Source organism: Vulpes lagopus, chromosome 3 (genome assembly GCF_018345385.1).
Source record: "Vulpes lagopus strain Blue_001 chromosome 3, ASM1834538v1, whole genome shotgun sequence".
Taxonomy (NCBI): domain Eukaryota; kingdom Metazoa; phylum Chordata; class Mammalia; order Carnivora; family Canidae; genus Vulpes; species Vulpes lagopus.
The window spans coordinates 113,263,184-113,480,180 of record NC_054826.1 but is presented as its reverse complement, the minus strand read 5'-3'; the positions used below and the strand labels follow the sequence as shown (position 1 = coordinate 113,480,180).

Here is a 216,997-nt window from a genome sequence, read left to right as displayed (position 1 = left end):
ATAAACCCTAGACTCGCTTGAATTGGGAAACATGAATCTGCTGTTCTATCACTCTCCTTGAAATCTGGTCTCACTGGGGAAGCGTACCCTGCTCAGATGTGGTTCTAGGGTTTAAGCATTTTCTCATGAAACATAGGGCCTATGAAATCAAGTACTTATCTGATGACCAACCATTGAAACAGTGATCTGTTCTTGCATTGGAGGAAAAACTGGCTCTGCTGGACCAAGTGAGATATGGCTTGCCTTTCTCTTTCCTGGTCCCTTTCTAAGTAATTCAAGGTGATTTTGACTGTGCAACCTTTGCCTTTAACTCTGTCAAAGTGTAGAAACCACCCTTCCCACCCAACCTCTTCCAAAATGGAAGTCCACCTAATTGTTAGCCTCCTGAGTGTCTTCTGTGTGCCAGGAATCTTACCTAAATGTGCATTTTATATGCCTAGCCTCCTTTGCAAAGATGTATATTCTAATACACAGAAACATAATTGTCAATTTACTGTCAAAATTTCCATATAAGTTATGTTTATAATAGCTTCTTTTTCCTCCCATCATCTTTGGTCTTTTTTTTTTTTTTTTTCATCTTTGGTCTTTTAAAAGCAGAACTTATCTTCCCTATGTCCCTTCTTTCAATGAAATTTTCTTCCAACACTGACAAGGACTGAAAACTATTTACCCAACAGCTAGATTTTTAAAGAGCAAAGACTAGCTTGGTGACAATGTTTGTCTGATGTTATCTTCTGAGCTATTTATAGGCAGGACCTGCAGCTTCTCACCAAGCATCTCTGGCCATCTCTGCCCCAGGACTCCAGCCTCTAACTCACCAGGATTTCTGAAGAACATACTGCTCTTTCCCAGGGGAAGACATTAATTACCACATTGGCCCTAGTAGAAAATGACCTCAAATTTAGGGCACTCTTTCTTTTCAAAGTGGAGGAAATTTTTTAAATTACAAAAATTTAATCCATCGTACAGAAACATTCTGTCCCTTGACCCCTGAGGAATGAAAGTCAGTCCCTGCCTCCCTCAGCTTTTTGTTGCTGAAGCTGGGGGTTAGATAATTAAAATTCAATTGTTCTCTTAGCAACCCCCTCACTGCCTTAAAGCTTACAATATGATTTAACCAGTCCAAGATTAAGGCATTTGGGATCCTGACCATCTTTCCATCTCACATGACTAACAATCTTACTTGGAATGATAATGGCAGTTCCAGCTCTCTATTCATTCTGATTTTCTCTCCCCCACTGGGGGTGTGGGGGGAGGGACTGTCTTTCTCAAAAAAATAACTAGTAAGCTACCTACATTGAGCTGAAAGAGACTGCTCCTCTTTGCTGTTTCTTTATTACCTCCTGGCAAGATCTGAGGAACTGCCCTTTTGTACTTAATTTCTAGGATCAGATAATTTGCTAATCTCAGAATTCAAGGTTCTTAATCAGAATTTTATCAACTCCATGTTTCCATGAAAAGGTTTCTGGAACATGTTTGTTTGGTTTTCAGAAGCTTCCCACATTCAGGAAAAACAAAGACCCTGAGGTCATTTCTTCTAGTTGAAGAGGCAGAGAAACCAGCAGACACATTAGACTCAAACAGCCTTATGTCTTTGCTCAACAATGAACTGGCCAGTGGAATGCCCTGAAGGAAGTCACTTAAAGCCAAAGCACTAAGTGAAGGAGTTAGTTGAGAAGTAAATATATCAAGAAGGTGATGTTCATATGCCTCAGGACTCTCTTCTAGCTAGCCCTGGGGGGAAACAGTATAAACTAGAAATTTTTTGGACATAGGTGTTGCAGCCACACATTTAAGATTCTACATCATAACACAGTTATGAATAAGTCGTTGACTGGGAGGCAGCATGTGGCAGTGAAAAATGCATGGGTTCTAGAGCCAGACAGACCTTGCCTCAAAACCTGACTCTGCAATATGAAAGAGCTAGGTGATTTTAGGCAAGTTACATAATCTCCCTGAACCTCCAGAGGGAGAGACTGTTAGGAACAAACAAGACATCTAAAAGCCAAGGCATACACACACACACAAATAAATAAATAAACAAAAGCCCAGGCACAACCCATGGCACACAGGAGGCATGCAACAAATACTGGTTCTCTCATGTCTCCTTTCTTCCTGAAATATCCACGCATCTATTGCAGGCTAGTAGAGAAGTATTTGTGTCTCAGTTCTACCACTGATGAACTGTGGAACCTTGGGCTAGTTATTTTTCTAAGCCTCCATTTTTGCATCTCTAAAATGGCCATAATAATACCCTACAACACATATGATTGTTGTGAAAAGTGTTTTTCAAATATAAATGAAAAAATTTTTTACTTAAAAAATGAAAGTAATCCTCTGAACCTGAGAGACTCTGATGTTAGTGCATAGAAACAGAATAGGAAAGAAGCAATTAAAACTTCAGTGGCAGTTATAGTGAAACCAACAGGAAAAAAACACAAAGGTGCTTAGCCAAATGACTAAAGGTCTAGGTTGAAGAAAGAGTCCCACTGTCAGTATTCAAATCCAGGCTCCACTATTTTCGTAGCTATCTGATTTGGAAGATCTTACTTACCTTCTCTGTATCATGATTTCTGCAGCCATAAAATGATGACAATAATAACCTACTTTATAGGGCTGCTCTGAAATACTGGCTCATAATAGCAAGTGCTCTATTAATATAACTGCCACCATCATCATCATACCATGTGCCTCTTACAAAAGGAAAGCTAGGTTGTGGTGGGGAATGAAATGCCTTTTATTTTCTGCATTGAGACAGATGCCATTAATTATCCAGCTGACACAGAGAGGCCACCCCTCGGTTTATCCAGTGCTTCTGGGGCCTGTCTGTTGGTAGTTCAATGGAGAGCACATAGTTGGTTGAGTGGCCTGTGGTGGAAAGGATGCCTCTTCGGGCACTTGTTTTGTAGACTGGACACACATAAATGTTCTGATGCAGAAACATTGCACTTTCCCCAGGTTTTAGCCAAATAATGGGCAATGGGTCATAGAGAATTTTGGGGAAAGACTCCCCAATCTGCATTGTTTTCCTGTCCCAGCGGGCACCTTCTAAGAATAGGCCTTTTATGTAGGCCCCATCTTCTGGGCTACTCTCCATGACCATTTCTTGTGTGGTTACCTGGAAGAGAGGAATCTTGTAAGTTCTTATGCCTTTTCCCTAAATGGGGCAGCATTGCGAGATTAGAAAATCTGCTATAATGTCTGCTTTTCCCAAAAAGCATTTCCCAGGACACTGGGGTCTCTGTAATAATACTTCTGCCTTCACACATGGACCAAGTCTGATTCCTAGTCAGCATGGTGCCTTTATATATGGTGGGGATAGAGAATGCACTAATGTAGGAGTCAGGAGGCCACATTAAGTATAATTTGCTTAACAACCTTGCACAGTCCTTTCCCTTTCTGGATCTGGATACATAAAGTGAGGAGTTAGATTCAGACACATGCTGGTAAAACAGTTCTCTGGTAGGGAGAAATAAATCCTTGACTTGTAGTTTTTGTTGATTCCTATGGTATACACGGTCATTGTCAGCTATCAACTATGTAATAACCAGCAACAAACTGGCTATGGTGAATTGATATGAGCCAGCTCCAGCACACCACTGTTTAGATTCAGAGGTGGTAAAGTCAAATTCCTTCAGATAAGTACAGAAAATGGTCCAAGTATAGTAAAACAAGGAATGGTGGAGATGATGGGGAACCAGAGATCACAAAATCCATTTAAAATCAGTCAAATTCTAATTTTCTGTTATTGTGAATAAAATATTTTTCACATTTTTACTTCTAAGTACTTATTCCTAGAACAGGAAAAGGCTATTGATTTTTGTATATTTAACCAGTATCCAGCCACCATAACAGTATTCTGATACCTATTACCTATCAGTATTCTGATAGGTGTATTTCTAGAGTCTTTAGGATTTCTAATTATATAATCATTTCAACACCAAAAATATGGTTTTATTGTTTTTCTCCAATGTTTATCCCTGTTATTTTGTTACTATATTGCATTATTTTCAGCTTAATGATGTCTTCAAAGACAATCAAGTTCATTCATAAACTAAATTAAGACCTAGACAACCAGTCTGCAACCTCCCAACAACAGGATCTTACTCCTTTCTCTCCATGTATGGACAGAGTGATATTTGATTATTGGACATTCCTTTGACTTCAAGCAAAAGACTACCCAAGACCATCCACATCCTTCCAAATTAAGAGTCCACCATGGTGAATAAACAGTGGGAGAAGATGCTTTAATTTTTCTTGGTATAATAGTGGCAGAGTTTTCCTCTGGAAAGATTCCTTATATATACACAGAGACAAAGACTTGGGAATCCTCTGATTCTGTCAGGCATAACTTTGGAGCTATTTTAAGTTATGCTAAATACTTTACTTGTACCATCTCAGAAGCATTTGGGCCTTAATACATCCAAATGTTTGGACTCATAAGAAATAGGCAACATTGCTTTCCCTGGTTGGCCCCTCGAGCTGGCCTAACCCAAAGCACATCTACCTCAAACTCAAATCCGATGTGGTCAATGGGAATGGTGTGTTTCCGGGCGTAATTCTGAGAGATACCCGTCAAAAAAGACTGTGTGAAGTAGAATCCAGAGATCCAAAAGACCACAGGGGGCCCATTGTCAATCCATTCCTGGAGAGGCACAGAAATAAAAATTCAAAATCAACAACACATCAAAGATAGTTCAAAGGCAGGTAATGTAAATGAGTCCCATTAAGAAAGATGTTTTTTCTCATTTTTCTTAAAATAGGCAGCCCTCTCAGTTTAGCTTCTATTTTTCCCACTTTTGAAAGGTACAAAGATATATATTTCTACTTTAAGAAAAGCATAGGTGCAGTCTGTGTCAGGGATACAAGAGAGACTAGTGAAGACTATAGCAGTGGAAACTATGTGCCATGTCTAAAGTAAGCAATAGCCACTCATCTCCTAACAGTTGCCATTCAGGAATGCAGGCCCATTGTTTCAAGTCTTCCCTTTCTTTGCAGGACAAATACCTGGATTTTTATGTGTAATAATTCAATGTTTACATGTTAGCTCAAAAAAATTAAATTACCAGGCAGCCAAACCAAATATATCTATTAGTCAACTCTGGCCCATGAGCCACCAGTTTGCGACATTTATTCTAGTTCCTACTCCTGCCTCTATAGAGGCTATAATCTTTCCAAAGATTCTGAAAAGTCTCCCCCCTGCCTCTTCCTCCTCAAGTCTGGGAAGACTCTTTCTAGTGTGTGTTCAATCCATTTCAGGAAGTCCTCTCCACCTGAATGAACATTACAGATGCTCAGTTACCCTGACTCCCAGGTACCTGGAAGAAGGCCAGGCGGGCCAGCAGGTCAGCCACATAGCCCCCCAGTGGCTTTAGTGATGGGTAGGACTTGGCCATCCACATGGCTGGCACTTTACCCACGATCATGCTACTGAAGACATCCTCCAGCTCTGAGGACATCAGGACCTGCCCTTTGATGGCTCGGCCAAGATTAATGAGGCTTCCTCGAACCACTTTGGTCAGCCTGCAAGAACAAAGGAGCTGGCTCAGTCAGGCTGTCCAGGTTTATTCTACCCAAGTACACTGACATGAGGTCTCCTTTCACTTTTCCCCTCTTCCAAAGGTCATACAAGTAATATAAATTCATTGTAGAAAAATTATGAAGATGAGAAAAAAATTAAGTCACCCAGTATCTTATCACCCAAAGATAACTTTGATGTTTATCTTTCCAAATTTTTCTATATGTAAACACATTTTTTCTATCTTTTTTTCTCTTAGCATATAGGGAGCATCTTTCTAATTCAATAGAGACTGAAATCATCCTTTTTAATGACTGCAATATATTTCATTTTATTTAACAATTTCCCTAATGTTGAATCATGGTATTTCTAGGTTTGTTGTCATTGTAAACAACATTGCTAGGGACATCCAACCATATCAATCTTTGTAGAAACTAATAATGATTTTCCTGCTAATGGTAGAGTTTCTGGGTCAAAAGGTAACCCAATTGGGGTGCCTGGGTAGCATATTAGGTTAAGGTTTTGACTCCTGGTTTTGGCTCAGGTCATGACATTGGGGTTGTGAGATCGAGTCCCTTGTTGGGCTTTGCACTGGGCGTGGGGTTTGCTTAAGTTTCTCTCTCCTTCTGTTCCTCCATTCTACTTCTGTATTCTCTCCCTTTAACTCTCTCTCCCTCTCTCTCCCAAATAAGTAAATAAATCCTTTTTAAGAAAAGGTAATACGGGATCCCTGGGTGGCGCAGCAGTTTGGCGCCTGCCTTTGGCCCAGGGCGCAATCCTGGAGATCCGGGATTGAGTCCCACGTTGGGCTCCCGGTGCATGGAGCCTGCTGCTTCTCCCTCTGCCTGTGTCTCTGCCTCTCTCTCTCTCTCTCTCTCTCTCTCTCTCTCTCTCTCTGTGTGTGTGTGTGTGTGACTATCATAAATAAATGAAAATAAAAAATTTAAAAAAAAAAAAAAAAAAAAAGAAAAGGTAATACAATTTGAAGGGATTTGATCCATATTGTCAAAGATGTTCTTTTTATAGATTATGAGGTCCATGCCTGAGAAAGGGCAGTTGAAGGATAGTCTGGGAGAGGCCAAGATTGCGTGCCTTTCTCTCTGGCCTCTGTGTTATGAGACCTGGCCAAGCCCAGAGGGAATTCACCTGAGAGTGCCAAAGAACATGCCACCAGAGAAAACCTGTCATCTCCAAAGACTTCTGGAATCTCAGCCAAATGGATACGAGAATGATCAAATACAAGAAAGAGATTCCCGAATGTGTAATCACGAGATATTCATATTAAGAGTAAATTAGGTGCATTGCTGAGGAGTCAGGGGGCAAACTGACTACCTGAGGGATTATACCACAGAGGAGTAGCTATTACACCTAATGATATACTTGCAGGAGCTTTTTCCATTTTTGCAAATATGAGCTCTGTTTCAAAGTTTTAGTACCCAGGGAAGGAACATTTGCCCCAGAAGACACAATAATGGTTCCCCTGAATTGGAAGCTGAACTGTCATCTCATCATTTTGGGCTTCTCACAATCACTCAGTGAACAGGTCAAAAAAAGGTAGTGGGGGGAATGTAAGAATATTACTCAATGTGATTAATCCTGACCATCTTTGGAAAGTAAGAGTGTTGTTACCCTGTTCTCTTCTATTACAATGATCAGTGGCCAGGCTAGTGAAATCTCCTGCTACCACAGAGGAAGGGCTCTAGTGACCTTAGGAAAGGATGAGTGGCAGAAGAGAGAAGCCATTAGGCTTAATATCTGGATGAGTGACAACTACATCCTATCATGCCAAGGTATCTGACTCACAGCAGTGCTGCTGCATCCTTGGCTCACACCGCATACTTTGCTTTGTTCCCCCTTATGGCCAACTGCCTGTTGACTCTAGAGAATAATCCTAAAACTGGGAAGGCAAGGACTTTTTAGATGACATTCTTCTAGTTCTCTTGTCCTTCAGAGTCAGGGCTGTCCCTAAAACTGAGCAATGACCAATGACAAAAATGGAGACAGTAACAGATGAAGAACTAGAAGCAGTAAGAACCTTGGATTCAAAGGCAGAAGTGATAAGTTTTCTCATTTGGCACAGATGGTCTTTGAGAATCTTTTCAGTTTTATTTAGAAGTCAAATCAAGACTGTCTATTGGGCTCTGAGCTATATAGAGTAATTGAAGTGAAGAGGGCCAGAGAGTCTGAGCCCCACAGCCAGCCCATCCATAACACCCCTTCACTACATGGTTAGGATAATGGGATAAACTTCTCTCCACCACTTTCTCTGTTCACACGGATTTCACATATTGGTTAAGTACATGGGTTCTGGGATCAGACAGCTGGGTTCAAACTCAGTTCTGTCACTGAATGACCATGTGACCTTGAAAAAACCTACAGTTTTTAATCTGTAAAATGGTGGTAGAGGGATTACTAACTGCATATTTCAAAAGACTATACTATGGCTTGAATGCAAACACATGCATGGTGCTAGGCGTCATATCTGGCACTAAAGATTTATGAAAAGTGATTCTAACAGTTACTTTTACTATTAGCCTGTTTGGTATTGTTTTTGTTTAAGATTTTATTTATTTATTTTTTTCATGAGAGACACAGAGACCGAGGCAGAGACATAGGCAGAGGGAGAAGCAGGATCCCTGAGGGGAGCCAGATGCAGGACTCGATCCTGGGACCTCAGGATCGCGACCTGAGCTGAAGGCAGACCCTCAACCACTAAGTCACCCAGGCATCCCAAGTATTTGTTTTAATCTGACTTTGCAGGTGCCATATTAATGAGTGGGAGAGAATGAAGAGAAAATACGATTTAACTGTAAGTGAACACACACTGGGATGGCCCTATTTATAGACCTCCCTATGGGTGGGGCAGACCACTTCCTCTGCACAGCAATCCTAATCAAGGGTACACATCAGTTACTGCCATTAGATCATACCCTTACACTCCAACTCCCAGGGTCCAAGTAAGACCACCTGACCCACCTGTTGAATCTGATGAGTTCCTGCCTTAGGACAGTGTTCATGGATTCCTCATAGACCACAGGGTACAAATTCACAACCATTTCCAGGTCAAAGTCATTGGGTAGCTTGGAGAGTATGTCCTGGGCCAGCTCCTCAACCACTTCCTTAAAGTACAGACAGTAGAGAGGTGAATAAGAAACCAGGACTGTGCGCTGTGGTTTTGTCTGGGTAAACCTGAACCAATGAGCATTAGTCTTTTTAATCACAGTCTGTATGACCTTTCTGGGACTCTCCTACAGAAGCCAGTTCTGCCTGGGGGAAAGGAGGTCCCTCACCTCTCTACTGGTCTTTAGGAAGGCATCACCTTTTGGCTCAGAAAGTAAAAAAGTAGAGTAATGAGAGCCCTATCCTGAAGCAAGTGCCTGAGGGCTGAGCAGGGAATTCCTGCTCAGCCAGATAGCCTCAGGGCAGCACTGAATCCTGCCAAACTCCTCCTGTCTTTAAGGTTAGCCCTAGGAGACCATCTCCCACAGCAACCTCAGCCAGTGTCTTTGGACCAGCTCACAGTACAGATCTCTTGCTCAGTGCCAGTGACAGGATAGGATACCTGGGAAGGCAGTAGGTCATTCCTTAACACTGAACAAGAATGGGCCAGGGCAATGAGAGTTGGCCAAGTGAAGAGGGGACAGGCCTAGAGGAACAAGGAGGAAGTAGGACCTGGGTGTGGCAGAGACAGAGAGCTCTGCTATCCTGTGGATCTGAGAGGCTTGGAACACACACTTCCTTCCCTCTTCCCTCTTCCCACTGAGACCAGGCAGGCTGCTTTATCTTCATACCTATTCTCACTTATGGCACTATGAGCCAAATCAAGAGAAATCTATAGCTGAGAGGGCTTGAACATGGGGTAGCTCAGAAGGTGGGGAAGGGACAGGAAGAATAGGAAAGAAGAGGGTGTGGTGGCATCAGGAGATCATGGCCCTGGGTCTGGCTGAGCCTCTGAGTTGATGAATGCTTTGAAGCAGGTCTCTTCCTCTCACTGGGCTCATTTCACCCCCAGCTGTAGACTGAGGATGGTGGGATGGGTCTGTGCTTCATAAAGCATGGACTAACCATGAAAGGCACTCAAAATGATTCTAGGTGTTTCTAGGACATGGAGCAAATCGTGTTGAATCACATAGTGAGAAAGTCACTCTCTTTTCAAGTTTAAGCCACCTTTCCCTTCTCATTCTTCTCAAGGACAAAGTCTCAGATCAGTGCTAATTAAATGCTCTGTAACATTGGCTGATCTTCCCCTTTCCACAAGAGCCAGCAGGGCCTCAGCAACATCATCTGTGAAGAACCTAATAACCATTTAGCTTTCTTTTTGTGGCTGTTGTGACTTTATGGGAATGACATTGGGTTTCCGTTTATGGTAATAATTTGCAGTTTTTAAAATGTTTTTAAGCAAAAGAGATTTAGGTTTAAACATTATGTAAATGGAGTATAGATGATATATAGGTATAGCAACGAATCATGAGGGGTATACAGGAGCTGCTGACAGTCTGGAAACACTGGTGTTCTTCTAGGTCTGTATTTAAGGCCTCTCAGCAGGAAGACCTGAACACCCATACCCTCCCTCAGGGGTCTGCCAGATGTCTACTTTTCTACCTTCCTGGTCATCAGCCACAATCCTGTGTGACTACCAGGTGGAAAACTTCCTGGAAAATGGAATTATGTCTCCTGCCCCAAGCCTGGTTACCTGAGGGGACTTGCCACTCCCTCCTGACTGCCTAGGGAGGGTCAGCAGCACCCCTTGAAACAGCTGGTTGGTTTCCTGGTTATCCTTGGTGATGTCAGCATTCTCATGGAGGCCAAAGACTTCTGGGTGGGCTGTGATGGGTAGGTTCCTGAGATAGTCTATATAGGACTGGAAAGGAAATCTTCAGTTAAACAAAACTCAGAGGGATCCCTGGGTGGCGCAGTGGTTTGGCGCTTGCCTTTGGCCCAGGGCGCGATCCTGGAGACCCGGGATCGAATCCCACATCAGGCTCCCGGTGCATGGAGCCTGCTTCTCCCTCTGCCTATGTCTCTGCCTCTCTCTCTCTCTCTCTCTCTGTGACTATCATAAATAAATAAAAAATTAAAAAAAAAAAAATTTAAACAAAACTCAGAGATCACTCAGGGCTTGGCTGGACCTAACCCAAGAAAGAATCATAATGGATTGGTAACATGGGCCACGCCTGCTCACTGCCGCACACACCACTCCTCTCCCCTCGTCCACACTCCAAGCTCTTCCTCATATGGTTTTCTGGGGAGTGAGTATGAAGCTAGAGGTCTGAGTATCTCCTCTCCTACCCCTAGCCTCTCCCTGTTCCCCCCATAGTTCTGGCTTTGCACTCAGACACAACTGGGTTCAGATCATAGTTCTATTGCAAACGAATTGTGTGATTTGATCACCAGTTTCCCTATCCGTAAATGAGAAGATAAGTGAAGTTACAGAGGGGTAGGCCTTGGCATGTAATAGGCGCTCAATAAAAGAAAGCCCTTTTCAATCTCTTATAGGTTTCCAGTTTTCTTCTTCCTGGTCCCATTCTTCCGTCCAGTTTTTCTGTCCTTTCCCCTCCTGAACCTTTGTTTTCAAGTACCAATTTCCAGCCTATTTACTAGTAAGGCCTCATCTTAGCCATCTTTCCTCTTAACTGTCCAAGATGAACTTCATATTTTGAGAAGGACTTATCCATAAAATACCCAGTTTTCATTAAACAGTAATGATGTCTCTCTTAGAGGCTTTTTGGAATATTGGAAATAGCTTATGGACCTAAATCAGGAAGCCCAAGGCTATCCCTGGGCCCTCCTTGCCTACACTTCAGCCCCTGGCCACATGGGGATTGCAGAGCCCCTCACCTGGTAGGAGCCATGAGGAGGGATGTAGTAAGTGTCTCCAGGAGCAATATAGTAATGATCTTGCTCAATTTCCTTACAGTAGACCGTGGACAGAAGGGACAGCAGGAGACGCCTGTCTTTGTCATCAGTCACTCTGCCTCCGTAATTACATTCCCCTGGAGATAACCAACAGGAAGAAGTTGAGCTCCAGAAAGGTCATAATGAACTTGGTTGCTACCTAAAACAGGATTCTTCCAGCTAAGGAACTCTGCTGAGATACAGAGTTGCTAAAACTAATGCTTACCTTGGGATGACACCAGGCCTTTTTGGTATTATGTTTGCTACAAAAATAGTACCTGTTCACCATTTAGGAAGCAGAAATAAACTGAAATAAAAACTATACAATCACCAATAATTCCACCAGAGGTAACTATAAACATTTAGGCCTCTTCTACATGTATGTGTGCATGTGTGTATACATACATGAAAGCCATTACAGAAAGGTGGTTCAGGGCAAGCACTTTAGCATGAGACAGTCCTGGATTCCAATTCCAACAGTTTCTCATCCATCAAGAAGTAGAGTTAATTGCAGTACCTATCTTACAAGGTTGTGATTAATAAAGCTTATAAAACGTTTCGCACAATGCTTAGCACATAGAAAGCATTCTGTTTATTATAGCTATTACAAATAAAAATATTTTAGAAAATTGACATTATCCCATACATTCTGCTTTGGAATACTCCACTCCCTTCATTAATATCATTATCTGAAACTCAGGTTTTCTACGCTCAGTTTTCTACAAAAAGAATTAGGTAATTCTTTGGAAGCCACATCAAATCCTTCTCACTAACCCCATGATGTATTTTCTAGCTGGTCCAGATTCCACAGTGTGTGGGTGCCACCTGGTATTTTGTAGTTATGGACAACACACTAGTCTGCAAGGAGGAAACACATCTGTGTGTATAGTGTGTGTGAATGATGGACTCATTTCCAATTCCAACCATTCCAGGAAGACGCAGGTCTACAGACAAGAAACAAGAAGTATGACCCAAGTTTGGGGCAAGAGGCCTCAGCTTCTCTTGGTTTTGGAAGGGTCTAAATGCCTAGAAGGATGATCTGGGTGGTTCGTTAAGGGAGAAGTAAGGGTCTCAGGGGAAGCTCATACTTATTGAGTAATTTGAGCCCTGTCAGAAGCTGTTTTGCCTTAGGCCAGACCATCTACATTTCTGAGGCTTTCTCTGTAGACTTTTCCAGGTCTTTAGAACATTACAGCCTGTCCCATCTATAAATAAGTTTTTGATAGCACTATATTAAATACAAGAATTAAAATATAACATTAAAGAAACACTGGTTTTCCCTCACTGAAGTCAGTATGATAGAGCTAGATGGTACCCAAGAGAGAACCCAAGTGAAGGTAAGTCTCAGGCACAGGGTGATGGTGCACTTCTTTGTCAGCAAATTTTCTTCCAGGAGGTACCCTTACAGGCTTTAGGTTTTATGTTTGTTTAGGGAGGTGCATTTCTTTATAGCTACTTATATGCCTATTCTAGTAGTAAGAACATAAGTTCCTACAGGACCAATATGTGCTCTTGTCTCTTCTAAGGTCTCTACTCTCCCTGCTAAAAGGCTGAGGGTGTCAGATTAAGAATGTATTGACATCTAATTTGATAACCACGGTCCAAATGAGACCTAGCTCTCTGTTTTTGTTTTTTAAAGATTGTATTTATTTATTTATTTAAGATAGAGAGAAAGAGTGAGAAAGACAGAGACAGAAAGAGAGTATGAATTTCTGGAAAACCACAAACTACCAAAACTGGAACAGGAAGAAATAGAAAACCTGAATAGGCCAATAACCAGGGAGGAAATTGAAGCAGTCATCAAAAACCTCCCAAGACACAAAAGTCCAGGGCCAGATGGCTTCTCAGGGGAATTCTATCAAACATTTAAAGAAGAACCCATACCTATTCTACTAAAGCTGTTCGGAAAGATAGAAAGAGATGGAATACTTCAAACTCGTTCTATGAAGCCAGCACCATCTTAATTCCAAAACCAAAGACCCCACCAAAAAGGAGAATTATAGATCAATATCCCTGATGAACAGGGATGAACATGGCAAAAATTCTCAATAAGACACTAGCCAATAGGATCCAACAATACATTAAGAAGATTATTCACCATGACCAAGTGGAATTTATCCCCAGGATGCAAGGCTGGTTCAACACTCATAAAACAATCAATGTGATTGATCATATCAGCAAGAGAAAAAACAAGAACCATATGATCCTCTCAATAGATGCAGAGAAAGCATTTGACAAAATACAGCATCCATTCCTGATCAAAACTCTTGGGAGTGTAGGGATAGAAGGAACATTCCTCAGCATCTTAAAAGCCATCTACAAAAAGCCCACAGCAAATCTCATTCTCTTTATTTATTTATTTATTTATTTATGATAGGCACACAGTGAGAGAGAGAGAGAGAGGCAGAGACATAGGCAGAGGGAGAAGCAGGCTCCATGCACCGGGAGCCTGATGTGGGATTCGATCCCGAGTCTCCAGGATCGCGCCCTGGGCCAAAGGCAGGCACCAAACCGCTGCGCCACCCAGGGATCCCGCAAATCTCATTCTCAATGGGGAAACACTGGGAGCCTTTCCCCTAAGATCAGGAACAAGACAGGGATGTCCACTCTCACCACTGCTATTCAACATAGTACTAGAAGTCCTAGCCTCAGTAATCAGACAACAAAAAGAAATAAAAGGCATTCAAATTGGCAAAGAAGAAGTCAAACTGTCCCTCTTCGCAGATGACATGATACTGTACATAGAAAACCCAAAAGACTCCACCCCAAGATCGCTAAGGATGGCTGCCTGTTGGGGTTTGTGGGGGGGGGGCAGAGTCTCAGGCACCCTGCTGCTCTGACAGCTTAACAGTTTTAAGTATCTCTAGGTACAAAAGTTCTTGGAGTAGGAGTTCTTTGCTTTGGGAGACTTGGAGCCTGTGAATGGAAGGGAATGGGAAAGTAGTTCTCTACAAACCAGACTTTACTGTGCTATAGATACCCTAAGTTGATTCCATTCTATCAGATGAGGTTTTTGTAATCCTTAGCAATCCTGGAGTCCTGGGATTGAGTCCCGCATTGGGCTCCTGGCATGGAGCCTGCTTCTCCCTCTGCCTGTATTTCTGCCTCTATGTCTATCATAAATAAATAAATAAATAAATAAATAAATAAATAAATAAATCTTAAAAAAAAAAAAAACAGACACATAGATCAATGGAACAGAATAGAGAATTCAGAAGTGGACCCTCAACTTTATGGTCAACTAATATTCGACAAAGGAGGAAAGACTATCCGCTGGAAAAAAGACAGTTTCTTCAATAAATGGTGCTGGGAAAATTGGACAGCCACATGCAGAAGAATGAAACTAGACCATTCTCTTACACCATACACAGAGATAAACTCAAAATGGATGAGAGATCTAAATGTGAGACAAGATTCCATCAAAATCCTAGAAGAGAACACAGGTAACACCCTTTTTGAACTTGGCCACAGCAACTTCTCACAAGACACATCCATGAAAGCAAAAGAAACAAAAGCAAAAATGAACTATTGGGACTTCATCAAGATAAGCTTCTGCACAGCAAAAGAAACAGTCAACAAAACTAAAAGACAACCTACAGAATGGGAGAAGACATTTGCAAATGATATATCAGATAAAGGGCTAGTATCCAAGATCTATAAAGAACTTATTAAACTCAACACCCAAGAAACAATCCAATCATGAAGTGGACAAAAGACATGAACAGAAATTTCACAGAGGAAGACACAGACATGGCCAACAAGCACATGAGAAAATGCTCCGCATCACTGGCCATCAGGGAAATACAAATCCAAACCACAGTGAGATACCACCTCACACCAGTGAGAATGGGGAAAATTAACAAGACAGGAAACAACAAAGGCTGGAGAGGATGTGGAGAAAGGGGAACCCTGTTGCACTGTTGGTGGGAATGTGAACTGGTACAGCCACTCTGAAAAACTGTGTGGAGGTTCCTCAAAGAGTTAAAAATAGATCTGCCCTATGACCCAGCATTTGCACTGTTGGGGATTTACCCCAAAGATACAGATGCAGTGAAATGCCGGGACACCTGCACCCCGATGTTTATAGCAGCAATGTTCACAATAGCCAAACTGTGGAAGGAGCCTCGGTGTCCATCGAAAAATGAGTGGGAAAGAAGATGTGGTCTATGTATACAATGGAATATTCCTCAGCCATTAGAAACGACAAATACCCACCATTTGCTTCGATGTGGATGGAACTGGAGGGTATTATGCTGAGTGAAATGAGTCAATTGGAGAAGGACAAACATTATATGGTCTCATTCATTTAGGGAATATAAAAAATAGTGAAAGGGAATAAAGGGGAAAGGAGAGAAAATGAGTGGGAAATATCAGAGAGGGAGACAGAACATGAGAGACTCCTAACTCTGGGAAATGAACAAAGGGAGGTGGAAAAGGAGGTGGGTGGGGGGTTGGGGTGACTGGGTGATGGGCACTGAGGGGGGCATTTGATGGGATGAGCACTGGGTGTTATGCTGTATGTTGGCAAATTGAACTCCAATAAAAAGAAATTAAAAAAAGAAAAAGAAAGAGAGCATGAGCAGGGATCATGACCTGAGCCAAAGGCAGATAGATGCTTAACCAACTGAGCCACCCAGGTGCCCCGAGATCTGTCTCTTTGATTAGTGTCAATACAGAGTTCTGATGATCATCTATGTCTGGTTTTTCTTGCCTTCCATGCATATAGACAGGCTACACTTCTCTAGGTCCCTTGTAGGGGGCAGGGTGTGAGAGGCAAGTTCTTGTGCATTTAATTCCTGGCATGAGTCCTTCAGTGCTATCCCTGTGGCAGTGACCACACAAGTATGTCCTGAGACGTGGCATCAAAAGTTGATGGAGCTTTTGCCAGCTCTGCCCCTGATAGATAATTATATCCACTGAATTTATGTTGTGTGTGTCACTTGGGGTTCTGGTTTAGGGAACACTGTGCCACGTTAAGGTCTGTGTGACCTTTTACAACTGAACTTAATCACTCTAAATCAAAATTTCTCAATCTTAGCACTATTAACATGTTGAACTGGATATTTCTGTGTGGAGGGGGGCTGTCCTATGCATTGTAAGACAATGACGCATGTTTAGCAGCATCCCTGACCTCTACCCAGTACCACCTCTATTTAGTTGTGATAGCCAAAAATGTCTCCAGACATTGTCAAATGTCCCCTGGAGGGCAAAACTACCTTTGGTTGAGAACCACTGCTCTCAAGTCTGAATCTCATCAGCTATAAAATGGGGTCACTAACACGAAGCTCACAAGGTTGCTATGGAGACTGAATATGATGATTGTGTATATAGAGTGCCTGCTGCACGATTGGGGAAAGGATCCAAACTCCTCAATGTATGGAGCGGAGGAAGGAGCTTATGTATAATCTTGAAAATGCCGGAGGTTTTCCTACTGAGATGCATTTTGACCTTTGGCCATGGTATTCCACTCACTTAGCCCATCTATATTTTATCTCTTATCTCTGGGGTTACATGATGTGTTCCTTGAGGGAAGCAACCATGTTTTATACATTTACATTCTTCCATATTATGTACTCGTATATATTGGGTGACTAATAAAAGGTCACTAGCTTTAATACAAAATGGCAAGTGCTGTTTTCACCTTAGGGTACCTCTGCTGGCAATGCTCTCCTTCTTCCTTCCCCCTGCCTACCCTATTTTCTTCTTCTACTTGTAAGCTCCTATTCATCCCTCAAAACTCATTTTTTATGCCTTCAGGAAGTTTTCCATGATCGTCCCCTACCCCATCCCTGAAATTTAATTATTGTGCTATCTTTCTACTTTATAAATATTTCTCTTGTTGAACTTACCACTGTATTGTCATTTATCTATTTGTCGTTTATTTTTTTATTTATTGTCATTTATTCCTTTTTAAAATCATTTTTAAAAAAGATTTTACTGGGCCTCCTGGGTGGCTCAGTGGTTAAGTGTCTGCCTTTGGCTCAGGTCAAGATCCCAGGATCCTGGGATAAGTCCTGTATCAGGCTCCCCATGGGGAGGTGCACTGCCTATATCTTTTTTTTTTTTTAAGATTTTATTTTATTTTTTCATAAGAGACACACACAGAGAGAGAGAGAGGCAGAGGCATAGGCAGAGGGAGAAGCAAGCTCCCTGTGGAGAGCCTGATGTGGGACTCGATCCCAGGGCTCCGGGATCACACCCTGAGCAGAAGGCCGATGCTCAACCACTAAGCCACCTAGGTGTCCCTACCTCTGCCTGTCTTTGCCTCTCTATGTCTCTCATGAATTAAAAAAAAAAAAAAAAGATTTTACCTATTTACTTGAAAGAGACAGAGAGAGCCTGAGTGGAGGGAGGGGCAGAAGCAGAGGAAGAAGCAGACTTCCTATTGAGCAGGGAGCCTGGGCTTGATCCCAGGACCCCAGTATGATGGCACAAGCCCAAGCTGAAGGCAGATGCCTCAATGACTGAGCCACCCAGGTGCCCCTGTCATTTATTTCTTTATGTATATATTTTCCTTTTAGACTGTGAGCCACCAGTTGAAATTAGAAATTGTGTCTTAGTTTCTTTTTTTTTTTTAGAGTCAGGTTTATTTTTATTTTTTAAATTTATTTATTTATTTATTTATTCATGAGACACACACACACACACACACACAGAGAGAGAGAGAGAGAGAGAGAGAGAGGCAGAGACACATGCAGAGGGAGAAGCAGGCTCCATTCAGGAAACCCTATGTGGGACTCAATCCCAGGTCTCCAGGATCATGCCCTGGGCCAAAGGTGGCGCTAAACTGCTGAGCCACCCGGGGCGGCCCATGTCTTAGTTTTTTACAATATCCGGCATGGTGACTGGCATAAGAGCTCAATGTTTGTTGAAAGAAAGAATGAGTGAGTAAATAAATGAATGGAGATGTGATCAGAAGAGTAGAGGGGTGGAGCAGGATACTGGAGATTTATAACTAGAAAAGACTCCTCCCATAAATACCTGTCAGGTAAGTTAGAGCATCAAATGGCACCTCCTTGTAGTCATTCAGAAACATCTGGACCTGCTGCATACTAATCCTTAGGTCAGATTCGTTGAATTCATAAGGAATATTCCAACCTGCACAAAGCATAGAAGAATTAGAGGCTTATTGCCAAGAGCTCATAATTTCCACTCACAGACAGAGCTGTACAGTTAAGCATCATTATGGATCAGGAGCCTCTTTCAGCTCCATGAATATCAAGCACCAGGCCAACTATTAGCCTTGACATTTACTGCCAATGTGGGAGCCATTCTTCCTGAGAAAACATCCATTCTAAAATCAATTTCCTTATGGATATCTCCATTTGTTAAGGTAGATGTTAATGTCCTGGGATTTGTGGAATGAGAATTATTCACTCTGGCTGGAATACTGTGGTAATGCACAGAGTTCCAAAAATAACACTAAAGCATAGCTAGGGAGTAGTATCTATGATTTGGCAACAGAACTAAGTCAGCTTTGAGAATTCCCCTTATTGTGCTCATGGGAACATGGGATGGCCAGGCCTTGAAGAAACTACCACTTGTATTTTCAAGGGTATAAATAATAAATGTCCAGTAGGTCTGGGAAAGTGGCATAAATGTGTGAAATAACTGGGCATGGGGGAAGACAGCAGTGTACGGTGGGACCTGTGTTCAACAGAGATGTTTAATTTCCTCCTGAACATTTACATTTAAATAAAAAATATAACAAAATAATAAAATTCATGTTCTGGCACACAAAACACAACTGGCCAGTTGGTTGCAAGCCAAACGATTACATGGATTTTTAGATATCTGGCACGGGTGAGAGAATGTGGTGTGTGAAACGCAGATGCAGAGGCAGTGCCCCCTCCCCCTCCTCTGACTATCTCATCCCTGCACCCCTCAGTGGTCAGGTAGTCTGTGGAGCTAATGGGGGCTATGACATAGTGGTAGAAGGAAAGAGAATACTCAGAGAAAATCACCAAGAGGTCTGTTTGCCTCCTTGTGTAACCCAAAAGAAGAGCTGAAAATACATTGAGGTGGGTCATTTCAATGCTATTGATAATGTCAGAAGCAGCCCAACCTTACAAACCTGAACATACACCTACACCTGTCTGTGCTCTGTGCCCCAGCAGCCAAGGTACACTGTCATCTCTTACCTAGAGGTCCAAAGTTCCTCCTCTCTTGAACAATGGCATGGAAAAAACAAAGGCCAAACAACAGCTTTTGCCACATGACTGCCTTCGTACAGCTTTGGAAGAACACAGGGTCTGAGATGGGGTCATTGAGGAAGGAGCGCAAAAGGTTGGCCCTGAGCCCTTTGGGGGGCTCATTGGTCATTTTGATCCCATTTTGGAGGATGCTGACTGGAAATTTCTCTGATGGATAGCTGGTTAACCAGAGCCTGGAAGAACAACAGACCTAACTATTTAGAGCAATGTAATGTTATATTGAAAAACAATAACAAAAAATAATAGCTACCGTTTATTAGGTACTACTAGATGCCAAACCCCATGCTAAGAATTTGACATACGTCCCTTCCTTCACTTTAATCCTCACAGCCACCATATGTGAAAGGATTAGCTATCCGCTTGTACCAGTGAGGAAATGAAGGCATGCAGAGGTCAAGTGGGTTTTTCAAAGACACACCGCTTAGAAACTATTGACATGGGATGTGAACTCAGAGCTCCTTGACTCCAAAGGCCCTGTCTTGAATGCCACACCATATTCCTCCCTTGCTAGGCATCTATGATGCCCAGGTACTACAGCTGGCACCCCAGGAGTGGCCAGGGAGGGAGGGAAGAGGACATAAACAGGTAGCCCAAGGTCTGACTTCAGGCTGCAGTTAGGTGATGTTTAGCTCATATCATGCAAGTCAACACGATGCCTATAACATAGTTTTGATGTAGTTGCCAAGTTTTAAAAATCTAGGGCTTAAAAAAAAAAAAAAACAACTAGATTCCCACTTTCCCTTTAAAATACTCAGAAAATCTGATCATAAGGGGCCCACATTGAGTACTTGGCACTAGGTAGTCACTGGTCTTCTCTAAAGGGCATGGGCTTCTAGTTCACCACCATCCCTGCATCTCTCCGCTGATGTCCAACAGCAAGGCTGACTGCCCATGTGATGATTGCTACCATATTGTGGGAACTGCAAGATATCTTTCACCTGTCCTCTTTACTCTTGTATGTTATATTCCTGGCTCCTGCAGGTACCCGAGGTAATGACTTTTGGATTAGGACCATAGTATGGAAAACCTTAATGTCAGCACAAATAATTTCTTTTGTTCATTGAGTGTGTCATTGATTATAATTAGTCAACTCACCATTTCAAACCAGATAGAGTTTTTTTTTTTAAGATTTTATTTATTTATTCATGAAAGACACAGAGAAGCAGAGATAAAGGCAGAGGGAGAAGAAAGCTCCCTGCAAGGAGCCTGATGCAGGACTCAATCCCAGGACCCCAGGACCATGCCCCAAGCTAAAGGCAGATGCTCAACCACTGAGCCACCCAGGCATCCCCTAAACCAGAGAGAATGCCTGAAACTAATGGATCCCCCTTAAACTCTTCTATGAATTTTATGAGTCTTACATGAATATAATAAACTATGGCCTAATCTGGCTTTGTCGATAAACACCAAACACTTTTCCTGTTTTCAGGGAGACTTGACTAAGATGAAAATGACCAGCAACCTTTGTGGCCTAGGACAGGAGTTGGCAAACTTTTCCTGTAAAAGAAAGAGATTTACTCTTTACAAAGAGTAAATGTTGTAGGCTCTGCAGGCCATATGGTCTCAGTCATGACTACTTAATGTGAAAGCAGTCAGTATATGAATAAGCATGTCTGCATTTCAATAAAACTATATGGACATTGAAATTTGAATTTCATTTAATTTTCATGTGTCATGAAATACTCTTGTTTTGATTTTTTTTTCTATTAAAAAATATAAAAACTCTTCTTAGTTTATAAGCCATACACAAATAGGTAGCAGGCCACCTATTGGTCCACAGGCCATAGTTTGCTGACCCTTGGCCTGGAATAGGAGAGTATTTGAGTTGAAAAGGGGTTTGAGTCTATCTGGGTTATCTCGTCATTCTGTATATGCAAAAACTGAGGCCCAGTGTTGCTGGGCTTAAAGTTCACAAAAACAAGTAGCTATTTCCAATATTGATTAAAATTCCACAGGGCCCAAGAAATCTAGGATAGAGCAATATGGACAATGGTGCCTACATTGCAAGTAAGGTTTTTTTTTCAAGACAGTTTGTAAAAATCAGATTTGCTAACATTTAATCTACCTTTCTAGACATGTCTCATATTACATTTTCCAACGTCTCACAGCATATGCCCCATGGAATAACGTCTCAGTGTTTTCTTTATACATGTTTTTGCTGTTATAAATGCTGTCCCTTCTGCCTGAAATGTCCTTCCTGGCAAAATCCTATTCATCTTTCAAAACCCCAGGCAACTGTCAGGCCTCCCGGCATTCCCTAACTTTCTCTTCCCTTTTCTGTGCTCTTTGGTTCTTGTTCAATCAAGTATAGTAGGTACTGCATAGCGTCAACATCACTCATCTGTGCTCTGTCCTCTGCTAAACTGAGAACTTCTTTAATGCAGAACTGTATTTGTTCACCTTTACATTCCCAGCCACCAACATGACATCTGGAGCTCAAGGTTGGGGCCCAGAAACAGGCAGTGATGGGGTGGCCCCTCACCTGAAACTGATATTGGTGCTTTCAGGAATAATCACCTCCTCACAGATCTTCTCCAGTGTGGGCATCCAGCTCGTGGCTAGGTGGCAGTTCTGTAACACTACCCAGGTCCCATCTGTGATGGCAGCATTGATCATTTTGGCAGCAATAGAGCCTTGGCCTTGGCCAAGGGAGATGGTCTGTGTTTTGGCACCTCCCATGCCAAGATCATCAGCAAACTTCAGCAGGCCTGAGATGGGGAAGAAAACAGGCTTTTGAAAGAGGACAGGCCAACTAAGACTATATTAACGTAACAATACAGAAGGAAGGGTTACATTGAAATTCTGGACATGGAAAGAAACTCAGGCTTCTGTCAATTACAAAATAAGTATCTCTATATGGAAGCTTTAGACTTCTGGTAAGAGGGTAAATGAAGCTACTATTGATTCCTCTTTTGTTTTGAATACATAGACATTCTTGATTTTAAAAAATTACACCAGTCAAAAAAAAAAAAAAAAAATCAGAGACTAAAAGAGAAATTCCCAGATACCAAAAATTAAGAGGGAACTCAAAACTAGAGAGGTGAGCACACAACCAAAGAACTAGAAACTGCATTATTACAAATGTATTTTACTAAAAAAATAGACATTTGTATAGTGAAATTTCAAGTAAGTCTCTTTCATTTCTCTCTTCTTCAGAGGCAGCCGACGTTACTAGCTTTTTATGAATTCTTTCAGAGATATTTTATGCATTTAAATAAATGCACATACTATTATACTTATGTGAATTATAGAAAACTGCATTTGCTTCTTTCATTTAGATCTTTTCCACATCAAAACAGTCATACCTCAGAGATATTGTGGGTTTGATTCCAAACCACTGCAATAAAGTGAATATTGCAATAAAGTGAACAAATGATTTTTTTTGGCTTCCTAGTGCATATAAAAGTTATGTTTATGCTATGCTGTTATCCATTAAGGGTGCGATAGCATTTTGTCTAAAAACAATGTATTTACCTTAACTTTAAAATATTTTTTTTTGGCTAAAAAATGCTAACCATCAAGTGAGCTTTCAGTGAGTTGTAATCACTGATCACAGATCACTATAACTAATATAGTAATAATGAAAAAATTTGAAATGTTGCCAAGTTTTACCCAAATGTGACCCAGAGACATGAGGTGAGCAAATATTGTTTGAAAAAAATGGCACCAGGGACACTTGGGTGGCTCATTATCTGCCTTTGGCTCAGGGCCTGATCCCGGATTCCATGGATCGAGTCCCGCATTGGGCTCCTTGCATGGAGCCTGCTTCTCCCTCTGCCTGTGTCTCTGATTCTCTTTCTCTCATGAATAAATAAATAAAATCTTAAAAAAAAAAAAAAAAAAAAAAAGAAGAGAAAAATGGCAGCAAAACTTTTTTTTGCCACCTTGAAGCCTGTGGAGCCTGCTGGGAACAGGACTCCTAAGTTGACAAATATGTTTGGAAGGCTGTGGTCCAAGGCTATTTTTCTCTGGAACAAGAGGGAGCAGACAGCTCTTCTTAAAATTGGAAGTGTTTACGCTCCACATGAAACTGAATTCTGTCTAGGGAAGAGATGTGCTTATGGGTATGAAGCAAAGAACAGCACAGCGACTCTTGTGGCAAACGGAACAAAAACAGTAATGTGAGGAAAAGTAACTCTTGCTCATGGAAACAGTAGCATGGTTTGTACCACATTCCCAAGAACTTTCCCGCTAAGGCCATTGGCCATGGAATCATGTGATGCTATACCCCTCAAGGATTTAAACTTACTGAAAAGTTAAATAAAAATGTAGATCTGTTCTCTTAAAAAAAAAAAAGAAAAAAAAAGAAGGGCACCTGGGTGGCTCAGTTAATTAAACATCTGCCTTTGGCTCAGGTCATGATCTCAGAGTCCTGGGATCAACTGCCCCATGTCTGGGATCTCTGCTCAGCAGGGACCCTGCTTCTCCCTCTCCCTCCTCACCTGCCCTCTCTCTCACTATCTCTCTCTCTCTCTCAAATAGATAAATAAAATCTTCAAGGAAGAAGGAAAAAAAGAAGGAAGGAAAGAAAGAGGAAGGAGGAGGAGAAAGGGAGGGAGGGAGGGAAGGAGAGAGGAAGACAGGAAGGAAGGAAGGAAGGAAGGAAGGAAGGAAGAAAGAAGGAAAGAAAGAAAGAATGAATGAGCAGTGATAGACTTGTTAAACCTTCGATTTGTAAAACAGCTTTGTATCTGCAAAGTACAATAAAGTGGAGCATAATAAAATGAGGTATCCCTGTAGGTACAGAAAAGTCTTATTCTTTTTCATGGTTACACATGACAATGGTATTTCACCGTTGGAATACACCATGTTTCATTTAACCAGTCTAGATGTTGGCAGTTTGTGGAGATATAGCTTTTGTATTCATAAGAGATGGGGGGCTGGAATTGAGACTTCTGTATACAGTTAGGATCCTCAGAGGGCTGCATGATCATATTAAAGTGGCCAGAAATCAGGCTACTGGTCAAGAAGCAATGCAGAAGCTCATCACTTCTCTCTACCCTGGAGCCTGGGTAGAAAAAGTAAACAACTCTTCACTGAGGAAACAAAACACTAAGTCTATGCCACATGCAAATGAGTAGTGTGAGTTTACAGTTCCCTGTGGGAGGGATTCCCAACCTGAGAAATTTCCCATGAAATTGATCCAGAATGGCAAAATCCCTGGGGCATAAGGATTTCCATATGCAAAGTTGTTCTGTTAGGGCTCTTTTAAAACCTAAGGTAGGGATCCCTGGGTGGCGCAGCGGTTTAGCGAATCCCACGTCCGGCTCCTGGGGAGCCTGCTTCTCCCTCTGCCTCTCTCTTTCTCTGTGTGTGACTATCATAAATAAATAAAAATTAAAAAAATAAATAAATAAAACCTAAGGTATTATGAGACTCCCACGAAATAACACAAGCTTTCTGATTATGAACTCAATAAAAAAATTACCAACTACATGAGGAAACATATCACTATAAGGGAGAGTGAGCATATAGAACAATCAGAAGAATTAATACCCCCAAGGATTACATAGGGTCTCAGTTATGGACCAAATTGTATCCCTCTCAAATCCATATGTTGAAGCCCTAATTCCCAGGACCTCAGAATGTGGCTGTATTTGGAGATGGGGGTCTTTAAAGGGATAATTAAGTTAAAATGAGGTCATTAGGTCAGGCCCTAATCTAATAGGACTGGTGACCTTATAAGACGAGGAGACTGGGACACAGACACACTCAACAGAGAGAAAACCATATAAAGACACAAAGCCAAGGGAAGAGGCCTTGGAAGAAACTAGCCGTGCTGACACCTTGATTTTGGATTTTTAGTCTGCAGAATTTAGAGAAAATAAATTTCTACTGTTTAAACCACTGAGTCTTTGGTATTTGTTATAGCCGCCCTAGTAGATTAATATAATCTCTGAAAAGAACCATGAAAGAAACACACAAGAAGGACCACAAAGCATATAATTCAGAATTATATGAAAAAAACAAACAAACATGGATTTGGAATAAAACAAATAAAACTTTTAAAAATGGAAAGCACTGTCATTGAAGATAAAAACTCAAAGCACTGATGAAAAGAAGAGGGTAGATTCCTTTCCCAGGAAGAGAATTAGTGAGCAGTAAGGCCTGCAATCAATGATCCATCCGGTAATACCCAGATTGTGGTTTCCAAATGCCATGGCCTCTGCTGAAAGAACTGGAGTTCCTTAGAGAAATGTCTGTACAAGATGAGCCTGGAATACGTGGTAATTCTATACAGCCAGGAAGCTATAAAAAAAACTACTGGGGTTATGTGAGAACCTTAGGCATGAAGGAACCCCCACAGGCCAAGGAGTGAATGATGTGAGAATCAAAAGGAACGATAAATAGTAAAACACCACCACGTTTGAAACATCCACTATGTTAAAATCTATGTGCTCACAATGGCACAAAGAAAATCTTACTGCTTAAGTAACTTCACAGGTTACCAGGGCACCAAATCATCAATCCGAAAGCTGAGAAAATCAAGGGAATGAACCAAATGTCTATTCTGCTGGTCCTTTTTGAACTATATAGTCAGAGTAAGCCAAAGAGAGTTGACAAAGGAAAAGTTTTAGCTAATAAATGTGGGAGGAGTGATATAATTAAATTTCGTTTTGCTATCCCTAATGAAATAATGGATCTGAGGAATGATTTTGTTAAGGCCGTGAAAAAACCATCAGGTCAGTTGTTTCCAAAACATACTGGAATTACCCAAAAAGCTCATAAAACACAATGCCTGGGCCTCATTCACAAGATTTTAATTTAATTGGTTGAGGTCATGGCCTGCAGGATTTTTTTTTTAAAGATTTTATTTATTCATGAGAATCACAGAGAGAGGAGAGAGAGAGGCAGAGACACTGGCAGAGGGAGAAGCAGGCTCCATGCAGGGAGCCGGACGTGGGACTTGATCCCGGGTCTCCAGGATCACGCCCTGAGCTGAAGGTGGCACTAAACTACTGAGCCACCTGGGCTGGCCTACAGGATTTTTCTTTAAGCCTTCGGAGGTGATTCCAATGTGCAGCCAAGATTAAGAACCATCATCATGGGACACCTGCGTGGCTCAGTGGTTGAGCATCTGCCTTCAGCTCAGGGCATGATCCCAGAGTCCTGGGATGGAGTCCCGCATTGGGCTCCTCTCAGGGAGCCTGCACCTCCCTCTGCCTATGTCTCTGTCTCTCTCTATGTGTCTCATGAATAAATAAAATCTTTATAAAAAAAAAAAAAGAACCATCATTTTATTAAGTGTGAGGCTAATGGGAAGCTTTACAAGAGAAGTGGAATGGGGAGGTGGATCAAGTTGACAATGCCTGAGTCTACTGATCAATCTCAATCAGAAAAGGAAAGATAATCAGAGAGTATAGGCTTCCTAGTGTGAGGCACTACAGGGGACACAGTACCCATGAAGTCTTCTGGGAAGTTATCCAAGCTGAATCTGATCAGGTCTCTAGAACAGAACAATAGGAATATGCAAGATAAGGCTTTGGATGTAACAAGCCTGCCCTCTGCCAGCACATAATCATTTTACAGACCATACTCTGACCTTTCCTCTATTTCTCTTCTTTACCGTTCCTGACTTCCCTTCATTTTTCTTGTTTAAATCTGCCACATAAAGGACACAGGGGACAAAAATAAAGCTACTAGAAAGGAGCTATGGATTGATCTTTGACAATAACACTATGGTGTGAGAAAGTGGAAAGGGTACCAGTTCATTTCAGCTAGCTCCTCTGATTTCCTCTGTGGGGCAGAGGTGCTGGCTTTCTATCTGGGTCAGGATAGGTATCAAACTCCTCAGCTTTCACAGGAGAATGACAGCTTTTGCCGTTTGCCTTTCTGGTACTCTTTCTTCATTCAGCAACAGAGAAAACTAAAGCTTTGAGATCCAACAGAACAGAAAACTAATCTATTCCTGTCAACAACTTATACCTGTTAAGAATGCAATGATTGGTTCCTGGAAAGGTACACAAACTGGTAATAATGGTTACTTTAGGAATGATTAGGAGGGAGATGTAGCTTTCACACTACATGATGGTGTTTCAGCCTCAGCACTACTGATGTTTTGGGGCAGATAATCCTTTGCTATGGGGGACTGTCCTATGCAGGATAGATGGTTAGTAGCAGCTTCAATCTACTAGATGCTAATTGCACCCTCTAGTTGTGACCAAAAAAAAAAATTTTTTTTTGTCCCTTGAGGGGACAAAATGGCCCTAGTTTAGCCACAGTTCTATACTTTTCTGCATTGTTTTCTTTTTAAACAACTATACACAGTATTAATTATTCAAAAAATTTAATTTAAAAATAAAAAGAAAAGGGATTCCTGGATGGCTCAGTGGTTGAGCATATGACTTTGGCTCAGGGCATGATCCAAGGGTTCTGGGATGGAGTTCCACATCAGAGTCCCTGCAGGAGTCCTGCTTCTACCTCCGCCTATATCCTTGCCTCTCTCTGTGTGTCTCTTATGAATAAATAAATAAAATCTTAAATTTTGGGCAGCCCCAGTGGCGCAGCAGTTTAGCACTGCCTACAGCCCGGGGTGTGATCCTGGAGACCTGGGATCAAGTCCCACATCAGGCTTCCTGCATGGAGCCTGCTTCTCCTTCTGCCTGTGTCTCTGCCTCTCTCTCTCTGAATAAATAAATAAATAAATCTTTAAAAAAAATCTTAATTTTTTAAAAATCAAAAGCCTAACTGAGAAAAGCAATAGAGGAAATTATTTAAGAGAATGATGATAAAGTAATAGCCAACAAGCTTAAAACTAGTCCCGGTCTAGCCCTCACAATTTTAGGAAAAATTTGAATGAGTTATCAAGATGTGAAAATGGGTTATTTCTGTGTTTCTGATTTCTCTTGAAAAGTCAGGTTATCTGGCCATCCTGAGCTCACATTATTAGACAACACAATGCTTGGGAGCTGCGAAAAGAAATCTTCAGTGGCTCCAGACCCACCTAAGCCTGTTAACTGTGTGGCTTTCAAAGCATCTGAATTTCAGATTCCTGCTATAAGAGACATATTGCTGTTATTCAACCATGAATTCTGACTCATTTATTTTCTTTCCTTCTTTTTTTTAAAGATTTTATTTTATTTTATTTTATTATTATTTTTTTTTATTTTATTTTTTAAAAGATTTTATTTATTTACTCATGAGAGGCACACACAGAGAGAGGCAGAGACATAGGCAGAGGGAGAAGCAGGCTCCATGCAGGAGCCTGATGTGGGACTCAATCCCTGGACCCAGGATGACGCCCTGGGCAGAAGGCAAGAACTCAACTGCTGAGCCACCCAGGCATCCCAAGATTTTATTTATTTATGAGAGAGAGAGAGAGAGAGAGAGAGAGAGAGAGAGAGGGAGGGAGGGAGGGAGGAAGGATGAGCAGGGGAGGGAGGCAGAAGGAGACTCACTGCTGAGCAGGGAGCCCCATGTGGGGCTCGTGATCACGGGATCATGACCTGAGCCAAAGGCAGATGCTGAACTGACTGAGCCACCCAGGTGCCTCCATTTATGTTCTTTATACAGCATTCTGCCCTTACCTGCCATTGGGTCTGCACCCGGAGACAACACGAAAATCAATGGTACACAACAACTGGAATCATTGTAGGACCCCTGGAGATCAAATGTAGGGGCTTCGATGAAGACATCGCCCATGTGTTCAGCAATGAAATCCCGAATGGCTGGAATAATTTTGTCAGGCCGCAAACATCGTAGGACCACCATCCTCTCCAATCCCTTAAGGAACTTCCAAGACCCAGGGAACTTCTCCTCATGGGGCCAGGTGGAGTCATAGATGAGCTTCCACTCTTCAGAATTTTGTTCTAAATGTTCCATCAAGCCTTTCAGTTTTGGCAGCGCAGAGGCACGCACCACTTCCGCCCATGCCTTCTCAGACAGCCATTCGGGAGCTGGGTTGGGGAAAGGGTTGTCCAGGGCGACACCACCAGTTAGGAGGAAATACCAAACCTCCTCATTAATTTGTTTTTTCTCTTTCATGATGCCGATGGTCAGGAGTAGGGAGAACAGTAACTTGTCTTTCTCAAACAGAGAGCGACAGACATTGTTGTAGATGCTGAGGGTAAAATGTTCAATGATGTACTCAATGCGAAGGTCTAGTTCTTCACTCTTACTGCTGTGGGCCAAGGAATGCACATAGAGGTTTATGAACCATGTCAGGGAATACTGATACATGGGCTCGATGTTGGCCAGGTCAGAGATGCAGAAGAAGATGGTGGCAGAGTGGACAGCCACTGGCTTGTAGCCCATTCGAGTCTCATCAATCTGTGTTTCTGTTACTGAAGCAATTTCCTGTTTCTCAGAGATCTCTTCAGACAGTATTTTGGAGGAAGATAAAACTTTGATGGCAGTCTCGTCCTCAAGGATGTTGCCCTCAGACAGGGATAGGACCTCCAAGATCTTATCCTCAATTTCTTTTAGCTGCTTCTTGTTCCTGGCACTTTCCACAATCAACTCATTCTTCTTCTCTTCCAGTTCCGGCTTCTCCTTGGCGGCCACAATGCCAAGAAGTTGATCTTGGAGACCAAAGGGTGTGATCATGAAGTTGAGGAGGCAGACTTTCACGGCGACTTCAGGGAGGTAATGTGGGTTCCTCAAACGGGTTGTGATGTATAACTTAAAATCCCTGGAGTATTCGATGATGTTTTCACCCAGCCTCATGTACTCAACCCCCTGCTGCCTGAATGTGGACTTGAGCAAGATAGGCTCAATAAAGGCATCCAGCTCCTCTCCAACATTTTCTAGTAGGACAGGGGTACCAAATTGCAGGGCATTTTCCAGTGTCCTCACATAGTTGGCATCTGAGAATTTGATGATGGACAGCTTATTTGCTTTCTCCATGTTCTTGATCCACTTATTGGCCTGCCCCTGAGGGTCAATCATTAGGGCCCAGCGCCTGGAATTGGTCACAATGATGCCATTGTCAATGGAGAAGGAGTCAATGGGTAGCCCAGCAATCTGCCAGGCACGAATTTTTACAGGATCTCCTAATGTGTTGCTGAGACTGAAGTCACTGGAGCCGGGGATGACCTTGTCCTTACACTGGGCTAACCACTGCTTCTGGCACCTGGCCCGATAATCCACAGTAAAGGCCCCCAGGTAAGCCACGGTCCCTGAGGACAATAGTACATCCCCTGTCAGATTAGTATACCGGATCCCCAGCTGCCGGGCAGCTTCTGTCCATCTGTCCTTCTCTCCCCCAAGACCACTGATCAGCTTTTCTGCCCTGATCAGCTTTTGGGAACATATTTCAATGTTTTCCTCCAAGGTCTTTTTCTTGGTATTCATCTCTTCAAAGTCATCATTCAGGGCCTGGAGGCGGTCTTCCACCAACTTCAGTTCTGCTCGCTTCTGGTTCAGTTTTTGCATTTGTATGTCTAGCTTCGCCTCGGCTTCCCTCAGCCGCTCCCGTTTGGGAGCCACCACTTTGGCCACGCGATCGTACACTTCCATGGCCCTCACCCACTTGCACAGACCCTCACAGGCAGATGACACATTTTTAATGACAGCTGGCTGGAAATCTGGGTGATCAATGAACCTTTCCCGGATCCGCTTCATGATCACTGGGGCGATGTTGTCTTTGTCATATGTTTTAAGACTCTCCAAGAATTTCAGATCTCCAAGAATCTTTCTTGAAACTCCCCAGTAATCTTCTATCATTTTACCTGTTTGGAACAAGAAATGGAGATTGGACTATTATTAAGACATTCTGGCTGGTTACTCATATCTGGGGAAAGATCCAAAGATCTGACAAGGATGTTTTGGACAGGAAAATACTCTGTATGATATCATAATGATGGATACATGTCATTATATATTTGTCCAAACCCATAGAATGTGCAGTACCAAGGGTGAACTCTAATATAAACTATGGACTCAGGGTGATAATGATAAGTCAACATAGTTCATCAATTTTAACGAACGTACCACTCTGGAACAATAACGGGGGATGCTATGCATATGTGTGGGTTAAGAGTATATGAGAAATCTCTGTACCCTTCTCTCAATTTTGCTGTGACCTTAAAATTGTCCTAAAAAATATAAAATCTAAATTAAATTAAAAAAAATCTAAGCTTCTCAGAATGCCACGGGAGGCCTACTCAACTCATCTACCTCATCTCTGCCTTGCTCTTAGACTTCAGTCAGGAAGAACTTTCCTTCAACTCCTCAATGGTCTTAAGTGCTTTTCTGCTGTGAGCCTTTCACCTAGCCTGTAAATGGCATCTAGCTCCTGACCAGCCTTCAGCTCAATTTAAAAGTCACCTTCAGAGTGCCTGGGTGGCTGTTGAGACTCTGACTCTTGGTTTCAGCTCAGGTCATGGTATCTGGGTTGTGAGATGGAGCCCCAAGTTGGGCTCCACACTCAGCGGGGAGTCTGCTTGAGATTTTCTCTCTTCTTCTCTCTCTGTCCCTCTCTCTCTCTCTCTCAAATAAATAAATCTTTAAAGTTAAAATTAAAAAAATAAAAGTCACCTCCATTGAGAGGTTTCCCTAGGTTTCCATCACTAAGCTGGGCCACTCTACCCTCTCCCAGCATTTTCTTTCTTTTCAGCTGCTAGAATGTCCATTTCCTTTCAGCATTCATGCAACCTGTTTATTCAACCGTTTTTGTTTCATTTTTATTAACTGCCTCTCCCTTAAAACTGTAAGCGTCTGCTGTGTTTACTACAATCTGGTATAGTGCCTAATACTCAGTTATCAATAAATACATATCAAATGAATGTTGTCCTTTGTTCCAGTAATAGAAAAGGAGAACAGCCATGAGTATGTGTTTTGAATATTCCTTTTCAAGTCTGGGAGGTGGGCTGGATGGTATCTAATCAGCGCTTGTGAGTGAGGCAGTCTCCAGAGAAAGAGCAAGAGTGGGGAAGTAGCATGTAGGCTTGTAACTATATGGAAAGCTGTCCTTGGCCTACCCAGAAACAAAGCAGGGCCCTTATTCTCCTCAGCATCCATCATACTGACTAATAATTGAATGAGCCTCGGTTCCATCCTGGGGCTGCACCCTTTTTGTTCACATGCTAGAAATGAATTGGAAGCTCTTTTGGCTTACAGCACTGTAAACACTCGCCAACCTCAGGCTTGAGAAAAAAGTTATGCTTGGAGATCATATTAAATACAATAGGTAAGATGTGTCCTGTTTGTAATGCAAGCACAGTAACCAAACAAATATTTCCCATGGAGGTTTTTGTCTGCATTCAGGAAAATGATTTGCTTCATTTAAATTCAAGGTACCCAAAATGAATTTAACTGCTCTTTTGTTCCATCTTAATGTTTTGGCTAAAATTCTGCAGGATAAATGAATACTAACTATACACAATTTGCTTCAATTTTAAAATAAGAAAGGTGAATGGTGGGTGCTGTGCAGATCATCAGTGATCCAACAAGAGGATGAACTTTTGTGACCTTGGCCATGCTTTGCACATCTTAGCAGTTCTCCACCCTGGCTGTACCTTATATCACTTGGGAGCTTAAAAAAAATGCAGTTCAGGCTGTACCTAAGACCAATGGAGTAGGAGTGTCTAGAAATGGAGGCATGGGCTTTATTTAGCATTCTTTACATTCCCAGATGATTTTAGGGTGCAGCCAGGGTGGAGAAGTGGTGGGCTGGCTCATCCTTACTCAACCAACTTATTACATCTCAGTTGCTTCCGTAAGGGATTCTCCTATGAAGTCCACTTCCTACTTCTCCATTCTTGATCACCTCTGTATCTTCTTCATGTGGTTTTTGGCCTGATACCAAATGCTCATCAATGGAAAGCAGAAGCCAGAGGTTCCTGAATGAGGGATGGAGGATTTAGAGCATTTCAAAATAAATGGAGGAATAGCAGGACAGGAGCATTGAAAAGGCAAGGAATATTATTGAGGCTGGTTTTTAAAGTCCTTGTTACTGCTATTAATAATACAGAGTCATACATCTCACTCGGATTTTAAGGAGAATGAATGCTCACCTATTAATGCTTCTAGGTTCAATGATAGGAGGAGCTTTCCTCCCTATTTTTAAGTCTGATTCCTTGTCTTCCCTTCGCCTTGGCTTCTGCCTCTGCCTCCTTTGGCCCCTGTCTCTCTGCCTCTAACTTTCCATTGCCAGCTCCTCTGTTTCATCTCTCTGCCTCCCTCTCTCCTGACCTCTTGTTCAGGTCATTATCTCTGTGTGCTTGTGCGTGCCTGTGTCCGTCCAGGTGTCTGTCTCTTTCCATCTCTCTGCTGCTCTGTCTCATTCTGTCTTTCCTTCTCTCAGTTTCTCCCTCCTTCTCTCTCTCTGCTTATCTTTCTCTAGCTCTTTCTGTTTCTCTCCCCTGCAACCATGCACTACTGTCAACCCTATCATACCCATGACCTTCATTTTTTTAATGATTTGCAGCCAGGAGCCTTGAATAAGCTCAGGCTCATCTAGAGATGCCAGCCTTTCCCCAAATGATTAAGAGGAGCGAGGATGGTGAAGGCACAGGAAAGAGCTGTGTGGATAAGCATGTATCTCCTGGAGCCCTTCTGATTTCCCTGAGACCCCAGATCCTGCCCATGGGCTTGCTCCTCCTGCCGGGGAAGAGCAGGCTGTGAAGGCTGCTGGGTGGGGCGGGATGCTAAAGGGGGTTACCACTGCCGCTGGGGTCTGGCTTCCTCTCTGGTTTCAGCCCTTTCATGACGCAGATGCTCTCCATGACCAGTTTGACAGGGCCTGGTGGGTTCTGCATGGACTTCACCAGTGAGATGTCTGCCGGGTTCAGAGTGTCCAGAGCAGCCAGTGCAGCCTCCAGTGCTGGCATGGCCTCTGCCAGGTCCCCCTCACATTCAGTCTGTGGGCAGCACAGGGGTAGAGGGATGAGTGCCTGGTACCTGGCATACTGGGCACTCACTTCATAGAGGAAGCTGGGAGAGGCTCTTTCTGCCCCTCCATGTCCTTCCAGGATGGCACCCCTTCCTGGAGTTCAGCACAGGAGGGTGGCTCTCACTGTTGAGTGGCAGCATGCATGGACTTCCCGGGCTGTGGTTTTGATGCCTTAGACATTTAAGAATTCATCCAATTTATGATCTTAAGAAAAATATCAAGCTTTGGGTTTTAAACAAATTCCCAAGAGATATATGCAGTGGGTTAACTTCATACCCACTGATCAAGGATGGGTAGAGAAATAGAATAGAGAATGAGGCCCAGGGGTGGAGTGACAGCTGGGAAGGGGGTTAGGGCAAGTTTGGGGAAGAAATAAGGCATGAGGAGTGGGATTAGGTCAGAGATGTGGTGAGGGTTGGGATGTATTGTAGCTCAGAGATGAGGCAGGGGTAGAGTCAGGGATAAAGTGAAGCTTGGAGACAGGGTGGAGTTTAAGGCAAGAGTTTAAGGATGAGGATGGGAACAGAGATTACGGCTGGGTAGAGAGCTCTGGAAATAGGAGATGGTGCATGTTTTGTCTACTGTTGCTTCATTTGGGGACAAAGTTAATACAATGGAATATTACTAACCATAAAAAGGAATGAAGTATTGATTTATGTGACAACATGGAAAACTTGCTAAGGGAAAAAAGCCAGACACAAAAAATGCCACCTGTTAAATGATTCTGTTTACATGAAATGTGCAGAAAAGGAAAATCCATAGGAGCAGAAAGTGAGGTAGTGGTTGCCAAGGGCTGGGTAGACAGAGCAATGAGTGACTACTAACAGATCTAGGTTTTTTTGTGGGGTGACAAAAATCATCTAGAATTAGTGATGATAGGTGGATACCTCTGCAACTGTACTAAACACCTCTGAAATACAACTTAAAAAGGTGAATATTAATGGCATGTGGGTTATATCTTAATATTTATTTATTGAAGATTTATTTATTTATTTTAGAGAGAGAGAGTGTGCATGCATGTAGGAGGGGCAGAGGGAGAGGGCAAGAGAATCTTCAGCAGACTTCCTACTCCCCATGGCTTGATCCCATGACCCTAAGATCATGACCTGAGCCAAAATCAAGAATTAGATGCTTAACCAATTGAGCCAGCTAGGCACCCTTCAATTTTTTTTTTTTTTTCTCAATTTTTTTTTTTAAAGAAAGCTTAACATTATAAGATTTTAGAACTGAAAGGGACCTTATAGATTATTTAGTAGCCAAATAAAACAACAAAATAAAACTAACAAAAAGCCAATGTTTCAGGAGGCAGAATGAGTTAGCTCAGGTCACAAAGCTTCAACCTTAGGTCCCTGGTTCCTGCTCTGTGAATTCTCTGTCAGTTGCCCAGCCCACCGAGTGGTCACACCAGCAGACTTGTGAAGTGTCATAAGAGATCAAGGATTCCTAGACAAAGCAGTGTGTGTTGAAGCCCACATCTCACAAGTTTACGGTAGGCAAACAAAAGAAAGGTGGGTTTCACTTTCTTACATCTGTATGGGTATGTATGTCATGTGTACATATGTGTGTATATCATGGATTCTTTATTTTAAGTTTTCTGTTTTTTAAATACACAGAATGGGGCAGCCCAGGTGGCTCAGCAGTTTAGCGCTGCCTTCAGCCCAGGGCCTGATCCTGGAGACCCAGGATTGAGTCTCCATGTCAGGCTCCCTGCATGGAGCCTGCTTCTCCCTCTGCCTGTGTCTCTGCCTCTCTCTCTCTCTCTGTGTCTCTCATGAATAAATAAAGAAAATCTTTAAAAATAAATAAATAAATACATACATACATACATACACAGAATGTTTTGTTTGGCTTTATTGTATTAAAACAACACTCCTTCCCCCATGAACGCTGTCAGATGTTCCCAATACCAAAATGGAATGTTCTGCTTCAGATGGCAAAAATGGCTCAGTCCCGGGGCAATTCAGTTTGCTCCCTCTTTAGTCCTAGGATAGGGCAAGGCAAGAGGAAAAGAATTGAAACCAAAGCCTGCCATTTCTCATGGTCAGTTTTAGACAGGGTTTGGTGGCAGAGGAGACCAAAGATGTTGACTTAGCTATAGGTTTGGATTCTTGGTGAATTTCAATGATCCCAAGTGCCCACAGGTGCCATCAATAGTTCCATGCTCCTTTCTTAGAATGTGCCAGACAACTAATGGCACACACATGCTTCTTGTCTTCCAGTGGCCCAGTAGCTCTGCTCCCTTTCTAAGGATCATGGCCTGGGTCCCAACAAGCTTGATTGTCAAGTGCCTCCAAAAGGTTCTAATTATAATATTAGGGGTACAGTGATTCTCAACCCTGGCTCTGTCTCCGAGTCACTGAAGAACATTTAGGGCACCCTCATGGTCAGGTCCCACACCCTGAGATTCTGATTCATTCAATCTGGGTGAGGTCTGGGCACCTGAATTTTTAAAACTTCAAATCTGGTTCTGACACATGGTGCTGTTGAGAAACTCCCATTTATACTCTTGAAACACTGAAAACAGGGCAGGAAGGAATAGACTTCAGTGCCCAGTAGGGTAGTGGCTACTTGATGAGAGAAGCAGTTGCTTAAGATGGTCATTAAAATGATTATATGACATTTTGGAAAAACATTTGTGATAGGATGTTAAAGAAATAAAGCTGATGCAAACTGTAATGATGCTATGACTGCAGTAACATGAAACTATCCACGTGTATAGACAGAGGCTAGAAGGAAACTTGGAAAATTGAAAAGATGTTAACGCTGAGTTCTTAAGTATTCTTTCATACATGTTATTACTCTCATCATTTGTTTCTATGATAAGAAAAACATGATTAAAAATGACCCCTGGTGCTCCTTGGTGGCTCAGTCAGTGAAGCATCTGACTTTTGGTTTCAGCTCAGGTCATGATCTCAGGGTCATGGGACTGAACTCCGTGTTCAGTTGAGGGCTCTGCGCTCAACGAGGAGTCTGCTTAAGATTCTTTCTCTCCTTTCCCTCTGCGCCTCCTATCTTCTCCCTCACTTCCCTCCCTCTCTCTAAAAAAAGAAAGAAAAAAAAAGATCTGTTGCTTAGCAATGCAAAGGGAGTACCAGGGCCCTTTGGAAGGTTTAAAGCACAGTGCCCTCTGACAAAACACAGAAATTCAACTGTGCAGCGATTCTGGCATCAGTTATTATCCTCACTAGGGGGAAAAGAAATGATTCATTAGCTTAAAAAGAAATGACCACTCTAAGCAAACTGTTGTACTTGGGAAGCAAGTGCTTGGGGCCTCTTTCTCTGCCAGTCTCCTTGCCATCCCTGGATGGATTCCACTTGTGTGGCTGAGCCTCTCTGCTACAGGAGCCACCACACTGGGGGTTTTCCCAGGATATCTCATTTCTAGGGATGGGAGGAGATTAGAGAAAATTATAGTTCCTGTGTGGAGAAGGATTGTAGCTCTGAGGAGTTCAGGGAGGGGTTCTTGTCCTCAGGGAAACTCTGAGCAAGTATAGCTTCTTTTTCCTCCTTGGATGTACCTTGTGACTCACCTCTAGGTTGTCACTCCTCACACTCAGGGATGAGATGGCAAAACATCAGACCTCACCCTTGACACTGAAACTCAAGGCAACAGTTTATTGCCCGGAATGGGTGTGGTGGGTCATCTCCATTTCACCTACAGCATCCTTCCTTCTTCATTGAGTCCCTGTTTTCCCCTGACACTGTGGAGCAGAATCCTGGGTGTGATGGTACCCACACATGACAAGAGACTACCCTTTATCAAACGGGCAAGTCCACTTGTTGCAAGGTAAAGAATAACAGTTTTAGAGAATATGTGCCACTAAACTCTGTGTGCTGGACACGTACTACAAAATTTCCTTATCTTTCTCTTAGTATCCCCACTTCATAGATGAAAAAACTGAATTCTGAAAGGGACAGAGCAAATAGTGAGTCCTAATGTGCCCAATTTTAGCACACAACCATGGAAGAGTTGTAAATTCACTGTGTATAGGGGCCAGGCCTGTGATCTGAGTGTGGGAAGTGGGCTGGATGGGGCTTTATTGAGCTTGAAGCCACATGGGGCCACATCTAGTCAATGTTGCTGATGGCTGCAACCCAGGAAAGCAGGTCCAATGTTGCCAGAATGCTTTTCTTCCTAAGAAAAACTGAACATTTAGAATTTTTACTTGAAATCTCTTGATTTTTTAAAAGTGGAGGATTATATCAGATTAAAAAAAAATACTGTGTGTGTTACAATATAAATATGCACTCCCTAGTGGCCAGTTTGCTATTCCTGGAATTGTAGTCAAATACAAGGGCTTCAGAATCAGAGAACTCTAGGTTTGAATCCTGGTTTGGTCACTTGGTAGCCGCACGTCTTTGAAGTTCTTGTACCATGATTTCCTTATGTGTAAACTGGGAATGATACCATTTGCTTTGCAGGGCTATTATAATGATAAAAAAAACAATGTAAATCAAGGACAAGAGAATACAGTCTCCATGAGGGAAGGAATTTTGTCTCTCTTGTTCTACTGCCTAGGAAGATGCCAGCACACACCAAGTGTTCAATAAATATTTGCTAAATGAAGGATTATAAGAAACCACCATGGTGCTACTAAGCAATAGCTATTATTATCATCTTGTCATAGAATGGCAAAACACCCACTGGATTATGGTCCCTGATGGTCACAATCTTTTATGGGTCCATTGGGCTCCTGGCTGTATCCCTAAGACTGTGGGTGAGCATATCTCCCTTATCCAGAGCATTCATTGTGACTCTGAGACCAGCAATTAGACCCAAGGGAATCTATGAGAGGTCAGGTCTCAGGGCTCACTGAGAGAAAAGCCAGTCTGGAAGGCTTGTCCTTTTCAATAAAGTACCCCATGACTTATTTATCCTAGAAGCCAGACACAAGCTACTTCTCATTCAAGTTCTTTATTGAAGAATGCTTAAAAATATTTTCTAACAGCTAAGCAGGACAAGTATCTTGAGCTAAATGCTAATAGACTTGGATTCTAAACCCACTAAGTAGCTATGTGACTCTGAAAAGTCACTTCACCACAGAAGTTCAGTGTCATTGATACCTGTCATTCCTAAGTCTAAGGCCCAAGGTGGTTGTGACAGTCAAATGGAATTACGGGAAATATCTAACATCACATGAATGTTAATCATATTTTCTTCTAATAATATCAGAATGTAGGTGATGCCCTTCCCAGGGCTATTCTTTGGTATAAAAATCACCTTCAAGGGGGGGGGGTCTTCTAGGTTCAACTTTCTGTCATTTGACAATGATTTATTCCACACCTGTAACATGCCACGCACATCTGAGGAAAAACATGACAGAGGTGAAGGAGACGGACAGAGAAACAGTCAGTGCAAGGGCCCTGGGGTGGGAGAGTGCTTTTGTACTTCTCTGAGGAATAGATACAAGGCCAGTGTGGTCAGAGCAGAGTGAATGAGGGAAAAGTAATGAGATGAGGTTAGAGCATATTTGGTCTTGTAGGCCTGGACTCTGAGTGAGGTGGAGAATATTTGGAAACCAGTAATTCTTCTTGGAGAGAGCCAGGTGTCACAAAGACCTGCTTCTTCACTTACTAGCTATGTGATGCTTGGAAAGTCATCTGTCTTTTTCAAGCCTCACTTTTCTATCCTGCAGGATAGGCCTGCAGGGCTGTGTTAGGCTCTAGTGAGATAATGGATAAGCCCCAGAAAATGCTGGTTACCTTGATTCCTTGAGCAATGGCAGCAGCAGCATTGGACTCTTTTTCATCTGCCTGCACCAGAAGTTTCTTGGCATCAGCTTCTCTTGTCTCCTCTTCAATTTTTACCATCATCCTGGCGGTCTCCTCAGAGGTCTGGATGAGTTGAGGCTGGAGAGCAGTCAGTTCTACTTGCATGACCGCCACCTAGCAAGAGGAGGGGGGCAGGGTCAGCTCTGTCAATGCCGAAAATAGCATTGTTGGCAAGAGTTGAAACAATTTTCCAACCTATCATATATGTGGAAAATACTAATGATTCTACCATGATACTGGGTACATATTTGTTGGCTGGAGTTTCTCTCTTTGATCTTTCAATACTAGTTATTGAGTTCATACTATACACTATACGTTGTAAATTATCAAGCACAGTGCAAGACACTAGATATATAGTGATAAACTTAAACATTTTTTAAAAAGATACAGTTTCTTCTGTGCTCTTGAGCCTAAATTTGAGTATTGGGTGGGGGTGGGGAGGGAGGTTGGGGAAGAGAGAAAACAAAAGCAAGTCAGGAGAAAAAATAATCTGCTTTTTTTTTTCTTTTTTTTGTCTATGAAAAAACATATATGTCTGAGATACTTGGGATAAGAGGAAATTCAAGGCTACTTTTCCCAAGAGTCTGATGCCCCCTACAGTACTCTTGCCAAGTGGTTTTCCGACCTCTGTTTGAACACTTCTAATGATGGAGAGCTTTCACTACCTCTCAGAAGAGTTGTGCCATTTTTTTTTTTTAACCAACTGGCCCTGATTCTACCTGCTGAGGCAGCTCAGATGCATATTTGAGGAGGGTTTCACAATCTTGTAACTACCGTTCTGGAATCGTGCACAGTTGAGTTTCAGTTTTGGTCTGACCACTTGCACTAGCTATTCATGAGGCTCCACGTATGATCTTTGGCAAGTCTCCTGGCCTCCTTGCATTGTGTTTTCCTTGTGTGGAACGTGGAAATGGCAATAGTACTTTCCTCATAGACAGTACCAGCATGTAATAGGGCTCTAGCAATGTTAACTGGCAACCATTGTGCTCTCTTCTGGTCTAGACTGTCTTATATCCTTTTGCTGCTCCTCAAACAAGGGTTTACTCACCCTTGTGTGGACAGAGTCCAATTTTCAACACCTCTCTAAAAGCCAAGGTCCCCTGGGGACCACCCAAGGTCACTTCTGCTGTTCCGTCCTATTCTTGTATAATAGTGCTGGTGGGTTTCCTGTATTCAGTAGTCAACCTCCTATAAAGTTACCTTAGTTCTTTGTTGGTGCTGCAAATCCATGTCTTTATGCGGCTCTCATTTTAGACAGTTTGTTAAGCAGCTCCAAGCACAAATTAATTACTAATTCATGTGCCTGGCATTCTGCTAAGGACTATACTTGTATCAGCTGTTTAATCTTTGTAATAGTTCTATGAAGTAAAAATTATCTCCTTTATGTAGAGACAAAACAGGCATGAGAGGTAAGATAACACATTTGAGGTTCACCCCAAAGAAGACCAAAATAGCAAAATCTTAAAGAAAGACAGAATCTCATAGGGCTTGGCTGAGGCTGAGGCAAGCAAGGTGAGCTCTGCAAGTACAGGAGCAGATGTTGTTGTTATATAGTGACGTCTTAAATTCTGCACCCGAACAAGGGCCTCACTGCATCTACCTAATCCGGAACTCTTCGTCCCTGTGCTCACCTGTGAAGATGCAAACTCCAGTTTCTGCAGACCTGTCAGGTAACGGTTCCTCATCATATCAACCTCTTGCCTCTTGGTATTCAGGAGTGTCTTGAAGGTTAGGATCAGTTCAAGATAGGAGGTAGGTGTGACATAGTTGTGTCTGCGAAGTGTGTTGTAATAATCAAGTGACATGTCCTTCACACTCTCCTGGAAATATTTGCACATGGAGATGACCCTACGGAGGACACAAGGATGGTCAGGCAGGCCCAACATCCTCCAGAGGCACCTAGCACATCTGTGGCTACAGATGTGATGATGCACACTGACTATGGCCTGGTAGAGACCCAAATTCTCAAAGACAGGTCAACGCAGCTGTAAGAAGTTTTGAAGAAGTGTATATTCTTACTAGAATGATTTTCACACAAGTAAGTTCTATTTCTGATCACTTCAGTAATCACCAGAGCTTAAACAAGAGTTCTTAATCTTTGGCAATCTGGTGAAGCCTCTGGATTTTGCAGAATAATGCTTCAAAATGCATGAAACAAAATACATGGGATTACAAAACGAACCAATTATGTTGAAATCATTTTCAAAATGTTTTATTTTTATAAGATTTTCTTATTTATTTATTCAGAGAGAGAGAGAGAGAGAGAGAGAGAGAGAGAGAGAGGCAGAGACATAGGCAGAGGGAGAAGCAGGCTCCATGCAGGAAGCCTGATGTGGGACTCTATCCCCGGTCCCCAGGATCACACCCCGGGCTGCAGGCGGTGCTAAACCCCTGCGCCACCAGGGCTGCCCTCAAAATGTTTTAAAAACCAAATTTGTGTTGGGATCCCTGGGTGGCGCAGCGGTTTAGCGCCTGCCTTTGGCCCAGGGCACGATCCTGGAGACCCGGGATCGAATCCCACGTCGGGCTCCCAGTGCATGGAGCCTGCTTCTCCCTCTGCCTATGTCTCTGCCTCTCTCTCTCTCTCTCTGTGACTATCATAAATAAATAAAAGTTAAAAAAAAAAAAAAAAAAAAAAAAAAAACCAAATTTGTGATATGTAGGGGTCAGAAAAATTTTTCTAGGAAGGGCCAAACAGTAAAAATAAATGGCTCACATGGTTGAGTAGTGATAACTACTCAAGTCTGCTGTTGTTTTATGGGGGAAAATGGCATGGCTGTGTTCCAATAAAACTTTATATATAAAAACAGGCTATGAACTGGACTTGGCCAGTGGATCATACTTTGATGACCTCTACATTAAATAATAAGATTGGGCAGCAGGTCTAAAACCTACCACAGTTTGGAAGGAAATGATACGCTGATGTATCTATAGTGACTGAATGAGTTATTAAAAAAACACACAACTGATTCCTATTGGTAACAAGTCCTGCTAATCCTACTGGGATCTATTGCCTACATTCATTATTAAAAGAAATTCAAAATACCAGCTGGATGTCAGTGAAAATGAACATATAATTTTTCTCCATTCACATTAACTGACCCTCAGAATTCTGTTTGTGAGCCTATAGACCCAAATTAAGGGTCTTCTGGCCTAGAGCATAAAGTTCAAAGTTCTTAAAATGGAATTTATAGCCATCAGTATTCTGGCCCCTACATAATTCTTCATTTTACAATCACTCATTTAATCAACAGTAACTGAATTACTATGTACCAGGCACCTGTTAGACACTAATGATACAGAGTCAGACAAAGCAGATGAGATGACCATTGCCTTCATGGGGCACCTGGGAGGTCAATATTCTCATCTCTTCCCTTATTCTAGCTAAAATTAAATATGTTTTTTGGGTTGTTTTTGTATATATGTGCTTTATACATAAAAGACTTTTTTCACCCTCATAATAACCAGTTTTCATTCCCTTGGCGGTGATGTCACCCCTACTGAGAATATATGCTCTAAAACTGAAATAGCTATATTATTAGAGCTTGGTTCTCACAGCTATGACAACAGTGCATCTCCAGGACAATTCTGAACAATGAAATTTCACTCTTTTTTTCAGCAAAAGTGTCTTATTAAATATCTAACTAAATGTGATTTTCTGTATATAAATTGAGAAATCTTAAAACAATAATAACAATACAGCCAATATCTGGATTTTCCATTTGGATTATTTGGTTAGTGTACTAAAATGCAGCTAATACTTACTCTATGCGAATATTGTCATCAAGCTCCACATCTTCCAGAAATTTGTTGGCTACCAACTCCAGGGCATCCGTGGGCCAGGACTGGAACCAATCAATTGTACAGCAATTGATCAGTGAAGGGAACATCCGCAGGCGGTTCCGGAAGGCATCCCCAATTGGGCTCATGGCTAATGAAAAGCAGACTTGGTTAGTTTCCTTCCTCCAAGGCAAGGAGGCAGGCAGGTCTTTCCAATGATTCTGTGGGTAAAGGGGTTGGTTTCCTGTTTGGTACTTGAGGAGTGTAATGGGAATAGTAATGATGAATGCCTAGGAAGCATAGGGGAATCATAGGATATTTTCATTCAACTTTGTGGTGGGAATTCAGTATATTATAATAGCCTTCTGACTCGACTGGTCTCTCATACCTGTTGTTCTCCTTTCCAGATCTTTTATATCATCTAGCCAGTATGGTTTGTGCTCTTTGATCCTCTTGCTCTATTTGTTCTGACACAGACAAATGGGAGCCATGGATACCACATACATAGTTACTTATGGAAGTTAGTGAGGGGCCATCAGTTTGTTTCTGACCTTATCTCCATCCAAGCACAAATTTGGCCTAAATTCCACTGATTTTTTTATTTAGGCTCAATGTGGTAGAAGGAGGCGTGATGAACAGGTGGAAGTATGAGGAGGTCACTGTTGCTGAAGATCCGAGAGAGAAGAGGAAGCTTGGTTTGAGAGGAGAATGGAGAGAATACAGGGGACAGTATGGCATGTGGTCTTATAAAACCAGAGGTTAGGAATTTTGGCATTTATCTTGATAGAAAGCATATTAAGTGTTTTAATGTGTGTGTGTGTGTGTGTGTGTGTGCGCGCACATATACACACAATGATCATATTTGCAATACATGTAAAAAAAAAAACCATCCTAGGTCAGTGGAACAGAATAGTCTGGAATGGACAAGAGTGGACCTAGAGAGAATAGTTACAAGGTTGCAGAAGTGAGGCTGGACAAATGATGGTAGTTTAGCTAATGCAAAGGTGGTGGAGATGGAGATAAATGAGTGGATATGAGAGAAAGCAAGGAGGTAAAAATTGACAGGACATGGTGGCATGAGAGAAAAGTATTAAATATAACCCCTAGGTTTCTGGATAGATTGGGGATGTCATTCACAGAGAGAACTCCAGATGTGAGACCACCAGGGCAATGCACTAAATGGAAGGAGAAGGTTCAGAGGAGAATTTAGAGAATTGAGAAGAGTACAGGGGGATGGGCTAGATGGGTGATGAGTATTAAGGAGGGCACTTGTTGTGATGAGCACTAGGTGGTATTCTCCAGAAACCAATATGGCACTATAAAATTTAAATTAAAAAGAGGAGGCACATGGGTGGCTCATTTGGTTAGGCATCTGACTCTAGATATTAGCTCAGGTCATAATCTCAGGGTCATGAGATCAAGCCCTGTGTTGGGCTCAGTGCTCAGTGGGAAGTCTGCTTAAGATTCTCTCTCTCCCTCTCCCTCTGCCCCTCCCCCTATTCTCTCTCTCTCTCTCTCTCTCTCTCTGGAATAGATAAACAAATCTTAAAAAAAAAAAAAAAGAATTGAGAAGAGCGGAACAGTTTTAAAATAGTGGTTTAGGGGAGAGTCATTTTCCACAGGAATTCAGGCACAAACCCCTGGGTGAGTGCCATGGTTGGATCAATCCTTGGACCACTGTAAGAGGACCACTGTAAGAAGACTGAGTTTAGAGCACTCCAGAGGAAAAGGGCAAACTGCATTTGCTTCTTCTTACCAAGGACAATGTGGAGGTTCTTCTTCACCCTGTCAATAAAGAAGTTATACATAGAAAGAGGAGTGACTTCAATCTTCTCGCCTTCTGTCCTGACTGCCATTTGCATTTTCTCTACAAGGTCAGCCTTCTCATCAGCTGGGAAGATGTTGGGCACATCCCCTGTGTTTAGAAGCATGTTGATGTCCTCAACAAATGATTCATCCTTGATCTGGTTATCAGCGAAGAGGAACACGGTCCTCTTGGTGGCCACTCCGACCTGCAGCATAATCTTCTTCAGGTCCTCCCGCCAGTCATAGCTTGAGTAGTTCTTGGTGATCTCAATCTGATACAGCTCATATGAGTTAATGAATGTGGACAGTTTGCTGGCACTCTGCCGCCCACTGCCCCCAATCCCCACCAGGAGCAAGTGGCCTTTGTCCTGCTTCAGGACTCTACAGATCCTGGAGATGTGCTCAATGGCAAACCTGAACATGACCAAGGACATAGGGGCCTTGCTGATGTTGTTGAACTCTTCCAGGTAGTACTCCATGACCACTGTGAGCTGTTTTAGGTCAGTGATCTCATCATAGATTTTTGGGTCACTTTCTGGCTTGAAGAAATCTCCAAAGAAGAGACTACGGATATTATCATCAACTATCTTTCCAGTGGGTGACAGGTGGATGAGGACCTGTGGAAAAGATAAATTTCAGCCGGCATTCCACAAGTGGCCCAACCAAGATGGCACTGGGAAGTATAGAGAGAGGGAACAAGAGATATGTTTGTTTCCTCTGAGCATATTCTCCAGAGTTAGGGTTCATCAATAGTTTTTTTAAACATAATATATGGATCTTATCGTTATAAAGACTATGATGAAGGGACATTAGAGAAAAAAGCATGAAAGTGATAGTTAATCTGTTTGTCAAATGGTTAAAATGTTGGTGGTCAGGCTGTGAGAACCCAGCGGTGGCATCATTTTTTTATGTGCTTGTTCCTTCACCAAACACGTACAGGTGTTATCCCTGGTCTCCACTCTGTTGCAAGAGTAGGAATGTTCTAGATGCTTTCTCTTCCTGATAATGGAACCTGGCAGTGCTTTAGTACTTGGCCCCTGGGTACAACATGAAACACCTGCAATTTTTCTGTGGTGAAATCACGTTTCTTAAAAACAGAGGTACAACTAGACGAGGGAAACCATGGCTCTCTTCTACTTGGGCTTCACCAGGGCCTCAATTAAACCATAAAAATTTCACAGTTCATTTCTCAACCTTAGAAAATTATTTTAAGTTGATTATAAACAATTACATCAGTTCATAAGCCACTTTGAATGGATACAAATGTATATGCTATCAGGGAAGTGAGGCAAAATTGGGCCAAGTATATTATCATCAAATCTAGTGATTAGTTGACTCAATTCCATTTCCTGAGATTCAGAAAACAGAGCCATGAGTCTCCACTAGGAAGGAGAGTTGAAATCTGGGGATCCCTGGGTGGCTCAGCAGTTTAGCACTGGCCTAGGGTGTGCTCCTGGAGTCCCGGGATCAAGTCCCACGTCAGGCTCCCTGTATGGAGCTTTCTTCTCCCTCTGCTTGTGTCTCTGTCTCTCTCTGTGTCTCTCATGAATAAATAAATAAAACCTTTTTTAAAAAAAAGAAAAAGAAACTTGAAATCTGAGACTAACATAGTCAAATATTTGGAATCATTTCTGGGGCCAAATGCTCATAGGGTCTGCTTACCTTCTCCATGGTCTGCTTGAAGCAACTGGATGTGGTTTCCTTCACCATGTTGAAGAAGACCTGCCTGTCCTCATGGTCAATCAGACGGTCGTAGAAGACCCGATAAACCTCATGGATCCAAAGCCGGATAAATTTTTCCACATCCTGAAAATCCAGAGTTAATTATTTATGTGAATGGAAGGTGGTACCTGAGCTGGTATTTCTCAAACAGTTCCTAAATCCTGGGATTGACTGAGTATTAAACAAGATAATGTTTACAAAATACTTAGCACAATACCTACCAGAGACAAATGCTTAATAAAAGTTAGCTATTACTATTATCATTGTTTATTCCATATAGCCAAGGATATTGCTGAATGAACTTGATAACAGAAATAATAGTGTCTGACCTGTAGGTGGGTGTGAGGGCAGAGCAGTACCCCTTGGATAACCCGTGAAAAGTCTCGTAGGTTAAAGACGTAATGAGACTTGGAGGGAGTTGGCAAGAAATTCTCCACTGCAGCTTTATAAATTGTCATAGTAGCTTGTACCAGCATCTTTCCATACCTTAAGAGGAAGAGAAAGGCAGATTCATCAAGGAGGAGCCAGAACTGAGAATCCAGGCCAATACTGAGGAAGACATAGGGACCTCTTACCTTAAGAATATCACGTCAAATCCTTTCCCAAAATGCCAGTCAGCAATTGAACTGAAAATCTTGGTTAAAATGTCATCCTCAAAGGCATTGATGGAAACGATATTTAGATGGCGAGTGAATCGTCCTGGAAAACACATACACTCATACCTATCTCCTGGGCCTTGTGATCCTGGGACATAGAAGAGTATGTTTTCCTCTGCCTTATTTTTCTAGAGCTATGCTATACAATATGGCAGCCTCTAACCAGATATGGCTATTTAAACTTCATTAATATTAAATAATATTAAAAAATAATTTCCTCAGTCTCACTAGCCACATTTCAAGTGCTCAAGAGTAACATGTGACTAATGGCTGGCTATTGTATCATATAATGCAAACACAGAACATCTCCATGATTGCAGTAATTCTATTAATAGCACTAGACTAGTGTTCAAGATTGTTTTTAAAAGTGAAGGCAATATGGGATCATTGTAAAATAGTCAATTCATAAATACTTTTATAGAAAGCGAGCATCATCTTTGACTTACCTCTCACATACCAAATCCATTCTTCCCCCAATTAACTACTATTAAATTGGTATCCTTACATATCTATCTATATTTACCTACCTGTCTTTTTTTTTACTTACCTGTCTAATGTTAGTTATCTATTTATATTTATATCTACATATCAGCTTTATTGATATAATCCACATACTATATAATTCACCCATATAAAGTATACAATGCAATTGTTTTTTAATATTTTAGCTCTGCAACCAATACCACAATTGATTTTAGAACATTTTAATCACCTCAGAAAGAAATCTTGTACCCATTAACAGTTAATTCCATTTCCTTGGAGCTCTTGGCAATGAAAAACCTATTTTCTACTTCTATAAATTTATCTGGGGATCCCTGGGTGGCGCAGCGGTTTAGCGCCTGCCTTTGGCCCAGGGCGCGATCCTGGAGACCCGGGATCGAATCCCACGTCGGGCTCCCGGTGCATGGAGCCTGCTTCTCCCTCTGCCTATGTCTCTGCCTGTCTCTCTCTGTGTGTGTGACTATCATAAATAATTAAAAAAAATAAATTTATCTGTTTTTTAAAAGCATTTTATTATATAAAATAAAATGCAGATATTAAAAACCAGAGAAAAACGACTAGTTTTGGTGGGTCATCATAAGGTCAACAGCCTTACATATACTATCCAAATAAAAAAAAAATCAAGCTTTCCCAATCCTCCATAGATGCCCCTCCACATATCACATCCCAAAGATAGCCTTCTATCTCCAAAGATTACTACTATCCTGACTTTTACAGTAATTTGCTGTCTTGCATTTCTTTATGTTTTTATCTCTCAAGTGTTCATTCCTACACACCTGAGTTTAATCCTCCCAATTAAAAAAACAATTGATATATTTTTTAAAGATTTTATTTATGTATTCATGAGAATACACAGAGAGGAGAGAGAGAGAGAGAGGCAGAGACACAGGCAGAGGGAGAAGCAGGCTCCATGCAGGGAGCCTGACATGGGACCCGATCCAGGATCACGCCCTGGGCTGAAGGCAGTGCTAAACCGCTGAGCCACCCAGGCTGCCCTGATGTTTTTTTAAGTCTCTTTAATCTATAGGTTCTCCTCCTTCCATCCCTTTCTTTCATCTTTTGTTTGTTGAGTATCTGGGTTGTTCGATCTGTAGAGTTCCCACAGTCAGTATTTTACTGATTGTATACTCATGGTGCAGTTAATTCTGTTCCTCTATCCTCATACGCATTTCAAAGTAATTTGCATCTGGATCTAGATATCTGATTTGATCAGGTTCAGATTCCATTTCTGGCCAAATGGTAGGTGGTAATACATTCCTTCATTAGATGGAAGGAATGATGTCTCTCCTTCTGTGATATTGGTGGCTACAGATGCTCAATGGCTAGATCTATTAATTCACTCATTAGTGTAAAGTGGTGATATTTTGATTCTATCATCTCTTTTTCATATATTAGCTGGAATATTTTTATAAAGAGACACTTACCCTTATCTAAGATTTGCTTATACCATGGTACATTTCAAATAATAAAGTCAGGATAAACATTTGATTCCATTTATTTATCAGTTTTCAAGATAATAAATTGGTTCCTTACCATCCTCTGAAAATGACCAACCATCATTGTTATTATAGACTAATGGATTTAAATTTATTTTGATAAATTTCAATCCATTAAAATCATTGTTGAAACTCTAATTTTCCCATCTTTGGCCAGTGAGAGCTTCCTTATGTTGCCAACTAAGTCCTGTTGACATGACTATTTAATCTTTTTTTTTTAAAGATTTTATTTATTTATTCATGAGACACACACACACACACACACACACAGAGGCAGAGACACAGGCAGAGGGAGAAGCAGGCTCTATGGAGGGAGCCCAATGTGGGACTTGATCCCGGGACTCCAGGATCACGCCCTGGGCCGAAGGCAGGCGCTAAGCTGCTGAGCCACCCAGGGATCCCCAACTGTTTAATCTTTGAAAGCTTTCTCAAAAAAAAAAAAAAGAAAAAAAGAAAAAAAAAAAAAAGAAAGCTTTCTCATTATCTGGTATATCAAGAAGTTACAAGCTCATCTTGTATATCTTCTGCCCTAGCTATGCAATACGCCCTGGTTCCTTTCAGTAGGAAACTGGATTTCAAGATAATACAGGTGCTAGGCATGTTCAGTGTTAATGAGATGTTTATTATTTCCTAGACCTAGTACATCAGTGGACATCATGAGTTACTACTGATATTTCTAATATAGGATTCTAGGGCTTTCACTTAATTTCATCTACATTACATCTTGATCTCCTTTCTTCCATACTGAGACTCCTGGTTCTCAAGGACACAAGTGTCAGTGGAAAAAGAAACTTCCACAATAACTCTTGTGTAACCCTACTTTACACAAAGCTCTTAGAATAAGAACATACTACTACTACCAATTATGGTAACTGAAGACTCTTTAAAACTTTTTGTACTTGCTATCCTCATCTCTCCTCCATTTTATAAAATATTTCTTTTAAAAAATATATTTTATTTAAATTCAATTTACCAACATACAGTCTAACACCCAGTGCTCATCTCATTAAGTGCCTTGCTTAGTGCCTGTCACCCATGGTTTGTCTTCCTCTCTAATTTTTCTCCACTCAGTTTCCCTCCTTTCCCTTATAGTCCCTTTCACTATTTCTTATATTCCACATATGAATGAAACCAAAGATAATTATCTTTCTCTGATTGACTTATTTCACTCAGCATTGTACCTTTCTCCATTTTCAATTGTTCTATATTTCTGACACTGAATCTTATAGCCTGTACCTATTATAATCTCTCTTAGGTAGTCTTAGTTCAACAGATAATAGTATATTTAATGCTTACTACAGGTTGTTATATCAATCTCTTTATGGTCATTTTCATCAAGTGATACCCATTTTCTAGTAGGTTCCTGAGAATGGGCTTGTGGAAGTAAATCTGAGTTCTTGCATTCTGTCACAGTTTTCCTTTTATATGTGAAAGTCAGCTTTGCTGGTTATAAAATCCTTGACTCTTATTTTATTTCCTTGAGCATCTTAAATATAATATTTCATTTTCCTCTGCATAAAGCATTGTGGTTAGACAGTTTTAAGATGATCTAATTTTATTTATCTTAAAAGTCATGTACTCTTTTGTGCCTAGATGCCCAAAAGATTTTTTCCTTTTCTTTAAAGTCCAGCAATTTTACTAGTGCATGTCTTGGTAGTCATCATTATTGAGTCTGTATTGGACCAAATAAGATCATCCTTTCCATTTTCCTTATGGTAAATTTTACAGATAAGAAGATTAAATGTCAGGGGGGAGAGTGAGGTCAAAGAATCTTAGGTTTAAAAATGGTATTAAGATTCTTAAACTATGATGTATCTCAGAATTAAAATACAGATCCTGGAAGAATCCAGTTGCCCCTGAAGCAAATGTATTTCTGAACTGTCAGGTGATAGGGAAAACTCTTATTTGTTTTTTTGTTTATTATTATTATTTTGCTTAGGCCACTTTGGTTTAGTTGTTTTATCGCTGGCAATCTGAAGAACTGTAAAAAACAAAACAGGTGAATCTGTCATTACTCCTGCTTGAGAACCTCTGGTCTAACCTTCTGCCTGGAATACATGCTGGCTACTCCTTTTCATATGGAGAGTTCCTCCAGGGAACTCTGTCCCTCCAGAGCCTAGCCAAAGACTCTCACATTTTCTTTTCATCTTCAAGTCCATTTCACACAACTTCCAACATGAAGTCTTCAAATTCCACTCCCTAGAGTGGGCCCAAACCCTTCTAGCTACAGCCTAAATATACTTTTATCCATCTTCCATCAGGACAGAGTGCCCTGTACCAACCATCCATCCACAAAGGTGGTCTGGCTCTGCTAGACAATGAAGAGGAATGAACTTTCTCTTTCACGTACCAGTAATGTCATTCCTTCCCCCCCCGGGGGGCCCCATGGCTGTCACAAGCAGCACATCCACAATATCCAGCTTATTTGTGTCCTTCTTGTCAAACCAGCCACCATGGTCAATCCATTGCCTCAAGAGCTCAATGGGGGGCTGGGCCCCATACACCTCTTTGGCTGGCATGTTGAGGTCATCTGGGGAAAGAAGGCATGGCCACACATTGTAAGTCTTTGGGATCTCTTGCTTTCAGAGGAGGTATTAGATGACTATTCCCTTCATGGAGAATCTGTTCCTAGTTGTCCCATTCCCACTCTAGGCAGGGCTCAGCCAGTGGATATTTTAACCATATGGGAAGAGGATTTCTGGGTTCTGGGCTCTCCTATTTCATTGAGATGTCTGCTTATTGTGACTTTAAGGATGCATGGATTGGCATCAACAAAGAGGCATTTAATCTTTTTCCCATTCCATCAACCACAATATATTGATTCTCTACTGTGCGCTGGATATTTTGTTAGTTTCTGGGGATATGGTGGTGAGGAAGACTGTCATACTCCCAGCCAACAGGGTACATAATTCAACTACCAGGTAACAACTGAACCCCAATGAGAGAAAAGTTTTGAGCTAGGGTTTTGAGGATCAAAACCGAAATGGCAGGGAAAGTGACTTTCTCAAGAGCAAAAATTGATTTCCCCCAATATCATATTATAATCCAGTCACTGCACATAGAAGACACTCAATAAAAGGAAGCTCTCTTAATTTTCCTCTGAAAATGGATTGAATGCCCAGTTTGTATCAGATAACATTTCAAGGGTTTTATACATATCTCATCTAATCCAAATAATGACTTTATAAGGAAGATAGTATTACTTTTATGTTACATATGAGGAACTGAGAGTCATGGAAGTTAAGTCACAATATGCCTACGATTAGAAAGTGAGATTTGAACCTAGATCTGTTTGGCGACAAAGCTTAAATTGTTTCTGGATATTACCCTAAGAAATAAGAAGGAAGAACAGTTTGGAGAGAAGGGGAAAGGGAAGAAAAGAAAGGAAAAACAAAATAAAATTGGATCTCTGCCTTTAAGAAGCTAACGTTAGTGGGCAAGGATATAAATTACACATAATATTCACTATCAATACATAAAATTTAAGGACAGGACATGGAATAACCCAGAAGAGGATGGCATTACTTTTATTAAGTGACAACCCTATGAGTTAGCAGTAAGATAGTAGAAAATATAATGTATTTGTCATAAAAAAAACAACAACCTGGGTTTGGGTCATGGCTCCAGAATTTTCTAGATGTTTGACAGAATTTAACCATCTGGAGCCATAATTAGCTGACTAGTAAAATGATAATGATGGTTAGCAACCTCACAGGGATGTTAGGGTCAAATGGAATAAATGAGCAAGTGCTTTGTAAGCGGGTAAAATCCTGGGAAAATTCAATGTGCTTATTTCACAAATACTTATTTAGCAACTCTTAAGTTACTTCATTTACTGATAACATTTCTCTGACACAAAATGGAACAAGGAGTTTATCACAAAGTGAGTGTTGTTTTTGGAGATGCAAGAGGGTAAACATCCTTCTGGAACTAATTTTCACTATAAGGTAACCTTGCCTGATCCAAAGGCTTATCTTCATCTCAGGAGAAACTGGGAGCCTACCTGAGGCAAAAAGGCCTGGACTATATCTTACTTACTGAAAATCTGACATATAGTACTTGATCAAGAAATACATGGTAATGAAAGAAAGAAAGGGAAGGAAAAATTAAATAAGATGAGAGAAAAGGAGGGAAGGAAGGGGGGAAGTAGAAGGAAAAAGGAAGGGAAGAAGGATAGAGAAGAAAAGGGGAGGGAAGGAATACTAAATTATATTAGTCAGAAATACATCATTTCTTAGAGAGAGTAAAAGGGCTGTAAAGTGGTCCTACAAAAAAAAAAAAAAAAAAAAAAAAAAAAAATAAAATAAAGTGGTCCTACAAAGGGGGTTGTGGTTGCTGCAGCATAGAAGAATCTGGTTGTGCTCAGATTCAGGCTAATGTCTTACCCACAAATACCACCGCTTTCTTCCCTATGGGAGGCCCAAAAAGGCCCTTCCGCCGTCGATCCAGCTTGGACATGATGATATCCTGAGTCTGATTAGCTGAGGTTCGGGCAGAAAAATTGATGAAGTTGGGTAGGTAAGTGTTTTTGGGAAGGCGAAGAAGGAAATTGTTGGTAATGACTGATTTGCCAGTGCCTGTGGGCCCCACAAACAGCACTGGAATTTCATGGTCCAGATAGGTTTTCAAGAAGAAGGACTGTCTGGCTGTCTCCATTGTGGGGATGATGAGTTCTGAAACCTGTACCACAAAGACATGGGACAGTCTTGTTACTGGGCCAGAAGGCTGGGTCGGCACTTGGGAGACTTATTATCCATTAAGCTTCATCCCTTACTATCTTTATGACTTTGAGTGAATATTTAACTCCACTGGGGACCTTAGTTTCTTCATCTGTGAGACAGGATAATAAAGGGACCCAGGTCACCAAGCTGTTTTGAGGATTAAATGAGATCATACATGTCAAGATGGGCATTTCGGGCTCTGTTTTTGTAGATGAGGAAACTGAGGTCCAGAGCTCTTCTGCAATTTGCCCAAGTAACACAGCAAGTGTGGAAACACAGGGACTTGAATTCCAGCTTGTCTGATTCCAAAGTCTATATCATGGTATAGGCACCAATTACATTAAGGACCAGTCTATAGCTGTTGTCCCCTGAGATCATTGCTCTGAACCAACCCATCTGCCTTGCCCCAAAGTCCACTTCCCATATGTCATCTCTACTCCAGGCTTGGGAGGGTCGGGTGTGACTCTCAGCCCCCATTCCCTGCACTTATTCCTGATCTGCTTTTTCCAACACTCAAATCCCCACTTAACCTTTTTTTTCTTTTTTCCAATATGGGCATTATTACACTCTTCCTGGTATTCAGACCCCAAATGGATTCTAAGGGCTTGGTCTTGGGCTCCTGGAATCCCTATTACCTTGAGTAGAATACCTTACCTTAGTTTGACTTCCCTGAGCCTGAACCCTTGTAAACATTTGGCTACATTTGGTCCCTCTGTGGGAAGAGAGGAGGGGACTGGAAGATGTATATCATATGCTGACATTTCCTTATATGCCTAGGCTGGAAGGGGCTAGTGAATATGGAGCCACTGTGTTGCACATCTCCAGAAAGCCCCATGCGCATTGTGGTTTATGGAAATGGTGTCCCTAAAGCAAAGCTAGACCAAAATACCAATGGTGCAAACTGGGTCTGTACATACAGAGCAACATGGCAGCTCTCTGTGTACTAATAGAAAAAGGCTGGGCTTCTTTTGATAAGTAATTTACTCGAAGGAAAAGGAATAGACAGGGCAGGAATTGAAGTGTAGAGGAAGAGAATTAATTAAGGTAGAGTTCAAAGAGTTTTGAACTATGAGAGAATCCATTTGAATCTATGAGAGAATTGAAGTGTAGAGGAAGAGAATTAATTAAGGTAGAGTTCAAAGAGTTTTGAACTATGGAGGGTTTGCCTGCATTATCCCCTGCAGTTTTCCCAGTAACCCTCTGAGGCTGGAGAATTACTGGCTCACTTGTCCAAAGCCACAGAGCCAGTAAGTGGTGCTGAAGGCAAGGCCAGGCATAAGATGCTTATTTTGCTACCAAGATGAAATTAAAGCAAGTTGGGTTTCAGAGATTTTTAATTTCAGAGGCTAGAATACTTGACAAAGGGAAAATTTTTAGCAGAACTTAGAATCTCTCTGAGTTCGACAATCTTATTTGTATGAATTCAGCACAATTTCAAACCCCTGGAGTTCAGATGACTAAGCTCTTTAAGGTGAATTCAAGTTTTGGATCTCCATGCTTGGGGCTTCTGCACAACACTCAGCCTCCAGAGTGTGTCCTAAATTCAGCACACATCTACCTCTGCTTATCACACCATCTTCGGGATCAGCTGTGGTCCTGCTAGCTGTCTGACTTGATTGTCAATATTCCCACTTTTCCATCCACTGTCCACCACTCAATTTGGGGCCTGAAAGATCTGCAATCACCCCCAGAAAGATACAGTATGTCCGCTACATACTACTAACAGGCAAATTTTCCACAAAGAAATGAGCAGGAGTTGTAGCTGAATCATCTGTTAACCAGAAAACCTGTAAATCAGCACTGTTTTTCTAAGAATCCTCATCAAGGGAATTTTTGGGAATTTTGAAGAAAAGGCAACAATCTTTTTTGGCTGAGATGTCTGAGAGGTAAGACCTATCACCACCTGGCATTGATAACTGATCACATGACAGTGCTAATAATCAAAATAGTAACTGACCTAGATCTAGCACATAACATGTGCCACGTGTTCATGCAGAGTGCCTTCAGTTCTTGCAAACACCCTTTTTCTTAAAAAAAAAAAAAAGATTTTATTTATTTATTCATGAGACACAGAGAGACAGAGAGAGAGAGAGGCAGAGACACAGGCAGAGGGCAAAGCAGGCTCCACGCAGGGAGCCCGACGTGGGACTCGATCCCGGGTCTCCAGGATCAGGCCCTGGGCCGAAGGCAGTGCCAAATCGCTGAGCCACCTGGGCTGCCCACAAACACCCTTTAAGTATTTTTCTTCTATTGTGTAGTTGAGTAACTTGAAGCAAAGAGTGTGAAAGCTGAGTAAGGAATCTGCATCTAATTCTAAAGCCCGTGCTTTCGAAGGTTGATCCAGCTTGTGTTTATTTTTTTTTAATTTTTTTTAAAGATTTTTATTTATTTATTCATGACAGACACTGAGGGAGAGGCAGAGACACAGGCAGAGGGAGAAGCAGGCTCCATGCAGGGAGCCTGACGTGGGACTCGATCCTGGGTCTCCAGGATCACACCCTGGACTGAAGGCAGCACTAAACCGCCGAGCTACCCAGGCTGCCCCCAGCTCATGTTTAAAACTTTTTCTAAAGAAAGTTCTCAAAAATGTGAATACAGAACTGATGTTAACTCCTCCACCTTGTGAAAATTCAGGTAATTTTAGAAAACAAAACTAGGACAAATGCCTCTCTTTTACCTTTGCATTAGCTGGGATATTTTCCTCCTCTTTGGTGATATATTCTGTCCATGTGTACCAATGTCCACCACCTTGCTTGAGGAAATAAAAATCATAGATGCTTCCTGGATTCAAAGACACAGGACAGGTCATCAGCACCTTTCATACTTAAGGTATTTTATCACTCAGCTAGAGCCATCTAAATGTGTAACTACCAGTACTGGCAGAGCTGTGGTGAAACTTAAATTAATGGTAACTGTATAAATTGGAAAAACACCTTTCAAAGAGTAGTGACCTTATCATTTGTATAAAAAATGGTAGGTACTAATTATACAAATAGTTATTTTAACAATGTAAAACAAGAAGTATTGAAAAGAACAACAAAAGAAGACAATAAATCAAATCTTACATCCAGAAATAACTTTTGATGGTAACCTTGGCTTTCTCTTTAGGGACACAAATACACTGAACATGGAAGGACGGATAAAAGTAAAGGATTTGATAAGGACAGGATCTTTGATATTACATATTATACTGTTATATATTATACTATAATATATTAATATTAGTGTACACATATATAATTACATATCATATATAAAAATGATTACATTATACATAATCTATCATATACTATTTTTTATTAATGTTTTTAAATATTTTATTTATTTGTTCATGAGAGACACAGAGAGAGAGGCAGAGACATAGGCAGTGGGACAAGCAGGCTCCCCACAGGGAGCCTATACCAGACTCTACTCCAGGATCACAACCTGAGCCAAAGGCAGACGCTCAATCACTGAGCCACCCAGGTGTCCCTATATTATACTATTTTAAAATAAAGATGTTAAATTTCATTTCACTTAACCTAGCAGAAGGAAAGGAGCCTGAGTAAAACTGAAGGACCTGTTAAACTTCAGATAAATCATGATTTACTATAAGAAATATCAGGAAGGGAGACAGAACATAAAGACTCCTAACTCGGGGAAACGAACTAGGGGTGGTGGAAGGGGAGGAGGGCGGGTGTTGGAGGGGAATGGGTGACGGGCACTGAGGTGGACACTTGACGGGATGAGCACTGGGTGTTTTTCTGTATGTTGGTAAATTAAACACCAATAAAAGTTAATTAAAAAAAAAAAAAAGAGATATTAGTTTCTAAAAGATGTTTTTTGGGAAAAAATTGAGGTATGATTGACATATAAAATAGTTTCTGGTGTACAACATAATGATTTGATATTTGTATATATTGCAAAATGATCATCACAGTAAGTCTAGTTAACATTTGGGATCATGACCTGAGCTGAAGGCAGTGGCTTAACTGACTGAGCCACTCAAGTGCCCCCTTTAAAAAAAATTTTTATTTTTAAAGCTTTATTTGTTTTAGACACACACACACACACACACACACACACACACACACACAGAGAGAGAGAGAGAGCAAGGTAAGAGGGGCAGAGGGAGAGAAAATCTTAAGCAGACTCTGGGCTGAGCGTGGAGCCCAACACTGGGCTTGATCCCAGGACCCTGACATCATGACCTGAGCCAAAACCAAGAGTCAGATGCTTAACTGGCTGTGCCATGGTAAGGTTTTCTTTTTAGATTCATTAATTCTGTCTGTCTGCCTCTTTCTTTCTGTCTCATGTTTGTAGTTTCCATACCATTTTTGCTCTGATATAATGAAGTAAATTCTTCTTGACATCTTTCCCAACATTATCTGAAGCCAATTTATCTTCCCTACTTTCCTGACCACAATTCAAGGATTGGTCTGGCTTTCTTTTCTGTAGCATGAAGTTACAGGGTTGGGTAAAAGGAAATATTCAATTGCCCTTCCTGGAAATCTGGGCTGTATACTCCCTTTCTACAATTTGGCCAATTTTCCTAAACTATGGTTCCCAACCCAGCTAGTGACATACCCCACACTCCTATAGCATTCATCTCACAACTCTGACACAGAATAGAGCTCTGGAAGATATAAACCCTGGTAGTTGCTCCCACCTGTACTAAGATCCTACAGGAGCATACAGGGGCTTCACATGTCCAAGGGTTTCTCTTAGACATTGTTCACCTTCATATTGATCATATTGTTCTGCAGGCACCATCTGCTTCTCTCCACTGTAATCTGGTGATGACCAGGGAGAATTCTCAAGATTTTGTCAACTCACTACCTTTCCTCCCAACATTGCTCTTAGGAGAACAGCGGGGTGGTGGATTCTGGGTTGAGAGATAGAACATGCCAGATCGTGTGCTTCTCTGTCCACCACTTTTCAATGCTTAGAAAATCAGGTTGGAACATTTCCTGTAGCTATTGCTGGGAAAATTTTAGGCTAAAATTGTTATTGTTGTTTTTGTTCATTTCCTTAGGTATTATCTGTTATCCTACATCACTCTGCAGCTTTACCTAGAAGTTAATCTGGCATAACACTTTTAGAAAGCAATCTGGCATTAGGCTTACAGAGCTACAAAAATGTTCTGTAGTCTAAGTCAGAAATCCCACTTCTGGGAATTTGTCATAAGGAAATAATTCACAATGAAAATAATCTCTATACATGAGTATGCAGCACCATCTGTGATAGCAAAAATTTGGAAATAATTTACATGTCTCACATTAGGAGACCAGTCAAAGTTATGTCTTATGAGATGAATGGATTATTTTGCAAAAACTAAGTATTAACATTAAAAAATGCTTTTAAGAAACAATGACAGATTGGGGCAACTGGGTGGCTCAGGCAGTTAAGCATCTGCCTTCAGCTCAGGTCATGATCTCAGGGTCTCGGGATCAAGCCCTGTGTCAGGCTCCCTGCTCAGTGGGGAGAATGCTTTTCCCTCTTCCTCTGTGCCCAGCAATCTCCAGCTTCTGCTCTCTCCCTCTCTCTCAAATAAATAAATACAATCTTTTTTTTAAATAAATACAATCTTTAAAAAATGAATGACAGATGACAATAGAATGGAAATAGAATATATATCATTATGGTAACTAGCTACAGAGCTGAAATCAGGTGGACCAGACAGAGAAAAGATTTTTTGAAAACTGAAATACTTGTGACAGGGTAGTATGAACAAAGATACTTTTTGGTCATTTTTATTTAATAGAATTCATTTTCTTTTACAATAAAAGAGGAGACATTAAAAGCATCTGAATCAGAAAATTATTTGTCTCCCTTCTCTGGCTGATATGATTAGCCAGAGCTAGTTTGTGGCTTGATACAGGAACATTAAGGCCAAACAGAAAAGGTTCAACTGAGTAAAAGTAGATTTACTAGCTATGTGACCTTGGCTAAGGTTACCATTTTTGTACACCTGTAAAATGAGTCTGATTTTATGTCAAGCTCAGAAAATCGCTGCAGAGGATAAATGAAATACATGTGTCAGACATGTTGCATAGCTCTGAGCACACAGATAAGCACTGAAAAGATTTGGCTCTAGGTCTCTGGTTCTTACCAGAGCAATGGTTCCTGTTCACTCTGTACTGTGATTTTAACCCAAATTCTGGTCCAGAAAGGAGAGAACAGTATAAATAGTACAAATCCATGTAATTCTATTACCTCTGACCATCTCCTACTTTACCCTGTGCTCCTCTCTGACACTTGAGAGAGTAAGGTAGATTTTTCAAAAAAGAAGTGAATTTTCAAAGGCACCCAGTGATTAGGTGCATAAAGGGAAATTTAGCACTTTCTGGACAGGTAAATCTCTGGGTTGACAAACAAGGATCCATACTAGATGATGTGAACCTAACCTTGAGAGAATCCCCTAAAGGCCTGTTTGCTTTCCTTAATGTATGCTCCCCAATGTAGTTCCTCCAGCATTTATCTCAGAAGTCCACTAATCCCACAGCTCCTGAGCATGAAAAGCTTAGAACACAATGCCTTGTAAGGTCAGGGAAGGCCTCCTTGGAGCTCTTACCATGAAATTTCTAACCCTGGGTCTTTGTGGAAAGGCTAGAAAGGCATTTTAATCTTTTAAAGTTGGTAATAAGACAAGTATACTCAGGTCACATATTCCATGATTTTGTACATATGAAATACCTGGAAAAGGCAAATATAAAGCAGGTGAGTGGTTGCCTGGGGCTAAAAATGGGAACAGGGATTAACTGAAAATTGGCCTGAAAGATATTATTAGGGTGATGAAAATGTTCTGAAATTGGATTATGGTGACAGTTGCACAACTATGCAAATTCACTAAAAACCACTGATTTGTACACTTATGTGGGATAATTTTATGTTATGTAAATTATACCTCAATAAAGTTGTTATATATAAAAAAATACTTAGTACTTAAAACATATCTTTTGATTCAAATGGGTTCTGGCTAGGAGTTTTGTAATTTCAAACTAAAATACTTATTAAGGCAGAAGAAAAAGAAGTGGAACGATGTCACTGGGGGAAAAAAAAACTGAAAAAAATCTCAGAATCTTCAGCTGGAATGGAATATCTTACCTTAAGAGATTGCATGAAGAAAGACAAGAGAGGCCACCAGGAAACTCAGGTTACAGCCCACACAGAAAATTGGGTAGCTGTTTCTTTGCCCTGCCAGGTATTAATCTGGACAGACTGTCTTATTTTCTCCTCACTAGGAGAGTGAGGGGCAGCAGGGTCTCAGTCCATAACGAGTAAGGAAGAGTCAGGCAGAGCACCTTAGATTCAGAGACATAGTCTTTCAAAGTAAAGAGCCACAGATGCCTCTCTGTTGAGGAACTTCCTTTTTCTAGAATGTTCACAGGAAATAAATAGAAAAGGCAGCCTCCAACAGATGGCATTAGTTGATCACATGTGGTCATTGGATGTTGGCCATCCTATTGTTCCTTACTGTAGAACAGAGTTTATAGCACCTGGGTTTATTTTAAAAGTGTTATATGGGGGCATCTCAGTGGTTCAGTTGATTAAGTGTCTCACTCTTAGTTTCAGCTAAGGTCCTGATCTCAGGGTCATGAGATGGACCCCTGTGTTGGGCTCCACACTCAGAGGGGAGTCTGCTTAAAGACTCTTTTTCCCTCTACACACCTCCGCCAGCACCTATGCTCATGCATGCTCTCTGTCCCTAAAATAAATGAATAAATCTTTAAAAAAATAAAAAATAAAAGTGTCATATGAATATTATTTACCCTGATCATGTCCAAAAGCAGTGAGAAGTTGGAAAACTAGCAGAAAGAGAGATGTATGATTACTATGTTGAAAAAGTAAAGCTTAACTTTCTGTGGACAGATTTACACTGATCACTTGCAAGGTGTCATTGTAGTCTAATAAATGGCCTTTTCAACTCAAATTTGCTTTTAACCAAAGTACTTGCTGCAAAAGAAGGTATGTGAGGAAACCAATTTTCAGTACATGTGGAAATTATGGTTTTTCTTACACTACATCAGTTGAGTAGGATGTGGAGGGAGGAGGCAAGGCCATCACAGTAGACAGATGTTATAGGGCAAAGTTACCTAGAAACTCAGTGGGAGCTGTAGATATATATATATATATCACTAGCCCTCCAGCTGCAGAAGGAAAGGAAAGATGTCACAAAGTGGACCAAGAATGAGATCAAGGGCACTTTATGCACCATCTTGGCTGACACAAAGCACGAACAGATTGATCTGGAAGGAAGAGAAAAGCAGAAAATACCATATGGAAACTGTGAAAAAAATACTGTAATATAAAGGAATATAACAGGGAAATTATACCTGAAGAACATACCTCTGAACCTTGCTTAATTTAAGGCTCAAAACCAAATTTCAGGAAATTGAATGGAATCCTAAACAGAGTACAAAAAGACACTTTTTTTAATTTTTATTTTTTTAAAGATTTTATTTATTCATGAAAGACAGAGAGAGAGAGAGAGAGAGAGAAGCAGAGACACAGGCAGAGGGAGAAGCAGGCTCCATGCCAGGAGCCCGACACAGGACTCGATCCCACTGGACTCGGTCCCAGGACTCCAGGTTCACACCCTGGGCCAAAGGCAGGCGCCAAACTGCTGAGCCACCCAGGGATCCCCCCCTTTTTTTTTCTTTTCTTTATGAAACAGGAAAAAAAAGCCATAAGGAGAAAACAGGCTAAGATAAAAATGCAAGATGAGATTTTAAAAAGGAAGATGGATGAGTTAATAGAGATGAGAATGATGGTGACAGTGATGAGAAGACAGCAATAAAAATCACTAATGTTATACCTTTTATATACCATGCTTTTATTCTAAATGTGTTTATATTTGTTAATTCATTTAATTCTTTTTTAAAAAGATGTTATTTATTTATTCATGAGAGACAGAAAGAGAGAGAGAGGCAGAGACGTAGAGAAGCAGACTCCTCACAGGAAGCCCAATGTGGAACTGGATCCCCACACCTGGGATCATACCCTGAGCCAAAGACAGATGCTCAACCGCTGAACCACCCAGGCATCCCCTAATTCTTTAAATTTATTTTATTTATTTATTTGAGAGGGAGAATGAGAGTGAATGGGGGAGGGACAGAGGGAAAGGATCTCAAGCAGACTCCATGCTGAATGTGGAGCCCAATGTAGGACTCAACCCACAACCCCAGGATCATAACTGAGCTGAAATCAAGAGCTGGATGCCTAGCTGACTAAACCATCCAGGCGCCCCATTAACTCATTTAATTCTTACAAGAACACCAAGACTGTATACTATTATTATTGTCCCCATTTTATAATTGAGGAAACTGAGAGAGAATAAGCAACTTCCTTAAGGCTAACTAATAAGTTCTGGAGGCAGGATTCAGGCCCTGACAATATGACTTGATTTTAATCATTACATTAAGAAAGGATAACAAGGAAACAAAAGATAACAATAACAGAACTAAAATCATTCATGGTAGTAAAAGCATAACTGAAGTTGTAGGTGACATACTAAAATGAAAAAAAAAATATGCATCTTAAAAGGAAAAAACACAAAAATAAGAAAAGACGTGATAGATATGAAAGCTAGACAATTAAGCTTTTCCTCAATGATGATGACAGAAAGGACTCATCACAATCAAGGGAAAATTTAGAAAAGGAACCTATATTTAGATAAAGTCTGTTAAAAAAAAAAAAAACAATGCAAAACCCTATAATGAAGCATTAAAGAACACAAAAAACCCAATCAGAACATAGGAAAAACAAACACCTGTTACATATAAAAAATTCAATCTCACTTATAATTAAAAAGAGAAGAAATTAAATTAGATCCTATTTCATACTACAAATGTGAACAGAACATCAAAATACATAAGACAGGCTGGCAAAAATTAATAGAAAAATCCAATATTATAGTTGGAGACTTCAAGCCGCCTCTATCTGTATTTGACAGATAGTGGGCAGAAAATAAGTGAGGATATAGTTAAATTGAATAGCACCATCACCATCAACTGGACCTCAATGACATTTATAGATTATTTCAACAACAGCAGAATACATTTTTCTCAAGCTCACAAGGAACATTTTCCAAGAGAGATCACATTCTGGGCTGTAAAACACACCTTAAAAATTTTAAGGAGTAGAAATCATGCAGTAAATGCTTTCAGACACAATGCAATTAAAGTAGGAATCAGTAACAAAAAGATAACTGGAAGATATCCAAATACTTGAAGATTAAACAACAGACTTCTAAATAACATATGAATCAAAGAAGAGTCTCAGGAGAAATTTTAATGTATTTGAAATAAATGATAATGACAACTTAACTTTTCAAATCTGTGGGATGCAGTGAAAGATGTGCTTCTAGAGAAATTTATGGCATTGAATGCATATGTTAGAAAAGAAGAAAGCTCTAAAATTGATAATCTAAGCTTCCACCTTAGGAAACTAGAAAATGAAGAGCAAATTAAATCCAAAATAAGGAGGAGAAAATAAATAATAAAAATTAAAGCAGAAATCAAGGAAATTGAAACAGAAAATCAACAGAGATAAATCAACAAAACCAAAAACTGTTTCTTTGAAAAGATTAATCAGATTGATAAACCTCTAGCCAGGCCAACCAAGGGAAAAAGAGAGAAGATACAAATTACTAATATCAGAAATGGAAGAGGAACCATCACTACTGATATCAGGGACATTAGGAGGATAATAAAAGAATAATAGGAACCACTCTATGACCACAAATTTGATAACTTAGATGAAGTAAAATAAATTCCTTGAAAGAGATAATTTACCAAAACTCACATAAGGAGAAAGATATAATTTAAAAAGAATGACATATATTAAAGGAACTGAATCAACAATTAATAATCTTCCAAAAGAGAGAGCACTAGACCTGGATGATGAATTCTACTAACCATTCTACTAACCATTCAAGGAAAAAAAAATATACCAATTTCTTATAATCTTCTCCAGAAAATAAAAGCATATTTATTTTTGAGGTCAGCATAATCTTGATCCCAAAACCAAAGACACAAGAGAGGAAGACTACAGACATTATCTCTCACCAAAACAGATGCAAAAATCCTTAATAAAATATTGGCAAATTAAATTTAACAATGTATTTAAAAAAAAACTACACACCACAATCCACCAGGATTTATTCTAGGTATATAAGGCATAAAATCAATTAATGTAATCTATTACAGGAACAGATTAAAGAAGAAAAATCACATGATCATATCAGTAGATTTCAGAAAAAACATTTGACAAAATCCAACACCCATTCATGATAAAAACTCTCAGTAAACTAGGTATAGAGGGGGAACTTCCTCAACTTGAGAAAGAACATCAACAAAACACCTATGGCTAACATCATACTTAGCATCAGGAACTAGATACTTTCCCCTTAAGATAAGATGCCTCCTCTCATCACTCCTATTCAACATCATATAGGAAGTCCTAGCTTATACAGTAAGATTGTTTCAAAAAGGCAGTAAAAGATTGGGAAGGAAGAAATAAAACTGTCTTTGTTTGCTGATGGCATGATTATCCATTCAGGAAATCCCAACAGAATTAACCAAACACTACTGGAACTTATAGCAAGATTGTAAGATATAAGGTTAATATACAAAAATCAAGTGCTTTCCTAGATACCAGAAATGAAAAATAGGAATTTGAAGTTAAAAACATAATGCCATTTACTTTAGTACAAAATATAAAATACTTGAATAAATCTAATAAAAAATGTACAAGAGCTATATGAGGAAAATTATAAAATGCTGATGAAGGAAATCAAACAAGATTTAAATAAATGGAGATAGAATCCATGATTATGGATAGAAAGATTCAAAAGTTCAGATGTCAGTCCTTTTCAACTTGATCAATAGCTTCAACACAATCCCAATAAAAATCCCAGCAAGTTATTCTGTAGGTATTGAAAACTGGTTCTAAAGTATCTATGGAAGGGTGAAATATCTAGAATAGCCAACAAAATATTGATGGACAACAAAGACAGAGGACTTATACTACCCAACTTCAAGACTTACTATGAAGCTATAGTAATTAAGACAGTACGGTATTGGTAAAAGAATACACAGTTCAGTGGAACAGACTAGATAATCCAGAAATATGCCCCCACACAAATAGAGTCAAGTGATTTTTGACATAAGAGCAAAGACAATTCAATGGAGAATAGTCTTTTCAAAAACTGGCTCTGGAACAAGGAGACATCTATGGACAAACAAAAGGAACCTAGACTCAGATCTTATATCTTTCACAAAAATTAATTTAAAATGGATAATAGGTTTAAATGCAAAACACAAAACTATAATACTTGTAGAAGATAACATAAGAAAAAATCTAGGTGTCTTTGGGTTTGATGTTGACTTTTTCAATACAACACAAAAAGCATGACCCATGAAAGAAAAAAATGGGCAAGGTGGATTCCATTAAAATTCAAAACTTAGGCTCTATTGAAGATACCATTAAGAAAATGAAAAGACAAGACACAGTGTGGAAGAAAATATCTGCAAAACATATCTGATAAAGGAGTTATATCCAAAATATACAAAGAATACTTAAACTATAAGAAAACAAACTCAACCATAAGAAAACAAACAATCTAATTTAAAAATGAGTGAAAGATCTGAACAGTAACTCCCCAAAGGAGATATAGAGGTGGTAAATAAGAATACAAAAAGAGGCTCAAGGGGTGCCTGGCTGGCTCAGTCAGTAGAGTGTGGAACTCTTCATTTTGGGGTTGTGAGTACAAGCCCCACATTGCATATAGGTATTACTTAAAACATCTTTAAAAAAAAAAGATGCTCAACATCATATGTCATTAGGCAATTGCAAATTGTTATTATTATATTTATATATTTTATTTATTTATTTATTTATTTATTTATTTATTTATTTATTTATTTATTTATCCATGAAAGACACAGAGAAAGAGGCAGAGGGAGAAACAGGCTCCCTTCAGGAGCCCGACACAGGACTCAATCCCAGGACTCCAGGATCATGACCTGAGCCAAAAGCATATGCTCAACCACCGAGCCACCCAGATGCCTTAGACAATTGCAAATTATAACAAGATACCATTACACACCTATTAGAATGGCTAATACCACCACCGACAACACTAAATGCTAAGGCAGATTGAGAGCAATAGGTATTCTCATTCATTGCTGTTAGGAGTACAAAATGGTGCAACCACTTTGGAAGACATGTTTGAGAGTTTCTTACAAAGCTAAACACAGGCTTACCATTTGATGCAAGAATCATGGTCCTGGGTATCTACCAAATGAACTGAAAACTTATATCCACACAAAAACCTTAATATGAATGTTTATACCTGCTTTATTTTAAATTTCCCCAAATTGGAATAAGCCAAAATGTTCTTTAATAGGTGAATTAATAAATAGCCATACAATGGGATATTATTCAGTGATAAGAAGAAATAACCTATCAAGGCAAACAAAGATCTAAAATGTCTTAAATGCATATGACTAAGTGAAAAAAGCCTGAAAGGCTACACACTGTATGATTCCAACTATATCACATGCTGGAAAGGGTGAAACTATACAGACAGGAAAACATCAATCAATGGTTGCCAAGGGGACAGGGGGGATGAATAGGTAGAACTAAGGATTTCTAGGGTAATATTAAACTATTTTGTATGATACTTTAATGGTGAATAGATGATGTTATTTGTTAAAACTCTTAGAAGAAAGTATAAAATACAAAGAGTGAAAATACAAACTATGGACTTTAGTTAAAATATAATTTATCAGTATTAGTTCATCAACTATAACAAGTATACTACACTGATGCAAGATGTTAATAATGGGGAGATTGGGAGGGAGGGGTGGTTTGGGAAAGGGACATGTGGGAACTCTGTACTTCACACTCATTTTTCTCCATAAACCTAAAACTGCTCCAAAATTAATGTTTATTGGGGAGCCTGGGTGGCTCAGTTGGTTAAGCATCTGCCTTCAGCTCCAGTCCAGGGATCAAGCCCCATGTCAGGCTCCTTGCTCAAAAGGGATTCTGCTTCTCCCTCTACCTTTGCTCCTCCTCCCACTTGTGCTCTCTCGCATATGCTCACACACTCTCTCTCAAATAAATAAATAAATAAATAAAATATTTTTAAAAATAAAATTAACATCTATTAAAATATTTTTTTACATGCTGAGTGAAGTAAGTCAATCGGAGAAGCACAATCATTATATGGTTTCATTCATAAGGGGAATATAAAAAAATAGTGAAAGGGATTATAGGGAAACGGAGAGAAAATGAGTGGGAGAGGTTAGAGAGGGTGACAAAGCATGGGAGACTCTTAACTCTGGGAAACAAACAAGGGGTAGTGGAAGGGGAGGTGGGCAGGAGGTGGGATGGGGTGACTGGGTGACAGGCACTGAGGGGGGCACTTGACAGGATGAGCACTGGGCGTCATACTAGATGTTGGCAAATCAAACTCCAATAAAATATATATTAAAAATAATAAAATAAAATATTTTTTACAAAGAGAAGAAAGTTAAAATGAAATAGCATTTTTGCATTTCAAATTCTCATAGATGAGAAAACTGAGGGTACAAGAGGGAACACAGCTCAATAATGAAAACCAGAATCGAAGTGTCTTGACCCCTGCCTCTAGCTCAATGTTCTTGCTCATCATATGTGATAAAGAACCAGCTTGGGATGCCTGGGTGGCTCAGCGCTTAAGCACGTCTGCCTTCGGCTCAGGGTGTGGTCCCGGAGTCCCGGGATCGAGTCCTGCATCGGACTCCCTGCATGGAGCCTGCTTCTCCCTCCGCCTGTGTCTCTGCCTCTCTGTGTCTCTCATGAATAAATAAATTTTTAAAAATCTTAAAAAAAAAAAAAAAAGGACCAGCTCTTCCCCCTCTGGTCTGTCACTGATCAACTCTTTGATAATAAAGCAGAAGAAAAGGGAGCTTCTAGAAAAATGAAATCATACAAAACCCAAGCCCACTTTTAAATTAGTTTTAAAGGATATAAAAATCACTCTATCCTATTGCTAAAATGTTTCCAGCTGCCTACTCTCCCATTTCCACAACCTCTCTCACTGGGATCTGAAAGGGTGCACACCTGGTAAAAAAAAAATAATAATAAAAAATAAAATAAAAATAAAAAAAGACCCTGGGCACAATGATTGCAAGTGACACAAGTGGAGATTACCGAAAGCTTCTTCTGGCTATCGTGGGCCAGTAGGAGAGATTTTCTAAATAAATGAAGCATATCCTTCAATGACTGATCTGCATGCAGCAATATCAACCATCACCTAACCAAAAGAGCTTTTTACTAAGGACTGTGTCAGGGTATTGTGCTTGGTTTGCACATGTGGTTATTGCCTTAATTCTTATTTTTTTTCCTCTACAATCAGTGTGAAGCAATATCACAATGATGGTAGTAATAATGCAATGTTTATAAGGCATAATTTTCACTGTTCTTATTCTAATCAGAATCCCAAATTAAATAAAAATCACAAAAAATAAATATCACAACAATCTCTAAAAAAAACACACACAATGGAGTATTATTTAATACTATTTAATACTATTTAATAATAGTTTAATATTACCCTAGAAATGGTAATACTCAGGATGGTGAAGGCACAGGGGAAATTTAGCTTTAAAAGCTCTAAAATTGGGATCCCTGGGTGGCGCAGCGGTTTGGCGCCTGCCTTTGGCCCAGGGCGCTATCCTGGAGACCCGGGATCGAATCCCACGTCAGGCTCCCGGTGCATGGAGCCTGCTTCTCCCTCTGCCTGTGTCTCTGCCTCTCTCTCTATCTCTCTGTGACTATCATAAATAAATAAAAATTAAAAAAAAATTTAAAAAAAAAAAAAAGCTCTAAAATTTATCCATTCATCTTTCGATGGACACCGAGGCTCCTTCCACAGTTTGGCTATTGTGGACATTGCTGCTAGAAACATCAGGGTGCAGGTGTCTCGGTGTTTCATTGCATCTGAATCTTTGGGGTAAATCCCCAACAGTGCAATTGCTGGGTCGTAGGGCAGGTCTATTTTTAACTCTTTGAGGAACCTCCACACAGTTTTCCAGAGTGGCTGCACCAGTTCACATTCCCACCAACAGTGTAAGAGGGTTCCCTTTTCTCCGCATCCTCTCCAACATTTGTGGTTTCCTGCCTTGTTAATTTTCCCCATTCTCACTGGTGTGAGGTGGTATCTCATTGTGGTTTTGATCTGTATTTCCCTGATGGCAAGTGATGCAGAGCATTTTCTCATGTGCATGTTGGCCATGTCCATGTCTTCCTCTGTGAGATTTCTCGTCATGTCATTTGCCCATTTCATGATTGGATTGTTTGTTTCTTTGGTGTTGAGTTTAATAAGTTCTTTATAGATCTTGGAAACTAGCCCTTTATCTGATACGTCATCTGCAAATATCTTCTCCCATTCTGTAGGTTGTCTTTTAGTTTTGTTGACTGTATCCTTTGCTGTGTAAAAGCTTCTTATCTTGATGAAGTCCCAATAGTTCATTTTTGCTTTTGTTTCCTTTGTCTTCGTGGATGTATCTTGCAAGAAGTTACTGTGGCCAAGTTCAAAAAGGGTGTTGCCTGTGTTCTCCTCTAGGATTTTGATGGACTCTTGTCTCACATTTAGATCTTTCACCCATTTTTTTTTTTTATGATAGTCACAGAGAGAGAGAGAGAGAGAGAGAGAGAGAGAGAGAGAGGCAGAGAGAGAAGCAGGCTCCATGCACCGGGAGCCCGACGTGGGATCCGATCCCGGGTCTCCAGGATCGCGCCCTGGGCCAAAGGCAGGCGCCAAACCGCTGCGCCACCCAGGGATCCCTTTCACCCATTTTGAGTTTATCTTTGTGTATGGTGAAAGAGAATGGTCTAGTTTTATTCTTCTGCATGTGGATGTCCAATTTTCCCAACACCATTTATTGAAGAGACTGTCTTTCTTCCAATGGATAGTCTTTCCTCCTTTATCGAATATTAGATGACCATACATTTCAGGGTCCACGTCTGGGTTCTCTATTCTGTTCCATTGATCTATGTGTCTGTTTTTGTGCCAGTACCACACTGTCTTGATGACCACAGCTTTGTAGTACAACCTGAAATCTGGCATTGTGATGCCCCCAGCTATGGTTTTCTTTTTTAAAATTCCCCTGGCTATTCGGGGTCTTTTCTGATTCCACACAAATCTTAAAATAATTTGTTCTAACTCTCTGAAGAAAGTCCATGGTATTTTTATGTGGTTTATGTATACAATGGAATATTACTCAGCAATTAGAAACGACAAATACCCACCATTTGCTTCATCGTGGATGGAACTGGAGGGTATTATGCTGAGTGAAGTAAGTCAATCGGAGAAGGACAAACAGTGTATGTTCTCATTCATTTGGGGAATATAAATAATAGTGAAAGGGAATATAAGGGAAGGGAGAAGAAATGTGTGGGAAATATCAGAAAAGGAGACAGAACATAAAGACTCCTAACTCTGGGAAACAAACTAGGGGTGATGGAAGGGGAGGAGGGCGGGGGGTGGGGGTGAAAGGGTGATGGGCACTGAGGGGGGCACTTGACGGGATGAGCACTGGGTGTTATTCTGTATGTTGGTAAACTGAACACCAATAAAAAATAAATTTATTATTAAAAAAATAAAAGCTCTAAAATTTCAATCGAAAGCTTTAAAATTGTATTGATTCTTGATTCAGCTATTTTATTTCTTGGAAATTATCCTAAGAAAATAATCATAGATCAAGCAAGTAAGTAGCCACCAGAACACTGCTCATCACAATGTTGTTAATGATAGCAAAAGCTAGAAAATAATGAAAACAAGTGCAGAACCATCCCAAGTTTGAAAAAATAAATCTATGTGCACTTATATGCATACGGAAATGTCAAAAGGATGGTTATTGAAATGTTAATAGTGGTTATCTTTTAAAATATATATTTTATTATATGATCTATTCATATTTTTTCTAAAAAATCAAGAATGCATTTCACACTCACTATACCTATTATAAAAAACAGAACAATACATGAGAATGTGGAAAAATTAGAATTCTTGTGCATTGCTGGTAGGAATGTAAAATGGTACAACCACTATGGAAAACACTGTGGCAATTCCTCACAAACTTGAACACAGAATTACCACATGATCTATAAATTCCACTTTTGAACATATAGCTAAAAGAAATGAAAGCAAGAGACTCAAACAAACATTTGTACCCTCATGTGTATAGCAGCATTATTCACAACAGCCAAAAGGTGAGAGCAACTCAAGTGTCTACCAACGGATGAAGAGAGAAACAAAATGTGGTATTAACACACAATGGAGTATTATTCAGCCTTAAAAAGGAAGGAAATTCTGACACATCCTACAACATAGGTGAACTGTGAAAATATTACTAAGTGAAATAAACTTTCAAAGAAGGACAAATACCATATGCTTCTACTTATATGAGATACCTAGAGTAGTCAAATTTATAGACCGAAAGTAGAATGGTTGTTGCCAGGGGGACAGAAGGAGGGGAATATGGGGAATTAATGTTCATAGAACATGGAGTTTTAGTTTGTGAAGATGGAAAAAGTTCTGGAGATAAATGGTGGTGATGGTTGCAGAACAATGTCTAACATTACTGAACTGTACACTTAAAAAGAGTTGAAATGGTAAATTTTTTATGTTATGCACATTTTAGCACAATAAAAAAATAATCTTCTAAACCCAAGAATAAATAAAAGATGAAGGGAGAGGTGGAAGAGGAAGAGAAAAAGAAGAAAGAAAGACAAAAATATTCAGTCAGTTGGGTGTCTGACCCTTGGTTTCAGGTCAGTTCACAATCTCAGAGTCATGAGACCAAGCCCCAAGTCAGGCTCTGAACTCAGCACAGAGTCCGCTTGAGTTTCTCTCTCCCTGTCCCTCTGCCCCTCCCTTTCCCCATTCTCTCTCTCTCAAATGAAGAAAATAAATAAATCTTTAAAGAAAGAAAGAGGAAAAGTATAAATGTACTACTATCTAACTAATGGTCCAGGGCCTCTATGCAGTTCATCTGATAGATGACATAAAGTGTGCTACATGTGCTGAGGAAAAACTGTGTAGAGGGGTACTGACATCTACTTGTTCATTCATTTATTATGATTATTATATAAAGTTTCGAACATAAATACTGAAAACATTGCACAGCAAACATTTGTATAGCCCTCTCCTAAATTTTACCATTAGTTTTTACTTGTTTTATCATACACCTGTTTATTCCTCTATCCATTCATGAAGTCATCTTATTTTAAACTTCCCCATAGGGCAGCCTGGTGGCTCAACGGTTTAGCGCTGCCTTTAGCCCAGGGCCTGATCTTGGAGACCCCGGATCGAGTTCCACGTCAGGCTCCCTTCATGGAGCCTGCTTCTCCCTCTGCCTGTGTCTCTGCCCCTCTCTCTCTCTCTCTCTGTCTCTCTCTCTGTCTCAAGAATAAATAAATAAAATCTTAAAAAAAATAAAATAAACTTCCACATGAACTTTAACATTTATGTTATTTCCTGTTCAATATTTGTTTATATTTTTCCACTTGATATAAAATTTATATACAATGAAATGCACAAATCTTAAGTGTACATTCACTGAGTTTTGACAAATGCACATATCTAGTGTAGACCAAATCTCTCTCCATATATATGTTACTATCACTCCAGAAGTTACTTCATGGCCATTCATATACTTTTTTATAATCACAAAAAGTAAAGCCATTTGGAAAGCATTTATATTTTGATCTCCTTTTTGTTAAAGAAATATAGAAAAAACTAGAAGAAAAAATATTGAAACTATTTCTAGGTAGTTAGATTACCATTGGTTTTTATTTTCAGCTATTCCCTTCTCTGTATCTTCTAAATTTTATATGTTATTATGGTGGTAAGAAGAAAAACAGTAAAAGCTACTTAAAAGAAAAAATTCTTTTACTCTTTTAGTAAATGATGTCACACATAGAGTATCCAGTTATTATGGTGATCATTTTGAAGATAATGTGTACAGCAAAATTGGAAACATTTCAATATATTACAATGACAAAATTACAACAAATATTAATGTCATAATCACCATGATGTGATGAATTTAAACACACAAAACGGGACTAGAAGGAAATAAGAAAAACAAAAGTGCTACATTTTTCATTCTATCACCTGGAGCCTGTTTGAGCATGGGTAAATTTGAGGAGAAAAAACTTGTATGAATTTTTCTAAATGAAAATAGTTAAAACATCCCATAAGACCCTGACTTCAGGACCACCCATCTCTTATAAATGTGGACCCAATCAGGCAAGCTAAAAAATCTCCCCAAGCCTTTGTAAAAATCTTACTTGGACCACACATTTTGATTGGATTTGGAACCATACGATCCAAATTATTACAGCAAGACAAAACAAACAAATACTGTTACCTCTGTCTGGAAAGATGTTGTTTTTTGTGAGTTTGACGCTTTTGGGCCTTGGATTGTTATCATCCATACCCATGATCAGGTTGCGGAAAAACAGATCAAATTTCTTCCTGCTCTCCGCATTGATGGTGCCTGCCACGGTCCACACCAAGGCAAAGAGGAATAGACCTTGCAACCAGAGAAAGATCTGTTGACTTGTCAGACCTTCATATAATTCACTTTCCTCATCTATTTCCCTGATTTCATCTAAAAGCAAGAAAAAGGAACCGTAAGAGAAGCTGCATATATCCACCTATATACAGATCTAAACAATGTGAATTGGGTGGTCTTGTCTGTGTGGGCTCTGGGGAGGGGACTGATAGTGGCTGAGTGGCTATCACCCACCAGGTCCTTTATCCACTTATAAACATAAGTGCTAGTTTTTAATCATTTTTCTTTTCTTTTTTTTTAAAGTAGGCTCCATGCCCAGTGTGAGCCCAATGCAGGGCTTGAACTCACAACCCTAAGATCAAAACCTGAGTTGAAATCAGGAGTCAGACACTTAATCACCTGAGATACCCAGGTGCCCCTTTTCTTATTTTATTTTTATATACTTTAGAATATATTTTAATATATTTCATATATTTTAAAATATATTTTTTAATTTTTCTAATTTTGAAAGGACACAGGAACCAACCTGAAGGAGCTCTCAATGGCTAACGACATTTGAGGAACAAAATAATTACAACATTGGATTATAACCCATAGAATAAAATAAATATCTATGAGTCCATACTTTAGTTAGTAAATAACTGAATTAGCAAATAAATAAGGAAGAACAGTTCTTCCTTACAGAAGAATTCTAATTAGTAAATGTAGAAGGAATATATATAGAAATGGAAAATTAACATTAGGCAAATGCCACTGTTGTAACTATGGTACACAAGACTCACTACTGGATGTTAAAATCAGTGGAGGAAAATTTGGGGAGAAATAGGATATTTGCATAGTTTCAAATTATATTCCCCCAAATACTTACCAATTATGAAGGAAAAACATAACATTACACTGGAGAAATGTGGCTCTGGCCAAAGCTAACTTTGACAAACAGCCTTCACCAGTCATAAGATCTATCAACATCATGTACCTTCTTATGATGCACTGAGAAGGATGCATCATCACTTTTGTAGTATTCTTGCTGAAAATGCATAAACCCAATCTAATTATGAGAAAACATGAGGCAAACTTAAATTGAGAGACATTCTATAAAATAACTGGCCAGTATTATCAAGTGACAAAGTTATAGAAGATAAAGAAAGAGTGGAGCATGCAAATCTTGATCTAAGGGTCATGAGGTCCCATGCTGGAGGTAGAGTTTATTCAAAAAAAAAAAAAAAAAAAAGGCAAGGAAAGACTGAAGAAATGGCATAGATTAGAAGAGACAAATGAGATACGATTTATAAAAAATGTGACCCCCTGAATTGGATCCTGGAACAGAAAAAGGACATTTGAGAAAAAATTGGTGAAAACCAAATAAAGTCTGTAGTATAGTTAATAGTATATAGTATCAATGTTAATTATTTTTATTCTGATCGTTGTGCCTTGGTTATATAAGATGTTAACATTAAAGGAAGCTAGGTAAAGGGATATGTGACTCAACATACTTTTAGCGATTTTTTTTGCAAGTTTAAAATTACTTTAACATAAAAGGCTAAAAATGTGTTTATTATTCCTTATCTTAAGACCTTGTTGATCATAGTTATCATGCTTTTGCATTTTAGCACTAGCAGACTAAAAAGTTAGGGCTTTGAAATCAGGTATGTGTGCATTCAGACCCGGTCCCCAGTTTTTGTAGTTGTATGTCTTTTAGCACTCCTTTTTTTTTTTTCTTTTAGCACTCCTAATAAGGATTCAAGACTACAGATTTGGGAAGGCAAGAGATTATGTCACTCAGTGCTGGGAACAATGAGTCCATTCTTCATCCGATGCTTTCTTCCCTAGAGGAGATACTACACAAGGATAGGACACTGAGTTTGGGAAAGTATGCAAAACTTAACAACTAATGATGCAAATATATGGCATTGTATGCAGTTAGTGTGCCTTTGAAAAAATTGCTGGTAATTTTAACTTCAGAAAATCACATAAAATGTAGCCAAAGAAAGTCTCCACTCAATTGTTCACCATGTTATATTTTTTACCTGCACCTATAAATGCTTTTGGAAGAAATGAGCTGAGAAAATGTTCATGTAATAGGAATTATAGGAAGATCCATCTTGAGTTTGAATTATGTGGCATCTTGAAAAAGAACTGGCATCTAGTAAAAGTTCTCCAAATGGACACGCCTTGATCACTTCCAACAGAATTCAATGCAATTTGATTTATGTGAGATAATTACTGAGAACTTCTCCAGGAACATTAAATAAATAATTCTAGGATTTATGTGCTTGCTATGTCCTAGAGAAGGTTCTCTAGTTTTGTAGACTGATGTGATCAGTTCTCTTAACAGTGTAACCATGTAATTAGTGAATTCAGATTTTTGTAAATTTTTTTTAGCATGGGAAAATTTGTGGACTTATTTTTTTCAGGATTTTTAATTTTTTTCTCAGATACATTCACACTATCATCTAAATTTGTTTCCCTCCAGGATATTCTAGTTAGGTAAAGATGGACAAAAGTTATTACTCCCATTGTGTAGATGAGGAACCTAAGAGAGGAAAAGATGAGGTAATTTGCATAAAAATACTCAGGAAATTAATCCAGATTAAGGGTAAACCAAAACAGATGGACTCTTCCACTAAACTCTACTGGCTATACTCCGAACGCTTGCTTATTCTAGACCAAAATTCTGGTCTCATTGTGACTCATGGTGAGGGGAATAGAAGAGATGGGGAGAAGAAAAAATATCCCACACATACTCCACTTTCATTTGGCTTAAGAATATTAGGTAGCACATACCAAGCAGGGAGGAATACAGTCTCATCATTGAGAAGGCAAGGTGGACAGGAGATGTTTGGACCACAAATTTACACTGAAGGCGAATAAATTCTAGGCAGGGCTGGACAAGCCACATAAACATGTCATTGACCTGAAGGTAGAAGTGAAATTTGAAGAGATATTATCAAAAAATGAACATTAAGATCAAGGCCTCAGTATACCTCTGGAAGGCTGGAGATGCTGGTAAAGTTGCTGATTATTTTTGAGAATGGGTGTATGGGGAAAAAAGATTACAGACACCAAAGCCCCTGACTAGCTTCCTACTTAATGGACAGGCTGTGAAGCCCACAATGCCATCCCTGTTTCACACCCCAGAGCTAGATACTCAGGGATACTTGGAGCTACTGTGGGTCAGCTACAAGATACACAAAATAATTTTAGGACCCAGACTGGGTATCTGACTTGTTTGTACAAAAAATGTTAGGAACTCTAAACAAGATTTTCAAATGACTGTTCTGCATTTGTAAGGTTGGACTCCTGTATAAAGTAGCCATAAGAAGCACAGAGTTGGACAGCCTCAGTGGCTCAGTGGTTTAGCACTGCCTTCAACCCAGGGTGTGATCCTGGAGATCCAGGATCGAGTCCCGTGTCGGGCTCCCTGCATGGAGCCTGCTTCTCCCTCTGCCTGTCTCTGCCTCTCTTTCTCTGTGTCTCTCATGAATAAATAAATAAAATCTAAAAAAACCCAAAAAACAAAAAGAAGAAGCACAGAGCTAAGTTTGGGGCTCATTTTCAGTAATTCTTTGTATGTATTTACTTGTGGGTATAATGATTCTTGTCTCTGCTACCCACCCCAGCTACTCTTTTATTTTATTTTATTTTTTTTTAATATTTTTTTAAATTTTTATTTATTTGTGATAGTCACAGCGAGAGAGAGAGAGAGAGAGAGAGAGAGAGAGAGAGAGAGAGGCAGAGACACAAGCAGGCTCCATGCACCGGGAGCCCGACGTGGGATTCGATCCCGGGTCTCCAGGATTGCGCCCTGGGCCAAAGGCAGGCGCTAAACCACTGCGCCACCCAGGGATCCCCCCCCAGCTACTCTTTTAAAAAAATTCCTCCCTTCTCCTCTCATTTGAGTTTTTTTTTTTCATTTTTGTTATATGTGGCTGTCACTGTAAATTATCTTGTTATTTTTTTTTAGAAGTAGGCAGGTCATCACTAAATAAATGCATTAATAGATATGTATATGTGTGGATACATATCTATATTATAAATGTATAGACACATTTATATGTATATGAATATACATGTGTACATGGATATGTGGTATATTCATCCAGCCAATAAATATTTATTGAGCATCTGCTCACTGCCATGTTGTAGGTGCTGAGGATAAACAACTGACAAGATATACAAGATCTCTGCCCTCATGGAGATTACTGAGTGGCAGACAAACAATAAATAAACAGGCAAGGAAATAAAGTACTTAAACTCATGAAAAGTACCAGCAGGAAACAAATAAAGGTGTTGCAATGGGGAATAACAGGAAGGTCTTATTAGGATGGTCAGGGAAGGCTTCTAAGAGTAGGAGACCTTTATGTTGAGACCAGGATAATGAAGGAGAATTATCCCTCACAAGATAAAATGGGATATTTTCAGGAAGAGGAAGAAAAGGTGCAAAAGCCTTGAGGGGATGAAACCTGGGGTCTTCTAGGAATGAGAACAAAATGCAAGGGCTGCAGGGTAACAAGCTGAGGAAGAGGGCAGGTGATGAGGTTGGAAAGGCGGGCAGGGCCAGATCGTAGCCTCAGAGGTCCTGTTAAGAAGCTAGACTTTGAAAAAAAAAAAAAAAAAGCTAGACTTTTTGAACTAAGGACACTTAAGGAGTCCCTGAAAGCTTCTGGTGCAGGTATGTAGACTGGTCTCTGGGTGTGCATGTGGACATGTATCTGTATAAATGTATGCAATTACATTATACACACTGTACATGTACATAAATGGGACAGGAACGGGGCCATTCTACATAGCTCACCAGAGTGTTTCTGCAGTGGGAAGAGAACCTAACTATACCTTTCTTGGCTTCTTCAGTGGGAAGCTTTCCTAGGGAACTCTACTAACACAGGGAAAAACAGGAGACACCAAAAGCCTGGGTTCTGCTTCCCTAGTCTGAGACTATGCTCGGGTACCCACCTAACCTACATGTTCACTTATTTTTTAGGAAGGGAAAACAGGTATAGACACTTTTAGTAGCTGCAATACAAGCTTTTCTACACTGGTTCCAGGTGCCTAGCTATGGAAGATACAGAGTAAAGGTCACCAGGATGGGGAGTGGCCGTTCAGAGAGGAGCATAGTTCTTTCTAATCTGGCCTATTCTAGAGCAATTTCTAGAGATATTTCTGCAAGTAGGGCAATGGGAAAGGGCATGACATCTAGATGAAGATGTGTGTAGAAGGTATTAGTAATGAGGAATATGGAGACAGGGAAGGAGGGAAGTAAAGAAATGTGATGGTCTCACCAATTCCTTGTGCTCTTCAGTGAGGCTAGTGGGAAGGGTGTCCATGTAGGAGTCCTTCAAGGGCTTCCAGCCTAGTTGATGGGGCTCCATGTAGATCATCCCACACCTGGCAGGCACAAAGAGAGGACCAGCCTGATCCACATCCAGGTTCCCAAGCAGACAGTTGTGAGGTAAATGCAGGTAGTCACGGTAAAGTAAGAGGCTGGAGTTTGGATTGGGAAACAGACCCTCACCAGCTCCAGCCCAAAGGGAAGGGTCCCAGATTTTGTCAGGAAAGGCTGAAAGCCAGTGATAATAGCTGGGGCTTGGGAGTTAGAGTGCTTTGGGTCTAAATCCCAGCTCCAGATTTGACTATCTGAGTAACCTTGGGCAAAATTTCCTTATTGTCTCTGAAATTCTACATCTTTGTTGTAAATCAAGAAATCTTAAAAAAAAATACATAGTTCATAAGGCTATTGTAATGGTTAAATAAGAAAATAATAATTCAGCACCATTTCCGGATTAAGAAAACTCTTAATCCATGTAAACTATTATTAACATTACTATTAGCATGTACTGATCCTTTATGTAGTAAATGTTTTGTTTTTTTCCCCATTCTGTTATGTCTAGGTACTCTCTTGTTTGTTACTAATATGGCTGCTATTTATTATCTACTGCACGTCAGGCACTATGCTACATCCTAATGGTCTTTAAATATTCTTCTTAATGGTCACATTTTAGATATGAGGAGAGTGTGGCTCAGAGAGGCTGAGTGACTTCGAAGAGGTATCACAGCTAGACATTGGCATGGCCAGGGTGGGAGCCCAAGTTGGTCTGACTTGCCACTGCTCTTTCTACTCCCTGACATTGCTTTTTGGAATGTGGACTGATTTTTATTGTTTCATGAACTTCAGGCACACAGGATTGGATTACTTATCATCCTTAGCACACTAACATTAGCCCATGCATGGCCTTTCTTAGTTGTTTTCAATAATGTAGTGAGTGCTCATGAACCCACCACCCAGACAGAAGTTTGGATCTTGACAATAATCTTCATCTAACCCCAATGGTCTCCCTTACCCTATACGTCTGGCTTTCCCTACCTGAGGAAACACAGTCTCTTGGATATCATGGTTACCCATTTATTGACTGATTTCTTTCTTACATATGTTCCTAAAATGCATATATATTTATTTTAGTTGTTTTTAGCAGTTTAAAGGAAGACATTATGCTGTATGTAATATTGTGGGCTTACTTCATACATAATATTGCTAAGATTTTATACTTACTGTATTTAATAAGATTTATCCATTGGGTTCCACGTCAGCACAATTCATTTATTTTGAGTAATATATAAATATTATAATTTGCTACAGAAACATTCATTCAAAGGGATACATGTACCTCTATGTTTATTTCAGCATTATTTACAATAACCATATTATGGAAGCAATCCATAGATAAATGGATAAAGATGTGATATATCTATAAAGTGGAATATTACTTGGCCATAAAAAGAATGAAATCTTGCCACTTGCAACAACAAGGACAGAGCTAGAGAATATTATGCTAAATGAAATAAGTCAGTCAGAGAAGGACAAATACCATATAATTTCACTCATATGTGGAATTTAAGAAACAAATGCACAAAGGAAATAAGAAAAAGAGAGAGGCAAACCAAGAAACAGACTCTTAACTATAGAGAACAAAGTAATGGTTACCAGAGGGGAGGTGGGTGGGGTATGGGTGAGATAGGAGATGAGGATTAAAGAGTTCACTTATCATTATGGAACAAAAATAAAATAAAATGATAAAAAATTACAATTTGTGACTTGATTACATTAATTCATTCCTGTTAATGGGCATTTGGGTTGCTTCCAAGCATTTGTTATTGTTATTTATGCCACTGAGAATTCCTGTAGATGAATTTTATTGTACATGGGCAAAAGTTTATTAGAAGTAGAATTGCTGGTCATGACACATGTGAAGTTTCAATCTTAGAAGATCATATCAAACTCCTTTCCAAAGTACGTGTCCAATTTTAGATTCCTACCAGCACCATGGGTTGAAGACTGGGTTTAGGATAAATCAGAGGGACAACAAATAATGTAGGTGATCCACTTAATCACATTTGTGGGTTTTTAGGGTCAGTGAGGCCACACAACCCTCAGGATACCAGTGTAAGGCTCACTGACCTGCTCACAGTGGCTGGAGAGGCCTGCTCCAGATCTGCTGGCTCAAAGATCAGACTCATCTTAGGGCTCATCTGGATAATTTCTCCACTCATTAAACATAGCTGAAAGTACAAAGCAGAGGTGGGAAAGTCAGGCAAAGGGGTTAGATTCCATCTGCAAGTGAAAGGCCTCAGGGCAGACAGAGATGGTTTAAGTTCATTCAACAAATATTTCTTGAGTACCAACTATGCATCAGGCACAGGTGCATAGGATAAAACAGACAAAAATCTCTGTGCAGATGGAAGATTGAGAAGTTATCAGACTATAGCAAGTTTCATAGTTCTTACTCAGTGTTTAACATAGAACTTAACTCATACCTTCCTCCTGTTTTATTTGCTTGTTTCCCATGAAAGACTCCTTTTGGAATCCCTCATGAACTGGTGCAGGGCTAGAGGGACAAGAGCATTTCCACAAATCCTTTCTGGGATGGAAGGAAAGGCCATCAGAAGTCCTAGTGGTTAGTAGGTATGTCGCCATAGAAAGTAGTGTGAGTACATAGGGCAGCCTCTGAGTATGTACAAAGTTAGTAGTGCTGCTTCCCATTTGCCAACATGGGTTTAAGTGAGATATTTAAGTCATAAGATTACCTGAGGCTTTGGTCTCTCAGGGGCAAAGAGAAAACCCTATCACTCCCTGCTGCTCATCCAAAGTTGTACTAAACAAGTCCTTATATTACCTGGCCCACATAAAACACACCTGGAAGCAGGTCACTGCATGTATCCCGAGGAAGGTCATAGCTGTTATGGGGCTGACACCACCAGCAGTGTCATCTCTGAATATTAAGAAAAGTAAAAGACACTGATACCTCCGACACTAGTTTGATTTATACCCAGAGAAGAGTCATCAGAAAATTCACTGATTATTGATTCTTTATAATTATCTTAAGACCAACAAGTACATTTGTACAATTAGTTTATATAACGTAGCCTATATCATGTAATAAAACATTTCTATTTTTATATGTTATGTAATCAAAATTATGCACGTGCTATAATTAGCATGTGTGTGTAATTTGGATAATTAGGTCTTCCATTGTTGAGCATGACTCACTCACAGTCTTGTGAAATTTTAATGCACTAGGAAAGCATATTTTGATTTGATAATTGTGTATATTCAGTGTAGAAACTCTTCCTTAAAAATGGTGATTAATTTAGTTTTATTTTAACATACAGTAAGATAACACTTGTTATATGTCAGGTGCTATTAAAAGCACCTGGGGAATATTATCTTATCTCATCTTCCTGATTAACACTGTGATGTGGACACTATTGTTCCCATTTTACAGATGATGAAACTGAATAGCTTGCCTTGGTTCATCCAGCTGGCAGGTGGCAGTGCAGAGTTTGAACTCAGGCTATCCAGCTCCAGAGTCCAAGCTCTTTAGGTGCTATGCTTACTGTGGCAGAATATATTTTCCAAAGATTGTTGCAGGGACAGCTTCCATCCCACGTGTGTTTTTGCAAAGTGGCCTTGCCCTGCTCCATCAAGAAGTGGAGCCTCTCCCCCCACTCCCTTGAATCTGGGACTTCTTAGACTCATAGAATTGAGAAAAAGCAATGCTATGCCAGTTCCAAGTACAGCTCTTAATTTCCTGGAAGCTGTCACTTCCTGCCTTTTGGAAAATTAACTACCATGTAAGAAGTGCCACTGTTCCAAGCTCACTAAGTGAGACACCCAAGGCACATGGAAACCCAGCTGAGCCCTTCCAAACTTTATAATCCACAATATTATGAGCAAAGTAAATGGCTGTTTTAAGTCTCTAAGTATACAGCAATGGATAACCAAAACACATTCCACATGTCAGGCACAATGTATGTGCTACTTGTTTAATTGCCAATATCCCTATTCTGTTACTACCTTTTAACAAATGAGGAAATTGAGGTCCAACAGCTCAATTCTAGAGCTAGTAATTCAATATGATATCAATACCTAGGCTTTTAACTACAATGCAACATTATCCCTAAACATACAAAGCTTACCAACTACAAGTACAAACAGAAGCGTAATTCATAAGCTGTTACTTTCTTGTGGGGCATTTATTCTTACTGCAATAAATGTATGCATTATATAGTTTTGGTCAATTACTTGAATAAGAGAATTTATACCATACCTATGTAACAGTGATAGGACACTAAGTAGTACCTTTTTATTGTCATCCAGAACTGTGTTCATATTTTCAATCCAAACAGCATCTACTGGCCCATCAAATATAATCCACTTGCGTTCATCAGACATTGAAGACGCTTGCTCCCGGAAAGCATTGGCAAGGATACCATCTGTCCACTCATGGCTCACTGGGTCAAAGCACCCATAGAGCTGCCCCATGGTGATGGCCTTGGGGTTGATGATCCTGTACTCCACAGCAAATTCGTCCATCTGGTTGGCTGGGCAAGAAGGTCCAACATGAGTTACACAGGTTCTGGCAAGACCAGAACATTAGACAAGATGTAATGCCATCTCAAAGACCGACCAACCTTCAAGAATATGCCATCCTAGGAGAGTCCTTATAAAATTCATACTCAGTCATTATAAAGATCAGGATATCTGGATGTGCAATGACTTAAATGTAGGTTATTATGCCCATTAGTGTCCCAGCATATTTTCTTGGGTCTCATTTCAAACAGGGCAAATATGCTAGTCAGATCTAAAGAAATCTGCTTGGGCTGAAATGAACTCAAGTAGTAAGGGAGAGAGGGAGGTCCGTGCTACCAGATGTCTTTATGTACCTGGCTGTCACAACTACCCTAAGAACCTTGACTTTGACTTGAGATAACAGCTTACATGTAAAAGATTCTAGAAAATACTCATTACTTTCCCCCACGCCTCTATCTGAAGGACTAGTTTAGCCCTGAAACCTCTTCTTAGTTGTTCAGCAGGTGGCCTCTGAGACAGTCACACCATGAGAGTACTAGGATCCAACACAGGCTAATAGATGGCACATCAAGTGCACCTGATAAAAGAGCTGAAAATAACCACACTTGTACATGATTCTTCAGAGTAAGGAAAAGTTGGAGTGCCTGAACCATGAACTAAATAAAGAACCATTTCTGCAGAATCCCAAGGCAAAAGTAATAGGGAAGCCTCTTTTCTCTTCATTTAGTTTCCTAAACTGTGTTCAAATGACCAGAATATGAAGTTTGAAACTCCCTAATTAGTTCGTAGGCCACATTAGTCTCCAAAACAAAAAAACCTCAAAAATCCAACAGCAACTCAAGTCAACAAATATTGTTAGAAAAAACATGTTAAGATGAAGTACTGAAAGGAATTGTGTAAATATAAGGCACTGCTTTTCAAAACTGCTGGCTTGTGGGGTGCCCGGGTGGCGCAGCTGGTTGAGCATCTGACTCTTGTTTCAGCTCAGGTCATGATCTCAAGGTCTTAAGATCCAGTACTGAGTCAAGACCACTGAGTCTGCTTGGATTTCTCTCTCTCTCTGCCTCTCCCCTCTACTCTCTCACTCTCTAAAATAAATCAATAAATCTTTTAAAAAATAAACAAACAGGGGCAGCCCGGGTGGCTCAGCGGTTTAGTGCCGCCTTCAGCCCAGGGTGTGATTCTGGAGACCCAGGATCGAGTCCCATGTCAGGCACCCTGCATGGAGTCTACTTCTCCCTCTGCCTATGTCTCTGCCCCCCACCCCCGTCTCTCATGAATAAATAAATAAAATCTTTAAAAAAATAAAAAAATAAACAAAAACACAGGCTTGCTTTTTTATGAAGGAAAAAAACTTCAAAATTGTTGCTCTGGCATTACACATAGCTTCCATTTGTCAAGCAGGAACTGTGCTAGGTTATTTTCCTGCATAATCTCATTTAATTCTCACAACAATCCCATTTCACACGTGGGAAACAGAAGCTAAGAGAGCTTTAGTCATTTGTCCAAGATCTGGCTCTGATTCAAAAGTCTGAGGTTTTGGGATCCCTGGGTGGCTCAGTGATTGAGTGTCTGCTTTCAGCTCAGGGCATGATCCCAGGGTCCTAGAATTGAGTCCTGCATTGGGCTCCCCACCCCAGGGAGCCTGCTTCTCCCTCTGCCTGTGTCTCTGCTTCCCTCTCTCTCTGTGTCTCTCATGAATAAATAAATAACATCTTTAAAAAAGAAAAAAAAAAAGCCTGAGGTTTTATCTTCTACATCAAATGGGAGGAAGGAGGAAAGGGGTGGAAGGAGGGAGGGAGAAAAAAGGAAAAGGGAAGGGAAGGAAAGAGAGGGGAAGAAATGATGAAAAGAAAAAAGGAGAAGAAAAGAAACCATGCAATAATTGGCTTTCAGGATAATTTGTTTAGGACAGTGGCAGGAGTTTCTCTCTCATTGGAAAGTCTTTGGAGGGGAATCCCCGGATGGCTCAGTGGTTTAGTGCCTGCCTTGGGCCCAGGGTGTGATCCTGGAGACCCAGGATCAAGTCCCACATCAGGCTCCCTGCATGGAGCCTGCTTCTCCCTCTGTCTGTGTCTCTGCCTTTCTCTCTCTGTCTCTCATGAATAAATACATAAACTCTTAAGAAAAAAAAGTCTTTGGAGAAGCTATTATTCAGCATCTGAGAAATAAGCGAAAATTCCTCCATTTAATAAGATGCACATAAAATCCCTGTTAAAGCTCCCCCACCCCCACCTTTATTTTCTGCTTGCAGACATCTGTGTACCATGTTCTATTTCTGGCTCTGATGTTACAGTCCAGGGATGGCAAAACTAACAGCCTGGCATTATCTCCATGGAGCCAGCCAACCTAGTGGGGAGTCCTATGCTCCCATGAGGCCAGGGATATGGGCTTTACCTTCGTATAAATCACCCAGAGCTGCAGCCAAGACTTTATAAGCACAGGTCTTGCCGCCCATGGGGTCTCCAACAATCATATAGCCATGTCTTACCAGCATCATCTCGTAGATCTGGGAGGAGACATTTAAGCAGTTAATCATTGCAGACCTCCCAGAACTTCAAGCTAGTCAGAAGTCAATGGGGAATGAGGGACTGAAACGGGGATTCCCACAGTCACTTCTACCTCTGATGAACTATAGCCTTTTTTATGATCTATAGTCTAAATATCTCTTGGATAGGGGTGCCTGGGTGGCTCAGTTGGATAAGCGTCTGACTCTTGATTTAAGTTCAGGTCATGATCTCAGGGTTGTGAGATTGAGACCTGCATCTGGCTCCACACTGGGCATGGAGCCTGCCTAAAATTCTCTCTGCCCCTCCACCCCCTCACTTGCACACACACACACACACACACACTCTCTCTCTCTCACTCTTTCTCTCTCTCTCAAATAAGTAAATATCTTTTGGATAAATACATACATTTTTAGGTTCCATATTATTTAAGAAATGGGTACTCTTATTTGCTCTTTACCTACCAATGTGCTAAGTATCAAGGGACTTACCTAGATTATTTCATTTAATCCACTCAGGTATTACTAGCGTCTAGTGGTGGGAATGAATACTGAGCCCAAGAGAGGTTAAATAACTTGCCCATGCTTATCAGTAGCAGAGCCAGGATTTGGACAGAAGACTGTCTGACTTAAAAGACTTAGCTGTAGGGCAGCCCGGGTGGCTCGGCGGTTTAGCACTGCCTTCAGCCCAGGGCCTGATCCTGGAGACCCGGGATCGAGGCCCACGTCAGTCTCCCTGCATGAAGCCTGCTTCTCCCTCTGCCTGTGTCTCTGCCTTTCTCTCTTTCTCTCTCTGTGTCTCTCATGAATAAATAAATAAAAACTTTTAAAAAAAGAGACTTATCTGTAAAATATAAATGATCTTCCCGGTAATTGGTTCTGGGGTGGTCATGTGACTTTACTTCAAAGTAAAGCACACTTCAAAGCTAATACTGAGACTTTATGCTGAAGCAATTTGGAGAGCAACGCTCTTTTTCCTTCTGGGCTTGACCCTGGGACAATCTGAAACTGAGGCTGCTGGGACCCAACCAAAAATGAAGTTATAACTCAGAGACAGCCCAGAGATGAAGAGAAAGGTTTTCAGATCTGAGATCTGAGTGTCTGAGGTCAAATATACCTGGGCTTTTTAAGTTAGGTAAATGAACAGATTCCCTTTTGTTGACCAAGGTGGTTTGAGGTGGGTTTCTATCACTGGAAACTGAGAAAGTTCTGACTAGTTCAAGCCCAACACCCTCAAATGTTTTGTTTCATCCCCAAATTAAAAAAAAAAAAAAGGTACCCCATGGAAGATGGTCAGAGGAAAAACACTGGATTTCAACTTCACCTCCTAGAAATGAGACCCGAAGGCACCCCCATCTGTATCTAGGCACCTCTGATCGCTGTCATTCAGTTCCAGTCTACCACAATTCCAATTCCTGACTTCAGCGAACATAAACCAGGTACATTCCTATATGGACACAGGGAACTAACCTGGATAATTTTCCCAATAAACCAAGGTACTGGTTGGAGTTTCATCTTTTTGATGTTTTCATTCAGTACTTCCATAAAAACTTCATAGTCTGGCTTTGGAAGAACAACTCCAGGAAACAAATCTGATATAATTCCCTGTTAACAAGAATTTGAGAGAAAGTGGAAAGGATGAATTGTCAGAGGTATGACCTCAGTATTTTCTGAAAATGAGATTTATAGACAGCAGAAATCTTTTTAAAATTCCAAACCTCATTTTTCTATGCCAAAATTCATCCACAAATACAAAGTCCAACACTACCTGTAAGACATGATTTCCCTCCCCAAAAAATTTTACAAGGCAGTAAATATTTAATAAGTCTGTATTGTTTGACAATGTACTGGAAATGAATAAGATAGTCATGATTTCTGTCTTTATGGAACTCACAGTTTGATAAGGAAGAGAGGCATTAAAATAATTACAAAAGAAAACTACATTTGGTTAAAAAAAAAAACCAAAAACCTACCCAAACCCAATGGCAGCTATTATTCTATCAGTGAAACCATTTTTATTAAAATCAGGAACTGGACAGGGATAGTGCTATCACTATTATTATCTAACTTCGAGGGAGGGTGTCTGGTGGTAGGGGTTGCTGGCTGGAGATGGAGAAAGTGCCAAATAGTTCGTCTTTAGAAATTGAGTCTCAGTGCTTGGCCGAGGTCCCAAAGCACTGCATACCTGAAACAGAGGGACATCTTGAGCCAAGAACTTGGCCAGATTAACATCAAGCAAGGCCCGGAGCAACAGAACACTCTCATTCTCTTCAGGATACTTGAGCTTCAGGTTGCCAGCAGCCGTGAGCACAGACTTGACTGCCCGCATGCCGTAGTCATAGTGATGCTGTGAGGACAGCTGCTCTGAGCACAGGCGGTAGGTCGCCACAATCTTCTGGGCGAGACTAGGAGGGCAGAAATACATCTGCAGATTGCCAGAGAGGACCAGCTCCTGCTCAGCAGACATTCCCAACATCCCAGTGTCCTGTCCCTTCAGGAATCAGGCTTGCTCATGGACTTGATGGAGAACTATCATTTGAACTACCATAGTAGTTACTTCTCCTCTAAGAGAAGAAGTTACCATGGTAACTACCATGATGAACTAAGAAAGCCTTCTAATTCTTTCAAAGTTAGGAATAAAATAGCAAGCACACACATATGTATACAATCTATAAGAAATTACATGTGTGATACTTCTACACATATATGTGAATGTACAAGTACACGCACACACACACGTTTTAGAAGAAACATCCAACTATTAACAATGTTAATCCCCAGAGAGTGAGACACAAGGTCACTGAGAAGAAACTACCTTTATTTACTTCTATAACATGACAATTTTTTTCCATGTACATGCTTTACTTTTTTAAGTCAGTAAATGTTATGATGATAATAATGTTAATTACAAATTATATTAAAATATTCCTCTTCAACCTTGGCATAATTTCATGTTTTAAACTCTTGCCTTAAGCTGTGCATGTGTGTATGTATGTGTTTGTGTGCATGTGTGTGTGTGTTTGTGTGTGTGTGTTTGTGTGTGTGGAGTAGGGTTGGGATATAAAGGCCAATTTATTTAGCAGAAGTCCAAGGATACATAAAGAGAGAGGAGGCCCTTACTTAGGCATCTGGGCCATTTCCCGGCCAGGGATAGGGTCAACAAAAAAGCCGGGGCTATGTGCTTTCAGATCAACTAGGGAATGGACATTTCTTGAGTTCCTCTCTTTTCTTCCAATGGGCAACTTACCTTGAATCTATCACACAGACGGTACTCTTTCAGAGCCTTTAGAACCTACTGGAAAGCCAATGTAACATACCTTCTAGAGTCCAGAAACCCCATGGAGTAGAGAGAGATTTCCCCAATAAGGGCATAATCTGGCACCATCATGGCTACTGTCCGGAATAAGGCCTAGAAAAGAAATGGCCATTGAGAACCTGAACACATACAGTGAACACTGGGGGAAGGTAAGTCTACAGGTGCAAAGAGAAGAAGCAGTATGGTTTTCAGGCCACTCTAGTGAAATCAAGGAAAGGAAAGCAGGAAGAGAGAATGCAGAGGGACCATCTTTGTTGGACAGATCCACTGCTCAGCTACCTTCCCCACTGGCCTGACATGTTGTCACACCATGTCCCTCAATAGTTTTGTGGAAGGCCCTAGGTGCTGATATTCTAACAACACCTCATTATCCTATGCCAAATGAGCATCATTCAACTATCAGACCCTTTCTGTGTTCAATAGGGACAGAGGCAATCATTTAGAAATGCAGGACCAATCTTAATATCAGATCTTGATTTGAGTCCTTGCTCTGCTAGGTAGCAAGTAATGTGGCTGTGAGCAAGCAATCTAACTCCTCTAGTTATTTCATCTCAAAATGAGCCAACAACCATACCACCCTCATGAGAATAAATGTTATCATATAAGTGAAGTGCTTAGAAAAGTGTATGGCACATAGTGAGTGCTTAATAAACATCAGCTCTTGTTATTACCTTAGATCTTAGAGGAGAAGTCAAGCAGTTAGTTAGACGTAGAGCCAGGACTAGAACCTAGGCCTCTTAACATCAACCCCTGATGTTGTCTGCTATACCACACTGTCTCATGAAACCTGCTTATGCAGACCTAACAGGGTTGTTGGCTGGGGGAAGGGTGTAAGGAGAAGTCACAATGATTGGGTGGTAAAAATAAGAAATGTGGGTCCAAATTCTACTTTGGTACTCACTGGCCTAGGCTGGCTTTGAGGGAGGAGCCATTCCTAAGGATCTCCCTGATTCTCTTCCATTTGGAGGGCAGGGAGAAAGGGTCTGAATAAGATTCCAGAGCACTGGGACGCCTGGGTGGCTCATTGGTTGAGCATCCGCCTTTGACTCAGGTCATGATCCTGGGGTTCTGGGATTGAGTCCTGCACTGGGCTCCCTGCAGGGAGCCTGCTTCTCCCTCTACTTATGTCTCTGCCTCTCTCTATGTCTCTTATGAATAAATAAATAAAATCTTAAGAAAAAAAGATTCCAGAGCACTGATCAGATGCGTTTCTGGCAGGTTAAATACCCATATGGGTTTGGCTGGTTCTCTCTTGTGTCTTCTACTCAGGGAGATGGAGCAATGACTTAGAAGAAAATCCATAAAGAAGCAGGCCTGGAAGTCTCTCTCTGGTACCTTTTTTCATACAGTTAGAGTGCTAGAGTCTCTTCTCATAGGAGGAGATCCAGCCATCTTGTACTTTAGGGTTTTCTTCCCATGAGAGCAGCATGTTAAGGTCATCTATAGCCTATTCCCCTGAATATGGCCTGGGTGACTCTCTTTGCTTCAGAGGCACCTTCCTTCTCCACTAGGAGCAGGATCAATGGCTATTGTCACGCTGTAACTCAGGCCAGATCAGCAGTAGGCACTGGGAGATATATGCTTTCTTGTCACCTCTGTAGCTGGTTGGAATAGTCTGCTTTGGTATAGACACCACCTTGGCTTAACCATAGTAATAAAGAGGAGCTCCAAATTGTTCAGCCTAGGTTTTTTTTTTTTTTTAAGATTATTAGAGAGAGAGTGAGAGAGAGCAAAAGAGAGAGCATGAGCATGTGTAGGGGGAGGGCAGAGGGAGAGGGAGAAGCAGACTCCCCACTCAGCAGGGAGCCAGACATGGGGCTCAATCCCAGGACCCTGAGATCTTAACCTGAGCCACCCAGGTGCCCCTGGTTCAGCCTAGGTTTCTCAGAGCTTTCCAGAGCTTTGTGTGTCTAACTTTGATGCTGTCTTATAATTAGATGCTTTTGTTTGGCATACAGTGGTTTGTTTTGTTTTGTTTTGTTTGCATTGAGGTAGGATCACAAAATCAGATTACATGTAGAAATCCCAATTTCTATCTTATCCCGAAAAATGAGAATACCTCACAATTCCTGCTTGACAACAACGGATCCTCAGTTACTACCATAAAGTACACCCAGAATTTATACACACTGATGTTTACCTTGAGGTTGTCTGGCAGCTCAGCCCTGCCAGCATACCCAGGGTTCATGGTGATGAAGACAGCACAGGTTGGGTTTAGAGAGAGCTCAGTGCCTTCAAAGATGAATGTCTTTAGCTTCCGGATAATGGCTTGCTGAATGCTGAGAATCTGCTGAGCCACCACAGACAGCACTTCTACCTGGGGTGAGAATGGCTGACTGATGTTAACTGCTTTGACAGCCATCACCCCACTCTGCCAGAGTTCCCCTCACTTAGCAATGACAAAATCCAATCATCTGAGAACCAGACATTTAAAATTAAGATCACGATTTGGGGTTTTGGTAAAGAGAAAGAAAATTGGTGTACGTGTGTGTTACTTATTTCCATAGTATTTTATCTTTGTTCTAGCACCTAGCATAATGTTTCACCCATCATATGTATTCAAACATTGTTTATTGGTTCTAAATGCATGTTTACATTTCCTGACCTAAATTCCCCACCTGAATAGAACTAATAGAACTAATCACCCTTTCTCTTTTGTGATGGCTCCTTTGTACCACTACTATAGACTTCTATATCATTTTCTATTTGTTTCACTTAATTATTTCCCTTTGCTAAATTTTAACACTCATTTCTTACCTTATCTTTGTGTTATAAACAATTGCAGAGTATATGACATATACTAGCTGCTCCATAAATTTTTGAATAAGTGAGTGAATATGATGACGATGAATATGTATATAAAAATGTACTTTGTCTTCCTGGGACTGTTTTGTTTAGCTCATTGAGTATTTTGTGCAGGGAACTTAGAGGACACATAAGGCCCTGTCACAGAGGAGCTGAGAACCCAGAAAAAGGCTCCTGTATCAACTCCTGCTCTGCAGGGAAGTTGCAGCATTACCTCAATCCTGTTGAATTCATCAAAGCAGGCCCATGCTCCAGCCTGGGCTAGCCCCTTGAAAAACTTCCCCATGGCTTTGTAATCCAGACCATCTGAGCAGTTGAAGACTACACACTAGAGAGAAGGAGGATGTAGATACCGTTAGGGATGAGTTCCCTCATATCTGAATTACTCTGCACATGAAACACAAGTGGGGCTCCTCTCTTCCTATTCCACAGCAGGAACCAGGGCCCCATTCTGACTCTCCCCTTAAACCATCTTGAACTTCATGCCAACTCTCCGGGACAGAAGTCCAGAGAGGAAAGGAAAGTGAGGGTAAGAATACACAGCATTTCCCTACCTGCTTGGCCAAAGCTTTGGCCAGATCTTTGGTGGTTTCTGTCTTGCCTGTGCCAGCTGGTCCTTCTGGAGCTCCACCAAGGTTCAGCTTCAAAGCCCCCATCAGCGTCCTAAGGGGAAAAAATAAAAATTTGGTGCCCAATGGGGCACCTGGGTGGCTCAGTTGGTTAAGCATCTGACTTGTGATTTCAGCTCAGGTCATGATCAGGGTTGTGAGATCGAGTCCATGCTAAGCATGGAGCCTGCTTAAAATTCTTTCACCTTTTGCCCCTCCCCCACCTATCTCCTTCTCAAAAAAAAAAAAAAAAAAGAATTTAGTGCCCAAGTCCTCCCCCACCCCCCCGCCGCCCCAAGTCCTAACACTCTGGAAAGAAGCTGACTTTTGCTTTATTTCATTTTTTTTTTTTTGCTTTATTTCATTTTGACTTGTACAAATAACTTTAAATTTTTTCACTGATTGCATGACCAACATATTTCATCATTATAAGAAATTCTGTTTTACTTGGTGCTATAACCTTAGAGCCTAGTGCATGGTGGCATCCATAAACATTTGTTTGAATGGATAAATGAATATATACATAAATGAATTAAATAAAAGTTAAAAATCTTCATTAACTCCAGATTCTAAAGATCCCCAGTGCTAATGCAGTGGTGGAAATACCTATATTTCCCCCACTGGATTATGAACTCTTGAGTTCAGGACCTGTATTTGATTCAGTTTGATAAGAACAAGGGCAAAATAAATGTTAGAAATTAATGACATGTTCTTCACTATAGTTTCAGTTAACATATCATCTTATACTTATCTGAGTATGTCTTGTTCCCTGACCCCATTAGGTTGAGGGTTTCTTGAGGGCATGCATGATACACAGGAGAGTTTAAGAAGTGGCTACTAAATAACAGGTGAAATAAATGAATGATTGAAGACTAAAAATCACAGAACACAGAAAATAAATGACTATGGACTTTGAAAAAATACTCAAGAATTATCTTTATGATTACAAAAAACTGCACTTTAATCAAAGAAAAACTAAATATCATAAAGTTGACAGACACATCCACAGAGCTCAGATTTCTAATGTTATGAACACCAAGGAAAGTACTTGGTAAAGCACTTAACTGAGGACAAAATGACTATATCTCGCCACCAGACTGGATGGCCAAGCTTGGAGACTCCTTGCCAGACTCCTTCACCTGGCCCTTTTTCTCTTTATCCATGGGATCTCCAGGCACCATCTTGATTCCTGCCATGGGAGAGCTTTCTACTTAAGTACTGTGGCATTGTTAAGGACAGGCATCAAAGTTCTGCTTGTTGGTTTGGTCGTATTAATTTGCATTAGAACTCCTACCAGGTTCTTTTTTCTGGCCTAACACCTAATTTCCATGACCATCTGTGGGACCATGGTAACTAAGGGCAAAATTCTAAAATCTGAGAATTTGAAATGTAAAGTCACAAAGTCAAGATGTCCCTCACCTTCTTCCTCAGAAGATTTTCCTTCTGAAATTCTCTATTCACCCTTTGAGTCTAGGTGAGGGGGCAGAGGTTACCTGTAGCAGCGGTCAGTGAGGGGTGTAATCACCAGTCGGGGGGAGTTCCCCAGGTACTCATAGCCATACAAGGCTTCTGTGGTGATCATCTGCACATGCACATTCTCTGAATTCCAGTAGTAGCGCAGCTGGGAGATCCACTGGAAATCGTTCAGATCACAGATATTGTCCTCAGATAACTTGGCCACAACATCACGAGCTGTTGAGACAGACGCAGACATAGAAACATACAAATGCAGAACTGTCAGCATGCTTCTATGTCCACAGACTGCTCAGAGGAGGTCTGAGGACATAATCTAGGCCATCCCTCACTCTCCAGTTTCAGGCTCAACTAGCCTCCCTGCCCAGTCCTGACTTGCAGGTAGTAATTTCTTTCAGAAGCTGGTCTTTGCTTCTTCCAAGGAGCCAGGCAGAGAATCTGCTGCACTGTCTACTCTCAGACAATACAGCAGAGGCATTAAAAGCACATCCTCTGGAATCAGACTGCCTGGATCCAAATTCTGATTCTGCCATTAACTAGCTATGTGACTTTGGGCAAGTTACTCAACCTCTCTATGAGGATAACACAGTACCTGCTTTATAGGGTTATTATAAGGTTATTAGGAGGATTAACTGTATACAGTTGACCCTTGAACAACATGGGGGTTAGGGGTACCCACCTACAATATAGAAAAAAATCTATGTGTAACTTTTGACTCTCCTCAAACTTAATTACTAATAGCCTACTGTTGACTGGAATCCTTACAGATAACAATTAATACATATTTTGTAAGTTTTATGTATTATATAATGTACAATAAAGCTAGAGAAAATGTTTAAGAAAATCATAAAGAAGAGAAAGTACATTTACAGTATTGTATTTACCCCCAAAAAATTCTCATGTAAGTGGACCTATACAGTTTAAACCCATGTCATTCAAGGGTCAACTATATATACAGACATATATATCACACACATATATAACTATACATACATACATATATATAAGTACATATATAAATATCTGCATATCTGCACATCTACACAAATATGCAGATACAGATAGATGAAAGAAAAGAAAGATTATATAAATACTAGCTACTGTTATCATTCCCAAATTCTTGGGGTACTGACCCAAAGAGCTTTGCAATATGTAGTTACCCCAAATGCTGTCATATCCCCAGTATGACCCTTTTGGCCCTGTTCCAGACTTCTAGGATATCCTAGGGGAACATAATCAGCTTGGCCTGATGCAGTTGGCAAGGGAAGGGGCCCCATGAACTCATGGTTAGATACAGCCTTTCCATTAGGGGGCCTGAGAAACCAGAAGGGAAATATACTTCTGGGTTTCCTTCTTTCTGTCACAGGATCATGAGCCTAATTTAATTTTCTCACAGTGATAGGAAGCCCTGAAGCTGAAGAGTGAACATTGGTTTCTAAGAATCATTAGCTATTTTTTAGGGAACTCTTAGGTGAGAGCTATTGAGATCTCAGAACTAGGACAGCAGGGGCACCTGGGTGGCTCAGTTGGTTAAGCATCTAACTCTTGATCTCAGCTCAGGTCTTGATCTCAGGGTTGTGAGTTTAAGCCCCACGCTGGGCGTAGAGCCTACTTTAAAAAAAAAAAAAAAGTAGGGCAGCAGCTCAAATTTAGTATCTCAGAAACATAACTTTGTAAAGGGACACTCCTGTAAGTCTACTGTCTCTTCGCAGTCTTTATGATAGTGAAATCCAAAACCCTCTAGAAGAGTCTTTGAAGATTATACCAACAGCTCTTCTGTCCTTCCTGAGGAATTTAATACTCCTCCAGGTTCTTGAGGGAAATCATAGAGTGGTAGCAGGAGTAGGGGTCTCCATGAGAGACCCAAGAGGAAGGTGAATCTCTCTTTTTTTTAAATATGCTTTTTTTTTAAACAATTTCATTTATTCATTCATGAGAGACACAGAGAGAGAGAGAGAGAGAGAGAGGCAGAGACACAAGCAGAGGGAGAAGCAGGCTCCATGCAGGAAGCCCTATGTGGGACTGGATCCCGGGTCTCCAGGATCAGGCCCTGGGCCAAAGGCCGCACTAAATCACTGAGCCACCTGGGCTGCCCCCCCCCCTTTTTTTAAAAGATTTTATTTATTTATTCATGAGAGACATAGAGAGAGAGAGAGAGGCAAAGACACTTCTAGGATGTGCAAGGGGAAAAGCAGGCTCCATGCAGGGAGCCTAATGTGGGACTAGATCCCAGGACTCCAGGATCACACTCTGGGCCAAAGGCAGGTGCTAAACCGTGGAGCCACCCAGGTGTCCCAAGGAAGGTGAATCTCAAGGGACTGAGTTGGGAATGCTTGCACAATGCAGTGTGTGTGTGTGTGTGTGAGTGTGTGTGAGAGAGAGTGTGTGTGTGTGTGCATGTGCATGTGTGTGAACACAACCACTCTGGGATACCCTGGGCAATAACCACATCTTCAGTTCCTACCAAATGAAGATCACGTTTTCCCTTCTCTCTCCCTGATTGCATGCTCATCTATCCAAGAGAAATTAGATTGAAAAGAGCATCAACCTTAAGGAGAATAAGATGCCATGAAATGCCAGTAGGAAGCTGGAAGTATGAACAAGAAAGACACTGTTTCCAGGCAACCAGCTAGTCCAGCCCTAGTTTCCTTGGTGGTGATGGAGTGAGGGTGAGGGGGTGGTTTGTTTTATATAAAGACCCCGGTTCTTCTTCCTCCCCCCCCCCCTTTTTTTTTTTTAAGGTAAGTGCTGGAAGACATTATCTCTCTCCCACTTCCTCCTTGCATACACTGCCCATTTCCAGTCTCCTGGGTTTGAAATCAGACAGACATAGAATTACAATAAAACCAATTACATCGAATTATAAAACAGCCTCTGCTACTTATTAGCTGTAGGCCTCTGGATACACTCATATAGCTTAGGTAAACAAGCCTCAGGTTCTCAATTTGAGAAGTATGTATAAAAATGAAATAACGTATGTTGAGCACTCAGCACAAAGCTTGGCACCTGGTGAGTATTAAAAAATATTAGCTATGGTAGCCTCAAGAAATCATTCCTAGTTGGTGAATCTCAGAAATGGCTTTGGCTGCCCATTGTCTTGGCGAGAGTCCTGCTTGGAGGTTTCCTGGAAACAAGGGTGGGGATGGGAGGGGAAAACATGCTGGAGATTTTCAAGAAACCTGCACTTCTCTCCTTACCTCCTCACCTTACTCTCAGTTAGTTGGAGAAGCCTCTCCCTAAAGGGAAAAGGGACCCTGAATCACTCCATCCAGAGGAATAGAGAGCAGCGAGCCTGGCTGCTGTTCTTAGACAGTCAGCAATGCCAGGGAAGCCTCTCTCCTCGCTCACCGTGGACATCAATGACCGTGAGGGCTCCGAGAGTGAGTCGAGCCCCGCTGCTCAGCTTCCCTCGCACCAGCTGGACAATCTGTGCAATCTGATCGTTGCTCTTTTTCAGAAAATCCTGGCAGGGGCAAAGGAGGGGACAACTGGTTAAGTTGGATTCTCCCCTGTAACCCTGTCTTAGGGAATGGTACCCTCTACCACCCCATGGCCCAAGCTATCCCTCCAGTTCCCTTTTCCTCACCCCCTTCATTAGCCTCTAGACAAATTGCAAATGCACTATGCTAACTGAAAGAAGCCAAGTTTGAAAGACTACATACCTTGATTTTATTATTATTGTGGAAAAGACAAAACCATAGGAACAGACCAAAGAGGGGTAATTGCCAGAAGCTGGAGCAGGGGAAGGGTTTGCTACAAAGGGCTTGAGGGAATTTGGAGGGGAGGGGCATGAACTGGTTCTATATGTTGATTGTGATGGTGGTTACACAAATGTATGTGCTTGCTGAAACTCAGAACTGTACATTAAAATGGGTAAATTTTACTGTATATAAATTATGCAATAAATCTGAATTAACAAGAAACAATCTGAAACTTTTTCAGATTAAAGGAGACACAGGGGATGTAAAAGGTAAATGTACACAAACTGTAATCCTGGAATGGACCCCAGACGAGACAAAAAGACATCAGTGGGGCAAATGGCTAAATTTAGATTAGCCAATTTATTATTTTTTTAAAGTACAGTCTTTTTATTCTTTTTTATAGTTTTTTTTAAAGATTTTATTTATTCATGAGAGACACAGAGAGAGACAGGCAGAGACACAGGCAGAGGGAGAAAAAGGCTCCACACAGGGATCCAGATGTGGGACTTGATTGCGGGTCTACAGGATCTCGCCCTGGGCTGAAGGCGGCGCTAAACCACTAAGCCACCAGAGCTGCCCTAGATTAGCCAATTTAAAAGATTAGATAAGATTGTATCTTGCATCACTGTTGGTTTCCAGATTGGGATAATTGTAGGGTGGTTATTTAAAATGTTAATATTGGGGGATTCTTGATGAAGGATATATGAAAATTCTTTGTATTATTATTGCATCATTATTTGCAAGGCTGACATCACTTGAAAATAAGGAGTTAAAAAATAGAAATAAATTTTTAAAAGGAAAAAAACCAGAGACCACGTTAGGTTCATAGTTCACCTTCCCCACTTCCTAGCTATGCAGTTCTGGGTAAACCATATTAACCCTTTGAGTCTCAGTATCTTGTTCTGTTGAGTCTAGATGATTACAGTTACCTCTTGGAGCTGTTTTGAAGATTAAATGAGATGGTGAAGCACTTGGCACAATGTGAATAAAGTACCCAGTAAATACTGACAGTTGTTATTATTATTAATAAAGTACCTGTCACACAGCAAAAAATAAACTAAAATTTAAAAAGCCTTTCAAATGCTTCCCCATTGCCCTTTCTGTGGGTCTGGAAAACCCTTCGTGATGAGGCTGCTCCATACATATATATATATATATATTTTCCATACATCTTTTTAAACCACAACCATTCCACAGTTATTCTGAACCCAAGTGTCTTCAGTTGCTGGAATGCACCATATTTTTCATCTTCAGATTTTTGCACATTCTGGTCTCTCTCTCTCTGGAACACTCTTTCTCCTGTTCTTTGCTTGGCGAATTCCTATTTATATTTTATGTCTCCTCTTAGACACCAATTTTCTGGGAAATTGTTTCCCATCCTAATTCCTCTCTTGCTTCTCTCCTTCCTCCCCATGCTTCCTGGATCCCCATACTTTCCTCATCACAGTTCTATCAAAGAGACTTTTTATCTCCCTCACTAGACTATAAATCCACAAGGACAGGGACCATGTCTTTCTTATTCAACTCTAATTCACTTTGCTTTGTAGCATCATTCCAGCATGGAACAGATGTCAAATAAATATTTTTTAAATGAACAATGGATGGATGGATGGATGGATAGCGATCCTGTATCAACACCTGCTTCTTTTAGGATGCTGAGCCACATTATTCAGCATATATACACTCCAGGGCTGGAGTGTGTCATGAGAAACAGTCTCCCCTTATTACATGTAGGAAAATTGGGGGACAGAGATGCTGTCACAAAAATCAGAATTTTTTAGTGTTTCAAAAAGTTTGAAATGAAATTCAGTGAAAGCAGTTTGCAAGTGTAAAGTGCAATATGTTTGTAGGAATTACCAACATGGAATATGTAGAAATTTGAACCTTGGTCAAATGCTAATGTTCTAATTTTAAGGTATAAAGCAAAATACAGTAAATTGAAATATTTTCTGGTCTGTAGCCAGTCATCTGAGAGGGGAGTAACAGAAGGTCTGATGAGATAATCATGGGAAATTATACCATGGTAAAAAGGTTGGGAATGAAGTTACCATTCATTTGTTCAGTAAATATTTATTGAACACCTACTATGTGCTCAGCATTGCAATAACTCCAGGAAATATAATAGTAAGCAAAATAGACATGGTCTCTGCCTTGTGGGGCTCATAGCCTGGGCTCTAGTACTAACTTGCTACCATCTCATTTAACTTTCCAACAATACTGTACTATGATGTTGTACTACAATGTGGTACACTGCGGCTCATTACATGGTCAAGGAGACTGAGACTCAGGTTAAGTAGCTTGCCCATAGTCATACAGCTAACAAGGGAAAGTATCAGGATTTTTTTTTAAAGATTTTATTTATTTATTCATGAGAGAGACTGAGAGACAGACACAGGCAGAGGGAGAAGCAGGCTCCATGCAGGGAGCCTGACATGGGACTCGATCCTGGGACTCCAGGATCATGCCCTAGGCCAAAGGCAGGTGCTAAACCACTGAGCCACCCAGGGATTCCCAAGTATTAGGATTTGAACTAAAGTTCATTCAGGCCTTGAACTCTCAAGCACTGGCCTCAATGACAGGAGTTAACTGGAAATATGCAAATCTGGATCTGACAAGCAGGACTTGAAAGCACTCTTGGTCTCAAGAGGACACTGCATGAAGAGCTGTAGGTGGGTTTGTGTTGAACTGAAGGTGGCAAGAAGCAGGTAATGGTAGAAGAGGAGAAAACAGGACCATATGGTCTTTTAGCCCAGGAAGAAGGCTAGAGAGAGGTCTCTGTTGGTGGAAATTTTACCAGGTTGACCCCTGAAAACAAAGTGATAAAAACGTAGAATACTGCAGCCTAGAATTTCTGTCTGGGAAGGACCATGAGAGGTATTATACTAGAGAATTCCAGAACAGCTCCAATTCCAAATTCTCCAACCCACTGTCCCAATGAAAACACCGACTTCTCTATGCCATCGTTGGATGCTGTGATTTTGTTGCTGTTGTTTAGAAAACATGGCTACTTTAATTATATATCCTGTAGATCCTAACTGACCTTGAATCTCCTCTACAAACTTCATAACATGCTCACTTACCGGTAGGGTCTTTTCGACCAGGGCTTGGGACACCTCCTTGGTCCAAAAGATGGAGGAGACACAGATGACCACCTGGCCAGGCCACTGCAAGACCCATTGATTACGAGGGACCTGGGAAAGTATGGAATGGGGGCAGGTGGTATATAGTCAGCTCAACTTATTTGACTTAAACCAACATCTGAAAAATATTCCCCACCCTATCCCCTCAACAAACACAAAACCTTCCTCCACCCTCAGAAGCTACCAGACTTGATATCTTTGGGATTACTGATTTATGCCTTCCTGAATTTTATGAAAGAGAAAAAAAAATCATCAACAATCTCATCCACTCTTTTTTTTTTCTTTTTTTCTTAAGCTCCCAACCCAAGTATTTTACACAGTTACAGTCAAGGTTTACAGAGAGTTTTCATAACCACCCTTTTTGATGGCTACATAATATTGCAGTAATGTGCCAGTTTTCTTAGCCTTGCCCAGAGGTCTGATCTGGCCTTGCTTTTGTTTTTGTAAATAAAGGTGTATTGTAACACAGCCACACCCATTCTTACCTATCATCCAAGGCTGCTTCTGTACTATGAGGGTAAAGATAAATGGTGTGTGTGGACCACAGAGCTGAAGACATTATAAAAACATTTAGTTTACAGAAAATGTTTGCTGGCTCTTGCTCTAGATGCAATGGCATGGAGTCAGTCCATACAGGTAGCCATTTTTCTTTAACTTAATTTTTTATTTAAAATAAATCATAGGACAAAGGACTGGCCTTTCATTTACAATGCTATTTCTAAGAGGGACAGCAGGGTCAGTATCCCATATTTTAGTGGGAAGGTGTTAACTGAATATTCTTTGGTTTGATGGAAGGGTTCGTGGGGGTGGGGCCCTGGAAAGTAAGAAAAGACACCCAAAGTCAAGGAGTACAAAGCTCTGGTCTTCCTACATTTAACCTTGCTAGGAGCTGGCTGAAGAGTGATTGGCAACAGTTCTTTTCTTTTGGCTTTCTTCCATCATACCTGTTTCCCCTAAAGCTTTGGGAATTTAATGAGTTGTACTGTTCAGGGTATGTGTAATGTAAACGGAAAGCCTAGAGGGAGAGATGCTTAATTGGAAGGTGCTCTAAAAAGACCTCCTGCCATCAATTCATTTCCCAGAAGGGACTTGAGGCTAGCAGCCAGAGGGTTCTGGCTAACCATCTTGTCTTGTGCCACCTGCTCCAAACCGTAAACATTTCACCAGAAATATGTGCATCACCCCAGGATTCACAGGGAAAGAGGAGAGAAGCACAGAGGGGTCACGGAGGGGCCAGGCATTACCCAGCAGGTTTGGGGTGGGATTTTGGGAAAAGGCAAAGGGGTGGTTAGAATTGATCCACTTAATCATCATCCCAAAGTTGTTGTTGCTGTACCAATACCCTGGCACGTGTACTCCGATTTTCATTTACCTGGACATATGCTTCAATCCCAAGTCTAATAACCTCCCGCATACTGGCAAGCATCATCTGCTCCACCTGCAGGAGCCACTTTTCTACCATGCCCTGCAGGGTAAGACAAAGAAGTAGCAAGTTAGCCATGCCTGGAAAGAGGGATCATGGGCAGACCCAGCTTTCTCTCTGGACCAAGGCTGGAGGGAGGCCAAAGATCCTACACCCCTTCAAGACAATATTCTTTAATTATGTGTTTTATATTTATTATATATTTTTTATTCTAGGAAGTATGTGTGATGTAAAGGGGAAATGGGGGATTCTTAACATGCATTTCATGTCCTTTTCTGAAACATAACTTCTCAGGAAGCAAATGACACATTTATGTTTCAGTTCATAAAATAAATTGCTCATTTCTAATGAGCAGTTTTAATTCTCACCTTATTCCAGTGGTTCCCAAACTTTGCTGTGCATGGGAATCATTTGGAGATTCTTACAAAATATGGATGCCTGACTTTCACTCTTAGCCATTCTGATTTAATTATTATGGGATGCAACCTAGGCATTTGGATTTTTTTTTTTAAGCTCTACAGGCAATTCAGATGTGCAGCAAATTATTCAGTTTTAGAATTTTAGGTCACTGTAGCTGTTAACTTCAGACACCTATGATCTAGCTGGTGTCTATTGGTAACGTGACTCTTGGTTATTACAACTTATATGTATGGTTGGCAAAAATGGTTAGCAAAGCCAAGAGTGCTTTTCTATTTCCAATGGAGGTGCTGTCATGTTCAGTGGGAGTGGGAGTAATTTACATTTTATTCATTATATAAAGACACTTGTATAAAAACCTGAGTAAAATAGCATTTATTCCATAATACTTTATTGACCTTTATAAACACCTGCCTTAGCAAGCTGTCTGACCAGATCACTTTTTTGAGAGAGAGAGAGAGAGAGAGAGAGAGAGTGTGTGTGTTACGTACACAAGTGGAGGGGGAGGGCAGAATAGAGAGAATCTTAAGCAGGCTCCATGCTCAGCACAGAGCCAATGGAGGGCTCAATCTCATGACTCTAAGATCATGACCTAAGCCAAAATCAAAAGTCTGACGCTTAACTCACTAAGCCACTCAGGTGGCCCCAATCAGATCACTTTTAGAGAGAGGCTCTGCCCTTGGAGATCTGAATAGGCATCAGCAGTTGGGTCTGATGCGTACTATTGCCTCCACATCAGGTTTGGTTGAAATCCTTCCATAAATTTAGTGTATCATGTGGATTGCAGTATAATCCCCATCTTAGAGATGGGCAAACTGAGACTTGGAAAGACTAAACAATTTCCCAAAGTTGCCCAGTCCTTAAATTGTAGAACCCAGGGTTCCAAATCCAGGCAGTATGGAACTTGAGTCCAAGTGCTTAACCAATCAATATGCTCTCTGTATCTCTCTGTATTGCTGTTATAGAGAAAAGAATGAAAATAGGTAAGAGGAGAGTTACTTTGGCTTGAGTTGGATAGATAATCTGTTTGAATGGAACGGTTTCCTTTTCTGAGCTGATCATGCCTGTAATCTCCAGATTGTCTGTAAACTCTAGTTTGGCAATTCCTTCAAAGCACTTCTTCAAGTGCGGCTGCACGCGGAGGGGGTCCTTTGTCTCTGACAAGATCTCCAGCAGCTCATCATTTGACAGGAAGAAGAACCTATTTTAAAGCAAAGAAAGATGGCAACTGGAATCTCTTTTGAGAACCTCTTTTCCCAACAAGATAATACTCCTCAAAGAGTAGAGGACACTCCATGAATATCAGCCATACTCCCCTTCACCATGGTTTTGCCTCAGAGCAAGATAAAGGATAACAGCTGGTATATGTAAAAAAAAAAAAAACAAAAAACAAAACAAAACAAAACAAAAACCGCTGGTATATGTGAATTGAATATGGTTTCAGGGTAGGGTGCTACCTTTTGGAAGAAACCTGGATAGAACAGTGGTTCTCGACTTTGGCTGCACCTTAGAATCACCTGTGAAGCTTATTAAGAAAATTCCAATTCCAAGGTTGCACTGTGCACAAATTCTAATATAATGGATTTGGGGTTGGGTCTGGGGATTTATATTTTTAAAATCCCAGGTGATTCTAATATATAGTCAGTATTGAGAACCACTAGGAGAGAGAAGACTTCCTTATCTCATCTCCAGGAATGACAAAACGTCACAAGTGTGAAATAAGAAGTATGCTATTAATGAATCTGATGTGTAGAACAAAGGCAAAAGGAAATGTAGGTAAAATTAAATTTCCTTACAACTTGCAGGCCATTGACAAATAGCTGAGACAAGCAGAGTAAGACATTTTTCCAGGAACTCACAACTCTCTTAAAGTTAATGCTTTGCTAGAGGCAAAACCAACCTTCACTTGACAAGAGCCACACCTCTAGGATCCTGTAAGTCTTTAACATATGACAATACTTTCAGAAACTTCCTTTGTCTCTATCCTACCTCCTCAATTTGAAAGTATAAAACCAATCACTCTTCACAATCCCAGTACAGCTCTTTCTGTCTCCAGATAAGGGAACAGTAAAATATACTTTTCTTAAAAACACATTGGGATTTAACCTACATCCCAATTCAAATCAAATGACATGGAGTGACCACCCATTGTGATCTAGACATGGACAGATTATCAGGAGCAAGTACCATCTTTTCTGGAACTAGCCCTCTAAAATGACTTTGACTTTTATGCACTGGTTCTTGGAGGGGGTGGGGGGGAGTCAAATATTTATAAACATACCTATCAGAAACTACAAAATTTGATGACAAAAACATTCAACTGACATTTCTTCAATAGTTTAGACATCCAAATGCTCTACATGCATTATTTCATTGATCTACACAAACACATATGTAAGAGCCATTATTATATTTTTATTTTACAGTGGACTCAGATTTGCTGAAGGTCTCAAGAATAGTGAGTGAAAGAGCTGGGACTCAAACAGAGGTCTGTTTAACTCTTAATCATGACTACTATATCCCTTCAATTAGGTATTGACCATGATGGTTGGCTAAAGTGTGGATTTGGCCCCTACTGGTGTCCATTCAAACTCATTCTAAATAATGACACAAAGACATGCCCTACCCTGGAGAGCTGCCTTGTGGGGAATGGAGAGCCAGGAAAGATTATTAAATAGGTTGGTAGAAGCCAACTCTCAAGATGAAAAAAAGGTAATTCTACCTGTATATGGGTCAAAAAGGCAACTCCAAACAAAAGAACAGTACTGAATACCTGGGAAAAAATAATCTCTTCTTCTCCAAGTAATCATTCAGCCCTTTCTGGATGTCCTCCAACAGGAGGTTGGCTTCTTGAAGCCTCTCAGCCATCCGTGGCTGATCTGCTGCCACCAGAACCCTGGTATCTTTCACCTAATTTCCACGAAAAAAAGTGAGAATCACCATGGGGCTTCTAGATTTTGAGACTGATCATTGTAATGAGTGTATGACAAGTCCATGAACTACTGATCCCCCTGCCCAGCTAATTTAGCCTCCTAATCCCACAAGGGTGAATGCTCATACAACATGATCCTATTCTTCTGGAGATGGTTGACTCTTCTTTCTACAAAAAACTTTCATTTTATACAACTCCTCAGAGTGTATCTCTATTTGTTAGATGGGATGCTGCCTGATTTATTAATTGTTTAATAAAGTTCAATTTGATCTTTAAAATCTAAAATTAGTTGAATTTTTGTCACTCAATACTTGCAACCAAAGTATCTAAACTAATACTAAACTAATACTAATACTAATAGAGTTGGAGAAAGCAGGATATCATGAAAACTGGCTCCACTTGCTGGGCAGTATAAATGCCCACTAGGCCAGATAAATTTTCTTGAGGTAAATTCTTTATAAGGGAGCCTCAGTTGAGCACATTGACTTCAAAAAGGAAAAAGATATCATCTCTTAATAGATACTTCTGATTGCCTTGTATACCCAGTGAACTCATCCTTCAAGACTTGTTTCCAATGTCATCCTCTTTGGAGGCCTTCCTTAAACACTCTCAGGCAACTAAATTACCCTCCTGTGTTCTAAAAGCTATTTGTATAGGCTTCTATCATAACTCTCCTATTTACCTAACACTCTCTCCTCACAAGACACTGAATTCTATGAAGGTAGAAATCATATCCTAGTCATCTTCAAGTATTCTCTGTTAATTCAATGATGGGTACCAAATAAACATACTTTAAATAACTAAGTAACTCAATATGGAGAATTATTTGAATTCTAAAGTGATCCTCAATCTATAGACGTTTTATTGCATTATTCTGTGACAAAGTCTCCTACCTCATGATTAGGAATGAGAGCTAAATAAATTATACAAACTGCTAACAGTTGCCTTCTTGGAGGTGTGTTTTCAAAAGTCCTCCACTCTCTGTATTACATATTTCTATGTTTGAATTTTTAGTAACATTTCTATGTTTCTAATTTTTGAAATTAGAAAAATTATTAAAATATTGAATTTGAAAAAATTGGGCAGCCTGGGTGGATCAGTGGTTTAATGCCACCTACAGCCTGGGGCCTGATCCTGGAGACTCAGGATCGAGTCCCACATCGGGCTCCCTGCATGGACCCTGCTTCTCCCTCTGCCTGTGTCTCTGCCTCTCTCTCTCTCCCTGTGTCTCTCTTAAGTAAAGAAATAAAATCTTAAAAAAAATGAAAAAATCTAGTTTACTTATAAATTTCAAGGGACATGACTATGATACACAATGAGGAACATCCGTATGGCATCCCACATTCCTGATGGTAAGATGTGCCAGGGAGTAAAAACTTACTGCTTGGGACATAAGTGATTTCCAGTAACTATCAACAGTGGCAAATTTCCTCCCCTCTTCTGGCATCTGGGCTATGATGTCCTCTGAACTGAAGATTGGTTCCAGGTATAGCCAGGTGGCTTGGCATTTCAACCAGGCATCCAAAATTTCCTGCACACGAACCAGCTTTTCTTCCCACTTCTGTGAATTTAGCATTTCATATCTGAGTCACTAACCTTCACTCTGTAACACAGGCCCACTGACTGAACAAATTAGATGGATTCATTCATTTATTTGCTCATTCACTTAAAAAATACTTATTAAGTATTTGCCCCCTATATTCTGGTCATTGTTCTAGGCCATATGGATTCAGCCATGAAAGAAACCAACAAGAGTCTTTGCCCTTATGTAGTTCTTTTCCTAGTGGAATAATAATAAATAATAGCAGCCATATTGCTTACCCTGTGACAAGTGATGGTCTGAGGGCCTTATGTATGTGAAACCAATTAATCCAACAGATTTATGAGGGAGATATTATTACAAATTTCACTTTACAGATGCAGAAATGGACATACAACAGGTCGAGTAACTTGTCCAGGGTCACACAACAAGGGACGAAGCCAGAACTTAAACCCTGGCTGTCTAGCTCCAGAGTCTGCACTCTTAGTTTATGCCACTTCTACAAACAATGAGCAAAGGAGGCCAAACCTCTATCCTTGTGCAGTTTACATTCTAGACTACTGTAGTCCATAAAATACTTGCCAAATGTATTTTTACTCAGTGCATTAGAATCATCTCATCTTCTCTTTTGGCAGACTGTTGCAAAGGCTCAGTGTGCCATATGCTTACTTGGATGGTTATTGCTTTAGTCTTGTGTTATTTATTTTTTTCCAATCAGGAAAAACTGGGCTTCTTTGTTAACTGAACTTAAAAATCTTCTCCCTCCTCCAACAAACCCAGAGCTAATAAGACATTACAAACCCTCAATCTCATTTCCTCTTACCCGGCATTCTGCTTCTATTGGTTTGATGAATGGGGAGCCACACATAGTCTGGGTCTTTATCACATGATCATCAAGTAACAGCTGAATGTCATCAACTGCACACAAGATGTTTGTATCCTGCAAATAAAGATATCCTGACCCGTCAAAACCACAAGACTCCTTCACTTTTCATACTGATCTCCAAAGGCCCCACAGCTCAGATGTCCGCCCAAGTGGGACAGAAATCTGTCTCATAGGTGATGGAATTTCTATTTGCTTCCTAAAAAGTGTTTTTAATGACATATATTTTCTACATCCATTGCAGAAATCAAATATGGTCCCAGCCCAGGCCTGAAATTAGTGTCTGTTTGGGATGGGGTAGGGAAGGGGAGCATATGGTTCTATTCCCTTCCCTATGTTCCTATTTCCCTGTCCATTTTCTTTGCTCCCTCTCCCTCAGGTAGGATCAACTGCAAATCTGACTGGGCCTTGAACTGTGGTTCCCAAACTGTATGTGAGGTGCTCCTAGACATTACAGCAAACTCACGGCAATTTGCTGTGGTTTTTTAAAAAATGAAATACAAATATTTTTTTCTTTCAATTTATATGTATTAAAAAAAAAAAAAAAAAAACAGTTGGGCAGCCCAGGTGGCTCAGTGGTTTAGCGCCGCCTTCAGCCCAGGGCCTGATCCTGGAGACCCGGAATCAAGTCCCACGTCGGGCTCCCTGCGTGGAGCCTGCTTCTCCCTCTGCCTGTGTCTCTACCTCTCTCTCTCTCTGTGTCTCTCATGAATAAATAAATAAAATCTTAAAAAAAAAAGAACTTAAAAAAAAAAAAACAGTTGTTGATAGGACACAAATACTAAAGTTGTTTGAACCTAATTACTTCATAAAGCTGTTAGGTATTTCTTTTGGCCCAAGGAGTGGAACTATGAAAAAAGTACTAAGACACAAAAGGTGCCACAAACAGAAAAAAGTTTGGGAATCTCTGCCTATACTTTCCTGGGACCATTTTTTACTAGTAGTTCAGGTTCCTGTGCCTTGAAAGTCAGCTCCTGTGAATGGCACTCTTTCACCTGGGCCACTGTGCTGAACAAGCTGATAAGGGTCTGCTTCTTTCTGGCAGGTCTGGCCCTTCTAGCTTTGTTTTTACTTCCTGGGTGGCTAAATTGGGGCTAGGATATATTCTCTCATCTACCTTCTACCAGTAGCTCTGCACCAGAAGGTGTTTCTAGCTCTTAATAAAGTAATACGGTGACTCCCTTTTGCGGTTGATCCTTGTCTATAGCTGTGTCAGTCAAAAACTCTTAAGATGGGGGTGGCCCCTCAGGGGCTCAGTTGGTTAAGCCTTTGGCTCAGTTCATGATCTCAGGGTCCTGGGATCCAACCGGTATCATCATCGGTATGATCATAGGGGCTCGCTGCTCAGCAGGAGCCTGCTTCTCCCTCCTGCTCTGCCTGCCTCTCTGCCTACTTGTGCTCTCTCTTTCTCTCTGTCAAATAAATAAATTTTTTTTAAAAAAAACAACACCAAACTCTAAAGATGGGCCAGGTGCAACTGAGCTGTTCACAGGTACCCCAACTCAACCCCTCATCCCAGCACAAGAGCCTCTAGCAGTATCTAATCCCATTAGGTGGTGCAGCATCATGCTGCTGGCACCCTCAGTTGCCTAGTCTTGCTGAAAGAGGCCCCACTTCTTTTCCCTTCCATTGGCTCAGCTACAGTTCTTACAGTCTTAAGAAACAGGAGTGACTGAAAAAAACTTATATTTTGTTTTGAAATACTTTAAGTATTGTTTACCCAGGTATGTTTCTGAAGGACAGGGGTGAGGGGTGGGGAGCCCTCCCTGGGAGATGCTAATTCAGCAGTCTTGTTCAGTTCCTTTGCACTGAGAAAGCTTGTTGCTCTGCATCAAAAGGCTTTTCTCATTTAAAAATGCACCCTTCCTGTGGGGCTTGGAAGGAAGAATGACTGGCACAAGGAAGGCAGATGGGAGGAAACAATCTAGTGATGCACAGGATAGTGATTATAGACAACAAGACCACATTAAAAACTCCAAAGTTGCTAAGAGACTGATCTTAATTGTTCCCACCACAAAAAAGAAATGATAATTATGTGACATCACAGAGCTGTTAGCTCACACTAGGGTGGTGATCATATTGCAATGCGTAAATCAAATCAAATCAACACTTGTAAACCTTAAACTTACACAATGTTGCATGTCAATTATATCTTAATAAAAAAAAAAAGACATCAGAGATCCTTCCTTGCTGAGTTCTGTTGCAATTCTGAATGACTCCTCTCTGTAATCTACTGCATAATTAATGGGCTGCTGTCAGGGGGCTGGGCACTTGGGCTGACACTCACAGTGTCTCTGTACTTCACAAAGTTGAATGTCATGTTAACCCAGTCCGACTTCATTTTCTCCAAGTTTTTCTCCAGAGAGTATTCCTTACTGGCAGCTGCACCAATGGGCTCCAATCTAAAGAGAACACACGAACAACATTAGTGAGAGGAGGCCAGTGAAAACACAGTAAAGGAGGAATTTCAGTTCATGCCTAAGACAAATTCAATATGCCCTTCATTTTACTAAAATGTTTACTATCCAACTCTAAAATGTGCCAGCTGTTTCGGATGTTGTGAAGGATTTCTTACCCTCAGACTAGCAGTCTGTGGGCTGTTACAGGTTGAATTGTGTCCCCTCCCCCAACCCCAGAAATCATGTGCTGAAGTCCTAAACTCCAGCATCTCAGAATGTGAGGTCCCTATTGGAGACAGGGTCTGTAATGAGGTAGTTCAGTTACTGAGTAACATATAGAGTTGTTGCTCACTATATTGTACACCTGAAACTAATGTAACACTGTATGTTAACTATACTAGAATTAAAAATTTTAAAAAGAGGTAGTTTGTTCAGTTAAAATGAGGTCATTAGGGTGGGTCCTAATCCAATACGACTGGTGTCCTTATAAGAAGAGGAGATTAAGACAGACACACAAGAGGGAAGACCACGTGAGGAGACAGGGTAAAGGCAGCCTTCTGCAAACCAAAAAAATGAGAGGCCGCAGAAGAAACCAATTTTGCCAATACCTTGATCTTGAGCTTCCAGCCTCCAGAACTAGGAGAAAATAAGTTTCTGTTGCTTAAGCCATCCAGTCTATAATATTTGTGATAGCAGCTCTAGCAAACTAATACAGGGTGGATAATTAATTCTTTTGTTGGGAGAGAGGGCTGTTCTGTACATTGTAGAATGTTTAGTAGCATCCCTGGGCTCTACTCACGAGATGCCAGTAGCAGACTCTCCCTGTGCTCACCTTGTCAGTTATGGCAACAAAAATGTCTCCAAATACTGTCAAATATCTCCTAGTGGAGAGGTGGTCTCCACTTGAGAGCCAGTCTTTTAAAGCCATTAAAATGAGACCTCTGTTCCCCCATTTTCATTCTTTACTTAGTCCAGAATTATTATTCCGACTTCCTATTCAGATCTCAGAACTTCTGTTAATTTACTAATGGCTTTGCTCTACTTCCTGTCCCTACCTCTCTATTTTTTTTTTTTAAACATAATCTCTACACCCAATGTGGGGCTTGAACTCACAACCTCACGATCAAGAGTCACAGATTCTACCAATTGAGGCAGCTAGGTGCCCCTGTCTCCAACCTTTTAAAAAACCAATGCTATTTTCCTGATATGCTGAAACACATCTAGAGCCCCTCTACTCCACAAAAAAGGGGAAGACAAGTTCCTTTCTTCTTACTTCCACACTGAGAGTTGGGCCTGGGACTCAAGTCCAGGACTCAAATAAACTCAAGTGTGGCCTGGGAATTGGGAAGAACAGGGAAGCCAAATTCTTGGAAGAAGAAGGAGGGATTATTCTCTCTGCCTCAGCTCTTGTCTTTCATTGAAAGCTCCACTGCAGAAGAGACAATCTGGTCTTTACACAGAGATCAGGAAACTGAAGCCCAGATGAAGCAAGTGATGTGGCCAAAGCCATACTTGCAGCTGGGGAGTGCAGGAACCAGGTCTAGACACTAGTTCCCCTGGCTTCTAATCCACTGTGTCTTCCTCCCCCATTTTGTGCCTTTTTCCTTCTCCTTGTCACAAGGAGCAAGAGAATTATTCACATGTGATCAGTCAAATAGGACCAACTAAACAGAGCTGAGAACCCTCAGTTCAGCTCCATTCAGGGCAGTGAATGGCATATTCCCAAGAATGACTAATAAAGACCTTAGCATCAGGGTCATTGTCCTAAATGTGGCCTTCTTGGAGATGACCACAATGAGTGTGCATATAGGGAATAATTAATAAGGGCAGGTGCCAATCCAGGTAGGTGTGAGATGAGGAGGCTGGCTACAAAGCTGTGACTTGTGACCAAGTCACTTGACAGGCTTGAGGTCTCCGTCTGCATGGTTGTTGGTGTAATTAAGTACAATGTTTGTAACATGCTTTATGACTTGTAATTATGCAAATAATTGCATAGGGGAAGGATTAATGAGTTTGGGAGTCCCTGAAACCCATCAAGAGTTGACCTTACCCAAATGTACTAAAGTATAAACTATAAAGAAGTTTATAAACTATGTGCTGTGATAAAGCTGCATTAACTATGGGATGGTGGAGCACAGGGGACTTCACACTTCACTCACAGGTAGTAGGTGAGAACTTAGGTGTTCAGGTTCAGGTTACATGCCTTACACCATAATCTTCAGTTCAGGTTACATGCCTTACACCATAATCTCCACCATAACTAATCACCCAGATACTATTTTTCTTCTCATTTTACAGATAAGAAGACTAAGATACACAGAGGTAAACAACTTAGCTAAGGTGTAACCCCTTTTGGGTTTGTCATAGTTGAGTCTATTGGCATGGAAAGTGGCAGAGTCTGGGATTCCTGGGTGGCTCAGCGGTTGAGCACCTGCTTTCAGCCCAGGGCGTGATCCTAGAGACCTGGGATCGAGTCCCACGTCGGGCTCCCTGCATGGAGCCTGCTTCTCCCTCTGCCTGTGTCTCTGCTTTTCATGAATGAATAAATAAAATCTTAAAAAAAAAAAAAAAAAAGAAAAGAAAGTGGCAGAGTCACTGTGTGCTTAGTTTCTGTCTCCTTAGGTGGGTTTATTCTTTAGGCAGTACAGGGTAATGGTTAAGGCTCTGGAATCAGCCAGTCTAGGCTTGGGTCTTGGTTCTTTCAGTTACTAGCTATGACCTCTGGCTAGTTACCTAATCATTGGAATCAACTTATTTCTCATCTGTAAAACAGCAATAGTAATAGTAGTACACCATTAGGTTATAGTTACGGATATGGATAAATTGGTTAATGTTTATTTATTAAGTGCTTGGTGCAGCATACATGTTCAATGGCTGTTATCTCTTAGAAATATCTTATTGGAAGATAAGGTGGCCTTTTAATGAAATAACCAACATCTGGTAGAAAAGAATATGTCTTCAGGCTGCTCCTCAAAGAGGGCTTGTGATGGTGGTATTGGGGGGTTGGGGACTGCATCAGAGCATTCAGGTGGCAGAGGGATTTGGGGGCCTTATATTAGACCCATTATCCCATGAGAATGAAGAAGGGGTTCCAAACTCTGGTCTGCATCAGAATCACCTGGAGTAGTGTTGCCCATTCAAAAAGAAGGTGAGCCATCTATGTCATTTTAAATTTTCCAGTAGCCATATTTTTAAAAAGTAAAAAGAAACAGGTGAAATTAATTTTAATAATTTATTTAACTCAGTATATCCAAAATATTATCATTTCAACATGTAATATTAAAACTTTTTAGGTATTTTGCTTTTTTTCCCCTTAACCGTGGGATGGTGGAACAGTGATCCCCAGTAAACCAGAGAGAAAGCAGTGTGGGTCCTAGGCTGCCTCTCCTAGGCTTTCTTAATAAGCCTTTGAAATGTAGGCCTATTTATACTTCCAGCACTTCTAATTCAGAATAGTTTCATTTCAAGGGCTCAGTAGGATATGTGGCTGATGGCTCTTCACTGGACACTGCTTTCCTGGTCTATGACAGGCTTATATGTGGCTGGTGGCTTTTCACAGGACACTGGACCTGAAAAAGTGGTTAAAACACAGATTGCAGGGTCCACACCCAGAATTTCTGATTCAGCAGACTGGGGTGGGGCCCGAGAATGTGCATTTCTAACAAGTTCCCAGATGATTGTGATGCAGTTGGTCTGGGGCCATGCTCTGAGAAGTGTGTGTGTTGAGTTAGACCTGAATCCAGCTGTCTAACAGGAACTCTAGTTCAGGCAGTACAGCTTCTCCCATCCTCTGCCCTGAAGGAGATGTGGACAAACCATCAGAATCCACAGAATATCTGGTCCTGAAAACAGTAATTCTTATACGCAGAGTCCAAGGGCATTTGTAGAAAAGAAGAAAACAAGTGAAGAATTCTCTCACCGACCATGTTTCTTGGACTCCTAAGGGCTCAGAAAGCCATTCCTGTTTATTGTTGTTTGTTTAAAAAAGCACACTAAAGCCCAGAAAGGTGGAATGGTTTTACCAGAAACCACTCAGACCTGGGCTTGGAGCTGTTTCCAATAACTTTTTTTTTTTTTTTTTTCGGATTTCCCTTTGTTTTGTTTTGAAGTTTTATTTATTTATTCATGAGAGATACACACAGAGAGAGGCAGAGACACAGGCAGAGGTAGAATCAGGCTCCATGCAGGGAGCCCGATGTAGGACTCGATCCCAGGACTCCAGGATTACGCCCTGAGCTGAAGGCAGATGCTCAACCACTGAGCCACCCAGGCGTCTCTCAGATTTCCCTTTGAAATAAAATCTCTGACTCCATTTTCAAGTCATAATATGTCATTCATTTGGCAGCTGGAAGTGGGTTTCACCAGTAGCTAGTCACCCAAGGTGGAGGTTACTAAAAACATTTAAGTTACTCTGAACCAGAGGGAGAAAAACAGCCTGATATGAGGCTAGTCATATCCTGTGGGAATTGAGATACTTTGACTGAAAAGCTTCCTGAAGGGGAAAAGGAGTCTTACTTGTCAATGAATTTGCTGAACCCGTATTCCAGCATATTTGAGAGGCAAGTTGTTTCTGTGGGCTTTATTTCATAGCCGGCAATCTCACTGATCTGCAGAAAAGAGAGGAAAACAAATGCATATTGTTCAAGGTGGCACTGGCCAGTAGACTTTCCATGATGATGGAAATGTTCTCCTCTGTGCTGTCCCTTACAGTAGCTGCCCATTGAGTCCTGGAAATGTGGCCAGTGTGTCTGAGGAATTGAGTTCTAATTTTTATTTAGTTTTACTTGATTTAAATAGCTGTTTAGCTAATGGCTATCAAATTGGATGGTGCGAGTCTAATAATGTGGGAGGCGGCCTAGGAGGCACACTGCTTCCTGGTGCTGGAGGCACCAGGAGCCAGACGTGGGATTTGATCCTGGGTCTCCAGGATCGCGCCCTGGGCCAAAGGCGGGCGCCAAACTGCTGCGCCACCCCAGGGATCCCCCAGGCTTGTCTTTTAAGTGAAAATATCCCTGAAGAAGTTCGTATGTGAAGTCTCTGATGGCTTTGAGCAGTTTTCTCAAGGACTGAGCAAACATGCTCAAGAGGAGTAGGAGGACCTGAAGGAGAATGAGACTCTGAGAAATCTCACCTACTGCCCAATCTCTGTCCAGCCCTGGGAGGACAATGGGATGTCTTATTTAGCCATGTGTCCCTGAAGCATGGCATTTAGTGGGCATCATTAAATATCTACAGAGTGAAAACATGAATGAAACAGCTAATTCAAATGGCTTACCAGTCAGGGCCTGAGGATACCTGGAGGTCCACTAAGATAATGGAAATCATAGAAGTAATTAACATTTATCGAGGGCTTACTATGAAGTAGGCAGTGTTTTAAGACCTTTATGCACTTATTTCATTCCTCCAATAATGATGAGGAAGTTTCTAATGTATTATTATTCCTCTTGTACATATAAGGAAACTGAGACAAAGAAAATATGTACCTTGACCAAGACCATCCAGCTAATAAATGGCAGAATTGGGACTTGGACCCAGTTCTCCCTAAAAAGCTCTTCTCCATCACATCTAGTGAGTCTCTCAGGTCTTCCATGTACAGTTGTGAAGGTTATACACTGCATAACTCTAAAAAAGTACAATTCACACTGTAGTTCCCCAAAACCACATTCCCTAGAGTTATGGAGTACACAATCTGCACAACTGTTCCTGGTGACCCTGGACTTTGATTTATTCCCTAATACCTGAAAGTACAGCTTAGAACACATACTCTCTCTAGGATTAAATGCTAATAACTATGTAAAGCACTTGGCATAGTGCTTGGCCCATAGGAAAGACTCAGAGATTAGTAGGGTTTTTTTTTTTTTTTTTTTTAGATTGCTTTTGTTGATTACAGAGACTAACAAAGCATCTGGTTTCCTAATTCTAAGAGCCTACAGCTGCCCTGTCCAATATGGAGCCACTAACTTCTTGTGGCTATTTGAGAACTTGAAATGTGACAAGCTCAAACTGAGATGTGCTCTAAGTGTAAAAGCACATCATATTTCAAGGACTTAGTATGACAAATGTAATGTGAGAGATTACATTAACATTTTTACATTGACTACTTATTGAAAAATATTTTGAATGTTTGGTTAAATAAAATATATTCATAAAATTTATTTCACCTGTTTTTGTTTTTTAATGTGACTACAAGAAACTGTAAAATTAGACATATGGCTTGTATTATTTTCATTGGGCAGCAATGTCCTAGAGGGCGATCTTTGGTGCGCATCAGGTGGTTAAATGTCACCCTGTTACGACTTGTTTTAAACCACAGTAGCAACCTCTTTGCTGGTATCAGGGCCCCAAACCCAAGGACCAGCCCTTCCTGCTTAAGTTCTGGGAAATGGTCAGAAACCACAGCACAACCACCCCACACCCCATGTCTCCAGAAGATCCATCCTATAGCCTTTAGAGCTAGAGGTGGTTTAACCTTCAGAGTTCCCTGTGAGAGCCAGAAAATTGATCTCCTGAGTTAGGCATTAGGGCAGAGAACCGCTTTCCCAGGCTGGCAGCTATCACTGGGGTGGCTTGTGGTTTGACTTACAGTGTAGGCAGGAAGGGGCTTTAGGTGGGAGGGGCACTGTTTGTATCTGGTGGCCTCTCTCCTTTCTGAGCTTACTTTTAACTGTTTAGGCCACTGGGTTTCTGCTTTAGGGGCTCATTACTCAGGATCCACCTTCTTGGGGCTATACTCCACTCTTACCTATGGCTATTATCCCCTCTGATCTGGTATTTCTCGCCCCATTTCCCCTAGTCACAGACCTAGATTCGAACTCCCTCTCTCACGGTTTACTAGCCATGTGACAATTTACTCTAAGCCTCAGTTTTCTTATCTGGAGACAATGATATTCCCTACTTCAAAGGGCTGTAGGGAAGATAAAATGAGGGAATCCATACAAAATATATAACAGCACCTAGTTCAGAGTTGGTATTCAATATGTTTGAGCTATTGCTGATATTGTTCTTTTAATTCTTATTTTTTGTTTCTTTTTCTTTTAATTCAAAGTAATTTTTTTCCAATCTGTCCACCTAAGTGATCTGTAAATGAGAATTATGAATGTCTAGGATTGGTTGGGCTTTTTAAAGTACCCACATATGAGAACAGCATCATCACAGGGAGAGCACCAAGTAGAAGAGATATCCTGAGTGTCCTGGGAGGGTTGTTTAAATGCCATTGACAAGGGTACTTTCCATAGTGCCACCTTATGGAGAGATAGCACTATCAAAGGCAATTTGTTTACCCTACCTCCCCAGCCCTCCAAATGGGTCAAAGCTCTAGTTGGGCTAGGTCCATGGGGAGTGGCACCCTATGAGCACCTATAATTGGGGGTAGCTGCCCCTGTGCAGACCCCTCTGCTAGGGCAGTACAAGACCAGAAGTCTACTCAGATGACTTCTCGCTTGTCCTCCTTTACACCCTTTGCTTAGATGTTGAATTTCAAGGCTTTCTGGGAAATAAAAGCAGTTCCTCTTTACAGAAAACTCTGGAATTTCTCATATATCAAGATCTCTATATTCCCAGAGAGATCAAAATGCTCCTCCTAGCTCAGACTTCATTCTCTGAAAGGTAATGGATGTGCTTTCAGAGTGAGTCCTTCCAGAGGCTTGTCCTCAGTCTTGTGCATGGTTCCCAGAGAGGAATTCCAGGCCAAATCATAGAGAAATCTGCCTATGGAGAGCCAGTCTCATTTCCACCTCCACACAGAGCAACTCCTGAATAGAGGACGTTTCAAGGCCATTGCTAGCCCTTGAATGTGATGATTATTTTAGAAACACAGTGAGTTTTCTTTTTTCTGCTTAGTGTTCACACCACACTTATCACCCTCACACTTGGTTGCTTATAAAAGTCCCAACTATTTTTAGGGAGAATATTTATTATTCTCATTTATAGACTCAAAGGGCTGAAAGAAGAGTGAAATGTTATTTCTGAACATAGCCTGTTGGACAATGAGGCTCTACAGTCTGGTCAGCCCAAGCAGGAACCATCTGGCATTGTCAGGAGGCAGAAAAGGTGTGGCTTTCTCTTTTGTGTGTCCTAGGTCAAGGGATAAATCAATGCCTTCCCAATGTAATTTAATGCCCTTATCACCCTGTAGGACCCTGAGCAGCCATTTGCTTAGGGAAGGAGACAAGGAGAGACTTTGTGGTCATTGGCTAGAGCAATACTTAAATATCAGCAGTAGGGTCACCAAAGAAAAGGGTCAACCTGATCATTCTGCCCCTTTCCTTCCTTTAAAAGATTTTCCCTGGGATCCTTGGGTGGCTCAGCGGTTTAGCACTTGCCTTCGGCCTGGGGCATGATCCTGGAGTCCTGGGATCAAGTCCCACAATCAGGCTTCCTGCATGGAGCCTGCTTCTCCCTCTGCCTGTGTCTCTCTGCCTCTTTCTCTCTCGAATAAATAAATAAAATCTTTTAAAAAAATAAAAAAATAAAAAAAAATAAAAAATAAAAGATTTTCTCTCCCATTACTGCTGCTTTAGCCTCAAGTAGATTCTCTCTTTTAGAAAGCAGATGCTGGACCCAGTATTGATTGGTTCCTGCCTTCCAAAGGGCTACCAAGACCAGGTATGCATTGGGTATGGATTGGGCTGGCGAGGGGTGGAGAGTGACAGGAACCTGCTGCCAGTGCCGGTCTTTCATTCCTGGGTTGCAGGAAATGCTGAGGATAGGGATGTGCTGCTTGAATTTATCAATCTTGACTTTCACATTCTCTGCTAACCGCCTGGGTGCAGGTACATCAGCTAGGGTCTTGGTCAATTTATATATTGTTCTCCACATATTCCCTATTTCCTCTGCAATCTCCTCAGCATTCAGCAAAAAGAGGGGTCCTGAAATAGAAAACATGGGGTGAGGGAAGGGTCAGACAATCGAGTGGTTATTAGTCACGTACACTTCTAACTCTGTGCAATGAGAATTGTGCCTGTGAGTATGGATATTGGAACAGGCACAGGCTTTGGAGTTGGATCTGGAACTGAAACATCTCCTTAGCTAATGAAACCCTGAGCATGTTTTCTTGAACCCTTCTAAACCCTCAACAGTATCACCTATGATACAGGGGTAATAATGGACACTCTGGAATGTGATTGTGAACATTAAGTGAGCTAAGTGGCTAATACAATGTCTGGCGTGTAATGCAAGTGCAGTTAAGGAACTGACTGTTGGGATGCCTGGGTGGCTCAGTGGTTGAGCGTCTGCCTTTGGCTCAGGGCATGATCTAGGTCCAGGGATCAAGTCCCGCATTGGGCTCCCTGCCTATGTCTCTGCCTCTCTCTGTCTCTCATGAATAAATAAAATAAAAAATCTTAAAAAAAGGAATTGATTGTTAACAGTGGTGTGGATACTATTATAGAGGCAGTAAAGGTGTTCCACAAATGCTGTGAAATATTGACAATTGGGGGATGACAGCTCTGGCAATTTTTATGTAAGTTTGAAATTATCTTAAGATTTTTTATAAACAAAGAATGACCTCTCATTTTAAAAAACATGCTCCAAGACTTTTCTTCATAGGGAACCTATAGCATTTGGGTTTCACATTCAGTCAAAATCCTTCCATGCTGCTGCTTTCTTCCCCTTGGACATTTCAAACAGGTATTAACTCTTGCATCATGATGTTGCAAATTTACTCAGAAGTACTTTTCTTTCATGGATACTGAGACTAAATAAAGCTTTATTAATTTTACATGCTTAATCAGCCAGACATTTTTGAGGTGAGTAGTTAAAAACTAAAACTTTTTGAACAGAAGAAATGTATGCAGTATCCAGGGAATATATAAAAGTAATAATATATCATGTCCATCAGGGGTTTTCATGGGAATGTAAGGCTGGTTTAATATTTGAAAAATCAGACAATATAATAAACCATATTTGCAGTCTAAAAAAAGAAAATCACATGATAATATCAATTGATGTGGAAAAACATTTGACAAAATTCAGTATCCATTCATGATAAAAACCTCTAAACCAACTAGGAATAGAAAAGAGCTTACTCAGCTCAATAAGGGGCATTTATGAAAAACCTATACTACGATTAGACTCTATATTGGAACTTTGTACAGCTTTTTACATGTCACTCATACTTCAATAAAGTGCTTTTAAAAAACCAAACCAAACCAAGCCAAACCCGTAATAGTTAATGGTGAAAGATGTAATACTTTTTCCCTAAGATGAGGAACAAGGCAAGGATTTTCACTCTAACAATTCCTAATCCATATCATACTTAAAGTCCTTGACAATACAACGAGGCATGAAAAACAAATAGGAGGCATACAGCCTGGAAAACAAGAAATAAAATGTCTTAGTTTTCCAGATGACATGACTATTTATATAGATGATCCAAGAAATCTAAAGAATAGCAATAAGTAGGTCGCCTGGGTGGCTCAGTTAGCTGAGCACTGGATTCTTGATTTCAGTGCAGGTCATGACCTTGGGGTTGTAGAACTCTGAATTGGGCTCAGTGGGGAGTCTGCTTGAGGATTCTCTCCCTTCTTTCTGTCCCTACCCCTGCTCATATGTGTGTGTGTGTGTGTGTGTGTGTGTGTGCCTGCACTCTCACTCTCAAAAAAATAAATCTTAAAAAAAATAAAGTACAGTGGTAACAAAATCTTTGCTAGTGAGCAAAAACGTTGTAACAGAAATAGGAAGACATCTGATAGGTTCATTAGTAGACCGAACACAGATGAAAGAATCTTTGAGCTTAAGGATATATCATTAGAAACTTCCAAAATTAAAAAAAAAAAAAAAGATGGGGGAAAAATTGGAACAGAATGGCTAAGAACTGTGGGATAACTACAAAAGATATGACACACAAGTAATGGAAATAACAGAGGGAGAATGAAGAGAATGGAACAGAAAAAATATTTGAAGAATAAGACTGAGAATATTCCCCAAATTAATGTCGGCCACCAAGCCACAGATCCAGGATTAATGCCAAAAACTACACTTAGATATATTCAAGCTGTAGAAAATCAAAGTTAAAGAAAAAACTTTAAAACAGCCAGAGGGTAGGGGGAACCACCATACTTAGGGGAGCAAAGATAAGCATTACATTCCCTTTTTCCTCAGAAACCATACAAACAAGAATAGAGTGGAATGAGAGAAGAAAAACCCCACCAACCTTAAAGTTCTGTGTTCTGAGAAATTATCCTTCTAGAGTGAAGGAGCAAAAAATACTTTTTCAGACAAACAAATTGAGAGAATTTGTTGCCAGTAGACCTATGTTGCAAGAAATGTTACAAGAAGTTTTTTTTTTTTTTTTAAAGATTTTATTTATTTATTCATGAGAGATACAGAGAGGCAGAAACATAGGCAGAGGGAGAAGCAGGCTCCCTGCAGCGGCCTGATGCAGGACTCAATCCCCAGGACCCTGGGATCATGACCTGAAGCAAAGGCAGACATTCAACCACTGAGCCACTCAGGTGCCCCTGTTACAAGAAGTTCTTGAAAAGAAGGAAAAGGATTTGTCAGAAACTCAGACTTACATAAAGAAAGGAAGAGCATTAGAGAAGGAAAAGTGAAGGCAAAATAAATATTTTTATTTTCCCTATTCTTAGCTGATCTAACAGTTAAGTTTGTTCAAGATAATAAAAGCAACAATATATTTGATGATTACAGTTTATATACAGATGAAATGAATAACAGAAATGATACAACAGATGGAAGAGAGGAATTAGGGATACTTTACTATTATAAGACATTTTTTTAAAAGATTTTACTTATTTACTCATGAGAGACACAGAGAGGCAGAGACATAGGCAGTGGGAGAAACAGGCTCCACGCAGGGAGCCCGACGTGGGACTCGATCTAGGGTCTTCAGGATCCCGCCCTGGGCTGAGGGCAGCACTAAACCGCTGATCCACCCAGGCTGCCCTACAAGACATTTTTTATTTTTATTTTTTAAAGATTTTATTTATCTATTCTTCATAGAGACACACACACAGAGAGAGAGAGGCAGAGACACAGGCAGAGGGAGAAGCAGGCGCCATGCAGAGAGCCCGACCTGGGACTCGATCCAGGGTCTCCAGGATCACGCCCTGGGCTGCAGGCGGCGCTAAACCGCTGCACCACGGGGGCTGCCCAAGACATTTTTTTAAACAAAGTTATATGTAAACCTTAAATATAGCCCAGCAATCTACTCCTGAGCATTTACCCCAGAGGAATGAAAACTTATGTCAACATGAAAATGCAGGCATGAATGTTTATAGCAGCTATTCATAAGAGCCTGAAACTGGTAATAGCCCAAATATCTACCAATGGGTAAGTGGGTAAATGAGCTGGTATATCCACGCAATAGAATACTACCCCAAGCATAAAAGGGAAGGACCTATGGTTATAACTAATAACTTGAATGAATCTCAAAGTAGTATGCAGTGTGAAAGAAGCACTTTCAAAAGGTTATACACTGTATCATTCTACTTACAAAACAATTTCAAAAAGACAAAACTATAGTAACAGTGAAGAGCTCCACAGTTCCAGGTCTTTTGGCTGGGGGTAGAGTGACTACAAAGGGGGCAGTATGAGAAATTTTATTGAAGTGATGAAACTTGTTTTGTTTTGTTTTTTAAGATTTTATTTATTTATTCATGAGAGACACAGAGAGAGGCAGAGACACAGGCAGAGGGAGAAGCAGGCTCCATGCAGGGAGCCCAACATGGGACTCAATCTTGGGACTCCAGGATCTTGCTCTGGGCCAAAGGTGGCGCTAAACTGCTGAGCCACCTGGGCTGTCCAACTTCTGCTTTCTCATTGTGGTGAATCTATATATGTGTTAACATTTAGAACTATATGCCAGAATGTTCTTTCTGCTGTTATGAATTTAAAATTAAAAATTTAGGGACACCTAGGTAGCTCAGTAGTTGAGCATCTGCCTTTGGCTCAGGGCATGACCCTGGAGCCCTGGGATCAAGTCCCACATTGGGTTCCCCACAGGGAGCCTGCTTCTCCCTCTGCCTATGTCTCTGCCTCTCTCTGTGTGTCTCTCATGAATAAATAAGATCTTTAAAAAAAATAAAGCTTAAAGGTAAAGCTTTAAAAAATTAAATTAAATTAAATTAAAAAAAATAAATAAAATTAAATTAAAAAATAAAGCTTAAGGTAAACTATAAATATTTCCTTAACACCATAAAAATTTTGTATCGCAAACCAACAAAAAGCAATCATGTTTAAAGGTGACACTCTGTAAAAGCTCCCATTACAATTAGGAATAAGACAAAGGGGCCCCTTATTAGCACTGTTTATTTTGGAGGTGCTAATCAGCACAGAACAGTGAATAAAAAAGGGGGTATACAAATAAGGTAAAATATTAGAATTGTCCAGATATGATTGATTACATGGAAAAATTAAGAGCATCTGTGAAAAATGAAAAAATTTTAAGTGAAAAAGAAAAATACCAATTCAAATATTAAATCAGCCAAATAAATAAATAAATAAATAAATTGGCAAAAATAGTTTTCAAAGCTATTATTTCCCAGATTTGTTAAGGGTGTGAGGAATGGGCACTCTTAGTACTGCTAGAAGGGTACTTTTAAAATTTATTTATTTATTTATTTATTTATTTTTATTATTTATGATAGTCACAGAGAGAGAGAGAGAAAGAGGCAGAGACACAGGCAGAGGGAGAAGCAGGCTCCATGCACCGGGAGCCTGACGTGGGATTCGATCCCGGGTCTCCAGGATCGGGCCCTGGGCCAAAGACAGGCGCTAAACCGCTGCACCACCCAGGGATCCCGGTACCTTTAAAATTTAAAACATAACTTTTCTAGAAGACAGTAACAACAACAACAAAAACAGTTTTTAAACTCCTAATAGGGCAGCCCCGGTGGCTCAGTGGTTTAGTGCTGCCTTCACCCCAGGGCCCGATTCTGGAGACCCAGGATTGAGTCCTGTGTTGGGCTTCCTGCATGGAGCCTGCTTCTGCCTCTGCCTGTGTCTCTGCCTCTCCCTCTCTCTGTGTCTCTCATGAATAAATAAATTCTTAAAAAAAAAAAAAAAAAAGGTTTGGTACTTACTTTTTTTTTTTTTTTTTTTTTTACTATGTATATATAAACATTTAATGATAGCTTATTTTGAAAAAGTGTTTTTTAAAAAATGAATGCAACTCAATACTCAAATAGTGTTGAGTTCTCCTTCCCCAACTTGCAGGTAGAGTCATGTAGTATAGGGTTGGTACTTCAAAAAAAATAAATAAACTCCTAATAATTTTCATCACATGACTTTTGATCTAGCTATTTCACTTTCAGGAACTTCTCCTAAGAAAATGATCATAGTTGCATCTATTAAACGGGCAACAAAGACGTTCATCACAGTTGTGCTCATTTAACATTGAAGCAATGGAAACAAACTGTGGGCTCAGCTCTAAGGATCTTGGAGTTTGTCCTCTGCTTATGTACACTCTCCCCAGGTGACATCATTCATTGTAATCTACAATCAATTATTTCCCAATATAAATCACCCTCCCCAGACATATAACTTAACTTCAGGCTGATATATTCAACTGCTGATTAATATTCCCATTTGGGTGTCTGCAGAAAAAACCGATGGGTCTTTTTTTCCCAGCAAATTTGTTACTTCTCTTGTTTAGTGACGGCAATATTCACCAAATTGCCTGGGCTCATAATCTGGGAGTCCCCCAGTTTCTTCCCTCTCCTTCCCTGCCCCCTGCCCCATATCAGATCAATCCTGATAAGTCCAGATAAGTCCTGTTGACTCTACCTCCTCCATTTCTCCCTAGCCTCCAGGATCTAGAGAAAAAGTAGTAGTTTACAGATGTCTATGGCACTCTGGTCTTTCTTAAAGCAGCACAGTGGTGGAAATGCCATCTTCTCCCCGCCATCTGCCTCTTTGCAATCCATGGCTCTGGTTGGCTGCCTCTTCTATTTTTACCCTGGTGACAGGTCTGGCTCTTCAATTCCTATTTACTATCATTATCACATCACAAAAATTTGACTGTGTGGCTGTGTTAATCCAGAGTATAACAATATGATGAAAAGTCTAGCTTAAATCTGAAGTCCAAACCCTATTCTAGAACTGGCTGGGTTGGATCCACTACCCCATCAGCCACCATGTCCCAGTAGACTAAGCCCAAAGCATACCATTCATCCACTCCTCTGACTTGATGCTAAACTCATATGCCGTCAGCCATAGCTGCTCATAAGGCACTTTGTTGATCATCAAGGCTTGCAGGAGAGGGAAGGTACTCTTCTCCTTTTCCAACAGTTCCTCCTCTTTATTGATCAACTGCAGGGCAAAAGGGGATGCTGTTTAATTGGGTGGGTGGGTGGTTTTCTGAACCCTAGAAGACACCATGGCAAATTTCTCAGTGCTTTGAAAGACAAGTTGAGGAAGATGTTCATTCATCCAGAGAGTAAGAGAGGAAAATAAGACATAGGCTCAAATAAGAAGGTCCTTCTGCTACCTCTGAGGGCTGTGACAGCTAAGATTTAGCTGGATGAAACTCTAGGATAAATTGCTGCTTGCTCCATCATCTTTGATCCCACTCTACCATATCCATTTCCCCATTTTCACAATTTTCATATGTATGTTAGCTGTTTACATGATGCTGCCCCTTTTTATGCTGACTTACCTCAACAATAAGAGCTTTAAGGGTTAAAGAACTCACTAGTTGACCTTCAGGGAAATTTATTTAGCCTCTCCAAGCCTTAGTTCTCCTATTGAAATAGAGATAAATGGGGATGATAACAGTACCTACCCCAAAGGTTTGTGATGGGTATTAAGTGATATATCATATATGAAGCCCTTTGAATATTGTCAAGCACATAATAAATACTCAATGTATGAGAGCAACTATTCTACTGTAATTGTTTCTTTTTTTTTTTTTTCTGTAATTGTTTCTTTGTGTACTCAATGCCTAACAAAAAAGCTGCCATAATGTAGGGGTGTAGAAAAAGATAGTTGAAAGCACCAATGAATGAACTGGTCAATCCACCAATCAATACTATTCACCTGACAGGTAATGTTAAGAAAATACAAAACTGAGAAGCAGACTCAACAGGACAGGACAATCATAAGTCTCCAGCCCCAGACGCCAAGACTCCAAACCTCAAATTCCACCAGTGCTTGATCTAGGTTCTTTGAAAGCTCGTGAAGCTTTTCAACATTGTTCTTCATTTCTTCTGTGGTCATCACTTCACGTTTCCTAAACCCTTCTAGTTCCTTGTTGTAGCCTTCAAGTTTCGACCCAAATTCTGAGCACCTAAAAGTAAAGGACAGCCCCATCACATTTGAACTTTCCACTTTTGATTTTCAAAGTATCAGCAATTGCCCATCCATATTCAAGCCTGGGGAGAATGTGATCTTCTAATGCATTTTATATATATTATCCTACACATATATATAATATATATTTATATATATTTTCTATATATAGATAATATCCTTATTTATCTACTTATTATCCTACATATATAAATATATATATAAAACTTATTATCCTACCTCCCAGAGATGTCTGCTGTGACCCTATTGGCAGTTAAACATTTCCAGATGTTTACCTGTACAGGTAAATATGTATGTGTGTATATATATGAACTCTATATATACCTATTCCATACACACATCATACTTAAAATGTGTGTATATACATATTATTTAGTCATCCATTAGATACTTATTGTTGAGGGCTTCATACATTTGAAGGACTGCTCTAGGCATCAGGGAGACATTTGTGATATATACTATTAAGATCCCTATCCTTGTATTTTAGTTTGGGGAAACCTAGATAAGAAACATATGGATTACAAAATCAATGCCCAGAAATCAATGGCATTTCTATACACTAACAATGAGACTGAAGAAAGAGAAATTAAGGAGTCAATCCCATTTACAATTGCACCCAACAGCATAAGATACCTAGGAATAAACCTAACCAAAGAGGTAAAGGATCTATACCCTAAAAACTATAGAACACTTCTGAAAGAAATTGAGGAAGACACAAAGAGATAGAAAAATATTCCATGCTCATGGATTGGCAGAATTAATATTGTGAAAATGTCAATGTTACCCAGGGCAATTTACACGTTTAATGCAATCCCTATCAAAATACCATGGACTTTCTTCAGAGAGTTAGGACAAATTATTTTAAGATTTGTGTGGAATCAGAAAAGACCCTGAATAGCCAGGGGAATTTTAAAAAAGAAAACCATATCTGGGGGCATCACAATGCCAGATTTCAGGTTGTACTACAAAGCTGTGGTCATCAAGACAGTGTGGTACTGGCACAAAAACAGACACATAGATCAATGGAACAGAATAGAGAACCCAGAAGTGGACCCTGAACTTTATGGTCAACTAATATTCGATAAAGGAGGAAAGACTATCCATTGGAAGAAAGACAGTCTCTTCAATAGATGGTGCTGGGAAAATTGGACATCCACATGCAGAAGAATGAAACTAGACCATTCTCTTTCACCATACACAAAGATAAACTCAAAATGGGTGAAAGATCTAAATGTGAGACAAGAGTCCATCAAAATCCTAGAGGAGAACACAAGCAACACCCTCTTTGAACTCGGCCACAGTAACTTCTTGCAAGATACATCCACGAAGGCAAAAGAAAAAAAGCAAAAATGAACTATTGGGACTTCATCAAGATAAGAAGCTTTTACACAGCAAAGGATACAGTCAACAAAACTAAAAGACAACTTACAGAATGGGAGAAGATATTTGCAAATGACGTATCAGATAAAGGGCTAGTTTCCAAGATCTATAAAGAACTTATTAAACTCAACACCAAAGAAACAAACAATCCAATCATGAAATGGGCAAAAGACATGAACAAAAATCTCACAGAGGAAGACATAGACATGGCCAACATGCACATGAGAAAATGCTCTGCATCACTTGCCATCAGGGAAATACAAATCAAAACCACAATGAGATACCACCTCACACCAGTGAGAATGGGGAACATTAACAAGGCAGGAAACCACAAATGTTGGAGAGGATGCGGAGAAAAGGGAACCCTCCTGCACTGTTGGTGGGAATGTGAACTGGTGCAGCCACTCTGGAAAACTGTGGAGGTTCCTCAAAGAGTTAAAAATAGACCTGCCCTACGACCCAGCAATTGCACTGTTGGGGATTTACCCCAAAGATACAGATGCAATGAAACACCGGGACACCTGCACCCCGATGTTTCTAGCAGCAATGTCCACAATAGCCAAACTGTGGAAGGAGCCTCGGTGTCCATCGAAAGATGAATGGATAAAGAAGATGTGGTTTATGTATACAATGGAATATTACTCAGCCATTAGAAACGACAAATACCCACCATTTGCTTCAACGTGGATGGAACTAGAAGGTATTATGCTGAGTGAAGTAAGTCAATCGGAGAAGGACAAACAGTGTATGTTCTCATTCATTTGGGGAATATAAATAATAGTGAAAGGGAATATAAGGGAAGGGAGAAGAAATGTGTGGGAAATATTAGAAAAGGAGACAGGACATAAAGACTCCTAACTCTGGGAAATGAACTAGGGGTGGTGGAAGGGGAGGAGGGCGGGGGGTGGGGGTGAGTGGGTGACGGGCACTGAGGGGGGCACTTGACGGGATGAGCACTGGGTGTTATTCTGTATGTTGGTAAACTGAACACCAATAAAAAATTAATTTATTAAAAAAAAAGACTCCTAACTCTGGGAAACGAACTAGGGGTGGTGGAAGGGGAGGAGGGCGGGTGTGGGGGTGAATGGGTGATGGGCACTGAGGGGGGCACTTGACAGGATGAACACTGGGTGTTATTCTGTATGTTGGCAAATTGAACACCAATAAAAAATAAATTTATTATAAAAAAAAGAAACATGGATTGATGAATGGGTGGGTGAGTGGATAGATGGATGGATAAATTCATACATAGATAAATATAAGATGAAGTATTTCTGATAGACATAAAAACTGAAAAAAATAAAACAGGGCAGAGTGCCTAGTGGGTGGAAGTAGAGGGCTTTTTAGCTAGAATGATCAGGGAAGATCTTTTTTACAACAGAGAAGGTCACACATTTAATTCTCCCTTTTTCTAACAAGGTAGACTATATTATATAGTGTTATGCTATAATTGCTTAGCACATTATAGTTTCCAAAGCACTTTCATGTCCACAATATATACATATGTATATATTTCATACAATAATACAGTAATTAGTAAATAGGAGGCACTCAGGAAACTAGGTTGAGTAAGTCCCAAAATGTATTTGAGGGACTACCTGGAGTCTGAGGGAGGATAACTTAGGGATTTAAAAATGGTGGATTGGTCAGAATTCTGGCATGAAATGGAATTCATTCCAGTGTTCAAAGAGAGGCTTTAATGAAGGGACTGTCTACACAGGTAAGATATGGGTAGCTTCCGAGGGAAGCCACTATGACCTCTAGGGCCAAAGGAGCAGTGGGAACGGAAACCATGGAGAAGCAAGAATTGTCATCCAGGAGGGATGAAGCTACTGCCAGAGCTCCAGGGCTAAACAGTGAGGGAAAGGAGAAAAAGTCATCACTCTCCAAACTCCTGAGCCTCTCTGCTGGTGGAGCCCTGTCTGGATCCAACAGACAAGGGAGACAGAGGCTAGACTATGGGTGTCAGCTGACTAGGCACTAAGTGGACAGAGGAGGAAGAAGGTGTAAGAAGGAATTGAGGGTTGGGTGTGGGGATTAGAAAATGGGGAATAATTAGTGCCAAAGCAAAAAATTAATGTGGCTGGTAAAATAGGTCAAGTTTCTTTCTTTCTTTTTAAGTTCTATATATTTGATAATAAATTTGGATTAAGAGAGAGCAAGAGCAAGGAGAGGGAGAAACAGATTTCCCACTGAGCAGGGAGCCCCATGATGTGGGGCTTGATCCGAAGGACACTGAGATCATGACCTGAGCCCAAGGCAGATGCTCAACTGACTGAGCCACCCAGGTGCCTGGTCAAGTTTCTTAGAGAGGTAATGGAGTTGCTTTCACAGAAGACAAATTAAATGAACATTGCTCAGCCCCCCTCACATACTGTTCTCAAGATTAATGCAAAAATGATGGATGTGAGGTTTAAGCATTCAGTAAAGAGAGGGCTGAGCCCAGGGCTTCGGATTTCTCCTGGAGCCCCTCCTCTGCTAAATTCTGCTATGGAGAGTGGAAGAACCAGTAGGTGTCATCAGGGTGAGAGTTGCCCCTCCAAGAGCAGATAGCCAGTGTTCTTCTCCTCTCATCATAAATGACAGTTCCCATTTCTCCCAGAGTCACCCCTTACTCCTCTGAACTTTAACAACACTTATTGATTCTAAGTAGTGTGACAGCACTGCTCCAAAAGTATACTTGCAAGGCTGTGGTTTATCAGTGAAGCATTTTTTCTCCCCAAAGAAGTCATCAATCAAGGTATGAAGGTAGCAGACAGCTTTTGAATTCCTACCATGTGCTAGGTACCACTCAGGCACAATCTCAGGTCATCTCACTTCATCCTTTTGCACAATGAGAACTCTCACAAAAAGCTATGATCTGAGATGGGCTCAGTTATCCAATTTTCCAGATGAGGACACTGAGGCTCAAAAAGATAAAAAAATCCTGTTCATCTAACCTACAAATCAGTTCCATGATGGAGGCTGTACATAAGGGGACATGGGGTAAATGGGGACACTGTACTTTCTCAATTTTGTTGTGAATTTAAGACTGTTCCAAGAAATAAATTTATTTTATTTCATCTAACCTGCAAATCAGTTCCATGATGGAGGCTGTACATAAGGGGACATGGGGTAAATGGGGACACTGTACTTTCTCAATTTTGTTGTGAATTTAAGACTGTTCCAAGAAATAAATTTATTTTATTTTATTTTATTATTTTTTAAAATTTTATTTATTTTATTAATTAAAAATATCAGTAGCACCCATTTGGCTAAAATTTCTGGGTAGAGAGAGAAGAAGGTTGCTGGAAGTGTGTACACACACACACTTTTGTTGTTGCTGTTGTTTTTTTTTTTCTGGATAGCAGACCTAAGCCATATTTTGAAGGCAACGGATAAATAGTTTTCTCCTTCAGTCCAAACTCCATTCTGTGTAGAAATCCCTGCTTTTATCTACTCGTTTCCTTTCTTGTGAGTATTTACAGGGATTGTAAGATCCAAAGTTAGGCTGGGGGCCATTCATGTATGAAGGGGATAGTAACTGGTAGGACCCTACTGTTCATAAACCTAGTGTTACAAGCTGGGATGGCCATGAATGCATGTATGTCTTTGCCATCTACGTGGTTCTTGACCCACTTCACTTGACATTGTTTGATTTTTCAGTAGGTCTGTATTTTCTCTGCCCCTGGATCAAAATTTTTATTTAGTGTGCAAACACATTTAACATGTCTGGAATACAGCACAGCACATAGTAAAAATCTGTAAAAAAAAAATCCTAGTTGAATTGACAGATAATGAATGAATAAATTATATAGCCACATTAGTACTGAACAAAACCAGCTGCCAAACAGGCAATCTCTCAGCCTCCTACCATGCCTCTATGATCCCTGTCTTGCTATCTCACAAATCTGTGATCTCTAATGTAAGGGGGATGATTTTGCTATTATTATTGTGAGGCCATTATGCCATGCCACTATTTTTGTCTTTTTCTCTCTGCACTGCCAAATTCCAATTGTTCAAGGCAGGGAGGGAAGGCACTGGCAGGGTCACTACAGTGAATGAAGCAGGCTTAAAGAGAACATCCCTCAGTGGGAAACGAAAGAAAATTTTCTCTACCAGTTGTTTCCAGCCTTCGCCCACGCATTGCTGTGGGGGGGCTCTGAGCAGAACCAGGAACCTACAGCGTGTTATCCAGTGGGTATCATTTCTAAAACAATCTCACACTCTTCCTGTACCTTTTAATGAGGTCCATCTCAGCCTGATCCCTCTTGCTAAGGAGCAAGTTTCGGCTGTTTTCAAAGATATCTTCAATCTGGTCTGGCCAGAGGAACAGAGTGCTGTTCAACTTGATATCCTCTTCTGCAAAACACATACAGTCAGCTCCAGGACACTCTTCAGCATAGGTCAACATGCAGGGAGTTAATTCAGCAGAACAAAAGGTCAACAGAAGTGGGTGAGGGGGTGGCAACGAATGGATGGGCCCATTATGGATGAATGATAACCAACATTTATGGAGCACTTACCAAATGCCAGGCTAGAAAGGCAATGGTATTGTCATCCTTGTTTTTGCAGATGGAAAACAAAGGTTAGCCAAGTAGTCAAGATCACACTGCTAGAAGGTGGCAGGGACGACTTCAGTCCCAGGTCTAACAAACTCCAAAGCTGATGTTCTAACCATTGTGCTTCACTGCGTTCCCAGGCTAGGTTTGGGTAGAGTAGGAACCCGGGCTCATGTTCTGATTCTCCTCTTTAAACTGTCACCATCTGAGTCCCAGTCTCCCTTTTGGTTAAATGTCAGTAATAAAATCAGTGCCAGATCCCCTGCTCATCCTAAGACTCTGGTCAGCTGAAATATCCTGGGTTCCCTCTGTACCCTTGGGAACTTAGGAAGCAAAGGTCCAGTGTGTGTTCACATGGTCAAGGGCACAGCTCATGAATATGTGGGTTGACAGGCATTGCTTTCCACTCCCAGTCCCCATCTCTCCATCCCATCACTCTTCCCCACAAACACCATGAATACCAGGTAATTCACAGATGGAAGAAGGATCTGAAAACTTAGCTTGTGGACACTGTATCAGTTTTTCCTTCAGAACCTGGTCCCTACAAAACTCTACCTTGGCCCAATAAGCCTTGAAGGGGCCCTAGCCATTTCTTTCCTTTTAAGATATACAGGAGCATGAAGGAAAGTGCCCTGGCCTCTCCTCAAAGGTGGAATTGCATTAAAATTATAGATGAAATAAATCTATCCATTTATAAAGGGACTCTGCATTTGGAAGTGATTTTTTCAGAAACACCAGACACAGATATCAAGAAAGGCACCTAAGAACTCATCAAGTCCCTAGATATTTCTTCTTTTAGCTTAACAATAAGATCCCTTTTGTTTGATTCAAATTTCTTTGTGTAAGAGTGTGGAAATTAGTGCCTTTAATAATATGGGGATGCTTGAAAAGCAGGTCTCCCAAAACTGACATTTAGTGGTGGGATTACTAACTCTCCTTCCTGACTCCTTATTTCTAAAAATATAAATATACATTTGCAATAGGTCTACAGGGTGTTGGACTTACGGGGTAGGTCTGCATAATCCATCAAGAACTCTAACCGTTCAACTGCATCTCTAAGTTGCCTCCTGAGTTTGAACACGGTGACATTACTGGATTTCTTTAAGAATTCAATGAGGAATACCAGCTCCTCAGTGTTGGCAGGAATCTCACTGACTTTGTCTGCGATGATATTGTACTGATTACAAATGCTACAGGGAAAGAAAGAGCCACCATCACCATTATCACCTAAAATTACTTTCTTATAAAATCTATTATGCTAAACAGGCATGATTCTTATTTGTCGACTAGAATAATGGTTTCCAACTTTTCTCTACCTGCAAATCCATGATGGGTAATATTTACATGCACACCACACTCAATAATAAAAACAGTAGTAAAGGAAATAATATCTCATGGGTTTACTATGTCCTATGCCCCATTCTAATCACTGAATATATATTGGCTCATTTAATCTTCACAACATTCTAAGGGGTAGGGATGATTATCAACATTTTAGAATGGAAGAAAGTAAGGCTGAATAACTTTATCCAAAGCAACATGGTGTGGAGGTATCAGAGACAAGATGTGAACTTGGTTCAATCAGTTCCAAAGCTTGTACTCTTAATAAATGTACCATGGGTAGAATCCAGATTTAGACAAAAACAACATGAATACACCATCACTACCACCACCAATAGTGACTCCTTGAATTTTATGTTGAAGTAGAGCACTAAATTAATTGGTAATCACTACTCTTCACAGTATGTCAGCAAATTTATCCTCATGTGCTAGGAGTAGTTCCTAGATGATAAAGAGAAACTGACATTCAGCCACTGGATCTAACTGCCCATTTCCCAAACACAAGACTATGAAAAAGGGTACTACTATAAGGATAATTCAAATTTATACAAAAGCCAATAATGACTATCATCAGTATTTTAATTATAATTAAGAACAAATTATCTGCAATACATCCATGCCTAGCACAGAGTGGCCTTCAAGAACTGTTAGCAAATTGCTCTCACAGTGTTTGTTATTAGTCTGATCATTACACTGATCATTACCTGTTGATGTTCATAAATTACAGATAAAAACCACTCCTCTCAATATTGAGGTCCTCAATATTCTTTTATTTTGTTTTTATTTTTTAATTGAAGTATCAAGTCCCTAGATATTTGAGTATCTAGTCCCTAGACAATCAATAATTCTTCTTAATTAAGGAGACCTCACCATAATGAAGCTAATTTTATCAAACTGAAGAAAAAAGGATTAAAACATCTTTGCAGATGCTGCCAAGACTTTAGAAATGAATTTTTATGTAATTTAGAAGATTTCTGCAGAGAAAAATTAACTACTGCACAACATAGGTTCAATACTATAGACTAGAAGTATTTTTCCAGTTCTTGGACTCTGAGCTACATTACATGTTGTTTCTTTGTATTTTGGCACTTACCAAATGCCAGGTTGGCATCTTACTTGGGTATCTTACTGTTGGGTATCTTACTGTCAGCTTAGGCTACCACAACAATATCACAGACTGGATGACCTAAACAACAGAAAATTATTTTTTCACAGTTCTGGAGGCTGGGAAGTCCAAGATCAACGTACCAACTAATTTGGTTCCTGGTGAGGGCTTTCTTGCTGGCTTGCAGACAGCTGCCTTTCTCACTGTGACCTCATGTGGTAGAGGGGGAAAGAGTTCTGGTGTCTCTTCCTCTTCTTATTAGGGCAATAGCTCTATTGGATTAGGGCTTCATTCTTGTGACCTCATTTAACCTCATCATCTCCTTATAGGCCATGGTTTCAAATAGTCACTAGACACTAAGGCTTTGCTGTAGACTGAATGTGTCAAGTCCCTGAGGGCAGAGAAGATATCCCCCTTAATTATTCCCAGAAGCCAGTGCCTTGCTGGCACAGAGCAGGCACCTTCTGAGTACTTAGATAAATGAAATCTAGTCTGTTATAACAGCTGAGTGACTGCTCCTGCTAGTGAAGGGCTCTGTGATGTCTCAGGAACACATTGGCTGAACTGGACCAGAACCCAAGACAGCAGGGTAGCTAGGAGGGGTACAGAACAAAGAAGGACAGTTCAGTCAACAGCAAATATGGTTACATGATTGAGTTGCAGTTAGTGTGAAGTGGGAAGCAGGGATGAGTATAACTTTCAGGAGCAGCAAATAAAATTGTCCTTGCATATCCCTTTATGCTCTTTCCTCCTTCCAACTGTCTAGGATGTCAACATTGAGAATGACCTTGAAAGCTACATGTTAAAGATGTAAAGTCACCATATGCTTGAATTTCTGGATGTACATAGTAGGTCTCCCCCACCAATCTGGAGCTACCCTGAGAAGAAATAAAACTTCCGGGGATCCCTGGGTGGCTCAGCAGTTTAGTGCCTGCCTTCGGCCCAGGGTGCGATCCTGGAGACCTGGGATCGAGTCCCATGTCGGGCTCCTGGCATGGAGCCTGCTTCTCCCTCCTCCTGTGTCTCTGCCTCTCTCTCTCTCTATGTCTATCATAAATAAATAAATAAATAAATAGATAAATAAATAAATAAATCTTTAAAAAAAAGAAATAAAACTTCCTTTTTTATGGTGAAAAAATTTAGATTTATAGCTGGCTGGATTCAGTTTAGGTGATCTCAATTTTGTTGGCAACATCCAAAGCATCAGTCAGGAGCCAGTCGAACATATGCTTTCTTCTCTTCATCAGGCCTGATCAAGGTGTTGACCTTGGCCACATCAGTGTCATAGAGCTTCTTCACAGCCTGTTTGATCTGGTGCTTATTGGCTTTGACATCCACAATGAATACAAGTGTGTTGTTGTCTTCTATTTTCTTCATGGCTGGCTCAGTAGTCAGGGGGAACTTGATGATGGCATAGTGATCAAGCTTGTTTCTCCTGAGGGCGCTCTTTTGAGGATATTTGGGCTGCCTTCAGAGAGGCAGGGTCTTGGGTCATTGGAATGTAGGTGATCTACGGATCTTCTTTTTTTTGTGACTGTGCATGCCTTTCAGCACCACTTTCTTAGCTTTCAAAGTTTCAGCTTTGGGAGGGGCAGGGGCTTTTTTCTTCACCTTTGGTGCCATCTTCATGAAAGGACAGAAATAAAACTTCTATAGTGTTCAGTCATAACATTTTAAAAAAGACTTTACTTATTTATTTGAGAGAGCACGAGTAGGGGGGCAGAGAGAGGGAGAAGCAGACTCCCCACTGAGCAGGAAGCCTGATATGGGCTCGATCCCAGGATCCTGGGATTATGACCTGAACTGAAGGTAGATGCTTAACTGACTGAGCCACCCAGGTGTGCCTTAGTCATGACATCTTAAGTCTATTCGTTACAGCATCTAGTCTAGCCTAACATAGGTGGAGCTTCTTAGTCTAAGAGACTCTTACCTGATGAAACTCCATCCTTCCTCCCTTTTGTATGAGAATTCAGAGGATAAATAGTATGTGGCTACTAGTTATCAGCTTCTTGCAAAGGCCCAGAAGGGTGGTAGCAAACCCAATACCCGTTAGATTCTCTAAAAGGTCCTCAATATAGGTCATTGATAGGAGGCATCTGACCAACAGAACACCTTAATATTCAGGGATAAGCTGAGGACAAAAAACCTTGCTTTCTACATATAGAGATGATGTTATTTAAAATGTAAAAGGCCAGAGGTCCCATAAGCACAGGGCTATTCTCTCGTGTAGGAGATGGCATAAAGGAGACTAATAAATCTTGATTAATCTGTGGCTTCTCTCTACCTGCTGTCATTATTTGGATAACAGTTCTCACATTGAAGGAAACAAGCAGCTGGACCATAAGGATAATTTTATGTGAATCTATGCAGGTCCTTGAATTTTTGGTCAATATTCCAGGTCCTTGCTTTAGCAGCCTTAAACCCATGTACCTGTAGTGGGTATGAATGGCATGCCCACTTTCTTACCAATGTACTCCAAAGTGTCCTCCTTTCCTTTATGTGCAGAGTACCCCACATTCTAGGGTACATGTAGTCACTGGCAACAGTAAGGCACCCCACTCCCAGCAATGACAGGACAATGAAGTGGCAAGGACAGAGTTTGGGATGAGAAGACAAAATTCAAACCCATTTGCTTAGGAAAGCGAATTTTTCTTTCTGGGCCTCATTTTCTCCTCCACTCAGTAAGGGACCTTATATCAGTCTTACCTACTTGTGGGGTGGTTGAGAAAGCCAAATGAGTCAGAGTCACCATTTTTAAGGCAGGAAGAAAGAAGCTCAGCCACCAACCTGGGGTTTCCACATCCTTAGAAATCCTTGGGTTCATAAGGAGACCTTCATTTTCACTTATATCTAAAAGGTCTATGGAAATTATATTGATGAAGGAACTTTTTTTTTAAGATTTTATTTATTCATGAGAGACAGAGAGAGAGAAAGAGAGAGAGAGAGGCAGAGACACTGGCAGAGGGAGAAGCAGGCTCCATGCACCGGGAGCCCGATGTGGGATTCGATCCCGGGTTTCCAGGATCGCGCCCTGGGCCAAAGGCAGGCGCCAAACCGCTGCACCACCCAGGGATCCCCTGAAGGAACTTATTTTGATGAAGATGGATGCACTGACCAGCCAAGGCACCATGTTGCTTTCACTTAACATGAACAAAAGAACTACTGCTTACAAAATAAATTTTCTTTGAAGCTCAAACTTCCCAAAGAAAGTGTCCTACTAGATTGAAGTAGTTCTACGTCCTGGTCCCAAATTTTTATTCTATAGGCAGACACTGAAGATCCAAGAGGTGAAGTCAGAGGACACACAGCTAGTAAATGGAAGGTCTTAGATTCAAAACCAAATCTTCTGGCACTCAAACCAGGAATCCTCTCATTTCATCACTCTATGAGAAAGCTGAATGTGGTGAGTTGTGGTGGTGGAAAGTATGGACTTTGGGGTCAAAATAAACTAGGTTAAGCCCTGTAATGTGCCACTTGCTAACCTCTCAGGAGTCTCAGTTTTTTCACTAGCATAATGGAGAGAATAGTAAACCATCTTTTGGGGTTGTTGTAAAGATTAGATGATCTTGATTAGATATAGATCTTGATTAGATCTATAGTGTTCAGAATGCTTATACAGTGCCCAGACTGTTTCCAGACATGTGCTGGAAAAATGGTAGGTTATTATTATCTCAAATTTGCTCATGAGGTTCTGAAATGTATTCTGTAAACTTAAGGTACTAGAAAATGCTAAAATTTTATATATTTATATATATAATATTGTTATAATATTAATATGTTGTATTATTCATTATATATATAATATAATACAATCCCTCAACATACAACATATGTTGTATGTTGAGGGATAATACAACATATAATAATACAACATATAACAATATTAGTAGTGGCCGTGCTTACTAAATTGTCTTAGTCTACAGTTAAGAGCACTCTGGAGAGCTAGAATAACATGGATTAATCATTTTGCAACTTTCATATAGTTATACCATGGCATTTGGTCCAGGGCTACATAAAATACCCAAGTCAGGCTGGTGTCACATGGGCCAGGATCTTTGAGGTAACTGGAAAGGGAGAAACCACTTCCCCCTCTGGATGGAAACCTGGGAGGTATAAGCATGGAGCTGCTAGGTCCTCGACTGGAGAGTGCCAGTCAGAGAATGAAGGCTGAGTAGAGGGAGACAGGCTATATCCCTAATTGCAGTGTGGGGGGCCTGAATCTAGCAATTTCTGAACTTTTCAACACATGAGCCCCAGACACCCCTTTTCACTTTAGCCAGTCTATCTGGGCTTCTATCCCTTAGAACCAAAAACATCTTCACTAATATATAGTCATTGGTGAAATGAAGGTACCACATTGAGCTGAAGATCGAATGACAGACTCCTCTGACCTATACAACAGAAGCCCACACAGGAGTGATTCCAGGGGGTGCCAGTAAGCACCTTGTGTCTCTGAATGTGTGCTTGATGGCCGGGGAGAAGGCCTGTGGCCTCAGACAGCCAAGTCCATGACGTGGCATCTCCCTAAAGATGCCTCCAAGAAAGCAAAGGCTGAGGGATCAGAGATGGACAGCTGCCAGATGTTTTCTTCCTTTCTGCTCCAAACCCCACATAGTGTTCTTTCTTCTGTTCACCATCTAGCCTGAACCTGAATTCCCCACTACCCTCTCTCTGGGGCAGAAACGACCTAAGCTAGAATTTCTGTCTGGTCATTGCTGGAAGGTACAAGTTCTGGCTACTTTTCCATTCTCCCATTCATGCCAAATATTGTTGCTATCTCTCTGTCCATAGGAACAGTACCTGGTATTGGTGTCCCGGTTTACTTCCACTTGGAATTGAATCAGACGGTCTTTAAGATTTTGGGCTCGCTCACAGAGGTCATAATTTAGGGTCATGGTGTCAAGGCAGAACATGGCCAAAGGCACGGTAATGTGCATTGATGCAATTTCATTTCTCCGTTTTTTTATGCTACTGATCCTCTGTAGAAAGGAGCACAGTCAGCAGCTTGATTTGCTTTTAGCCTTCATGCACTTGCCCCCAGCTGCACCCCCCAGCCAGCCGAGTCCAATGCTGACCACAGCAGAGATACTAACAAAATATATTGACTACGTATTGGATTGTCAGCAGCACAAGTCACCAAGATATGAAATAACAAGTGATATTTCCTACCGTCACAAAATCCTCAATTTCATGATTTTCTTTCAGGAACGCAGTGATGTTTTGTTCTGCCATGTTATCCAATAAGTCATCATACTTTTTGTATACGTTTAAGTATCTTCCATAATCGAAGGGTATAAAATCAGACAAGCAAATACAGGTCACCAAATCAGATTAGGAAAAGTAGCAAATGAAGATATAAGATCATAAAAATTAGCCCAAAACAGGAAAGGAAAATATAATATGGCAAAAAGTATACTGAACTGGGAATTCATAGCTTTGGCTTCAAATTCCAATTTTGCCACTTCCTACCTGCATGAACTTAGAGAAGATATTTCTCTTTTACAAAGATCAGTGTCTTACGTGGAAATATATACATTTTTTTTTATTTGGGGCATTTTTATTTTTATTTATTTATTTTTAATTTATTATTTATTGGTGTTCAGTTTACCAACATACAGAATAACACCCAGTGCTCATCCCATCAAGTGCCCCCCCTCAGTGCCCCTCACCCAATCACCCCCACCCCTCGCCCACCTCCCTTTCCACCACCCCTTGTTCGTTTCCCAGAGTTAGGAGTCTTTCATGTTCTGTCTCCCTTTCTGATATTTCCCACTCATTTTTTCTTCTTTCTCCTTTATTCCCTTTCACTATTTTTTTTATATTCCCCAAATGAATGAAACCATATAATGTTTGTCCTTCTCTGATTGACTTATTTCACTCAGCATAATACCCTCCAGTTCCATCCATGTCTAAGCAAATGGTGGGTATTTGTCATTTCTAATGGCTGAGTAATATTCAATTGTATACATAAACCTTAAGTGGAAATATTAACACCTCAAAGGATTGTTGTAAGGCTTACCTATAATAGTGTACATATAAAGCATTGAATAAAGTGTTTGATATACAGTCAATATGTAATAAACATTAGTTCCTCTCCCTTCTTCCAGCTCTAAAATTCTATGACTAAGTTTTAAGATGAAAATTTGGAACTAATGAATCTAAAATCTTGTGGATAAAATTAAGTTTTCCTGTCTTATTAGATCATGCAAAAATGGCTGGACAGATTTCTCCCAAATGGAGGATGTATCTGGGATGCTATAACTTAAAAAAAATTTTGAATTAGGGGCATATGGCTGGCTTCGTCTGTGGAGCATAGACTCTGCATCTCAGGATTGTGAGTTTGAGCCTCACATTGGGTATAGAGATTACTTAAAAATAAAGTAATCTGGGATGCCTGGGTGGCTCAGCGGTTAAGTGTCTGACTTCCAGCTCAGGGCGTGATGCTGGAGTCCTGGGGATCGAGTCCCACATCGGGCTCCCCGCATGGAGCCTGCTTCTCCCTCTGCCTATGTCTCTGTTTCTCTCTCTGTGTGTGTCTCTCATGAATAAATAAATAAAATCTTAAAAAAAATAAAGTAATTTATTTTTTACTTTTTTAGGGGTACCTGGGTGGCTCAGTTCGTTAAGGGACTGTCTTTGGCTCAGGTCATGATTCCAGGGTCCTGGGGTCAAGCCCTGTATCAGGCTCCCTGCTTAGTGGGGAACCTACTTCTCCCTCTCCTACTCCCCCTGCTTGTGCTCTCTGTCAAATAAATTAATAAAATGCTTTTTAAAAAATAAAGTCTTTCTAAAAAGTTTGAATGAAAATAAAGATGACATGAGGGCACCTGGCTGGCTTAGTAGGGCAGTGACTCTTGATCTTGAGGTCATTAGTTCATGCCCCATGATGGAGCCTACTTAAAAAAATTAAAATAATAAGAAATAAAGTAAAATAATAAAATAAAACAAAATAATAAATAAAATAATGCTTAACTATGGAGTAAGCAAAATTAGTTTTGTAGGACCCAGTGGTACACTTCTAGGAATTGGCCAATACTTCAGAGATTCTAAAACTGAGACATAGTATGAGGAGCAGTCAGCCCAAAAAGACAAACTATGTGTCAGACTCCAAAAACAGGAAACAGAGGTTTCAAATAGATGCCCCCACATCAAATTCATAAGGACATAGCTTCCAAATCTGAGTCTATGATTTTCAGACTAGATTTGAGTAGTTCTCAACTGGGGGTGATCTGACCACTCAGGGGTCATTTGGGTATAGGTCAGGGATGCTGCTAAACATCCTACCATGTACAGCAGCTCCTCACAATCCAGAGTTTTCTGGTCTAATATGTAGACAGAGCTGCCTTGAAGAAACCCATGTATTCTGGTTTGCCTGGGATCACCCAGATTTATTTGTTGTGCCATGGCAATTGTTAATAAAGCCTTCTTCAGGGATGCCTGGGTGGCTCAGCAGTTTGCCTTTGGCTTAGGGCATGAACCCAGAGTCCTGGGATCGAGTCCCACGTTGGGCTCCCTGCATGGAGCCTGCTTCTCCCTCTGCCTATGTCTCTGTCTCTCTTATGAATAAATAAATAAAATCTTTTAAAAAGTTAAAAAAAATAAAGCCTTCTTCACTCTCAAAGTGTCTCAGTTTGGAAGCTGTATTATCTGATTACCCTAAACTAGGGACTGCTCACATGAGCAACTGTGAGATATTCTACAGTACAATAATTAAGGAGCATTCAGATAACTAGTCCTCAATCCCCTTTCTTTAATTCTCAAGTCCAAAAAGCTCTGAAAACAGAAAGCCACTTCAAAATTCATTTGATAGCAAAAGCTGGTCTAAATTAATATGAGGCTACTTGGCTGAATATTCATACTTTTCACTGTAGAAATATCAATACATTTAATTAAGGGGTGCTTTCTGAGGTCTTGTTGAAACTGGATCATAATATATGATATATACTTTTATACATTGTATAAAAAGTATATTGTATACTTGTATACAATTGTATACATTGTATAAAAGTATACATTGTATAAAAGTATATTGTTACTTTTCTAAAATCCAGAAATTTCTAAATACCAAAACCTATCCGGCCTCACAGCCTTCAGACAATGGAGGTGGACCTGTAACTAAGTTTGAATTCTTGTTCTTCTATGTATTTGCTGTATATTGTTGGGAAAGCTTCCTCACCTGTAAAGTGGAGATAAAGAGTAATACCTATGTAAGTAGTGGGCTATTCTCACTATGTATGCATTTCTGATATGTGGGAACAGTGATTGTAAATTGATGACAAACAAATCCATAACAAAATGGCTTAAGTTACAACTAAACCTACTTACTTGCGGGGTCCAACTTGATTCTTCTGAAATACCTCAAAGGTTTGATCCACAAAATCAGAAACTAGTTTTTCTTCAGTGTTAACGGTTCCAAGAATCAGATTATAGCCTCTCAACTCTGGGAACAGGACAGATTCCACCTAAAGAATAGAAATTGTTTTGGTGTCACAAGACAGCCACACAACATTAAGAAAGGAAATGGCACCAAAATGTAAAATCTTTTGCAATAGACACATTTCCAGGGACACCAGTTTACATTTTCACTCTTTTCCCTCTTGGATAGCACCAGAATCACCCTTCTGTTCCCTTGACCTCTCTCCTCTCCCTCTTTTTGGGTTAATCATCTTTCCCTTCATTGAACTTTCAAGTCTCTGGTCCATGGAGAGTCCCCACGAACCTCAGGTAGGATGCGAGGTTTCCCTGCTTAAAGTAGAATGTGACCTGAGCCGAAGGCAGATGCTTAAATGACTGAGCCACCCAGGTGCCCCTCAGGTTCTTTAACTTCTTAATGGCATATGTGTGTCCCTGAGAAATGTTCTCATTTGTATGACTCATGAAGACGGCCAAGTCCCTGCTGGGGACCCACTGCCCTCCTTACTGAGAAAGTTAAGTGATTGGTCCCAGAAAAGACTGTCAGAGTGCTCTACTTAGTTACAGTAGTTATGTACCATGGATGAAAATGTACTGATTTAGAAAAGGGGAAAAGCTAATGCAAATAGTCTGTGTCCTCCCTCTTTGGACAATCCAAAGGTTTTTAAGCCAGTGGAGGAATAATTTCTTTGCTGTGGCCACACTGCAGACAGTGGTTGAAAGCAAAGAAATGGAGGATCTGGCATTGGTCAAGTATACAGATGAAATGGTTTAGGGACACATAATTGGCATATCCAGACCATGCAAGAGATTACATGTGGGCAGCATAAGGGATTGTTTCTTGAGAAGAAGTCGTCAGTTGAGAGAGAAAGTAAAACCTTTTACTGTCCTTTAAATGTGGCTGGTTCTCCCATGCCCTGTAGAGTAGTCTGTAAAACTAAACAGAGATCAATGGTGCCTTTTCCAGGTAATCATGGTTACCATCTGCTGATCTCCCTGGTTCTCTAGTTCCTGACTTCCTGGTCTTGTCATCACCCTTAGTGCTCACACCTACACACTTCTCCAAGTTCAGGATTTCCCTGGCACTTAGAGTGAGAAAATTCTCCCATCAGGAGAGAGACTGGCCTAAGTAGACCCCTTCCATAATAATGTATGTGTGTATGTGTGTGTGTATTTCTGATTATGAAAGTAATGCATTGACATGGCTGCTAATGCTGATTTAAATTTTCCTTATTGCATCTTTAGTTTTAGAAAACCCTTAGTTCACCCCACTTCATTGTATTTATGCCTCTCATTCACCTCTTTTCATTTCAATCAGTATTGTAGCATCCATGTCTCAATTTACTAAGACAAGTATTTTCTAATATTTACTTTGGTTTCCTTTACTTTGGTAACCTTTTCATAAACAGGCTTCCCTTCTGTACCTTGAAACTGTTATTTTTAAATGTGGGGGGTACCTGGCTGGCTCAGTCAGTGGAGCATAGGATTCTTGACCTCAGGATTGTGAGTTCGAGCCCCACATCGGGTGTAGAGATTAATTAAAAATAAAATCTTAGGGCAGCCCAGGTGCCCCAGTGGTTTAGCACCGCCTTCAGCCCAGGGTGTGGTCCTGGAGACCTGGGATGGAGACCCACATCGGGCTCCCTGCATAGATCCTGCTTCTCCCTTCTAACTGTGTCTCTGCCTCTCTCTCTCTCTGTCTGTGTCTCTCATGAATAAATAAATAAAATCTTAAAAAAAAATCTTAAAAATAAATAAATAAAGGGATACCTGGATGGTTAAGCATCTGACTTGAGCTCTGGTCATGAACTCAGGGTCCTGGGATTGAAGCCTGCGTTGGGCTCCATACTCAGCAGGGAGCCTGCTTCTCCCTCTCCCTTTGCTCCTAACCCCACTCATGTTCTATCCCTCACCCTTGCTCAAATAAATAAAATCTTTAAATAAAGTAAAATTAAAATAAAATTTAACCATAAAAAAAGCAGGTCTGCTAAGGGTTGGGGCTACTGTCTACCTGTTGCTGTTCTTAGATTTTTTTTTTAAGATTTTATTTATTTACTCATGAAACACACACACACACACAGAGAGAGAGAGAGAGAGAGAGAGAGAGAGAGAGGCAGAGACACAGGCAGAAGCAGGCTCCACGCAGAGAGCCCGATGCAGGACTTGATCCCGGGACTCCAGGATCATGCCCCGGGCCGAAGGCGGCGCTAAACCGCTGAGCCACCCAGGCTGCCCCTGTTCTTAGATATTCTTATTAGATATTCAACCCGAGGGGCTATTTTTTTTTTAAAGTTTCAATATCCAATTCAGAGATAAAATAGTCTATGGGGTTTGAGGCATGAATCGGTGCTGTGGGCATCTCTAGATGGAGAATACTGAACCTAGGCTGCTTTTTCTCATAACCTGATAAAGTGCCATTGGCATTCACTTGGGTCTAGGTTTCAAACCTGGTATACACTATGACCTGTGATTATATCTCCTTGTCATTACAATCCACTAAATCTACTACCATCCCTGCTGATGTTTGCTGGAACAGCCACATGAGTGAGCTCTGGGCTCTCCCAGCCCAGCTGCTTACAAATATTGCTGTGAAAGAGAACTTGAGTGGTATGTACTTTATCTGTCCCCAAGACCCACACTTATCCTTCCAAATTATAGGGTCTCTTCTTTCATTTCCTTCCTAGGAAGGAAATTCTACAATATTGATTGTAGAAGAGTTACCCACTGTTTCTTTCCCCTCTGCACACCCAGTTTCTTGTTAACCAGGCTTGGTTGGATTTGAAACCTCAAATTTAGAGTTATCTGGTGAGACGGACTGTAGCATTTGGCCTCATATGCTGCTCTACAGCCCCCAAATCTAATCTTGAGCTTTTAGAATCCTATAAGTATAAGTATAAGTACAAGTATAAGTATAAGTATAAGACTGCAAGGAGAAGAGTACTTAAGAGCATCTAAGCATTACACATAATTGCTGGGAAGGGAGGGAGGAGGAGAAAGAGAGAAAAACACCCCACAGTTCCCTTCCCTACGTGGCGCTGGGCACTGGTCTTCTTGACACATCGACCATCCAGAGGGAAATAGAAGATAGAGCACGAGAGAGTCACACTCATGTGGGTGATCCTGGCCAGCAATAAAAGTCTGCTAAGTGTCTGGAATATGATTAGCAATGCCACCTAGGAAAGGAAACTGGAAGGGGTTTGGACCAGGAAGGGAAGCTTTAATTTTTCCCTTTGATGCCTTCAGTGGTTAAACAAACTAAATTAGATATCGTTTTATGAAGATTCTTGGTGAGTTCATGGCACTGCTCCATTGTGCAATCAACCTAAGTTGGATATGGCTTGGGACACATCTGCCCCTTTGAAGTTGGATCATGGCCGGCCAGGGTGGGGAGGAAATCTACTTGCTCACAAAGGTTTCCTTTTTTGTAAAGATTTTTTTATTTATTCACGAGAGACACAGAGAGAGGTGCAGAGATATACAAAGAGGGAGGAGAAGCAGACTCCATGTAGAGAGCCTGATGTAGGACTCAATACCAGGACCCCGGGATCATGCCCCAAGCCAAAGGCAAGAAGCTCAACTGCTGAGCCACCCAGGCATTCCTCACAAAGTAATTCTTAATTATGCTCTTATTAAAAGCATAATTCTTGGGATATCTGGGTGGCTCAGTCAGTTAAGCATCCAACTCTTGATTTTGGCTCAGGTCATGATCTCAGGGTCCTGGGATTGAGCCCCATGTCAGGCTCCACACTCAACAGTGAGTCTGCTTGAGATTCTTTCCTTCTCCCCTGCCCCTCCCCCTGCTTGCTCTCTTCTCGCTCTCAAATAAATAAATGAATCTTTAAAAAAAAAATAAAAGCACAGTTCTCAAATGCATGGACATTTCTTTATGGCCCAAGTTTCTTTTCTGGAGTCAAGGGGGGAGTATATTCAGCATTTATCTCCCAAAGTAAAACTCCTCTAACTAAATACCTTGTAAAAACAGCCATTTTAAATATATTTTATTCAATAAGTAAATAAAACTATAAACAAATGATTCAGTTGATACTATACCTTGGGGATCTCTCTAGAGTTCTTAATAATTTCCAAGAAAGAGTTGTGTATTAATTCCCAGCAATCATCAAAAGATGGATTAAAGACAATAATGGGTTCAATGACTTCAAGTTTTATTGTGATTAGCTGAGGTAGGAAGAACTCCATCTCTTGGTAGGGCTCCTCAAAATCATTTCCATCCTTTAGGAGATATAAGACATGGTGGCTGTCACAAGGTGGGGCCTTCCAGAATCAAAGGAGTGAATTTTATCCATTCACAGTACGACATGAACACCAGAAGTGGAAATGTGGAGTCCCATATACTGTTTATGTTCAAGTAAGGTCTAGGTATGGCTTAGCCCACCCTGACCTCATCCACTCCCCCTTCCCCAAAGCTTTTATTCACTATGCTTACTTTGCTTAGAAATTCTTGCATTAGTATTTTCAAATCTTTTTATCCTTCAAAATTCAGCTAAAAATTCCCTCCTCTTGGAAGCCTCCCTATTCTCCAGCAAGATACCAATCTCTTCTACTTCTGAACTTCTGAATTTCCATTCCTTCATGATATTTTATCTTTCTCTCTTGCAGATATTTATATGTATATTTTATCTTCTCTACTCTAGCCTCGAGGGCAGGATATGTGTCTGATCCCTCCAAAATATCCAAGGCAGCATTTAATACATACTTGGTGCTCAATAAAAATTTGTTGACAGAATCCAAAAGCATCAATAGTTATCTATATGCCTCAGAAGGAGCTTGCTAATGAGTTAATAGTCTATTTTAAACACTTAAAATGTCAACATTCCTACAACAGAAATATTGACATGTACAATTTCCTATCAGGCTAGTAACATAAGTTATTTCTCATAAACTACACTGCCTAACAAAATTGTCATAGCACAGCTGTAAAGTACTTGTTTAAGTCAATTATGTTAGACATTTCCAGATCTGTTTGAGGATGATTGATAAACATTTGCTGCATAGCTATCATGTATCAAATACCCAGAAATTTCCCCTTTTTTCCCTTTGTATGGAATTTTAGAGTGAGATTTGTTCCTACATCTGAGTCTCTTCTGCTTAGCAAAGTAGATGACTACAGTGACATCTATAGATTGGTTCTTGTTAGAAAGCTAACATCAGAGTCTAAATTCAGTAGCATTGGCTTCTATATTTTTTTGAGCAAAAGGTCAATTGTTCATCTTTACTTCATTTGGAAAAATACTTAGAATTTAACCTTTTATAACAAGGTAATTTTATATTTTTATTACTCTTTTTTAAGGTAAAATGTGCACATGGCATAAAATCCAAACGAATCTTCCTTGATCCTTAGGCTATCTAAGTTTAGGGAATGCTACTATGTTTTGAAAACATAACATAGGACTTAGTATTTTTAGCTTTTATTTTGACTTCACTGTAGTCGTTTCATGCAGAAAGTTATTTATTAGGTCAACAAAGCCTTTTGTTTTCAGGGATGCCCCTTTCAAAGAACAAAAAGTCAATATATGCAATGATATACACAACACTCCCTAAATATCAAGCCAAAGACTGATAATAAAACTTTTCAACTCCTTTCTTTAACAGAGAGGATAAAGAAGTGACCTGTTTCCTTCCTATAAGGGGTATGAATTCCATTTTACTCAATCTTTCTTTAAATTTTCTTAGCAACTTCTTATCAACTTCCCCACTTCCAGAGAACTTGGCCAATTCAGTAGTAGTTAATTAACTCAGGAAAGCTTGCTGGGATTCACAGAAATCATTTTAATGAGCATATAATGATCTGATATATGTGATAGTCAAGAATTTTTTTACTTTTTATCCTGGCTTACAGCTGAGAACCAATGTAACAGAATTCTGATGGTCTCAGTTGTTTTCCCCTCAAAAGGGCCTACTGCTGGTCCCCTACATACCTTGTGTATCATGAAAAAGGACATGAGGTCCTCAAGAGACTTAATAACCAAGTCCCTCAGCTGGAGTGACATGAAAGAAGCAATGGAAGCAAAATATTCCTCAATGTTATGAGAAGAGTCATAGTCACTCTTGGGAGCAAAATGGACCCACTGCTCCTTCTTTGAGACAAAAAGCTGGGCACAGGTAGGGATCCACCTGTAAAGACAGGAGGGCATCCGAGTAAGAAGCTTTTCTGAGCTTGGACAAGTCCGATCAGACATTCCCCACTCTCTGTTGACCAGAAAGATGGCTCAGTTCCCATTAAGCAGCTTTCCAAATTGGTACTTTCATAACCCTGGCCACCCGACCTGTAAACACCTCTTTGCTGGAAAGAAAGAAATAAGATATGAATTGAGGTACTACTCTTCCATTAGCATACTCAAATACACAAGGGATACTGGTGGCATGTCCTGCTCTAAGAGTCTCTGCTTTCTTCACTATAATCAGAGGTTGTGGTAAAAGGGCATAAGGAACTGGGATGTTCTGTCCAATTTCTCTCCTTGACAAATGCCTGGCCTCTGATTCAGACTTAATAGGGAGAAAGAGAGAGAGAAGAGAAAAAGAAGAAAACATAAGAAGGGAAACTCCAATGTGACAGTAGCTGCTCAGAAGTTGGTCCTAGAAATAAGAAAAGCAGAAGCAGAAATGGATGCCTCCTTATTCTTTCTTCCTACTTCCCTCGATTCCTAATTCCCAGTGGAAACCTATCCTATCTTTTTCATCCTATCACATCTCTTTTCTGAATGCTAGAAAAGTACTAGGAATAGCCATAGTTGTAAAGATAAAAACTAGGATATTTATTGAGCAGCTACTATGTGCCAACAGTTCATATGCATTGTCTCTGATAATAAAAACCCACTGGTGGGTATTACCACCATAAGGGGATTTCTCTGGCTTTGGACACAGTCCTGCACACATTTGCAAAAGACAAAGGAATCATCTCAGTTTTGAAAGCTCCCTAACTCTGGAATATTGCAGTTGTTTATCTGGGCCACCTGAACATAAATCACTCAAATGCACTGTCAGGTATCTATCACAGTCTAACAGACTTCAGAAGGGAAGGGAAGTGGTAACTCCAATAACGAATGGTAATGAGAGTTTCAAAAAGGCAGAAGGAGACTAGGAGTGAGGGCTGAAGAAGAGTGGACATGGCGAGACACAAAGACTGTCTGGGGATAGAAAGTGCAAAGAAGGGGACAGAGAAAGAGGCCAGTGGGAAGTCAGTAAACTGCAACCTCCAGGCTGGAAACCAGTTTTCACTCCAGAAACACTCTCACTCCAGAGAGTTTATGATACTGTGATTCAGTACGATTCTGAGGCCAGATACTGACTTGTTGAGAAGGATTTGGCGTGCTTCCATGCAGTGTTTCTGGATCACATCCCAATATTCATGAGGCAGCAGAGGCAACTTTCCTGCCAGTAATTCTGCTGTTCGAACAAACCTGAGGTCTCGAAATCTGCCAAAAGAGAGGGAGAAATGTCCTGGGCTGCAAAGATACTTACAAATAAATTCTAAGGGCACCTGGGTGGCTTGGTTAAGCATGTCTTCAGCTCAGGTCATGATTCAAAGGCCCTGGGATCAAGCCCTATGTCAGGGCTCCCTGTTCTGTGGGGAGCCTGCTTCTCCTGCTCCTTCTGCCTGCCACTCCCTCTGCTTGTGCTCTCTCTCTCTGTCAAATAATTAAATAAAATCTTTTTTTAAAACATGAATTCTGTAAGATGGGTTCAAAGGGCATATATCCTTATTTTTCAAGGAGAGTAAAACTGTATCTGAAAAATCTGGGAGTCTGAGGAGGGAGTAGAAAGTCCACAGGAACCTGCAAAGAGCAGATAGATGAACCAACTCAACTGTTATTTGTTGAGCCTTCCTATGTGTTCTACTCTGGGTAACACATCTGGGGAGTGGGGTTTTGGCACCAACCTGGTATTTGCCTGGCCGGGACCTAGAATATCAAATGGACAAATCAATGTTCTTTAACGTGAAGACAGAGAAGATAGGTCAAGAGAAGCAACACCTTCATGATCAAGTAGGTTCCATCTAATCCTTAGTGTGGCCCTTGAGTGAGCCACTCAGGACAACTTGGAGGACTGCTTTGGTCTAAACAAACAAACAAAAAAACCCTCCATAGACCTACCTGCAATGGCTGGCAGGCTCACCAACACACACACAGTATCCTGTAGGCACAGTGCCTTACACAAAGCAGACACATGAAAAATATATGTGGAATGAACACATGAATCTCCTTCCACTGTCTCCTATGAGGCTCTTATCTTCTCCCATTTCTCTCAGATCAATGGATGTGTTGCTCTTTATCATGTCCCCTGAGGCCTCTTTTAGCTTAGAGAGCCACCATATCTTTTTCTGATGTCTATTCCATTCATTTATAAGTCAGTCTTTTAAATCATCACTATCTTTCACTTCCTCAACTAGATCTTTGCTCACTTTTTCAGCTTGTCTCATTTCTTACTTTTCATTTTCATTGGAATGACCTCTAGGACACTTCTCATCCTTCTTAAATCCCACAGCCTCCATTTTTATTCCTTCTTGGTGAAGGTAGTTAAATTAGTCCCCATCTTGTCTGGCCAGTCACAAAGCACTGTTAAGAAGGAAGGATAGAACCCAAGACCTCCCTCACCACACATTTGATATCCAACCTGAGTATGGCCCTGTTGCCATCTGGCAATTAAGTTACTTATCTTCAGTCCTAACAGACTTCCTGCAGTGGCTCTTCAAACCACAATTCTCATTCTGGCCTCCAAGTCCCTCACCCTTCACTAATTACTAGGTGACTTCTTAGAATTTTTTAAATTAAAATCAAGCAGGTCACAGAGAAAAGCTGTCTGTATCATTTCCTTAACAAATCTTTTGTGGTATTGTTGCTATTGTTGTTCAACTGACAAAAATCTTCTAAATGGTTTTGGTTCACTTTTGCTTTTGTTGCCTATATAATCTTTAAGGAACTCCTAAAAGCAAGTGGTAAGAATACTATCTTTTCAGAATCTATAGGTTCAATAACTTGCCATCTTCACTACATGATCAAATTAAATGCACATATACATCTTCTTAGCAGTGAGAATTTGGCAAATTTTACCATCTCTGAAATGGTAGTTTCTAGTTTATTTTTTGAGGCCATAAACATGCTTATAGTTATAGTGGTACCTTCATTTATGGAACAACTATTATATGCCAAAACTGTTATAGCAACTCATCCAACAAATCCCACGAGGTAAGTATTATTATTATTATTATTCCCATTTTACATACATACATATAATACCCATATAAAAAAACAGGGATCTAGGGAGATTAACTATTCATTATTGACAAAGCAAGAACCAGAACCCAGGTAGTATAGTTTGAGAGCCCATTCTATAAATTATTACACTATATACTTCTGCCTTATTAGAAGATGACCTTTTTTTTTCAGTGTCCTGACTGGCACCCCCAATGAGTTAGAAAACTGAATTCAATCCAAAGAAGGGAATGTGCTTATTTCATATTATTGGTCAGTTCCAGGCTAGCTTGACTTCCCCCTCAATTCCCTCTGAAAATATAGGTACAACTAAGAATGTGATAAACAAGTAAGTTCTCTAAGAAACAGGGCTCCCTTAAGACTAAACACATTCAAAGCTACAGAGCCTCCCCAAAATAAAATGTCTGAGCTACTGGTAAGTTCAACCAATCAAAATTAAATAAGCATATTTGCCTTTGGATTTTTTTTTTTAAGATTTTATTTATTCATTCATGAGAGACACAGAGAGAGAGAGGCAGAGACACAGGCAGAGGGAGAAGCAGTCTCCCTGTGGGGAGCCTGATTTGGGGCTTGATCCCAGGACCCCGGGATCACACCCTGAGCCAAAGGCAGATGCTCAACTACTGAGCCACCCAGGCATCCCTGGCTTTAGATTTTCTAATAAAAACTCAGATGGTGGTAGTTCATCATGTCATCAGCCTGACTTTTCATTGAACTTGGGTGGACTTAGTCTCCCACCAGGATTTACACCTCACTTTATGGAACTCCCAAAATGACACTCTCTTCTCTGCAGCTGATGAATGAATAAACTAAACATGGTGCAGCCATGCAGTGGAGTAATATTCAGCTGCAGAAAGGAACAAAATACTGATACATTTTCAATGTCAGATGAACCTTGAAAACATGATACTAAGCAAAAAACAGCCAGACAGGAAAGGTCATAGTGTATGATTCCATTTATATGAAATGTTTGGAATAGGTTAAATCTGTCCAGACAGAAACCAGACTCATGGTTTCCAGGGGCTGAGTAGAAGGCAGAAGGGGGTGGGTGGGAGGAGACTGCTAATGGATACAACATTTCTTTTTGGGATGATGAAAATATTCTTGAATGACGGAGTGGTGAGAGTTGTACAAATATATACTTAGTACAAATATGTATCAAGAACTGTGGCACTGCGCACTTAAGAAGGGTGAATTTTATGGTGTGTGGATTATACCTCAATTTAGAAAAATGAAAGAAAAAAAAAGTGGCTCCTGTATCCTCTAAACTCCTCCACTTGCTGTGGCCAATTTAGTCACTCATGAACATAACTGAGACCACTACTTGCCATCCCTGTGCTGGCATGGAGTTACCTGAGGAACCCTAGGTCCCCCTCTATCTGGATGTCCAAGGCTTGTCAACTCTGACAGGTCCTCCCTGAATGCAGTCTGTTCAAGAGCTCATCTTGCAGGCACCTGGGTGGCTCTGTGATTGAACATCTGCCTTTGGCTCAGGTCATGATCTCATGACCTGAATGGGGCTCCCCGCAGGGATCCTGCTTCTCCCTCTGCCTGTGTCTCTGCCTCTCTCTCTCTCTCTCTCTCTGTCTGTCTCTCATGAATAAATAAATAAAACCTTAAAAAAAAAAAAACAACAAAAAACAGATCTGGGCCTAAGCAGGCTGGCTCCAAGTCTGCTCTGTTCCAGGATGAGCCAGGACTTCAAGATAGGTGCTAGGTATCATGGGAGCACAAAGAAGGGTCATTTCACTGCCCGGAGAGCTGTCACTCACAGTTCATATGCACTTTGGGTCTAGGATTTTCGTCATTTCCCTTCAAGGGCAGGGCTACTCACACTGTGCCCAACCTAAAATATTGTCTTTTGTGTGCAAACAATAAAGAAAGGCAAAGAAAAGGGTGGGAAGAAACTTCTTACTCGGCAAACCACAGTTCTTTCAGGCTAAGCATCATGGGGTTCACAGTGTGCAGATGCTCCTCATTCCACTTCTTGGCGTTCCTGTAGACACAGTGCCAGGGCACAGGGGCCCGGATCACTCTTTGAGGAAACACGTGGGGAATGTTCTTGATGAAGAGTCTTTCTCGCTCTGTTGGGTCCATGAGGATGTAATCAACTAAGTAACCAACAGAGCACACACTTTGTTAGTAACTAGGGACCTTGGACACTGTGCTCTTAGCTGCAGTACTTAGAATTAAATGAGCCTCTGACTATTTACACTGATAATACCCATGATGTTGATAATCCTCTGGATATAATTAAATTGGGGAAGCTCTACTCTGTTGGTTTGTTTTCTTTCTGAAGAAATTTCAAGGAGAAGGAGGAGTGTAACTTCACAGTCTAAGGCTTAGAACCTGGAGTTGAGCCCAAATGAGGATATCTAGCATCATGCATGACAATGAAATCACTATTTGCTGATACCTCATTAATCATTAATTGATTTCCCACACCTAAGCAGTCACACAAAAAATTCAACATAACAGATGACACCAGATACTTAGAAATGGAAATTTAGGGGTGCCTGGGTAGTGCAGTCAGTTAAATATCTGACTCTTCGTTTCAGCTCAGGTCTGATCCTGGGGTTGTGGGATCAAGCCCCACATTGGGCTTTGTACTTAGCATGGAGTCCACTTGGGTTTCTCTCTCCCTCTTCCTCTGCCCCTCCCTCTTGCTCCTTCTAAAATAAATAAATAAATCTTAGGAAAAAAAAGAAATGGAAATTTAGAAACAAAATATTTCACATACTCAGGAAAGAAAGATTGGTAAAAGCTTCAGAGGAAGTGACATTTGAGCTGGATTGTGAAGAATGAGTAGGAATTTGTAGACAAGATAGGAAAGGAAGAGCATAGGGGTCAGAAGGAACAGCATGTAATGAAGTGCAGTTGTATAACTTTTGTAAAGCATGCTCAAGGTGCTGTGAGTTACTTTGTGGTAGAAATATTAGATGTAAGTGGTAGAGTTCAAGGTGATAAGACTGCAGAAGTCAGTTGAGGCTGGAATTTGAAGGACTTTACATGTTTATGATTTTTCTATCCTAGAGTAGACAAGAAAGTTATTGGGGGGACATCTGGATGGCTCAGTGGTTGAGCATCTGTCTTTGGCTCAGGTCATGATCCTGGGGTCCTGGCATCGAGTCCCACATTGGGTTCCCCACAGGGAGCCTGCTTCTCCCTCTGTCTATGTCTCTGCCTTTCTCTGTGTGTCTCTTATGAATAAATAAATAAAATATTTTTTAAAAAAGAAAGTTAATTAGGAAATTAAAAATAACTAGACATCTTGGTAAAGACAGCTATTCTGCAGATAAAATAGAAAGGTAAGGAACTCATATGATCACCTCTCCTCTTTGATGCATTTCTCACATTACTCACCATCATTAAGTATTTCCCAATGACCTACTGTGTGTACAAGACACAGGCCTAAGGATGAAGGGGAGCTAGAATCAATAACACGTCCTTTACCATCGAAGAACTAACAGTCTAATAGGAGGGCCAAGACCCATAAGAAATGAAAAGACAATGCCAGTGTTATATAACAGAGGAGAATTATGGCCCAGGAGACGTTCCAAAGCAGGTTGAGTTGAAAGTAGAGACAGGAAGGACCACTGAGGGCTGCAGAGAAAAAAAAAATACTTAAGAGGCAGGTCTTGAGCTAGATTTTAAAACCTGAATAGACCCTTACTATTCCTAGTGTTGCCCTGGGGTAAGCAGCATCCATATCTCTTGGGAGCTTGTTAGAAATGAAGACTCTCAGACCCACTCCAGATTTGTCTAATCAGAATCTGCATTTTTCACAAGATCCTCAAGTTATACGGATGCACATCGAAGTGCAGGAAGTGCTAGCGTTGACATCAGTGATGTACAGGAGAGCATGTGAATGAAAAGGATGTTTTTGGCATTTTTTAGAGGAACCAGGGTGGACTGATAGAGGAAGAAGGCGCTCTCCACAAAGGAACCCCTTGCCCCATTTACACCCAGCCTTACCGATGCTTTTCATGAGGCTACTGTAGTAGTCATTTTCCTTCTCCTTCACCAGAAGGATCACCAGGGGTTCCAGGAAGGGACTTGTCAGCAGCGTGTTAGAAATCAGCTTTGAAATCCGATGCATCACTTCCTCCTCTTCGGGGGCAATCATGTCTTTTCGGATCCCGTTGGTCAAATAGTAATAGTACCTCTTCCATAAACAAACCACCAGCAAGACAATGACTGTGATTGGTGAACTGTGTCCACCTGCCCACATCTGTTAGCCTCCAGGGTACTCTGTTCACACCCCACCCATCCCTACCCTTTACTCCTTTCAATCGGGTTTCCTGGGGCCCATCACCACATACTCACTGCAGTGTGATGGTGGGCAATTCCCCTTGACTCTGTGGGATTCAACCAGAGCCAGAGATTTTGGTGGGGTAGAAGGATGGGCTTGTCAAATGCCATGCAGATAGGAACAGGGGGATGAGTACTAGGCCAGGACAGAGGGAATCTATCTGCTGAACTTTAAGACGATGATTAACAAGATCCTCCAATGGACTCAGTAATTCACCCTCCTCAACAACAATGATGGCCTACAAAGCCCTTGGATCCTGTGGCTTGTAGCTGCCAGTGAGAATTACCCAAAAGTCCAATAACCCAAAAGTGAGACTTATGGTACTTCTAATCTGACCATGGGTTTCCGAGTTTAGAAAAGCAACACAAACACACAAATTGAACAAAAATGGCCAGTGTGACCTGGTGACTTCAGGAAGTTTTGTTTATTTAGGGCGCTAAGCTGCTGTAAGGCTGGTTAGCTCTAGGAACGAATACTTTAAGATAGATGAGAAGCACGAAGCACAGGAAATTAGGTTTGAGCTTTAGTGACAATTGTCTGTGGTCAGAAAAGGCTGAGCTCACCTTTCTCCAAATTTAAATGGGAGCTCCCCATAGAGAAGAAACTTCCAAAGTTCCCTCATTGTAAGAACTGTCTGGGGTGGGGAGAGAGGCTCTTATTAAAATGCAGATCCATAGGCCCTCCTGAGTCAGTTTGGGGTTTTTCAGCAAGCATCCCAGGTGATTCTTATCATCAGGCAAGTGTGAGAAATGCTACCACAGAGACTTTAGTATCAGCCAGACCTGGTCTAAGTTCTAGTTGTGCCTCTTACTGTGTAACCTCTGGCAAGTTCTTTATCAGACCTCACCCCAATCTCCACACCTGGACAACCGGAGTAATCCTAGTACCCAGGTCTTGAATGGGGTCAAGCACCTAGAGGGTTTAGCATGGAATTCTGCCAATAGCACATACTTAGTCCCGATGATTTTTACCATAAATCATTTTATTATACATACTATAAACTCATAAGCTATTTGCTCTAAAGTTTTGTTCCTCTTCTTTTAAAATAGGTTAGAAACTCAAAAGTCTACCTAAAACCAAGCAAGGAATGTTAATGAGTGAAAGCTGACTGGACATAAGAAAATAATAAAGAATACTGGAGACTCTCACAAACTGGAAAATATATTTTTTATCGAAAGGAGGTAGTTACTTCTCAGCTTAAATTTCTTAATTTTTTCAAAAGAGGTTAGAAATCCAGCTTATATGAGATTTCCTGCATTTTCAAAACACATCTATAGGCCAAATTCACCTATGGTAGAGTTGCCAGATAAACTATAGATACATTGGGATATGCTTATACATTTAGCATTTTAGTATAATTTTTAAAATTATTCATTGTATATCTGAAATTCCAATTTAACTGGGTGTCCTGTTTTTGTTTTGTTTTGTTTTTCAAAATCTGGCAACCCTAGCTTATGGGTCATCATTTTGCAACCTATGTTCTACGAGGAACCAAAGGTTTCTAAGACTCACTAAAACAATTCACACACACACACACACACACACACACACATACAAATATACACACACAGACTCTTATTTGGTAGTCTGTCATGAGGTCTGGACTTTGGTATTTTTAAAACATTCCCTGGATGATTCTGCTGTTCTCTCTGAGTTCAGAATCACTGAGATGCCAAGAATAATCCTCAGCAAATTGAGAAAAAGGAAGCAACAAGAACATACCTCTAAGTCTGATTCAGACGGTTGGGTTTCTTTACCTTCTATTTCCATCTCCTGCTGTAACATCACATCAATCTGCTCTTCTGGACTCATAGGCCTGCTTCCTGGAAAGGCTGAAGATATCATCACCACCTCCTTCTTTATAGGTGATGAGACTGAGATACTGCAGGCCAGCTTGGTCCTGAAAAGTAGACACAGCTCAGGGATGCCTGGGTGGCTCAGTGGTTGAGCATCTGCGTTTGTCTCAGGGCATGATCCCAGGGTCTTGGGATCGAGTCCCATATTAGGCTCCCAACAGGAAGCCTGCTTTTCCCTCTGCCTATGTCTTTGCCTCTCTCTCTGTGTCTCTCCTGAAGAAATAAATAAAATCTTAAAAAAAAAAAAAAAAAAAAAAAGGAGACACAGCTCAGCTGTTGGCTTTCTGCAGAAGTGCAGAAGTGCTCTGTGTCAAGCCTACTGTCTCTATGCTGCTGAGTGTTATTATGCAGGGGAAGCCCCTCTCCTCTGTGTCATCAACTAGCATGGGCGTGTCCTTCAATGACAACCTCTAACGATGCGCACCCGTAGGAATGCTAGCATTGGTTTTGTTCAGTTGGTTAATTTAGTTTTATTCAGAGCCTTAAAAAATTGGGTTAAGGGGACTAATGGAAAAAAACAAAACATGGTTTCTTATAGTCTGAGAATGCTTTGAAATCAAGATTGAGAGCATGGTTTTAAGACTTCTGCAGTTCAGCCTGGTGTCCTGCAATCCCCAATACCCATAGGGACACTTACCTGGTGAGATCCTCTTTGTCTCTAGGGGAGAACTTTCTTTTCTTCTTGTTGGGTCCTGAAGAGCAGTTATTCGCTAGAGCAAGAAAGAAGAAACACATCAGGGATGGCTAGTGGGCCTTGGGCCATCCTTTACTCATAGGGACATGACTAAGGAGAGTAGACTTGGTGCATTGGGATGAGACAGGAGATGGGTCACCTGGTCCCACATGCAGCACTAATCATCTGTGTGACTCTGAAGAAGTAATTTCAACACTCCAGGCCTCAGCTTTCCCACATGTGAAATGGGGATGCACATACCTTCCATTTATTCATATAATTGATAAATATTAATAACTGCCTACCCAATTCACTCACTAATCCTATATGCCCTACTTTCTAAACTTTGGAAATTACTGTTTAACATTTGTCTTTAAATAAGTGCGGACTTTTAAACTTAGTATACTTATTTTAAAGGAAATATGGTTATCTTGAAGAGAAAAACTAGTATCATTTACAATAAATATAAGGTAACTACAAATGAATTCAGTAAATGATATATAACTATACTAACAAAATTTAACTAGATACTGTTGCTTGCTTAAGCCTTTAGCCTAAAGAAATTAACAGAGAGGTGTTAAAAACATAATATTAAATTGACATTTTGATAGTATCAAAGAGAACTGAAGACTCCTAGTCTAGATGTATCCTGACTTCATACTTTGAGCTCCTCAATCTACTCCAAATACAATGATAACAGACTCTTTAAAAATTAAAAAGACATTACAATGTTCAACAAGATGCTTTTCTATGTGGACCAGAAATGCACAGAGTACAAAGTAAAAGTCATAAACTTGGCTTCTGTATCCAAGAGTAGGGAGGAGTTAGTTAGCTGGGGGAGTAACAGAATCCAAAAACACCCTATGATTGTAGGGGACTAGCGCTAGGCTCATAGCATAAAACCAGCACTGAAACAAGGCTGTTCTATCCATGAAGACAGGCCCAAGACACAGTAGCACTGACATGCAGATAAAGCACAGGGATCCTCAATTCTCATGGCAGCCAGAGACAACAGAAAAAGCCTGATAATAACTAGGCTGAGCTTCACATGGTCTCAGGGACCACATCTACAAGATCCCCAAATATCACCTTAGGATGGGGGGTCTTAAACCATCAATATAAGGTCTGGTTCTAATTTGAGGTTTTAAGAGGATAGGTGAAGGCATAAGAATAAAAAAGTCAGATTATGGGGCACGTGGGTGGCTCAATTGGTTAAATGTCTGCCTTTGGCTCAGGTCATGACCCCAGAGTCCTGGGATTGAGCCCTGCATTGGGCTTCCACTCAGTGGGAAGCCTGCTTCTCCCTCTGCCTCTCCCCCTGGCTTCTCCTCTCTGGCACTCATGAGCTATCTCTCAAATGAATAAATAAAATCTTAAAAAAAAATAAAAAGGGGATGGTATTGGGTAGAGGAGAGAACTTATTGGAATGAGCACAAGAGAACTTTCTCTAATGATGGAAATGCCCCACATCCTGTTTGGGTTGTGGCTATATGGTATAAACAATTGTCAACACTCACTGAACTGAACCCTTAAGATCTATGCATCTTATTGTATGTGAATCATACCTCCATAAAAACAATGGGGTGGGAGACACATGTAGCAAGAAGGGAAAAAACTCTCAACACAAACCTGCAAACTAAAATCCCAGAACATATGGGAAAAAACAACACTAACAAAGATAGCTAGTAAACTCAATAATCAAGGGATAGATTCACAAAGTGAAAATAATACAGCAATACAAACATTGCTCCAAAATAAATGTTTAAGATCCTCCCAGGAATATTGAAAGACCTATGTCCATAAGAATTAAACAAGAAATTGGCAGGGATGACACTCATGAGTAGAACCAATTAGAAAATCTGAAAATGTAAAGATATTGTCATGAAAATTTTTATTGTTTTTTTTTAAATAATAAATTTATTTTTTATTGGTGTTCAATTTGCCAACATACAGAATAACACCCAGTGCTCATCCCGTCAAGTGCCCCCCTCAGTGTCATGAAAATTAAAAAAAAAATCATTAGACATGATAATCTCAAGGCTCAACAGGGTTGAAGAGCAAATTAGTGAATTAGAAGATACATATGAGGGTGCCTGGGTGGCTCAGTGGTTGAGCATCTGTCTTTGGCTCAGGGCGTGATCCTGGAATACTGAGATCGAGTCCCACATCGGGCTCCCTGCATGGAGCCTGCTTCTCCCTCTGCCTGTGTCTCTGCCTCTCTCTCTGTGTGTGTCTCTCATGAATAAATAAATAAAATCTTAAAAAAAAAAAAAGAAAAAAAAAAGAGATACATATGAGGAACTCACCTGGACATACAGCACAGAGAGAAAAATGAAAAATATGAAAATAAGTTTGAGACAGAGGGCAGATGAAGAGGCTCTAACACACAAGTAGTAAGAATTACTGAAGAAGATTTATCTTTACCCATTAGGATTAAATAAATTAATACATAAAAAGTACTATGGTAAGCGGCTTCCAAGATGGTCCCTAACTATTCCCCGCCTCCTGGTATCATAACACTTGTGTATGTGGGCTAGACTAGTGACTCACTTCTAGCCAACAGCATAGAGCAAAAGTGTTAGGATGTCAGAATTAAATTCCCAAAAGACCATATTTTTGGCTCTTTTCTCTCTCTTTCTCTCCCTTGTTCCTTCTGAGGGAAGCCAGAAGCCATGTTGTGAGCTGCCTCATAGAAAAACTCACGTGGCAGGAAACTGATGTCTATGGCCAACAGCCAGCAAGGACCCGAGGACTTGAGTGTGTAAGAGGATCCGTCCGTGGGTACCTTTAGATGACTATAGTTCTGGCTGACACCTTGACTGCATGCTTGTGAAAGACTCTGAGCCAGAATCATTAGATTAAGCCATGCCCAGATTCTCACCTCACAGAAACTGTGAGATAATAAATGCTGGTTTGTTTTATTTTTTTTAATTTTAATTTTTTAAAGGTTTTATTTATTTATTCACAAGAGACACAGAGACAGAGGCAGAGACATAGGTAGAGGGAGAAGCAGGGTTCCTGTGGAAAACCTGATGCGGGACTTGATCCCAGGACCCCAGGATCATGATCTGAGCCAAAGGCAGATGCTCAACCACTGAGCCACCCAGGTGCCCCAATACAGGTTGTTTTAAACCATTAAGTTTTGGGGATAATTTGTTACACAGCAATCAATAACACAAGTGTTTGGTGTATGTCAAATGTAGGGGATGTGGCATATGATAAATGTAATGTTAGCTATCACAATCATTCTCATTTCATGGATGCAGAGACTGAGACTCTATGAGGTTATCCAAGGTTAGCTGCAGCAAGCAAAGGAGCCAGAACTAGAACCCAGGACTAAACATCCCACTCAATGTCCCATTTTGAGCCGGTATAGCATGTTGCTACAAATACCTAATGGCAGCCCCTGAACGATCTTTTCCCTTGGGATGTTGATGGTGACTGGCTGGTAAACTTTCAGCAGGTCCTTCAGCTTCAGGTCCTGGGCCATTAAGGAGTAGTTGTTGGCAATGGAATCACTGGGTCCTCGGTAGTGGTGCTGCTCTTTGAAGGGTGCAGCCAGTGTCCACGACGTGCGTTGCATCAAGGGGGGATAAAAGCTGTGCGACATGATGGTCTACAGGGGGAGAAATGCAGAGCAGGACATGGTGAAGGACACCTCTGGAGTAGCTGAAGCTCTACTACATGGAGACTCAGGAAGTCTCACATGCCTTACACTACTTCTACCTTCTAACTCAGGCAAATGTTTCCTGGATGGTTACTTCTCTGTCTACTGTGAGCATGATTTCTGATGTCAGGGACCACAGCTGACTTTCAATAAACAGTTTATTTGTGAGTCAGGTAATTTACTTCCATTGTCTTTATTCTTTGTGGACATGGCTATAAGGTAGAAATAACTGAAGATGCAGAAGTTTAGAATGGATGAATAATATGGCAGGGTAGAGAGAAGGCCGGATCCTAACTCACCTTTATGCTACTGGATAGCTCTTTTCCCCACATGGCTAGAGTCTTTTCTGGTGGCAGAAGTAACCAAAGCCATTGATTCCACTCGTCAAGTCTGTCTGTTTGTCCCTCCACTAGTACCAGCAGAAGAGCAGTAGCCAGGTGAACATACCTGATAGAGTTCCGATGGTTGCTCATTAACAGAAGCAGGGAAAGGGGGCAGCTCTGGCTGCCTGTGGGAGTGACTCATGTGATGTATCGAGTCACTTTTGGTGATCTGTGAGAAATGGGAACAAAGCCACTTTAGGAATTAGGAAAGATTTCCAAATCTTTAGGTTGGCAAGGAGTAGAGATCCCCAAGAAAGGGTTTAGAGACAGAGTTTTGCCCACTAAACACCCTTCTCACCCTCATCCATGGTGTAGGTTTCATTTTTAAATTAGTAGTTTGTCTCTCCTCCAGTGTCCTTGGCTACCCCTCTATGAGCAAATTAATAGATATTTTTCCCCTGGGAAGACCCCAAGTTCCTGATCCTGGGTCATGATTCAAGGGGTTAACTTTAAAAATTGGACTCTTAAAAAAATAAAAAATAAAAAAATAAAAATTAGACTCTTGCCTTTCACAAATACACAATTCCAAATTGAAGTCTGCTTATGCAGGAGCACTGTACTTTTTGTGTTTAACACACACATGAGCAACTGTCTATGCTTCTTGTACAAAATATATATATCACTTAAACAGTGTAGGTGTCTGAGTCCACCATTCCATTCAGTGAATGTGCACTTAGGGATAACCCTCAGGTAGGGGTGAACTTGTGGCTCCCATGGCCACTCTCAGTTCCCAGGCCCCTCTCCTGAGAAGACCTGAAAGTGACTGCAGTATTGAACAATTCTCTGTGTGTTTCTGTTCTAGGACGCAGCCCCTATATGCACAACAACTGTTTATCTGGGGCTGTGATGGAGAAAGTGCCATTGGTCCCAACATAGAGGAAAACTCTGGGGCTGGACTTACTGAGAGATGTTACTCCACAGCACTTTAAAGATGGTGTATGGGATTTTCAAGGGCAATTTTGACTATGAATTTTCACCTCAGGCAATGACTTTTGACTGAATTCTGCAAAATGAGACATTACTGGATTGATTTGACTTACCTGGGTCAGCAACTTATGTCATGAAGGTTAACTGGCAGGGGGTAGCAGATAGGGGGTATATGAAGCAGATGTTAGCCACCCTCTTTCCCTAACCAACTGCTCACTGATGATTCAACCTCAGAAAATAATAACAATATCATTATTCTGAGTTATTTTGTTTTAGGCACTGTTCAACCTTATGAGAGTTTTTTTTTTTCTTATGAGAGTTTTTTATACCCATGTCTGATGTGAAGAAATAAAACTCAGAGAATATAGGTAACACATCCCAGCCACATAGAGGAGCTTTTAAATACACATGACTCTGCATCCAAACACATGGGAAACAGCAAGTATCACTAACATGGCAAATTACTTTAGGAAGGTGGTGGTGGTGTTGTTTTAAGATTTTATTTATTTATTCACAAGAGACACAGAGACATAGGCAGAGACATAAGCAGAGGAAGAAGCAGGCACCCCGTAGGGAGCCTGATGTGGGACTCAATCCCAGGAGGCCGGGATCACTACCTGAGCCAAAGGCAGATGCCCAACCACTGAGCCACTCAGGTGCCCCAGGAAGGTGCTGATTTTAAAAGTAAACAAAAACATGTAAACCCATAAACAAAGATGCACAGCAAGCCAGAGATCTTTGAAAAAATACAACAGGCCCACTTGTCTAATGGTCTAAGCTAGCTATTTTCAAAAATTGGGGCACATCAGATTCACCAACAAAACTTCATTAAAAATAGGGTTGCTTTGGCTTGCAACTCAAGGTTGCATCTTGAGTTTAAACAAGGTGAGTTTGAGATCCATAGAACTAGTTGTTTTTAGCTTAAAGAATTCACTTAGTTGATTTAAATACTTGTGTCTGTCTCTTTGCTCTTGACCTCAATTTCAGGGATCTAAGAATTGATCATTTATCTCCAACATGATTTTTACTACTGAATTTAATATCAGAGGGCACCTGGCTGGCTCAGTCAGTTGAGCATCTGTGTCTTGGTTTTGGCTCAGGTCATGATTTTATGGGTGGTGAGACTGAGCCTTGTGCAGGCTTCATGCTCAGTGAGGAGTCTGCAGGAAGATTCTCTCCCTCTACCCTTCTCCTACTCATGTGCATGTACGTGTGTGCATATTCTCTCTCTCAAAATAAATTTTAAAAAATTAATCTCAATCTATACCAATCATTTGAACAAAATGAGAGAACTCTGGCATTAGCCTGAAAGGAACCTGGTTATGCAAAGTAGGTACCACACCATCTGGGGTAGATTCTGGCAACAGTACTTTCAGCACCATGAAGTTGTTTATGATTTCCTTCAGGACCTTAAATGTACAACATACACTGATTGATAAATTATGGCTGCCTGGTTTTTGTCTTTGCAAGCAAGGAGGTTTTGTGGTCAGTGGAAATCTTTCCCTTAGCCTAGCTTTTAAATCTGTTTCAAATAAAAATCTTCATTAAAAGAGCAATAAACACACATCACAAATTTCAGACATCTTGAGTAAGTAACAACAAAAATGGTAATGAGTAGGTAACATCCATATTCAGGAGGTGCCTTGGCCTTTATGCTTCTGCTCATGGTTGGAATAAACCTGGTATCAGCCCTGACACCTAATGAGAAGTTACTCTTGTGACCAAAAGAAGTAGAACACAGCCCTAGTGGATGGACATCATTGCCTCTTCTCCCATTTCAGTCCGTGCTGTACATTAGCCTGATCCCAGCCGTGGCTCCAGGGAAGTGCATGTGACACAGGTCTGGCCAATCAGGGGACTCCATCCTCCTAGACACAGTGATCACTAGGGACAGGCATGTGACCTACACTGGGGTGATCAGTCTTTCCTGACTTTCACCAGACCTATAGAGAAAGAGGCACTCTCAACAGTCATCTTTGCTTTATGCGAGAATAAAGCTTTCCTTAAAATAAAGCCAACAATGGAAGGAAGCAAAACTCCCAGAGGGTGAAAGACAGACTCCCAGTGACATTGGCTTAATCTGGATTTAATCTGGACTTCTTGGTTATTTGAGCTCATAGATTCCTTTTTGAGTTTGGATTTAATCTGGACTTCTTGGTTATTTGAGCTCATAGATTTAATCTGGACTTCTTGGTTATTTGAGCTCATAGATTTAATCTGGACTTCTTGGTTATTTGAGCTCATAGATTCCTTTTTGAGTTTGAGCCAGATTGAATTAAATTCATGCTCCTCCATAAGAAGAGATAGTCATCCAAAGGGCAGATACAGAGGCAGCTGAATATCATACAAAGAGATAAGCCATTCTTGGGAAAATAAAGAAAAGCAAAACAACATTTTGCAAGAAAGCCAACATTAAGAATTTTATAGAACGTGATAGAAGCAGAACCTTTGAAGAACAAATGAAATTTTAGCTAGTTCATGGACACAGACTGACTTATATACACAGAACCATAAATACCCTGAGAACATTTCCAGGCATGGGTCAGGAACACATGGGATAGGCATAGGATTTAGCAGATCCAGAAATCAATTCCAGAACAGAACAAAGAGACTTTTCTTGACCATATCTGGCTAAGAATTCTCTGTGGCATCTTCAAGGGGAAAGAGTGATTTTTGTAAGAACTATTCATTATGCAAAATGGTTCGTTAATACTGTTAACATGTAAGTGTCTTCTCTGATAAACTACAGGGAGTTTTCACTTCAGAGGGTGGATTCAGCCATTACTAACAAATCCAATTTAATTTCATAAAGTTTCCATTTAAAATGCTCCTCTAGGCACTTTAGTATATGGCAACCTAGCGGATCTTGGCTTTTAAAAGCAAGATTTTGACACCTAGAGTGGATAGAATTATTACTTTTACAGAGGGCTGATTTTCGACTACACATGATGTTTGCACATCCTTCTTGGAGGCCATTGCTAAATCCTCACCTGAGGACCTGCTATAACAGAATCACTCTGTTCTAAGTTAAAAATATAGATTTGGGGACCCCACTCCAACCCTTCTGGATCAGACCCTTTGGGAGGATCAGACCCTATGTTTTCAAGATGCTGTCTAGGATATTCTGATGTACACCCAGTGTTGGGAATTTTTGGATGGAAAAGCCTTGGGAAGGAAGGGAAAGGAACAACAGGTGTCTATTTCTAAAATTTTCATAGCAAAACCTTAAGATGTTCAAAAGCCTAATTCAGCCAAAAGCATATTTCAAAGCAAAAACATAAAAATGTGGTGAACACACTTGCTCAGTCAAGTCTAGAGCAATTAGGCTAAGATTGAAACATCCCCTTCTTGCCTACTCCCCAATTCCCTACATGTTGAAAATATAGGTAAAAAAAAAAAAAAGTACATCTTAAAATTCACACCTACCTTCTGAGATGAGCAACCCATGTCACTCATGTTGTCCATTCTAATTGGATCTATTACAAAATGAATAAAAAGCTCTCAGTTTCTTCGGGGATGATCCTCTCCTACCAGTGGCTCTGAAGTTCACACTTCTTTATAGCATAATGATGGGGACGACACAGAAAATGGAACTTACTCAACGTTCTGAAAGCTCTGTTCACAGGGCTGCCTCTCTGAGGTCATAGACTTCAGCCCCCCAAGGGAGTTCTCTGATAGAAGAAGAAAGAAGGGAAGCTCAAGTATGTTTTGGGGTTCTGTTGGGCTTTTCTCCTCTGGTTCCAGCACCTCCTGCTCTGGCCACTCTTCCCTTCCGCTGAGCAGCTACTTTCTTGGAACTTTTCCAGAACACATGAAGTTCACTGTAGAAGAAAAACTGAAGCAGAGTTACATATTAATACAGAGAAGAGGGAAGAAACACCCCACTAAACAATACCCCAGCAGCCTAAACTCTTCTTTCTCCTCCTCTTTGGGCTCTTTTTAACATTGGAGGTACTTGCATGCCCCAAGCCCTGGGGCCTGTAACCAGGCTTCAGCGTCTGTTGCTAAGGAAGGAGGGGCCTCAGCTGCGCCCAGATACAAGATACAAGACGGGGCTTGACTCAGCTAGTGTCTTCCTTTGCTGGAGGCCTGGCTGAGCAGCAGAAATTGCTGATGACAGAAGAGAAGATGAGAGGGTGCTTAGCTGTGATCCGGGAAAGTAGAGGTGAGTGGCAATAAAAGAGGGTGCCTTTGGTAAAGTCTAAATGCAAATAGCATGGTGGTTAAATTCTTGGGCTGGACACAGCTGGGTTCTGATCCCACCCTTCCCATTAATTAGCTTGTGGCTTGAGAAAGTTAAAAGCTAAATCTCTTTAAGTGTCCTTTTTATTTTTTATTTTTATTAAAAAATGTTTTTAATTTAAATTAAAATTTTTAAAAGATTTTATTTATTTGAAAGAGAGAGAGAGAGAGAGAGTGATAATAAGAGAGAGAGAGAGAGAGAGAGCAAGAGGGGTAGAGGCAGAGGGAAAGGGAGAAGCAGACTCCCACCAAGCAGGGAGCCTGACACGGGGCTCCATCCCCAGACTCAGATTATGATTTGAGCTGAAGGTAGACACTTAACCGACTGAGTCACCCAGATGCCCTTAAATTTAAAATCAATTAACATATAGTGTATTATTAAATTCAGAGATAGAGTTCAGTGATTCATGAGTTGCATATAACACCCAGTGCTCACTATATCACATGCTCTCCTTATTGCCTATCACCCAGTTGCTTCATCCCCCCACCCACCTCTCCACATTTCTCTCTTCATTAATGGCAGTACAACAGCTACTTTTCTTTTCTTTTTTTAAAGATTTTATTTATTTATTCATGAGAGACAGAGAGAGAGGCACAGACACAGGCAGAGGGAGAAGCAGACTCCATTCCATGCAGAGAGCCTGGCGTGGGACTCGATCCCCAGTCTCCAGGACCACACCTTGGGCTGAAGGCGGTGTCAAACCGCTAAGCCACCTGGGTTGCCCGACTTGGTTACTTTTAAAGGTTCTGTCAAAACCAAGTTAGACTTATTGAGCTTTTTTGGGGTGCCATGCTTGCATATCTGTTTTTTTATTCAATTTTCCCCAAACCTCCCATGTTGTTCCCATTTTATGGATGAGAAAATGAAAACTGAGAAACATATATGACTTTCCCAAGTTGATGTGACTCATAAGAAGCAGTGATACAAGTTGAAGCCTGTCTTTATGATCCCCAGGGTCCAGTATACTCTTTCCACAAAGGACCTGTTCAGAACACAAACACTTCTGAGATCCTTACCATAAGCACTGCACAGCACAAAGTATTTCCATTTTTCCTTTTTCTTACTTTTCCCTTAACTTTGGGCTCTCCATACTTTCAAATAACTTTGTGGTTCCTCATCTCTTATATTTTTACTATCATCAGGCATATATGTAGAGGTTGCTTTTGGGCAAATACGCTTGACCAATGGACTGTAGACAGGGCCCACAGTGACCCCCTGGCTGAGTACACATAGGCCCAACAGGTAACCTACCTCAAAATATCCACAGGCCCTAAGTGACCAATGGGCTACTTACAACCAGGCACAGATACTGAAAAAGGTAGAATTCGGTGCATCCCCATACCTCCTCACCTTCCCTCTTTAAAAACAGCCCCCACCCACTGCTTCATTGCAGACAGCCTCTACTTTGATGTCCTGCCCACCTCTCAAGTTCTGTCTCCTTTTTTCTGCCTCAAGTGAATCCTTTCAAGGCCTGCACCACTGGCTTCCACCGGATAGTCACCCCACATTTGGGGGCCTCTATCCAATCAGACAGATAACCACATTTAGATGCCACAATAAATACAGTTTCAAATAGTATCTGGAATAAATGAATGAGTGACAGGGTTTGAAACTTTGATTTAGACAGAAATGAGGTTATTACCAGGCCTCCTATAATGGGGCATGAAGCCTAATGTCCCATAAAACCCAGCAGCTGTAATTCAACAAAGTGAATTAGTAGAAAGGAACTGGTAGGATGCTAATGAGCCTCATGACCCTGTGGAGACATGCTTCCATTGAAAGCTAGTGTACTATGAGTCTACCTATGTTCAAAAACATCAAAACAATGATTATGGCTTTCATATTGAGCTATATTATCTGCTGGCACTGTGCTAAGCACTTAATGAACATCATCTTTCCAAATCTACTCAACAACCCAGAAAATGAATACAATTATTATCCCAAATTTTATGCTGAAGAAACAGACACAGTCACTGGGCTCGGTCAGTGCCAAAGTTGGGATTTCAACCTGGCTGGCTATGGAATATGTTCCCTAGCTTTAACCAAAAATCTACATATGGTCTAAAGAAAGACTGAAAGTAAACAAGATATCTACTAAGGAGAATGAAAATACATGTCCCCCCACTCCCACCCCTGGCCACCTTATCTGCACCAGAATCACCTGACTTAACTTTCTGTTTGATAATTCCCAAGACGGATGCAGGCTTCAAGTCCTTCAATCCTTCAACTCCAAGTACACAGGGTTGCCAGATAAAACAATAAAACACAGGATGCCCAGTAAAATTAGAATTTCAGGTAAACAACAATTTTTTTAAATTTAAGTATTCGCTATTTGGGACATAGCTATATTAAAAAGTTATCTTCACTTTAAATTGAGTGTCCTGGATTTTTATTTGCTAAATCTGGCAATTTGGGGAGAAGAGGTCAGCTAGGGTCTGGGTTGTTCCCATTTCCGTGATATTAACAGCTTAGGGTTTCAATGTGTGGCTGGGAAATTTTCACACATTTCTTATTCAGAGCCCCCTGGCAGGTATCTTCTTTCTTTTTTCTTTTCTTTTCTTTTCTTTTCTTTTCTTTTCTTTTTTTTTCTTTTCTTTTCTTTTCTTTTCTTTCTTTCTTTCCTTTTTTCTTTTCTTTCTTTCTTTCTTTTTTTTTTTTTAAGATTTTTATTTATTTATTCATGAGAGACACACACACAGAGGCAGAGACAGGCAGAGGGAGAAGCAGGCTTCTCGCAGGGAGCCCAATGTGGGACTTGACTCCTGGACCAGGATCAAGACCAGAGCCAAAGGCAGATGCTCAGCTGCTGAGCCATCCAGGTGTCCCTTGCAGGTCTTTTCTAAGACCTGAAATGGTCTCAGAAACGGGCTCAGCCAGAGTAAGTTAGCTTTGAAAAGCATAGAAGAGGCTGCACATAGCTTTATTTTACTGACCCATCAATAGTCGTCATGAGCCAAGTCCTAATGATATGGAGACAGCTAAGATCCCAGCCATCCGGAAATACATAATATGGAGAAGGCAGCCAACACACAAGGAAAAAGCAAAATCTGGCTGTCCCTACAATGACAGAGGTCTGTGGTCAGGGGAATTAGAGGATTCACAAAGGCACCCCTAGATGGCACCCTTGAACAAAAATCCCAAGGAAGGCCCCAATTCAGCTTTTCAAAGCAATGCCCACCAGGGAATGACAGTTGTAATGTTTTGTTCTAAAGGAAAAAAAAAAAAGTCAACATTTTCTTAGGTGAGGCATCCACCATACTGCAGCAGAACAAAGTGCATGAAGCCATGTAGGATTGCCTGAAACTTAAGAATTTAGGGATACTTACCTGTCCATGTCCTATTTCCACCATTAGCTGCCCTTTTCTTGGCTGTTGTGAAGTTAGATGGGATCCTGTAGCTTCTTTTTATCATTATTGCCCCCACGTTTATTTCTTTACCCACCAGCCTGTTTATTTCTAGAGATATTATTTGGTAGAAGACTGTACCATCGAATCTTTTTGAGTTCCTCCTATACTCCAGATAGGTACTAACTTCTTTACAGCTCTTCTTGCACCTGACCTCACTAAAACCCTGTGACTGTTTCCCAGGCTGCTATTGCTGCAGGTCACAGAGGAAAGGAAGGTCCATCTAGGTCCCTGGATGGAAAAGGCCTGAGAACTCTGCAGTAGCAGGCCAAAGCTCAGGCCTGTCATTTTACAGATTAAGCCCAGGCCCAGAGAGGTCACTCACCCAAGGTCACACGGTAAGAGCCAGCCCTGAGATGAGAGCCCAGGACTGTCGGAACCCCCTCCCTCAGACCCTGGTCTTTACCAGTACCTCTATGGCAGTGGTTCTTAACAGAAACTGTGCCCCGTCACAGGATATTTGGCAATGTTTGGGGACATTTTTTTGGTTGTCACAACTGGGAGGAAGGGGATTACTACTGGCATCTAGTGGGTCGAGGCCAGGGACACTGATAGAAAGTCAGCACAAGGATGCCCCCTCAATACAAAATTTTCCTGCCCAAAATGTCAACAGCGCTGCCCTTGGAGAAACCCTGCTCTATGGGCCAGGATTTGGGGCAGGGAACATGTGCCTGGCTCTGACGTGGAACCAAGGGCCTTGGGTTTAGACTTTTTCAATTATAAAACGTGGAAATGATAACCTAACCCATCCTTCCGGCTCTCGCTGGTTCGTGGCACCTGCGTGAGTCGTAGTAGCTAAAACTTGCCAGTCAGGCCGCACCTCATCGCTGCATGTCCTGGCCTCCAGGACTGCTTCCAGGAGAGGCGGTTCAGGTGTAGGTATTTAGGCAGGGGACGCCCTAAGACGCTGTACAAACCGTGCTCAGAGGCCAAGGGCACCTGTCTCGGCGGTGGCCTGTGCACGCTCCCTTCAAGCCGAGAGTGTAGGGCAGGCCTCATTCTCCTCAGCTGTAAATTACTGAGGGCCTGTCAGGGTTGTTCTAAAAGGCTGAGGCGGAGCGCGCTGTGTGGAGCTCGCGGCCCGAAGCCTCGCGGCAGCTTCGCGGGCTTCCTCTGGAGGTGGGCGGGGAGAGCCGAGCCCTGAGGGGCGGGGCGAGAGCGGCCGAAGGACGGAAGCGTCGGAGGGGGCGGGGCCCGGGCGGTGGAGGGGGCGGGGCTAGGGCGTGGAGGGGCGGGGCTAGGCCGTGAGGGGGCGGGGCGAGGGCGGCGGCAGCCTGGGTGGGGCAGGAAACAGGCGCCAGCTCCCGCCTGCGCGCACTAGGGTTCCTCCCTCTAACGTCTCTCCCTGCTCCTCTTCCTCCTCCCCCCACCCCGCTTCTGTGCCTCCGCCTGCAGACCCTGGCTGGACAGCGCGGCCGCCAGGACCGGTGAGACTCGCATCTCGGATGCTAGGGTGCAACGTGCCCGGGCTGGCTAGGTCACCTCGCGGGGAGGGGCATACGAAGCGGCGCAGGGGCCTGGGTTGAGAGGGTCTCCTGCGCTGTCCGCAGTTTAGTGAAAAGGAGTGTCTCACCCCTCGGAGCCCCCAAGACGGGCTGGGAGCACACGCACTTCTTCACACCCACCACTAGATTTGGTAAAAGGGTTGCCAGCGCCATCCCACCCCACCCCCCGAGACCTTGTCCCTTCTTGGTTAACCTGGCGGGGGAGTCTCCAAACCCTCTCCCCGAGATTCATGAATATGGGTGCCCTCCTTCCCGCAGGTCTCTCTTCTCTACCGACACCGCAGAGAGGGGCTCTCCAGGTAACAAAGGTGGATTCTTCTCCCCCAAATTAATGACCGGGTACTCCACTCCCCCGTGAACGCCCCCTTCTTAGCCTCTGTGCTCTCTCGTGTGCGGGCCCTCCCCCTCTGCACCTGCCTCCCTTTCTCTTCCCCTCTGCGCAAGGATCCCTAGAAGCTGGGCGCCTGCTCCACCTAGCGTCTTCGAAGGCTGACCGACTGTAAGCAGATGGGGAGGGGGCGGCCTGGGCCGCCCGAGGCGCCCAGCTTTCCTTTCCCCCAACCGGAGATGCACCCCCTCTCCCTTCCAGCTGAAACGCTGGGGTTGGCCGTTAGCTCTGGGAGGGGCTGGAATGCAAGAGCCGCGGGGCGGATTGGCCAGTGGTCTTTTGGGTCAGCCTGGAGGGCCCGGGAGAAGGCAAGGAGCTTGTGAGCTGCGCTGGGGATCCCAGGTTGCCCTCCGCTCCAGAGACTTCTCAGTGCCTGGGAATTCCCTCTGTAGAGTGAGTGGCTGGGGATTGGAAGCCAGGTGGATGTATTTGATGGCTGTGGCCCATGACATTCTACCCATGCTCGTTACCATCGGACTCCCCAAACCGGTCTGGGTGGCCCTTGGGTTCCCTAGACCTCTGGAGACCGGTAATGGGAGCTGGGCTTGTTTCTGTCTGCTGCAGAGATGAGAGTAGGAGAGCTGAGTCCTGGGAACATCCCAAATACGAGATGTGTGCCAGTTGGATCTTCAAAGATCCAAAGGTTTCCTGTTTCACAAACGGAGCTGTAGGAAAGGCTCTCTAGCTGGAGTGACGAAAACGTACTTTAAGTTGCATTTTAGACCCTCTAGGTATTGGTAAAGTAACTTTCTCCCCTTAACTCACATAATTACCGTGTGGTTTAAGTCAATATGGTAAACCGGTGTCAGCATCACTTAGTTAATTTTGATCACTATAACAGGATCCTTGAGGCTCTTCTTCTTCTTCTTCTTTTTTTTTTTTTAAGATTTTATTTATTCATGAGAGACAGAGAGAGGCAGAGACACAGGCAGAGGGGGTAGAAGCAGGCTCCATGCAGGGAGCCTGGTATGGGACTCAATCCTGGAGCCCCAGGATCACTTGCTTGGCTGAAGGCAGGTTCTCAACTTCTGAGCCACCCAGGCATCCCTTTTTTTTCTTTTTACTATCAGTAGTAAGGAGGTCATTTATAAGGGTGAAATTGTGTCTAGCCCTACAGTTCTGGGAAATAAAAAATGAGAATGATATATTTGTTGATATTTAAAATCCAACAAGCGTTGAAAAAGAGATCTTAAACAAATTGGTTTTGTAGTCACATGACTTAGGACAGTCCTGGAAATTAAAGGCTGTTGAGTCACAGTGTATAATTGTGGCTAGGTCTGCCCTTGAGACACCTCTCCTGTTAAGAGGACACTTACAAGTCAACAGAGAATGATTTATGGTGCTATAAGGTTGGAAGCCAACCTGTTTAGTGTGGGTAGTCAATAAAGAAGTTGGCCACCATCACTGTTAAAGGTTTTTGGTGGGGGGGGAAGGCAATGAGGGGCTTAAAATAGTGTATTCAGCTTTCTTGCTTCTATATTCTTTGTAGCAGTTTGTCAGACTGAAAAAATAAGCCCCCAGAGATAATACCATTAACATTTAGGTATTATATGATCTATATCCTTCTAGGTCTTTTATTTTACTATGGAATATAGACATAAAATACATATATTTATGTAACAATATAGGATATCTTAAAATTTTTTTTCACTTATCATGAATGTGTTTTCATGTCACTAACTAGATGTCCACATTATCATTTCAACAACTATGTAATACTACATTTTATGAACTTATCATTATTTAACCAATTTCCTACTGATACACAGCTTCTTTCCAATGTTTTGCTGTTTATTATATATTACACATAGAATTGCACTGTACATCCTTTTTGTATGTTTTGATACACCTATTTGATTATTTCCTTCAGATTACTGAAAAATATATTGTTGAAGATATGTGCGCTTAGAAATTCTGATATTGCCAAGCTACCCTTCACCTGCACACCTACCATCAATGTGTGGATAGTAGAAGCTTTTGTTGAACTAGCTAGGTGAATATTACTAATGGTTCAAGATTCTTTTTGTTTCACCAGTGACAGCAAGAGACTGGGTGACATGAGAGATTCAACTGTGCCCTGCCTGGGACAGCTTACTGGTAGAAGAATTGATCTCTAAAGAGACTGGGCATTGGTTTCAGGATGGCAAAAGAGGATCCTCCGAGTACCTCAAAGGACTTGCAGGAGCTGCAGAAGAAGCTGTCTTTGCTGGTAGAGTCCATCCAGAATAACTCAAAGGTCAGTTTACAATCAGACTGTGTAATGAAAAATCCCCAAATAACAGCAGCTTAAACACCATGAAACTTATTCTCTCTGAAGTAGAAGAAATTTGGAGGTAGATCAGGAATCTCTGTAATTCACCACTTTGCCATGTGTAAATTGTGATCTTCAAACTCATTGTCCAAGATGGCTGCTAAAACATTAGTCATTATATTCACATTCCAGGCAATAAGAATGGAGGAGGAAGGGAAGAAAGTCTTAATGAGCCATGTCTAATTTAGTCTGCTCAACTGTTGAGCCACCCAGGCGTCCCCTACTTTAAGATTTGAGTCCAGTTTTCTGCGAGAAACCTAGTGTCCAATAGAAGTATGATATGAGGGATCCCTGGGTGGCGCAGCGGTTTGGCGCCTGCCTTTGGCCTAGGGCGCGATCCTGGAGACCCGGGATCGAATCCCACATCGGGCTCCCGGTGCATGGAGCCCGCTTCTCCCTCTGCCTGTGTCTCTGCCTCTCTCTCTCTCTCACTCTCTCTCTGCGACTATCATAAATAAATAAAAATTAAAAAAAAACAAAAACTTTTTTTTTATAAGAAGTATGATATGAGCCACATAGATAATTTAAAATTTTTCTAGTAGCCACATTTAAAATGTAAAAAGCAGATGATGTTAATTTTAATAATGTATTTTATTTATATATCTAAATATCATTTCAATATGTAATCATAAAAAATTATTAATGAAAATAGTATGAAGATGTTCTGCATTCTTGTAGTAAGTCTTCAAAATCCTAGTGTGTATTTTATTAACACTTAATAGTACATTTCCATTTGAATTAGCCACTTTTCAAGTGTTTAGTAGCCATTTGGTGGCAATGGGGCTTGAGATAGTATATTCTGCTTTCTTGAATTTTTTTTTCTTTCTTTCTTCTATAAGTCATTCAGGATTATGTCAGGGAAAATAACAGCTCTCAGAGATAATATTAACATTTTGCTGTTTTCCCTCTAGACGTTTTTTCCTATACAATATACTCATAAAATACATATGTGTATGTAACAAAATGAACTGGTTTGTGATCTGTTTTTTGTATTAGACAGCACGGTTCCCCTTGGGTATATTTGAAGAGACACCACTTTGCAGTCTAGAGCAATATACTCTATAGAGATCTTTCCTGGACTCATCCCAAAATGCCTCTGGCCCTCTTTGTGAATTTAGCAAGCTATTTTTAAATTGGCCAAGCAGCTTTCTAGTCAACAGGCTGAGACTCTTGTTATTAAAAGTTAGCTTAGTAAGAAAGGCCCTCCTACTCATCCTACATGTGCATTTGGTTCTTATTATATGTGTTAGTTATGTTCTATGAGGTCACCTCAAACAACGAAATAGCAACTACTGAGCAATTTCTCCTAGGGGACCTATAAGATTAGATTCTGGCAAATTTCTAGTCACAACATTTTCATCAACTGATAAATATATAAACTGTTGTATGTGTATTTATGCTTAAAGACAACTTATTTAGTATATGTTGTTGGTTCATTAATGTTAAACTCATGGCCAATAGCACTATAGCTCTTGCCTGAATGAAGCTTATCTAACACATTTTCTCTTAAGGTGGATCCCTACCCTTCTTACACTTAACACTAGAGAGTACTTCTTGCATTTAATTTTTAAATTTTTTTTAAAGATTTATTTATTTATTCATGAGAGACACAGACTGAGAGAGGGAGGCAGAGACATAGAGAGAGGGAAAAGCAGGCTCCTCTGTCCTTAAGCCCCATGAGCCCGATGCGGGACTCAATCCCAGATCCTGGGATCACGACCTGAGCTGAAGGCAGGCACCCAACTGTGGAGCCACCCAGGCGTCCCACTTCTTGCATTTTAAATGGTGAAATTACCAATAAAAAAAAAACATGAAATGTGAGGAAAAGTGGTACTAAATATACCTTGGAAGGACAGTTGTTTAAAGAGCTGAAATAAGAGCATTGCCTAGTTTGACCTCAGCTGGGAACATGTGTCAGGTGACTTAAATCTTTCCATGCTCTATACATATTCTCGAAAGCACCACAAATGTGAATTTTGGGGTCACAAATAAATTTTGGTGAGTAGGTGAATTTGCAAATATAGAACCTGCAAATAATAGAGATTGATGGTAAATTGATTAACCCTGATTGCTTTCTATATGCCAAGCATGTGTTAGACCTTTGGCATGTCTTATTTAATGTTCGTGTCTACATTCTGAGGTAGACATTTCAAAGTGTATGGATACTTTGGACTTGCCATCATTACCAGTGATTTTAAAGAATCCTGATGCCTCCATCCTTCTTTCCTCTGGTAGCAAGGGTCTTTTGCATTCCGATACCAGGGAATTGCCTTGTCTCCTGAATAGTTTCAGATGGAGCCTTTCTGTCCTTAAATAATGGCTGCATTACTTTGGAACCTACCATACTCTTGTGCATTTTAAAATAAATTGCCTTTGTCTGACCTTGGGTGGAGTTGCTTAGGACATTGAATCTCTATCACCCCTTCTCTAAAATAAGCAATGTCAGGCTCATTGGTTTGTTATGAGAATAATCTCAGAAGTGGCTCAAGAAGGCTATAGCACAGAGCCTGGCTCCTAATGGTGCTAGCCTGTCCCAGGCTGGTGTTCCTGAGTTCTTCAGCACAGCACCCTGCCTGTAAAACCCAGTTCGGATGACCTGTGCCTATTTCCAGGATAGAGATGGAAAATTGCAGTTCATGTTACTGAGTAATAAGCTGTCCCACTTTCCATCCTCCCATTGTATCCCTACCTGTTGCCATGAGAATGAGAAATTAATTGCTATGCTCTAATTCCCTGGATTTAAATAATGTTCCTCGTTATCTGCCTCTGAGCATTGAAGGGAGAAATACATGAGGAAATACACTGAAATAATTTAAAACAGTGCTTGGCCCTTGAGTGTTTAATGAATGTCCTCTGTTAATTAGGTGTGACTGAATCATATCCTCCCCTTCTGTGACAGACTGGCCTGAGCAGGGCCATCCTTCCTGTGGGAAGATAATTGCTGGACTTAACTGCATCTTAAATGGTCTCTCTGCATATCTGAATGACTTTCTATTTTTTGATTGTAGGGTCCAGACTCAGAACAGGTTAAGACAAAAATAGATTCCCTAGGGTCTGGAAGAAGTACAGTCTTGGTTTTCTCCTTTTGGATCCCCATGCCATACTGTCCCCAAGTCCTATTGATTTTTCCTTTGTCATTCCACTTTTGTATTACCATCATTTCACCATCAGTGTCTCCTGCCTGACTTCCTGCAAATCCTCATAATTGCTTTTTGCACATAACTGCTGGGTTCATATTTCTTAAACTGGCCCTTTGATTATATCATAGTCCTGTTCAAGTGCCAGCAGTTTGCTTCCTGTTTTTTTCTAGATAAAGTTTAAACGAGTGCTTTACAAGGGAAATATTATGCAATCCTTGTATAGAATTTAAAATTTGCTAGTAGTCATATTAAAAAGCATTAGAGGGGGATCCCTGGGTGGCGCAGCGGTTTGGCGCCTGCCTTTGGCCCAGGGCGCGATCCTGGAGACCCGGGATCGAATCCCACGTCGGGCTCCCGGTGCATGGAGCCTGCTTCTCCCTCTGCCTGTGTCTCTGCCTCTCTCTCTCTCTCTCTCTCTCTCTCTCTGTGACTATCATAAATAAATAAAACTAAAAAAAAAAAAAAAAAAAAGCATTAGAGATGTGAAATTAATTTTAGTGATATATTTTATATAACCCAGTATATCCAAAACAATACAATTTCAACTTGTAATAATATAAAAAATTAGTGATTAGTTTACATGTTTTTTTTTTAAAGATTTTATTTATTTATTCATAGAGATGCAGAGAGAGAGAGGCAGAGACACAGGCAGAGGAAGAAGCAGGCTCCATGCAGAGAACCTGACGTGGGACTTGATCCAGGGTCTCCAGGGTCACGCCCTGGGCTGCAGGCAGCACTAAACTGCTGCGCCACCGGAGCTGCCCAGTTTACATGTTTTAATACACTTAGTGCTCGTCTCAATTCTGATACTAAGTTTCCACTGAAAGCACTTGATCTCTATTCAGATTTGATAAACTGTATGTTTGAAAAATTTATTAGTAATATACCTTATTTGAAATGTAATTAAAAATATTCCAGTGATTGCAACATATATCAGTTTTTAAATTCAAATTAAATTAAGAATGTAGTTCACTAGTCATACTAGCCATATTTCAGGTATGCAGTGGCCATAGGGGCTACTGTGCTGGATGGTCTGCGTGTAAACTCATAAGTCTGGCCTTCTAGCATTCAAGCCTCATCTCCCCTCTGCAGTTACTAGGTCTCTTGATTCAAAGGATCCTAGAGAATAGTTCAGATGATGCCTGGGTGGTTTTACTAAGAATACACGTGGACTAGAGCTGGAAAGCAATCAAGATAGCTCCAGGGACCAGCCCCACTCCCGTGACCCCTCGTCTCTCATCTTTAACTACCTTAACAGGAGAGTCTTACTGGGTTCTGATTATCAGAGCTTGGCATTCCTAGTATAGTCATCTCTGGCTAGAGAAGTTGAATAGCCAAGTCTGGTAGCTTTTCTCCAATAGGAGTAGCTAGAGGCAGTATAGCCAGTGGGCATTGTGGCATGTTTTTGTGGCCTGACTGGAAGTGAACTTGGTCATGCCTAGAGATTCTCCTAAGGAGGCAACCCTGAAGCCCTAGGACCAATGGCAGGTTTTCTTGAAATAGACAGCCCTTTCTGGTTAAGCAGTATGAACCCTGCACTTTGATCACCATCATCTTGAACTACAAAACCCTCTTGTCTTCCCGCTTGTCCACAGATTCCCACCATTGGAATCATGAGGAGGCACCTATTTTGTCTAGCTGTTCCTATGATCACTGTAGCTTGATTTTCCTCTTCATTTCAGCTGCTGGCCTATAAGGCCTTAAGGAATGAGACCTGGGAAGGTTTTGATGAGGAAAAGTTCTGCATTGATGGAAACTTTAAAGGGAACTAACACGTCAGTAGTGAGGCAAGAGAGAATGGGGCTTAATGAGAGGGGGAAGCCCATCCTTCTGGAATTTCTAGGGCCAGCTCTGCATTAAAGCAGCCCTCCCCCATTGAGCCAGATCCAGAAACTCTTTTGCCTGATGAGTGAAGATAGCTTGTTGATTAACATAGCATAAGCTGACAGTAGTCCTAGAGCTATGGCCTGACTGTGGTATCCATGGTGACATAAAAGCATTTTTTCCTGACAAGGTGGCAGCAATTGCAAGCATTTGACATTTAGAGTGAAAAGATTCTGCTTCAAATGCCTAGATTTTGCCACTTGGAAACTGTGACTCTAGGGAAATCCCATTGCCTCTCAGACTTTAATGCATGTCCAAGTCACCTGGGAATCTCATTAAAAACCAGCATCTGATTTAGCAGGTCTGGGGCAGGGCTTGAGCGACTGTAGTTCTAACAAGCTCCCAGGTGATGCCAAGTAGCTCAGACTTAACATCTCTGTGCCTCAGTGGCCTCAAGTATGAAACCTCAGTTGTGAAGTAGGAGATAAATTGTGTATATTACATCCATACACACACATGCTGAGGGTCTCTTGAGGAGGTGTGTGTTAAGTTGTAGAGCCATGACCAGGTCTTTCCTCCTGTCAAAAACTTGAGGTTGGGTGGGATCTTCAAATTTGCCACCTGTCTACAGCTGCCTTACATTTATTGTCAGGGTGACTCATGTCTTGGGAGGATTGTTAGTGTTGACTTGTTATGTTTCTTACAAGCCATCCAACTTGACAGCCTCTGGTTATACTGCAGCTCAAGTGGATCCATCAACCTGGTGTTTCGGATATGACATTCAATCCTGGCTGGTTCTCTTTTGCCTACAGGTGGTTGCCTTTATGAAGTCTCTGGTGGGTCAATACCTGGACAGGCATCCTTTTCTGGCCCTCAGTGTGCTGGTGTTTGTTGCCATGTCAGCCGTTCCTGTTGGGTTCTTCCTCCTCATCGTGGTGCTTACCTCCCTGGCTGCTTTTGTGGGGGTCATTTTACTGGAAGGTACCTGCTCATCTATTCACTCCCTTGGAAAATGATTCAGTTGGGAGCACAGTATTTATTGAGTACCTGCCACTCTTATCAAATACACCTGTTCTTGAAAAGATCACAGTGACCAAGGCAGATTGTCAGAATAGTTAAAAGATGGACTTTGTGGAGTCCACATTAAAATCTCCACAAATGTGGTTTTGGACAAGTTATTTACCCTCTCTGAGCTGTAAGCTCCTCATATGTAAACTGGGGAAATAATAATACTGTCTCAAAAGGTTGTTGTAAGGATTGAAACTTAGAGCCCCATAAAATATGGGCACAGAGTGGCTTCTGCATGAATGGTAACAGAATCCAATTATTCCACAGCTCGTTATTGAACACCTGTTGCATGCCAGGTGCCTGGCTAAGTACTAGTGTTCCTCCTTCTCCACCTTTCCTCCTGAAGTCACACTGCCAACTATCACCTTCTCCCTTTGTTGCTAAGATAAAATTACTGAGAAGGCATATCTGATTGGCTTAGTTTACCTTTTTTTTTTTTTTTTTAAAGATTTTATTAATTCATGAGAGACACACAGAGAGAGGCAGAGACACAGGCAGAGAGAGAAGCAGGCTCCCTGTTGGAAGGCAGATGTGGGACTCGATCCCAGGACTCTGGGATCATGACCTGAGCCAGAGGCAGACACTCAAGCACTGAGCCATCCAGGCATCCCAGTTTACCTTTTCATATCGGATCACAAACTACAGGATGCTGGCCATAGAGCTGGTTGCCATTGGGTCAGGCAGTCACCTCTGGTTTATCCTATGGCTTTCTAGAGCTAAGAGCACCCAGAGTTGCTTCCCTCCCCAGGGGATAGGCAATTCCCTATGGATAAGGCAATTTATCACTGAAGGAGTCGGTAGGCATCCTAGGCAGATGAGCAGAATACAGCTAGGCAGAGTAGCTGTTGAGTAAATATTGATGGAGATGGATGGATATAAGAATGGGTGGAGGAATGAATGAGTAATATAGCAAAAGTAAATTTAGAAGAAGGGAGCCACTTTTGGTGGTGTCATACAAAGCTTTACAGAGGACAGGATTTAAAGACACGGAACAATTTCTGTTGCCTTTGGGGAAGGAAAGATTTTCTAACATACACAGCCTTTAGAACAGAAGTCTGGAACTTGAGTGTGCATAAGTCTTACTTGTTTTTTGAAAATGCAGACTTTTAGGCCTCATTCAGAGATTGTTAATGAGTAGTTCTGGAGTGGGGTCCAGAAATCAGAGTTTTTTTCACAAGCCTTCCAGAGGCATCTGTTTCTGATAACAGTGGTTGTCAGCCACACTTTGAAAAACACGGATCCATGATTTTGTAAATCTTTGTAAAAAAAAGCAGCACATCCATTTATATTCTTTGGTTTACTTCCTTTTAGGGTTTATCCCTGAAATTATATCACTGTAGCCAAAAGGATGGAGTTCTGAGCTATTTGACCCCTCCCAAGGCAAGGAAAAGGATGTTTGCCTTGCAGTGAGGCCCACTCGGGTGGTTAGATTACCTCCTTTTTAAGTGATGCTGGAAATTTGGATATTTATGGGAAATCTCACTTAAGAAATCTGAATTAAGTGTCACAAACACAGTGGCCTGGGGTCTGGCAGCTTTCAACTTGTTTTAGCTGAATGCTTCCTGTAACTATGCTCTCCTCTAGGACTGGTCATCTCTGTGGGCGGCCTCTCACTGCTGTGTGTCCTCTGTGGTTTGAGCTTTGTATCACTCGTCATGTCAGGGACAATCATAGTGTCCTACATTGTGGTCTCCAGCCTTGTCAACTACTGGTTTCCTGCCAGGTAAATACATGTTAATTCAGTAATTTAATTTTTACCATTTGGAGGATTTTCACAAATATTACCCTAATGCTAGTTGGATGTCTAGAAGTAAAATTGTGAGAGGCAGGTGTTCCTTATCGTTTCCCACACACATCAGGTATCAAATGAGAATTTACAATGGAGTTTCAAACAAAATTGCTGTCATCATCCACCACACCCAATTACTCATTTTGTTGTCATGGCAATGATGTTACATTTACACAGATTCAAAATACAATGTTTTTTGTGGGGAGGCAACAAGAATAATGAGCTACCATTCTACTCCACATGCACGCATCTCCAGATGATACAGGGGCCCATGAACCTGCTATTTACCAAGGTCTGTTTCCATCGTCTTTGCTCTTCAGGGTGTCTCACCATACTGAGTGTGAATCCATACCGTCTGACGGTATGCATTTTGTTCTACAATTTGGTTCCTAAATGCCAGCTACACTTTGGCTGGAGCCTCAGCTGAAGGAACAGTGATCTGTTTAAATGCTGGAGAGAAAACCAGCTGTGTCAGAATTACTTTAAGACCATGTGTTTGTCTATAATGAGCCGCCCTCCTAAGGGATTTTTAGAGATGATTTTTTTTAAATGCTTGATTTTTATCTTTTTCTCTTTGTCGAATTTAGAATCTAAGTCTCAAGTGGAATGTGACTCCATTATGCTTCCTTTAGGCTCTTGCTTAATTGATGATAGTGGCTAAAACCGATCAAGTACTTGTTCTGTGCCAGGCACTCTGTTAATGCATTTTCCAGGCCTTTAGCTCATGTAATCCTCACAACCACCCTATGAGGCAGGTCCTAGCTCCATTCTGTGACAAGGGAAATGAAACCAAGTCCCAAAGCAAAATGTGGCAAAGAAAGGACGTACACGGAGGTCAGTGAACTCCAAAGCGTCTTAACCAAGGTACCAAATGACTCCAAAATAGGAGTCAGCAGATAATTTCTGTAAGGGGCCAGATGATAAATATTTTAGACTTTGTGGGCCATGTGATCTATATTGCAAATCCTCAACCCTGCTGCTGTAGCCAAAAAGCAAGATAGATAATAAGAAAACAAGTGAGCATGGATGTGTTCCAATTATTTACAACAACAGACAGCAGGCTGAATTTGGCCCAAGGAATTTGCCAATCCTTGCTCTAAAAGAATCAATATCCTGAATTTTGTTTTTCTAGAGAGTAGCCCTTGAACTTCTTACCAAAATGTTATCCTGTTACTCGTGTTAGAAAGTAAAATGTGAAGTGCTTATAATTTAAAATAGGTCAGGGCTAGTTGTCATAGGATTGCCTAGTTGATATATGTAGAGTTACATTCAGCTTCTTATAAATTGTTTTGAACAATATGTCTTAAAGGAGCTAAAAAGAGAAATATTGGACTAAATTTTGCTTATTAATTTTGCTTATTAAAACTGATGCTCCTAAGCCAAAATCTCTCCCTGTCTCCGAATCCTGCTCTGCTATCCCACAGAGACTAACAAAATCTTAATACCACCTATTTGTCAATGAAGATATTAAAAAGATGTCTAAGATTTGTCCTCGATCTCCTTATACTCCTCTCCTCCTCCCAACCAAAGCAGCTGGACCCATTGTTTTCACTAAGGCTGTGGTTCTGAAACTTTTTGTTCTCTGGACCCATTTTATCTTCTTTTTTTCCTTCTTCCCCCCCCCCCCCATTTTATCTTCTTAAAATTACTGAGTCTTCCCAAGTTTTTGTTCATGTGGTTTAAATGTATCAATAATTACTGTAGTAAAAATTACAACTTTGAAAAATATTTAAAAGGGACAGTATTCCCTGTTGATAGAAATAACATCTTTATGAAATGTAACTATAAAATCCAATACAAAATAAAATGAGTGAGTGGCATTGCTTTACATTTTACAGATATCTTTAATGTCTGCCTCAATAGACGTCAGCTGGGTTTTGAAGACCCAGGTCACAAATGTGTGGATGGCAAAGTATGTTATATTATTATGAAAATAGTTGTCACCTGAAAACCCTTGCACTCGTGAATTCTTAAACTCCAGAAACCTTGTTGAACAATCCAAAGCATAGGGGAGAGAAAAGAGGAACTAAACACTTTATTCCATGATGCAAATGGGGTTTTGTCCTTAAAAGATAATGCAACTAAAATGAAAAAGAGAAAAGTAAATAAAACTGTAAGATATTCTGACTTATGAAAATTGACTAATTGCATGGTGTCGTCTATATACCGGGCACCATGTGTCTTTTGGTGAGCCCTGTGGCCTCATGGCCACAAGAAAGCTGCTGTGGCTCTGGCTACACTCAGCTACATTCAAGGCAGATGAAGGGAGAAAAAAATGAGTTCTCCCTTACCACTTGAATCTGACCCTTTTTATCAAGTAAGTGAAATTTTTTCTAGGACCTCTCTCCACCCTCCACTGGCTGACTTCCTTGGCTAGAATTGTGTCACTTGGCCACTCTAACGTGGCAGGGAGGCTGGAAGGTGCAGTGCCCTGTTTTCTCAGCTCCCATATAAGCCTGCAAGAAGGACCTTGGGAATGTTCATTGGTCAGCCTAACTCTGGTGTATGCCATAGTTTTACACAGTGAGGTGTCATTGTTGGCAAAGATAATTGAAATTAAAAGATAACCCACAGATCCAGTTAATATCAATAATGCTATGTGCCTTCTTACATCTTCAGAAACGCACCATCACAGACACTAAAAAAGACCAATGTTTCTTCCTTTTTCCCCCACCTCCCTTTTTTTGATGATATCATGAAATGGTTAATTGGAATCAGAAGATAAGGGTCTGAATCCCAGCTCTACCATTTTTTAGCTGTGTGATCTTGAAAAAGTTGCTTAACTTCTCAGCTGTCAGTTTTCTTTCAGTGGTAAAATAGGGTCACTCCCCAACAATCACTGGATTGTGGTGAAGACATAGCAGACAGAGAAAATACATTATCAAAATTAGAATGGGGAAAGGGGCCATAATCCCTATTCCTAACTCAGTCATTTTAGCCTCTTGTGCCATCAGTTTCCTCATCTGTAAAATAGGTGTGGCCTTAAATCTGATGTGGTTGCAAGAAGCAGCTAAGCTAAAAATAAACCAACAAAGAATGTCATATATTCAGCTTTGTGCACTCTCAACATTAAAGCTCTTTAAAGAGGCCCTAGAGCTAACCATTTCTTCTTGTTACCAAACAGACTTTTGACACAACAAAACTCCAGTGGCAACTGTCAGCTGGCTATGAAGTCCGCAGACTTAGAGGGGCTCTACCAGGAATGACCAGCCCAGCGGAGCCAGAGCATTTTCCAAGCACCTCTCGAAGGCTGTGGATCATACTCAGCCCTTGGGATTATGACTCAGAAGGGGGCGGGAGGTGGTTAAGCACTCCTCGGAAGCGTCCTCTAGCTTCTTCATTTATGCATAGGATCCTGGAGGGGGCGGCAATTTGGGGAGCTCATTGCACTTGCATGAGTCCTGGGGTTCTGTTGGCTGGCCTTCCCTCACATGAGAATTAATTGAGAACTGCAGTGGCTCAGCAGTTCCTACTGCCTTTTACTCCTCCATGTGCCAACTTGACCTTGGCCCAGTTGTGAGCCCCTGCAGCCTGGCTGCTTGACCCTGGAGGCTCAGATCTTGTGTCCAAGCACCCACTTTGGGGGCAACTGTGGATTTCTTTTCTTTTTTTTTCTTTCCTTCAGAAAGGAGAGGGGCTGTTTATTTTTCACTTATTTGAAGCAAAGTGGGGAAAAGTAATCCAAAACAGAGCAATCTCTTCTGCCTTATTAGCTTTTTATCAGAAAAACCAGCAATATTTGGCAATAATGCCCTCTCAGACAAAGTTAAAAAAACAGAGTCCAAAGTTAACTTTAGCCAAGGGCACTTTTGAAAACGTCTAAAGATACAGTATCTATGTTGAGTACAGTTAAGTGCTGTTACTCTTTAAAATATTTGCACTTGATAGTTTTTGTATTGTTTAGAGAACTTAGCTTAAGCCATTTCTATAAAAAGTCCAATGAAAATGCTAAAGGACTACACAAGCTTTTAAAATCCAGTGGGATTTCTACTTCAGTGGTCTGTGGCATGTTATTAAATATTTATTAGATGAGCTTTTTTTTCTTCACCCCCGAGACATCAGACCCATTTTTTCCTTCTCTGTTGATTTCATGACAGATCCCAGGTAATAGGGCTGATGATAAGACACTCCACAAAAAGTGGCTTTAAAAAGGGGGGAAGGGAGCAGAAGAGGGGAGTTCATTTTACTCAACTAAAAAGCCAGGGTGTAGATTTTCAGGCACTGCTGGATCCAGAGACTCAAGTGGCATCTTGAGGCATCTCTCTCCCTTCATCCCTCAGCATTGCTTTCTTCGTGTGAGCTGTTTTTCCAGGCAGGTCCTGCATATGTGGAGGCCCCAGCAGCTCTGGCTTTATGTCAGCCCCATGGTTAGTACTCTGCATCTGCAATGATGAGGAAGCTGCCTCACCCACCAGCACCTGCAGATGTTCTGACTTTGGTGCTGATTGCACAGACTTGGGTCATGTGAACAACCCTGACCCAATCAGTGACCAGGAGGGTAGACTATGCTGATGGAGCAGGGATGGGCCATAAGTAAATGCTTTAGTAACCAGGGGATGTTTTAGGTCAACCCCATTGGTTTCACATGGGGTGGGGTGCATACTCCCAAAGGAATATGAGAAGGAGAGGAAATTTTTGCTGAGCAGACAAAATAAAAACCTGCTACTTGAATCAGTAGGACATAAAGGCTTTAGTCTGGAAACTTCTGAGTCCCATGAAGGCCATGCCTGTCTCTAAAGGTGGCTTTACCTCTTAAAGAACAAGAACTGCCTGTTCCTGCCAGTATATGGAGTATTAATACTTGGTATTTATTAAATATTTCTTTTCTTCATGTAAATGTTTGCTCTCATCTGTCTATGCTACCTCCCAGCTGGGTAGTAATGAAAAAATGAAAAGGTCCCTGGCCTCTTGAAGTTTATTTTCTAACACAAGAATCACTTAAGAAGTCTATTAACTGTTGCTGTATAACAGTTTACCACAAACTATAGACTTAACATATATTATGTCACATTTTCAGTGTGTGAGGAGTCCTGGCTTAGTTGGGTCCTTTCAAGACTATAAGTGCCGTTTTGCTGGGGCTGGGTTTTCATTTGAGGCTCAACTGGGGAGGGATCCACATCCAAGCCCACATGGTCATTGGCAGCATCCAGTTCCTTGTAGGCTTTGTGGCACCCCACATTTGGCAGCTTGCATCTTTAAAGCCACCGAGAGAGAAATTCTCTTAACAAGGCAGACATTACTTTCTTATGTAGTATAATCATGTATATGTAATCCCATATATCTTGTCACTGCCACCATATTCTGTGGGTTAGAAGCAATCACAGGTCTTAGCCACACTTGAGAGGAGGGATCACACAAAGGCATGTATACTAGAGGTCAGAATCATGGGCTTCCCCTACCACGGTCTACCTGCTACAACAAGTAAACAAAATATTGGATTGTGATAAGCATATCAAAGAAAGTAAAAGGGTGATAAATAACCAGGGGAGGCCACTTTTGTCACAGCAAACAAGGATCTCTTCTCTGAACCAAAGATTGAGAAGTTACTGCCATGCCAAGAGCTGGGGGTGGGTATTCCAAGCAGGGAGCACAGGGACACAGAGACCCAAAGATTGGAAAAGAAATGATGTCAGTGTGGCTGGGCCTGGTAAGCAATGAGTAGATGAAAAACGGGAGCCCATCATGCAGGACCCCACAGAGTAAGAAATTTACACCAAAGAGCAAAGGGAAGACAATGCATTTTAGAGGGACATAATCAGACTTGGTTTTTAAAGATAACACCGTGACCAATGGATCAGGAGATGAAGGCAAGTTAGGTTTGCAGAGGATGGTTGTGGCACCACACCGGGATGGGGGTGATGGAGATGTTCCTCATTTGGAGAGCTAGCAGCATTTGGTGATGGATGGCATGTGGGTGATGAAGGAAAGGGTAACATAGGATGGCACCTAAATTTTTTTAACTTGAGCCAATGGGTAGATACACTATTTTCTGAAATGGGGGATGGATGAATATTCAAAAGTCTTTGCCTGTGTTAAGTCAGATATGCCTTTTTAACACCAATAGGATGTGTGAAGTAGACACTTGGCATAGAGTGTAAGCCTGGGCTGGGGATACAAGATTTGGAAGTATTTTCCATGCTGAGAGCTTTACATAGCCATTTTGTGGAATGCATTCCTAGAAGTAGCCAAGAGATGGTTTTAAAACATATTTTGGATTTCATAAACATCCTTGCTTCAAACCCTGCAACATGCAAGATGCTTTCCCACTATACTTAGGTAAGACCCATCACAAGCTGCCCCTGCTGGCTTCTCATTTTTTTAATATCCATTAGCCTCGGGGTTTTAGAAGTGAAACTAAGGTTTAGAAGCAGAACTGACTCACGAATTCTGCCAAGAAACATGGCACTTAAATCATGGCTTTGCAATTCAAATTATCACGTTGCCTGGAGCCCAAGGCCTTTGCTGATCAAACAAAGTAAAATAACGGTACAGAACCCAGGAGAGCGCTTGCCTCAGAATAAGCCTATAAAGCATAGTTGTCAAAAAATAAAATAAAATAAAGCATAGTTGTCAAAACGCACCACACACCGTCCTTTAAAACAGTGGAATGGAATGAGTAAAAGGCCTCTTGTTAGCCACGCCTGGTGGAATGTTAGAACTCACTGATTATTCAAAAGGTGGCATGCCTTTTAGGCATAGTTCAATGTGTGGCTCATTTGGAAAGGTAATTTATCCTTAGAGCATGGAAGCTGTGACTTCACACAGCTGGAACGTTAATTTATCTGCCTAGGTGTCTGCTTTTGCCATGTGTTGGGCGCTATCTTAAACCCTCTACAAACCAATACACATTTTTAACCAGTCCTCACTCCCACCCATTTTAGAGATGAAGAAGCTGGAAGATTGAGAGGCTAAGTTGTCAAGTGCACACAGAAACAAGAGAGATTCAAGCCTAGTTTGCCTGACTGCCAAATCCATTCTTGTACCCAGCATGCGGTTCAATGTCAACTCCTCCACCTGCCTTTGAGGCCTTCTGAAATTTGGCCCTAATATATAATGCCCTATATATGCCCTAGTATATACTGTCTGTAGCAGTACCCACAACCTTTGCTGCTGTGTCAGCTCCAGGGATGGCCAGTTTCATAAAATGGAATGTGAATGGTTGGCTGCCCCAAGAGTCGTCCCCACAGAAGTACCATTTCAGAGTTCCTGCGTGGCTCAGTCAGTTGGGCATCTGCCTTCAGCTCAGGTCATGATCCCGGGGTCCTGGGATTAAGCCCCACGTTGGGCTCCTTGCTCAGGGTGGGAGCCTGCTTTTCCCTCTGCCTCTGCCTGCGGCTCCCCCAGCTTGTACTCTTTCTGTCAGATAGATAGATAGATAGATAGATAGATAGATAGATAGATAGATAGATGATAGATAGATAGATAGATAGATAGCTTTAAAGGAGAAGTACCATTTCAACTACTACCTATGTGTGGCTTCTGTTGTCTGCTCCGCATAGAACAGGAGATTCAGGGGTTTCTGGCTAACTCAGGAGAGCATGCCACTGTGGATCTCGGGGTTGTGAGTTTGAGTCCCACATTGGATGTAGGGACTACTTAAAAAATAATGAAGTCTTTAAAAAACAAAAGAACAGGAGATTTAGCCCAGAAGTTGCAACATTCTGGCAAAGGCATGATTAGGTGTGAGTTGTCACAAGAGGGTTGAGGATAAATTAGAGTACTTTCATGTAGGTTTTGCTGTGTTTCCTTGCGCAGGAGAGAAAATGTCTTGCCTCAAGACATTGAGACCTTTGGCAAATGATTTACCCATTGACCCAGTTTCCTCCTCTGCTAGTAGAGGAGTCTGGTAGGAAGATGGAACACAGCAAAACTGCTGTGAAAGGTCAAAAATGGTAATGAGAATGAAAGATGTGAAAACCTGACATATTTCACAAATGTGAAGCTAGAGAGAGGGGGTAAAGAGAGGATGTAGAATTCTCTTACCTATGCCATGGCAACCCCCAAAACACCATGTGCCTGTGTGAATATACATGTTGGAGTGATTTATATAGGTATGCGTGTGCGTGCATGCACACACACACGTGCACACATATCCTGAGTGATTAGTAAGAGTTGTGACAATGAATTGAAGTTATTTTTTTTTAAGATTTTAAAATTTATTCATGAGAGACAGACAGAGAGAGAGAGAGATTGAGAGAGAGAGAGAGAGAGAGGCAGAGACACAGGCAGAGGGGGAAGCAGGCTCCACGCAGGGAGCCCAATGAGGGACTCGATCCCGGGTCTCCAGGATCACGCCCTGGGCTGAAGGCAGGCGCTAAACCACTGAGCCACCCAGGGATCCCCTACTGAAGTTATTTTTTTGCCTTCCTGGGGAGAGGGTATGAGGATTACATATAAACCGGGTATGCTTCTTGGGTATGTTGTTATGGTGGATGTTATCCATCAGGTGTGGCAGAAAAGTTGAAAATCAGTGATATTGGAGCATCTCCCTTCCAAACCTCCCATTTCAAAACATTTGTACCTTCTACAACCCAGCTCAAGGTTCATATGGGCCATGAAGTCATGTCTTGCTATGTGTACTCTCTTTATACTTACAGCCCTTGTGGAAAAGTCATGGTGGCAAGTGACAACCTCTCTGTGCATTGACTTCCTCGTCATTCGGAGTCTTTGGGAGACTGAGGCAAGTGATCTCTAGATTAAAAGTGCTACAAAACAGTGGAACAATTATACCCTTGCTCAACTGAATCGTCTCTTGTTTTGCTGCTATTCTCTTATGTTTAGTTATCCTTCCTCCTACCCTCCCTACCTGCCCCCTTCTCCACCAGTGCTCTGGGGATGAAAACAATGTCTGCAGATTCACTTTGGGTAGCCTAGAACCTGATATATAGAAACCCCTGAACATTTTCCATTGACTAGAAAAAAACATGAAGTCCTGGATCTAGAGCATATATCTCGGGACATTTGGCAGCATGTAGAGGCATTATTTGATTGTCATGACTGTATGTGTGTTTGGGAGAAGGGGTGCTGTTGGCATATGGTGGGCTGAGGCCAGGGATGCTGCTAACCATCCTACAATGCACAGGACAGCCCCTTACAAAAAGAAACATCTGGGACCAAATGTCAGTGCCAAGGTTGAGAAATCTTGATGTAGACAAACGATAATGAAGAGCGTTAGGCCAAGCAATAGCAAAGCTATTGGTCTGGGATGAGGCTGGAATCCGCCAGGTCAGCCAGTTGTACGAAGGGCATCAGGGAAACACCTTCACATTTGTGAAATATGTCAGGTTTTCACATCTTTCATTCTCATTACCATTTTTGACCTTTCACAGCAGTTTTGCTGTGTTCCATCTTCCTACCAGACTCCTCTACTAGCAGAGGAGGAAACTGGGTCAATGGGTAAATCATTTGCCAAAGGTCTCAGAACTGGCTAGTGACTACGCTGTGGGCACCCCATCATTGGCTGCCAGCTTGGGCTCTGTTTGTTCCTCTCTCACTACTTTTTTGTTAAAGCAGAAGTGACAAGGATGAGACAGGGGGAAGGTGGACCACTTGGCAGTCGGGAATTGAGAGCCATTTAGGTTAGAAAGGGCACCCCTCGCTCCTGGCAGTGGGTGTCTTGATTTTCCAATACTTGGGAGGAGATTCAAGGCTCCATACACATGCTCTCAGAGACCTTATGCCCCTATATAGGTGCTGGAGCTTCAAGCTGCATTTGAAATCCTAAAAAAAACAAACAACAAAACCAAAACCAAAACCAAAAAGCAAAAACCAAAACAAAAACCCAGCAGGTGGAAATGGAACAGAAATGTTTCCTAAAGAAAGTGTTTAACTTTTGAGCCAGAAGAGGGAGCTCATGTCCAGCAATCTGAAGCAGGCTCAGCAAGGACTGGCACTGAGGACGGAAGAAACTTTAGATTCTTTTTTTTTTTTTTTTAAAGTTTAGATTCTTTTTTTTTTTAATAAATTAATTTTTATTGGTGTTCAATTTACCAACATACAGAAAAACACCCAGTGCTCATCCCGTCAAGTGTCCTCCTCAGTGCCCGTCACCCATTCCCCCCCACCCCCTGCCCTCCTCCCCTTCCACCACCCCTAGTTTGTTTCCCAGAGTTAGGAGTCTTTATGTTCTGTCTCCCTTCCTGATATTTCCCACACATTTCTTCTCCCTTCCCTTAAAGTTTAGATTCTTAAACTTAAATGCATCTGTACAAGGGGTCCTGCTAAAAGGCAGATTCTGAGTCCTTAGATCTGGAGCAGGACCAAAGCTTCTGCATTGCTTAGAAGCTCCCAGGTGAAGCCTTCCACAGATCACACAATCCTCTGCTTCTAAAGATGCCACACCTGAGGCTAGAGAGAGGCAAGTGCTTTACCCACAGACACTGTAAACCCACAGTGCCAGGGCTCGAAGCCATGTTTCCTGCAGCCAGTGCTTGCTTCACAGCATCTTCCTTGCTCCTCTGGCCCTAAAGGAACTAAGGGGGGGAGGGGAGGGAGCATCCATCCCTAGGTATGGAAGGAAAGAAACTACATGGTCTGCTCTGAAATGCTAAAAATGGATGCTGCCAGTTATTTTACCTGCAAAAGATGTGTGTGTTTGAGAATAAAAGAGAATTGCAATCTGGGATGACTAAGCTGTGGCAGAAGTGTAGGTAAATCCAGGGAACAAAGGAGAGGCATGCTTATTTATTTATTTATTTATTTATATTTATATTACATATTTATATTTATATAAATATTTATATTTATTTATATTTATATTTCATTTTAAAAATTTATTTTAGAGAGATAGCAAGGAGCAGGTGGGATGGGGCAGAGGGAGAAAAAGAAGCAGACTCCTCCCCGAGCAAGGACCCTAATGAGGGGCTGGATCCCAGGACCCTAGGATCATGACCCAAGCCAAAGGCAGATGCTTAACTGAGCCACCCCAGCACCCCTATTTACTTATTTTTTTAAAGATTTATTTTATATATAGAGAGTGCACACTCACAGGAGGGGCAGAGGGAGAGAGAATCTCAAGCACTCTTCGTGTTGAGAGTGGAGCCTCACAAGAGGCTCCATCTCAGGACCCTAAGATCATGGCGTGAACTGAAACCAAGAGTCCCTCGTTGAACTGACTGCTGCCACCCAGGCACCCCAAGGCTTGCTTTTTTGAGAAAAGAAAGGGTAAGTTAAGAAGGCTGTTATGAACTGAAAGTCCATTAGAGGAAAGTGGGAGTTGAAAGTGTAGTTAGTAGCTTCTCATTGGCTGAGCTGTGGCCGGGTGGAGGGTGGGGAATGAGGAAAGCAGCTCTTCCTTGGGCTGGAGGAGTAGAGTGGTATCTATGTTCACAGTTAAGTCAGTCTCTTCCTCTTGGGTCTGCAATTGATTTGGAGTGGTAGGGCACAGATGCTCCCCCTGCCAAAACCTCCTGACTCCATTTTAGCCAGGTTTCCCATTACTAATTTTCACATAATCAAGCTTCTTTGTACTATATTTTTGGTCAAATCATCTTCCCTCCTGTCAGGACCAGTGGGAATTCAGAGATGAACAGCACAAGATTCTGGCCCTTTTGTGCCTTGAGGGAGCCAAAGCAAAATAAATTTGTTAACAGAAGGTGATCTTATTTGTGGTTTATACAAATTTGGCTATTAATCTAAAAGAAATCTTACAAATAATTTGGTATGTTCTTATAGATGCAGATTATAGCCATAATCGTTCTCCAAAAAATAAAACTTCTTTAATCCTGAATCATTTTGAATGTTTTTACCTACAAGAAACAAACTGCCGCCCTTAAAAATAGGAATCTTTAGCATCTCACTAAACATGAAGGATTGTTAAAGTACAAAATTACAACTGAGTAAACTTGAGGATCTAATTGGTTTTATGAAGTGAGTCATGAATTCCATCTAGCAAGTAGAGGAGAGCTCTGAGGAGTTGTACAAAATTGAAGGTTTTTATAGGAAGGAGGGTGGGGCAAAGAAGTTATTAGCAAAAGAAAATATTGTTTTAGGCAAAGTCACTTTCCCTTAGTGGGAAGCGCTGGAAGTGTTACACAGATGACCTCATCTTTCTTTGGGGAAGGGAGAGGGCCCATGTGACAGATTACCTCATTGATGCTGACTAGAAAAGTCCTGACTGATCAGGTAAGACTTCATTTCTGGGGGAAATACTTAATCTAATTGCAGTTAGATTAAGTATTAAGCTCTGGTTTGATGAATTGGCCTTGTATGAGTTACTCCCTTTGGGGGCCTGTGGTTTTCTTTTTAGCAAGATGCAAGTGATTTCAGGGTTGATTCAGGAAGCACAATAAAGTAATTAGGAATCTAGGTTTTCCATGTTTTACTCTACCATTCTCAAATAGCATCATTAGGCTTGTTTCCACATGGCCACAAAATGGCTGCCACAGCTCAAAGAATCACAATGTCACACAACCACATCCACAAGCAGAAAGAAAAGGAGCTAGACTTACATGCTTTTTTTCTTTTTTTAAAAAAAACAAAGAAGAAAAAGATAGATACCCCCTTTTAATACCCCTTTTAATTTCATTGAACAGAACCATATGCCTGCTGGTAGCTGGTCTGCAAGGGGATTGAGCTTTAATCTGGATTATTTAGCCCAATCAGGGTATATCCCTAGGGATATACTGTGCCATTCCAGAACAGAGTCCAAGTTCTTTTATTAGGGAAGATGGGGATGGGAGAGAATGAGGATTCTGGGATCCAATTCCAATGTGTATGGGGATTTCCCCACACCAAGAAATTCTCTGGCACCATCTCGGTGTCCAACAATTCAACTCAATTCTGTCACTATCTACCTGGAGATAGCATCAGATCCCACAGGTTAAAATTTCAGTCCTATATAACTGTCCTCACCCCAACCCACCCAGCTTCGGTTGCCAGTCACAAGTCCAGGTGGTTACCTGTGCTTCTGATGGTCTGGCTACAGATGGGAGGTTCTGATGACACCCTCCTTGGGTTTGATTGATTTGCTAGAGTTACTAGAGTGTCTCACAGAACTCAGAGAAACAGTGTGCTTACTAGATCACTGGTTTATTATTAAAGGATTTAACTCGGGAACTGCCCAATGGAAGAAATGGATAGGGATGGTGAAAGGACAAGGAACTTCCACATCCTTTCTGAAAGCACCACTCTCCCCAAATCTCCCTGTGTCTTCCAACCTGGAAGCTCTCTGAACCCTCTGCTTTTGGGGTTTAATGGAAGCTTCATTATGTAGGCGTGATTGGTTAAGTCATTGGCCAAGTCCTAGAAGTCAAGGGAGCGAGACTGAAAGTTCCTACCCTCTATTCAAGATTGGTTTCCCTGGCAACCAGTCCCCTCCCCTAGGTTATCTGGTGGTTTCCCAAAGTTCTTTAATAATGTAACAAAAGGCTCCTTAATTGCTCCAACACTTCAGAAATTCCCAGGGTTTTAGGAGCTGTGTGCTAGATGGCTCAAAGACCAAATATCTGTTTTTTACTGTAAATCACAATATCACAGGAGAAGAAAGGGGGGAGAAAAGTCTTTTTGATTCAGCAGCCTACTCTACACCATCAGTCCTGGTGCACTGAGTGTTTTAGTTGTGTACTCACAAAGCAAGGTTCGTTGAATTTGTGTGATCCAAGGTCAGGGCCATGGAGAAGTTAGCTGGAACTCTAACCTCTGGCAGGACATCTACTCTCAAGAGAAGCAGTACTTAAACTACCTAATAACCCAACCCACACACTGGAGTCCACTGGAGTCCATTGACTCAGCAGGTGGAAGCTGCTCTGATCAAGAGTGTGGATATGCCAGGCACCGCATGTTCTACTTTCTGCTGCCCCCCTGTCCCGTCCACAATGAGGTAGCTTCCCACTTCATGCACCACCTCCTTCAAGCGAGAAGCAATGCTAACTCCATGGATTCTCTGCTTATAGGCACAGTAGTGACCGCCATCAAAGGTAATCCACATTCTGGTACTTCAGTGGCTTCCAACTTCAATTCCCATCTCAGGATGGACTTGTGTTCTCAGTAATTCCTCAATTCCACCAGAATATTCTATGGGTTAGAAATGAAGCTGGTTGCAACTTGAATCCGCCAAGTCCTTGAAACAATAAACTGCTCCCTTGTTCTTAGTTCCTGTGTATAAGCAACAATGTCTGTTTGTAACACACTGTCTGTGACAAAGTTTGCCGGCATCTGCCTTTGTCTAATACAGTGATTCTTACCCAGGGGTGTATGTCTGAATCACTGGAGGAGGTTGTATCAGTTTCCTCTTGCTGCTATAACAAACTACCACAAGCTCAGTGGCTTAAAAATGACTGATTTATTCTGGGGGTCAAAAGTTTGCAAGCAGTTTCACTGGGCTAAAGTCAAGGTGCCAGTGAGGCTGGTTCCTTCTGGAGGCTCTAGGGGAGAGTCCTTTTTCTGGACTCCTTTAGGTTCTGGTGTCTATGTTTTCCTTAGCTGGTAGCCCCTCCTTTGGCCTCACACTGCATCACTCCAGTTCCTGCTGCCATTGTCACATTGCCTTATTGTTTCTGTGGTCAGATCTCACCCTTTCTCTTATAGGGGCCCCTGTGATTGCAGTTAGGGCCTACCTGGATAATCCAGATAATCTCCCCATTCAGGACTTTTAAATTAATCATGTATGCAAAGTCCCTCTTCCCATGGAAGGTAATCTTCACAGGTTTCTGAGATTAGGACATAGATATTTTGGGGCCATTCTTTGGCCTCCCACAGAGCCTAAACATGTTAAATCCCCCTCCAAAGATTCTAGTTTAGTAGGTGGGGTCAGGACATGACATATTTTTCAAAATATGTATGCCTGATTAAGAATCTCTCTTCTAGCACATAGCTTTATCCAACACTCACTCTTTCCACACACAGTGAGGCTGCCTCCCCCATGTACAGTAGGATGTGTACCTTCAGCAGTTAAGAACATGACTTTAGTCAATCACTCCTTGTACCTGTGCCAGGCTACCATGGCAACAAGTGTTCATCCCAGCAGCTGCTCCACAGCTAGCTTAGCTTTTCTCTCAGTTCTGCCCTAGTATTTGTGGCAAACATCAGAACCATGCCTGCTGTGGGGGCAGCCTGCAGGCCAGGTCACTTTGATCCTGACCTATGACACTACACAAACAGAACAACTTAGAGATGAGAAGCTCCAGCTCCATCCTCAAGATCGATCTTGGACAAGCTACCCTAGGGCTTAAGTTGCTCTTCTGTGTAAAATGTGTGCGTCTCTATCAAAGTGTTGTCAGTAGGGACTGATTAGAGATTATTTCCTATTGTTGTTGGAACAAATTAATACACATTTAGTGGCTTAAAACACAGGTTATTTTATAACTCTGGAATTCAGAAGTCCCAAATGGGGCAGCAGGGCTGTGTTCCTTGGGGCTTTAGGGGAGATCCATTTCCTTGCCATCCCTGAGCTAATAGAGGCTGACCATATTCTGTGGCTTGTGGACCATAGCACTCTGATTTCTGCTTCCATTGGGACTTCTGACTCTGATCCTTCTGTCCTTTTTATAAGGACCCACGTGATCGGGCCTTAGTGGATAATATCCCCATGTCAAGGTCCTTAGCCGCATCTGCAAAGTCCATTTGGGACTATGTAGAGATAATATTCAGATTCTGGGGGATAGGATATGGATCTGTTGGGGTTGCCATTATTCGGCCTACCACAGTCGATCAGGAAGCTTCTTAGGTGGCCAACTTTTTAAAAAATATTTTATTTATTCATGAGAGGCACAGAAAGGGAGAGAGAGAGAGGACCCGAGGATCATGCCCTGAGCCGAAGGCAGATGCTAAACCGCTGAGCCATCCAGGCATCCCAAATGGCTAACTTTTAAATGCCATTTTAACAAGTCCAGCACATACCAGGTTTCTAGTTGTAACGTGTAACACTAACTTGACCACCACAGAAGAGCTTGACTCCAAGACTTTTTATCATTAGCAAATGATATTCCCTTGTAAAGCAATAGCCAAATAATGGCTTTGATGAGATAACTTGAACTTTTGACTACTATTACAGTCTAGAAGCTTTGACTTTTATCATTCTAGAAAGACCAGATCTTTCACACAATGTGAGTGGTTTCCTTCCCCTCATTGCCGCTAAGTTCTACCACGTAAATCGAATGAAAGGATGTAGAATGAAAAAGGTTTGTTGGAAGAAAAAGAATCCACTATTCATATATAATATTCTTTCCTCAAGAAGGTTTTTAAAAAGCCAGAATATAGACTATGACCAGTTGAGGGTTGAAGACTGAAGAACACTGAAGACTGTTTTAACCTCCCAGCCATGTATAGGTATTTGAAAGCTTTAAGACTTTTCCTAGGAAAGTTTCTGGTTTAGAGCCAGCCGTTTTCTATTTGAAGGATACAAGCAAGTTATTTTCTGTATTAGTTATCTTGAAGATAGTCTGTTAGAGTTACAGTGTGAAGCAAACACTGGTTCTTTCAATACAATTACAGCATAGAAGATGGGGGACCCTCAGGGAAAAGGCTCAAGTGGAGGGAATAATCAAGTGTAGGTAGTGGGAAAGCAGCTCTCCAAGCTCAGCTAAACGGCTGGTGTACAGCTGTGGAGTCATAATGAGACTGGGAATGTTTTAACTGTCCCTAAGAAAACTAGAACCTTATATTCTTTTCCATGCCCTAAGGGAGATAACTGGTCTCAGATTGCATGAGGAGTACAAGGAAGAATGTAAGTGAATACCTCAAGTTCTCAGGGGAAGTTTCTTTCAAAGAGTAATTTGAGTTAGAGAAAATTGAAGCAGAACACTAGATTAATTCCTTGGGAACACCTGGTTACCCTGCCCTTCTAGGGAAAGAAAATCCTGCCAATGACTAAGGGTGACTTCTTGTCTCTGCACCTTGCATATATGAATGGAGGGTAGAAGACTAAAGTTACCTAAAGGCATCCCCAGAGCTGGGCTGTAGCTAAGACCCACTGCTGGTTGAATTTTCTGGCACTGCCAGTTTTGGCAGTGGGGTCAGAAAAAGCTTAATTAACAGGAAGTAATTAAGTCCTCAATTTCCTTATTCACGTTACACAGCCAAAGCCCATCAGGATTGTGGAAAGGTTCTATATTCCCTCTTCAAGTGTGACAGCAAGAAACAATCCTTGAACTCCATTGAAGTTTAATGAGGTACAAGCAAGCAGCTTACTTTAACAAACACTTTATTTGAAAATCCTTAGTGATTTAACACCATGGTTCTTTTCTTACGCAGGTAGATGATGAGACCTAGAGTAGCCACAAGGCCTGCTAAGGCAGCCACAGCCACTACAGTTTTAAAAGCAACATATCCAGCAGCCCTGTGCCCTTTTGAGTCCACACCATCTAGGAAGGAAGCAGACATTAAAGTCTTAAGATCATTTAAATCAAAAGGCCTAAATTGAAGCCTGAGGCTCCCCAGAGAAGATTAAGGTTCAAAGGACTCATTTGGGTAACTTATAACGGGGTATATATAGGCTTACTCTTTGAGCCAACATCCTGCTCTCTGCTCCCGTGGCTGTTCCCACTTCCTACTCACTTTTATTAATCTAAAATCAGATGAGCTGACACCTGGAAAGAACCTTACTGTTCCAGCCTACTTAACTAACCTTACGGCACTAGTAGAGATGGTTCTAAGGGCATGATTTCTTGCAGGTTGTTAGGGATTTAATACAGCTTACTTTAAAATTGTAGGCCTCAAATTAAGATGTTCTGGGATGAAAATATGGGATATTAACAGAAACAGAATCTAGTACAGACTAAAGTTTGACAATGTTAAGTCACATGACTTCTGACCTAATAGTTTCACTTCTAGAAAGATATCCTGAGGATGCCTGGGTGGTACAGTCAGTTAAGCATCCGACTCTTGATTTTGGCTCAGGCTGTAATCTCAGGGTCTTCTATTTTGAGTCCCCAATTAGGCTCCATGCTCAGCTGAAGTCTACTTGTGATTCTTTCTCCTTGCCCCCTCCAATTTGGGCTAAGACCAAAACAAACAAAAAACCCAAACAAATGGGAATCCTGAATTGGTGTAGTAGGCAAAGATTTAAAAGGATTTTATCGCAGCATTAGTGACAAGACTGGAAGTAATCTAGATATCCACGAATGAGGACCATGGCTGAGACAGAGCCACGTGGATGGGATTCTATATAGTTGTTATCAGGGAGGTAGCTCTCCAAACAGATAAAGTGGTTAAAACAAGTTAAAAAAAATTATAAGAAGGTAGGATATATGATAATTCTACTTGCATTAAGAGATTTTTTTTAAGGGTGATTTTTGGAAAAGTACATAGGAGAGTTAACAAAGGTATGGCTAGGAAGAGACTTAGTCTTTATTGCTTTGGATTACCATAAGCATGTATTTATGCATAGTTAAGTTTAACATAAAACTAAGAACTTGAGTCCAGGAAGTGCCCTAGGCTTTAAAACCATACCTCTGAGTGAAGAGCTGTCTGCCAACAGGAGGATGGGTCCCGGGAGACTTACTCTCATCTTCTCTTCTTCAGTACTGTCTGTGGCTGGAGATAGAAAACCGGTTGTGTCTGACCCTCTGGAATAGTGACTAGTAAAGGTATGTCAATGGACTTCTTAGAGCACATTGGCATGGAGTCCCCTGCTCTATATGGGTTTTCCCAACCTTTGCAGGAGAAACAATATCTGAAGATTAATTTCTCAGTCCACCTAGAATCTAGAATAGTAACTTTGGAGAGTCACGTCTGTGAAAGATCAGGCTCCAGTCCATGTGCAAAACCAAACTTGCCCATCATCTGATCAAGAACTTGCCATTTCAGCCTTATAAGACTAGGGCAGACTGGGATGAGAAGGTTTCTTGGAATTGAGTTAAGAGTCCCAGTGAAGACTTTACTTAGAAAAAAAACAAACTTATGTGAACTCTGTACCACACATGGGGTTCAAACCCATAACCCTGAGATCAAGAATCATATCTTGACTGAGTCAGCCAGGCACCCCAGAGCCCTTGTTCTTGAGGTTTCCAATTGTGAAAGGACAATGCTTGCTTTGAGGACTCATGGTAAGGAGAACTTGAAATTTTTACCTCGCCTCTGCCTGGATGATATAGGGCAAGTCACAGAACACAGAGGGGAGTCAGGAGACAGTCGATTGCAGATTAATGCGGTGCAGTGGAAGTAGACCTGGAGATAGAAGAAGAGTTAAGTGGAACCGATGCACTCAAATTCAAACAGTCCCAGGTGACTTAATCGCTTACCAGGCTAGAAAGCACTTGGGCCTCTGATATAAAGGCAAAGGTCTTCACATCAAACCTCTGATAGTGAGTAGGGTAGGTCACAGAGGAGCCAACTGGATGGAAGGTGGTTCTGTAGTTGTCCAGATTGTATTCACAGCTAGGAGGCATATACCAGGGAAGAACATCAGCCACATTTCCCCCAAAGTTTAACTCCATATTTGCCCAGATGTAGCCATGTATTCAGACACCTTCAGAATTGTTCTACCTTCTACCTTTATCTTTTAATTAGTTTGCTTTCTGATGTGGTCTATCAAAAAAAGTCGTCAGTTGTACATGCTAGTTGTTTTTCTAACCTATAGGATTTAAGTTCCTGTTTGTTTGCCAGCTACACCTATAAAGAGCTACAGGTTTTATATGAGTTCTTGATGACACTGGCTTAATTCTTCCTACTAATGTGAGTACCAGTTATGTCTAGGCAGTTAGTAAAGGTCAGTGACAAAGGTAGATAACTCCTGCTATTTTATCTCTATGATGGGAGCTATACATATACAGAAAATTGTGTGTTAGGAGGGACTACGTGTAGTCCTGGGACAGGAATGTACCTGGAGTTTAAGAGCTTAGCAAGGGAGATGATAGTATAGGGTTTTCCAGGTGCAGGCCCCTGAAGGCAGAGCTCAGAGGACAAACACCAATTTGTGAGTGTATATAGTCACAACTTCAGAGCATTATGTTATGCAGGCCATAGTTAGATAGGCATTCAAATGCCACCATTTACCAATTACTTTGGGCAATTTATTAAGCAGCAAGCTTGGGTTTCTTCATGAAGTCAGGTGCCTATTGTCCTGTACAGAGTGATGAGGTTCAAATAATGCATGTGGCATATATAGCACCGTGCCTGGAACATTGTAGAATATGAACTGGACATCTTTTCTCTCCACATAAACAGTCTTAGGGCCAGACATCCTTGGGGAGGATCTGATTCTTTTAGATTCAAGGGTAAGAGGAAAGCATGAGTCCTGCTATTGGACCAAGGATTGGTTACTAATGAACACAGACAAAGATCAGGGCCTTTGTGACTAGTGCTCTTCTGAAACCCAAGAGGGTTTTATATTCTCTTCACTGGCAATACTTTTTAAAGACTTTTTAAGTGGGGACACCTCAGCGGTTGAGCGTCTGCCTTTGGCTCAGGGCATGATCCTGGGATCCCAGAATCGAGTCCTGCATCGGGCTCCCTGTGGGGAGCCTGCTTCTCCCTCTGCCCATGTCTCTGCCTCTGTGTGTCTCTCATGAATAAATAAATCTTTAAAAGATTTTAAGTGATCTCTACATCCAACATGGGGCTCAAACTCAGAACCCAGAGATTAAGAGTTGCATATTCTACCAACTGAGCCAGCCAGGTGTCCCTTCACTTTTTTTTATTAACTGAGAGTTACCTTATGGATAGAGAATACCTACCCATCCATGACAATATTCCACTGGGGGAGTGAGGCTGGGTCCATGGTGGGTGTTGCCCAGCAATCATCTAAGACCAGCTTGATGTTGGGGTCAGCCCTATTTAGGACTTTCACTTCCAGGTAAATTGGTTGGCGGAGGTATCTCACCACAGGATATTCCTTATCCCCATAGGGTCGCAAATAGGATTTATCTGAAATGGAATGGAAACCTCCTCAGTACTCAAGTGGTTGAAGGTTGTGGTGGGAGCTAAGGCATCACTACTGTTCCATTAGTGTGGCAGCATTAGAAAATTCAAGTTAGGAAAGATTTCTCTAAAAGTATTTAAGTAGGATTTAAGTTGTGATGTCTCACCTGGGTAGGTTTGCAGGATTAAGGCAAGTGGACCAGGCCTCACTGAGGCCACAGGAGGAGGAAGACTTTGGACATTAGTATTTATCAGCAGGTCATCTCTGCTGTAATGGCACTTCACAGTCATTCTGTAATGAGGAGAGGGGCAAAGTAGTATGAAGAATTTTAGTTTAGAAGACTGCTTTCATTTAATGTGGAGCTTACGAAGTAGCAGTTGTATCACACCTGAATTCACTATCTCTGGAAATTGTGCTTGGAGGGAGATCTGTCCAGAGAGCATGTATTTCATTTTCATAGATGACTGTGTCACCTTTGAACTTAAGATTAGAGAAAGGTTAGAAGTGGGTGACCAGTGGTTTTACAATCTAGTCTGAACGCTTCTCATTCTGCCAGCACTTACCTTAAGTCTTGTTCCACATCCATTTAGGGGGATGTGAAACAGTGTCAACCCTTGTGATGGAGCCTTGAAAGTAGGTTGGCAGGAGGAGTCTCCCACTCTGAGGGTATCCAAGTTTAGAGCTGGTTTTGTTTGGTGGCTGTAGACCTTGACATCCATAAACCCATCCTGGGTACACAGGTCACCTGTAACTAGATTGTGGTAAGAGTTTAAAGAAATAGGTCTGGGGATCCCTGGGTGGCGCAGCGGTTTAGCACCTGCCTTTGGCCCAGGGCACGATCCTGGAGACCCGGGATCGAATCCCACGTCGGGCTCCTGGGGCATGGAGCCTGCTTCTCCCTCTGCCTATGTCTCTGCCTCTCTCTGTGACTATCATAAATAAATAAAAATTAAAAAAAAGAAATAGGTCTGCCATATTAGTGGTCATCTACCAACCTTCATGTGTTGATGAGGAGACCTGTGAGAAAACCCTGAGGGGCTCAAGTGAGTTGAGGGTCAGATTATGGGTTCAGGTGTAATGCCTTGTGTCAATATATCCCTTGTTTCAAGGCTCAAATCCTGAGTGGTTTGGAGAAGGGAATGAGGGGTGGAGGTGGGGTTAATAATGCAGGAACTAGTTTTTCGCATTAGCTTGACCGGATATGGGTCAGAAAATAAGAAGCATAGGGGCAGAGCCAATACCGAACAAGAAATACCTAACTCCACATCCTTGAAAAAATCTGTAGGCATTTGGGGGAAGTCTTTTAAAATTTTGTAGTCCTAGTTACAGATTTGAACCAATCTTATTTAGATGGGGAGCTTAGGCTCATAATGCAGAATATATCCAGACTACTTAAACATGTATTCAGTATAGTAATATCTCTCCACATGTGTATTTTGGAAATATTATCTTCTTTTGGCCCTGTTGTAGCAGCTACACCGAGATTTCTGCTCTGATCAGTTTCCTCAAAGTAAACAATACAGAGTCTGAACTTCTATATATTTTCCCACATATACAAGAGATAAAGGAGAAAAGGTTTCTTACCTATAGTAACTGGTGGCTCACAAACACACTCAGGATAAACCACTGTGGAAACCGTGTCCCGTTCAAAGGCAAAGGTCAGCTTGAGTGATGCTAAGTAGAACTGATAGGGTAGGCATTTTTCAGAGGACTGAAAGGAGACAAGAATGTCAATTAGCAGCCACAGCCATGGGAGCCCAGAACAGTCCACAGTGAGGCAGGCAGGAAGTACACTGAATACCTGTAGGGCACACTCCAGAATTAATCTGGTTTCCCTTTAAACCAGAACAAGAGAGAGCCTATCACTTGCTCCAGATCAGGATGCTTTCCTAGGCAGGAAATTTATTGCTTTAAACTCATGCCCTGAAATACCCAGCTCTGCTCTTTGTACTAGACACTAAAGCCTGAATTAACAGATCAAATTCCAAAGAGCTGAGTGCTCTGCCAAGCCAGGTCTGAGTAGAAAGGACTCTACAAATGTTGTCAGATGTTATTGCAAAACACACATACTCTGACATAAGATTACTCTCTGGTGTCCCTGGCAATTGCTTCAGCCAAGACTGGCCTCAGTGAGAACAGTTGAGGACACTTGTTTGGATCAAACTGTCCTGTTTTTAAAAGGGTGTCAGAGGGTCATCATTAGCAACTTAAAAGCAGTTCAATGAGCTGAGGGAAAACCAAAACCAAAACACACACACACAAAAACCTCTTGCAGTGGTTTAAAGAGGCTTGGTGTTTGAGGGTAAATTTCAGTTACTTGAGAATTCACTTAGGCAAAGTGATCAAATGAGGCCTTCCTTCCAGAGTTTGAATCCATTATATGGACAGTTAGAATTTATGGACAAGTCATCAGCTATATCAGGGTTACCAAGAGACTGGGCTTCAAGTCCTGCTTCCATAAATCTCAGTGGTTCATGATAGGAACGTACGTTCATTTTGAGAAGAGATTTGCTGAAGTGTAATCTCAAGCCGTTTAATTCTTCTTTATCAATCTCATGGTTGTGCAGCTGGCTTACAGCAAAGTTCCTGTTTTCAAATCTCACAGACTGTAGCTTCCCAGGAAACTCTGGTATGGTGAGGGTCACGTGTGTGGCATTACAGGTCAGGGGATCTAGAGGGAGTGGCCAACACAATGCCCGAGATCAGCTTTAAGCTTCCATAATAGTGTCTTCCACAACAGCAGTTGCCCTTTCCTAGGACCTTACCTGACATACAAAGTACTCGTGTTGTTAAGATGATCTTCTGCCCAGGAGATGTGTGTATAAGCTTCAGAGGCACTGTGTAGAGGTGACTGTTACCTTGCTGAGGGTTGGGGTAGGGAGAGAAACATTTTTTGAAAGACATCGGTTTACTTGAATCTCTAACCAATGCTAAAAGAATCGTCAGGGCAAACACTCAAGTATTGGGCACTATTTTGGCTAGAGTAGAATTTAAGCATTTTGTCCAGTGAATGCTCATCAGGTGTTCTAGTTTTAGAATGTTGTATTTCATAACATCTGGCAATTTAGTATGGTCTACTGTTAGAACCTATAGGCGATTTCTAGGCATAGGTGAGCAAAAGCTGATTTTTACGGTAATAGTATTCAGAGAAAATGCTTATAGGACTCTGCACTCCATTTATATTCCATGTGTAACAGGGCTGTTCTCGTTAAAATGGTTGGCATTTAAGTGCTTGCCTAGGTGCCAGGACCTGTTCAAAGTACTTTGGCACAGTAACTCCTTTAACTTAGTGTCTTGATTGTTGACTCCAAAAGTGCCAAATCCTACAGTAGAACCGTATTACAGGAAAATAAGCCAGAGCATCTTGACTCCTGGAAGATTTTAGTACTACCCTCTATCACATTATAGAGTCAGTCTACATCTATGGGAAGAACAGATCTGTTTTGTTCACCCTTATATCTTTAGTCCTCAGTGCAGTGCTTAGCACATGGAAGGCATTAAGATACTCTTAAATCCATTTTATTCTCAATTTTGAGGACATGGTTGAGATCACACTTGGACTTAGAAATATTGGTCTGTGCTTGGGTGGTGGTAAAAGAAGATTCACACCTACCATGTAGTGAGTGACTCCAGTGGCATTGAATGACACTTGGACACTGAGCCTGTGGCTATCAAACAGGAAATTATATCCTTGTATCAAGGCCTCCCGAAGAGTCAGGTTTTGAGCTTTTGCATCATCAACCTCCATCATCCATTTCCCACCACTGGGATTCTGAAGACAGAAGTTTCATTTAGAGGGCTAGTGCTCACCTTAACCTCAAGACTATTTGTCTATTTTAATCAGGGTTGAAGTTAAGTCACCTTTACTATAGAACAAGAGGTTACTTAGCTCTGTAATTGAAAAAGTTATTTCCATACCGTATTTTCATCAGCCATGCCAGGAATAATGTTAAAGGTAAACTGGAAGAAACGAAACCATTATGTGAGGCTTTGATTTGGAAAAGAAAGTTTCTGAGATCATGCTACCTGACAGTATGTGCAAAACATCCAGAGCAACTACTGTGTATTTCATATGCCAAGAGGTCTGATTGTGGGGAATAAGAGGCACAGGCCCAGCCATAAAAACTAGCTGTGCCCTTAGACCATTTCATCTCTGAACTTCTGATGCCAAAAGGCAACTGGAAGATCTAAGCTTCCTTCCAATTTTGAGACATTGGATTCTTAGGTGTACATTTTAAGCTTTGTCCATAGAAGTCCAGAATTAGGTCAAACCATGCAGTTTTATCATTATTAGAACAAAGTATGAAGGTATTTTGTTTGTCCATTGTCAATTTTAGTTATGTTAGAGTATAAATATCCGTGAGTATGTGATTGGGCTGTTTTGCTTTTGTACTATATCCTATCTGGCATAGAGCCTGGGACATGATAAATACTCAGTTTGTTCAAATGATTATTAATGTGATTGCAGTTACCAACGGAATCCTTTCTACTGCCAGGTATGATGTGTTGAGCACTATATATACCCTCTCAGTTAATTCTCAGCACCACCCTAATGTGGTATCATTGTCCCCTACTTTGGGCTTGGAAATAAGGCTCAGTGTGGTTAAGAAACCACCCCCCCCCAAAAAAAAGTTACTAGTGAAGTTAGGATTGCAATCCTGATCCTGTTCCTAACCCCAGCTGTGTAAACCACCTCATTTCCCCTGTAGTCACCATGAGAAGCAGTTAGCCTGCTTCACTCACAGACATGGAATCTTTTGTGCAGATTGTGGATCCTGCATGCTCATGGGTTTCTTCTGTTTGCATAACTGGACAGCTGATCTGATACATGAAAGCCTTATGTCTTGAAGCAGCATTGTTGTCCGTGAGTCTGATGGCCATCTGATGCTGGCCAAGCTGTGTGCAAATGGCATAGTAAGAACAGTAAGTACGGGGACCTCCATGGGAAAGGTGATCCCAGAATACCATTGGACCTAACTGAGGGGCAAACCTCTTGAGGTTACCAGTACCACAGTTTCTGAAAGGTACCTGATTCTTATACCAAGAGATTCTATAGCTAGCCCTTTTAGATATCCCAGTAAAGACTCCTGTCTTCGTAGCAAATAGTTGCTTGAGCTTCAGGAATTAGGGTTTTATTTTTGAGTTCTTCTTGACACTTACCTTTGTCTGAATATCATGGTTCTGGCTAATCTGGGGCCTCTGCCCAAGTCATTCAAACATGCACTGAGCACTTATGTAACTTATGTAGCAGCCATTATTCTGGGGGCTGGACAGAGCCAGGTTTTTGGCAAAGCCAGTATTTACCCCGGTTTAGAGAACTGTTTCTAGCAAGGAACAGTCACCCTTTTTCTATAAAGTATTAGTAAGTATTTTAGGCTTTTTAGGCCATTTATGATTTCTAGCACATGTTGTTTTCTTTTTAAGTCCTAAAACAAAACAAAACAACAACAACAAAAAACTTTAGCCATTCTTAGCTCAAGGACCATTATGCTTGTGCACACTATGGACTAAATGTGGCCATCCATAAGTTATAGCTTGTAGGCCTTTGGTTTAAAGGAAAGCAACTCTAAGCTCTCTACAAGTTGGAAGGGTTATTTCAGAAAGGAAAAATTACTGAAGATCTTCACTGTGGAATTCGATCAAGTGGCCAGTTACATATGCAGATTTCTAAGATATACCCCAGACTTAAATCATCAATTAAATGAACCACATCTATACTTTCTCAATTCCCCAAGTGGTTCTTTGCCTACTACAAGCTCGAGAACCATTTGAGAGGTTTCTTTTACTGGTCCCAATAACTCTGATTAGGCAGTACTGTTGCTTGGCAATAGAGAAAACCCTATTGCTCAGCTGCTGCTTGCTTTCCCACACCTGTTTTTATAGCCTAGCAGTTCTGTTTGCCAGCACCAAAATAGCCTTCCATTTTCCATGGAGGTTACAGATCAAAATAGCTTGTTTTGAGCATTTGTTGTATCTTGGTGCTATGCCAAGTTCATCTGCATCATATCATTCATCTTTAGATACCTTGTGGAGAGAGTACCATGATTTCCCTATTCCAATGAACAAGCAAAAGCTTAGAAAGGTTAGCTCACTTGCTAGAGATCACAACTAGATAGTGGCAAAGCTGGGACTCACAGCAAGGCCCCAAGTTCGGGTTTCTCAACCTCAGTATTACTGGCCTTTCAGGCCTGAAATTCCTGTTAAAGGAGACCACCCTGTGCAATGTAGGCTGTTTATCAGCAACCTCAGCTTGTACAGACAACCCCCCACTCCAATTGTGACAGCCAATAAGGTCTTCAAAGGGTTTCCAAACAGTACCAAATATCGTCTGGGCAGACAAAACAAAAACAAAAGATAAAAACCAACCAACCATCACCACCATGAACACTCACCACCCCTGGTTGAGAATAAATGCTCTCCTCTCAGGTCTGTATCCTTAAGTAGTAGGGTTACTAGTAGTAACTACTAGGTTATTACTTCCCAAATCACTCCTCAGAGCAAATACTTACTACTCTCCTGCTACAGGTCTCATATGGGGCCTTCAGGGTGAGCTTTTCTGGGTCCAGGATAGAAGTACAGTTCAACAATTCAAAACTAAATGGATCTACAGAAGCCAGAGAAAATGGCCAAAAAGTACATTTCAGTGACAAAGGAAACCAAAGCAACATAGTCAAGACTGCCAATCCATTTCTAAGCTACTTCAAATCACTTTGTTTTTTATTGTCCCATCTGGATGTTATGACCGAAGTTTTGAGAGATGCTGTAATTTGCAGCTAAAAATTTCCCATTGGAGAAGAAATGGGTAGGAAATATTGGAGACAGACATGAAGACTCCTAACTCTGGGAAATGAACTAGGGGTGGTGGAAGGGGAGGAGGGAGGGGGGTGGGGGTGAATGGGTGGCGGGCACTGAGCGGGGCACTTGATGGGATGAGCACTGGGTGTTATTCTGTATGTTGGCAAATTGAACACCAATAAAAGATAAGTTTATTATTAAAAAAATAAATAAAAATTTCCCATTGGATTCTGAGAGAAGACGAGTTTTTAAGGAAACAAGGTCTCCCACTCCTGGTGACATCATGCAAATCAGGGACCCTTGTGGTATCATGGAAATTGGATGCCAGTTGTTCCAGAGCATGTGGCACCTGAAAAATGGGGCTAGCTTTGAGGCAAGATTAAGAATATACACATTACTTACCCACCACAGATGCATGCCATTTTTTGGTGCCAAGATCACTTGGAAATTCCACTGTCATTCTATTTTCATGGCAAATGACAGTACCTGGAGAGCAAAGAAAGCATTTGGGAGTATCTTTAAACCACAGGAGGCAGGATTCCTAAAAAAGTGTATGGGCGCATCTCCTCTCCAACAGGCATCAAGGAAGGATACCAGTTGAGAGAGGCAAAGCTTGACCCCTATTCTCAAGTAGCTCACAGGTTTGTGAGAAAGATCACTACAATGAAAAATACTATAAGGAAGGTATTAATTAAATGCCTGGGGCTTTCTGAAGTTTTCCAGAGTTAAGCCTAAAATAGGGTTAACCATGCATACTTATATGACTAGAATCTTGATGGTGAGGCTAATGGAGGTGGAGATGATAGGTCTGTAAAGAACTGGAGAACAAATGTTGTGTCTAAAGACTTTCCAACTTGAAGTTTAAAAAACGTCCTACATGGGTCACCTGGCTGGCTCAGTCAGAAGAGCCTGCGAGACTCTTGATTTTAGGGCTAGGAGTTCAAACTCCACGTTGAATGTAGAGATTACTTAAATAAACTTCAAAAAAGTGCCCTACATAAGCTCAAGGATGCTTTTTAAAGGCTAAATTCTGCCTATCATCTGCTACTCTACATCCTCTTGCTCAGGTGAAAGTTTGAAAAATTCTAAGAGGAACAGCTCCAATTTTTGTCTATCATGTTGATGCTTTCCTTAAGCATGAGTTTGTGTTTGAAAATATCTGTTCCTGAAGATGGGCACTTAGCATTGTGTTTTGCTGGTCTTTGGATACCACAGAGCTTGAGGCAATGAGGGAGTAGAAAGTAGTACAGGTGTTTCACAAGATCTTCTGTTTAGCCAGCATAGCAAGCCATAGGTAAGCAATGGAAAAATCTAGTGACTTGATCAAGTTAAGAAAGGGTGAGTGGATATTGTCTAAGCCATGATTAGGTTTTCTGGCTCTGTAGTTGCAACCTGTTTAAGAGAGGCTAAGGGCATTTCCCCTCACCCAACAGGCATACCTGGGAAGATGGGATTCACCAACTGCATAACACCTACTGAGTTCACTGAAGTCACAAGGATGAAGAATAAAGAAAGTGACCTGTAGGTGCTGAAAAGGGATTGGGGAGAGTTAAGAAGGAATGAATTTCAGCAGATAAGGCCATTGTGTCCCCTCCCTCTGCTGCCAAGATTACTCACCTCCAATCTGCACTAAACCAGTTTGAGGGACTCCCACCATCTCCTTTCTGTTTGCATGCCATGGCCAAACGTACCACCAAATCAGCCAGGTAGGTGGGTAGACACCTCTATGCTTTCTTTCTTTTTTTTTTTATAGCAGAAAATAGGGTGTGGCCCCACCCTCTTCCCATTGGAGACACCTGAGCCTTCTTCAGCCCTCCCAGCTGAGAGGGAGGGATTTGGGACAGGAAGGCCTGAAGGAAGCATAGTTCTGCCTTTTCTGACACTTGCATTTCGGTTATTCTACTGGGTGCTCTGCAGGCCTGCCATGAAACTAAAGTTCCCTGAAATTGGCTCCAGGTGAATGAATTAATGTTTTCTTCATAACTCTAGGCAAAATTAGTTACTTTGGGCAAAATATTACAACTCCAACATAGAGTGAAAGAAAGTGGTAGAGTTTGAGAAAAGAACATCTCTTGTTCACACCATATTAAAGTAACAGACCTTTCCTTTAAATAGCCCCTAGCCTCCTGGCTATTGCGGGCATTACCCTGGCAATGTGCATGAAGTACTGTTACAAAAAATGGATGCTATATTATTTCCCCCAAGTATAAAAGTTTAAGCTTACTGCAGACACTTATAGAAAGATATAAAGAAAAGGAAAAAGTCACCTGCAATGTTGTTTGCCACTGCTAATATTTAGATATGTAACTTTATGAACTTTTTGAAAAGAGATTTTATTTATTGATTCATGAGAGACACAGAGAGAGGCAGAGACATAGGCAGAGGGAGAAGCAGGCTCCTCACAGGGAGCCTGGTGGGGGCTCAATCCTGGATTCTGGGATCATGCCCTGAGCCAAAGGCAGATGCTCAACTGCTGAGCCACCCAGGTGTCCCACATTATGAACTTTTTATACAAATACTACACACACTTAAAACCAACAACCTGGGACTAAAGTTTAAGTTATGTTTCCTGACCCGCTTTTACTATTTTACATGTTACGGACATTTTCTGTATCAAACATAAAGATCTCCATTACCATTTTTAAGGTTGCATAGTATTCAATGTCTAGATAAATCAGAGTTTAACTGTTCCTAATGATGGACATTACAACAGCTTCCTATTTTTCATAATCATAAACCATGATATGATGGACATTCTTGTATATTTCCCTGGTTAACCCTTGGGATGAATTCCTGGAGGTAGAAATTCTAGGTCAAAAAAGTAGTGATCTATATAAGAATGTCATATTGTGTACCAGTTGGGAATTTACACATGGGGAAACTAAGGCAAAACAATTAGCCCAACCTGTTGACAACTGAATGTCAGAGCCATGTTGAGCATTTAGATTTTCTTTTCTTTTCTTTGAAAGATTTTATTTATTCATGAAAGACAGGGAGGGACATAGTCAGAGGGAGAAGCAGACTCTGTGCAGACAGCCTGATGCAGCACTTGATTCCAGATCCCAGGATCATGACCTGAGCCACCCAGGTGCTCTGAGAACTCAGATTTTCTAAGACCCAATTAACATATGTTTTCTCATTGCAATTTGAGACACCTAGATGAC

At 41.1% G+C, this 216,997-nt stretch overlaps 3 protein-coding genes across 5 annotated transcripts; 1 reads left to right on the top strand and 2 right to left on the bottom strand.

Annotated features, from left to right (window-relative positions):
- Nucleotides 1–2,764: 2,764 nt before the first annotated feature.
- DNAH3 (dynein axonemal heavy chain 3) lies at nt 2,765–170,025 on the bottom strand. The gene is made up of 61 exons (XM_041749430.1): nt 169,996–170,025; nt 165,707–165,811; nt 164,986–165,208; nt 161,557–161,629; nt 160,786–160,963; nt 158,727–158,916; nt 156,667–156,862; nt 152,829–152,954; nt 151,458–151,653; nt 149,572–149,751; nt 145,435–145,571; nt 142,279–142,384; nt 141,910–142,088; nt 135,669–135,853; nt 134,340–134,463; nt 128,566–128,719; nt 127,599–127,743; nt 121,129–121,340; nt 116,989–117,080; nt 112,362–112,476; nt 110,015–110,131; nt 109,033–109,212; nt 107,493–107,629; nt 105,719–105,920; nt 104,252–104,344; nt 102,820–102,930; nt 99,387–99,501; nt 96,059–96,257; nt 94,512–94,620; nt 94,172–94,285; nt 93,293–93,469; nt 91,154–91,245; nt 90,022–90,241; nt 89,307–89,441; nt 87,728–87,839; nt 85,100–85,341; nt 82,919–83,019; nt 80,745–80,850; nt 78,250–78,379; nt 75,319–75,561; nt 57,591–57,694; nt 54,578–54,872; nt 52,543–52,722; nt 48,115–48,238; nt 47,869–48,025; nt 47,480–47,623; nt 45,768–46,434; nt 43,997–44,162; nt 41,863–42,079; nt 40,163–40,345; nt 34,229–34,427; nt 29,154–31,295; nt 22,109–22,334; nt 19,555–19,799; nt 18,395–18,511; nt 11,357–11,511; nt 10,212–10,379; nt 8,495–8,637; nt 5,319–5,523; nt 4,508–4,645; nt 2,765–3,118 (listed from the first exon to the last, which is right to left on the bottom strand). Exons 1-61 carry the CDS (start codon nt 170,023–170,025, stop codon nt 2,765–2,767), a joined length of 12,210 nt encoding a protein of 4,069 aa, XP_041605364.1.
- A 5,464-nt stretch (nt 170,026–175,489) lies between these two features.
- Nucleotides 175,490–191,078, top strand: LDAF1 (lipid droplet assembly factor 1). 3 transcript variants are annotated; one of them, XM_041750707.1, is made up of 6 exons: nt 175,490–175,643; nt 175,980–176,020; nt 178,145–178,345; nt 184,197–184,365; nt 186,037–186,175; nt 189,366–191,078. In XM_041750707.1, exons 3-6 carry the CDS (start codon nt 178,250–178,252, stop codon nt 189,445–189,447), a joined length of 486 nt encoding a protein of 161 aa, XP_041606641.1. In that variant the 5' UTR covers nt 175,490–175,643; nt 175,980–176,020; nt 178,145–178,249; the 3' UTR covers nt 189,448–191,078. The 3 variants fall into 3 exon arrangements, with proteins under 3 accessions (XP_041606641.1, XP_041606643.1, XP_041606642.1); XM_041750709.1 differs by having other exon boundaries at nt 175,980–176,029; XM_041750708.1 differs by lacking the exon at nt 175,980–176,020 and having other exon boundaries at nt 175,491–175,643.
- Nucleotides 191,079–203,364: 12,286 nt separating this feature from the next.
- On the bottom strand, nt 203,365–216,108 carry ZP2 (zona pellucida glycoprotein 2). Its single transcript, XM_041747170.1, has 18 exons — nt 215,451–216,108; nt 215,273–215,361; nt 214,236–214,319; nt 213,548–213,642; nt 211,782–211,934; nt 210,957–210,998; nt 210,652–210,810; nt 209,804–209,900; nt 209,528–209,709; nt 208,623–208,749; nt 207,602–207,789; nt 207,427–207,518; nt 207,205–207,329; nt 206,854–207,043; nt 205,420–205,555; nt 205,249–205,345; nt 204,629–204,712; nt 203,365–203,541 (listed from the first exon to the last, which is right to left on the bottom strand). Exons 1-18 carry the CDS (start codon nt 215,510–215,512, stop codon nt 203,396–203,398), a joined length of 2,148 nt encoding a protein of 715 aa, XP_041603104.1. The 5' UTR covers nt 215,513–216,108; the 3' UTR covers nt 203,365–203,395.
- Between the last annotated feature and the right edge of the window lie 889 nt (nt 216,109–216,997).

Excerpts from the sequence above, each read along its gene's own strand:
- ZP2 (XM_041747170.1), bottom strand. The coding sequence starts at position 215,512 with ATGGCATGCAAACAGAAAGGAGATGGTGGGAGTCCCTCAAACTGGTTT. Across the intron at positions 215,362-215,450 it reads TGGTTTAGTGCAGATTGGAG|CACCTACAGGTCACTTTCTT; the intron begins GTGAGTAATCTT and ends ATCCCTTTTCAG. Across the intron at positions 210,811-210,956 it reads GCATGGCTGATGAAAATACG|AATCCCAGTGGTGGGAAATG; the intron begins GTATGGAAATAA and ends TTCTGTCTTCAG.
- DNAH3 (XM_041749430.1), bottom strand. The coding sequence starts at position 170,025 with ATGAGTGACATGGGTTGCTCATCTCAGAAG. Across the intron at positions 11,512-18,394 it reads TGCTCTAACTTACCTGACAG|GGGAATGTAATTACGGAGGC; the intron begins GTATTTATGGGA and ends GGTTATCTCCAG. Across the intron at positions 8,638-10,211 it reads GGAGTGGCAAGTCCCCTCAG|GAAGTGGTTGAGGAGCTGGC; the intron begins GTAACCAGGCTT and ends CTGTACTTTAAG.
- LDAF1 (XM_041750707.1), top strand. The coding sequence starts at position 178,250 with ATGGCAAAAGAGGATCCTCCGAGTACCTCAAAGGACTTGCAGGAGCTG. Across the intron at positions 178,346-184,196 it reads CCATCCAGAATAACTCAAAG|GTGGTTGCCTTTATGAAGTC; the intron begins GTCAGTTTACAA and ends TTTTGCCTACAG. Across the intron at positions 186,176-189,365 it reads AACTACTGGTTTCCTGCCAG|ACTTTTGACACAACAAAACT; the intron begins GTAAATACATGT and ends GTTACCAAACAG.